Source organism: Phytophthora ramorum (assembly GCF_020800215.1).
Source record: "Phytophthora ramorum isolate Pr-102 chromosome Unknown Phyram_PR-102_s0012, whole genome shotgun sequence".
Taxonomy (NCBI): domain Eukaryota; phylum Oomycota; class Peronosporomycetes; order Peronosporales; family Peronosporaceae; genus Phytophthora; species Phytophthora ramorum.
In genome coordinates this window covers 73,159-338,240 of record NW_027150658.1, presented here as the reverse complement: position 1 = coordinate 338,240, position 265,082 = coordinate 73,159, and the positions used below count along the sequence as shown (strand labels likewise).

The 265,082-nt window shown below is 54.9% G+C and overlaps 96 protein-coding genes across 98 annotated transcripts in view; 45 read left to right on the top strand and 51 right to left on the bottom strand.

Annotated features, from left to right (window-relative positions):
* Positions 1-1,522: 1,522 nt before the first annotated feature.
* On the top strand, positions 1,523-2,464 carry KRP23_11436 (Leucine-rich repeat-containing protein 57; the record flags this gene model as incomplete). Its single annotated transcript, XM_067881986.1, has 2 exons — positions 1,523-1,840; positions 1,949-2,464. 2 exons carry the CDS (start codon positions 1,523-1,525, stop codon positions 2,462-2,464), a joined length of 834 nt encoding a protein of 277 aa, XP_067740273.1.
* A 61-nt stretch (positions 2,465-2,525) lies between these two features.
* On the bottom strand, positions 2,526-3,383 carry KRP23_11435 (uncharacterized protein; the record flags this gene model as incomplete). The annotated part of the gene is made up of 1 exon (XM_067881985.1): positions 2,526-3,383. The coding sequence occupies one exon, from the start codon at positions 3,381-3,383 to the stop codon at positions 2,526-2,528; it is 858 nt and encodes a 285-aa protein (XP_067740272.1).
* Positions 3,384-6,053: 2,670 nt separating this feature from the next.
* KRP23_11434 (uncharacterized protein) lies at positions 6,054-6,674 on the top strand (the record flags this gene model as incomplete). The annotated part of the gene is made up of 1 exon (XM_067881984.1): positions 6,054-6,674. One exon carries the CDS (start codon positions 6,054-6,056, stop codon positions 6,672-6,674), a length of 621 nt encoding a protein of 206 aa, XP_067740271.1.
* Positions 6,675-8,938: 2,264 nt separating this feature from the next.
* On the top strand, positions 8,939-9,524 carry KRP23_11433 (uncharacterized protein; the record flags this gene model as incomplete). Its single annotated transcript, XM_067881983.1, has 3 exons — positions 8,939-9,097; positions 9,206-9,407; positions 9,493-9,524. The coding sequence occupies 3 exons, from the start codon at positions 8,939-8,941 to the stop codon at positions 9,522-9,524; spliced, it is 393 nt and encodes a 130-aa protein (XP_067740270.1).
* Positions 9,525-14,494: 4,970 nt separating this feature from the next.
* KRP23_11432 (Crinkler effector protein 4) lies at positions 14,495-14,749 on the bottom strand (the record flags this gene model as incomplete). The annotated part of the gene is made up of 1 exon (XM_067895790.1): positions 14,495-14,749. The coding sequence occupies one exon, from the start codon at positions 14,747-14,749 to the stop codon at positions 14,495-14,497; it is 255 nt and encodes an 84-aa protein (XP_067740269.1).
* Positions 14,750-15,499: 750 nt separating this feature from the next.
* KRP23_11431 (uncharacterized protein) lies at positions 15,500-16,735 on the top strand (the record flags this gene model as incomplete). Its single annotated transcript, XM_067881982.1, has 1 exon — positions 15,500-16,735. One exon carries the CDS (start codon positions 15,500-15,502, stop codon positions 16,733-16,735), a length of 1,236 nt encoding a protein of 411 aa, XP_067740268.1.
* A 1,041-nt stretch (positions 16,736-17,776) lies between these two features.
* Positions 17,777-18,226, bottom strand: KRP23_11430 (Calmodulin; the record flags this gene model as incomplete). The annotated part of the gene is made up of 1 exon (XM_067881981.1): positions 17,777-18,226. The coding sequence occupies one exon, from the start codon at positions 18,224-18,226 to the stop codon at positions 17,777-17,779; it is 450 nt and encodes a 149-aa protein (XP_067740267.1).
* Positions 18,227-18,657: 431 nt separating this feature from the next.
* On the top strand, positions 18,658-19,542 carry KRP23_11429 (uncharacterized protein; the record flags this gene model as incomplete). The annotated part of the gene is made up of 2 exons (XM_067881980.1): positions 18,658-19,013; positions 19,092-19,542. 2 exons carry the CDS (start codon positions 18,658-18,660, stop codon positions 19,540-19,542), a joined length of 807 nt encoding a protein of 268 aa, XP_067740266.1.
* A 99-nt stretch (positions 19,543-19,641) lies between these two features.
* Positions 19,642-21,522, bottom strand: KRP23_11428 (uncharacterized protein; the record flags this gene model as incomplete). The annotated part of the gene is made up of 1 exon (XM_067881978.1): positions 19,642-21,522. The coding sequence occupies one exon, from the start codon at positions 21,520-21,522 to the stop codon at positions 19,642-19,644; it is 1,881 nt and encodes a 626-aa protein (XP_067740265.1).
* Positions 21,523-21,711: 189 nt separating this feature from the next.
* On the top strand, positions 21,712-23,222 carry KRP23_11427 (Phospho-2-dehydro-3-deoxyheptonate aldolase; the record flags this gene model as incomplete). The annotated part of the gene is made up of 2 exons (XM_067881977.1): positions 21,712-21,814; positions 21,895-23,222. The coding sequence occupies 2 exons, from the start codon at positions 21,712-21,714 to the stop codon at positions 23,220-23,222; spliced, it is 1,431 nt and encodes a 476-aa protein (XP_067740264.1).
* Positions 23,223-23,706: 484 nt separating this feature from the next.
* KRP23_11426 (Transmembrane protein 181) lies at positions 23,707-25,341 on the bottom strand (the record flags this gene model as incomplete). The annotated part of the gene is made up of 1 exon (XM_067881976.1): positions 23,707-25,341. One exon carries the CDS (start codon positions 25,339-25,341, stop codon positions 23,707-23,709), a length of 1,635 nt encoding a protein of 544 aa, XP_067740263.1.
* A 361-nt stretch (positions 25,342-25,702) lies between these two features.
* On the bottom strand, positions 25,703-26,272 carry KRP23_11425 (uncharacterized protein; the record flags this gene model as incomplete). The annotated part of the gene is made up of 1 exon (XM_067881975.1): positions 25,703-26,272. The coding sequence occupies one exon, from the start codon at positions 26,270-26,272 to the stop codon at positions 25,703-25,705; it is 570 nt and encodes a 189-aa protein (XP_067740262.1).
* Positions 26,273-26,519: 247 nt separating this feature from the next.
* On the bottom strand, positions 26,520-26,890 carry KRP23_11424 (uncharacterized protein; the record flags this gene model as incomplete). Its single annotated transcript, XM_067881974.1, has 2 exons — positions 26,520-26,818; positions 26,881-26,890. 2 exons carry the CDS (start codon positions 26,888-26,890, stop codon positions 26,520-26,522), a joined length of 309 nt encoding a protein of 102 aa, XP_067740261.1.
* A 717-nt stretch (positions 26,891-27,607) lies between these two features.
* KRP23_11423 (Tenascin) lies at positions 27,608-30,312 on the bottom strand (the record flags this gene model as incomplete). Its single annotated transcript, XM_067881973.1, has 6 exons — positions 27,608-28,185; positions 29,163-29,242; positions 29,321-29,597; positions 29,669-29,836; positions 29,923-30,075; positions 30,144-30,312. 6 exons carry the CDS (start codon positions 30,310-30,312, stop codon positions 27,608-27,610), a joined length of 1,425 nt encoding a protein of 474 aa, XP_067740260.1.
* A 237-nt stretch (positions 30,313-30,549) lies between these two features.
* KRP23_11422 (T-complex protein 1 subunit epsilon) lies at positions 30,550-32,160 on the top strand (the record flags this gene model as incomplete). Its single annotated transcript, XM_067881972.1, has 1 exon — positions 30,550-32,160. The coding sequence occupies one exon, from the start codon at positions 30,550-30,552 to the stop codon at positions 32,158-32,160; it is 1,611 nt and encodes a 536-aa protein (XP_067740259.1).
* An 8,601-nt stretch (positions 32,161-40,761) lies between these two features.
* Positions 40,762-41,945, top strand: KRP23_11421 (uncharacterized protein; the record flags this gene model as incomplete). Its single annotated transcript, XM_067881971.1, has 2 exons — positions 40,762-41,114; positions 41,369-41,945. 2 exons carry the CDS (start codon positions 40,762-40,764, stop codon positions 41,943-41,945), a joined length of 930 nt encoding a protein of 309 aa, XP_067740258.1.
* A 3,206-nt stretch (positions 41,946-45,151) lies between these two features.
* KRP23_11420 (uncharacterized protein) lies at positions 45,152-45,875 on the top strand (the record flags this gene model as incomplete). The annotated part of the gene is made up of 3 exons (XM_067881970.1): positions 45,152-45,288; positions 45,390-45,788; positions 45,854-45,875. 3 exons carry the CDS (start codon positions 45,152-45,154, stop codon positions 45,873-45,875), a joined length of 558 nt encoding a protein of 185 aa, XP_067740257.1.
* Positions 45,876-55,945: 10,070 nt separating this feature from the next.
* KRP23_11419 (uncharacterized protein) lies at positions 55,946-57,894 on the bottom strand (the record flags this gene model as incomplete). Its single annotated transcript, XM_067881969.1, has 2 exons — positions 55,946-55,984; positions 56,050-57,894. The coding sequence occupies 2 exons, from the start codon at positions 57,892-57,894 to the stop codon at positions 55,946-55,948; spliced, it is 1,884 nt and encodes a 627-aa protein (XP_067740256.1).
* A 411-nt stretch (positions 57,895-58,305) lies between these two features.
* KRP23_11418 (uncharacterized protein) lies at positions 58,306-59,824 on the top strand (the record flags this gene model as incomplete). The annotated part of the gene is made up of 2 exons (XM_067881967.1): positions 58,306-58,433; positions 58,510-59,824. The coding sequence occupies 2 exons, from the start codon at positions 58,306-58,308 to the stop codon at positions 59,822-59,824; spliced, it is 1,443 nt and encodes a 480-aa protein (XP_067740255.1).
* Positions 59,825-59,871: 47 nt separating this feature from the next.
* On the bottom strand, positions 59,872-62,150 carry KRP23_11417 (ATP-binding cassette sub-family B member 10, mitochondrial; the record flags this gene model as incomplete). The annotated part of the gene is made up of 4 exons (XM_067881966.1): positions 59,872-59,912; positions 60,903-61,824; positions 61,905-62,049; positions 62,131-62,150. 4 exons carry the CDS (start codon positions 62,148-62,150, stop codon positions 59,872-59,874), a joined length of 1,128 nt encoding a protein of 375 aa, XP_067740254.1.
* A 2,086-nt stretch (positions 62,151-64,236) lies between these two features.
* KRP23_11416 (uncharacterized protein) lies at positions 64,237-67,794 on the top strand (the record flags this gene model as incomplete). Its single annotated transcript, XM_067881965.1, has 3 exons — positions 64,237-67,322; positions 67,397-67,521; positions 67,589-67,794. 3 exons carry the CDS (start codon positions 64,237-64,239, stop codon positions 67,792-67,794), a joined length of 3,417 nt encoding a protein of 1,138 aa, XP_067740253.1.
* A 720-nt stretch (positions 67,795-68,514) lies between these two features.
* On the bottom strand, positions 68,515-70,593 carry KRP23_11415 (uncharacterized protein; the record flags this gene model as incomplete). The annotated part of the gene is made up of 1 exon (XM_067881964.1): positions 68,515-70,593. The coding sequence occupies one exon, from the start codon at positions 70,591-70,593 to the stop codon at positions 68,515-68,517; it is 2,079 nt and encodes a 692-aa protein (XP_067740252.1).
* Positions 70,594-76,850: 6,257 nt separating this feature from the next.
* Positions 76,851-83,120, top strand: KRP23_11414 (Calcineurin-binding protein cabin-1; the record flags this gene model as incomplete). The annotated part of the gene is made up of 1 exon (XM_067881963.1): positions 76,851-83,120. The coding sequence occupies one exon, from the start codon at positions 76,851-76,853 to the stop codon at positions 83,118-83,120; it is 6,270 nt and encodes a 2,089-aa protein (XP_067740251.1).
* Positions 83,121-83,248: 128 nt separating this feature from the next.
* KRP23_11413 (Cytochrome P450 86A2) lies at positions 83,249-84,868 on the bottom strand (the record flags this gene model as incomplete). Its single annotated transcript, XM_067881962.1, has 1 exon — positions 83,249-84,868. One exon carries the CDS (start codon positions 84,866-84,868, stop codon positions 83,249-83,251), a length of 1,620 nt encoding a protein of 539 aa, XP_067740250.1.
* Positions 84,869-86,167: 1,299 nt separating this feature from the next.
* KRP23_11412 (Multidrug and toxin extrusion protein 2) lies at positions 86,168-87,778 on the bottom strand (the record flags this gene model as incomplete). Its single annotated transcript, XM_067881961.1, has 3 exons — positions 86,168-86,544; positions 87,505-87,559; positions 87,632-87,778. The coding sequence occupies 3 exons, from the start codon at positions 87,776-87,778 to the stop codon at positions 86,168-86,170; spliced, it is 579 nt and encodes a 192-aa protein (XP_067740249.1).
* Positions 87,779-89,001: 1,223 nt separating this feature from the next.
* Positions 89,002-89,532, top strand: KRP23_11411 (uncharacterized protein; the record flags this gene model as incomplete). The annotated part of the gene is made up of 1 exon (XM_067881960.1): positions 89,002-89,532. The coding sequence occupies one exon, from the start codon at positions 89,002-89,004 to the stop codon at positions 89,530-89,532; it is 531 nt and encodes a 176-aa protein (XP_067740248.1).
* A 78-nt stretch (positions 89,533-89,610) lies between these two features.
* On the bottom strand, positions 89,611-92,043 carry KRP23_11410 (Exonuclease 1; the record flags this gene model as incomplete). Its single annotated transcript, XM_067881959.1, has 6 exons — positions 89,611-90,783; positions 90,880-90,996; positions 91,058-91,165; positions 91,237-91,612; positions 91,686-91,805; positions 91,883-92,043. The coding sequence occupies 6 exons, from the start codon at positions 92,041-92,043 to the stop codon at positions 89,611-89,613; spliced, it is 2,055 nt and encodes a 684-aa protein (XP_067740247.1).
* Positions 92,044-94,629: 2,586 nt separating this feature from the next.
* Positions 94,630-96,202, top strand: KRP23_11409 (Sphingomyelin phosphodiesterase 2; the record flags this gene model as incomplete). The annotated part of the gene is made up of 2 exons (XM_067881958.1): positions 94,630-94,792; positions 94,869-96,202. 2 exons carry the CDS (start codon positions 94,630-94,632, stop codon positions 96,200-96,202), a joined length of 1,497 nt encoding a protein of 498 aa, XP_067740246.1.
* Positions 96,203-97,181: 979 nt separating this feature from the next.
* Positions 97,182-97,928, top strand: KRP23_11408 (uncharacterized protein; the record flags this gene model as incomplete). The annotated part of the gene is made up of 1 exon (XM_067881956.1): positions 97,182-97,928. The coding sequence occupies one exon, from the start codon at positions 97,182-97,184 to the stop codon at positions 97,926-97,928; it is 747 nt and encodes a 248-aa protein (XP_067740245.1).
* A 3,909-nt stretch (positions 97,929-101,837) lies between these two features.
* On the bottom strand, positions 101,838-102,309 carry KRP23_11407 (uncharacterized protein; the record flags this gene model as incomplete). Its single annotated transcript, XM_067881955.1, has 2 exons — positions 101,838-101,841; positions 101,924-102,309. The coding sequence occupies 2 exons, from the start codon at positions 102,307-102,309 to the stop codon at positions 101,838-101,840; spliced, it is 390 nt and encodes a 129-aa protein (XP_067740244.1).
* Positions 102,310-106,102: 3,793 nt separating this feature from the next.
* Positions 106,103-107,731, top strand: KRP23_11406 (Cytochrome P450 86A2; the record flags this gene model as incomplete). Its single annotated transcript, XM_067881954.1, has 1 exon — positions 106,103-107,731. The coding sequence occupies one exon, from the start codon at positions 106,103-106,105 to the stop codon at positions 107,729-107,731; it is 1,629 nt and encodes a 542-aa protein (XP_067740243.1).
* Positions 107,732-107,922: 191 nt separating this feature from the next.
* On the bottom strand, positions 107,923-109,509 carry KRP23_11405 (Endopolygalacturonase B; the record flags this gene model as incomplete). The annotated part of the gene is made up of 1 exon (XM_067881953.1): positions 107,923-109,509. The coding sequence occupies one exon, from the start codon at positions 109,507-109,509 to the stop codon at positions 107,923-107,925; it is 1,587 nt and encodes a 528-aa protein (XP_067740242.1).
* A 1,640-nt stretch (positions 109,510-111,149) lies between these two features.
* On the bottom strand, positions 111,150-112,394 carry KRP23_11404 (uncharacterized protein; the record flags this gene model as incomplete). The annotated part of the gene is made up of 1 exon (XM_067881952.1): positions 111,150-112,394. One exon carries the CDS (start codon positions 112,392-112,394, stop codon positions 111,150-111,152), a length of 1,245 nt encoding a protein of 414 aa, XP_067740241.1.
* Positions 112,395-112,509: 115 nt separating this feature from the next.
* Positions 112,510-113,681, top strand: KRP23_11403 (uncharacterized protein; the record flags this gene model as incomplete). The annotated part of the gene is made up of 8 exons (XM_067881951.1): positions 112,510-112,742; positions 112,822-112,864; positions 112,928-112,988; positions 113,052-113,127; positions 113,191-113,235; positions 113,306-113,390; positions 113,471-113,541; positions 113,600-113,681. 8 exons carry the CDS (start codon positions 112,510-112,512, stop codon positions 113,679-113,681), a joined length of 696 nt encoding a protein of 231 aa, XP_067740240.1.
* A 3,564-nt stretch (positions 113,682-117,245) lies between these two features.
* On the bottom strand, positions 117,246-118,608 carry KRP23_11402 (putative transporter YwbF; the record flags this gene model as incomplete). Its single annotated transcript, XM_067881950.1, has 2 exons — positions 117,246-118,418; positions 118,495-118,608. The coding sequence occupies 2 exons, from the start codon at positions 118,606-118,608 to the stop codon at positions 117,246-117,248; spliced, it is 1,287 nt and encodes a 428-aa protein (XP_067740239.1).
* A 1,345-nt stretch (positions 118,609-119,953) lies between these two features.
* On the bottom strand, positions 119,954-121,312 carry KRP23_11401 (putative transporter YwbF; the record flags this gene model as incomplete). The annotated part of the gene is made up of 2 exons (XM_067881949.1): positions 119,954-121,126; positions 121,199-121,312. The coding sequence occupies 2 exons, from the start codon at positions 121,310-121,312 to the stop codon at positions 119,954-119,956; spliced, it is 1,287 nt and encodes a 428-aa protein (XP_067740238.1).
* Positions 121,313-122,120: 808 nt separating this feature from the next.
* KRP23_11400 (Long chain acyl-CoA synthetase 7, peroxisomal) lies at positions 122,121-124,121 on the bottom strand (the record flags this gene model as incomplete). The annotated part of the gene is made up of 1 exon (XM_067881948.1): positions 122,121-124,121. One exon carries the CDS (start codon positions 124,119-124,121, stop codon positions 122,121-122,123), a length of 2,001 nt encoding a protein of 666 aa, XP_067740237.1.
* A 324-nt stretch (positions 124,122-124,445) lies between these two features.
* On the top strand, positions 124,446-125,513 carry KRP23_11399 (Monoacylglycerol lipase; the record flags this gene model as incomplete). The annotated part of the gene is made up of 1 exon (XM_067881947.1): positions 124,446-125,513. The coding sequence occupies one exon, from the start codon at positions 124,446-124,448 to the stop codon at positions 125,511-125,513; it is 1,068 nt and encodes a 355-aa protein (XP_067740236.1).
* Positions 125,514-127,127: 1,614 nt separating this feature from the next.
* On the bottom strand, positions 127,128-128,592 carry KRP23_11398 (cAMP-dependent protein kinase regulatory subunit; the record flags this gene model as incomplete). The annotated part of the gene is made up of 4 exons (XM_067881945.1): positions 127,128-127,169; positions 127,237-127,692; positions 127,756-127,805; positions 127,875-128,592. The coding sequence occupies 4 exons, from the start codon at positions 128,590-128,592 to the stop codon at positions 127,128-127,130; spliced, it is 1,266 nt and encodes a 421-aa protein (XP_067740235.1).
* A 246-nt stretch (positions 128,593-128,838) lies between these two features.
* KRP23_11397 (putative 12-oxophytodienoate reductase 2) lies at positions 128,839-129,981 on the bottom strand (the record flags this gene model as incomplete). Its single annotated transcript, XM_067881944.1, has 1 exon — positions 128,839-129,981. One exon carries the CDS (start codon positions 129,979-129,981, stop codon positions 128,839-128,841), a length of 1,143 nt encoding a protein of 380 aa, XP_067740234.1.
* Positions 129,982-131,652: 1,671 nt separating this feature from the next.
* On the bottom strand, positions 131,653-133,614 carry KRP23_11396 (Long chain acyl-CoA synthetase 7, peroxisomal; the record flags this gene model as incomplete). The annotated part of the gene is made up of 1 exon (XM_067881943.1): positions 131,653-133,614. The coding sequence occupies one exon, from the start codon at positions 133,612-133,614 to the stop codon at positions 131,653-131,655; it is 1,962 nt and encodes a 653-aa protein (XP_067740233.1).
* Positions 133,615-133,998: 384 nt separating this feature from the next.
* KRP23_11395 (uncharacterized protein) lies at positions 133,999-134,511 on the bottom strand (the record flags this gene model as incomplete). Its single annotated transcript, XM_067881942.1, has 1 exon — positions 133,999-134,511. One exon carries the CDS (start codon positions 134,509-134,511, stop codon positions 133,999-134,001), a length of 513 nt encoding a protein of 170 aa, XP_067740232.1.
* A 719-nt stretch (positions 134,512-135,230) lies between these two features.
* On the top strand, positions 135,231-137,231 carry KRP23_11394 (Long-chain-fatty-acid--CoA ligase 5; the record flags this gene model as incomplete). The annotated part of the gene is made up of 1 exon (XM_067881941.1): positions 135,231-137,231. One exon carries the CDS (start codon positions 135,231-135,233, stop codon positions 137,229-137,231), a length of 2,001 nt encoding a protein of 666 aa, XP_067740231.1.
* A 551-nt stretch (positions 137,232-137,782) lies between these two features.
* Positions 137,783-138,907, top strand: KRP23_11393 (putative 12-oxophytodienoate reductase 2; the record flags this gene model as incomplete). The annotated part of the gene is made up of 1 exon (XM_067881940.1): positions 137,783-138,907. One exon carries the CDS (start codon positions 137,783-137,785, stop codon positions 138,905-138,907), a length of 1,125 nt encoding a protein of 374 aa, XP_067740230.1.
* A 256-nt stretch (positions 138,908-139,163) lies between these two features.
* Positions 139,164-143,037, top strand: KRP23_11392 (uncharacterized protein; the record flags this gene model as incomplete). The annotated part of the gene is made up of 5 exons (XM_067881939.1): positions 139,164-139,398; positions 139,474-139,871; positions 139,941-139,986; positions 140,054-140,228; positions 140,307-143,037. 5 exons carry the CDS (start codon positions 139,164-139,166, stop codon positions 143,035-143,037), a joined length of 3,585 nt encoding a protein of 1,194 aa, XP_067740229.1.
* Positions 143,038-144,026: 989 nt separating this feature from the next.
* Positions 144,027-144,623, bottom strand: KRP23_11391 (uncharacterized protein; the record flags this gene model as incomplete). Its single annotated transcript, XM_067881938.1, has 1 exon — positions 144,027-144,623. One exon carries the CDS (start codon positions 144,621-144,623, stop codon positions 144,027-144,029), a length of 597 nt encoding a protein of 198 aa, XP_067740228.1.
* A 504-nt stretch (positions 144,624-145,127) lies between these two features.
* KRP23_11390 (ALA-interacting subunit 3) lies at positions 145,128-146,504 on the bottom strand (the record flags this gene model as incomplete). The annotated part of the gene is made up of 1 exon (XM_067881937.1): positions 145,128-146,504. The coding sequence occupies one exon, from the start codon at positions 146,502-146,504 to the stop codon at positions 145,128-145,130; it is 1,377 nt and encodes a 458-aa protein (XP_067740227.1).
* A 281-nt stretch (positions 146,505-146,785) lies between these two features.
* Positions 146,786-147,382, bottom strand: KRP23_11389 (uncharacterized protein; the record flags this gene model as incomplete). Of its 2 annotated transcripts, XM_067881935.1 has the most annotated exons (2): positions 146,932-146,938; positions 147,009-147,382. In XM_067881935.1, 2 exons carry the CDS (start codon positions 147,380-147,382, stop codon positions 146,932-146,934), a joined length of 381 nt encoding a protein of 126 aa, XP_067740225.1. The 2 variants fall into 2 exon arrangements, with proteins under 2 accessions (XP_067740226.1, XP_067740225.1); XM_067881936.1 differs by having other exon boundaries at positions 146,786-147,382.
* Positions 147,383-149,995: 2,613 nt separating this feature from the next.
* Positions 149,996-153,937, top strand: KRP23_11388 (uncharacterized protein; the record flags this gene model as incomplete). The annotated part of the gene is made up of 5 exons (XM_067881933.1): positions 149,996-150,679; positions 150,743-150,788; positions 150,854-151,031; positions 151,119-151,564; positions 151,641-153,937. 5 exons carry the CDS (start codon positions 149,996-149,998, stop codon positions 153,935-153,937), a joined length of 3,651 nt encoding a protein of 1,216 aa, XP_067740224.1.
* A 1,604-nt stretch (positions 153,938-155,541) lies between these two features.
* On the bottom strand, positions 155,542-157,395 carry KRP23_11387 (uncharacterized protein; the record flags this gene model as incomplete). Its single annotated transcript, XM_067881932.1, has 3 exons — positions 155,542-155,658; positions 156,622-156,697; positions 156,803-157,395. The coding sequence occupies 3 exons, from the start codon at positions 157,393-157,395 to the stop codon at positions 155,542-155,544; spliced, it is 786 nt and encodes a 261-aa protein (XP_067740223.1).
* A 2,523-nt stretch (positions 157,396-159,918) lies between these two features.
* Positions 159,919-161,484, bottom strand: KRP23_11386 (Serine/threonine-protein kinase STY13; the record flags this gene model as incomplete). Its single annotated transcript, XM_067881931.1, has 1 exon — positions 159,919-161,484. One exon carries the CDS (start codon positions 161,482-161,484, stop codon positions 159,919-159,921), a length of 1,566 nt encoding a protein of 521 aa, XP_067740222.1.
* A 411-nt stretch (positions 161,485-161,895) lies between these two features.
* On the top strand, positions 161,896-165,735 carry KRP23_11385 (Ankyrin-2; the record flags this gene model as incomplete). The annotated part of the gene is made up of 1 exon (XM_067881930.1): positions 161,896-165,735. The coding sequence occupies one exon, from the start codon at positions 161,896-161,898 to the stop codon at positions 165,733-165,735; it is 3,840 nt and encodes a 1,279-aa protein (XP_067740221.1).
* A 594-nt stretch (positions 165,736-166,329) lies between these two features.
* KRP23_11384 (uncharacterized protein) lies at positions 166,330-169,425 on the top strand (the record flags this gene model as incomplete). The annotated part of the gene is made up of 4 exons (XM_067881929.1): positions 166,330-167,254; positions 168,211-168,278; positions 168,477-169,074; positions 169,145-169,425. 4 exons carry the CDS (start codon positions 166,330-166,332, stop codon positions 169,423-169,425), a joined length of 1,872 nt encoding a protein of 623 aa, XP_067740220.1.
* Positions 169,426-171,100: 1,675 nt separating this feature from the next.
* KRP23_11383 (uncharacterized protein) lies at positions 171,101-172,310 on the top strand (the record flags this gene model as incomplete). Its single annotated transcript, XM_067881928.1, has 2 exons — positions 171,101-172,151; positions 172,288-172,310. The coding sequence occupies 2 exons, from the start codon at positions 171,101-171,103 to the stop codon at positions 172,308-172,310; spliced, it is 1,074 nt and encodes a 357-aa protein (XP_067740219.1).
* A 2,191-nt stretch (positions 172,311-174,501) lies between these two features.
* Positions 174,502-176,334, bottom strand: KRP23_11382 (uncharacterized protein; the record flags this gene model as incomplete). Its single annotated transcript, XM_067881927.1, has 1 exon — positions 174,502-176,334. One exon carries the CDS (start codon positions 176,332-176,334, stop codon positions 174,502-174,504), a length of 1,833 nt encoding a protein of 610 aa, XP_067740218.1.
* Positions 176,335-177,561: 1,227 nt separating this feature from the next.
* On the top strand, positions 177,562-179,390 carry KRP23_11381 (Serine/threonine protein phosphatase 2A 57 kDa regulatory subunit B' theta isoform; the record flags this gene model as incomplete). The annotated part of the gene is made up of 7 exons (XM_067881926.1): positions 177,562-177,886; positions 177,969-178,165; positions 178,236-178,375; positions 178,483-178,561; positions 178,648-178,782; positions 178,879-179,228; positions 179,312-179,390. 7 exons carry the CDS (start codon positions 177,562-177,564, stop codon positions 179,388-179,390), a joined length of 1,305 nt encoding a protein of 434 aa, XP_067740217.1.
* Positions 179,391-180,084: 694 nt separating this feature from the next.
* KRP23_11380 (ATP synthase subunit beta, mitochondrial) lies at positions 180,085-181,675 on the top strand (the record flags this gene model as incomplete). Its single annotated transcript, XM_067881925.1, has 2 exons — positions 180,085-180,387; positions 180,473-181,675. The coding sequence occupies 2 exons, from the start codon at positions 180,085-180,087 to the stop codon at positions 181,673-181,675; spliced, it is 1,506 nt and encodes a 501-aa protein (XP_067740216.1).
* On the bottom strand, positions 180,467-181,873 carry KRP23_11379 (uncharacterized protein; the record flags this gene model as incomplete). Its single annotated transcript, XM_067895928.1, has 1 exon — positions 180,467-181,873. The coding sequence occupies one exon, from the start codon at positions 181,871-181,873 to the stop codon at positions 180,467-180,469; it is 1,407 nt and encodes a 468-aa protein (XP_067740215.1).
* A 272-nt stretch (positions 181,874-182,145) lies between these two features.
* KRP23_11378 (30S ribosomal protein S18) lies at positions 182,146-183,272 on the bottom strand (the record flags this gene model as incomplete). The annotated part of the gene is made up of 3 exons (XM_067881924.1): positions 182,146-182,554; positions 182,620-183,163; positions 183,230-183,272. 3 exons carry the CDS (start codon positions 183,270-183,272, stop codon positions 182,146-182,148), a joined length of 996 nt encoding a protein of 331 aa, XP_067740214.1.
* A 492-nt stretch (positions 183,273-183,764) lies between these two features.
* Positions 183,765-185,449, bottom strand: KRP23_11377 (Serine/threonine protein phosphatase 2A 59 kDa regulatory subunit B' eta isoform; the record flags this gene model as incomplete). Its single annotated transcript, XM_067881922.1, has 4 exons — positions 183,765-183,932; positions 184,007-184,879; positions 184,942-185,053; positions 185,127-185,449. 4 exons carry the CDS (start codon positions 185,447-185,449, stop codon positions 183,765-183,767), a joined length of 1,476 nt encoding a protein of 491 aa, XP_067740213.1.
* Positions 185,450-185,899: 450 nt separating this feature from the next.
* KRP23_11376 (uncharacterized protein) lies at positions 185,900-187,375 on the top strand (the record flags this gene model as incomplete). Its single annotated transcript, XM_067881921.1, has 5 exons — positions 185,900-186,125; positions 186,209-186,417; positions 186,480-186,893; positions 186,957-187,020; positions 187,077-187,375. The coding sequence occupies 5 exons, from the start codon at positions 185,900-185,902 to the stop codon at positions 187,373-187,375; spliced, it is 1,212 nt and encodes a 403-aa protein (XP_067740212.1).
* A 103-nt stretch (positions 187,376-187,478) lies between these two features.
* On the top strand, positions 187,479-188,441 carry KRP23_11375 (uncharacterized protein; the record flags this gene model as incomplete). The annotated part of the gene is made up of 1 exon (XM_067881920.1): positions 187,479-188,441. One exon carries the CDS (start codon positions 187,479-187,481, stop codon positions 188,439-188,441), a length of 963 nt encoding a protein of 320 aa, XP_067740211.1.
* Positions 188,442-188,445: 4 nt separating this feature from the next.
* On the bottom strand, positions 188,446-193,894 carry KRP23_11374 (uncharacterized protein; the record flags this gene model as incomplete). 2 transcript variants are annotated; one of them, XM_067881918.1, is made up of 8 exons in its annotated part: positions 188,446-188,574; positions 188,632-190,821; positions 190,874-190,930; positions 190,994-192,346; positions 192,434-192,521; positions 192,577-193,589; positions 193,650-193,721; positions 193,793-193,894. In XM_067881918.1, 8 exons carry the CDS (start codon positions 193,892-193,894, stop codon positions 188,446-188,448), a joined length of 5,004 nt encoding a protein of 1,667 aa, XP_067740209.1. The 2 variants fall into 2 exon arrangements, with proteins under 2 accessions (XP_067740209.1, XP_067740210.1); XM_067881919.1 differs by lacking the exons at positions 190,874-190,930; positions 190,994-192,346; positions 192,434-192,521; ... (1 more) ...; positions 193,650-193,721; positions 193,793-193,894 and having other exon boundaries at positions 188,632-190,341.
* A 91-nt stretch (positions 193,895-193,985) lies between these two features.
* KRP23_11373 (uncharacterized protein) lies at positions 193,986-196,590 on the top strand (the record flags this gene model as incomplete). The annotated part of the gene is made up of 5 exons (XM_067881917.1): positions 193,986-195,118; positions 195,188-195,743; positions 195,817-196,194; positions 196,274-196,353; positions 196,416-196,590. 5 exons carry the CDS (start codon positions 193,986-193,988, stop codon positions 196,588-196,590), a joined length of 2,322 nt encoding a protein of 773 aa, XP_067740208.1.
* Positions 196,591-197,242: 652 nt separating this feature from the next.
* KRP23_11372 (uncharacterized protein) lies at positions 197,243-198,883 on the bottom strand (the record flags this gene model as incomplete). The annotated part of the gene is made up of 1 exon (XM_067881916.1): positions 197,243-198,883. One exon carries the CDS (start codon positions 198,881-198,883, stop codon positions 197,243-197,245), a length of 1,641 nt encoding a protein of 546 aa, XP_067740207.1.
* Positions 198,884-199,029: 146 nt separating this feature from the next.
* On the top strand, positions 199,030-199,459 carry KRP23_11371 (uncharacterized protein; the record flags this gene model as incomplete). Its single annotated transcript, XM_067881915.1, has 3 exons — positions 199,030-199,122; positions 199,187-199,264; positions 199,334-199,459. 3 exons carry the CDS (start codon positions 199,030-199,032, stop codon positions 199,457-199,459), a joined length of 297 nt encoding a protein of 98 aa, XP_067740206.1.
* Positions 199,460-199,586: 127 nt separating this feature from the next.
* On the bottom strand, positions 199,587-201,047 carry KRP23_11370 (Fumarate hydratase, mitochondrial; the record flags this gene model as incomplete). The annotated part of the gene is made up of 1 exon (XM_067881914.1): positions 199,587-201,047. The coding sequence occupies one exon, from the start codon at positions 201,045-201,047 to the stop codon at positions 199,587-199,589; it is 1,461 nt and encodes a 486-aa protein (XP_067740205.1).
* Positions 201,048-201,416: 369 nt separating this feature from the next.
* On the bottom strand, positions 201,417-203,110 carry KRP23_11369 (Protein NLRC3; the record flags this gene model as incomplete). Its single annotated transcript, XM_067881913.1, has 2 exons — positions 201,417-201,824; positions 201,896-203,110. The coding sequence occupies 2 exons, from the start codon at positions 203,108-203,110 to the stop codon at positions 201,417-201,419; spliced, it is 1,623 nt and encodes a 540-aa protein (XP_067740204.1).
* Positions 203,111-203,237: 127 nt separating this feature from the next.
* KRP23_11368 (putative UDP-N-acetylglucosamine--peptide N-acetylglucosaminyltransferase SEC) lies at positions 203,238-205,993 on the top strand (the record flags this gene model as incomplete). Its single annotated transcript, XM_067881912.1, has 7 exons — positions 203,238-203,789; positions 203,859-203,987; positions 204,048-205,297; positions 205,362-205,425; positions 205,497-205,576; positions 205,655-205,737; positions 205,812-205,993. The coding sequence occupies 7 exons, from the start codon at positions 203,238-203,240 to the stop codon at positions 205,991-205,993; spliced, it is 2,340 nt and encodes a 779-aa protein (XP_067740203.1).
* A 784-nt stretch (positions 205,994-206,777) lies between these two features.
* KRP23_11367 (Serine/threonine-protein kinase SIK1) lies at positions 206,778-208,362 on the bottom strand (the record flags this gene model as incomplete). Its single annotated transcript, XM_067881910.1, has 7 exons — positions 206,778-206,815; positions 206,898-207,301; positions 207,363-207,518; positions 207,586-207,671; positions 207,735-207,797; positions 207,858-208,198; positions 208,266-208,362. 7 exons carry the CDS (start codon positions 208,360-208,362, stop codon positions 206,778-206,780), a joined length of 1,185 nt encoding a protein of 394 aa, XP_067740202.1.
* Positions 208,363-208,645: 283 nt separating this feature from the next.
* KRP23_11366 (Ubiquitin-conjugating enzyme E2 35) lies at positions 208,646-209,398 on the top strand (the record flags this gene model as incomplete). Its single annotated transcript, XM_067881909.1, has 5 exons — positions 208,646-208,678; positions 208,783-208,810; positions 208,870-208,956; positions 209,024-209,296; positions 209,370-209,398. 5 exons carry the CDS (start codon positions 208,646-208,648, stop codon positions 209,396-209,398), a joined length of 450 nt encoding a protein of 149 aa, XP_067740201.1.
* Positions 209,399-210,856: 1,458 nt separating this feature from the next.
* Positions 210,857-212,332, bottom strand: KRP23_11365 (uncharacterized protein; the record flags this gene model as incomplete). The annotated part of the gene is made up of 2 exons (XM_067881908.1): positions 210,857-210,867; positions 211,825-212,332. 2 exons carry the CDS (start codon positions 212,330-212,332, stop codon positions 210,857-210,859), a joined length of 519 nt encoding a protein of 172 aa, XP_067740200.1.
* Positions 212,333-212,530: 198 nt separating this feature from the next.
* Positions 212,531-212,983, bottom strand: KRP23_11364 (putative casein kinase II subunit beta-4; the record flags this gene model as incomplete). The annotated part of the gene is made up of 1 exon (XM_067881907.1): positions 212,531-212,983. One exon carries the CDS (start codon positions 212,981-212,983, stop codon positions 212,531-212,533), a length of 453 nt encoding a protein of 150 aa, XP_067740199.1.
* An 892-nt stretch (positions 212,984-213,875) lies between these two features.
* On the top strand, positions 213,876-214,757 carry KRP23_11363 (25S rRNA adenine-N(1) methyltransferase; the record flags this gene model as incomplete). Its single annotated transcript, XM_067881906.1, has 1 exon — positions 213,876-214,757. The coding sequence occupies one exon, from the start codon at positions 213,876-213,878 to the stop codon at positions 214,755-214,757; it is 882 nt and encodes a 293-aa protein (XP_067740198.1).
* A 107-nt stretch (positions 214,758-214,864) lies between these two features.
* Positions 214,865-216,526, bottom strand: KRP23_11362 (CCA tRNA nucleotidyltransferase, mitochondrial; the record flags this gene model as incomplete). Its single annotated transcript, XM_067881905.1, has 2 exons — positions 214,865-215,020; positions 215,096-216,526. 2 exons carry the CDS (start codon positions 216,524-216,526, stop codon positions 214,865-214,867), a joined length of 1,587 nt encoding a protein of 528 aa, XP_067740197.1.
* A 73-nt stretch (positions 216,527-216,599) lies between these two features.
* KRP23_11361 (uncharacterized protein) lies at positions 216,600-217,460 on the top strand (the record flags this gene model as incomplete). Its single annotated transcript, XM_067881904.1, has 4 exons — positions 216,600-216,695; positions 216,757-216,821; positions 216,887-216,962; positions 217,209-217,460. 4 exons carry the CDS (start codon positions 216,600-216,602, stop codon positions 217,458-217,460), a joined length of 489 nt encoding a protein of 162 aa, XP_067740196.1.
* A 97-nt stretch (positions 217,461-217,557) lies between these two features.
* On the bottom strand, positions 217,558-219,384 carry KRP23_11360 (Vacuolar amino acid transporter 3; the record flags this gene model as incomplete). Its single annotated transcript, XM_067881903.1, has 3 exons — positions 217,558-218,814; positions 218,904-219,109; positions 219,186-219,384. The coding sequence occupies 3 exons, from the start codon at positions 219,382-219,384 to the stop codon at positions 217,558-217,560; spliced, it is 1,662 nt and encodes a 553-aa protein (XP_067740195.1).
* Positions 219,385-219,949: 565 nt separating this feature from the next.
* On the top strand, positions 219,950-222,304 carry KRP23_11359 (Unconventional myosin heavy chain 6; the record flags this gene model as incomplete). Its single annotated transcript, XM_067881902.1, has 4 exons — positions 219,950-220,857; positions 220,926-221,699; positions 221,767-222,169; positions 222,230-222,304. 4 exons carry the CDS (start codon positions 219,950-219,952, stop codon positions 222,302-222,304), a joined length of 2,160 nt encoding a protein of 719 aa, XP_067740194.1.
* An 87-nt stretch (positions 222,305-222,391) lies between these two features.
* On the bottom strand, positions 222,392-224,971 carry KRP23_11358 (Small G protein signaling modulator 3; the record flags this gene model as incomplete). The annotated part of the gene is made up of 9 exons (XM_067881901.1): positions 222,392-223,092; positions 223,174-223,288; positions 223,378-223,461; positions 223,548-223,895; positions 223,966-224,157; positions 224,225-224,290; positions 224,356-224,410; positions 224,481-224,602; positions 224,672-224,971. 9 exons carry the CDS (start codon positions 224,969-224,971, stop codon positions 222,392-222,394), a joined length of 1,983 nt encoding a protein of 660 aa, XP_067740193.1.
* Positions 224,972-225,098: 127 nt separating this feature from the next.
* On the top strand, positions 225,099-226,465 carry KRP23_11357 (V-type proton ATPase subunit D; the record flags this gene model as incomplete). Its single annotated transcript, XM_067881898.1, has 8 exons — positions 225,099-225,130; positions 225,219-225,262; positions 225,333-225,406; positions 225,483-225,779; positions 225,868-225,933; positions 226,016-226,095; positions 226,187-226,248; positions 226,338-226,465. The coding sequence occupies 8 exons, from the start codon at positions 225,099-225,101 to the stop codon at positions 226,463-226,465; spliced, it is 783 nt and encodes a 260-aa protein (XP_067740192.1).
* A 176-nt stretch (positions 226,466-226,641) lies between these two features.
* Positions 226,642-227,430, top strand: KRP23_11356 (uncharacterized protein; the record flags this gene model as incomplete). The annotated part of the gene is made up of 1 exon (XM_067881897.1): positions 226,642-227,430. One exon carries the CDS (start codon positions 226,642-226,644, stop codon positions 227,428-227,430), a length of 789 nt encoding a protein of 262 aa, XP_067740191.1.
* Positions 227,431-227,517: 87 nt separating this feature from the next.
* On the bottom strand, positions 227,518-228,583 carry KRP23_11355 (Phosducin-like protein; the record flags this gene model as incomplete). Its single annotated transcript, XM_067881896.1, has 4 exons — positions 227,518-227,697; positions 227,772-228,158; positions 228,226-228,430; positions 228,495-228,583. The coding sequence occupies 4 exons, from the start codon at positions 228,581-228,583 to the stop codon at positions 227,518-227,520; spliced, it is 861 nt and encodes a 286-aa protein (XP_067740190.1).
* A 474-nt stretch (positions 228,584-229,057) lies between these two features.
* Positions 229,058-229,810, bottom strand: KRP23_11354 (ADP-ribosylation factor-like protein 8; the record flags this gene model as incomplete). The annotated part of the gene is made up of 4 exons (XM_067881895.1): positions 229,058-229,259; positions 229,327-229,379; positions 229,453-229,657; positions 229,731-229,810. 4 exons carry the CDS (start codon positions 229,808-229,810, stop codon positions 229,058-229,060), a joined length of 540 nt encoding a protein of 179 aa, XP_067740189.1.
* Positions 229,811-230,544: 734 nt separating this feature from the next.
* KRP23_11353 (Ankyrin-3) lies at positions 230,545-232,047 on the top strand (the record flags this gene model as incomplete). The annotated part of the gene is made up of 1 exon (XM_067881894.1): positions 230,545-232,047. The coding sequence occupies one exon, from the start codon at positions 230,545-230,547 to the stop codon at positions 232,045-232,047; it is 1,503 nt and encodes a 500-aa protein (XP_067740188.1).
* Positions 232,048-232,691: 644 nt separating this feature from the next.
* Positions 232,692-234,764, top strand: KRP23_11352 (DEAD-box ATP-dependent RNA helicase 3A, chloroplastic; the record flags this gene model as incomplete). Its single annotated transcript, XM_067881893.1, has 1 exon — positions 232,692-234,764. One exon carries the CDS (start codon positions 232,692-232,694, stop codon positions 234,762-234,764), a length of 2,073 nt encoding a protein of 690 aa, XP_067740187.1.
* Positions 234,765-235,042: 278 nt separating this feature from the next.
* Positions 235,043-235,786, bottom strand: KRP23_11351 (uncharacterized protein; the record flags this gene model as incomplete). The annotated part of the gene is made up of 1 exon (XM_067881892.1): positions 235,043-235,786. The coding sequence occupies one exon, from the start codon at positions 235,784-235,786 to the stop codon at positions 235,043-235,045; it is 744 nt and encodes a 247-aa protein (XP_067740186.1).
* A 187-nt stretch (positions 235,787-235,973) lies between these two features.
* KRP23_11350 (CTL-like protein) lies at positions 235,974-237,872 on the bottom strand (the record flags this gene model as incomplete). The annotated part of the gene is made up of 6 exons (XM_067881891.1): positions 235,974-236,081; positions 236,266-236,387; positions 236,458-236,547; positions 236,623-237,062; positions 237,131-237,663; positions 237,732-237,872. The coding sequence occupies 6 exons, from the start codon at positions 237,870-237,872 to the stop codon at positions 235,974-235,976; spliced, it is 1,434 nt and encodes a 477-aa protein (XP_067740185.1).
* A 41-nt stretch (positions 237,873-237,913) lies between these two features.
* Positions 237,914-244,388, top strand: KRP23_11349 (uncharacterized protein; the record flags this gene model as incomplete). Its single annotated transcript, XM_067881890.1, has 7 exons — positions 237,914-238,419; positions 238,508-238,676; positions 238,744-239,607; positions 239,669-239,766; positions 239,837-240,403; positions 240,476-243,950; positions 244,017-244,388. The coding sequence occupies 7 exons, from the start codon at positions 237,914-237,916 to the stop codon at positions 244,386-244,388; spliced, it is 6,051 nt and encodes a 2,016-aa protein (XP_067740184.1).
* A 63-nt stretch (positions 244,389-244,451) lies between these two features.
* On the bottom strand, positions 244,452-245,542 carry KRP23_11348 (uncharacterized protein; the record flags this gene model as incomplete). The annotated part of the gene is made up of 2 exons (XM_067881889.1): positions 244,452-245,241; positions 245,310-245,542. 2 exons carry the CDS (start codon positions 245,540-245,542, stop codon positions 244,452-244,454), a joined length of 1,023 nt encoding a protein of 340 aa, XP_067740183.1.
* A 1,225-nt stretch (positions 245,543-246,767) lies between these two features.
* KRP23_11347 (F-box/LRR-repeat protein 20) lies at positions 246,768-250,068 on the top strand (the record flags this gene model as incomplete). The annotated part of the gene is made up of 2 exons (XM_067881887.1): positions 246,768-248,833; positions 248,907-250,068. The coding sequence occupies 2 exons, from the start codon at positions 246,768-246,770 to the stop codon at positions 250,066-250,068; spliced, it is 3,228 nt and encodes a 1,075-aa protein (XP_067740182.1).
* An 84-nt stretch (positions 250,069-250,152) lies between these two features.
* Positions 250,153-252,117, bottom strand: KRP23_11346 (Long chain acyl-CoA synthetase 7, peroxisomal; the record flags this gene model as incomplete). Its single annotated transcript, XM_067881886.1, has 1 exon — positions 250,153-252,117. The coding sequence occupies one exon, from the start codon at positions 252,115-252,117 to the stop codon at positions 250,153-250,155; it is 1,965 nt and encodes a 654-aa protein (XP_067740181.1).
* A 226-nt stretch (positions 252,118-252,343) lies between these two features.
* On the top strand, positions 252,344-255,111 carry KRP23_11345 (Signal recognition particle subunit SRP72; the record flags this gene model as incomplete). The annotated part of the gene is made up of 12 exons (XM_067881885.1): positions 252,344-252,449; positions 252,512-252,582; positions 252,641-252,799; positions 252,874-252,942; positions 253,023-253,112; positions 253,188-253,284; positions 253,367-253,520; positions 253,592-253,781; positions 253,869-253,997; positions 254,078-254,466; positions 254,535-254,687; positions 254,757-255,111. 12 exons carry the CDS (start codon positions 252,344-252,346, stop codon positions 255,109-255,111), a joined length of 1,962 nt encoding a protein of 653 aa, XP_067740180.1.
* Positions 255,112-255,381: 270 nt separating this feature from the next.
* KRP23_11344 (50S ribosomal protein L19) lies at positions 255,382-255,974 on the bottom strand (the record flags this gene model as incomplete). Its single annotated transcript, XM_067881884.1, has 2 exons — positions 255,382-255,546; positions 255,612-255,974. 2 exons carry the CDS (start codon positions 255,972-255,974, stop codon positions 255,382-255,384), a joined length of 528 nt encoding a protein of 175 aa, XP_067740179.1.
* Positions 255,975-256,228: 254 nt separating this feature from the next.
* Positions 256,229-257,681, bottom strand: KRP23_11343 (Crt-like protein 2; the record flags this gene model as incomplete). The annotated part of the gene is made up of 5 exons (XM_067881883.1): positions 256,229-256,492; positions 256,565-257,290; positions 257,353-257,416; positions 257,485-257,494; positions 257,597-257,681. The coding sequence occupies 5 exons, from the start codon at positions 257,679-257,681 to the stop codon at positions 256,229-256,231; spliced, it is 1,149 nt and encodes a 382-aa protein (XP_067740178.1).
* Positions 257,682-257,848: 167 nt separating this feature from the next.
* Positions 257,849-259,187, top strand: KRP23_11342 (Lysocardiolipin acyltransferase 1; the record flags this gene model as incomplete). Its single annotated transcript, XM_067881882.1, has 4 exons — positions 257,849-258,009; positions 258,087-258,124; positions 258,199-258,443; positions 258,507-259,187. The coding sequence occupies 4 exons, from the start codon at positions 257,849-257,851 to the stop codon at positions 259,185-259,187; spliced, it is 1,125 nt and encodes a 374-aa protein (XP_067740177.1).
* Positions 259,188-264,611: 5,424 nt separating this feature from the next.
* KRP23_11341 (uncharacterized protein) overlaps positions 264,612-265,082 on the top strand; it is a gene marked incomplete at both ends in the record, with an annotated part of 1,247 nt that continues 776 nt past the window's right edge. Inside the window, one exon of the mRNA XM_067881881.1 lies at positions 264,612-265,082. This exon is cut by the window's right edge and continues 229 nt beyond it. Within this exon, the coding sequence (XP_067740176.1) occupies positions 264,612-265,082 (471 nt within the window).

Sequence of the window (265,082 nt, the reverse complement as noted above, 5' to 3'; positions counted from 1 at the left end):
AGATCTGCAGCCCCAGGCCCAGCGTGTTGCGCATGTGCGGCGGCGACAACTCGTTCACGTAGCTACCGATGGTGGCCGTGGCCGTGCCCGAGGCCAGGCCAGCGATGAGGCGGCCAGCGGAGAAGACCCAGATGTTGGACACCACCGTCTGCACGACGCCGCCCACGATGATGAAGAGGCAGTTGCCCATGAGCGTCTTCTTGCGGCCGTACTTGTCGCTGAAGTGGCCGCAGCACAGCGACCCGACCATGGCTCCGAAGATCCACGCGTTCACGGCGAACGTCCACTCGAGCTTCGAGTGGCCCGGGAACATGAGGCACGTGCCGTCGGCCACGGGGCGAGCATTGCATTCGTCCGTGTCGTTGTACTGCGACAGGTTCATCTGCGAGGTGGACCAACCGCTCTGGAACGGCTGCAGCCACGACAGCAGCGCACTGGTGTACAGGATGGCGTTCGGCTTGATGAGGCGTGCGGCGGCCTTGTTCGCGTCGTCGAAGGTGCTGCCGGCCACAGCAGCACCCTTGCCAGGAGAGTTGGCCACCTCGTAGTTTGCACCGTCTTGCATTTCAGCCATCGTTTCTTCAAACTTGGAAGGCGGTCTCTAGTGAGCAGAGTTGTGTAGGTTCTTGGTGGTGGTGCTGTGTCTTGTGGTTCTTGTAGATGTTGCAGTGGAAGGCAAAATGGACAATGAGCTCCACTGTCGGTTAGCAAACTGTGGTGCGGCACTTACATCCCGCCTATCTGGTGAGCCCTTCCGAGATGGAACGACGGAGATCCCAGAGATAAGCGACTCGAGTTGAACCTCGAGATCATCTGATGGCACTGCGTGAGTCTTGCTGAGTCTGGCTCGCTTGGGACACCCACAACCTCACCGTTGAATTCAAGCGAAGTCGGTTTGTACAGTCCACATGGCTGTTTGTTTCAACCGCCTCTGCCACTTGGTGAACCAACAAGCACTGGCCAATTGTTCGTGTGGGTTTTCTGGTGCTTCGCTTGCAAACTTCAGGAGGCGTCCAGGGTTGATGGTTGCAAGCATTCGGCCAGGCCATGCGGCCGACGGATGGTTGGTCGCTCCATACAGTTCTTGCTGCACAATATATGTATCGTGGCGAGCCGCCCCGTGCTGTATTGGAATGATTCCCAAGTTGGATACCACCAGCGGTGCTTGGCAGTTGAAGTAGACGCAGGAGAATTTTGCAAAAGATAGGCAGAACATCCCCAAGAGCAACCTGCCGTTCGAGACTTTTACACTGGAGACTGGTGCATTTCTCCAGCAAGGGTCAGATCCCTGAAATCATGTTGATGTGAACAGGGACTTGGAACTCGATGGTGGAGCAACACCAAATTGTGATAGTTTTTGGGCTACAGCGGGGTCTGTAACTCGCGTGGCGAGGACACCACGATTAAAACTCGAGGTTTGGCAGCAAGTATAATAATACTGAGTTAAAAGGCAACCAGACCTCATGTATGCAAATCATACAATTTTCGTCAAATCTCCATTTTCCCGGACGATAATCAGACCATGGGGAACACCGCGACCAAGGCGCGCGAGGCCCACGCGCAGGCCAAGAGCAAGCCCAAGAACAACCGCAGCGTGCAGCAGCAGAAGCTGCGGTCGGCCAAGGCCACGGGCGTGCTGGCGCTGCCCAACAGCAAGCTGAAAAAACTGCCGGAAGAGCTACTGGAACTGTCGACCCTGCGCACACTGGACCTCACGGGCAACCGACTGAGCGAATTGCCCCCGCAATTGGACAAACTGAAGGCGTTGAAGACGCTCAAAGTGTCCTCCAACGTCCTCGTGACGCTACCGGACCTGTCGGCGCTCGAGGCGCTCACCACGGTACGCGATACACAAACACATTGTCCATATACGGATATTCCATTCGTTTATTGTGTATTGAAGTATTCTTCATATTGACGTGATGTGTATGGTTTTCGAAAATTAAAGCTGGTGCTGGACGGCAACTTACTGGAGGATATCCCCAGCGCCCTGCCGCCCAATTTGACCAAATTGTCACTCAAAGGCAATCGACTGCGTGCTGTGCCTCGCAGTGTGCTGGAACTCGCTCAGTTGCAGGAGCTGGACCTGGCGGACAATGTGCTGGAGACCTTGCCGTCCAATTTGGGCGAGCAGCAGGAGCTGCAGGACTTGAATCTGGACGGTAACAAGCTAACGGAGCTGCCAGCTGCACTGGCGAGATGTACCAAGCTCAAGGTGCTGTCGGCGCGACGGAACACGCTGGTGGGACGCTCGGCTGGTGCCAAGGTGCAGCCTATTGCGGCGGAGCTGCTGGGAGAAGGCTCGGCTGTGCAGGTGATGAACCTGGAAGGGAACCCGTTGACCAAGGAGGACCTGCAGGGAATGGACGGCTTCGACGCGTTCCTCACTCGACGCACGAAGCTGAAAAACAAGGAGATCCACGGCGGTCTGAACTCGGATCTGAGCCTTTGCGGACTTGAGTAGATGGGCGTGGTGCTGGTGGTGCAAATATCGTTTTACTTGTGACTATTCCTACTTGTGTGTGTTACTCTTGACTTTGTAGTGACGATTCTGGCTGTTGCGAGGCTGGGGCAGAGCTGTAATTGTTGATTCGGATGGAAACATGGCGTGAAAACGCAGCTTTGTTTGGTGACTTGGTGGGAGAAGGCGTGAAAGATTCACTACCTTGTCCAGTTATCTGTGTAAGTGCTTCGGTGGATACTATGGCAACCGCAGCCTCCAAGTCCACTTCTGCGGTGCTCCACTCTTGCTCCAAGGCTGCTGTGATCGAGTTGTTGTCGTCATTCTCCTCCGTCAAGCCCCGATTTTGTCCTGATAATCCACGCACAATTTCCGCGAGATTCTGCGTTACAAGAGTAACGAGCGCTGGGTCGATGCATGTGGTGGGTTGGAAGCAGATATTGCCGACGCTGTTGTCTGTGTGGCTCGCTACGTCGTTCAAGTAAGCACCACCGTCATTGTATTCAGCGATACGCGCTTCTTTTTCGTGAGTCAGCTGCTGGTTACGCCGGTGGAGCTTCGCATAAACGATCGACAGGTTTCGGTGAGCCCGTGCGCGCCCCAAGCGGCAGTCCAGTGCTTTAGACGAGCACAACTGGAGATCTCGATGGTGGCAGCTCAGAGCATGACCGAAATTCAGCTGTGCAAGGGCCAAGTTACCCAGATTGGCGTACACGCGGGCCTCTAGCTCACGGTCTTTTTCCTCAAGCGCAAGCTGTAGCGCCTCTTGCTGATGTGTCAAGGCTGGTCCATACGTATGGGCATCCAAGAGCAGCAAACCCAGCGTCTTTACTGCCCGAGCCTGGAGTCGAGGGTCTTGAGCTCGCTGGGCCAGTTCGAGCGCACGTCGCTGAGCTGCGAAGGCCAGCTTGACGCAGACCATAGCAGCTTTGCTGGTTGACGAAGTCGAGGCAACTACAAGTTCGCGAAGAGCTACTCCCCGGTGGTGGTGAAGCAAGGATGCCAACGCTAGCCCTTGTGGTGAATCGGTTTTGGCCCAGACAGCATCTTCCTGGGACGTTTCGAGTAATTTCAATGCTGCCGTGAAGTGCTGAATAGCAGCTACCAGGGCGGATGGGCTCCCGTAGAGCACGAAAGATGCTAACGCAACATGCCTCGCCAACACTCGAAGCTTCGCTGCGGCGGTAGCACCTGCGGCTCGCGCTGCAGCCTCCAACTCAGTCAAGAAGAAATTGGTATCGTCGTCATCGTCCGTGCCGTCATCGACTCGTTCCCCTGGTAGTACTGCTTCAACTGTATGCACGACTGCGGATTGTACTGCCTGACGGCTAAGAGGTCGTCGACTGAAATCAGCGGCACTGCGCAGAGTTCCCGTAGAGCGACTACTAACCAGAGAGGTTGCTTCCCGTGCAGAGACCGATGTACCGTCCAGGGACTGGTGTCCGCGCAGTGTCGTGGGCGCTGTGGAGATCCGTGCCAGAGTTCGAGCAGATCCCTGGCGGTGTAATTCTCTTCTCGCGTATCGCGTTCGAGGGCGGGCATTCATCACAAGGTCCTGAAGGGATTCTCCATCTACTGAGCTGGTTAACCTCGCTGTCGTGGCCTCCACCAGGGAACGCGCGCTTCCAGATAAGGCTGTAGGAAATGGCAGTGGTCGAAGGCGAGGAGATACTCCCACGCTGTCTGCGGAGCTCTCCCATGCCGATGGGCTCAAGCTCAGCTCTCCGCGAAGAGCGACCTGACGAGACGGAGGACGTAACGAAGGATCGATCATCCCCGGATCTGCCAAGCCATCGTCATGAAGTGTAGATGCCACCCCTTCTTGCTGGTTGGAGCTCCGGTTGACTGCGATCGGAGGAATTGATTGCCTGGAACGCTCGGCCGATGACACCTCCGGTTGGTGGGCGGACATGCCATCTCCACTGTGGCGGTGACCAACTCGTTGTTTGAGCTGCAAGAGCCCATTTCGAGACGAAGGGCGTGTGGAAGCCTCGTATCCGTCTCGTCTAGTGCTGCCATCCGAACTATCTCGACGTTTTCGAGCGACGGCCATTGTGCTGCTCTCCTGAACATGATGCTTGTGCTGCTCGGCGTGAAAATTCGGGTACATGGTCTTCACATCCACTCGCGGTGGTCTTTTCTCGCCGGTAGGCATGGTAAATGGAGGATACCTCACCAATGCCGCCGTCTGCAATGTATCGATGCTACGTTGTGATCCCCTGGCGCTGGGAGCTGAGGAAGGAGCACCTACAGCACTCCATATATAGAGGAAGCGGGCGGCGACTTTATTTGCAAATGATATCACACACCACGAATATTTTAACAACAAACGCAACGTCCAACATGTAGTTGGCGATCTACTTGGAATCTATCGGGGCAATGACGAAAGCTCCTTCGAGCGATGTCTGGAAAATACGTACCGGAAACAGTGGAATGTGGCGATATAAAGAGGTCCGCAGGCATGACGACAAATGTGGTATTGGCTTAATCTACATTCTTGGTATTTCTGAGGTCAAGCGTTGGTTCACTGCGACTCCCTTTTCCGTGGGAAGTGGATTATTGTACAGCGCAGCGGGGCTGAACGGAGCGGCCTTGTAATGCCATGGCATCCATTCATACGCAGCGCTTTGGTCGAAAGGTGTTCCCGTCGAAAGAAGAACGCTGCCGGCCAAACACTCCACGGCGAAATTGCCGAGCAAACAGTAGTCCAGCTACGCGTAGACCGGATGCCAATGAGCCATGCTTCGCATGAGTTCGACCTGGATCAGAATGTACACCAGGCGCGTCTGCACGAAGTGAAACGCTTGTCTGAAGTTGAGCTCCGACGAATCCAGCGCCATATCGGCCAATTGCCACTCGCCCGCCGAGTCTTTCCTCGTGTACGTGAGTCCCGTATCAATCAGCTTGACGGCCAACGGTAACAGCAGTCCTCTTTTCGCGTGATTGGAGAAGAAACCAAGTGCGCTTGGCGTGCACTTCGACGAGGACTTGGTGGTGTCAGTGAACTGTCCGACGGCCGAGAAATCCTCCACGAAGACGCTGTGGTTCTCGATGGCACTGGTAATGTTCGATGCGTCACGCTGCTCACTCACAAGCTTGCTGTAAAGAGCATTGAGCGGATCTTCCCAGTCGCCGAGCTTGAGTTGTGGCCCCCAAGATGTGTAGGCTGTGAAAGATGACGAGCTTTTTGAAATGCACCCAGAGGGGTTGGCTCGAACCCATCAAGTCTCTAGGATTGGTAGCTCGAAGATCGACACATCGGCTGCATCGAAGAGGTCAGATCACGAGTTGGTTTTGAATTTGACAGCACAATTCCAGTGCTATTTCGAAACGTTGGCACGGGTTTTCAGCGACCACACCGTGCAGCGTTGCTTACCATATTGTGTCCTATCTCCAGAGATATCGTTTATCCTTCAAATATGCGGCGCATGAGCTCAATCACTTGATCGAATCATCTCATCCGAGTACAAAAATGTCTACCAAAGGCCTCACTTGGCATCGATCAGAACGCCCATCAGGTCTGACAGCCTCGTTCTCGACCACAGTCCTCCTGACAACGAAACCATTATTCAATTTGTACGTCGAACCAACAATGCCCCCGTACAAGAGTGGCAAGAAGGATTCCATCCGAAGTGCAGAGGTACAGGCTTCCAACCAACAATGGGACTACGCTGCTCGTACGCACAAACGTGGAGACAATCGCAGCCGCTCAGTCTTGACAAGGAAAGATACCAAGTTCGCTACCAGTGCCATCAAAGACCGACCGACGAGCCTCCAAGAAGCTGGTGGCAAATTCGACAAACGCGCGAAGGTGAAGCTGTCGCCGTCGCTGATCAACAATGCAGGAGAAAGGTTTTGTAAAGGTGAAACCCTGCTGTCCTCCTTGATAGCCCTCGGAGCGCTCTCAGCGTTCGGAGCTGCGTCCTATGGTATGTTGCGAAACCACTGGGAGCGCAACAACCTGGTGCAAGATGTCAAGGAGCGAAGACGTAAGGAACAAGAGCGCAAGGAGCGATCTCGCATCCAACGAGAGCGCAAGGAGCGTGAGCGCCTGGAAAACGAGCCCCTCTTCCAGGTGGCGGCGACTGGCATATTACTGGCTCTGGTCGCACTTGCGTGGAAGTACGTCGGCTGGCTCTACTTCCTGCTCGCGGTCGTGATCGTAACTATGTGTAGCAATTTGGATGTCGCTGAAAGTGAAGCGAACGCCTAGTAATAGTGTCTTGCGGTTGAGCACTTCTGCAGGCTCTTGAATGTCTTACGGCTCCACCGTGGTGCTCTCGTCTTCGTAGAAATCGATCGACCAGTGATAACACGACCCGCCTTTTAATAATTCCATGCAAAACTCGAAGACCCGGCAGAGTATCTTGAACTGTCGGGCGTCGACAAGACGTATATGACGCGAGCCCTTGCGGTCTTCTTCGTCCGATCCAACACAAGCACACCAGCGACCGATCAAATTGTTGCTGTGCTCGAAGCGTAGCAACATTTCACAGTTTGTGAGATATTTGGCTGGCCAAGTTCCTTTCCCAGACGCCACGACGTGTTCTACCGAGCGCGAGCAGAGGCTGTGGCTGTCGCTCAGGGACTGCATTCCACAGGTGAGTGCAGTACAGTACAATCTGCTGCATGCAGATTGTTCGGTGTACTAACCTAGTGGCTTGGTAGCTGGACGCGTATCTCGCTGGTATGCCACTATCTCTGGCGTCCTCTTCGAGTGGGTCGAAGGCAACTTGGCCAGACTTGTCCAAGCTGCGAACGCCAGTACCAGACGCCGTCCGACGTGGCTCTCTCAAGGCCAAATCACTACAAGCAGCTTGGTGGTCGACATCATGAGGGAGCTCGAAGTGGTCGTTGGGCCAAGAGCGTCTGGCACCAAACACGCAGGCGCAGCTGTGTCAGATCACAACCTTCCCCGCTCGAATTGAAGACAATTCGTTCATCCGGGCATGTCTGCACACAGCGAGATGCGACGCCGTGGTGTCCGTTGCAGCTCTGACTGAGCGAGGAACAGCTGGAGCTGCAAGCGGCGTCAACCTACCAGCTCCCGCAACCGGCGCACGGCAATTTCATCGTTAGCTGTCTTCAGCTCCGCTCGAACAGCGATTCGATGGTCGGTTGAGGGCTGATGACAAGGTTAATACAACTTGCGATCGTAAATTTCTTCATCCATTAGGCGATCCAGTCAAGACTCTCGCCTCAACCCAAGAGGTCGAGCTTTCAGCTTGGGCGGTTGTTTGAAAGAAGAGTGGGTATACTGATTAGGCTGGAGAGTCGGATTGACTTGCCGGCGTGTCTTCAATGGTAAACGAACCTTCCGGTTTGAAAAAGAGTCTGCAACTTGTTCTACCACTTGGAACAATACGTCAAGTGGTGTAGAGCTGTAGTGGCCCTCGACATAGATGCAGAAGTGAGACTGCAAACAGCCGCCGTTCACCCTCCTAGTCATAGCTAGTAGGTGCACGCTTAGCTTTGGTTGAGGCCTGGAGGAGAACGCTCGGTTAAATGTCATATCTCCACGGAGTTTCTCAAGCTCTTCTTGTTGATTCCGTAGCTCCGACGCCAACACGTCCACGCGCTCCACGGAAATAAGATCAAGGTCGAAAGTGTACTTCATGGACCACGTAAAGGGGAGAATTTGAATGGGCATCGTGACTTCAAGGGCGAAGTCCGCCATGTTTCACCACCGTTAGCTTAATGTAAGTTCTGCAGGCGAAGCAATACAAAGTAGTGGAGCGCTTCGTCCTGATTTCCATGCTGCTCCACTCTAGCTCCCAAGCCAGGGCAGCAGGGTGCGCCACTACCACTCTGGCTTCCCAGTTGTGCACCGTCTTGGCCGTTTTCACGGCGCCGCCCAGCGTATCCCTCTCTCTAGGAGCTACCATAGTCAGCAGCAGCTCTCTCGGCAGTGTCTCCTCATCCAGGAATTGCAGCTACCAGGCCACGAGAGCCGTACGCTCCACCGTGCCCACGCCCGCGGCTGGCAGAAGTGGCGGCCGTGCACTTCGTCCAGCAGTGCGGCCCGCAGCCCCTCATTCAGCAGCTCGCCCACGGCCTCCGCCGTTGCCTGCTGGGCGTTGGGAAACTAAGGGTTCCTGACGACGCGCAGCAGCTCGATCCACATGGCGACAACGTCAACGCCAGATTCCCGGGCGTCTCCGGCGCTGTCCGGTTCCCCACGCGCGCGCGCTCAGAGACCCCATGCTCGACGCACAGCGAATGGAGTCCAGCACACACGCCACCAGCAGATCCTCGAGGCGCCAGTCACGCAGCCACGCCGAGACGTCGGAACACGATTCCTCTCTTATCAAGATGTGGATGTGTGGTCCACATATGATTGAGTGTTGAAGGCGAGAGCTGAATGAAGGAGGACGGGGCTGCTGTGCGGCCCAATCAAGTCCAAGGAGCCCACGCTCACCTTGGCGCACATCCCTTGTGCCTCGGGTTGAGCTCGCGCGCGGCGTGGAGCTGCCGCATATGTACAGGAGTCAGGTGGATCGCGAGGTCGAGTGGCTGCGTCCAATGGTGCGCTGTCTGTTGCTCGAAGAGGGAGCTGGAACGGACGTGTTGCTGGTGCTTGCAGTAGACAGGCTCACGAGTCATCTGCTGCAGCTCTGGAGGCAGGTGCAGGATGAGGTGCGTATCTGGGCATCGCCCCGACTGCATGCTGCACGAGCCCCCGGCCGACGTGGCTGCTGCTGTAGCGGAGCTCACCACCATCGCGTCGTTGCTCGCCTGTAACAGGTCGCTCGTGTTGGGCATGCACTCATCAGTTGGCTTGCAGGATGCTCTGGCGTTGTGGTGATTTCTGCTTGGCTAGTGTTTCCTTCTAAGTCTTCTGAGACGCACTACGGCGAGTCATCGTCTGAGTTCCCGACGGGTTGCCGCAGAACGACGCTATCGCAGAGCTGCCGAATGCCAAGCGCTATGGTGTCTAGTCAAAAGCGTACGTCTGTATTAGCTGTATGTATTGTGAATCGTGCCTAACCTATTGATATTCTTATTGTGCTTTTGTGATGCTCGTCAATTAGGCCAACGTCATCGACTATCCGATACATCTTGATGGGGCCCATCGCCCCAAGGAGAACCCTGCTGTGCTCGTACGCAACAGCCTCACGTCGAGCGGCCCCTTAACCAGTAGTTTGCTCGACGCCGAAGGACAGGGGATTGTGCACAAGCACGCAGGCCACTTGCTGCGCACGAAGCTGTCGGACGATGGTGGTGTCCGCTGTTGCTGTATAGAAATTGCAGCTTGGCACGTGCATGTAGTTGATGTAGTTGGTAGCGCATAAGTAATTAAGACCCGACTCAATGGAGCAACAACCTTGGAAGCACAAAGCCATTATAAAGTCTTACTCAGCTAAAGCTACACATCCACATTGCGAACTTGTCTTCGGACTGGTCTTAGCGAGCGTGGTCGGTTGTTCATCAGAGTTATCTTGTCTTCATCAAGCAGCCGTGTCCATTCGGCAAGCGAAGTCTGGGCACAGCACACGACGAAAGCCTCGGACGCAAGCGCCGAAGCAAAGTAGCAGAGCAAGCGACTGCACAATCACAGTGGTCGACAGAGAGTCATGAGTCCCTGTCGACCACTGCAAAGTCCGCCACACCCGCACCTCGCGCGAAGCACGCCGGCATCTACAGCTTGAACGAGGGTAATGAGCCCCGATCAACTGAGCTGCTGGCGCACCTCACGCAAGGCCTACCAGCCCCAGCACTCCACGCCCAGGAACCTCCACCGTAGAATAGCCACAGACTAGCGCGGGACAGAGAGAGATGAGTCTCTGTCCCGCCAAACTGGAGAGGCCTTGGAGAGCCGATCACGCCAAGAGGCAGAAATGAATGCCTCCAAGCGGGTCAGTTCCCCACGCCAATTATTCCAGCTTGTCGCCGATCATGACCTTGCCGCAGCAGCCGCCATGCAGCAGTCCACGTCCAGCTGCCGTCCAAGACGACTAAGCTGCCGACCGCCGAGAACGCTGCGGCGACGACGACGTGGGCGATGGCGAAGGCGCCAGCCTCTTGGTCTTGGACGCCCAACCGAACGACTCCTTCTTCGCAGCACTCTTCGTCTCCTTGGACTGCTGCAGCCTCTGCGCCGCCAACTTCACAGGCGCCGCCGCCGTTTTTGTCGTGCTGTTGGAGCGCACGGCAGTCTCTCCACTCAGCTTCAGCTTCTCCAGCCTCACCACAGTCTCCGTCAACTCCACCTCCCGCCTCTGGACACAGCGCGGCTGCGTCTGCGTCGGCACCTTGACGATCTTGGTCGCTTCCATGGCCACTAGCTTCTTCTTGGTGGCGGCAGCTTCCCAGCTGGTCACAGCCGTCTTCGCGCTGGTTAGCAGCGCCGTCATCTGCGAGCGCAGTGTGTTGGTCGCCTCGACGTGCTGCTCGGTCTCGGCCTTGGCCTCTGCGAGTTCCTTGGTCAGTCTGTCCGCCGTCTCCTCGCTGGACAGGCGGGACTTGGCGAAGTCGGCACGTATCTGGTTCATGGCGCTGCTGAGATTCGCCACCTCGCTCTTGGACGTCGCCTCGATTGCCTTGATCGCCGCCACCTCGCTCTCGAGCGCCGCAACCTTGTCGGTCAGTGCTTGTTCCCGCTCCTTGGCCAGCTGCTGGGTCTCAGCGAGCTTGCGCTGCAGCTCAACCTCCAGCTCGGCCACCTTGGCCACGTGCCAGCGAGACTGGCCATACTGCTGCGCCAGCTCGGCCATGTAGTCCTCCTCCAAAAACTTGCGCTCCACCTCCTCCATGAGCGCGGCGCATGCGCCCTTCCACTGCGCGTGCTCGTCCTGGAGCTTCTTGTGCTTGGCCTGGAGCCTGTCGTGCTGCATCATCCAAAGCCAGACGTCGGCCTCCTGATCGTTGCGCTCGCCCTCCAGCAGCGCGTGCTTCGCCTGTAGCTGCGAGTGCGCGTCTTGAACGCTCGCGTACTTGGTCTTCGTGTGCGCCAGCGCCTTGCGAAGGTACGTCTCGCTCACCATGGTCCAGTCGGAAGTTTCTTGCTTGAGCTCTGCTGGTCCAAACGGAGAATGACTCGTTTGGTCTTGGGGCGGGCGTTTGGGCGCCAAACTGAATTCAAACGAAATAAAGATGCGACATCTCTCGTTTTGTGTGGCTCTAGCGCTAAGAATGGCATGTTCTAGAAGCCACGCACTGTTGGGCTGAAAGTGATCCCAATCCACTCGCTGTTGTGGCCCCACACGGCCAGCAGCAAACCTCGCAAGGGCTCTGCGTGGCTACAGCGCTCTGCGACGATGGGATCAGCTGCTGCTGACAGTCGCGAGCGATGGAAGGGAGTTCTTCAAGCCCAAAGAAGAAGACGAGCAACAGACTCTGCTTCGCCAAACAGTGGTGCTGCTGCTGGCGCATTCCTGTTGCAGCTAGTCGAAGCTGTAGCCATTACAGTGGGGTCATTACAGTGGGACCTGTAATGGCTACATCTTTGACAAGCTTCAACAGGTATGTGTAATGGCTACCTCTTCGACTAGTCGCATCTTCCACACCGCACGGCCGTGCTCAGGCCCATCGGGACGAAGGTGCAGGCCACGCAGCAGGAGAAGGACTTGTGGGCCTCCACGGTGGACACACTACCGAGCAGTTCGAGTTGCTGGAACAGACCGTCATGTCTCAAGAGACAGCCATACGGACCGTTCGTGGGGATAACGTCCAGGCGGACGACGTCTACGTGCTGTTTAGCAGTGTCCCGCGCACTACTGAGTCGGTGCTGTGTCTGCTTCGAGGCTTCTTCGAGCAGCAGAATGTTCCGTAGTTCTATGTGCACCCGCTGCAAATGTTCAACGAGGTCGAGTTCATTGCGCACGACGACGTGGTGCAGCCTAGGAGCAAGATCGAGCGAGGTGGGCTGTGGCAGCGACCGTACCATCGCAAGGATTCTTGCTACGGCGCGCTCAGAACAAACTGAAGGAGGTGTCAAGGCGGTGGTGGCCAACAAGCAGCCAGCCAGCCGAGCTCTCCTACTTCCCAGCGCACCATAACTCGATCGTGGCGCTGCTGGGCGTGTTGCAGATTGATGTCTGCCTCAGTACGGCACGATGCTGGCGTTCGAGGCGTACGAGGACAAGGCCTCGCACGAAGTTTTTATCAAGCCACGCTACGAGAACGAGGAGGTGTTTTATGCAGGGCCACACGCAGGACCCGTTTTGTCCAATGTCGCACTTCGAGCTCCTGGCGCTCGAATTCCTGTCCTACAGCTCGGGCATAGCCATCATAACCGCAGCAAATACAAATACAAATCGAATTCCTCTCCTACAAGGCCTAAACGGATCAGCTGACGGCTAGAGTGTGTAGTACTTCCTGAGCGTCATCGAAGCGTGGTGTGTAACTATAGTAGTGGACTCCGCGGTGTCTTGGAGACACCGTCGACAGCCTTGCCATCGGTCAACACAACACCCGTGCGCAGATTGATCGCATACTGTGCTCCGGATGACTCAACGCTGCTCCCAAGCTGCTCATCGTCCGGCGATAATTTGCTAACTTGACTCTATTCGAACTGCTCAGGAGATCCCGGTCTAATCAAATTCACCAATGCTATGAGTACAAAGTTCGCACCGCGCTTCTCCCCACAAGCGATCAACTCCGATATCCGCCGAGTCGTCATATCGTCTACGCTACGTTGCTCTCCACTCGACGCGTTTGCTCAGTAGCGGAAGCATTGATGCTCACACAGAGGGAAGAAGTACGAAAGAACACAATGGGCTCGCAGATTTCTTGAGCTGCGTCGTCGTCCAGTAAGCCCAAACTATGGGCCAGCAAGGCCTTAACCGTACACAATCCACCGCTTCTAGTTACTTCCACCGAACGAACTTGCAAAATAGCAGCGTAGTTCCCATCTCGGGGTAGTGCTGTCGAATAAAGCTCTCCAGGTCCAAGATTAACACGATCCCATTCACATGTCGGTTCATGCACTGACAACGCCATCGCCTGCTCATTCCAGCAGCCCACGAGCGAACGTGTTGCCCATGACCCAATTCGACACATCAAGCGCGGATAATTGAGAAATCGCACGATGGTCTCCAGTCTGCAGAATGCTCTGCGTGATTTCATCAAAGTTAGCCATCCATAGCCTTTGGTTGCATCCAAGCTACCTCATGCGACCAGGATCTTGCATCAGCTTGTCCTTGGTGAACTTCGGTCCTAGTGCCAGTACAGCTGCAGCATCCGACAGGAGTTTCATGTCGGATCCTCTCGAACGAGCTTCGTCAAAAATCACGAACGTCTCCTTTTCGAGCGTCGACGAGTTTTACGGCATCATAGCTTGCCGAGCCTTCTCTGCTACTTCGAAGTATCATGCAGCAGTTGTGCTCTTGGTGGATATCTAGTACATCACGCCAGTGAAGTCAAAGTCAGGTAGTCCAAGAAGAAAATCTGCTGCGTGTTGGTTAAACGCAGTCGTACAAACTCCGGTCGTTAAGCTGTACTGTGAGGCGGCAACAGGTCCAAGCATTTACATCACATCGTGGTTTCTAGTACTCTATGACGTGAGAACCTTTGCGCATAAGGATATGCACTCCACGTACAAATCGTCCGTGCCAACTGCGACAGTACAGGACCAAAACGAAGTATGCCATTAGGTTCCTGCTCTCTCATCGGTTCCCCCTTACTGCTGGGGTCGCTGAGGTTGAATGACTTCTTCTAGCTCCTCAGAACGTGGCGTCTGCTCGTCTCTTTCTTGTTGAACTGCAGCAGATACAAAGCCATGTAAATCTTCGCTGGTGCGCGCTTCAGACAGTTGATGCATGAGAGAGTCCTAGTCTTCTATCCAGTCGTCACAAATCCACATAGACACCTTCACCAAAGTCCCAATACCCTCCCTCTGAAAACCCGAAGTAATAATATGAATTGGGGAGCGCGACTACACTTCCTTCTTCGTGGCTGGGATCTTTTCCGACAGTCCAAGCAATTCCTTCAAGGGCCCCCAACACGACATATCCGATCCATTATCTGTATCCATTTTTTATCATTAGCAATAGCAGCGACAAAAAGGATAACCATGATAGAATCAGCAAACACTTACGCTTGACGTAATGGCACCCTCACCAGCACATGTATGAACCCCTCTCCAAGTGCAGCTTTGACGTGGTCGACGCTAGCCCGCACGATGTCTTTCTTCGCCAGGAAGAGCTCCAGCTCATCTGCATCGCACCTGATCGTGTTTGGCTTCTTGCGCTTGACCGCTTTTCTCAACTCGCTCACACACTGACAGTCGTCGATTTCCACAGTGAATACATTTCCAGCCCTACCGATGACCCCGCAGCCGAGCGTCATCACCTTTCCTTGAGACGGCAAATTCGGGACTGAGGAGAGAAATGAGGCTTTCCAAGCTTTGTGAACGTTTTTATCAACATGTAAGTCGGGTAACGTCAGTCACTCAACGTGGTAGTATGGTAGGTTGCTGCCAAATGGATATTGAGAGCATGCAGGCATCCAAGAATCGTGTCAAGCGGATGTACTCAACCTGACCGTTTGTAGGATATTACCGCGAGTAGTCGGTGTTGGAGTGCAAATCGGCCTGATTCACCGAAGTTGAAGTGATTGACAGTGCCAATTTGTCACTGATTTGCCCCCACGGGGGCGCAGGTGCAGCCGCCTTCGGGACGGCAGCCTTACTGGCACATTCTCTGCTGCAGGCAAGTTCGCTGCTCGCCGCTTTTGGTCGTCGAGACCCTAATACTTGACGAGTCTGGGGGAGCCCACAGTGTGCGATCGTCGTTCGCGGCTGAGAGGCGTGCTGTGCGCTGGAGTCAGCACCAGCTCCTCGGAGCTGATCCACTCGCGCTGAGATAGCAAAGTTAAATATCGCGGCGTTAGGCGGAGATTGCCATGTCTCGCAGTTACCAGCGGTTCTCGGCGCCATAATTAAAGCTGAAGCGAAATCCGAACAATTGTCGCCAAAGGGCGTTTCCCGCATAGGGCATAGTGAACCCCAGTGATCCCCACAAAGTACGAATTCCTCCCGACTCGGATCCCAAGAGGTCATTTCCCTCCAAGCGCTCTAGTCCGCACTGTCCCCAAGCCATGGACTGCCGCCAGCCAGCCACCGACCCCATGCTCTCGTCCGCGCGCGGCATGGCGCGCCTCAACGGCAGCAACCGCGCCGCCTGGAACGCCATGGACCTGCAGATCGGTGCCCAGGTGCCTCCCCCGAGCGCGCGCGGCGCCGCGGAAGACAACGGCGCGCTCTCGGCGCGCAACGTGCTGCTGCGCCAGAAGCTGCGCGAGCGCAAGCGCTACGACTCGGCGGACGACGCCATGAAGAAGGCGGCGGCCCGGTATCAAGCGTCGCCGCCACAGAATCCGGCTCAGCCGCCGCCGCCTAATCAGACTCAGCCGGCGCCGCAGGGTCAGAACCAGGCGCGCATGGGTCAATCCGCGTTCTTCAACGCCATGGAGCCGCCGGGAGGCGCGGCGCAGGGGCGCAACGTGCTGATCCAGCGCAAGCTGCAGAGCAAGGCGTCGTTCGACTCGGCGGACTATCAGATGGCTAGGGCCCGCCACGACCACGCGGAGATGGAGGACGCGCCCATGGAGGACGTGAGCGACGAGCAGTCCGTGAGTTCGCCCTGCGCGTCCTCCGCGGCGGCCGCAAGTCGTCGCCAGCAGCTCGCGAGCATGAGTCCCAGTCGCGCGGGCAAATACGGAGCGCTGGAGAACAGGAAGAAGCCCAGTCGACGCGATCTACTGGAGAAGAAACAGGAAGAAGAGCTGCCCACAGCTGGTGAACAGGCAGGAGTCTCCAAGTACGGGAAGCTCTCGGCCGCGCATATTTTGATCCGACGCAAACTCAAGGAGCGCAAACGCTTCGACTCGGCGGACTATGCCATGGAGAAGCAGGGACAGCCCACGGACGTGCCGGCGGACGTCGCGGCGAGTCCTGCCGCTCCAGGCACTGCACCGTCGGGGTACGGCACGCTGGGCAATGCACAGGCGTCGATTAATCACCAAGTGAAGCATATTAAGCTGTCGGAAGACCCGAGCGGACGTGTGGCGACCCCAGCGCAGCCTGTGGTAGCCAATGCGGCGCAGGCGGCGCTGGCAGCTCGATCCGCGCGCTACGCAGGACTTAAGAAGAATGCAGGGAGTGCGAGCCCTGCGGTGGGCAGCAACACGTCGCAGGCCGCGCTGGACCGCTACGGCCTTGACAAGAGCTCGGCGCCGTCTGGCGCTGCCGCCGCGCGGAATGTGGTGCTGCAACGCAAACTCACCGAGCGTAAAATGTTCGACTCGGCCGACCACTTCAAGAAGGCCGCCTGAGCACAGGTGCGCACCGCAAGCTTGGCGGTCATATATATAAGAACGAGGGGGCCTGCCGTTAGCTAGCATCGGTGAGTCCGCGGCGAACGGGGTGCTGGAACGATTGGCCGTACGTATGAATCAGCCCGAGCATCCTCACGTCGCTGCGCAGCGAGTCTGGATCCAGCGAGCATCGACACCAGCGACATTGGCGCAAGAGCGAATTTGTTTTTTTATTTGCATTTTTGATAGCTATTTCTTGGGTGAAGTTAAGAAGTAACGTTCGCAAAGGAAACTTGTCCGAAGCCTTTTTGCGGTCGGCGGAAGGCTGCATCTTGCATGTGGTCCCAGCCGTCCATCGAATGGAAGAAGGCAACAGCGAGTACGAGAAGCGGTTCGCTCACGTGCAATAAAACAGCAGAACTCCCTTGAGCAATCGAGTTTCGTTTTTTAGGCGTTTGATACCAGCGTCATGGATTGATCGCTTTGGTCTTCTGAGTCGCTGTCATGGGCGGAACCTCGGTGGGTTTGCTTGCCACGCCTTCGCAAGCTGCTCACGTTGCTCGTCAAAGTCAGGTCGATACCACACGAATAAATCAGGATGACCTTGGATGTACCTCATGCCTCCCTTCGGGGCTGCGACGCAGCCACCTTGCCACTCGGCCGTTTCGGCAGCTCTATTCCCAGGAACACAAGCGAAAGTGACGGATCCCCTGCTCCGTCTCACTTGCTCGATTTCGCTGGCTAGGCCTTCAAGACTCCTTTGCTGTGCTACACAGTCTTCACCCAACGACAGGCATCATGGGGCTACCCCCTTTTCTCCATTCGAAGCACGGGAGTTGAAGCGCAAGGTGCCGACACGAGATCCAACCCACAACGCAGCAATGACAAGAAGCAGCAACCATTTTTTCGCTGTTTCTAAATTATTTTAAGCTAAGGGTCAATACCATTCATCTTTGCAGCGCGGCGGGCGAGGGAGTTGCTCGACTGGCAGCCTGCGCCCCACGCCGCCAGTCGACGACGGACGTTACCGATCCGACGGGACGCGACGCGACGCGACGCTTACTTGGACATCATCATCTTGACGAACTCCTCGTAGTTGATCTGTCCGTCGCCGTCGATGTCGGCCTCGCGGATCATCTCGTCCACCTCCTCGTCCGTGAGCTTCTCGCCCAGGTTGGTCATGATGTGGCGCAGCTCGGCGGCCGAGATGAATCCGTTGCCGTCCTTGTCGAAGACCTTGAAGGCCTCCAGGATCTCCTCCTCCGAGTCCGTGTCCTTCATCTTGCGGGCCATCATGGTCAGGAACTCGGGGAAGTCGATCGTGCCGTTGCCGTCCGCGTCAACCTCGTTGATCATGTCCTGCAGCTCGGCCTCCGTGGGGTTCTGGCCCAGCGAGCGCATGACCGTGCCCAGCTCCTTGGTGGTGATGGTTCCATCGCCGTCCTTGTCGAACAGGGAGAATGCCTCCTTGAACTCGGCGATCTGCTCTTCGGTCAACTGGTCAGCCATGGTGTGCTTGCTTGGGTCTACTTGCGCGAGACGAAGAAAATCCGAGAATGAACTTGGAGTGGAATTGGAAAGGAAAACAAAACTGCACCCACCAAGTTGGACGACCAAACAACTGGACGACCACTTTGTACGTACTGTACGACCGTGGTCGTCCAATGAGAGCGGACGCTTGCCAAACCTGTCAAAACAAATGTTCTTTGGCAAACTTTTTTTGCCAAAACCTCTGAAAACAAATGCCCGCTAATATACATTTCCACAGGTTTGGCAAATTTCGCTCTGAATTTGTCGACCTCATCAAGTCTCACAGGAAAGTGTTTATCTGGATAATTTTGATTTTAACCGAGATATATATGTACGCTACACACGAAAAACTTGGCTGAAACTCAAATCGTACCATTTTATTGGTTCCGCAGGATAACTTCCCGACGACGATGGCGGCCTACTACGTGGACGCCGCCCGCCGCGCGCCGTGGGTCGTCGTGTACCTCGTGGCGGGGCTGGGTGTGCTGCTCAACCTGCTGGGCGAGTGCCTGTCCAACGCCGCGGCCGTGTGCGAGCTGTACCCGCACTTCTCCTTCCACGAGACGCTCCTGGAGGAGCTCACGATGCACTACACGCGGCTGCCGCTGGTGCGCGTGTACGTGCCCACGCTACACCTTCTGGGGGCCTACGTGGTCGTCTACGCTGCCAAGTCTTGCGGTCTGCTGGACCGGGGCTGGCCGCTGCTTCTGGACGTGCTCTCGGGTCGCTGGCTCTACCACCAACTGGTCGAGGTTCTTCCCAGCTAGTACGTGGTCTATTGAGCTACAAGGTGGTGCACTTTTAGTGTCGTGCTAACTTTTTCGTGGTTGTTTGTTTTTGATAGTCTGCCGTTTACATTCACAGAGCCAGATGTGCCCGCGTTGCTGTCGGAGGATGAAGATCGAGACGACGTGGAGGACGATGATGACATTGACGATGCCCCGCCGGTGGACCACGCAGCGTGCAATGAAGCGCTGGCGAAGCTGGTGCAGGTCAAGATGCAGCATGCCAATAGGACGATCCCACGGCCGGACGACTGGCTCGTGTTCGACCCCGTACAGGAGAAGCTCGTGCTTCAGAAGCATGCGAACGGCAGCCTTTCGAACGGACACGTGAATGGCCAGGCAGCAGGGAGCAAAGTATCGCTCCCACGTGAACAGGAACCTATAGGAAACAGTCAGCAGCCGTCTCTGCCTGCAGATGCAGAACACTCCGCAAAGCGGGTGGAGGTAGCGACAGACGTCGCGATGAACCAGCCACAGGACGCTGCAACAGGGGTGAGGAAACGATTCTAGACACGAGTGGAACGACATGCAAACCCAAGCACAAGTAAGTAAATAAGCCGCTCTCTCGCCTGTCTGCTATCGCTTGCCATTTGTTTCTAGTTCGTTCAGCTATTGGGAATCGTACACGGTTTCCTCTTCTAGCGGCGTCGGCACTTTCGCAATTTGACGCCAAAGCCGAGCAGAGCCACCAAACGCGAAGCTCATGATGCGCTTGAGCGCCTTCGGAGGAAGCTTACCGTGCTTGTCGCCGCTACCGAGCTGGCAGCAGAGCTGGATCGCGCGAAGTGCAGCACTGGGCGGCACCTGGCCACCGCACGCAGCCGTCCAGCTTCGAAGCGCTGGTACGAGGCACTGCAAACTCGCTAGCGACAGAGACAGCAGTTGACTCTTCTTGGACCACGTGACCCGCCCGCGCGACGAGATGAAGACGAAGTACTCGGCGTCCCACAGCGTCATGCTCGTGCCTTGAGCCACGCAGGCCAGCCGCAAGTGCTCCAGACAACCATCGAATCCCTGGTTGCCTGGTGCTGGGAAGAGCTTGCTACAGACTTTAGAGTTCAGGACTTCCTGCGGGTAAAAGGCACGCAGCGCGTTCATCACAACTTCATTGTGGCCGCAAACCTTGCCGAATGCTCCGCCCCACTTTGCAGCGTCGATGGGCTCCTTGTTCGGCGCCCACTTGCTCAAGAAGGTCGAGTCATTTGCGTTGCCTCGCGCTGCGCAGAGCTTCTTGCGCAGCGCAAGAGAGGCTGCATCCTTCGACGCACCGTGACGCACAATGCCTTCCCATTTACCGCCGTGCGCTCCACCTAATGCAAAGTCCATCCACCTCGTCTGAGCAGAAGTGCGCTCGTCCGTCATAGCTGTTCCAACAGCAGCACTCACGGTGACAAGACCCAACACCTCTAGTTTCTCGCGGCGATGCTGGCTATCCGTTTCGTGTTCTCCGGTAGCTGGCGCGTTGCTGCCATTGGCCTTGACACCCGGCAGTTTGCGAGTAAGCACCACGTAAAGCTTCTCCGTCAACGCCTGCAGCCTTTGCTCGTCCGGAGTCATCGCACGTTTACGCTTCTTCTTCTGCTGTCCGTTGTCGTCTTCGTCGTCGTCCAGATCAGCTCCCTTCGCAAGTTTCCGCGCCCACTTGTCATCGTCAGCAGCTCCAGTCTTGCCCACACGCTGCGCAATGTCCACAATCTGTCGCGCCAGCTTCAGCCGCGCCTGCAGCTGCTGCACGCAAGGCGTCGTCATCTCCGGCCGGAACGCACTCGAGTTCACCATCTCTCCAGTCCCCGCAGTCACCTGGTTCACGTGCGCAAACTTGGCCGTCGCAACGTCAGCGGCCGCAGCGCTCACCTCTCCAGCCAACGCCACATCCGCCTTGGGCGTCGCAGCACTGGCCAGCAAATGGTCCGTCGTCACCAGCACTATGGCATGCAACGGCGAGGCCGCCACTGCCGAGCTCTTGAGCCTCTGCACCGTCTCGTTCCGCTGCCCCGCTGTCATCTTGCGATGCAACGCCACCGCCTGCAGCCCAAGATGCTTGAGCATCGCAGCCAATTGAGCTGGAGACGTCTCGTCCTGACTAGGCAGCGCCACCACAATGGACCGCGGCGTGTTGCGCGACAGCAGCACCCAGTAGAGCCCCGCCAGCACGTCCAGCTGCTTCTTCACCTTCAGCACGGAGAAGGAGGCGCCGCCACCTTCCTCGAGCGTCAATTTGGCTGCACTGGACACTGCCACATTGGCGACGATGCTCTTGTCTCCCTGCTGCTTCTTGCGCTTCTTCTGCGGTTTATTGTCGCCTCCAGCGCCGCCCTTGCCCGCCTTGCGCTTCATGGGCTGCGTCGGCTGCTTCTTCTTGCCGCTCGACTGTGGCCTCGAGCGCCCACGCGTGGCCGAGTGCAGCATCGAAGGGTTCACGACCACCAGCGAGTCCCCCGTCGGCCGCTTGGCCTGCGCAGCGCCGCCGCGTCCATGATGCTTGCCCATTAGCTCTTGTCTGCCAGACAACCAGTATCTGTCATCGGTCGCTTAACATCTTGCGCTCAGTATGCTACATTGGCGTCAACATGTTGATGCGCAGGATTTTTCTTGTGGCAAAACACCACTTTTGAGTAGCGGTACACGACGTAGCCTCTGGTCGTCATTCGTCGAAACGTCACAATTAGCACTGAAGCCATGTCAACGCCCCAGTGGAGCCCTTCGTCGTGGCGCCAATTCCCGGCCAAGCAGCAGGCCCCGTACCCGGATGTGAAGGCTCTGCAGCAAGCGCACGACAAGTGTACGACTGTTATTGGCGATTGGTGGCTATATGTCAACCAGGGACTGGCGTTAACCTGAATGTTGTGTTTGTCGCTACAGTGAAGACGCTGCCTGGCCTCGTGTCCGTGCGCGAGATCGAGCAGCTCAAGACGCAGCTGGCGGACGTCGCGGCCGGAAAGCGCTTCTTGCTGCAGGGCGGCGATTGCGCCGAGCGGTTCCAGGATTGCCAGCCGGAGCTGATCGAGAAGAAGCTGAAGATCATGGTCCAAATGAGTCTCGTGCTCGTGTGGGGCGCGCGCATGCCCACGGTACGCGTGGCCCGCATGGCCGGCCAGTTCGCCAAGCCGCGCTCCAGTAACACGGAGATGCTGGATGGAGAGGAGGTGACCAGCTTCCGGGGAGAGAACATCAACGGCTATGAGAAGGACCAGCGCACGCCTGACCCGAACCGATTGCTGGAGGGATACTTCCACAGCGCAGCCACGTTGAACTACGGGCGCGTGCTCGTGAGCTCGGGCTTTGCCGATATCCATGACGCCGGCAAGTGGGACTTGGACTTTGTGCAGACTTCTTCGCGCCGCGAGGAGTACCAGCACATGGTGAACGAGATCACGGACAGCCTGCACTTTGTGCACATGTGCGGCGTTGGCGCGGACTCGCCGCATCTCAAGACGGTGGACTTGTTTGTGTCGCACGAAGGACTGGAGCTGGGATACGAAGAAACCATGACGCGCAAGGTGGACGGCAAGTACTACAACGTGGGCACGGACTTCCTGTGGATCGGCGACCGCACGCGTCAGCTGGACCATGCCCACATTGAGTACTTCCGTGGCATTGAGAACCCCATCGGCATTAAGGTTGGCCCCAGCATGGCTGTGGACGAACTGGTGCCATTGATCCGCAAGCTGTGGAAGGACCCGGAGGCAAACCCGGGCAAGATCACGCTCATCACGCGCTATGGTAGCGGCAAGGTGGCAGATCTATTGCCCAAGCACATCGCTGCGGTCAAGGCTGCAGGTCTGAAGGTCATCTGGTCGTGCGACCCGTGCCACGGCAACACGATCGTGGCGGAGAACGGCTACAAGACGCGCCCGTTTGACCGCATCTTCGGCGAGCTGGAGCAGACGCTGGAGATCCACCGCGAGGCTGGAACATCACTAGGCGGAGTGCACTTTGAGCTGACAGGCGAGAATGTTACCGAGTGCATCGGCGGTCCGCAGGGCATCGACGAGGGCGACCTGCCGCTGCGCTACACGAGCTATTGCGACCCGCGTCTGAACTACTCGCAGAGTATGGAGGTGGCTTTCCTACTGGCCAAGAATCTGTCGGTGCACCACGACCTGGCGCCGCTCAACGAGAAGTCAAAGATGCGTAAGCGCTCCATGGAGATCAGCGACCCGTCCAAGCGCATTCGCGCTGAAAAGTAGCATGCTCGACCAAAGCATGCAAGGAATAGAGGGCACGGAATGTGTCAAGTTTGATTGTGCTTTGCCCTCGTCGTCAAGTGGTCTGTCGTCACAAATTGTACTTTGTCGTCCTCAATTGTGCGGTTTGCTAGAACACAAAATCAATCGAGGTTACTTTCGTCCTTCTATCCAAACTTCACTCGCACTACCTCAACTCGGCAATCAAGAATCGTCCAGCACGCAGGCAATGCAGCTCGAACGCAGCAGCTCCCCCTCTTCTGCTGAACTGCCACGCAGGACTTCCGAAGACACAGGACTTGGATGTCATGACGAAGACTGAAGACGGACTGTCAGTCGAAGCAATGGAGGATCTGCGCGCACAACGCCAGCAGATCCAACGAAAGTCAAGAACAGATTGGAGAGCAACTGCAGCCGTGCTTAATGCATTCATGAATTCATTTTACGTAAGTCTTTCCTAGTTGTGCTGCTTTGACAGCTACAGTCCTCAAGCCAAATCCGTGTCGCGCACCTCGTCAACACCACCAAGCTCCACATGAGCGAGTTCCACGGGTTTGCTACCAAGGACTGATTTCGCCTCGGGATCTTCGCCTCCGTGGGCTTGCCGCTTCTTCCGCAGATTGTCCAGTGTCGTGACGGATGGAGCGTACAGGTAGCACAGCGTGTACACGTAGACGTTGAAAATTGTCTGTAGTGAAGTCCACGCTCCTCCACTCGTCGGAGTGGGCGAGAACTCGCCACTCGCAAGACCCGAGAACGACGCGATCACCATCAGGAGACTCAGCACCACCAAGTAGCGGTACCGCATACGGCGAGCACGGATCTCGCGGATACTCATGACGATGAGTACGCAGTACCACACAATGAAGGCAGCACTGAGAAGTCCGCACAGCGCTTTGAGGGAAGCGAAGGTGGCGTTCTCAGCTAGGGGGTCCCACGTGATGTCGTTGTTGCGGTTATACTTGATGTAGCCGTAGAAAATCGCCATGATGAGCCAGAAGAATGCCACGAAGATGATCTTGGGTCCGAAGAACTTTGTGTTAGACACGCCGTTCTCCTTTCCTTGCAGACGCAGGTTGTCGATAGCGACCAGCCAGAACAGAAGCAGCGTCTGGAAGAAGGTCACTTGGAAGCCCACACTGAGAATCCGAGATGCGTTGCTACCGTACGTCGCCTCGGCGAAGTAAAAGGGGTCATTGAAGAAAATCAACGATAGCGCGAGTGCCATCACGAATCCTTGCTCCACGTTCTGCTCCCGTGAAGATAATTTGTTCATGCTGTAGATGTACCAGCCTGCGACGAATGCCGAGAGGAACAGGAAGAAGAACTTCATGCCGATGAGCCAATTCGTGAACGACTGGGTGCCCCACGTCTTGCGAAATTGAACGTTTGAGCCATTCAGGGCCAAACTTTCCGTCGAGTTGAACAGGACATCGACTTGGTAGTCGTTGAAGTCGATGTCTCCGAAGCGCAGGAAGTACGCTGGGTCGCAGAAAGACTCGCCTTCCTGGCACTCAACCGTAATGGTTTTCTGAACCACGTTGGTGACAACTTGAGCGTACGTCTGGTTCCCGCTGGTCTCATTGAGGTAGAAGCCTTTGACGTGCGGGGTCATGGTGACGTCGAACGATCGACCAGTTTTCTTCAAGTTCGGGAAGGCTGCCTCCAGGTAGAAGTAGCGGTTGAGCTGCGTGAACCCGTTGAGCCCGAACGTGTAGTGCACGACGTACAGACTTTCCTCTTTGCTGGCAAACGGACGGTTGGTCCTGTTCGTGCAGGAGTCGAACATGCACGTCAGCACCGACGCTTGCTCGCTTGATGGCAGGCTGAGAACCTGGTCGATAGCGGACACCGTCCCATTCGCGTCGGTGTCTTTGGCAGTGCTCGTAGTGTTGGGTCCGAGGCATTCCTTGTACAGGCTGATGGAGAAGTCTGACGTGCAGCGCGTCGGGATACTGGTCCAGTCCGAGTTAGCAACCGCAGGCGAGCCGCTGAAGCCGATTAGCACGAAGAGAGCTAGGAACGTGACTGCTATCCCCGATACTAAGAGCAACTTCAGCATCGAGATGACTTCGATCCGCATGAAGCTGCCATCGTCGCCGCGCTCCGCCGGTTTCTTCATTTTCAATCAAAGCGAGAACACACTATCCTGTTGCCCAACCAACTCGAGTCGTTGGAAGAACGAAAGTGGTATGAGATTGCTTTAGCGGCATTCCTGCGATGATGCACTTCAAGTGGAACAAGGTCACTAAATGCGTCCGTTTTCTCGGCTGTAACCCCTGCCTTCAGCGCTCGCATTTTGCTTCTCACACGGACTATGCGGACCAAGTTGCAACGGAGAAGTCTAGGTATCAACACAATCTACAGTTGTATTTGATGACAACGACTACTCTACTACACAACATCGAGTTTGCTTCACGCTCAGTGACATCCAAATTTCTACAGGGTGGCCACACAAAGTCGCTGCGGTTCTTGGGAATCATTCACGACAGCGCGCACACCAAGAGAGCGAACGAGATCACGACCGCGAGCACCAAATAGAACCAGCCGACGTACATCAGTGCAAATATGACCAGAGCCAGCAATACGCCTGTCGCCGCCATTTGGAAGAGGTGCTCGTTCTCTAGACGCTCACGGTCCCTTCGCTCTCGTTGGATGCGAGATCGCTGCTCGACATCTTGCACCAGGTTGTTGCGTTCCCAGTGGTTTCGCAGCATGCCATAGGATGCAGCACCAAACGCTGAGAGCGCTCCGAGAGCCATCAGTGACGACTGCAGGTTTTCACCTTTCGCCGTGCTGGCACGAATCTTTCCTCCTGTGTCACTGATGGGCGACGACAACAGCTTCAACTTGCCATTAACTTCTGCTTGGAGGCTCGTCGGTGGGTCTTTGATGGCACTGGTAGCGAACTTGGTATTTTTCCTCATCAAGACCGAGCGGCTGAGATTGTCACCAAGCTTGTGCGTACGAGCAGCGTAGGTCCATTGTTGGTTGGAAGCCTGTACCTCTGCACTTCGGATGGAACTCATCTTGTCACTCTTGTTGCTAAGCATTGTTGGGTTGGCGCGCCAATTGAATAATGGTTCTTTCTGAAGAAGACCGGCGATCGAGGACGAGGCTGTAAAATCTGGTTAACACGATTAAAAAATTCTCCTGGCGTCCTGATCGATTCTCCAGCCGGTAATCGCCGGTTGAATCGGTGAAGTGCGAATGTCTACCCACGTATCTTGTGAGGATAACTCAATGGTCTTACGCACTGAGAACAGCATTAACTTTGATAGGAATCGTATGGTCTTTACTTTAATCTGCATCAGCGTTGCGAATGGCTCGAGCCTCACGAGAAGAAACTGCTTCGGCAAAACTTGCAAGCTCGCTTTCATTGGCCGGTGGCAAGTCGCTGCCATAAAGCGCGTACAGCTCGGCTGATGTGAAGCCGTTGAAGAACTCGGATGCTTTCTCGGTGCAGGGGCCGCAAAATGCCAATCGGTTGCTGCACACCGAGCAACCTTGAAGAAGGTGAACAAATTCGGCCTCTGTAGACGCGAAGTGGCTCATTGCAGGGGAGAGCTTCCTCATCAAGCGCTCCAATTCGCGTTTATCTACCATGAATCACATAGTCAGTTTGGTATTGTTCACAGCAGAGCAAATGAATATGCAGCACCTCGAATCATGGTCTCGTTCGGTTTATCTGGTTCAAGCAACAGGAGCTCGTCGTGGCTGTCAATCGTGGAAAGTGGACGGTAACGGCGGCGTTTGGATTCGCAAATGACCCGAAGCTCCCGATCGCATTGGTCTTTCAACCCCAAAGCCCGCTCCAGCTTCACCTTTCCAGGCGAGACTGCAGCATCCAGAATAACATGTTAATAGCAACATTTTGCGCCGAGGAAGAGCGAGAAACAAACCGTGTGCGATGATATCGCTTGGACCATCTTGTACTGCTCCCAAGCCTAGAACGCAAAATAGTTGACAGCTGAGCCCAGCGTTGTTTTGTGCATTAACACGCTTCAAACCTCACTTTCATGAACGATTGTTTCTTGAAGTAATTTGCTGAATTCAGCGGGAGCAACCGTTTGCCGACTGGTTGGCTTTCTACAAGCAGAATCGACGTCAGCTGAAGGCATAGGAGCGTCAATTTGGAGTTCCCTAACGCACCTTTGGTGGCTCGGCAAGCTGGTCGTCCCCTTGCCGAAGGCGTCGTTTCCGGAGAATGCACGCCGCATGGGCTTGTTGCTGTTCGTTAAGCCACCCAGATCCACATCCATTCTTCAAGTTGAATGGTAAGGAAATGAACGGGGCCATCTTACGAGGATTTGATCAGGACGTGAAGACAATTATAACTATTTTTGATCGATTGCAAGGATTGAAATTTGATGAACGGAGGAAAATGGTTATAGGTTATGGACGTCCTGGTCCTGAGCTTCGTACTTTACCTTCGGCAAAATGCGACCGCAGTCGTCACGACTTCCTTTATCCCCACGGCCGTCACTGGCGCCGAATCCAAGCGAGCACGAGCAAGTTCCCTGGTCGTAGTTGCAGTAGCCTCTGTTGGAGCAGACTTCGTTCTCTTTGGTCCCCTGTTGACTCACAACGCCATCTATCGCCACCCCATTGTCAGCGGTGATGAAGGCTACTGTTCCACTTGATGCTGTTAGAGCCGTCGTGACAGCTCTCAGCGGTGGAATATCGCCGTGGTCTACTGGGAAGGCAATTGTGATAACGTTGGCTGGTGCCGTTGGGGCTGAACACGCACTATCTCCAGACGAATACCCCACGACGGGATCTTCGAAGCCAAAAGAAGTCGTGAGGATATCGCGAAGTGCGCTCGAAGCTGCATCAAACGGGATGTCAACCGAAGTTGAGGTACGATACTGGAGACGAAAGACACCTCCCGTCGCAGTACACTTCAGCACTTGGATCTCGTCTAGTTGGTCAGTTGTAACGGGGTCGTCGCCCTTTGTGCATGATCCTAAACATTCACGATCGCAAACCCATTCGTGAGAGTGGTGATACAGACCAAATACCAAACGGAAGAACGTACTCTTGCTGCAGTCATAGCCCTCGTACCCTGGATCGCACTTACAACCCAGTACACTATCCCGGTCGAAAGTTTGGATATTGTTTGGATCAGTACCGTAGTCGAAGCGCAACGACGGCGAATCTGCATCTGCCTCTAGCGAAAGCTGCTGGATGGTCATGCACTGCCCATGGCCGTTGCAAGGAGGTTCTCCGGGACATTTCACTGGAAATTGTACGGCAAGCAGATAATGTAAAATGTATGGTTGTCACTTCCAGAGTTATGACACTTGTGCAGCACTTACTGAGCTCGCACGCGGCACCCTCGAACGGAGTATAGCACAAACATTGACCAGTATTATGGTCGCAAATGCCGGCATCGGAGCACTCGGTCCACTGGCTGTGCACAGTGTTACTTGCAGATGGTGCTGTATACCACGACGGGCCTGTCGGGCATTTTCCTGTAGCAAAACAATCACAAAACAATAGTCAGTAAATGGCAATGTCTACTTGCCACTGGATTTGCTCACGCGACGAGCAATCTCCTGTTGTCCAGCCTTGCTCACAAACACACTTGAAAGATGGCGATCCGGTGCAGTAGCCATGTCCGCTGCAAGGAAGCTCGCCAACGCAAGCTGAAATGACCCCGCCATACAGGTTCTTGTCGTTGGCGCAACCACAATCGCCACGTTCTCCTGGGTTTCCGTATCCATCGCTAGATCGATAGCCCGGCATGGGGTTGGTGAAGCACATGCACTGGCCGGTTTCTAAGATCGATATAGAGGACAATGAGAGCTCCTTCACTTCAGCGAGCTTGGTTCGAGTACGATATGCGCACGCATTGCTTACCGAAACTGCAATCTCCTCTGTTGCTGCAGAACTCCCATTCTTTGGTACCCTGGACCGAGGTTCTCCCACCTAAAACGTTACCTGCAGAGGCTGCGAACACACTACCGCCCGTAAGGGAGTTGATACCATTGAGCGACCCCATTACTTTGATTGGAGGTTGTCTGAACAGCAAACCACACGAAAGAGCAGCAATCGTCAGTCTCGAACAGATACACTTAGCAACTATGACAGCGTCGTACGGTCCGAACTCGTATGTGAACTCAATCGTGACGGCGTTTGCGGTCGCACTGCTGCAGACTGTCGTTGCAGTACCGCCGAACGTGACTTTCACTGCAGGAAGTGTCTTGATCGTACGGAGAATGCGGTCAAGATCTGATTGCGTGGCGTCGAATGGAATCGATGCGCCTTGTCCGTTGTAGAAAAGGTAAAACGACCCTCCTGTCGCCGTGCACTGCACGATCTGCATCTCGTTCTTTTGGCCAGTGGTTAGCGGGTCATCCCCTCTCGGACAGGACTCTGTCATCAACCCACAGCTTGCACCGTTACATAAGGCTTAAAAACGATCACCAGCAAAGCGAGAGCCGTACTCAAAGAGCAGTCGTAGCCGTGGTAGCCCTTGCGGCACTTGCACCCGTAGATCATCGTTGCGTCCCACGCAGTATCATACAATGGCTCAGTCCCCACCGCATACGTGGCCGATAACTCTTTGAGCGACAAGCACTGACCCGCGCTGTTACAGCCGCTAGAGCACTTCACTAACCGTACACAGGACAAAACGCACCAGCGTCAGAAGCAGGAACGACCTCGCACCTACTCAAACCCGCAACGAGTCCGCACGTACGGCGCTGGCAAGCGGATCCTACGAAGCCCTCGTCACACCTGCATGTACCCTCTTCGTAGTCGCACACGCCCTTGTTCGAGCACTCGACGAGGTAGTGCGCGTCGTCCGTCGCTCGCGCAGGCGCCACCCACGCCGGCCCCAGCGGACATCTCTCTACAGTAACAAGCCACTACGTCAATTGTAGCATGCAAAACACACACACAGAGCAAGAAACGACGCACTCTGCGAGCAGTCGAAGCCAAAGTGTCGAGCGTCGCACTCGCACAAGTTGTGCGTGTTACACCTCCCATGGCCCGAGCAGATCTTGCTGTTATACACACCGCGCGCACACGCCGCCTGCACCACATCCAGCAGCAAGAAGACGCTCACAAGCAGAAGCCTCAGCGTCATAACCTCCTAATCAATCGGAAAAAAGGCAACTTCAACGTCCGTAACCGCCGGTACACAACTGCCCCCAATATTCATGTATACCACACCAAAACGTAATTACGCCTCCCCACCATTTCTTACGTAAAAATCCTCTTCAAAATCTTACTGGCGACCGGACGCCAACGTATCAAGCGACCAGGGGGGGAAGACCTCGCTGTATCATCTCTCTGCGCCTCTAGCTCCACCCACAGCGCCACCATGTCGATGGTCTTTGACGAGTACGGTCGCCCCTTCATCATCCTGCGCGACCAGGAGCAGAAGGAGCGCATCAAGGGTGTGGAAGCCATCAAGAGCAACATCTTGGCGGCGCGTACCGTGTCCAGTCTACTGCGCACGTCGCTGGGGCCCCGCGGCATGGACAAGATGATGGTGAGCCAGGACGGGGACGTGACCATCTCAAACGATGGCGCTACGATCCTGGAGCAGATGCAGGTGGAGCACCGCGTGGCCCACTTGCTCGTGGAGCTGTCCAAGTCGCAGGACGATGAGATCGGCGACGGCACGACGGGCGTCGTGGTGCTGGCCGGTGCGCTGCTGGAGCAGGCCGAAAAGCTGCTGGCCCACGGGCTGCACCCGATGCGCATCGCCGACGGCTTCGAGGAGGCCTGCGACATTGCGTGCAAGCACCTGGAAGCTATCGGTGACGTGATCCAGTTCAGCAAAGAAGACTCGACACCTCTCGTGGAGACGGCCATGACGACGCTGTCGTCCAAGATCGTCAACAAGTACAAGCGCCAGATGGCCAAGATCGCCGTGGACGCCGTCATGAAGGTGGCCAACTTTGACACGCGCGACGTGAACTTTGACCTGATCAAGGTGGAGGGTAAGGCCGGTGGCACGCTCGAGGACACGGCGCTGATCAACGGCATCGTCATCGACAAGGACTTTTCCCACCCGCAGATGCCCAAGCTGGTCAAGGACGCCAAGATGTGCATCTTGACGTGCCCCTTCGAGCCCCCCAAGCCCAAGACCAAGCACAAACTGGACATCACCAGCGTCGAGGCCTACGAGAAGCTCTACGAGCAGGAGCAGGAGTACTTTAAGACCATGATCAAGCAGGTGAAGGACAGCGGCGCCAACCTGGTCATTTGCCAGTGGGGCTTCGACGACGAGGCCAACCACTTGCTGCTGCAGAACGAGCTGCCTGCTGTCCGTTGGGTGGGAGGTGTCGAGCTGGAGCTCATTGCTATTGCCACGGGCGGACGTATTGTGCCGCGGTTCGCGGAGCTGACGCCTGAGAAGCTCGGTCGCGCTGGCACGGTGCGCGAGGTCGCGTTCGGTACCACGAAGGAGCGCATGCTGGTTATTGAGGACTGTGCTAGCTCGGACGCGATCACGGTGCTTGTGCGCGGCGGCAACAAGATGATTGTGGAGGAGGCGAAGCGCTCGCTGCACGATGCCATGTGCGTGACGCGCAACCTGATCAAGAACAACCGCATCGTGTACGGCGGCGGCGCTGCCGAGATTGCCTGCGGTATCGCCGTGCGTGAACACGCCGACAGCACGGCGGGCATTGAGCAGTACGCTATCCGCGCCTTCGCCGACGCCCTGGAGGACGTCCCGATGGCGCTGGCCGAGAACAGTGGACTGAGCCCCATCGACTCGCTTTCGGCCGTGCGCGCGCAGCAGATCGCTGACAAGAACCCCCGACTCGGCATTGACTGCAACTCGTCCGGCACGAACGACATGAAGGAGCAGCAGGTGTTCGAGACGCTGATCGGCAAGCAGCAGCAGCTGCAGCTCGCGACGCAGGTCGTGCGGATGATCCTCAAGATCGATGATGTGATTATTGAAGGCTCGTACGCGTAGGCCGATTAAAGCCTATATTCTACTGCTGCCACACTGCAGCTTGCACAGGCGTGGTGGGTCAAATGGAAGGTTTAGTTTATAGTCCACATTCTGGCCCAGTGTCTCGTGTCTTGCGTTTTGTTGTGCAGGGTGTCTTGAAAATTGACGCCAGGAACTGGCATCATCAGGCAACAAACACTACGTACATCCTTCGTGCTTAAAAACAACTAACGCAGCATGACAACTACTCCAAGCATCTCACTGCAGCTTCACCCGGGTCTTGTCTTTCAGAACAAGTTGACGCTGCGAGCGTAGGTATCTCTTTGCTTCGAGCGACAATCCGTCCTCGCTCTGCGTCATGATATCCAGCCCCAGCCGACGCTCCACCACTGCCATTTCCATTTTCCCGTCTCTTCATCCACATGGGTCTTTGGTGGCGTTCAAACCGGACTCAAAAGACGTGGATGGGATCTCTTCCACGGACAGGAAGCCATCCAGCCTCTGCCTCACTCGTTGATCTTGTTCCTCTTCTTCACTCCTCGAACGAGTAACCATTCATCATCAAGGCAAACTGTTGCACAAGCTGGGGCTTGAGCACACTCCACCGCATCTTGTGGCTGACGAGCAGTAACGCCTCCTTGAGGTACCCAAAGTCCCGCTTGGTGTTGTCTCGGAAGCTCGTGGCGGCCAGTTCGGAGGCGTCTGCCAGGCAGCCCTCGTCGTCCTTTGAACGGATTGCCCCCACAGCTGACTAATGAGCGACACAAACGCCACCAGACTGGTTTTTCCATTGAGGATGCAGCTCCTGAGCTCTTTCCGTGCTGTTGGAGGTGCATTCTGCCGCCACCTACTCCCAGAACAGACCGTTGATTTGCTCGGCAGTCACGTGCACTTGGTGACCCACGCCTGAGCAAGCGCCGACCGCTCTGCATCCCCAAATGTTGCGCTTCTCTTCGTCGTGGCTCGCAGGAGAATGAACTCTGATATAAGAGAGACGCGCGCCTCGTAAAGCAGAATTACGTTGGTGCAGTCGCGTTAGTGAAATCAAGTACAAACAACGTCGAGCTGCCGCATTGTTGCCCTGGCCCCCACAGCTTCTGCAAGACCTGCAGCGGAGACAGTCAATCGCTTCGGCCGAAGTCCTCGCAGTCGCATTCGTTTGCTCCAAGAGAGCTGGTACGAGGAATCTGTCTTCTTCAAGATAATACAAACTGGGTCAGATATTTTCACGAAAGCAATAGTATCTGTAATACTTGGAAGCGACTTTGCCGAGATGGAAGCGAATCCCATACTATTTTCAGTCTGATACTCACTAACACATTATTCCCCGAAGGGCATGACCACAATGCTGAAGTGCGTACATACTGCTGGGCAATGCTTAGACATCAATGGTTAGACTTGAGAGAGCTGCACGGGCAGACCTTGTTTGTTTTTCAGTGAGGTACATTGATGTCACTTAGTTGTGCTAACGACTTCCTATGTCCGTTCTAACCATCGCCCCTATGTCGGTAGTTAGCCTTCTCCAGGTCCTAGCTTGCGCTTCCCCGTTACGTGCCGGTGTCCTTACTGACTGTCGGCCACGACGTCCGCTTGCGCCGCGTTGTCCTCGTGTGTTTTCCATTGTATCATGTCTCCATCTAGGTGGCGGAGTACTTTCCTCCATTTCCCTGAATCGGTGCCCGTGTCAGCCGTGTACTGTTGTACGCTCGTTCTGCTTTCGAGCGCTGTGTTTGTTAGCTCCATTGCCATACGGTTGGCTTCTTTGGCGTGGTGTAGCCATTCTACTTCCCGGAGCCGATCCACGATGCGCCGACTCCTCCAGTAGATTTGTGTTAAATGCCGTGCCTTTGGGGGCTTGCGTTGCCGATGCTGTGCAATCAGCATCTTGTTCGTGCTCACCACCCATAGCGGCCAGTACCGCTTCTTCTCGCACGCCTTGAGTCCCATGAGGAGCCCTAAGTGTTCCGCTTCCGTGGTCGTCGGTGACGAGCTGGCGTATGACATGTGCCCGCTCCAGTTGGCCCCGCTCGATATGTCATTACAGCTGACAATGATCGCCCCGCAAGCTCCTGATCGTTTTGTTCCTGCCACCCGTCCGGCCACGTACAGTATGTACCTGGTTCCTCCCTCGGCGTGATCCACTGCTGGCAGTGTGTCCCCTCCCGAGTGAAGGGCTCTACCGACGATCTTCGCCGCCGTCGCTCCAACTACTAGTGATGGCGTGCACGGGCAGACCTTCCCAATGTCTGGACTGGGCAGCAGGGCCAGCCCCCCTCGTTAGTGATTTATACTTTTCTGCACTTTGTGAAACACACGAAAGTTCATCAAATAAGAACAATACCCGACGTATTTCTGCCTTTGTCGTCATCGGGGAATGGGGGGGGGGGGTAAGTAACGTGAGATGCTGTGTTGCATCTGCGATTATCTTGAAAGCTCCAAAGTGGCCAAGAGAACCGCTAATAATTGTGCTAGATTTTTTTAGAATTTTGGAGAGAGAGCGACAAATTGAGTACCCCACGTCGAAAGTGCAGCAACAACAAAGTATGTGTCGACAAGTTTCTGCATCAAGTGTGTCCGCACCGATAACTCATTTTCTATGGACTGCTTGCCAAAACTTTTGGTCCAAATGCGGCGGTTGTCCGCACCAAGTAAAAGAGATCTACTCACAAACAAAAGTCATGGTGTAAAACTCTTTGTATATATCAACTATATACACGGACGTCTCGCCAATCTCGCACCCTCTCTGCCCTCCTCCTGTTGCTGTCCTTCTATCAGTGCTCGTCAGTCGGCATGGGTCTAGCGCCAGTGCTGTCATTGTAAGGCGTTGTCAAAAACTCCGTGACATTGCCAGTAGAACCACCATCCAGGATGTCCTTGATGTAGTCCAAAACGCTCGTAACGCGGGTGTAAAATCCGGGTAAAATGCCGCACTCCGCCGTAGGCCCACCACTCACGATTCCCACAACGGCACCGTTGGCAATGAGAGGGCCCCCAGAGTCTCCTTGGCACGCGTCCTTGCCACCTCCAGTACCAGCACACAGCATAGACTCGCTTGTCACGGTGGCATTATTCAACGAGTCGCACTGCTCGTTCGCGATGATCTCGACGTCCACAGTCTTCAGTGTCAACCCGTAGGTTTCGTTGTTCACCAATCCCCACCCCACTACCGTGGCCACGGTTCCCGGTGGATTGTTTGATCCATCAGCCGCAGCCAGAGACGCTAGCTTCCTTGTCGACGGAGTCTCAAGCTTAACCAGTGCCACATCGTAGGTCAGCCACGTGAGGGCAAATTTTGGGTGGCGGAAAATCTCCGAGACACGGGTATGCTCAGCCTTGTTAGAGCCCTTTCCCGATGAGTGCCGCATTCCAAAAGAGACATACATGCCATTCAGTTCCCATTCGAAACAATGGCCCGCCGTCAAGACGTACTGGGGTGCGATGAGCACACCACCGCAAAATGTGTCTCCGTAGGGGCCTCCGCTGCGCAGGCTCGCCAGATACGGGTATTTGCCAGCATTTCCGTCTGATCCGCCATAGATTCTCTCTTCATCGGTCGTAGCGTCCTGTTCACTTGAGTCTTCATCGATTTCGGAGAACGATAAACCAGTCGCAAGCGTTGCCAACATCGAGGCGAAAACACCAAACTGGATGAGCTGCATGGTTTACAGTTAGTGGTTCGAAGCCGAGTCACGCGGAAGTTTATGGTGGTGCTTGCAGGGTTAGTCTTGTGCGGTAAAAGCTGGAATGACATTGCAATATTGGCGCGGCCCAAGCCTTCGATCGAGGGGTTAGCATCCATAGCTGCCGTACTGTCCTGGTCCTAGTTGGCATCCAGCCTGTTGCACTGTCTTGGTCTTGGTCAATCCTGTTGATGTGCCCTCTCTGACATACAGTTTGTTTGTAATCGTAACCTTGATAACAACGTTTTCTTGGAGCTTACCAATACAATGCACAGTGTTTGCGCCATTCTCTTCTGCTCCAATCTAACCAGCCTGATTTTTATCTGCAACCAGTTCCGGGTCACTTACTCATAATCGGAGGTTCCTCCACAGAGTGGTGTTTTGTCGGAATTGACAAGCTCATCCTCCGACATCGGATCCTTCGCATGCAAGTCCGACAGCATTGAAGTGTGCTCAGTAGTTGTTATATCGTCAGCGAGCCCAACAAGCGACCAGCAACAAGTTCAGCCAACCGATAGCTATGGTTGGAGTGTCGGAAGGCTAACAAAGTATCCTTTGTTGGTCATTGTTTCTTGTGTAGAGAGATAACGGAGAGAGGTGTACCTGAGTTCCAGCGCCTTCGTTGCTTTCCATGTACTTCGTATTAAGCTTAGTATTCAGCTCTACTACCCTTGAACGTCCCGCAATACAATAATCATCAAACAATCTCACTTGAAGGCTTCAAGTAGTCGTTTGGTTGCAAGTTGAAGGTACATAACATATAATAGTGACTCAACAAGTGCATGTCTCACGATTCTATAATCGTGACTCACCATATGAATGTCTCACGACACGTGGGACCAAAACGTGGGGAATTCATGTGGTGTACATAAAACCTATTTAGTTTTTTTTATTAATCCGATATATTTTATTTCTAGAAAAGGTTAGGTTTGCGTTCTGGAGCTGTGTCGCTCCTGGGGACCAAAAACGCAAGAAAGCCAGACTTGAAGAACAACTTTGGAGTCGAACTCTAGTTCATTCTAGATTTTTGAACTGAAGAAAAGTCGGCTTTAAGGACCGGAGGCCATATGATTAAGGGCTTATGATACTTTTAAAAAAATTAAATTAACTTCCACTAGGAGAACCATAAAATAGCTAACATTGCGGCATTTTTGCGTGCGCCCCTTATCCCTAGCTCTTTTGACTATTTTTAAAGGTTTTCATTAGCTGCAAAATCTGCAATCGATTGTATTTTTTTTTTTACTAAGGTTGGTAGGAGTAAATATACCGTCTGTGCGATTGGCCTGCATCGAACACTCGATCCGCCTGCATCGACCAGCTGCACAGAGAGAGAATTGAGCTCAAGAAGGCAGGTGCTCATGCACAAGGCGCCGGAAATAGCGCGCTAGACGGTGGAGGACATGGTCTCGTTGAATCGCAAGACGGAGAACCTGTCACGTCAGTAGCACGGTAATTGCGGCACAGCTGGGCATGCGTGTCACTGTCATAACCAGGAGCGCCCTGATCGACGGCACACGCTACAAAGTGCCAGACGACTTCTTACTGGTGATCAAGACAGTGAAGTTTTTGGAATCCGTGCATGGTTGTGTGGTGTAGGGATACTCATATTTTGGGTGGACCACCTTATCTCGCCCATTTAGGTGCATCGCATCAACCCGGAGTGCGCACTCAAGCGAAAACTCAGCGAGCGACCGAATTCAGCGAGCGACCGAACCCAGCGAGCGGCAGAACTCAGCAAGCGCATGCCATTTGCGAGTCATTCCAAGTGGGAGAGGATAAAATCAGATATAGCGAAGGGTCGGCGGAGATCCATAACGACTCTATTTCACTAGGTATTAGCATAGGATCGATAGGAGGCCGAAGGGGAGAGCCCAAAGAGGTCCCCGAGATAAAAAATCAGAGCAGAATCTTCTAAGTCCAAGAACAGCGTACACTTTCCCGGTAAGTCCCTGCGGGGGATGGATTATGTCTGCTGTCGTTCCCCGAGAGACATAGCTTGTAGGGGAATCAACTGGTAGCGCCAAGAGATCATGGTCGGCCCGGGGTAGACACTTCTTGCTACCAGCGAAGACAATCCTCGTCGAATCGACGAGTCAGTGTACCTGCACAGCTCAGGACACCGCAATCTTCTAGCTGAGCGTACTCTGCGCTCGGTGACCTGTAAAGAGCTCGCGTGCTGACGTCCATCCTTTGGTGGACGACAATCACCTTCTGACCACGAGGAGCTGCAATGAGAGATGCTGTGTATACATTGACTAATGGGGGGTAACGAGGTGTAATCCCGAAGTCAAGCTGAAAGCGACGTCTACACTTTTAAGAAGATGCCATATCGGTAGGGAGAACCCGTAGTGGCAATCTGCCACGACACGACCGAAGAACAAAATGATCCTCCTTGCTGTTATGCAAATTCTTTATGCACCATGATAAGTGCAGCGAGGCTGCCGTAGCTTGCGTGAGAGGAAGACGTAGACTCTCAGAGTCTTAGCTCGGTTGTAAAGCTAGGCTCAATACAAGAACCAAGTACAGTTTGTAGATATGCGATCTACAGACTCCTAGAGTTATTAATACCTTAAAATAAGACTAATAGACACTAGACTTCGAAACGTTAACTGATTTTTTATTATTGTTATTCGCGGCAAGGCCGCCAGTGGGGTAAATGTATAACACTCACTGTCTACCATAGTGGAGCCTAGTAATATGCATGACGGGTGGCTGTGAGACCACCAACCCAAGCCTCGTGTACACACACCAACTTAGGTGTGCACACCATTTGTGTGAAACACATTATTCGTGTACAATACACTAACGGGTACGTGTAACCCCGCTACAAGTAGCTTGAAACCTTCTAATTTAACAAGAGCGCAGCCTCGTTTAACATCGGACTGCCAGTGGGGATTGCTCCAGCTTCAGATTGCATCGTTTCATTCTCCCGCACAATGTTTGTGTTGACGAGGATCCGCCTTCTCATCTCGTTTATGCGGTGAGATACCATACGAGCGTTGATCAAATGGATGCAAGAGCCAAACCTTCTCCATTAGTTGCACTTGTACCATCCCGCTGACGCATTGACAAGCCACCCTGGGGGGGGGGGGGGGGGGGGGGGGGGGGTGACACATGTACTCCATCCGCGCGTAGTTCCATTCCATCTGTCCGTGGCAGCGAGGTACTCAACAGTTTTTTTCTTTGACGGAATATAGAAACGTGGGACCGGGCGGAATTGAACTCGAATGTGGGTATTGTTTGAACTGCCAATGAGCTGAGAACCAGGTTGAAGTAGCTTCGTCGTAGGTCATATCACGCACAGCCTTTATAATCTTGTCGGGGTCATCGCTGTATCCTAGCTGCGCCTTCGAATGGTTTCTTCCAATCCGAATCTGATCCAAACACGAGCCGGTTTCATTCATTGTGCTGTAACCTCTTGGCAATATTTTTTCTACTGTCGCATTCGTCCCGCCTTGCGAGGCAATCTCGCCTCCCCAAAATGACTGCCGGTCTCGTGCAGACAGTACATACGTTCGTGTTGATCTTGGTAACCCGCTTCCTTCAGTCAAGTAGCCTATTTCCGACCTTCTCCACCACAACAAAGACCAGCTCTCTCCAGTCGATTTCTTTCGGCATCCGGGGGGGGGGGGGGTCACTCTATGGAGATGGTCCTGCCCGAAGCTCTTGGGCCCACAGAGAGTCGAACATTGATAGCCTTTTTCTGGTTTTATGTGGTGGTACCCACTTTTTGTGTGTTTGTGGATAAAACTTCTTCTCGTAGTCCAACATCGCGATCATGCTCCTATTTCATCATCCTGCCGTTGCAGTTCAACGATTTCGGCGCATCCTTTTTGCCTGTTACGTGAATGGTATTGCTGTGCATGTTCTGGGACCCCACAGTTGCTTTAAAAAAGCGACGAGGACAAGGATGGTGATGTCACACACCAAGCGAATGGAGCAGAGAAGCTCGCGGGCTTCTATTTCATTTGCGTGATTGGAGTGAGCATGATAGTGAGTGTGGTGCTCCTCAGTTTACCTTTTGAAATGAAGGCTGTGAGTGACTTCAAGAAGTTGGCGTCAGTGTGGAAGTGGTAATCGTGCAAGAAAACTACCAAGGTTGACGATATGCAGAAAGCAATCTTATCGTTCTCGAATGGGAGGTGTGAAAACACGATATCACCGTGTCTGTTTGGATGATCTCCTCTTTGTGTGTTTTCGGTGTAATGGGTCTGCTTAGACCCACTACTTAAGCTTACACGTATGCGCACGTGTATGAGGAAGCGTAGGAGTAATTTACTTAAGTTCAGTATACTTGTATCCGCAAGTATACTTAAACCTAGATAAAGGAACCGAACGATAGCTTTGGTGCCAAATGAGAACTGTATTGATTGTAAATGGGGTTTCCTCCTAAAACGGATATTTCTAATGAGAGGTTCTGCCATTGGATGGCTGGCAGAACCCCTATCTATTGAATGGCTCTCATTGGTAGAAAGGTGTTACTTTCTACCAGTCATATGCTTTGGGCTATGAATGTGGACCACCTTGTGGAGTGGTCAACCTGAATGTATCCCTTAGTGCATGTTGCACTAAGGTAAGAGGTGAACCGAATGTGTAGCCCCGCTACATTCGGCGATTCCGTTGATGCGGTGGTGGAGTGTGGTAACAGCAGCCTGAATGCTGTGCGCAAAGCGACAAAAGTCACCCTAGCAAGCACTAATAGTGAAGAAGCGTGTTGCATGGCACAACGACAGCCCCGCACCCAGTATCAGCTCTCTTACCTGCTTGATCGACTGGATGACATCTGGTTGCAACTACTCTCGCTACCGTGGGGGCGATGCGCAACACAGCAAGACAAAAAACATCTATCGCTGGTGAGATTGTGCGCTTCCTATACGACTGTGGGGTTCAGACGAATCGGTGTGTGAAGGATATCCAGTCGAAAATCATAAGCCTCGAGCAGATGTACAAGTCAACTGCAGATTTGCTCGAAGCTACGGGCCAAGGAGTCGAGGATGAAAAGAATTTGCGCGATGCCATCCTCTCGTGTTGCCCTTACTACTACGAGCTGCATGATGTAATGAATGACCGAGCAAGCACTCGGTCCTTGCTGATACACACGGAAGACCTTGATTTTAGTGGATCGAGTGATGATGGCGATGTCTCCGTCAACAGTGGTTCCATGGTTGATGTGCCTCGTGATCGACATGAGCAATCAACATCGGCGACGATTGACGCTGACTCCGTGACTGGTGATATGACCACGGTTGCAGTGACCTGTTCCCTGTCAGGTCAAACTGGTACTGGACTGAGTTGGTTAGTAGATACTTTTTTCATAATTGGTAGCTCGACGTCATACAGTTAGAAGTGAAGTATTTGTCAGACCCACGTTGATATATCACCCCATAGACTTCAAAGTACCTTGTTACCGACCAGACGTCGGATCTAGAAACATTAGCTTTATAGCTACCAGTGCTTGCCCTACTATTACCTTATCTTCTTTGATCCGTAGCTGAACATCGAATCGAGGATCACTTCTTATTCTAAACCGCGGTGATACGTCTTTGCAGCAAAAGCATCGATGATTTATTCCGTCGGCAGGTGGAGGGAGAAACTACTGCTTCTCAGCAGGCTTTCACGTTGTTTGCCGCCCAAACTCTCAACGAGAAGCTGTTCGTCACTGACACAGCACCTCGCTACGACCCGTGTGCCGTTTTCAACCACTTTGAGCAGCCCATTTTCGACCGCCTTGTCACGTTTGCGAAAGACCCGGACATCATGGAGCGGTTGACTTTGCAGAGGCGGCAACAAGTGGAAGCCAATCGCATCAAGCAGCAGTGCTCGCAGCAACTCCGATCCATTTTCGAGACTCTCCGGGTGAAGCAAGCCGAGAAACTCGAACAAATGCAAACGCACGAGTTTGAGACTATCAAATGTCAACTGGAGGAGGCACTCGAGGCAGACCTGCAGCATATTCGGCAGATGCACGCAGCACTGCTCAACCACGAACGAGCCAAGATTAACGCCAAATATGAAGAGCAAAAGATCGTGCTAACGGACAAAGTACAGTGCATGCAGCGAGAAGTGATGGCATTGCAGAAGAAATGCGACGGCGTTGGCTTGCACCTACTTGGCTCGCCAATGTGATCCACTTGTATCTCAACCCCAGCTGGAATTGACTGGTATTTTTTCGTACACATCGACTCCAGTAAGAAAATGGCTTTGGGTCAAGTGAAGGTGGTCTAATTCCAACCACGTGCGTGCTTGAATGCACTGAAAACACTAGATATGGTGATCGAGGAACAATGATATGCGTGATCGAGTCTCGTTCGGAAAATATAATCTTGGTTGGTGTAGTTGGACAGCGAGTCACCGGCTCAGGAACGGCCTGGACGAGCAGCGGCTGGCGGAGACGGTTACGATTGACTTGACGAGTGACTAGTGGGCGAAGGAACGGTGGCGGAAAATGGCGACGAGGGCGAGTCGGTGGCAGCGGCAAGACAGTAAGCTCCGGGCACCGATTGCCCGAGGTATCGGGTAGCTTGAAGTTGCTGAATGGCGACGATAGAAGATCGCGAGGAGGGCGACATGGGACGAATATCGACGGAGTAGTATGGACGGCGGCGAGACGACGGCGAGATGAGTGGCGTGCGGCCAGGAGGCCAGGGGACAGCACCCGAATTGAGCAACAATAGAAGGAGGGGGCAGTTCTATAGTTAGATCTAGTCTAGAGACTTCGAGGATATGAGGGGCACCGAGGGCGCGGTCTGCGACTCGACCCGCAGTCAAGATTTGGCAGCGAAGTGCTAAGTTGAGACTAACACGAGTAGTAAGCGACAGACGAGGTTGTTGGTCTGAAGACGAAGCCAGACCGACGCAAAATACGTAAGGTAAGCTGCGTAGCCAGGGAGAGTACGGGGACGGCTGAGTCAGTAGGCTGAAGAGGACCGCGGAGAAAGACCGTGGGGGCTGCGGTGCCTATTGATGGCGCCTTGGCCGAGGGGCGCATGCGCGAAGGCACCGTGCAGTCTAGTGGCTCGCGCGGGGCGTCGTCCATGTGTCCGTTGCACATTTCATACGGGATTGGCGGAGAGCAAACCGTGGTTTTCCCGAACCGCGGTCGCCAAACCGCTCTCTCCTCGACGTTCCTACCCCAAGATACCTCAAGGGTTGAGGGCCAGATTAGGCTGGTGACAACGCTCAGCCTCGCTCCTGGACAGTTACCCAGTGTTTTCTAGCGTCTGTAGGCTGAACCTCGTGAATTGACAGTGAAAGTTTGTCGAACCTAACCGGGGAGATAACTACATGGTGGTCATGACAGGCGCCTTCTGGGCAGAACCAACGAGGGGTTTCTGCGGGCTTGGCGTTGTGGCAACCCAACGAAGGGGGTTTGGGCGGCAAGGCCGTACCGCAGCAAAATTGAAAGGGACGAACGAAGACTGACGAGGCGGTCTTTTGTGTACGGTTACAGAATGACGGAAGCTATGAGAACCCGTAGCTCGACGCGTACGGCGTCGAGCGAAAGAACGGCTCCAGCAGCGGCTGAAGCAGCGAAGAGACAAGCAACGTTGACGCTGGAAACGGACGATGGTGGCACGATGATGCTAGACTCGGCAGAGATCGGCAGCTCATCAGGCCAGACACCATTAGCAGCTATGACGGTGACGTCATTAGCGGATGACGGGCACGACGGCTACGGCGGTGGGGCCGCAGGCGGAAATGGAGATGCACCACGCGGTCAGGACACGACTGGTGGAGGTGGTAGTGGGCCACGCGATGGCTGGACGCCGGACAGCGGCAGAGGCGCTGACGCGGCAGGACGAGGCACGGAGGCACCGGGCGCTGGAAATGCCGGGGGACTTGGCAGTGCAGGTAGAGGTCGGTTCCCTCCCGTCCAGGCGCCGAATGTTGAAGAACGACGCGAGCGAGAGCCAGCACGGCAGATCGTCGTGCGGGAGAAAGCGAAGTCGCTGAAGCTCACGAAGTTTAAGGGGCTGGGTGACAACATGCCCGTGTCGATGTGGATTAAGACGGTCCGGGCAGAAGTTCGCCGGCAGGCCGTGACGCGAGGCATCGCTTGGGAAGACAAGCAGCTGTACCATGAAGTGGCGGCACACTTCGAGGGCGAGGCGCAACGCTGGTTCGCGACGGTGATGGAGACTGTCCCCGAATCCGAAGAGAACATCGGAACGCTAGCGACGATGCTACGCTCGAAGTACATGACGCGGCGCACAGGGCCGGAGATGGTGGATATGTTGAACGGCAGACGCCAGATGCGAGGCGAGCGGCTCGTCGAATACGCTCAGAGCTTGCGGGAAATAGCGGAGCAAGGTGACGTCAGGGAAGACTGGTTGGTGAGCGCCTTCCTGAAGGGCATGAGCAGCGTTGGCGGTGCGACGCACGTACGCGCTAACAGGCCGAGAACGCTGGACGACGCCGTCAACCTGGCCACGCCGATCGTCGGGGAATACGGTGAAGGCTACGGGATTGGACTTGACGATGCCATGGCAGCCTGGGACAAGCGCGAAGCCACGAGCGGGCGCGGGCCTCTGGCGGCGACCACGGCGACGATGGTTGACCAGGAGCAGTCTGGACTCGGCAGCAACTTGGGAACTGTGATCTCAGGCTATGGACCAGTATGGGGCACATCAGAGAAGCCCCCTAGATACGATACTGAGGGGCGCCCGGTCAGAAACGGAAAAACCGGTATGAGTGAGTGGTGGAAGGCGATACCGCCAGGGTACCGGTTAGTACCGACGAGCGACGGTGCAGGAAGTTCGAAAATTCAAACGGCCGGAACTGACCATAACCCAACAGGCGGTTGGCGGAGCAAGCGCCAAAGCGGGAATGACCAGTACGCGCGGCGCGGCGGCAAGGCTCTCAAGGTGGAAGCACACGACGGGGGTCACGGATACGGCGGCGACACGAATGCGCATGACCCGGCGTACGCGACGCGAGAAGGGCGGCTGCGTCGGCACCAAGAGTACATGGCGAGACGAGTGCCGAAGTCGTCTTATCGGTCCCGGCCAGGCGAGGTCTGCTTCTGGTGCGGCAAGGATGGCCACTATTCGCGTGACTGTGAAGTACGCAAGACGGATCTGGCGATCACTAACGGCCAGAACGCAACGGCGTCGGAGAAAGGAGCGGGAAACGGGCAGTGAGCGTAGGGGCCCCGGCCCTACTGCTCGCGAGTCCTGATCCGGGCCGGTGCGAGGTGCGCGAGGACGAGCATCGTCACTCGCAGAAAAGGGGTACGCACGACGAGAGGAGTAGACGCCGACGTACAGGACGACCCAAGAGGAAAGGGCGACGGAAGGCACGCTTTCAGCAGCGTGCAGAGTGGCAAACTGGGGATGGCGGCGCACACGAGGAACGTGCGAGGGGCCACCAAGAAGATGATGTACGCGGGAGTGGGGATGGCGCGTTGCGACGAGCGACAGAATCGGCCAGCGGTACGCGTGAAGATGGAGGACCAGTGGCGCCCAAACGGGTGCGGTTCGAAGAAGCGGCAGCGCCGAGCAGGGATACGCCGACAAAGCGAGACTCATGGGTCACAAAGGACCTCGCGACGGTAAATGAGGTGTGTCCTAGCAAAGCCGGCCACGCGACGGTAAAGGGGTCTGTCGAGGGTGCCGTGGAGAAGAAGTTATCGAAGGCACTGGCAGAATACGAGGGCACGTCGACCAACGAAGCGACACCGGAGGAATTGAGCGCGGCTGTGGTAGAAGAGCTGTCGAGGCGTGACATGACGGTGGCCAAGACACTACTAGTAAAATCCCGAAGGGTCGAGGCTGAAGCTACACTGGTGAAGGAGCGTGAACGATGGCGACGCAAGCGCCAGAAGCGCCTCGATGATGCGCAGGAGCGACGAGAGCGACGCAAGGAGCGTGAAGAACTAGCTACTGCCATGGCGAGCGACGGAACGATGAGCACAGTGATGTCAATGAGTGGGAAAGGCGGCCACGCGGAGACATCGAACACGGTCGGCGAGTATGCGGGAATGCCAGAGACGAGCATGGAGTTCCGAGACGCTCTCATATGGGGCGCGCGGGCAGCACGTGCTCCGAACGAGATTGACGCGCAGCAGGGGGTACTGAGGGACGGTTATCTGAAGCTGGTGCGAGCTGAGGCTGGTCGGCAGGAAGACTGTGAGGCTGCGGCTGGAGGAGGCGACGTCGCTACTGAGAAGGGGGTCGCTCAACAGCTAGTGATGGCTGCGGCAGGCCTTGATGCGACTGGAAAGAGTGATTGGACGGACGCAGGCGGATCGACGTTGCATAAGTCGAGGACGCGCCGGCGCTATGAGAAGAGAATGCGCAAGGCGAAGGCGAAGGAGCGTCGGGAAGTCCGAGCGACGCTGGGCAGGTCCATGAATATGGAAGAGACGTATTACGCGCTCGAGGAGCCCCGCCGGCAGAAGGAGACTCCGAGAGTCTTGACGCCCCAGGAAGCGAAAGTAATTGGGTTCGTGCCGCCAAGCGCAACGGCAGTCCTGCAAGGACGAGGAAGGCGGCGACGAGTCAAGCGCTACCAATATCACAGTGGAGGCGTATACGCGCTTCCGGAAGTACAGCAGATCGGTGAAGAGGGTGCGCTGATGCGGGTGGCCAAGCTGAGGGCAGTGCGAGCTCCTGCTGTGGACACACTACCTACGGCCAGAGTGAATGTGCGCGGCGAGGAGAAGTCGATCAAGCTCGACACAGGGGCCCAGTATAGTGTGGCCGGAGAGTCTTGGATGGCGTGGGGCAGACGGCTAGAGGCCCGCCCGCCTGTCGACTACGTGGAAGGCTTCACGGGGGCCGTGTCGAAGGTGCTAGGAGTGTGGCGGTTCCGGTTCACTACGCAGTACGACCAAGTGATGACGGTCGATGCACTGATTGTTGAAGGCACTACAGAGGAGTTCCTGCTCGGAGAAGAATGGATGATCAAGAATGGGGTAAAGATAGACTTGGCGGCGTGCGAGATGAAATGGTACGAAGCTGAAACGAAAAAGGTAGTGCCGTTCGTGTGCTCACGCAACGGGCAACATGATGATCGGCCAGTGCGAGCGAGGTTGGTGCAGCGCGCACGAGTGCTGACGCAGACCTGCAGGAACGTGGAGTTAGCAGTGGCCGCGCCAGAAGGCATCGTCGGCATGTTCATGCCCGGCGAAATGGTGAGTAAACGCGTTCTGCTGGCACCGACATTGACCAAGGTGCAGGGCGGTAAAGTGACGGTGCCTATCTTGAACTTGGTGGGAATCTCCACAAAGCTACCAACTCGCGAAGCATTGGGCACGTGGACGCCCACCGGAGAAGACTGGGAAGTAATGGACTTGACTAGCGAATTGACACCGGAGCGGGTGCAGGCGTGGTTGAATGAGGTGTACGCAGAGGGAGAGCCGTTGGTGAACGAGAACGACTTAACGATGGGGGACATGAGTCCGGATAGCAAGGCGCTACTCCTGCGGTTGCTGCGGTGCTTTCCGAGGTTGCTGGAACCGCGTACAGGGTGCCCGCCGATGACGACCTTGGACGTGGAGCATGCGATCCACACGGGCGAAGAGCCGCCCATCAAGGTGCGTCCACGTCGACACGCACACAGCGAACAACAAGTTATTGATGGAGAAGTCGCGAAAATGCTACAAGGCGGAGTTATTGAAAAGGGCAGTGGGGCCTGGGGCTTCCCCGTGGTGCTCGTCAAGAAGAAGGATGGGTCAGTGAGGTTTTGTATTGATTATAGAATGCTCAACGCGATCACCAAACGTGACGTCTACCCCTTACCAAGGATAGACGACACGCTGGATCGCTTACATGGCGCTCGGCGGTTCACGCGTCTCGACCTACATGCGGGATATTGGCAGGTGCCCGTGGTGAAGGAAGACTGAGATAAGACGACCTTCGTTACGCGGCAGGGGTTGTTTCGTTTCGTCAGGATGCCGTTTGGTTTGGCAAATGCTCCGGGGACATTCCAGAGGATGATGGACGCAGTGCTACGGGGTTTGACGTGGCAGACGTGCCTCGTGTACCTGGACGACGTAATAGTGTTCACGAAGGGGGACATGGCGCGCCACGTGGTAGAGTTAGCCATGGTTCTCGAGCGACTTGACCAGGCGGGGCTGTCGCTTAAGGCGAGTAAGTGTTCTTTCGCAGCAGAGAAGTTAGAGTACCTGGGCCATGAACTGGATGAAAACGGTGTGCGACCGATGACGAGTTTAGTGGAAAGCGTACGTGCCTTTCCGACGCCACGCGATACGACCGAAGTGACGAGGTTTGTGCACATGGCAGGCTATTATCGGCGATTTGTAGCGAGGTCTGCCAGTGTGGCGGCGCCACTTACGAAGTTGCTCAGGAAGGGTGTTGTCTGGCAATGGACGGAGTTGCAGCAGGAAGCTTTTGAGAAGTTGAAGAAGGCGCTGACGGAGCGACCAATCCTGGCATATCCGGATTTCACGAAGCCGTTCCGCCTGGTCACGGACGCCTCACAGACGGGCCTTGGGGCGACACTGACACAAGACCAAGGGCAAGGAGAGCAACCCGTGACATATGCATCTAAAGTGAACTCCGATACGGTGGCCAGGTACGGCATCACTGATCTAGAGTGTGCGGCAGTTGTATGGGCTGTGAAACTGTTTCGGCCATACTTGTACGGAAGGAAGTTTGAGCTAGTGACGGATCATACGGCCCTGAAATGGCTGATGACTTCCAAGGATCTGACAGGGCGATTGCATCGGTGGGCGTTGCAGCTCCAAGAGTATGATTTCGGAGTAGTCTACCGGCCTGGGTCGACCAACGTGGTGGCCGACGCGTTGTCAAGGGCGCCCGTACACGCAGTGATCGGACGAGAGCCCGAGGGTGGCCTGGCCGGCGGCGAAGGGCAGCTGACGGACGCAGAGATCGCTGAGCACCAGGCCAGCGACAAGACAATACGGAAGCTCCGACAAGAAGGACGACACGGCGGCAAGGCGATTGAGGTACAATATGGAATAGTGTACTTTCGCGAGAGTGACGGCAGCAGGCGCGTGGTGCTTCCGGCAGTGTTGTGGGCGAAAGTTTTGAGAGAGAATCACGATTCCATCTTCGCGGGTCATCTGCGAACACCACAAACGTACGCGCGTATCGCAGCGAACTACTGGTGGCCAGATATGCGAGCCCACGTGAGGAAATGGGTGCAGGCATGCAGGGACTGTGGAACAAGGAAGACCCAAGCGAAGGAGGTGATCCCTCCACTACGTAGTCAAGGAATTGGAAATGCAGGAGATCGGTGGGCACTCGACGTGGCGGGGCCACTGCCAGTAACGGAGAACGGCAGTCGTTATGTGGTTGCAGCCGTTGACTACGCTACGAGATACGCCGTGGTAGCGGCGGTGCCAAGCCACACGGCCAAGGATATTGCCAGGTTCATTGCGGAAAAGCTAGTGTTGATTTACGGGCCGATGCGGGAGATCGTAATGGATGGAGCCCCGGAGTTGAATGGAGCCGTCGTGGACGAGCTAGTGCGGTTATTGCAGGCGAAGCAATTGACGCCGGTGCCGTACAGACCGGCGTTGCTGGGGCTCGTTGAACGATTCCACCGGACGTGGAAGGACATGGTGGCGATGTACGTCTCGGAGACGCAAAACGATTGGGACAAGTGGATTCCGTGTGCAGCATACGCATACAATGGCGCTCGGCACTCTGGCACAGGATACAGTCCGAACGAGTTAATGATGGGAAGGCGACTGCGGGCCCCGAACGAACCACTCAGGGCCAGCGGAATAACGCAGGTCGGCGTGTTTGCGGACTACCATCGGGCGCTGGTAGCGCAAATGGCACGGGCGACGGAGGTAGCTCACACGGCTTTATTGAAGGATCAGAGGCGTAGGGCGAAGTATTACGACAGGCAGGTGCGGCGGCATAGTGAATTCGCCGTCGGTGACCGAGTGTGGGTACTGAAGCCACCCCGAGGTAAGGGTATCACGAAGTTGGCCCACCAGTGGGTTGGACCAGCCCGTATCGCGGAAGACGCGGGTTTCGACAATTGGAGGGTGGTGCGCGAAGATAACGGCGAGGAGTCCGTGGTGCATTGCAGCTTCATCGTGTCAGGGAGTTGCGCAGAGGACTCGCTCGGTAGCGTGGCCGACAGGATAATTCGAGAATTGGCTGAGGAAGAGGAGGCGACAGAGGAGGCCCACGTCAATGAGGAAGACGACGTCCGCCAAAATGAGGGCGTGGTGGCATCCACGGAAGATAGTGCGAGCCCAGAGACCGGGGTGAGTTCCACAGTAGGGCGTACGGTTGAAACGAGTGGAGAAACTGTTGGAATCACGCCACCAGCGCAAAGTCAGCCAGAAATAGCAGTCAGAGATGAGGCGCGAGATGGCGAGAGTCAGCCACCACTGCCACTTCAGCGAAGGAAGCGAAGAACGCCTAATTCAGCAACGGCGGATGAGGTTATCCGGAAGCAGCATCGGCGTGCTGAAGCTGACGCCGCTCGAGAAGCGCGTGCTGCGAGACGGCGTTCCCAGCGCGACTACGCAGCCTCCGAGGCGAAGGAAGACGTGGGTGCAGACAGCGATAGTGGGGTTCGTGGCAGCCCGTATGCCAAGGAATGCGAGCGAGGCGCGGCGGTTGAACGGCGAACACACGATGGAGACTACCATACCGGACGAAGTGGTGACGGTGGAACTACAACGAGACAGCACGTTGACGGAGGCGGTGGAGGCAGTCAAGGCGGCATTGCTGCACGAAGCGGAGTTGGCAGTGCCGGGGGCGAAACGGGCGAGGTACACGGGGAGTCTAGCGCGAACAGGACGGCGACAGCTGAGATGCTACGAGGCCAAGGACGACCAAGGCGACCGGACCCAATGCCGCAACTCCTGCAAGTGGCGACGGCTGGCTACATCGTTGAGCGGGCACGCCGACGCGCGCGGAATCGAGCAGGGCGCTATGTCATCGAGCACGAAGTCGAGTACGGCACGGCACCAGGACGACCGACGAACCGAAGATGGCTCACAGCAACGGAGTTCGAGAAGCTGCTCGACGCGGGAACGATCGAGGACGATCTCAATGCCGGGGATGGCGTGTAGTTGGACAGCGAGTCACCGGCTCAGGAACGGCCTGGACGAGCAGCGGCTGGCGGAGACGGTTACGATTGACTTAACGAGTGACTAGTGGGCGAAGGAACGGTGGCGGAAAATGGCGACGAGGGCGAGTCGGTGGCAGCGGCAAGACAGTAAGCTCCGGGCACCGATTGCCCGAGGTATCGGGTAGCTTGAAGTTGCTGAATGGCGACGATAGAAGATCGCGAGGAGGGCGACATGGGACGAATATCGACGGAGTAGTATGGACGGCGGCGAGACGACGGCGAGATGAGTGGCGTGCGGCCAGGAGGCCAGGGGACAGCACCCGAATTGAGCAACAATAGAAGGAGGGGGCAGTTCTATAGTTAGATCTAGTCTAGAGACTTCGAGGATATGAGGGGCACCGAGGGCGCGGTCTGCGACTCGACCCGCAGTCAAGATTTGGCAGCGAAGTGCTAAGTTGAGACTAACACGAGTAGTAAGCGACAGACGAGGTTGTTGGTCTGAAGACGAAGCCAGACCGACGCAAAATACGTAAGGTAAGCTGCGTAGCCAGGGAGAGTACGGGGACGGCTGAGTCAGTAGGCTGAAGAGGACCGCGGAGAAAGACCGTGGGGGCTGCGGTGCCTATTGATGGCGCCTTGGCCGAGGGGCGCATGCGCGAAGGCACCGTGCAGTCTAGTGGCTCGCGCGGGGCGTCGTCCATGTGTCCGTTGCACATTTCATACGGGATTGGCGGAGAGCAAACCGTGGTTTTCCCGAACCGCGGTCGCCAAACCGCTCTCTCCTCGACGTTCCTACCCCAAGATACCTCAAGGGTTGAGGGCCAGATTAGGCTGGTGACAACGCTCAGCCTCGCTCCTGGACAGTTACCCAGTGTTTTCTAGCGTCTGTAGGCTGAACCTCGTGAATTGACAGTGAAAGTTTGTCGAACCTAACCGGGGAGATAACTACATTGGCAATATTAAATACTACACGAGTTGCCTGCACCGTTGGCGATTGTCTGTGGAAACCCGAGATAGAATACTGTAGTAGTAGTGTTTCCAAGATAATCGTCTGGAAAGAGTATACTGTTTATAAAGAGGGGTCAATTGCCAAGTCGAATACCGCACAATTGAATTTGCAGCAAGAACAATATATTAAGTTTCCGCATCAAACCAAACACACGCTAACTCATTTTCTACGGACTGCTTGCCAAAACTTTTGGTCCAAATGCGGCGGTTGTTGGCACCAAGTAAAAGAGATCTACTCACAAACAAAAGTCATGGTGTAAAACTCTTTGTATATATTAACTATATACACGGAGGTCTCGCCAACCTCGCACCCTCTCTGCCCTCCTCCTGCGGCTGCCCTTCTATCAGTGCTCGTCAGCCGGCATGGATCTAGCGTCTGTGCTATAATTGTAAGGCATTGTCAAAAACTCCGTGACATTGCCAGTGGAACCACCATCCAGGATGTCCTTGATGTAGTCCAAAACGCTCGAAACGCGGGTGTAAAATCCAGGTAAAACGCCACAATCTGTAGGAGGCCCACCACTCACGATTCCCACCACGGCACCGTTGGCAATGAGTGGACCTCCAGAGTCTCCTTGGCACGCGTCCTTGCCACCTCCAGTACCGGCACACATCACAGTCTCTTTCGGCCTGCTGTAGTTAATCATTAAGTCGCACTGCTCGTCCGAGATGATCTCGACGTCCACAGTCTTCAGTGTCAACCCGTAGGTTTCGTTGTTCACCAATCCCCACCCCACTACCGTGGCCACGGTTCCCGGTGGGTTGTTTGACTCATCAGCCACAGCCAGAGACGCTAGCTTCCTTGTCGACGGAGTCTCAAGCTTAACCAGTGCCACATCGTAGGTCAGCCACGTCATATTAAAGTTTGGGTGGCGGAAAATCTCCGAGACACGGGTATGCTCAGCCTTGTTAGAGCCCTTTCCCGATGAGTGCCGCATTCCAAAAGAGACATACATGTCATTCAGTTCCCATTCGAAACAATGGCCCGCCGTCAAGACGTACTGGGGTGCGATGAGCGCACCACCGCAAAATGTGTCTCCGTAGGGGCCTCCGCTGCGCAGGCTCGCCAGATACGGGTATTTGCCAGCATTTCCGTCTGATCCGCCATAGATTCTCTCTTCATCGGTCGTAGCGTCCTGTTCACTTGAGTCTTCATCGATTTCGGAGAACGATAAACCAGTCGCAAGCGTTGCCAACATCGAGGCGAAAACACCAAACTGGATGAGCTGCATGGTTTACAGTTAGTGGTTCGAAGCCGAGTCACGTGGAAGCTTATGGTGATGCTTGCAGGGTTAGTCTTGTGCGGTAAAAGCTGGAATGACATTGCAATATTGGCGCGGCCCAAGCCTTCGATCGAGGGGTTAGCATCCATAGCTGCCGTACTGTCCTGGTCCTAGTTGGCATCCAGCCTGTTGCACTGTCTTGGTCTTGGTCAATCCTGTTGATGTGCCCTCTCTGACATACAGTTTGTTTGTAATCGTAACCTTGATAACAACGTTTTCTTGGAGCTTACCAATACAATGCACAATATGCGCCATTCTCTTCTGCTCCATTTTAACCATGCCTTATCTTCATCTGCAACCAGTTCCGGGTCACTTACTCATATTCAGAGGTTCCTCCACAGAGTGGTGTTTTGTCGGAATTGACAAGCTCATCCTCCGACATCGGATCCTTCGCATGCAAGTCCGACAGCATTGAAGTGTGCTCAGTAGTTGTTGTATCGTCAGCGAGCCCAACAAGCGACCAGCAGCAAATTTAGCCAACCGATAGGTACGGTTGGAGTGTCGGAAGGCTAACAAAGTATCCTTTGTTGGTCATTGTTTCTTGTGTAGAGAGATAACGGAGAGAGATGTACCTGAGTTCCAGCGCCTTCGTTGCTTTCCATGTACTTCATGTTAATGTACATGTATCCTGCTTTACTACCCTTGAACGCCCGGAAAGCTCCCATATGCACCCACTACAAGAATCATCCCATAATCAAAACAACCAAACGACACCTTGTCATCGCATAATCAAAAACAACCAAACGACAACCTGAAGAACATTTGTTACATGTACTTCCAAAGTAGAGCATAGAGCATAATCACCTTACATCGTAATCATAAACAACCAAACGACTTTTTTTACAAGTGAGCTGGCTACGCCGCGAAACGGAGCAGCGTTTTATTAGTACGAAGGTGCCTTGTCCCCAGCTCCGGGCTAGCATGTGCTTGATATTGTAGATCAATACATTGAATCGATAAATACGCACGTTTGTAAAGTGCCTACCATGAATTGTGTCTCAGTAGGAAGCTTTGGGGCGAGCCATTCGTGGCCGCACACACGACTAATGGACCATGAACAGTGCGTTGCACGACAGGATGACCTTGACGATGGTGTAGCCCGAAGACATGACGGACCGTTCGGCAGTCAGTAGCATTTGATAGTATTGGATTTTGTTATTAAATCTGACCAATCAGAATGCCAAAGGGCACACGCTGACACGGACTTTCGCCAAAAAGGGTGGCTATTTGAAAAAAAAAAGCATGCCAAAGTGCTCGCCAGATGTGGTGGCTGATTATTGGCTTTTGCCAAAAGTGGAGCCATGTGGTAGTAAGTGTTTGCCAGCCACCACTTTTGGCGAACGAGCCTTCCTTTCTGTCTTAATTGTTGATATTGCTTATGAGTGCAACGTACGAGTGCTCAAAGTGCAAAAAGGTGCTCAAGTCCAAGCGCAACTTGCACGAACACCAATAACGGAGGGTATGCAAAGAGAGCGCTGCTTGAGCCAAGTGATGACCCAGACTGCAGCGCTGTCGTAGTGTTTGGAGGTACCATCTTGACTCTGACGTTTACTAGCGGAACTTCTGGTATCTTGTGCAAAGGGCTTTGTCCAGCAACAGCAGGGCGCGTCTGCCGTTTCCCCACATCACCTTGTCCAATATCTTCGGCCACTTTTGAAAGAGCACCACAGTCATCCAACCTTTTACGGTGCCACCACAGCCGGCTGCAGTTGGTTCTGGACAATCCAGTTCTTCGCGAGTCGAACTCCAACACTGACTCCACCAAGTACGTCTCCAGTAACACCCTGGCACGTGATGGGGCCTTCTTGCTGTTTGGGAAACCTGGAGCTGCTGACCCTTTCTTATTGCCAGTGCCATGAATCGTTGACAAAATGTTACAATTTGAGCACAGGCGCTGCTCTCACGCCGACTGACAATCACTGATAAAAGGTATGTAGCAGCTGTAGTGAGGAGTGGCAAGCTGGAAAACGGAAAAAACAAGTGAAAAGTTGGCGAAACGTCCACGTATATAGCTAATATCGGGACTACCATGTTGTATCCAAGATATTTCGAGCAGAAATATTTCGAAGTAATCATCCTTGTTTGTATTAGAACTAATCTTCCGAACGAGACTCGAGCAATAAAACGTCGCCACCAATTTATTTATCCTTGGACCTCAATATCTAGCGTTTTCAAGTCTCCACTTGTTTTCGAGCACGCACCGTGGTTGGAATTAGGCTTCGACTTAAAGTATTGAGCTCAACGCTTTTTGACACGAAGTCGGTGCCTGCGGAAAAATTCCGACTGAAGCTGATGTGCGTGGATCATAGTGGGGCTCCAAACGGATCAAAACCTAAAATGGGGTACTTGAAGTCACCTCTGAAGTTGAAAGTCACTCGCATCTGTGGTTTCTTACTTGACGAATACATTGAGACCGCAGGTATCAGCCGATAGGCTGAATTCGTTACAGCGATTCCAAAGTTTGGAGGTATCTCGGATGAAGCAGACGCATCAACTGCTGATATTCCTCTACTGGCGGGATTAGTTGCTGTACGCCGTAATGGCAACGTGATATCTCCGTTCAAATAGAAGCGCAGTTGGGGAACTGCCAGGTCCTGGTCGATGGTACAGCCGATGACATCGCCAGCTCGAAAGCTCGGCACTCCCGACTTCGATACACCATTCGCGTGCAGCATCCCCATGTCAAGACCTCCATCTGCCTGCCAAGTCACCCCGAAGCTTCGTCCGTCGTCACTTGGCGATATGCCAGGCACCACAGAGCTCGTGTCGAATTGACTACGAACTTTATTGTTTGGAGATGAGGGCAGATCGCTAACGTTTGTCGCCGTTGTAGCACTCGTCGAATCGGAACTGCGAGGAACTTCCCATCCAATCAGCAAGCTTTCTCCGTCTCCGTCAAAAACGTCGATGCTCACCTCGAACATCCATTTTCCAGATTCGCCTTGTCGACGCTCCTTTGTGGCATGCACGGTGCAATACCGATGCGATGCCTCAAGTTGCAATACGCAGTCTTCAGCCGCGAAGCTCACGTATTGCTCAATGTCAGTGCTATCCATTTTCACACAAGAAAACTCCCGACGACGTGTGAACTCTTGCGATAGAATTTCTGGGAAGTCTTCGAGCGCCGACGCAAAGCGGTCAAACTCGGTGTCCAGGATCACATGCTGCGAGTCATCGTATTGGACTGGGTCTACCTGGTTATCAAGTTGGTCCGAAGCTTGAGATTTCTGATTGCTCGCGCTGTTGTGACTGAGCTTCTTCGCCACCGTGTATCGTCGAGCCGCACGAAGACGGTCATTTGTAACGCCAGCTAAGAAGCGCCCGAACTCAACTTTACGCGTGTGAAGTTCACGTGTGACCAAGTCCTGATGCAGGAAGCTTGCTCCGTAGCCTGCCACTTCACAGAGGTCCTTGGTCGTAGACTCTTTGAGAATTGCAAGAACAGTGGTATCCGCGACCATCTTGCTCGTGAGTTCTCGACGAAGTACGAACTGTGGCAATTTGTCTTCTTCGCTAATATAGCGCACCAGTGCGCGCCGCAAGGATTCTGCATTGAGGTCTTCTGCGAGGATCAGCAGACGTAGCAGATACTCACTCGTGCCGAATATCCGCTCCACTTGTAATGATGTTTTCGTGATAAGGCGCTCGAGTCCATGCCAACCAACGCCGTCGCATTTCTTCTGCAATGCCATCACTTCTCGCTGCATGCACTGTACTTTGTCCGTTAGCACGATATTTTGCTCTTCATATTTGGCGTTGATCTTGGCTCGTTCGTGGTTGAGCAGTGCTGCGTGCATCTGCCGAATATGCTGCAGGTCTGCCTCGAGTGCCTCCTCCAGTTGACATTTGATAGTCTCAAACTCCTGCGTTTGCATTTGTTCGAGCTTCTCGGCTTGCTTCACCCGGAGAGTCTCGAAAATGGATCGGAGTTGCTGCGAGCACTGCTGCTTGATGCGATTGGCTTCCACCTGTTGCCGCCTCTGCAAAGTCAACCGCTCCATGATGTCCGGGTCTTTCGCAAACATGACAAGGCGGTCGAAAATGGGCTGCTCAAAGTGGTTGAAAACGGCACACGAGTCGTAGCGAGGTGCTGTGTCAGTGACGAACAGCTTCTCGTTGAGAGTTTGGGCGGCAAACAACGTGAAAGCCTGCTGAGAAGCAGTAGTTTCTCCCTCCACCTGCCGACGGAATAAATCATCGATGCTTTTGCAGCAGCGACGAAGCTCGGCTTTCGCGACTGTGCGCGAGTACTTGGGGAAGTTTCTACCCGAAACTTCGACTGCCAGCATCTCGGTGGCTTCTTGCTGACATTTATCGAGGTCGTACATCATCTGAAAGAGCCGAGTCTCACATGATGTGCGTGTGCTTTCCAATATATGCTGGTACTCTGGCAGAATGCCCGAACCTGTATTGGTGGCGTACTGATTTTCCTTCGTCATACCAGCAGCTTTCAGGTACAATACGAACAAGGCTCGAGACTCGGGCGCCTGCAGTTTCTGCAACCTCCCCTCCAGCTCTTGGGAATCCCTCGTGACACCAAGTTCTCGCTGGAAGGCGGCGGATAGACCAGCGACATCAAGTTTCGGGTGGAAACAACGGAGCTTTACAAGGAGAAGGTCTTCGGATACCGCGACGAAGTCCTCCGCGCTAAAGAGTTCTTCCAGATCGCTATCGCTGTCATCGCTTTCTGAGTCGTAGAAAATGTCAGCAGGTGGAAATGAAGAGATCGGTGGGGCGAGAGAAGCTCGTGACCCAGACATCGCAGCAAAACGAAGCTCTGGCTTGAATCTAGGAACTCTGGACGCGTTGGACCGTGTTTGAAGCGTCGTTGCTCCTGCATGACGGTTTCTTTGGCAATTGGTGTGGAGAAACATCTCCAAGCATTACCACATTTCCTATCAATTGAAATATAGCAAAGTTCCAAGAAGAAGTACGGTAATTCTTGACGTCATTTACCCTCGTGTTCACGGTGGTCGAGGTCGCCGAAATCTCCACACACAAGTTAATTGGGACGCCATGTCAACAATGGCGTTGGGCCGTTTCTTGATCGAAAGAGCTCGCTATTTCCGTGGGTTTCTGCTGACTCCGTGTTTCTCTCTCCATCTACAGCCTCGGTCGACACGGATAATAGCGCTCGAGTCTGGTCGATTAGACTACGTGGTTGAAGCCCAATGAACCAAGAGGATGCGGAGACCTTCTCCAAGGAGACCTTCTTGACGTCGGTCAAAAGAATCTCCGAGTCCGCGGCGGGCAACCGGAATGCGAATTCTAGCACAACCATCATCGATGAAGCTCCCGCGTACGATGGACCTGTTTGTTTTCGTCCCAAATACCCTCTGGCTCACCAATCTTGTGCTGCTTGTCCATTGTATCAGCATGGCAATGGTGCGTGAGAAGCATGCTCAGCTGCATGACGTTGTCGGGTCTTTATCCGAAAAAATCAGCGCTGTTTTAGCTCGACAGGAGCGAGACTTCCTGGCTGCATACCGTGCACACATGTACAATGTGCAAAAGGAGCTTCACGAAATGCGCGAGAAAATTCACCGCAACGAGACCGTCGAGAACAAGTCCGAGAAGATCAAAAAGATCGAAGACGAGCGCGATTGGTACCGCAAAGAAGCACTGAGGCTTGACGCCTTCACCACGACAATGACGAAAGACCTCAAGTACATGAAGGAGAACTTGGAGGCAATTGAAGAAGATCGGAATTGGCTCGAGAAGCAACTTAAAGCTTGCAAGAAGCAGAACAAGCTGCTTCGAGCTGAGCTCGACGTTCGCCTCTCAGTGTCCGGAAACAATTCTGGATCGGATTCGGCTGGAGTGTTCCCACCTTTCGATTCACAAAGCAGATCGGGGTCGAAGCTCCTAAAGCAACGAGGGTCGCAAGACCCCTCGATGGCGGTAGTACCAGTCATGGGGGGGCATGGCTTGCCTCAATTGAACTTGGACGTAACTTCGACGGGCCAGTCGGCGATGTTGGCAGAGGAGAGAGAGGAGAAGCTCAAGAAGCAAATTCGCAGCTTAAAACGAGAACTCCAGCACAAATCCAACGAGCTCATCTCGGTTAAGAGGCAACAACGATTACTGAGACGAGATGGAGGAGCCGCGCAGTCACTTCTGGAGAAGTTCTTCTTGCAATGTGTAGACTCGGTGAAAGAGGAAGTGGGTCGAAGGCGCGACTGCGGACCCAATGCCGTAGTCGGTCGAAAAGTAGATCGGGGAGTAGCACAACGAGGAGCGCGACCAACAATGTCCAAGTTTGACGTCGAGCTGGATGACTTCACCCCCAATGATCGCGTGCGGCTAATTGAGCGTTTACTGGCTCACGATGAAGTGCTGACTTTCCTGTATAATCATCTCTTCCCATCCGAGAAGCCAGCAGCTGTGAGCACAGACGCATTGGAAATGAGTTGGAGTTCACAGCCATCGGGGCGGGAAGCACAAAAAGGTGTAAGTCCCTTACCAACACTGCAGACCTCGGCGAGTCTTCCCGATACATCCAGCTCATTTACGAGTTTTGAAGGCAGCAGCAACAAGTCCACCAGAGAAGGAGAATCTGAATCTGGACAAAGCGAAGCAACAGAAGATGGCAACCGAGCGACGACGCCAGTTGGAAGTGGAATATCAGCAGCTCGCAGCGGCGCCTTACCACTCGACTATTTCACCAAGGAATACCTGAAATCCGTGTAAGTCGTCTACATGTGCATGCTCTCACTTCCACGGATATTTGCAGGGACTTACCTCCTGTGCATTGTTTGTTCACCTTGCAGGAAACCAGCTTTCGATTGAATAGACAACAAACTCCGCATCAATATAATGTCAGCCGCACATCCGTAGGTATAACTTGCTTTCTATGTACGAACGATCACTCGCACTGCTATAAGCTGAGGCTTCTTGCTAGTAGAAGTGAGTCGTAGTTAATTCTGCCCGTTCAGGACCACGTGCGAAAACGTACTGTCCTTGCGAGCAGCCAGCTCGTTGAAGGTACCCTGCTCCACAACACGGCCATCTGAAATTACGGCGATACGATCGGCGCTCTTAATAGTGGATAGTCGGTGCGCCACGAGAATAACGGTGCGTCCTTGTTTGGCGCGATCCACAGCGTCTTGCACGAGTCGCTCGCTCTCAGGATCCAATGCTGAGGTAGCCTCATCCAGGATGAGAATCTTAGGGCGCTTCACCAGGGCACGAGCAATGGCCACGCGCTGCTTCTGGCCACCAGAAAGCGCCTGGCCGCGCTCTCCTACAATTGTGTCGTATCCATCTGGGAAAGACATGATGAAGTCGTGCGCATTCGCAGTTTTAGCAGCGCGTACGACGTCCTCCATGCTTGACTCCTGCCCTTCTGAGCAGCCGTAGGCAATGTTGTCTCGGATAGAACACGCAAAGAGCGGCGGCTCCTGCGGAACCGCGCCCATGAGGCCGCGCAGATCCGCAGGGTTAAGAGTTGATATGTCCGCACCATCCAGGGTGATTTTTCCGCTGCAACCAGCGCTGTCCAACTCGTAAAAACGCGCAAGGAGTGACGTGACTGATGATTTACCACATCCACTTGGACCAACGAGCGCCAGGGTCTCGTTAGGCAGCACTTCCAGGTTCAGGTCTCGGAAAATCTGCGACTCGGGACGCGTAGGGTATGCGAACCCGACGTCCTGGAACTGGATGTGACCAGTGAAAGCCGCTGGCAGCGAAGCCCATCCACCTTCGGGCATTCGAATCTTAGGCTGGCGGGTAAGCAGCTCGAACACACGCGACGAAGCTCCAATACCTTTCATCAACTCGGCGTAAAAGGACGAAATCCCAGCGAAGGAGAAGCCCACATACAGTGTGTACAGCAGGAAGGAAGTGAGGTCACCACTGGTAAGCACCCCATCCACTACCATTTGGCCACCGTAGCCCAGGACACCAAGCATACTCATCTTTACACCGAAATCGACACCCCCGAAGAAAGTAGCACTTGCAAGCGAGCGTTTACGCGCCAGCGCCAGTACCTCGTCTACCTTAGTGCGGTGAGTCTCGACCTCATGTGGCTCCTTCGCGAACCAACGCACCACCCGAATATTGCTCAGCTTTTCCTCCGCTACTTCCGTCGCTTCGCTTAACTGCGTCTGCACTTTCGCCGTCAGCTTCTTCACGTATCGGCCGTAGCTCACCGCACCCAGGGCAATAGGCGGAACCACCGACAGCATCACCATTGCCAGCTGCGGGCACGTGACGAAAATCATGGTAATACTACCCAGCGCCTGGCCGGTACTACGCAGGCCACCGGCCACATTGTCGCTCAGCACCTTGCCAATAAGGGTCGTGTCTGCGCTGAGACGATTAAGCAGCTCTCCCGTCCTGGATGAGTCGAAGAAGCCTAGTTCCTGACGCAAAATCGACGCGTACGTGTCTTGTCTCAGTCTGTTGGTGATCCTCTCTCCGATCATGTTGCTCGTATCCACTCGGATGATATTGGCGATTGATCCAGCGGCAAAAAGTCCGCCCAACAGCGTCACCACCGTCGGCAAAGGCACAGCCGCCGCTGTCCCCGCCGTCACCACGTCAATGACTTTGCCCATTCCGAAGGGCACGCACATGGTAATGAACGTCGACACGCCCAACGCCGAGATAGAAATGGCCAGCGGCTTCTTCTCCGGTTTGTACAGGGATAGCAGTCTCTTGACCTCGCCTGTTTTGGCTGCAGGAACCTGCAACAAGTAACATGCAATAAAACGGTCGTATACGTTAAACCAACATGCCTTTGCCATCGCGTCTCCGTCGCTCATACCTTGGTTGCGTTAGTGGCATCTTGTTCTTCGTCTTCTTTAGCCTTGGATAGAGTGGAGAAGAGCAGCTGGGAGCCGGTGCAACGTAGGGAAATGGGCCGCGGAGTTACCCGCGCCCGAGACAGAGACAGCGTGGCGCCGTGGAAACTGCGGACGCCGAGCATGGGGAGAAAGCGAGGTGAGAGTGAGAAGGGGGAGATGGAGGAGTGAGGGGCGAGGTTGCCGTACCGAGGAAGCCGCCGCAGCATCTTGAAGCGCCTAAAGCCACAAGCGCCACACGTCACAAGTGGAAGTGGTGCTGAACGTAAATGAGCAAATGATTACTTTCGGTCGTTTGCAAGGCATTAAACCGGTTCCTCCGGTGGAGTGACCTATTGGAAATCGGACAATTTCTGACGCAACGTGCAGAGTGCTGGTCACTTCAACGTGCACTCACGGCTTGGACTTTGACGTGCTTCTCTTGGCAGCTTCGGTTTTGCAGCTCTTGCAGCTCGTTGGTGGCTCCATCCCTTTCATCGCGTACCAGTAGGGCGAGAAGACGAGCTCTCCATTGCAGACACTGAACTCCCGTCAAGCGCGCAGCTTTTCCAATGTAAACTTACCTACAAGATACTCCCTCATATTGCAAACGTACATCGCATGAGCAGAGCGCATCTTGCCTTTCAAAAACCAACTCCGTGCCAAGCCAATGATCGTTTCTTGCTGCGTGTGCTTCAAATTCAAAAGCGTCCAGTCGATGTGCTCATTTGGTCTGAAGTGAAGCGAATGACGGATAGCGGGATGGCAGCAGAGCAATAAACATCGCTCCAGTCAAGCGGCTTCACTTCGGGTGGAGGAACCATAGGTATCCCCCTCAGCGCTTTATCTTCCTCCTCGTCTCCTTCCAACACATGAGACAAATGAGTCGGTGGTCGACCGATTCCTCCATTCTTGCTGCAGCTGGGGGCTCCAAACACCATTCTCGAGCTTGTGATCACGTTTCGTTCCTCGCTCGCCGTAATTGAGGAGCTTGCTGAAGATCAAATAATGTTCGCAAAGCGGACAACACTTTGTGCGTGCGACAGCGACTCCCTTTGGAACTGTTGGTCAAATCCAACATGACGTTTTGCACCGTTAAATTCTTCCTGGAGAATGTTTGCCATCTTGGCTGTTCGACTTGGTTCAACCTCCATGAACGTGAAGTCAATGCCGTTCTTTGCTAACTCTCTCATTTGAGTGCAAATGTCGGGGCTTTCCTTGATCTACCGTTGGTATGTCGTATCGTTGGCCATGTCATGAAACTCGCTACCATGGCACGGAGAACCTGTCACCAGTACAACTTGTTTCCCTTCTGCGTTTAAAGACATCTCCAGGGCGGTTACAAGTCCACCGGGGATGTTCTCTTGGCCATCGCCTCCGCCAAACGCTTCGAGCGTCGAAATGAACTCTCGCACACGGACTTCACATCCGGTGTCAGTGTTCGAATCTGCGACCGTTTGGCCCCATCACAAAAGTCGCGGTAGGCAACAAAGCCGACCCGGGCGCTAGCACAGAGATGGTCAAGCTTGGCATTGTCGGATGATTGAGACGATCGTAGACTGTGCTTTTGCCATCCATGGACTCATCGACCAAGTGCAGTCCATCACAACCACGAGTTCAAGTTGTTTAGTCTTGGCACACTTGAGCTGGACTCGCTTCTCAACTCTCGCGACCCTGCATTCCAGTTCGCTTCGGAGCACGTTGAACCCCTGCATTTGCTGCAATTCTAGCTCCATTGCTGTCACTTTGATTCTTAAAGCTCCAAGGTCGTCTTCATGAACCGATTTACACTTGCCAGTATGAGTGCACCAGCCAATTTTGCAGATGCATTTCAGGACTTTCTTCCTAGGTGTGGCGTGCATTTGTTCACACAGCTTTGTCAATTCCATCAGCTCGAATCGAACTCGACGACTTTGGAAGCGCTGTGTCCGTGGGTAGTGTAGCAGTAGTACCAGACGTTTCTTATGTAGCAATGCCAATTCCGCTTCTGCAGCATCCGCGCGAATGGAACTTTCCGCTCGGCCATTCAAGAAAGGCATCGTGACTACAGCCAAGCGAGAGAAAATTATTGAATGAGAGAGACTTCCACGGTTGCTCGTTAGACCATGTCTGCACTCCATCTTTCCAAGAAGTTTCAGGTCGTATTAGTTCTGCTGACTCTCGCATCGTCACGGACGACATCGGTAGTACGTTGGGTGCTCTACTAGTATATCAAAGCCAAATCTGCGCATACTTTTCTTGACTTCACGAAAGCTATTTCAAGGGGAATGATCAGGAAGTTCAACACGAGCACCAAGTGGGGCACACTCATCGCTCATGGCGTCCGATAGTCGTGATGCGTTCGCACCCCCTCCTGAGCGCATATTGTTACTGTTGGGGCTGGGAAAGTCCTCAAGTGCTGATGAATTGCGTGTCATGGTAGGTGGTCGCTTCCGGCCGCCGCAACAAGTCCAGCTAGCTGGCATCCTCAGCGCAATGCAGTCGACGTCCGCCCTCTCCAATGTAACAGCATGGTTCTCGCACCAATTCGACCCCACAGACGATGTGGAACATTACCTCCAGGATATCATTCGCATGCACCACTATATTGCAGCCCACGATCGCCAGCGACCATTACGTAGTACTCATCTCGGCAGTCTCGAGTCTCCTGGCCGAGAAAGTAGCGCTGTTTCCAACGTGACGACGCAGCTCATGCACTTTTACGCTTCCTTCGCAGATAGTAGAGACCGCCACCTACTCACTAAAATTTACCAGACATTGGGACTGTCGAGGGCCATCACGTACTGCGTTGTGGCCAAGACTGTGTCGTTCAAGTTCCAGAAAGAGTTCCTCGACTTGTTCGCAGAGGACCTGCCTGAGCTTCGAGAGTGGATCAATTGGCTGGATGAATTGGAGCATGCTGCTGTTGGCACGAGTCGTGGAGACGACGATGAAGTGGAAATTACGTATGGACCAGGCTATGAGAGCGCTGTCCACTTCGTGACTCGAGCGATCAAAGAGCACTGTATGCTGACGTGGCTTGAGCTGTTGCGACCTCTGGATACGTCGAAGAGACTTGCGCTGATCGATGTAACTCACAAACTCCTTGCTGGGTCAAACAATAGCGGATTCCTGTCCTCGACGACAAGTACGCTGAAGAAGCTGGGTAGGTTTTACGAAACCACGGGGATCTCTGCAGTCAAGCTCCTGGATCTGGATGTGGCAGTGCGTCGCGAGCTGCCACTCTTGCTGGAAGAATTCCCGACCATCATCCTGATAAATCTCTTCGCAAAGTTTAACAACGAAAAGATGATTCAGCTTGTGGTGAAGCGTGGGCTGCCGTTCTTCCCAAAGAACGACTTGCTGAAAATGTTCGACGCCCTGGAACCTGCCGAGTCCAACGCGATCGAAGTGTTTGTGACTACATTATTCAACTTCGGCCGCAATAAGGTTGACTTTTTGCTGATGTTTCTCACCTTCACAACCCAGAGCCAGCTCCGATTTCTGGATCTCATGGTCGGAACGTCAAATTCGCCATTGAATACCGAGCCAACCGACCAAGAGGAAGACCAAGATGACCCATTCGCACACCAATGTCACCTCAGAGGAAATAATTTCCTTCTCAAGCTTTTCCTATTTGCCCGTCTTACCTCAGCCGACATAGTGATTCAAAAACTATCAACACTTCCAAGCGAGATGGCGCAGCAACTCATGTATGGTGTGGTCGTTCACTCTGCAGAGGACTTCGTGGTGCTTGGTCGAGGCCTCGAGCTCGTCGAGACACAGTGCCTGCAACCGTTTCTGCGTTTATTCATCGCAATCCGGCTTGACTGGCGAGAAGTTCTTGTGAGATTAGTGGAAGACATGCCGGGCGAGGAAACGTTGCCGCTATACGAAACACTACTCAGCCTTGCCAACTCCACTTCTGGTGACGATAAAGTGACGACGGTTCTCCAGATGCTTGGTGGTCTCGATAAGAAAGACAAGGCACTGCTGTGTCGAGATATCATTGCCACTCGTCCCGATCCACAGGCTGAAGGAGATTCCACCGCCTCTCATTCCTCCACTGAAGTTCACGAAAAAGTTCTGCTCTACCTGTGCGAATGTGAGCTCGCGCGCCACAAGGTGCTTCGACTTTTACGCGTTATCCCATTTGCCGAATATGATCGGCTGCTCTTCTTCCTGCGCACGCAAAGGATGCCGGAACAAGTAGCGTTGACCCGACTCATGCTGAGCATGCCTAGTGACGCCAACTGTCGCCTCCTGTCCAAAATGTCAGCTTGGCCTATAGAAGCACTCGATGCATTCTTTCAGCTGCTGTTAATGCTCGCGAAGGTGGAGTACAAAATGTTCGCGAAGTTGATGGGGTCGCAGTACGTGAGTGCAGAGCAGTTGGGCGTATTCATCACGGTGGCAGTGGACATGATGAACCAGGCGTCCAGCCGAGAACTCGTCATATTTGCTGCTGAACTACCCGTTCACATCAGAAACCTCCTCTTTGAAATGCTCGTTGATCGACCTGAAAAAGGTGTGCTGCTGCGAATCATCAGCTACTCGAGCCGCGTACCACCAGAACTGATGCACCAACTTGTCGCGCTGTTCCACCGAATGTCGTGGGAAATCCGTTCCTCTTTCGTGGAGCAACTTCGAGCCTTAGACGGAGCAAGTGATGTGCAAAATCTTGCAGACGTCGCAATGAACCTCGAAGACAACGAGTCATTGAGGCTGCTCGTGTTGCTCTTCAACCCCTTGCAGATCCAAATCCGAGTGGGCCTAGTAGCTCTTTTCTTGCAGCTTACAGTCCACGAACGAGCTCTCGTCCTCTCCAGACTCGTGAAAATGCCCAAAGGCTCGGTGGGATCGTTCTGTGCGGCGATGTGTAGCCCCAGTTGCGAGCCTGTAAGCCCTTCATTCAGTCGTGTCATTGGCCTGATCGACACAAAGTATCACATGTCGCTCCTTCGCTTGTTGAAAAGCGAGCCGCTCTGGTTCTTTTTGCGCCTCATGGCTGAGCGTATCAAGACTGAAGAAAGCAGCTCTAGAGAAACCACAGAGCTCCTAAATCGGCTGGCAAAGGTGCTGAATATGTTCACTCTTGATGAGCATTTTCTTGTTCTGCGAGACGTGATCCGGGAAGCACTTGGCGACGCATTGACCTTGGGCGATGTAGTCGGAGTGCTGTCGCTCTTCCCCGCGGTAACGATGCTACTTGAGTTCCTTAGATACGTGAACGGGTTTACGAAGTATGCACGTTCCTGTTTGCTCTTTCGAGTGCTGGCGAAGTACCAGCAACCAGCGTTTATCTTCGAAATGTGCCGCATCTTGGACTTGGACGACGCAGTATTTGCGCTTAAGAGACTTGACCGTATGTGGCAACGACGACACGTGGAGCTGGACAAAGCGATGGAGACCCTCGCTCGTTTGTACGTTCTTTGCATGTGATATATTCCAGCTCCAACATCATATCGCTAATCGTGCCAAATGTTGCGGTTTACAGGTTTAACGGAGGAAATGTCCAAGTCAAAGACGACTTCTGTGACCTCATTGTAGGCTTCAAAGGACTTTCAGCCGCACTGGACGAAGAGAAGGTGAATGGCTCTGCCGAGCGCATCGTCACACCTCGTACGATCGACAGCACCCCTGACAGCGAGGTTACGAGTGACTTCGATGACGACGATAACCCTGACAGTCCCCTCCGACTGCCAAGTGCAACACCTCCGTCGCACCAGCCTGTCCCAGTCAGTCGACACCTGCAGCGAACCCGACCTGGCCAAGCATTTCCTCGGAAGCGCACAGACCGAAATGCTTGGTGGCAAGATCTGGATGAAAGTTCTTGTCTTCTACTTTCAAACGATCGACAAAGCGAGTCATCTCCAGAAGAACTTCGACCATTGAAGCAACAGGAGGCAGAATCATTGGTAGGGTCACCGAAAAGTCTCCCTTCTGTGTTTGTTTTGACCGAGCAACCCCACTCAACTCGATCCAGCGAGCCACCTTGCGATGTCAAAGACGCATATACAGCATCAGTGGAAACACTCCCGCAAATCGAGACGGCATCACAGCAGCAGCACCCGCCTCGAGCAAGAACAACGGCCCCTCCTAACAATGTCTTCCTCAGTCGATCCGAGTCAGCACCCGCTACTTTGACGTTCGAGAACGATAGTGAATGGGCCAAGCAGAAGCGCTCTCGTGGCGTGGCTGCAGCACTCGACAACCCCCCGGAGTTCCATGTTGGACGCGACAAAGGCGCAGACTTCCTTCAAAAGCAGCGACAAAGAGTTTTCGAGGAGAAGGGTGCGTCACGCATTCGACATGCCAGGACGCCAGCAGCTCAAGCTCATGTTATGGAGGCCCGAGTCTGTCGCGCGTTAGGCACCCGCCCTCTGGTTTTGCACACTACCTTGTCACCTCTTTCTCGTCCGGACTCGCTCACGGTTGAACACGCTGTAGTGATGCTAGCAAAGGCAGCCCAGCTTCGAGAATGTACCCCACAGGGCTTTATTACTGAACCTCCGGTGAGAGGGCAAACGCAGGCAAGACACCATGTACGCATGCTACCAATGAGTCCAACGACAGCGGTAGAGACTCCTTCCAGTGCGAAGCTAGACGCAGAGATCAGCTGCGAGCCTGTTGCTCCGTGGTGATACGAATGGCAATGTTCGCCCACGTGTAATGCAACGGCAACCTCAGCTGCGTGATCCGAGTTCCGTCCCGCGTGTTCCTGCTGGATGACACGACAGCATGAAATTGGCAAACGTCGTGCAGCAGCATCCGAAAGAAGCCGTCACGCATTGCCAGCGTCAGCGTACTTGTCGTGACCTCCCACTTTCGGAACTGGGGCTGCTCCACACACGGCTCCAGCTCTTGCTCGAACACGGCCATCTGCGCTCGACAAGCTTCAGTTTTGCGCTGTGCAAACAGCACCACAATCTCCTCGAGGCAGAAGAGAAATCGGCGGTGAAGGAAGCGCTCCAGATTATGAGTGATGCATCCAGCGTTTACGGCAATGCTGTCACACGCGTTCTTCTTCTTTGCTTTCCTCTTTCGCTGCTTCTGGGGTGGCGGCGTTACTTCACTCCGTTTCCGGCGAGCTTCTTGCTCCTCGTTCAGTGTCTCAAACAAATCCTCCAGCATGTTGGAGTCACAGTGCCGCAGCAAAAGAGACGACTTCCGTTTTTGTTCACGCTTAATCGCTGCTGCTGCCGACTCGGGTCTCTCTCCGCGGGCGTGTAATTCGTCACACGTCTTGCTGTTCATGAACATTCGTGCCTCACCCACAGACCGCATCATGGCTACGAGGGGCTCTCTTTCGGGCACGTTTGAAGATCTCAACGCAGAAGCGCTGAACTCGCTTTCGCTGGCAACTGCTGCATCGTAGAGAGCCGTGCAAATGGCGTCCACCAGCAAGTTGCTTCGGCACTTAGCGATGGAGGATGTAGTGGCGACAGCGCTGTGAAAGCCCACAAACGCGCGAAGAGTATTTGCACGGCCATGCTCCTCTTGCTGTCGTCTCGCGGCCACGTCTTCATCATCTCCACGTCTGTCTTCTTCGTATGCGACTGCTTCAGCAATTCCCAGTGAAGTAGCACATGCTGCGAGGTTCGCCACGGAGAGAACGAGCTGCCTTTGACGAGTGAGCCTTGCGGGTGTAACCATAGTCGAGCGCTTGATCTGATGACCAGGTCCGAGCGACACATGAGGCAACGCTAGCGACAGACTCATGCGCTCAGAGAGCACCGCCATGCCATAAATCTTAAACACCTCGAAGATTTCTCTCGACGTGCGCAAAATATGATTCTCATCCAGCTGCAGCATTGCCAATTGCACACACTGTTCAATCGACGGGCTCTTCACGACATCCACAGGGCCAGCAGCTGTAGCAGGTTTTACAAAAGAATGATGCGGCGTATTCCCCTTCTCTCCACCTTTATACTCGGCAGTAAACCCAGCACAGGGCCTCTCCTCCTCCTGCTCCTCTTCCTCCAATGCTTCATGTTCGAAGACTCCTTCACTCACCACCAGCTCGCCCGTCGTCTCGTCCAGTTGCTCGTCCGGTAAACACGCAAAAGGGTTGAACGCTACGCTCAGTGGGCCTTTCGCCTCCAACATAGTCTCCCCTTTCTCCTCGGCAGCCCGAGTTCGGTCTGCAAAGTGCAAGTGCAGCATGGTGGCCACCACGGCGTCCAAATGGGCTCTGTAGCCATCCGCCAGCTTCAACTTGCCTTTTTGTTCGTGTAACTTCAGCACCAATTCACCGATGACAGCCTCCACCACATCAGCCCGTTGCTTCATCTTGACGGTTCTGTTACCTGCATTAACTCCTCCGTCCTCTCTAAAACTGCGCCGTCGAAGGGCGGCATACCCCATGGCGTCATACGCCTGGGCTAAGTTGCGGTTAGCCACTACTGCCAGTCTTAGGTTGCGGAACACCCGCGCACTTAACGGCGCGCAATGGAACTGGGACAGCAGGCAGCGCCCCACCAACTCGCCGATAACGGCGTCTCCCAGCCACTCGAATACGTCGGCGACCACCGCGGCGGACGCGGACGCCTGCAGCGCCTGGAAATGAGCCACGGCCTCGGCAGACGTACCCAAATGTTGGGCACTCTCCTTGTCATTCTTCAATCGCTTTACTCGCGCGTGTACGTCGCCCTCTGAGAAGCTTCGGCAGCGATGGCCTCTGCGCTTGGCCATGATCGAATTTTGTTTTTGTAAAAGACAAAATCTCTAATTATTTAGCAAATTGTGCTTTACAGTTTTGCCGGTTTGTTTTTAGGAGATAAGAGATATGGTATGCCGTGCGTGTTAAAAAACGATGCAAATAGCTAAATCCATCTGCATTTAGGATGACTCGAATTGAGCTCTCCAGTTTCCCCTTAGTTGAAAGCCTGTCATGCGCTGCAGGGCACATACATGGCAGGGATGCCGAAAAATGCATGGGATTGACGGGAAATTCAATAAAATAAGCAAGGGTAAATTATTAACTTTTCGAAGTAGCCCGATTCCTTAAATTATTTACGGTTGGGCCCGTTACTTATTTTCAGACACCTGACAGCCTACCGTTTTTGACTGGCCACAAGCACTTACCGTGCTCATCGGGCAGCCTGTGTATTAATCTCTCTTCTCTCATCTCACTAGCCAACTTTTAGAATGGCAACACAACGCTATCCTAACACTAGAATCGCAGGTTTCTGTTGTCGACGCTTTCGACGAGACTGTTGAACGTCTCTACCGGTGTCGCTGCTGAACAGTGCGCCGTCAATCTCCTCGCACCGGCTACACCAACCTGATACCGCACGTGCGGAGTCAGCACCCAGACCACCAGGACGTGATGCGCGAGGCAGACACGGGAAGAGGGACGCAGTCGTGGGCTCATCAGCGTGCCAGGGAAGTCTACGGCTGGATCGATTGGATTTTGACCAGTAACCTGCCCCTTCGATTCTGTGAGAGCGCCACTGCTCGACGGCACGACGTGTTGTCTCTTCTGTTTGCCTGTATATATGTTAATTAATCTATGTAGCTACACTTCTCTGTCTCCGATATGTGTAGCGACACTCCACGCAGCTATGAAGAGTGTGACCCTCGCTGTAGAAGCCAAGATCACGGAAGAGATGCCTGATCAGTTTGGGCTCGTCATAGACGGGTGGTCACTCGCCTCTGAACACGTTTTGGCGGTATCTGCTTGCTACGAGCGTCAAGACTCGACACGCTTTCCACTACTCTCTATGGCGACTCTTATCAACGAGGCTGGTGACAACCATAGTGCTCGCACTCACAAGGCCTTTCCGGCTACGATGCTAGAGCGTGACTACAATAAGAACCTAGGCAGCTGTAAGTTTACTGTTGCAGATAACTGTGCTGTAAACAGACTGCTAGCGACTCGCATGCGCATCCCTTTGGTAGGATGTACAAGCCATCGCCTCAACTTGGCTGTTCAAGCCTACTTGCGATATTACCAGGGCGATGTTGTGGTAATCCAGACGCTAATGCGCAATATGAAGACACTGAACTACGCTGCTGCACTTGGTATACACCTGCTTTTTGTGTGGATCACAATTCAGTGTTGGTGATGCTGTAATTTTTCTAACCTTTTTGTTTTTCGTATAAGCTTCAAGACTCCCCTTCGACCATTACTGCGTCAAGTTACACGCTGAGGCTCGACCTGTTCAATGATCAAACGCTATTTTCGGATATCTGAGTTCCTGCCAGCTGACGACGATGATATCGCCGAGCTCTTCCCATGTGCGAGAACTGTGAATCGCATGCGAAACTTGCTGACAGACCTTGCTCGAGTTGATAATGGCAGCAAGGCGCTGCAGAAGGAGGACATCACCATGCTCGACGCTCGAGTGTGGCTAAACGGCTTAGTTGATGTCGAGCCATCGTTCCGCAAGTATTTGGGTACAATACCTGACTGATTTTGTTTGTTTCAGATGAAATACTCACACTGTAACTTTTATGAATGTGCAGGCGCACGTGTTGATATAGTACATTCTCCTGATTTTGAGATTGCGTGCAGTAAGGTGGTGGAGGGAGATACAACGAAGCTGAATCGGGCTCAGCGTGCTGCGTTGGAGCCGTTCGAAAACGATGGAGACGAAAGCGACGCAGAGAGCGAAGAAGAGTCGTTCGTTATGCAGCTGGAGCGAAAGGGGAAGCGGTCCCAAAAACCACAGACACATGCTCTGTTGTCTTCAATTCCCCTGACGTCAGACATCGTGGAGAGATTTTTCAGTCTTGCACGTAGCACGTTTGGACACGAGCACCACCGCACGACGCCATACACCCTCGAAATGATCCTTTTTATACGGGTGAACAAGCGGCTATGGGATATCCGCACGGTTGACAGCGCGATCTAGGTTAGCCAGCGCTCTGAGGTTTTAGTATGCAGGTTTTGCAGAGCTTCATTGCAATTAATGATTTTCCCTACTTTGCCTTGTTGATAACTTACTGCTCCTTTCTGTATTGCTTCGATCATTATTTACGTCCAGAAGGACATCTCAATGCCATATTCGGCATCCCTGATACATGGCTACGACGAATGCCCTTAATAATGCAGTCGGCTGCATTTTCGATTGGTGTGATAATTAATGTTGAAAGCTGGACCGAAACCGTGACCGGTTCAGCCGTCTACTCTCGGTATCGACAACTGATGACAAAGTACGGTTGGCTCCAAGGGGACCAAAGCAGACTAGTGGCATAAACTACGGTAATGATCACTTTTACAATCCACACGGTCTCCGTCACGCATGTTATCATTTGACGGTGCCTGGGCTGACAGCTGAGTTATTGCAACCTTGCTATTATTGCACTTCCAGAAGTGTAAGAATTGTTGTTTTAGGTAAATATACACCAACCCGATGTTATGCACCTTGCTTTATTGTAAATCCACCACATGTCACGTTTAAATCCTCAAATTCGTATCTCGTTTTGCTAAAAGAGGTTCGCCATGGAAACCACCAATAGTTTGTCATCCATCTCAAATGACCCATCATCCACAGCAGTACCTGCTGGTGCATCCTGCTTGTGCCTAAGCTGCGCTTCCATGACCTCTGCCTGTATAGGCTTCACGAACTCTCCGTCCTGAAGTGGATGTATGTTTGTGCAGATCGGGTAGCTACTCGCCTGATACCAGCATCGTTTCTGCGGATGCGGCAAAAACCCAACGGAACACGATATTGGCCCTCAAGTTGTTTTCTCCGGGTATGTGGTTTATGACGTAACGACACCCAACCAGTCTCAGTGCTCACCGTTGCAGTTTCTCTTTCACGTGTTGTTTCACTTTGTGGTCTGGTGCGAAAAGCTTGATTATGTTAGAGTGGTCACAATACACGTGAAAACCCTTCTTCTGGGCCAACATTTAGTCCAGATTACTACAAGCCTTGGCCATTGGGTATCCCTCGTTTTCAACAATGGACCAGCACCCTTCAAGAGGCCACAACGACAGACCAACAACATACTTCTGCACCTTCACTGGAACAGCTTCCAGCCCACGACGCATCTGCATCCAAACTAAAATATGCCCAGATAATGCTACATCTGTTAACATACAGACGGTGATAGCCGTGTCAGGGAGTATGAGCCTGAGCATACAAGAGTGCTTCACTATTGTAAGCGTCTGCCGTTAAGCCATGGCTTCTTCGTTGCTTCAATCAAGTCAAGTACCACTAAGTTGCGTTTCGCGGTGTCCTCGGGCACGCATCATCTGCTCCAACTTCTCCTGGAGTGGTGAGGTGGTTCAACCGTAATGTACCATCGAATCTCTCAGCTAGTTAAGAGCGGAAAGGAAATGTTGCAGCGCAGCTCCAATGGGCAAAGGCATCTTCCACAAGGCAGCAAAACGCTCGCGATCGTGTTAGACACATTCACCACCAATCCTTTTTTCATCCCATTTTACTCGCTTAGCAAACAGCTTGCACTTCTTTGCATTGAGTTCAGATACACACACGGCACATTCATCGTCATCCTCGTCGCCAACCGCGTGGCGACCTGATTGCGCGTAATCAGGTCAACGCGAGAGTGCGTCAATGAGTATGTTCATCTTGCCCGGCTTGTAGTGCACGACGAAGCTGTACTCGTAGAACAGCAAGAACCAACGTGCTATGTGTTGACTTAGAGGGGGACTCTTCATCGCTGTCCTCAGCAACGCATGGTCACTGAAAATAGCGAATGTCTGTTCGCTGAGAAGGTATACTCGGAACTGGATGAGCGTGTAGCGCATTGCTACAGTAGCAGCTCCTTGTCGTGGACGGGATAATTTCTCTCCACTGGCTTCAACTGACGCAACTGGTAACTAACTCACCCCTCGTTCGCGTCCCTCGTCGTTGAACTGCATCAGGGCGCAGCCGATGGCGAAGTCGCTCGCATCACACACCACGTGGAAAGGCTTCGTGTGATAAGAAAGCATCAGGAAGGGCGATGTGGAGAGGCTTGTCTTGACCGCGTCGAATGCCATCTGGTGCTCGAGTCGCCATGATCACGTGGCATCTGCCTTGAGCAGTTGAGATAGTGGACGAACAATCAGTGCGAAGTTCTTCGAGAAATAATGGAGATACGTCGCGAGATCGAGCCATTGGCGAAACTGCTTCTGGTGTTGGGGTGGAGGCCATGCACAAGTGACCTCGATCTTCTCCAGGTCAGCACGGACACCTTCCTTGCTGACGTAGCTCCCGAGCACCGGGATTTCGGGAGCGCAAAAGATACACTTCTTCAGGTTGGGGTACAGCTTGTTGTCTCGCATCACTTCGAACACTTGGCGGAGGTGATCCAGGTGCACATCAATCATGCCGAGCGCGGCATGACTGAGGATAAAGATACATCGAAGTAGCTAGACGCAAAGTCACGGAAAGACCGCAGCAAGTTGGAGACCATCCGGTTGAAGGTAGCCGGAGCGTTCTTGAGTCCCTGCAGCATTACAAGCCATTCCCGCAGCATTCCACTATGCGTGCTGACAGCTGTCAACGGCACGTCGTCTTCGCGCATCAAGATCTGGTAGAAGCCATCCATCAACTCGATAGTTCTGTATGAGGTGCTGCTAGACGTGGTGTCGAGCACCATGTCTTTTCGCGGAATTGACGTCTGCGCCGGGGTGGTGGCATCGTTGAGCTTGTTAAAGGTGTGAAGGATCCGCCAGTAGCCTTCTTCACACAGAACGTCGGGCTGGAATGCGGGGAGATACTTTTACGAACGCGGCCGGCTTGTCGGCGACCCACGAAGAAGGCATCGATCGCTTCGCATTGGTCTCGGGAAAGTGGCCATTGTCGTGTCACACAGTACTTCGCGCCGGACACGAGGTCAATCTCGTGCCGAACTCCACGGTTAGGGGGAAGAGCAGCGGGGACTTTATCCGGGAAGATGTCAATGAATTCATGAACGAGCGTAGTAACAGGATTGCCGACCGCCTCAAGCGCCGGTAACGATTGAGCAGCGCAGCGCGCTTCGCGTGCGAGCAGTCGTAGGAATCAGCAGTGACGGCTGCGACAGTCGGGGGGTCTTCCGCGACGAGCATGCAAACTTGCTCGGTCTCACAGCTCTTCAGGTCGTGAAGGAAACGTTTCCACGACACACTGGAGAGACGTGTGATGCTCGCCGCGTCGCACGGAGGGCGTGCGACTTCAACGTCACGAACGCGCGTGAGGTGGTCATCGCCATCTCTCATCAGGACAGCTGCGACCACAGACTCTGACCCAGCGGAGTCCTCCGAAGGCACGCGTGGCCGTCGAGGTCGGCGACGACCACGAGGACGTCTTGGACGCGGAGATTCGTCCGCATCTGACGATGAGAGGCCACGCTCGATCACGTCTGAAAAGCTGGGACGCCGGAACTCTGAGACCGTGTGGATGTAGTGACTGGAGTTCTTTCAGCACCACCAATTCCGACTTACCCTTGGTCCCAAAGCCCCCCCCCCCCCCTTCTTGGCGCGTGGGCCGTTGCTCTTCAGCGCGTAGCTGACGCCGTATGGAGACCGCTTGACACGTCGAGCAATGCCACGCACGCCCACGCCAGCCTCTCAGAGGCCCTTCATGCGTCCGCGCTTTTCGTCGGTGATGGTTGGTCCTCGTCCCATAGTGAAAATAGGATAATGAGGCCAGTTCAAGGAGAGAAGAGCAGGACCTTCATTCTTGGTAATAGTGAAATCAAGTCAATTTTTGTCCCAAAGGTTTTGTCGCGGTGCGAAATCCGGTTTGTTGTATGCAAACCTATAGAAGTTCTGCACAATCGAGATCAGCGTCACAAGTCACTTATTGTCCTATCCGATAGGAGCAACATGTCCGAACAGCGTCCTCTAACTCGTTCTAGAAGCCGAGCTATTGCACGAAATGTAGGTGTCACAAAGGTTTTGTCGCGGAGTGTATTATCAGCACGGATGCAAAAAAACAAAAACAAAAAAAAAACACAATGGGTTATTTGTAAATGGGTTTTTGAAAAATCCTTTTACCGTTTTGTCTTGAATGGCGTCCTGGGCGGCGCTCAACGTCGCGGGCGGAGACGCGCGCGCCAGCGCGGCCCACGAGCGCGCTACGGAGGAAGCGCAAGACGCCGACAATGCCGCGCTGTACGAGCAGGCACTGCGCTGCCAGCAGAAGCAGCAGATCAGCGAGGCTAAGGAAATCTACCAACGTTTATTAAGGGGGCCCTCCATAAACCCGCGACTCGAGTATTTGTGCAATAAAAACCTGGCCGTCATGCAGCTGGAAGGACGCAGCTTCCACGAGGCGCTCGAATTCTTCGCGGTGGCATTGGCGCTGGACGCGACGGACGTCGTGGTCTGGTGCCAGATGGGCGCAACGGCCGTGGAGACGGGCGAGCTGTGGCTGGCCAGACACGCGCTGGAGGAGGGGCTCAAGGTGGACAAGACGTACTGGCCGCTGGTGCAAATGCTGGCCGAAGTCTTGAACGAAATCGGGGACGAACATGCGTACCGACGCGTGGCGGACTACATTAAGGCACACGACCCTCATTGTGCCTCTGTGAGGCTTCTTGATAAGGACAAGAACAGGGACCTAAAGCTGCTGAAAAAGGCGCAGAAGAGGCTGCAGCATTTGCATGAAATTACTGAGCGTGGAGTGAAACGGAGGGAAGTGCTGGTGGATGAGAGGAGGAAAGAGCTGGAAGGGAAGATGCGCCCTCGACGGTATCCGTTGGTGACGCCGTCGTGGAGTGCACTGGGGAAAGTATTGCTGGAGGCTTTCGAGGAGAATAATAGAGATGAACAGGCCGATGTGGTCAGGACGGCGGTGGAGATACACGTCAATTATGATGAAGAGCAGGGGATGGAGGTTGATGCTGAAGCAGAGGTTTCTGTTACCGAAGAGGAGAAAACGACTGATGTTTCTCAATATGACGGGGACCACCCACCGCCAGCGAAGCGACCGAAGCATAAGGAGGTCGCTAAGAGCTTCGGTGCCTTGGAGACGTCGCTTTCCACAGGCATTTCGGATAATGACACTCAAGACAGCGGTATTCATGCAAGCGAAGTAGAGGAACTGCAGCCCAGAAGGCGAAAGTCCCGCCGAAATGAGGAGCGACTGCGAGAAGAGCATGCGGCTGCAATCAAGAAAGCCCGCGAGAATGATTTGGCGTACCGCCTGGGGGCGTTTTTGCCGGAAGCTATTGGAAAGACAACCCGGGACGCTACACCAGAATCTGTCTCGATCGAGTGGCTGCCGCCATTAAATGTTGAACTAGTCGATGCGAAGTTTCATCTCTTGACCGCAACCAACCAGCTTGTCCTGCAGACAGCGTCATTTGCCTTCCCTTCATCTGCAGAAGGATGTACAAATTCACAGTCTTTACAAAATTTATCTCGAGACCAGGCGGCACAAGGAGCGACGCAAGCATCGTCGCGTGGAACTTGCGTCTCCGCCAAGCAGATCTCGGTATTCATCAATGAACATGGTGCTGGGAAGACGCCGTGCCGTGGAGTGATGGACTGGGTGCGGCACTACCTCAATCAATGCGGTCAATGGTCACACCTAAAACTTGGAAAGGAGGATGAAGACATCCACAGAGTGTGTACGTGGTTAGAGAAGGCACTGAAGGGAGAGCTGGACGCTTCTGTCGCGGCAACTCCGATACAGTCCAGTATTGTTGATGTTGCTGATCACTCCCTCATTCAAGGCAGTCGCTTTGAAGGAAATGGGTTAACACTTAGTGCTCAGCTTTTTCTGCTCGAGCTTCACTTCGATATGCTCCTTCAGCAGCCTGTCCGTGGAAAGAGGCGACGTACGATGAAAAGGCAGGTGGAGAATCAGCTAGCTCAAGCCCAAAAACTATTGTTTGAGTTTGGTTGGCTAGAAGACTCAGAAGAGATCGTGTGCTATCCAACAGGACATGAATTCCTGCGCCTGCTTTGGCTTATGGCTCGCATGTATGGGCGTTGTGGAAACCCTCGGATGGCACAACACTACTTCATTAAATGCAGAGAGAAGCTTATTGCACTCGGTGAAGTAGATCACGCTACTGCTGATGATAACAACTTTCGAGTTGACCTGCCAAATCAAAAAGCTGACTGCGAAATCACACTAGACATCTTGGACGAGAAGATTTCTGGCCTACGTTTTTCGGATGTGTGCTCCGAAGCCCGACGTTTGTTCGAAGCGGCAGATCATGATCAGGTTGTTTCGCTTTTGCTAGGACACTTTTTCCCAGCTAATCAAGGGCCCCGCATGATGGACTTCTTGAACGAGTTTGAGGTTGACGAAGATGATACGTCGGCACGCGGTGATAACAGTGGAAAGCTTTTTGAAATGGTGATGGAGTCGCTTGGACAGAGTTCCAAGTATTCGGATGAAGATTCGGCATTATTTTTGCTTACAACTCTTTACTATGTGATCGACTTTCTAGACGCGTTGGTGGTGAAGGAGGAGCCCAATACCAGCAACGATGTCCCAGATGAGGCATGTACAAGCGCTCTTTCAGCATTGGACTACTTACTCGCTCAGCTAACCCAAAACCACTGCGAGCGGGTAACTAACAGGGACCAGCGACTGTTGCTGTGTGCACTATGTGTGAAGTGTCTCAATCCATATATATTGCTGCGCTTCGATTCTCCCAGTGATGTGCTGTCAATGATACGCGCTGCACTGGAAGTCGGCAAGACCGCTGTACTTGACGACAAAGATGACAGTATGCCACGAACGATTGGAGTTGACGCTATGGCTCGATTGTTGTATGTGATTCGGTCCCTATCCTGCGACGAGTACCGGGATTTGTTCACGCTGGTTCCACATTCGATAAAAAGAAAACAACCACGGCGCGATCGCATCCGAGTGGTTCTTGTTGAGATCATGCGCTTCTTGAACCGGGCTTTCAGCGATGACGACAACCTGGCCTTATCGTTTCCACTACCGAAGCGGTCTGCGTTGATGACACTGTGTTGTACATTGATGAAGGAGGAGGAAGATCTTGTGGCGCGGAGTGATGGCAAGATACCAAAACAGTTCTTTGGCAATGGAGCTATCTTGTTCGTGTTGCTGTATGAAAGTTTCTGCAGGCCGGACCCAAGCACCTTGCCCTCTCAATTAGTTGCCTTAATTCATCTCTTGCATGAACGGCTCGGACAACATGGTATCTGTGGCTTAACGTATTTTTCTGAGGCGATTTCCTCTGGAGATTCTCGAGGAAGCTCGTGCTTTCTCGAGTCGTGTACCCTATTATTGAGCAAGTGTGTGAAAGAAAAAACGAGCGTTTGGGATATCGAAAAGTCTCCTCCGAAATCCCTTGATGACAGTGCGGAGAACGAGGAGAGTGACGATGAAAACGGGGATGAGGAAGAGGCTCAGTATCGTTTCCAGAAAGAAGTTTGCCAGTGCTACCGTTGCCTGTATGATGTGCAAATTCTACCCGGATGCGAAGACCACAAGACGGGGGCCACGTTTGCTTCACTGCAGAGTGCAGAACAATCTCTCAAACATGAGGATGCAATGCGACTGACTCGCTTTGCCGTCCCGATACTTCTGGTCACGAAGCCGAAAAACAATGGCCAGAAGAAAGAACGGCTCAAGTTACTCTATGCTGTACGGAATGCCCTCTCCGACTCAAGCTTCGCTGCTCTTTCTAACCAACCGGCAACTGTATCACCGCCATTAGAAGCATATTTGGCCCCGAGAGGTCTGTTACAACAAGAAGTCACACCTCCGTTGCCGCTTGATTTTGACAATTCAGCGACATGTTCAACAGATGAAGCTTGCTTGGGCCACTTGTGGTACCTGCTGGGTGCCAACTTCATTCTAGGACGGGTGAAGCGGCGAGGAAACCTTGGCGAATTGATGGAGATGGAACAACATGTACGAGAGCGAGTGGAATTCTTGATGAAAGACGTATTGTACTACCATCCTGACCGAATCGACTCATGGGTTCGATTGGGGAAGACTATGAAGGAGTTGTATCACGCTGCCACGGATGCATTTGCAGCCATTTTGGGACGGAATTTTAGAATTCAAGCATTTCGGTGGTATACAACAAAGATACTCGCCCAGGAACCGAGACATTCAGCAGAGGAGAAGACCGATGGACTACCTGCTCCCGACATGCTATCGTTCCAGAACGTCGTATTGAAATGGAACTTGTTTAAGAAGATAAAGGAATGGCAAGGGAAAGATGCGGATGCACACAAAACCAGTTCCAAACCCGCTACATCCAAGGAGACGCCGCAGCAAAAGTCTGAGGAAGATCAAACTTCCCAGATTCCTATCGAGGAATTTGCCACAGCGTATATTGTGCAAGTAATTGAATTTGCTCGACGATGCTTTGAGATGGCCGGGCAATTAGCTGAGGAGGCTGCTCAGAAGCACGAGGTAAAAGTGCAAGCAAGTACTGGTGGAGGCGCAGATGACGAAGAGGTGGATTTCGACGAAGAGTTGGACGACTTGCAGACCACGATCATTGAGTGCAACGAAGAGTGCGGCTTGCTGCTGTACAATGTTTTGCAGGAGTTTTCTCTAATGAAGGAGGTGAATCTTGCACTGTTTCCTCGCGCTGTGTTCTCGAGTTTAGTCGGAAAATCGCTGGCGTATTTTCGAAAAGCGTTGGCGATTTGTGAGACGAATGAAGATGCTAATGAAAATCACTTCCGCCTGCAGTACATGATCGGTAAAACGCTGAAGAAAAGACGTTGGTGCGAACTTCGGCAGCAGGAATTGTCCGATCCAGAGGCGTTGGTTACAGCAACAGAAATGGCAGACCGCTTTTCGAAGGCAGAAGCAGCTCGTGAAGAGGGGGATAGGGAGCACGCTCTCGTTCATGCGTTTTACTCTCTTCAGGCCTTGCGGATAGACCTTACAGTCAGCGAGTCGCCGTCGGTTTCTGCACTACGCCTGGTTTGCAGTCATTTTTACGAAGAGGAGGAAGAAGAGGACGATGAGGATAAAAGTGCCGACTCAGCTTCCACTAACAGCTTAGACGAGAAGTGCAGTAGTCAAGAGAAAGTTGCAGTCTCTGACACCGCTCCAAAAGACCCTGACTCGGCGAGCACAGCGCCTAGCAGTCATGCCAACCATTCAAGCGCTACGAAGAAGGATGACATTTTTGCGCTGCTATCGGATGCCGGAAACGACGATTCGATTCGTGAACTGAATGTCACTCTAGCACGAGGCTGGCTTGTGCTGAACATTATCGAGGCGCTGGAATCCATCCCGGATGAGGACCGATACTTCCATCCATCGCGGTACGTCCTGGCACGCGTGGTGTACTGGTTGTCGACGTTCTACTCCGCTCTCGAACAGAGCGCGTTTAAGGACGACAACGTCAATGCGCTGCTAGAAGCTGTGCGAGCTCGCTACAGCGAGGAAAAGGTGGCGAGTCCATCGGATGCTGCGGCACGGGCACTGAAGGAGATGGCTCCAATCTTCGACAAGAGGCGGCCTCAGGTTGTGGCAATCTGGTTTTCCGAGTATATCCCCACCGCCAAGAAGTTTGAGGAGCTGAATCAGCGACAGATGAAGTATGACTACTACCGCCTGAAATACTGGCGGTTTTTTATCGCGCTGCTTCAAGAAAACCTGTCGTACGGGAGGCTGAAAGAGGTTGGCTCGTGGGTATTGGCGTGCAAGGAAGAGCACGATGTGATTGATATTATGCTTGGCATCGTGCTTCACGCGCGAGGCAAAGTGCTTCGTAGCCGGCTGCAAGGGTTCCTGGACACCATGGACGCCGTTGCAGCTGGAAGAATAGGTGTCAACTTGATGAGCGCGCTGAGCCAGGGCCAACTGCCAGCAGAGGATCGACCCGTTGACACGATTCTGAAGCAGTTGGCCAAGGCGTACACGTACTACTTGGAAGTGTTGAATTCTCAGAAAAGGCTGAAGCACATCATGGACGACAGTGGGCTGTTGCTGGAGAACGCAGAGCTCCCGATGGTCACTGTGTTCTTCGTCGGTGCGGTTGCTTACCCTTTGGAAATGCCGCTGCTGGAGAAAGACGCGGGGATACTGGACGGGGAGTTCAACGCCAACATTGTTGTCATGAAGAATGCTCTGCATCGCGATGAGCTGCCTCCTCGCATCTACGACGCTCAAGGGCGAGAGGCTTGGAAGGCGTACCTGGACGCCGCGCGCTCGTTCTGCGACGAGAAGTGGCCCGAGCGCTCTGGCAAAGTCAAAACAGCCAAGAAGCACTCGCGACCCAAGGCGGCGGCTCCCACCGTCGCCGCAGCTCCTACTACTGCCAACAGCATGGATACTACTTGTAGTCAGCCAAGCGCTGCGAACCTGAACATGTAGTACCGAGTGGATGCAGCTCAACACAAATGACTCAAACTTATCTACTTTATTTAACGTAGTTGTGCCGGACTTGCTTCAACTTTAGGAGAGTACGAAGTAGGAATTTTGCACCCCAACAAGTTTGCTGTCTAAGCAGAGGACAACGGAGTCAGCGGCGTGGCAACCACGTCGAGCGGACCGTGGACGGGGATCGTAAGCGAGAAATCGTACGTGAGCTTCCACGGGTCCTCCACCGTCTTGATGTCGAACTTGCTGAGCAGGGTCGCCATGGCCAACTTCATCTGCATCATAGCGAACTTCTGGCCGATGCACACGTGCTGGCCAGAGCCGAAGCCGCTGTACTGGTACGGCGAGAAGACACGCAGCTTGCCCGTCTCGGGGTCGATCATGCGGTCGGGGTTGAACTCGAGCGCGTCTTCCCCCCAGAGCTTCTTGTTGCGCGTGTTGCAGTACGACGAGACCATGATCGTCTGGCCCTTGCCAACGAACGTGCCGTCCACCAGAGTCGTGTCGCGCATGGCCTCACGGGCGATGAAACCCGTGGACGGGAACAGACGGACGTTCTCCCTGACGGCAGCTTCGAGGTAAATGAGCTCGCGGAGCTGCTCGTGGGTCGGGACCCGAATTTCACCCGTGAGCAAGCCCGGCAGCTTCTCCTTCATCTCCTCGCGGATCTTCTTGAGCGTCTCGGGGTAGCGGTTGATGTGCACGATGAACCAGCTCAAACTGTGGCCCACCGTGTCCTTGCCGGCAAACATGAACGTCGTCACCATGTCCCGCATGATGGTGGCCTGGTTGTCCTGAAAGTTCATGTGCTCCGTCTCCTTGAGGTTGCTCTCCATGAACATGGTAATTAAATCTCTGGCCTCCATCTTCTCGCCCTTGGCAGCGAGCTCCGCCTTGCGGTTCATCGACTGCAAGATCACCTCGTCAATGAAGTCGTGCACGATCTTGACATTGTCCTTGAACACCTTCTCCCAGCCAACGTTGAAGAATCGCTTGGGCTCCCAAATCCACCACGGGGTCTGCACACGGACCACGAAGGCGATCGAGGCCAGGTCGAAAGCTTTGAGCAGCGTGTGGTCCTCGTCACTGTCCGGGCCGTTCCGGAGCGTGTCCAGCTCGATTCCGAAGCCAATCCTGCAAATGGCGTCCGTCGTGAAATGGCTGATGTCCTTCTTGATGCTGAACGGCTTGCCACGCTTGTGGTAGATGTCCAGCACGTCCAGGAACACGTCCAGCTTGTCGCGCACCGTCGTCTCCATCACGTCCTTCATCATCTGCATGGAGAACAAGTGGCTGGACGTCTTCCGGTGGAAGAACCACGGGTCTCCGTCCGTGACGATCATGCCGTTGCCAAAGATGTCTTCACTCATGTACTGCGTCAAGGGGCCCCGCAGAAACACGTCTTCCTGGGTCACCATGACGTCCTTGAGGTATTCAGGCGCCGTGAGCACGATGGTCACCGGGCGGCCAGGGATGGAATACATCCACGGTTTGTTGTCGAACTCGGCGGAGCGTTCAAGCAGCCAGTCATGGAAGCGGTCGAGGTTGTTGCCAATGTCGAACAAGCTCTTGAAAATGGGCAGCGTGGTCTTGGGCATGGGTGGCAGCTTGCGCGCTTCGGTTGATTTGTTCTTCTTGCTCTTGTGCACCAACAGCGACAGCCCCAGGCTGACGGCCACCGCAGCGGCAGCAGTGACTGCCAGGTCATTCCGATCGCCGAAAAGCTCCGAGACGGTCTTCATCGTCGAGGTTCGAGATACTTGTCCGACTTGGTGCGGGAGGTTGGCTGCAGCGATTCCGATGGGCTGGCGCGTGTGATCGGCAGCTGAAAAACGCAAGTGACACGGAGGGAATACGTAGCGGAGACCTATAGTCGAGGGGTTGTCGTTGACGCCATGAAGAAAAGGGTCAAAAGCCAATCTCCGGAGCCATTCCCTCCGCTCGTCACGAACGATGGTGAAGGAGGTATCTTTGACATGCAAGTGCTGTCTGTTGTGAGCAGCGGAAGAGCAGGTTCCATGTGACTGAGGGCGGCATCTCGACCGAAGCGCAATGACATGTATTTAGCAATAAGGTAAACCAGCCTGCGATCCTCTGCCGGTGGTATAATAGACGCGCAAAAACTTACGACTCGCATGGCTGGCGCAAAATCTGAATTAGGCTGATCAGATTCCGATGGTGTCGGGTCGAGGTCCGGTTTACGCTCGGACGTCAAGGCTCGACATCAGCCACCTGACTAGGGAAGGATGTTACATGTACTTTAATACAAGTCTGCTCAGGACGACGACCAAGCAGCAATATTGGACGTGTTTGACGCGCTCATTGAGGAAACCCTGGCAGAATGACGCTAGATGAACCGGATGCAGAAGCTGAAGGACACTGCAGTGGACGAGATCAAGCCGAATCCCATCGTGCCAAGCAAGACGACTAGTGTGGTGCGAGAAATGCTAGAAACGGGGTCGACTGCCGAGTAACTATTGTATCGATGGGAGCAATGAGGCATCTCACGCCTTCGACCGATCGGGCTTCACCGTTGCTATTGATTATGCGTTCTACTTGAAAATTGGAGCAAAATATCAACATTAACTAAAACTTCCTGTAAGTACTTAGTGTGGTTTGGGAGTATTGGGGCATACATTTGAGCCGGAATGCTCAAAATAGTAGGACTTCACAATACCAAGCATCAACAGAATGCCGAGCGTCACGGCACACCGCCACCAAGCCCGCGACGTCGACAGCCCTACTATGATACTACTACTACTAAGTATGATAATAAGTTCCGAAAGTTGCAGCACGTTCCAAGTCTTATCTTTCAGGTTTTCTGCCGAGTTGGTTTTATTCCACGAGTCAAGGACCACGACATGGAGGACGTCAAACACTCGTTGGTCAAGTCATAGCGCCCAGTGAAGGCCCGTGTATCAGCCCATGCGATGGACTCCTTCGTATTACCATATTAGTACTTACCATTATCTACCATGTTGAACAGCGATAATGGTCTGCGCTAGAATAATGGTGACCATTGCGTACACCCATTTCCCTCATTAATATGCAGTACGCTCCTTGGCATCACGCGCGAGCTCGTCCCATTTCCAGTAGCGCAGCATCAGGAACGTCATAGCCGCCAACGTCGCAACAATGCCGAATCCAATTCCCAGCCACAGACCTTCGACACCCTGATCGCATGCGAAGGCCAGGATGGAGGCCAACGAGATTCCTCCTCCGTAGTAGCCGACCACGTTCGCGATGGCGGCCGGTCTTTGCTTGCCTGCTCCGCGGAAAATACCTTGCATGACAGCGTTGAGGCCGTCAGCGATTTCGAGAGGTGACCACAAGGCCATGATCTTGGATGCCAGGTCGATACTCTCTTGGTCGCTTAGAAACAGTAGGGGAATGTGGTCGCTAAGACTGAAAACCAACGCTGCAAACGTGATACCCACCACGGTCGTCATCCCAAGCGCCAAGTTACAAGCCATCTTCGCCTTTTTTGGTTGATCAGCACCCAGGCAATTGCCAACACGAATGCTGGCCGCCACAGCAATTCCGTAGAATACCGTCCACAGCATCACATTGACGTTCATCAGCACGGAGTGGGTCGCTAAGGCAACAACACTGTTGGGTAAAACGCCGGCCATAATGGACAGGATCTCGAAAGCCCAAACTTCCACAGACATCATGACCATGCCGGAGGATCCAACGCGCCAGAAAACACCAATGTGCCTCCTGGCCTCCTTCAGATTCCATCCACTACACCACCACTGTCGAAGTTGCTCCGGCTTCCACAGGAAGTACGGCACGAGAAGCAGCGGGAGTGTGACGTTCCCCAGTGTTCGCCCGACTGCGATGCCGTTGAAACCTAACGATGTGTGGTATGCCAGAGCATATCCAGCTACAAAGTTGACGATGTTGCCGATGCCTGCAATGACGACGAGTGGCTTGACGATGTTCTGGGTCTGCATCACCTTGCGTACGAGTTCGTACAGGAAGAGGAACGGCAGTCCTGGGAGCATCAAGCGCGAGAAATCTCGGCACAAATGCGTGACTTCTGTGTGTTGCCCAAGAGCGTTAAGTATGGGCTCTGCAAACGAGTTGACCACGACCATGGGGGCCAGAGCCGCAGACAGTGCCAGCACCCCGGTTTGGAAGTAGATGCCGATGCTGTCAAACTTCTTGGCGCCATACGCCTGGGAGCACAGCGTGTCCAGCGCAGACGCAAGGCCCAAACCGAGCGAAAGGGCCGTGACATTAAGCAGCTACAAAGTAAATAGCAAGCATTGTAAGCTGAATAGGGTCTTCGATAGAGTATGCCTACACACTCGTACCATGACGGAGATTGTGGCAGCGTCCACGTAGTGTTGCGTGTCAGGGACGTCCATGTTACCTGCAAGGAGGATGGAAACGAACCCAGGAAGGAACTCCAGTACTGTTGTTCCTGTCTACAATGCAGGTAAACAAGTTTCGCGGTTAGCCTACAGGTGCCGCAGTGAATCACTTGAGCAGCAACTAACCACTGGTAACACGAGCTTGAAGAGGTTCCGCAGTTCCTCCACGGGGCGCGGGTCGGGTTCATCGTGCTGGTTCGTGTCACTCTGCTCAATCGTCACGAACGATTCGTGGAGCCCGCTCGAGCGTTTGTCGGTAAGTCGCTCGTCCATTACAGTTCCGGGTTGGTTGGTACTGTGAGAGAGAGGAGTAAAGTGAAAATGACATCGGTCGACCGAGTCATCGGCAGCGATGTTATCGCCTACGAGCTTGATCGCGTCAGTGGCGAGGCAGACGTAAATGGGTATCACGTTGCCTTACCACTGACGTCAACATCACTAGTGGTACATGTACAAAACTCTAGTGTGAAAACTTGTACATGTACCGCATTGGGCGTGTGGTTGCTGTGCTGAAAGAACAAACTGTATTGTATTGCTATCGCCTAAGGCGTCTCGCCTTAAAACCGCCGCATGAGTGCATCTTGATGCCATGGATACCTCTGTCGTTTGTCCATGGGATGGCTGTTCGACGGTGTAGCAAACTTCTACCTACAACACTTGTTTGCACTAACGTGTATACTTAGGCTGGTGGGGGTCAATGACCAAATCGTTGCTATTCACCCTACCTGTAGAACAATCGGTCATGAACCTCAACGAGCTGCCAAGTTTTGCCGTTGCCCCCCAGAGCTGTAGAAGTGGCTCAAACAGCACTCATATTCAGTGAATAATTCAGATCAAATCCAAGCTTACTGGAGCAATTCCTGTTACAGCAACGAAGGACCAAGCGCGGTGTCAGCCCCCACTGAACCTAGTCGGCCCATTCCGCTTCACCGAGTGGAAAGCGCCGATGCACCGCCACTCAATCCGCGGTGGCGCCTCCGGCACATCGCTCAATCGGACGATGCACAGCTGGGGAGAGAGGAATCGGGCGCGTGAATCTCAGGCTTGGTGGAGGAAGGGCAAGGGCATTCGCAGCACGATCGCCCATTACATGTAGCAAGGTGGAAACTCCTGTGGCGGAGGCGGGCACGTGCGAAGGCGAGAGCTTACTCGCAATGGTCGTACACCGGCACTTCCAACTGCACTGCAACCACCGCCACCGCGCTTCTCGATGGAGACGCCGCCTCTGCCAGCACCTGGCGCCGCGTGCCCACGCTGAGCCTGAGCGGACAAATCGAGCAGGAGCAGAGGCAGAAACAATCCAGCCCCGACTTGGCTCATATGGCAGCGTTGGAAAAAGCCCTCGCCAGGCTTCGGGCGTCTCTCAGACCGGAATCAAGTGCAGCGCTCGCATCGCGTCTCTTTGCGCGAAACGACCGAGCAAATAAACGCCAAAGCGCCGCAGAACTCAGCACCCGCAACCATTTGGCAACGCACCACTAAGAAACTTGCCCAGCATGGCACTCCGAGGCACTCGCTCCTCTAAGCGCGCGCGCCCGCAGACGTCGCCTACCGCAAAGCACGCGAGCGGTGACGAGCTGTCCATGTACTTCCGACAGCCCGCGGACAACCAGCACGACGAACCGCCGCGACGGAAGCGGACCATGGTCTCCGCTAACCTGCGGTTCCTGGAGAAGATGCCTCCGCTGCGGGACTACCAGCGAGACCGCTTCGGGCGACGAGGAGGCGTCGACGGAGGCGCACCGCAGTCGGACGCGCTCTGGATGCGCGCGCTGGAAGAGTCCATGGAGGAGACGAGCTTCGTGACCCGAGAAGCGCCGACGTGCGCCGCCCTCGTGGCGCCCGTCCCGATGCCACAGAGCAGGCACCGCAACTTGGTGCCGGTCCCGGTGGCCACCTCTTCCTCGACGACGAGGTTCGCAGACGAGGACGCGGTCCGGAGACGACGGCTCTTCGCCATGCAAGCGGCGCGAGGTAGTGGCAAAGACGACGAGGCGCGGCCGGCGACGGAAGGGCTGGCCTTGTAGGAGGCTGTAGCAATGACCACCCCCTTTTCCCTCTCGATGTTTGGCGTTGAGTCTCATGCTAGTCTAGCTAGAGCGAACTCAGCCGGTTTTATTCAGCGGCGCTAGAGGCTGTCGACTACTGGACGTATTCGTGCTAGACGGAGGGCTGGCAGTCTCTTGGTCACCTGCCTGGCTGTTGGTATCGTCGAGTTCGTCGCCTAGGATGCGGTCCCATTTCTCCTCGGCGGACGTGGCGAAGGCGTAGCTACATGCTGCCTTGGAAATGGTGGGCTGGATACTGCGTTGCTGCTGCGAGTGGCGAGGTGGCAGTGACCATCTGACGCTGACGTTGTTGGTGGGACTTGACACAGACTGTCGTTGACCGCAGCCAAACGGTGTTGGACGGACGAGCTGTTGACTGCTGGCTTCAGACACCCGCGACGACGGCGATGAAGGCGGCGACGAGGAGCAGCCGAACAGTTTCGGTCGCTTCGCTTGTGACGGCGGTGGGGCGTTTTCTTCATCGGTGAGACGATCGAGGCCGCAGTTGGCTGCTGCAGTGCTGTGGTGAGCGTGGTTGCCGCTCCCAGGGTTGGCTGTGTCCACCTTGCAGAGCACCTCGCCCTCAAAGCCGCTGCCTTTCCCGTCTCGTCTTCGGTTAGTCGGGTTTCGGACACGCTTGACGTGGGCGCGCACCGGTCGGCTTTCGAACTCCTTAAGGTCGTGGCGTGAACTGCCTGCCGATGCCAATGGGTCGTGTAGCGCTGCGAGTGGCTTGAAGTTCTCGCTCACCTTTGGGCTTCGGAAGTTGACAATATGATCGGAGGAGCCTAAGACGCTGTCGAGGTGCGTCCAGGATGATCGAGACGACGGTCTCGGCTTTTCGTATCGGGCATGTGATGTCGTAGCGCGCGTCCTGCTCGTAGTAGAGCCAGGATCTTCCTGCGATGAATCTTCTGGAGTGTTGTTAGTGGCGATATCGTAGTTTCTATGGTGTTGGCGAGACATCATCACGCCGCTACTTTCAGAGGAAGTCGAAGAGCGCGTCCTGTTCGACTTAAGGTTTGAGGCACCCTGCCGTTCTTCCAGCAACTCAGCAGCAACAGTATCCTTCCAAGCGTAGCTTTCGTGCGTGACTGGATGAATTTGGCCAGAAGCCATGGATGCTACGACATCGTCTCGGAGCTCCACATTGCCCAGAAAGTGAAGTCCTTTGTCCACTTGCTGTAGGATGTCCTTAGATACGTCGAGAGGGCGCAACATTTTCAGCTTCTGTTAGATGATGTACAAGAAAGAAAACATTAGAAACATACAATATATACGTGTACTATGCAATCACCAAACAACACTTCAATCTCTTAGACGTACCGAATCACGAGGGTCGAATACGAGTTGATGGCGGTATGTGAGAATGGCCGAATAGAAGTGCTCAGCAAAATCGTCAGGCAGTGACGGTCCCTTTTGCTTCTGCAGTGCTGCCAACACCTACGCAAAGCGAGAGGGTTATCTGGTATGAACGCAAGTCTTCCCACTGAACTTGTCGTACCTCAGCCGGTGTCTTGTACTCACTGACGAGCTTGTATGCAGTGATAATGCCGACGCCGCTGACGGATGGACAGTAGTCGCAACCAGCAAGCACGCATAGCTGGATAAACTGCCACGAACAATACACACAAGAAATTAGCGCACCATTCACTATCCGGATCAAAACAATAGCCCACGAACCATCTCTTCAACCCACCCAACAAACGACAGCTCTTCGTTCGCGCCCAGACTTCTCCTCTTGAGCTCACTGCCCCACCCATCCTGACTGAACTTGAAGAGCACCGTCTTGACCCCGTAAGGCACACAATCCGAGTCGTCCGAGATGACGACGTCTATAATCTTCTGCCTCGACAAAAAGGCCAACTGAGCATCCGCCTCGTAGGGCGCGACGTAGAATGTAATGTTCATCCGCCGCAGCACGCCAATGAGTCGCATGACCATGTCATTGGACACCGACAGAGCTCTAGTGCAGGTTGAAAAGACTGCACGATTGTCAGCGTCTCCGTCCTGCTCCTGAACCAACTTCTTGGCCTTGAGCTTCCAGTCCGCCCGAGATCTATAGCAACAAATACAAGCCTAAGGTTTAGCAGTTTGCACCAGTATTTTAGCTTATTTCATCCGCGCCTCACCTGCGTCGTGCAGCGTTCTCTTGTGCCTTGGCTGGTAGTGGGGCTCCGTCGAACACCAAAATGGGTGTGATGTTGTGCTCTTGGAGCAGTTTGATCTGCTGGATGCTGAAGTTCAGGTACCTGTTACAGGTGAAGTTGCAGTTTTTAGTGCTAATTTCACCCTTCGGTAGCTAAATTGAGGTTAATTCGTTGCGCACGCGTCGGTGGGTCTCCCCAGTACGAGGTCCACGGGGCAGCTGTAAGCGCCCTTGTAGAGCCATCCGGATGCGTCGATCCCGACAGTCTTCCCCGCGTACTTGGACACGTGCACCTGGTCGGTGACGCTCTTGAGCACCGGCAACAAGCCCTGCACGCCCATGGCTAATTCGCTGCGGCCCTTGGCGCGTCCTTCGAATTTGAATCTGGCGCCAGATCTAACGGTGGTGATTGGATGTAAAGAGAAGAAACGACCAACATTCTGGAATTATTTCACCCAATAGGATACCTATGGAATTTCCATAGGCACGTTATCAGTCTAAAAGCTGCCGGCTCGAGAAAAGATGAAGCCCACATGTGCGATTCCTGACGTAAAGGGAAGCGGTGGGAGGAGATGCAAGTGACGCGATTTACGACTTGAACGAAGCCGTCGAGGCGGAGCAGCCGAACGACTTCAAGAATATCGATGCGAACAAGCTGGAGATCTCCCTAGCGAAGACGACGGATGGCACGTGGCTGGCGGTAAACGAGATGATGGGCGGCGTGAGCGACACCAGTGGCATGACCCAGTTGAAAGTTTCTGGAGCGGAACTCCGCGCACCTGTACTTTCAGAGGCAACCGTGCGGGTCCAAGTTGACAAATTCGAAGTTGCAAAAGGAAATGGCCCTGTGCCCGTGCTGGTGGAGGTTCCGGAGGGTGCTGGCGGTCCAGCGAGCGATGCTTCTTTGATATCCCAAATGGCGCAACAACAAAAAAATAGACGAACTCCACGAGCAGTCTGTGCCAAGCGATATGTCCACTCGCAGGCCCAAGGCAGGGAGGGAGCTTTTGGATGAGTTGAGCATTAGTAGAAGCCGTACGCACAGTTCCTTTTGCTGCTGATAAGGGGGGCACGACTGGGGAATTCAAGTGGGAGAACGTTATAATTGAATCTGGACAAGAGATTGTTCTCACTGAGGAGCAGCAACGAACACGATATCGTGTGTATGTGGAACGCAACAGCTTACAGAGAAGCGGCTTTGCGTGACTGGCGTGGATAAATTCGATAAACTTCTCAACGTTGCAGTACCTGGTCACAACATTGATTTAACTGGGCGTACCGATCTCCTTATACTGATTGATCTTGCTGAGGCGAGTCTGTCCGCTGTGCAGTACTTTCCTGAAGTGATGATGCTGATTGAAGTGAAGGGAAATGTGAAGGCATGCAGCCACTTCCAGGCATTATCGGAGCTGATCGCTCTGGATCTACTCGTCGACGACCCAGTAATGGCGCCTCTTACTGATTTTAAAGGAGAGTGGCTGTTCTTCTTGGTGACCGAGAACAAGAAAAACTCGACTCGTATCCACAGAGCGGCAATTAACAAGCCAGGTGAGGCTTTCGAGGTGATAAGAACGCTACTGGCGCAGACACCAACTGCTGAGACTGATACTGACACCGAGATCGATCTCCCATGTTTCCAACATCCCGTGAAGAGATTGAAGCTGACAAATGTGTTGCCACCTATCGGAGAGGGTGGTGAAAGTGGCGGGGTTCGTGAGTGCATCGAACGATACTACGATACAGCAAATATGTTAGTTCCCGATATTGATATGGCGCGTGCTGTGGCCCGGCAAGTCCCTCGGTTTATTCCTGCATTTAGTTCTATCAGCTAGTTCCAGCTCGCATCACGAACGAGTTAGATTGTGAGTCACCTGACATATTACAAGCTTGACATCAAGACAGTGGAGCATCTGTCGAAGCTCACGTACAATTCCTCGCTTGCGATGTCTGCCCATGGCCCGGTCGTCACGCCACTGTTTCCGTTGGAACCTGCGTCTAGCAAACTGGTCAGATGAGAAGTACATGCCAAGTCCGGCAAATGCACGTTTCATAAAGTAGATACGCGTTCATAAGCTGCATCGCACCCGGCCCTTTACAAAAGCTATCATGTGGGCGAGATGCGTAACAATCCTCGATTGACTGAGGTCTTAGACGTGTAACACCGCGGTTGGCCGACATGCAACCGTGTTGTTGGCAGTTGAAATAGCAACTGCCACCTTGGGACCTTGGAGTACTTCTGCCTTTGCCTGAGCGCTCGGGCCACTTCGCTTCGCAGAACGAACGACTCGATCATTGCGCTGCGCGGTTGTCATAACACTAAAAATTCTCTAGCCACAGAGTGAGTGGTCATGCTCTAACATTGCCCCACCCCACGCCCCATCCACTTAACTGCAGCCTGCCATTCACCTCTTTTCGTGAGACAGATTTTCGCAGTCGACTTGTTAAACGCGAATCTGAAGTTGAAGTAGGACGGCAACTTCAACCAAAGCAAGCCACATTCGTGTCGAATGTACTGTGTGGTGCGAGTCTTACTTCACCCTAAAACAATTCTCCCAGGATAGCAGCAGCCCGAGCCCGACGCGCATTCCAACTGCTGCCCTTCCCCACGCCCTATCGACGTCAACAACACAGAGCAGCCGCAGCCGTACGTTCAATTTCTTTCGACGTCGCTAATAATCGGCCACGGAGCTCAACATCTTGAGCTCAAACATCCAGCAGCCTCCCAAATCGTGTCATCGCGACAACTACATGCACAACCGCACGCGATGCTATCCCGACGATCCCGCCGAGCGCGCGCTGTGATTGGACGGAAATCCCAGGAATAATTCTCAGGTCGCTCATTTCCTTCACTTCCAGTCCAAGCCGCACACTTCGAAAGCTCTTCAAGCCTCGACCCGCTCGACTCGTTTCTAAATTTCCCGCCGCCAATGGAGGAGCACGTCGTGGAGCGGATCCGCCAGCGCGTACTGCTGGAGGTGTTCAATCTGGATCCGGTGGCCTCACCCGCGCCGTCCCGGGCGTCGTGGCCCGACTGGAGCGAGCAGGACAAGCGCCACGTGCGACTGCGCGTGCTGAGCCTCAACGCCTGGGGTATTATTCAGTATTCACTTAGTGATTAATGATAGAAACGGTAGAAACTGACACTGCTGCTCTTACTGCTTGCCAGGCCTGCCGGTCGCCCCCAAGTGCACGGAGCGCGCGGCCGAGATCGCCAGCGCCATCTCGAGCGACTACGACCTCGTGGTGCTGCAGGAAATCTGGCATCTCCGAGAACGCAACCTGGTCATTTCTAAAGCGCAGCAGAGTGGCTTCTACTACTACCACTACTTCAATCCGGCCGTGGGGTTCCCGTTCCCAATGGGGGCGGACTCGTTCGGCACGGGGCTGCTCGTGCTGTCCAAGTTGCCCATTTCCAGTGCTCTGTACCACTCGTTCAGTCTCAGTGGGAGACCTTACGCTCTCCACGAGTCGGACTTTGTGGCCAATAAAGGAGTGGGGCTGCTCCGGGTCGAGACGCCCGCAGGACAGATCGACGTGTACGTGACGCACTTGCTGGCCAACTACAACACAGGAGGCAAACCCGGACCTGGAGATTTCTACCAGTGGCATCGAACGGGTCAGAGCTATGAACTCACGCAGTTCATATCCGCTACCAACCGTAACAAGCTCACGATCGTTTGCGGAGACTTTAACTCGTCTCCGGACTGTCTGGAGCTCAAGGTGCCGAAGCAGTTGCTGTGTTTGAGAGACGCCTACACAGACACGAACGATGAGGACGGGTTGACGTTTGCGTCGCCGGATAACAAGTACTCGCATGGGGAACACCCCATGCGCATGGACTACGTCATGTACAAGATCGACAAGGAGCCCCAGGGCGAGCCAGACTGGCATCTGGTGAAGAGCAGCATCTTCAAGGGCTTCTTCACCGATGCACGCGGCGAGAAGACGCCGCTGTCGGACCACTTTGGCGTCCGAGCGGAGTTCGTCTTCAGCGAACCGAGGCCACACATCTGCGAGCAGCAGGAGGGCTACGACGTCGTGTCCACGGACGAAGTGGAATCGCCCAACTCGGCAAGCGCGGCAGAGCGCTCCTGCCCGACAACGACTTGCTCCCACTGCGACGAGCAGGACCAGCAGCAGAGCGAGGAAGATAAAGCCGCCGCGGACGCTGCGTGCCTACAGGAGGTGCAGAACTTGCTGTTCATCGGCCGCAATGAGGCAATCGCGGCCCGGCACACGCGCCTGTGGCGCGCCGTGGCCTTCTTTGTGGCAGCGCTGGCGGTGTTTGTGACCCACATGATGTCCATCGTGGTGTCGAATTGGTCCTGGGTCGCCGTGCTGCTGTTCGGTATGATCAGCGTGACGGAGTACGTCCTGACTTTCTTCTTCCTCACTTTCGAGTGTTCGACGTTCACGGAGCTCATCAACCAGGTGCAGCTTCACCTCCACCTGCACGCGCAGCAGACCAAAGGGATGGTCCAAGCGAGAGCGAACCAGTAGTGAACGAAAGCGGCCGCGGCGTGCCTCTCGGTGCGCCCGCCGCCGCGTGTTCGTGTAGACGGCAAGCAGCGCAGCATAGACGCAGGTCATGGACGAACAGTGAAAGGAAAAAGTTTAATCGATTGTAACAATTGCTCGAAGTGCAAAAGTATCTTGTCGGCGTTGAAAGCATTCTTGAAGTGCCAACCAGCTGCCGAACGCTTACGACCATCTGCAGCGTTATGCCGCAACTGTGAGCGAGGCGTGAGAACAGAGGGTGGGTTAGCAGAACACGAAACCAATGATGCTGGTATGCATGCTGCGAACAATACCAGCACCTATCAAACCAGAGGCACTACTAGCAGGTCAGCTGGCTGAGGCGGCACGTTTTCGATTTCTATATCGCTCGACGCACTGAACCCCGACTGCAGATAGATACAGGACGGCGTTGGCGCGTCTTCACACGGTTGACTCAAGGTCATCAAGGAGTTTGCATGTTTGCCAGCACCCGAGGAAATTCCAGTGGCATCTGCCGCTCGACATAAGAAACCATCCGCTCTCAAGCGCGTTACTCGAGCGTGACGCACGCCACGAGCGAATACCCACCTAGCATTAATCCAAAACTCGTCAAGCACGTCCAACGCAGAATGGTCGAGCGGTAGCCAGCCGCTTGTGAGCGGGACCTTGTCGATATCTGCCAGCCATCGATCTTTCGCTGCTCGGCGACAACGTGACGACGGTCGCAGCGCCTGGGCCTCTCCAAAGTGAGCCCAGAGACCGACATACGGCCAGGCAACGGGAACCCAGGAAACAGCCGCATCGGCAGTCGAGCAGTCTTTCGTGGCTCGTATCGGAGCCCGATGCATTTGGGATGGATTCTCATCGACACATGGCCCGCTTGCTGTTTCTGTAGTTTACCTCCGCGACTTGAGTTGGAACATGACTCAACCATTCTCACTTTCGACGCGTCCGTCGTGTTGCGCCTCCAACAAGTACCAGCATGCGTCGTCCGAAATACGCACCGCACCTCGTGACCATCTCCGAGACCGCCACCATGTCGGTGAGCAAGGGGAAGGAGCGTCCGATCGCTGAAGCTCGGGGACACCTCGCCTCGCCTCGTCCATGCGATCCCCGAATCGAGCGATCGCATTCGGCACCTCCGGAAGCGGAAGCCACGGACCGACGGATGCCTACGGCGGCATTGAAGCGTAGTCGGTCGCTGTCGGCCAAGTGTATGTCGATCAGCAGCCTCAACAAGCCCAGCACGGCTGCGACCGAGACTCGGGCTACATCCCCGACTGCTGAGGACAAGAAGTCTGCATCTCCAAAGGCAGTCCACAGGGGTAACAAGTACGACCGATCCAGTCTTCACAGTGCCGTTCGAAAGGGAGATAAGCAGGCGGTCAAGAAGCTGCTCGAGACGGAGCCTGGGCTTTTGTGGAAGGCTGACAACCGCGGCAACCACCCGTTGCACTACGCTGCTAGTCCTAACGTCCCGGATGGAGCTACGATCGTCTACATGCTGCTGAAAGCTGGTGCGCCCGTGAACGCGTTGAACGACCGACAACAGACCCCGCTGCTGATCTCCGTCATCTCGAATGAGGACGACGATGACAAAGTGGCAAGAGTGTTGCTTTACTACCATGCAAAACCCATGGTCAAGGTCACGGACGATCTCATGCTGGCGCAGTACGCATCGTCTCGGAAGCTGCACAAAATTGCAGCAGCTATCCGCGAGTACATGTGAGCGCGGCCTTGTATTATCTAACGCTGCGAGTCGAAGCGGCAACGATGGCACAAGCGAGTTAGTGGTAGACAGATGTGGTAACGTGTAGTTTATTGGAAGTGTTGAATAACTTAATGTAAGTCAAAGACCAATGCCAAGTTGAAAAAAATAAATCAAACGTAAGAAAATAAGTCGAGAAGAGAGTACTAGGAATATGCAGATGGGAAGTGACCTCAACTGCCACAAGAGGTTGGTTGGAGAGAAGACTAATACAAGCCAACCTTTGTCTGCGCTAAGTGAAGTAGTTACTGCACCCGGTGAGGTGGGCCTTCTCATATCTTTTCTCTGGGGTGGGATAAAACCCTGGACAAACAAAGAAGCAAACTACAAAACGGAGCTGAAGATGCGCTTGGCTGATTTGGAATTCCTGGCACCCTGGTGCGCGTTCATGAAAAATCTTGTTGACGACACGGACAGCGAGATCGAAGTCTCCCGCTGGGGGCCAGAATACGGATCAGCTATTCAATTCTCCGTTGAATTTCCAAAGCTCGTGGTTGGGTCGTTGGCTGAGCGTGAACTTCGACTCAAGATCCTTCGCGAGGGGCTGTCACTATTTGCTGCGATTGCGTGGATCAACGCAGAAACGCTGATTTCCCTACTGAGTTTGTGTACGTGCCATCCGCCGCAAGTTTGGGAAAATCACGAGTTGGATGTGGAGGAACTTCCGGTATTTGTCGAGTTGAAGATATCATCGGAGGGAATCCCAACTACTGATCTGCGTTGGATGGAGGACACGCTCGTTTCCACTTGCTGCAGTTTGGGATCTCACAACACAAGCCACGGATTTCAGGAAGCATGGAGGAAGCTCGAGCTGATGGCTCACTCATCTGTGTCACCCGCGCTGAGAGGCGTCGACATCCCGGTACGTCTTAGGATTGACGACTGTGACACCAAGAAGGGTGAAGCTGTATTGAGACGAGCCTGGGACGTGATCAGAGATACGCTGGACAGCGATCAGATCTGTTGGGGCTGGGCTTCATTGTCTTTTGGCATGGCTACGTCACGTTCAAGAGGTGGTTACTATTCCTCGTTTCTCTTGGATTCAATCAGCGCAAGGAATACCCCCACAACGTTTAGATCATCTCAGAGCCGTGGTGAGCACACTATTAATGTCAAGTTCGCGGAGCTCGTTAATGAAATAAGCGGTCACGTTCAGTTTTCGACGCTACCGATCAGGCTGCTGAACGGACAAGAAACACAAGCGGCATCGGAATCTACCTGCCGAATGGTATCGGGTCTTCTTAGTAGAGACACCTGCATAGCCCCAACCAAGCCAACGAGATGCACTACAAACTGCATCAAAATGGAATTTCACGACCGGTTTATGTGGGAGCTCAAAGCATTCTGTGCTGCAATTGCAGTGACGCGATCGTGCCAATCGGTCCACATTATGCCTTCTTGGACATACAGTACTGATGGGGCAACACGCGCTGCAGTGTGGCAATGGTTAGCATACGCTTTGTTCTCGAAGCGCGCTCGGTCAAGATCCTCCGTAAGCAGAATGAAACTTACTGAAGTGGATCTAAAAATTGAAGATGTCAAGGCTATCGCAAAGGTACTTGCAAACGATAGCCCAGTACCAGACCACGCGAGCATCAACGACCAAGTGCAAGCTCAAGATGAACGTGAATATCACGTGAACGAGAGTGCAACCGTGCGAGTGAATGGGATTGTAGGACGTACTGGGGCAGTTGAGTCATCGGAAGTTCTACGAGGAAGACGTGTCTGTGGTGTGAAAATCATTGGAGATGATGGCAGAAGGGAGTGGGTTGATGCGATTGTTCCCGGGGTGGGTCTGTGTGCGCTCCAGCGTCGCAGTCTCGCCCCATGCAACCATGTGCCAGCTGCCAAGGAAACCCCCAGGAAAATGCTGGAGTTGGGATTCGCTTATTCATCGGGAGCTGCCGAAGGACTACCCCAGCTACTACATCTGGTGGGTTCGTATCTGCAGTCTCTGCGACTGACTTTCAGTAGCGTGCACTTAACTCGTGTACTTGATCCTTTCTGGATTATTGCCTCGTGCCCTCACCTTCTGGAGCTGTCCGTAAGAAACAGGAGGCTCTCAGCTATTAATTTCGTTCGCGCCTGCGAGGGAAATGGTTTTCATGTACGTCACCTGGAAGCTGCGTTTGATGAGTTACGCGTGGTGGCAAATACACTGTGCGATGCGTCTCACTCTCTGTCAAGACACCTGCAATGGTGGGATTGTCCACTAGTTTGCTACCACGAATCGCTGCCACCGCAGCCAATGCTTGCCTCCAATCGATCGCTGGAATACCTGACAGTGAGGGTTCTGCATTTTAGCGACTATCAAATGATCCGAGAAAATTTGGCATGTCACGATGGTGAAGAGCTTCAGGCGAAGAAGGAACTCCAAATGGATTGCAGGCTGGCTTTCTTGAGCGTGATCAACCGGAGTGAACCCCCTCCTGCTAAAAAGCAGGCACACGGACAACGACTGAGACTTCAGCCTCTGGATCGCGACACAACGTCTATGATTTTTGAGTTCGTAGAGGAGCGCGCGGTGCGTAAAGTGAGAACTACGTACGGGTGGAATAAATAAACATCCGCCCCAATTACAGTAAGTATACTTACTTCAAGACATTTCGTGTCCGGGTGGCAGTCAATTGCACAATTTTGAACGCAAAGCCGAACAACAACACCATTGATTTACTGAATCATTGCCTCACCTTGCATCAGGTTCATAGAAACACTCTGGTACTTACGCAGAGGCTGCAGGTGTCAAGGGGGTGACTTCCACGCTCAAGCCGCCCTTGACCGGGGTGGTGAGTGAGAACTCATACGTGAGCGTCCACGGATCCTCAATAGTCTTGATGTCAAACTTGCTGAAAAGCGTAGCCAAGGTTAACTTAATCTCCATCATCGCGAACTTCTGGCCGATGCACACGTGCTGGCCAGACCCGAAGCCGCTGAACACGTAGGGGGATAGGACACGAAGCTTGCCCGTCTCCGGATCAATCATGCGCTCAGGCTTGAACTCGAGCGCGTCCTCTCCCCACGTCCTCTTGTTGCGCGCGTTGCAGTAGGAAGAGATCATCAACGTCTGTCCCTTCTCCACAAAGGTGCCATCGACCAGCGTCGTGCTTTCCATCGCTTCACGCACGATGAAGCCAGTGGACGGGTGCAGACGCATGTTCTCCTTCATGACGGCTTCGAGGTAGACGAGGTCACGAACCTGGTCCTGCGTCGGCACCTTAATCTCGCCCGTGAGAAGTCCTGGCAGCTTGTCCTTCATCTCTTCCCGGATCTTCTGCAGCACCTCCGGGTAGCGGTTCATGTTGACAATGAACCAGCACATGTTGTCGGCCGTCGAGTCCTTGCCGGCAAACGCGAAAGACATGACCATATCCCGCATGATGGTGGCGTCGTCGTCCTCGATGTGCATCTCCTCCGTCTGTCGGAGCTTGCTCTCCATGAAGAGCGAGATCAGATCTCTGGCCACCAGTTTCTCGCCCTTGGCAGCAAGCTCCGCCTTCTTGTTCATGGACTGCACGATCACATCGTTGATGAACTTTTGAATAATGGTGTTGTTCTCCTTGAAGACGCGTTCCCAGCCAACGTTCAGGTACCTCTTGAGCTCCCAGAGCCACATCGGCGACTGAATACGCACGCCAAACGCCACGCACGCCTTGTTAAATGCCTTCAGGAACTCGTGGTCGTCGTCTCGGTCAGGACTGTTCTTGAGCGTGTCCAGCTCAATGCCAAAGGCGATTTTAGCAATCACATCCATCGTGAAGTGGCTCAGCTCCTGCTTGACGCTGAACGTTCGGCCGCGCGTGTGGTACACACCCAACACATCCAGGAACACACTCAACTTCTCGCACACAGTCGCCTCCATCACGTCCTTCATCATCTGCATGGAGAACAAGTGGCTCGCCGTCTTGCGGTGGTAGAACCACAAGTCTCCGTCCGTGATGACCATCCCGTTGCCGAACAGGTCATAACTGATATGTTGACCCGTGGGGCCCCGGAGGAACACGTCGTCCTGGGTCTTGAGCACGTCCTCGAATATCTCGGGCGAGGACAGCACGATGTTCGCCGGACGACCAGGGATAGTGAACATCCACGGGCGGTTGTCGAACTCGGTGGACTGTTCGTTCAACCAGTCGTGGAAGCGCTCGGCATTGCCACCGGCGTCCAGGATGTTCTTGAGAATGGGGAGCGTGGTCTTCGGCATGGGCGGCAGCTTGCGAGCTTCAATCGTCGCGTTCTTCTTGGAGCTGTGCAGTAGCAACGACAGACCCAAACTCACGGCCACTGCCGCAGCGGCGGCGACAGCCACGTCATTGCGATCGCCGAGGAGTTCCGACACAGCTTTCATGGCGTCGAGTTAGTGGAGCCTGCGATTCCGACGGGCTGTGATCGACGGCTGGAAAGCGCGAGTGGGGAAGGAGGTCAAGCAACGGAGGGCCATGCGGACTTCCAGACGGGCCACATGCTCATTGAAGAAAAGGGGCTGACAGCGGAGCCAATTCCCTCCCCGATCTTCCCGTGTGTATCCAGGGGCAATGGCACTCGTCCTTGTCCCGAGACGAGAGGCAAGTGTTGACAGCGTTTGTATAGGTTCCGTCTTAAGTGATGAAGTTGCACTGCATTTAGAGAACGGCGATCGCCCCCCTGGAACAGAAGTACACACAACGGCAACACGCACATGCAGTATACGCTTCTACCTTGCGCCATGCACAAGTTGCCGCAAAGTCAGATCTCTTCATGGTCACGTGGAAATTCCGTGGTGGAAGTGTTGAAGTCCCAAGGCACGAGGTTCCAAAGAGGTGACCCAAGTTGAAATGCGGCCAAATGCATACTCCACTCTCGCTCGACCGACAACAAGACCGCGCCGTTGTTGACTATCAACGAAAGTGCATTGTCACGCGCCTTTAATTTGTTTTCATATAGCGCTGCTGCGATGCACTTCGATCGTCGAATGCATGTCGCCATCGATCACATTCGGTAGCAGACCATCGAGAGTTTGTCGAGTTGAAAATTTGCCATGTTCATGCACGAGGTCGTAGCCAAATCGGCCTGCAATTCATTACTGTCGTCTTCCATCTATCAATCGCACCCGAAGTTTTCAGTCTGTAGATTTCATTCCTAGCTACGATGCTTCTTGAAGAGTTGGAGTTCATGTCGGCATCAATGAAAAGAATTTTTGATGATACAGGTAGTGAGGTGAAAGTCTGGCGGTGGGGTCCAAACTACGAGGCTTCTGTCCACGTCACTATTGGATATCCACATGCCTTTGCTTACTTGCTTGGCCACGGCACAAGTCGCACAGAAAATTCAAACAGGCTCATAATGATGCGTGAGGGGCTCTCACTGTTTGCCGCCATCGGGTGGATTGATGCGGAGGCCCTCGTCCACCTATTGAAAAAGTTTGTGTGCCAACCAGAAGAACTTTATCGAGGTCATGTATCCGAGATGGAAAAATTACCAGTAATGATTGAGTTGAAGTCAAAACTTGTTGAAGATTTTGACTCGCTGAAACAAAGCCTGATGCTAATGTGCTCTCGACTAGGACCGCACAACACGAGTACGGGTTTCAGGGAAACGTGGAAACAGATTGAGGCGTGGTCGAACATGTCAAGAGCCTTGCCTACGTCTGTAGCGGCTGAATCTTCGGTACGAGGTCTCAAAGTCCCCGTACGTCTTGTGGTTGAAGAATTTGATTTGAGCATGAGCTGCATCGTATTGGCACATTCTTGGGAGGCAATTAAAAACAATCTGGATAATGACCAAGTGAGGCTTCTTCGAGCCTGGAAAGCACACTAACATGTTCGAAACCCTCACCACAAGGTTTTTACACGTCTTTTATTATGGACTCGGTCAATGCGAGCCATATTGACAAGGACAACTGGTATAACAAATCAACCATCGCCTTTATCCAGCTCATTTGCAACATGTGTGGCAGGGTCCGCTTTTCCAGGGTGAAGTTTTGGCTATCAGCCGAGCCGACAGAATACGCATCCATATTCCGAATGATTTCCAGTATACTTCCTATCGACAGCCATTCCAGCAATGTCGAACCTGATTCGTGTATTGCGAAAGCTGTTCACGTGCAGTTTCACCCTCAGCTGGGATGGCAGCTCTAAGCTTTTTGTGCAGCTCTGGCCGTGACACAGTCCTGCCAGTCCATTCACGTTTTTCCACAGGTGTGTTACAGTGTATATGACATGAATCGAGGCACTGGTTGGCGTATGCGCTTTTCTCGAAGCGAGCGCTTTCTCGCTCTTCGGTCAGAAGAATCAAAATTGCCGAAGTGGATTTTAGCGTTGAAGATGCTGAGGCTATTGCGAAAGTTCTTGAGAGCGACAATCCGGAACAGGAACTTTTTGCCATCGAGTGGCAGAGAACGTCAGCTACTGGGCCAAATGAACACGAGTATGAAGTGAAAGAGGACGCTATCGTCGGAATATTCGATAACGAAGGGTGCGTATTCGACTCTCGAGATGTTCTTCGCGGAAGGCGTGTGTGCGGGGTCAAGTTGGTGGATGACGACAACGAAAGCGAGTGGGTCAATGCAATTAATCCTGGAGTTGGCCTTTGTGATCTACACCGAAGTAGTCTGGTTCGATCTAGGTCTGGGCATGTTCAGGCAAGCCACAACGAATTGTTGTTGAACATGGAGATCGTATTCCACCCCGATAACGGACTTCCTCGTCTACTGGGCCTGATTGGGCCGTCACTGCAGTGTATACGACTAACGCTACGCAACAATAACTACGCAATACCTGCATTCGACATGTCATGGGTAATTTCTTCGTGTCCGAGATTGTCGGAACTGACGATTGAGAGCCGTCACGTAGCCGCGGAATCCTTTGTGCAAACATGCGAGAGGAATAATTCTCGACTTCGTAGACTGCAGGTTTATTTCGACGATATATCCGTGGTGGCAAATACTCTGAAGGACAGCTCTCAACGTCTGGTCAAGTATGATCGACAAGAGGTCAACGCACAGGGAGGAAAGTTTCGGACAGAGTGCAAGGCGGCCTTTTTGAGCGTGTTTAGCTCAAAGCTCAATTGTTCTCCACCCCAAAAAATGGTCCACGGTCTATCGACGCTACGTCTTCCTGGCGCTGATGTGATGGCAATTGTATTCAACTTTGCGTCGGACCGCGCGGTTCGAGAGGTAAAGGTTGTCCGCGGCTAGGAATATGGAATACGATGTTCCGTTGAACTTTACTGCAGGCGAAGTATGCTTGTATTTCAATTCAAAACCTTTATGTAGTTGGCTTCCTATCTTACCCGATACCGTCGTCGCATTTCCCCGAACCAACAGGACCCTTACATGTTGTTGGTGTTTGGAAAGGTCTTCCTCCATGGCTGGGCCGTCGTTGTTGAGTCTCTCAACAATGAAGAACCCGTGGACGATATTTCGCCTGGAGCTGAGCATCGCTGACACAGACAAGCAGAAGCGTTTGGTCGCGGTTCAATGCAGTAGCACACTCGGTTCGCCCAGACTGCTCATTCGTTTGTAGCAGCAGCAGTGCAAGGTACAAGTACTTCAAATCCATTGACGATGTACCTGCGCTGGTGGGTAAACGGCGATGGCATCTATCATGGCTGTCGCCCAAGCCGTCGAGACCAGCAAAATGGGGCGTCATCGACCCGTGCAAGACAGCAACAAAACGCTCGACGTGAAGGAAGCCACGCTGTCGAGGATGCTCTTCGGGTTTACTGGACCTATCCGTAAAGTAAACGTTGCCCTCTGCCAGTTATGCAGCAGTCTACCGTAGCACTTCCATCGTGTATGACTTCCAGCCAAGACCCCGTTCACAATCGTCCGCGATAAGCGCCATTCGTTCCCTACACAGTTTTCTCCAAGGTCCTCGGTCTCCAGTCCCTGACAGGCTGTCGGTGGCAGTGATCTCCACTCCCACGCCGACCTTGAAGTGGTTTGAATGACCACGGGAAGGTCAGTTGACGGACGGATCAGTAGAGACGCCCTCATCCGTGGCCCTTTTCTCATCATGCAAGGTGTCAACTTATGGCTCGTCTCGGGGAGGGAAGTCTCCGTATGAACCCCCAAAACGACCGTCTGCGACTGCAATCATGCCACCCTTCACTTGCGCTTTTCACCCGTCGATCACAGGCACAGTCTCCACTAACTCGACGCCATGAAAGCTGTGTCGGAACTCCTCGGCGATCGCAATGACGTGGCTGTCGCCGCCGCTGCGGCAGTGGCCGTGAGTTTGGGTCTGTCGTTGCTACTGCACAGCTCCAAGAAGAACGCGACGATTGAAGCTCGCAAGCTGCCGCCCATGCCGAAGACCACGCTCCCCATTCTCAAGAACATCCTGGACGCCGGTGGCAATGCCGAGCGCTTCCACGACTGGCTGAACGAACAGTCCATCGAGTTCGACAACCGTCCGTGGATGTTCGCCATCCCCGGACGCCCGGCGACTATCGTGCTGTCCTCACCCGACATGTTCGAGGACGTGCTCAAGACCCAGGACGACGTGTTCCTGCGTGGACCAGTGGGGCAGTACATCAGCTACGACATCTTTGGCAACGGCATGGTCATCTCGGACGGTGATCCGTGGTTCTACCACCGCAAGACGGCGAGCCACTTGTTCTCCATGCAGATGATGAAGGACGTGATGGAGGCGACTGTGGGTGAGAAACTTGGAGTGTTCCTGGATGTGTTGGACATTTACCACAAACGTGGCAAGCCGTTCAGTATCAAGGAGGAGCTGAGCCACTTCACCATGGACGCCATTGCCAAGATTGGCTTCGGAATTGAGATGGACACGCTCAAGAACAGCCCTGACCGTGAAGAGGACCACGAGTTCCTGAAGGCTTTCAACGAGGGGTCAGTGGCGTTTGGCGTGCGCATTCAGTCGCCGCTGTGGCTCTGGGAGCTCAAGAAGTACCTGAACATCGGGTGGGAGAAGATTCTCATGGACAACACGCGGATCATGCACGAGTTTATCAACAAGGTGATCGTGCAGTCCATGAACAAGAAGGCGGAGCTTGCTGCAAAGGGCGAGAAACTGGTGGCCAGAGACCTCGTTACGCTCTTCATGGAGAGCAAGCTCCGACAGACGGAGGAGATGCACATCGAGGACGACGACGCCACCATCATGCGGGACATGGTCATGACGTTTGTGTTTGCCGGCAAGGACTCGACGGCGCACAGTATGGGCTGGTTCATTGTCAACATGAACCGCTACCCGGAGGTGCTGCAGAAGATCCGGGAAGAGATGAAGGACAAGCTGCCAGGACTTCTCACGGGCGAAATCAAGGTACCGACGGAGCAGCAGATCCGTGACTTGGTGTACCTCGAAGCGGTTGTGAAGGAGAACGTGCGTCTGCACCCGTCCACTGGCTTCATCGTGCGTGAAGCGATGGAAAGCACGACGCTGGTCGATGGCACCTTTGTGGAGAAGGGACAGACTATGATGGTCTCGTCGTACTGCAACGCGCGCAACAAGAGGACGTGGGGAGAGGACGCGCTTGAGTTCAAGCCTGAGCGCATGATTGATCCGGAGACGGGTAAGCTTCGTGTCCTATCTCCCTACGTGTTCAGCGCCTTCGGGTCTGGCCAGCACGTGTGCATCGGCCAGAAGTTCGCCCAAATGGAGATCAAGTTGGCGATGGCCACGCTTTTCAGCAAGTTCGACATCAAAACGGTTGAGGACCCGTGGACGCTCACGTACGAGTTTTCGCTCACAATCCCCGTCAAGGGACCACTGAACGTGGAAGTCACGCCTCTCGCTCCCTTGGCGACTGCAGCCTCTGCGTAGGCGGCGCAAACGCAACTGAGTAAAACATGAAAAATACGATTTCTATTCCCTGTTCGTGGATTCTTCGGACGCAGTTTAGGATCATCAGGCTTGAAAACATGGTCATTCAGATTTACGTCACACATGTTGGCTACTTGTCCCTTTCGGCTATCACAACATTGCTCTACGTCACAACAAGTAAACGCTAGGGCTTAGCAGTCCACACCGCTAGGCTCGCCGCTGCAGCTACCCGTGTCTCCTGTGACCGTGATGTCCGAGAACGTCCAGCCCGAGACCACGTCGGCGTTGACCAGAATGTCGTAGATGTCGTCGGCCGTGCCGGAGAGTCCCGAGATCGTGATGTCCGTGATCGCCACCTTACTGGTAGCGTCGCCAGTGTAGCCGCCCTCCGACTTGCTGTAGTCCGAGTGGATCACAATGGCGTTCTCGACGTTGGACAGGGTGTTGTCCGTGTATGAAGCGCCCGTGACTGTGCCGTACAGGTCAATGATGGTTTTGATACGGATACCGTTGACGCTGTCGATGATCTTGTTGTTCTTGACGGTCAGGCCGCTGACAATGTCCGACTCCGTGACGGAGTCTCCACCCAGCGAACCGATGGAGATACCGTGGCCACCGCTGCACGTGTTGCCCGAGAAGGTCGTGTCGTTACTGGACTGCATGGCGAGGCAGTCGTCCTGGTTGTACACCGTGCAGTCGGAGATCGTGAGGCCAACATTGCGGCTCAAGTCGAAGCCGTCCGTGTTCTTGGCGGTGTCGTCGCCAGCGCTGGAGTCCAGGGTCAAGCCCGTGAGCGTCGTGTCCTCGCAGTCCAGGATACTGAACGTGCGGTACGGCGAGTTCTTGATGTTGAAGCTCTCGAGCGTAGACGACATGACCTTCTTCAGACGGAAGAACACGGGCTTTGAGATGGACGTGCCTTGCTCCCAGTACCAGGATCCCTGGCCATCCAAAGTACCCGTGCCGGTGACAGTGAGGTCGTTACCCGTCAGCAGAATCAACGGGCCGTCCCATTCCTCCTCTCCGAACGTCGTGGTGCCCTCAAATGTAATCGTGGCACCGTCGGCAACGTTCGTCAGGTCCAGCGTGACTCCCTTGGGGACGGTCAAGTCGCTGATCACAATGCTGCTGCACGAGGACACGTCTGTCCCGTCCGAGTAGGTACCCGACAGAGTGCAGGCAGCGGTTGTCGTCGTGTTAGTGCTGCTGGAAGCGGTTGTAGCAGCCGCACTAGCGGCCGAATCTGCCGTCGATGTAGCGTAGGCGTCACTAGCAGCAGTTGACGCGGCTTCACTCGCTGCCGTCGAGGTGTAAGCAGCACTAGCAGCGGTGGACGAGTAGTCGGTGGTCTCACTTGCAGAGCTAGAAGACGTGTAGTCGGTGGTTGTGCTGGCGGCACTGGCATCGGTTGACGTGTAGGACGAGTACGTCGATGACGAGTACTGAGTCGAATCGCTGGTCGACGCAGCCGAGTATGAACCAGTCGACGCCGAAGACGACGTCAGGTAGTCCGACACCGCCGAGTCATCGGCTTCAGCGCCAATGGAGGCGTCTGTATCATCAGTAGAAGCAGAAGCAGCAACCGAAGTAGTGGCCGTCGTAGCCGTTGGTGTCGAGGTGGTGGCCTCACTGGAGCCGGCCGTGCTGGTGCTCACCGTTGAGGTGGACGGAGCCGCAGTCTTGGAGTTGCATTTGGTAGTGCCCTGCTGGACCATGGGTCCAGCCTGAGCAGCGCTGGCCAAGAGGGCGACCACAATCGTAGGGAAAAAGAACTTCATGTTGCTCTGCTTTGCTCGTTGAAGGCAAATGTGAGAATGAACTAATGACAGCACTTTGACAGTCGCGTCTGGCGTAGCAGAGCAGACAGCGGCCACCGACGTCAACGCCTTGAGTAGGCGAGTACCCGATCGTGATCGCTATCCAAATAATCCTGGTCGCCATCGCCGTCTGTGGGCGATGAAGAAATGTCGTGGACGCCACTCGCCTGTCAAGATATGAACGGCACACGGTAAGCTCCGATGCACGACTTGACGCGACTTGGGGACGCGTCAACACACTGACCGTGAGGCGGGCCATGTTTACCTAGTCGACTCTAGTCAATCGTTGATTACAATCGAGTAAAGGAGCGAGATACACGCCTCGAAAGCGGATGGGAGAGCTTCAGAGTCTCGCACCCGTCTTACGGCTGTAAGTTACAGCGCTGTGAGCCACAATGATGAAGGCAGCACGCGCCAAGGGCTCTTGGAAACCACCCGACTGATGAGGTGAACAACATTATCGGAATGACTTTCCTTTAGCGTTGGTCTCCAGTCTGCCACCGCTGGAGCAATTCATGGAGGGCCCTTCTTGGCAGTCGTCGACGAGTCTTGGGGCACGGTCGCTACATCGTCGAGATCCATTTCGCTAGTTATCCTCCAGCTGGGCACCAGCAACGTGTGAGGGTTTGGCGACATCAAGGACGATGGCGCATACTTGTTGGCGAAGACCTCACCCGAGTTATACGTCTTGGGAGATCCCTGACTACCCGGGGCTTCATCGTTTCATGGCCTTTTGTTTCGTGTGGGTCCATGGTCCAGCACCTCCAAACGGAAGTAGAACATCACCAATTTGAACTGTTATGGTCCTGTCCACTGTGACAGCATTGCCTCATGTTAACCAACAAATTTCCGAGCTTCTTCAGGCCGGAGGCACAATTGTTTCATCGACATCGTAGGCAGCTTTGGCCCGTGTACGAAGCAGAACACGCAGCCCAGCCAGTCCGAACTTGCGCATGGTACCTATTACTAGCTGGTTGGACACATTAAGCGCTTGGATCTCATTCCCGTTTACGTCAAGCAGCTCTTGTTTTATGAGCTCAAACACAACCTCGTCGACAAATGGTGTTGCTCCAGAATCGTTGAGGCCCGACAAAGCGTCGTCGTAGTCTTTCGTTGCCCTTGTCGCTACCCGTTCAGCTACTTGATCCGAAACATGGACAGCTCGATATACGATTAGAATCTCCACAGCAAGGAGTCTACAGAGTCGATTAGCTCTGTGAAATTCCTTGAGTTCTTCTTCAGCGTCGTTTGCATCCAGAAGTACCCGTTTATCTTCGCCCGCAAGTCCTTGTAGTTACTTGAACACGACATCATCCACTAGCTGCGCTAACGACCCCCGAGTATGATCATATACAACTCAAAACCGAACACAACAAATTGGTTCACATCGTGAAAACCGTGGTGCATTCTGAACAGTTTAAGATCAAACTTAAACGTGGTGCGCAGCCATTTGACGTGGTTTATCCCATTTTTGCCGACACTAATTGGAAATGCTGCTGCGCTGTAGTGACGAGAGGAAAGATAAAGTATGTAGTACAGCATCGCCAACAAAGTCAGGCACCGTAAAGCTAAGCGAGAATCATCCGCTTCTTAGTGTAGTTTTACTGAAACGCTCCCCAGGCAAGGTCCTTGTCGAGCGTCGGTGCCGACTCGGATTGTTGAGGAGCAGGCGCAAAACTGAATGGGTCACTTGAAGCAGGCGGGTCCTCGGTCTTCGCTGCAAATGGCAGGGGAGGCGAAGGGTCTTGCGCTGTAGCAGCACCAAACGTCCCCCAGCCACCACTGGACGCACTATTGTGCGAATGCATCAACGACGGGTTCACGTTAGTTTCTGCGTGTTTCGGTGGCGTCGTGGACGCCGATACCGTGCCCAACTCTCCCACCGTGAGCGCTCCTTTCGACAGCGCAAATGCAGGGTTCTTCGATTCTGCAAACGATGACCGCTGGGACATACTCCCAGCAGCAGAACCTCCTGACTTCACTGCTATGATGCGTCCCACCACATCTGCTTTCTTCGCCATTAACTGCGCAGTCTGTTGCTGGAGCGCCAGGAGCTCCTGCGTCAAGCCGCTCGCGACCTTCAGTGGGTCCTCCCGCGGCGTCGATTCGGACGTCACGCTGCGCATCTGCGCATTAATCTGCATGCTCTGAATCTCCTGCTTGGCCGCGTGCACGTGCTTCTGCAGCAAATTTCTCAGATCATCCAGCGCGTCCAGAGACCGCGAAGAGCTCGGGACAGGGAAACCCAGCGCGTCCACCTGGTCGGCGATGCGTTCCACACACGCGTGCAAGCTTTGGAGCGCTCTGGCTGCAGACTGGTCCACCCTGGAGAGCCCCTCCGCCTCCTGCTGCTTACTGCGGAGCTCCATGCTCACCAATTCACGCAGCGATTGGGCAGAACCCAACGGCGTCATTGAAGACGTAATCTGCGGATCATTGAAATCGGATCTCTGCTGTGTGTTCAGGTCATTTAATGGCTCGGGTCTCTCTGGGGTCAGATCTGGGGTCAGGTCTAGTGTCGGGAACAGGTAGCTGGGGAAAATGGGCGGGATCTGGACGAGGTTGCGCTTGGTCAGGCACACGATAAAGTGCATCCCCATGACGAACTCGGTCTCGTTCATGCGGTTCGGGTCTCGCAGCAGCTGCAGCGCCTTGAGCCGCGCGTACAGCTCCTGCACCTGTTGCTCCGAGAGGCTACTCTTGCGGAAGAAAGTCAGCGCAGCGTCGCGGGACACGAAGGCGCCGTCACTTAGCTTGGCGAAGAAGGCGCGGTAGCGATCGCCCTCCAGCTCGATCATCGTGTAGAGCTGCGCATCCAGCTGCACGTCGGCGGCGGCGAAGGACATTGTGGGAGGTGGCGGAAACTTGAATGCAGCCTAAATAAGGATATTCGGTTAATGGCACGATTATTCAACCTTAACTGTTATGCCACATTTGAATTTGAAACGGACCCGCGCCAAAATGGCGTCGAGGTCGCGGACGTCAATGACGTGGCGAGAGGGCCATGGGCCCAAGCGCCACCGACCGAGAGAAGAGGAGGGCGCAAGAAACGAGGGTGTGAAGGCTGTGGGCTTCCAGGTGCGCTCGGCGTCGGGCGCGGCGGGCACCGGATCTACGAACCACCTGCTGGTCTACTCGACGCGCTCATGCTGGCAGAGCTTCGTGCGGCCCAAGGAGACGCTCGTGCTGGCGCTGTAGGCTGCCGTGAATTTTACCTCGATGTTATGTATGCATTAACGGATGATGTTATTTGTTGTGGGGGCTCATTTGCAGGGAAACCAAGACACTGTTGTCGGAAATCCGGATTCTGAATAAGGTGACAGGGGGTTATGATGATTGGTGAGCAGACAGTGATTTTCTGACTGGGGTTGATATGTAGAACGCCTGTGCGGTGAGTGTGAGTGTGGCAGTGGAGAACCGGTCAAGGTCTTATGTCCATGGTATGGTGTGGGTGAGGTGACGAGGTTTGAAGCTGTGCGCTTATGGAGTGTTTTGCGCTGTAGTGAAAAAGCTGGACAACTTACCGCATAATAGGGAGGTGGTGGTGACGTTGCCGTTCTTCCCCTGCAATTTTGTCCGGTGAGTTGGGGGTTGTTGTTTTTCTACGAGGTTCGATGAGATGTTGACATTTCGTGGGGACAGACTGCAATTCGAGCGGCAAGCGTTGCCATCGATCGCCGTTTACGCGTACGGCTGCTCTTTAGAACACTGCAATCGTGCCGAAGTCGCTGACAGCTGACGATATTTCCATATTCAGAGTCCAGCCACTGGGCGTCCCTAGTGACGATATTGAGGCCGAATTAGGCCCCTCGCTCTGCACAGTACTCAGCCACACTACTGAGGTAAGCGTCATCATTGGCAATAGCGCTAAGGTTGGAGTGGTGTGCATATTGATGAAAATGTGCTCGTTCGCTTGTGGTAGAATCTCCTCTTCGGGTCCTCCTTACGTGCTAGTCAGCCTTTCATGGACTGCCTCAGTGACCACCGTTCAGGGTACGCGTACCGATGTTGTTTTCTATTTTGTTCAGGCTGTCTGATTATTTTGATGCAGTTCGCCAGAGTGGATGGCGAGGCAACGGGGATATCTGCTTGATGAGCGCATTGCCCGATTGGAGGCTGCGCTGTTTAGCTAATGCATGGATTGATTCGGATAGCGTCTAATAGAGGAACGGGGCATGTGTTTATTTGTGAATCACAGTAATGCTCAGCGTTCAGGTTAAGACAAGTGTACTGTGTTCGACGCATTATTCGAGTCAATCGCATGGCTTGACCCCTTTGCTGAAAACATGGTTGCAGAGGTTAGCTTTCACGCTTCGTCGATTAGAAAAAATATATTTTCGGTATCACTTCGTATTACGAAGTACAAATTATAATACAGTACCTAGCTTATTAATGCAGTGATAAACTTTTGTTTGTATAACAAACCAGCTAACATTACGGTGACGTTAGGCGATAGTTCATCTCGAAGCTCACTCTCGCTAAGCACCTGATTAGCCAAGTATAGTGGGAATCAAAAACAGACTAGCAGTTAGTGTGTAGTAAGTTTCACAAACATGTCTGCCTTGCACACTACTATTATAATACAACCGAGGGACTGGCCTCAATCACTTGTTCGTAAGGAGGTGATCGATGACACTAATGTATAACGCTACGATAAATGTTCCGATAGTATTACAATATTGTAGCACTGATAATGTAAAATTTGTTTCTTCTTGTGTGCCATAGGCCGAAGTGGTGGGCAAATAGCTTGACAAGCGTATGTATTGTGTTGCTATTTGTGAGGAAGTCGCCAAAGGGAAGCAAAGATGGTCGCGTAGGCGGTACCGGACCTTGCACAAGAACTCCGCATTCCCCGACTTTGTTAGCAAAACTCAAACTGTCTCTTACTTAGCCTATACTAGTACCATCTACCAACTTCTGGCAGCAAAGCCCTGCAATTGCCAATCCGAAGATGCCTTGTGGAAACGCAGGCAGGCTCACTAACGTACGGCACGTTTTCACAAAGCCGACAGATTGGAATTTTTCATCGCCCTCAAATCTCCATGGCAGCCAGCCAGGTTTTCAGTCGATTTTCTCAGTACATGTAAAACTAAAGACTAGCCCCTACATGTATGAAACATGTGGGATGTACGCACAGGATAACGACTCCGAACTGAGCAGCCTGACTGAGGTGAGAGTCCCATTGCCAATCTAAAGATCAAGCTGCAACAACTCTACAGTCTACTGTACCGGTAATAATACGTGCGACCCACATAGCCTCCACACACCCACAGATCGCCACGCTCAGACCATTTCAGTTGTCAATTTTCCATCAAGGTGAACATTCGGGAACTCTCTTGGTAACGTTACGTTTTTTACGGTGACCGCGTTGATGCAAGTGCTAATTCGTCTTGTTTTCGTCTGTTCAGATTAGTGATGAAGTTCATCCAAGCCAGCGCACTCGCCTTGGGGTTTACAACTGCGGTAGTCGCCTACTCGTTTTCCGATATTACGACTCCGTCGCCGGCTCGTATTTCTAGCTCGATAGAAACCAACACTGACCTAACAGTCGATGAAGAAAGTCGCATCATGGGAGGCATGGAGGCGAGGATCGCGGACTACTCGTACGTCGCGGGTATGCGCCTGGACTACGCAGATACGTACGCGAGCTGCGGCGGTACGTTGATACACCCGCAGTACGTCGTTACGGCTGCACACTGCGTCGAACCCACTCTGAACGAGACTTACGTCTCCCTTGGATCGGAATACCGCTCTGGATCAAGCTCCGATGAAACCGAGGCGGAGCACATACGTGTGGTGGAGAAGTTCCGCCACCCCCTGTTTAACATGTCGTCGGCGTTGTACGACGTGGGGTTGTTTAAGCTGGAGACACCATCAACTCAACAGCCAGGAAAGCTATGCGCAGCAGATGGATCTGAAAACGAGCCTGGAACAATGGCAACTGTTCTCGGCTGGGGATTATTGGGTAACGACACAAGCGTTGGAGAAAGCCTTCAAGCGGTGGAGATTGAGATTATCTCAGATGCAAAGTGTGAAGAATTGATGGGCGATGGCTCGACGATTGATGATTCACAGATGTGTGCTGGGTATGGCGAAGGGAAGGATTCGTGCGAAGGTGACTCTGGCGGCCCGCTTGTCGTTAACGGTACCCTTGTGGGTATTGTGAGTACTGGTCCCGCAGAATGCGGAGCTTACCCTGGCATCTATACCCGCGTTTCGCACGTTTTGGACTACATCGAAGATATTCTCAACGGAGGGTCCACTGGTAATGTTACTGGCATGACTGAAGACGACTACGATCTAGTATTTAGCTTGTGGTCCACTAGCAGTGCGACTGGGCTGATTGAGGGACTATAATATAGTCTTGGTTTGACGCCGCGTGAGGCAACGAATAGAAAACAACATTGGAGGGGGTCCTGTAATCTTCTTGTTCGAGAGCCCAGAGCTCATAAACTGAAATTGCACCGGCTTGGATACGAACTGGGACGTTGTTTCATGCGAAACAGCTTCAGTGAAATGAAAAGTATTTGTTTATCTTTACGACGTTCTCTCAAGGCACCACTCTTCAGTCAAAGAATCGCTAAAGTGGTCACCTTTTGTTCAGCACTGTCAACGACTCGGCGTGCTCTACAAGTTGCTCTTATTCTCCTGCGTATAACGGCGTGCCAGCGACACGAACATGGGTCTTTACAAATCATAAATGTATAGCTTGTACATTTCCATTAAAAAGTTGCGGCTTCGGCAGACCTTTTATCAAGTTGGTGTTTGTTGGTGTACCGAGTACCGGACCACGAACTGAAGCCCCCACACATTTTTCACGATGGGTCGTTTAGACAATACTAGCACTGCGAGCTAGAACATGCAGTCTAGCCCTACCATTATCTCTGGCTCGTATAACGTGATGATAGATAACAGGATAGGATGTATAACGCGACGATAGATGCCGAGAGAGTGCCATGCTATTAAAACAACGATAGAATTAACTGTTGACTCTACTACGTACTACTAGTGCTCTGGACATGAGACCTACCTTGTCTCTCTCACAAACAGGAGCTCATACCAGTTCGGTTGTCAATTCCCCATCAAGGCAATCGACTGAGTAAACGCCCTCGTGCACGTCTTACCTTCAGCTGCGTAATGAAGTTCATACAAGTCGGTGCACTCACCTTGGGGTTTACAACTGCGGTAGCCGCCTACTCGTTTTCCGACATTACGACTCCGTCGCCAGCTCGCATTTCTAGCTCGATAGAAACCAACACTGACCTAACAGTCGATGAAGAAAGTCGCATCATGGGAGGCATGGAGGCGAGGATCGCGGACTACTCGTACGTCGCGGGTATGCGCCTGGACTACGCAGATACGTACGCGAGCTGCGGCGGTACGTTGATACACCCGCAGTACGTCGTTACGGCTGCACACTGCGTCGAGCCCACTCTGAACGAGACTTACGTCTCCTTTGGATCGGAATACCGCTCTGGATCAAGCTCCGATGAAACCGAGGCGGAGCACATACGTGTGGTGGAGAAGTTCCGCCACCCCCTGTTTAACATGTCGTCGGTGTTGTACGACGTGGGGTTGTTTAAGCTGGAGACGCCATCAACTCAACAGCCAGGAAAACAGAAAATCTTTTATGCAGAATTGTTTTGGCAGATGAAAAGTTTACGAATGTTTGCAAGCATCGATGTGGGGTTGCTGAATCACTGAAGTGGCGAGCTCTTGTTCACCACAGTCGGGGAATCAGCCTGCTCCACAAGTTGCTCTTGCAAATCCGTGTTCTCCTGAGTATAACGGCGTGCCAGCCACGCAAATATTCCGATGAGAAGGAAAGAAGCTGGTATAATGCCAAACCCGCTCACCTTCCACATCGTGCGAGCGCCGTACTCATCGTAGATGTAGCCGCCAACTAGCGACGCAATTCCAGACCCGATGCCGCGCTGGAAAGCCGACAAAAGACCAATCATTGTGCCAGCTGCCTCTTTCGGAGAGGCGGCGTAGAGGTAGGTGGTCAGTGTAGCCGCCAGCAGCCCAAAGGTGATACCATGAAGCATTTCGAGGGGCACAACATACCATGGCTGTTCCATATAGGCGTACACGATGGCTCGTACCAATAAGGCAACCACAACAATGAAGAGGCACACGGCAGTACCAAAGCGCTTGATCATGGAGCTGGACAGGAAAAATATCGGAATTTCGGATAGCGTCTCCACCGCGACGAAGACGCTAACGATGGTCGCTCCATCATCGGACAGATCGTACACGTTTAGAAATAAGTATCCATCGATAAATCCACCGCTAACTCCCGTCGCGAGAGCTACGATGAATAGCAAGAGAACGTCTGGCCGACGGATGACTACTTTGGCACTGCTCCAAAGCAGACCTTTCTGACGAGGTTGGTCGTCATTGTCACCGTAGCCAGCAGGGATGTAGCAGACCAATACGAATAACGAGATGCACGACATGCCGAGCATCATGGTAAAGCACCACTTGATCCCGACTGCAGACGCCATCATACCCGAAATGTACCCACCCACGCCATACCCGAAAGCTCCGTACAGTCTCTGCTTGCCAAAGTCTCCACCGTAACGAGAATTGAGCCTCATAGCCGCGAGATCGAGCATTGAGTTGGTGGGCATCATCTGAAGATACGCAGCGAAGACGACAGCACACATCAGCGGGAACGAGTTCACGAATTGGATAGCGAAAACTAGGAGAGCCGACGAAATGTGGCACAAGATGTGAACTTGCTTGTGCCGGTGCAGAGTGTCGGCTACAGCGCCCCAAATTGGTGGTCCAAGGAGAGTGCACAGACAGGGAATCGCCAGCAGGATACCGATTTTGCTCGTAGAAACCCCCTGCTCTTGGTAGAAGATCTGGTCAGGACAAAACGTCAAACATCTGGCTGGTTAGTGGATTGTCACGATGAATTGGATGCAGAACGCTACGTACCGACAAGTACGCAATGAGCGAGTTGCAGTAGTAGTGAGTGACGAAAAGCATTTTGAGCGGGATAAGTTCCTTGGCCTCACCCGCGTCAAGCAAAAACATCAACCGGCAACCCATACTGGTTTCGTGCTTGAAGTGCAACAATTTTTGTCTGGTGGGGCTACTTGAAAAAGAGGAAATGAGCCGTGCACACGCGGTGCTTAACGGATAGCGATCTTGCTTATATCGCTTCGTACACACACGCGGCACGGCAAGCGAATACTTCAAGTATCGCTCGTACGGTGGTACGCAAGATGTAACTTCATCCACACATCAAAGTCGCAAGGGTACGTTTACATGCAGCAAAGTTCACAGGCGAAGATTCGCGCCAGGCACATTTTACCTTTCCCACTTTTTTTCACCCTGTCAGCGAACCCCCGATTTGTGGTTGTGTAAAACTGTCCTGTGTCGATCAATAGTTAATTAGTTGGCCTTATAGCATTGATGATAGCGATCTAATCGATATTTGTGTAACTCACGGCGTCAAACGCACTAAAACATTCGACGAAAACTTGATGCGCGTGCTCATAGTCGCTCCTGTGAGGTGCCTTACCTGTCAACGCAATCTTCACGCGAATGCAAGGCTGTCGTGTAATCCCAAATGGAATGAATAGACTGGGAGCTGGTAACCTGGCCGCATTTACCTGCTTTGCAGATGAACGCAAAAGTACATTGTTTGAACTGGCAAAACTATTCGCGCATAACGAAACCATGTTTGGCAAAGACGAACGTACATTGGTTACCTGCCGTTCACTTCAACCACAAGTGTTGCGAATGATCCGACAGGATGCTATTTATTTGTGAGTACAGCACCTTAGCTTCACGTCGCTTTGTACTTTCTAGCTTTGGAGTAAACCGTTTGATTGATTGCCATGCGTGGATGGAAAGTAGGCTCGCTGTGCCACTTTTTAAGAAGAACGAAGCATCGCAACCTGTTTTCGTGTGCTCTGTACACTTCTCGAATGGAGAAAATATTAAGATTGTAATAGCTGGCGCAATGCGTCAGCAGCACGTACGTGGGTTTGACGTTATGGCTATTAAAAATGCATGGGGGGTTTGCGTGTGATCCAAGATCAGGAAAAACGACCTCCAACTGGTTTCAGTGTCTATGGAGGCCCTTCACTGCGGTTAACGCAGGCTCTTTCAAACGCTAGGACGCGCAGACTCAAGCGTGGTTGCTTCAGAAGTCAGCGAGAAGTACTCTATTCCGATCTGCCAACGGGTTTCATTTGAATTCTTGTCTTCCATTCACTGCTATAACATCTCTAGACTCTCTTCCGCAGCTATGCTGTTTGCTTGACCACTAGTATCGATGCAGATGAGATGATAATGCAACGATATCAGAGACTGAAATTGAACTGAAGAGGTTGTGTATTGAATCACGACTGGCAATCACTAGATTGCCATTACCTTGCTTGGTGGGTCACTGAACAGATGCGCCTTTGTTCAGGTCTGCCGGTGACTCGACCTCTTCAACGAGATGTTCTGCAAGATCTTCCACCACGCCGAGTTGTCGACGTGCAAGCCACGCAAAAATACCAATGAGGAGCAGTGATGCCGGGACGATGCCAAACGCGCCCACTTTCCACATTGTTCTCACACCATAGTCGTCGTAAATGTATCCTCCAGTGAGAGAGGCAATCCCAGCTCCAATGCCGCGCATAAAGGCTGAAAGGAGTCCAATCATCGTGCCAGCAGCTCCCTTTGGCGCCGCGTCGTACAGATAAGTGGTCAGCGCCGCGAGCAGGAGCCCGTAGGTCACTCCATGAAGCATTTCCAGTGGTACAATATACCAAGGCTCTTCCATGTAGGCATACACGATGTCTCGCACAAAGAAGGCAACGACGACGATAGTGAGACACATTGCAGTGCCAAAGCGCTCGATCATAGCACTTGACAGGAAAAACAGCGGGATCTCGGATAGCGTCTCCACGGCGACGAAAACGCTCACAATTGTCGATCCATCCTCCGACAGATCGTACACATTGAGGAAGAGGTAGCTATCGATAAATCCACCATTGATACCTGCCGCGAGAGCGACGATGAACAGGACAAGCACGTCGGGTCGGTGGAAAATATGTTTGACAGCGCTTCGAAGCAGACCTTTTGGTGGAGGCTCTCCATCGTCGCCGCCGTAACCAGCAGGGATGTACCATACCAGCAACAGCAGGGAGATACACGACACGCCTAGCATCATAGTGAAGCACCACTTCATTCCGATCGCACCCGCCAGCATACCCGATATGTAGCCTCCCACACCGTACCCGAAAGCTCCGTACAGTCTTTGCTTGCCAAAGTCTCCTCCAAATCGACCGGTAAGCTTCATAGCTGCCAAATCCAATAGTGCGAGGGTTGGAATAAATTGACAGTACGCGGCGAAAACGGTGACGCACATGAGCGGGAACGAGCGCACAAATTGGATGGCAAAGACCAATAGTGCCGATGTAACGTGGCAGAACAGGAGAACTTCCTTGTGTCGATGTAGTACGTCAGCAATTGCCCCCCAGACCGGCGGCCCAATGATCGTGCACACGCATGGGATGGCAAGCAGGATGCCGATTTCACTCTTAGAGAAGTCGGACTCTTCGAAGAAGATCTAGGCCACAGTCACAGACACATTAGGCATGGAGATAACAAGGTTGGATCAAAGGGAGGATGAACAACGCACCGGCAGATACGCGACTAGCGAGTAGCAGTAGTTGTGCACGACAAACACCATCTTGAGGGGAATGAGCTCCTTTGCCTCGCCCGCATCCAGTAAGAACATGGGTCGGCAACCCATCTTGCCGTCTTGGTTTCTCGACTTGGAATGTGGAAATGAATCGCCTTAGCTGCTGGCGATCAATACCACGCAGCAATAATGACGAGGCTTGTGATGGGCGCGTCAGAAGCTCGACTGTTGAAGTTAATCCAAGTCGACGTTAGGGTGTATTATACCCTTGGTACTCTCAGCAGGTGGTTGATCGAGTTTTGTTTGTGTAAAAGCACACCTCAGTCGTGGCGAACTTGTAAGATTGAGCAGCAACTGCATCCACGCATTCAAGCTTCCAATGATGAAGATACGGCATGTTGCAACAGAAACCCACACAGCCATGGTGACGGACGCACGCAATATTGGAGAACAAGTCAAACCGGAAGTTCATGTTCATCCACAAATCACTGTTGACCAGTCGAGCACGCCAAAGAAAAACTTTAGCCCTTCTTTTCCTTCGCAATTTGAATGCAGCTTGCAAATGTCGTGCCTCGTTCTCAGGCTGGGAGATGCCTTATTTGTTCTGCAGGTTTGCAACTCATGAAAGATGACTCGCTTTGTTTTGCACGAGCAAAACGCCATCCCAAAAATCTTTGTGATTATAGGTCTTCTTGCCCGCAAGCTTCTGAGAATGGTAAGGCTAGTTAGCATCGCGGAGAGCACAGCTATTGCCAACGCGGCTCTATTCATCACTCCTCCCGTATAGATGAAGACCGAGGGATATCCATGTATTTTTCCGGTGTCGCGCTTGTTGTCACTATTCAAGATGAACTGGTGGCTCATGTATTCGATCAATTCTTAGCGATTGTCACCAACGCAAATGTTCGTTTGCTTCGACTTACTGGACCTCTTCATACATGTGCTTAATCTGTGCTTGGAAGCGAGCCTTAAGCTGCGGGCGCTTCAGCTTGAAGGTGGGTGTGATTAAGCCGTCCTCCATGGAAAAGGCGTCCGGGTGGAAGTGGACCTTCTTGACAAACTCAAAGCCGCGGAGTTGCGCCTCCTTGCCGGCGGCCTGCATGTCTGCAAGAACCTCCTTCAGGAAGCTTGCGTTGTGGACAAGCTGTGCCACGGCAGCGTGTTCACCCGATAAACCGTTGGCGTTACCCCAGGCCTCTGCCGTTTCAGGGTCCGGCACCACAATGGCCACAAGGCAGCTTTGCAGTGAGTCGCCGTAAACGAAGACCTGCGCAACGTACTTGCTCTTGAGGTACACGCCCTCGACCTTCTCGGCGGCCACGTATTCACCCTGGGACAGCTTGAAAATGTTCTTCTTGCGATCAATAATGCTCAGCGTGCCATCGGCGTTCCAGCAGCCAATGTCTCCCGTGTGGAACCAGCCATTTTCATCGATGACCTCAGCCGTCTTCTCGGGCTGCTTGTAGTATCCGGCAAATACGACCGGGCCCTTTGTGAGAATCTCACCACGGGGACGAGGTTTGTCCTTGCTCGTGTAGCCCATTTCCGGCACATCTTCAAGACACACCTGCATTCGTACAATTGGCGGGCCGACGTGGGGGCCTAGTGGCATGTCACCCGAAGCAAGACAAAGGCCGGCAGACGTTTCACTGAGTCCGTAACCTTCGACCACGTCACAGCAGAACACGATCTTCATGAATTCCTTCACATCAGCACTCAATGGAGCCGATCCGGACAGGATCAGACGAACGCGTCCGCCCAGTACCTGACGGATTTTGGCAAAGATCAGGGCGTCCCACAGAGCGTGAGTCTTGTAGCCAGCACTGAGTCCCGCACGTTTGCTAGCATACGCCTGGTCGAACATGAGCTTCTTCAACCCACCGGCAGCAGCGACACCCTGCGTGATCTTGTCGTACACTCGGTTGAACAGTCTGGGCACCGAGACAAACAGCGTCGGGGCCAGTTCCGCCAGATCGTCCATCAAGAACAAGACATCTCCCTGGTAGAACCCGGCGGCAGCACTGTTCTGCAAGATTGATCCAATCACAGCCCTCTCGAACACATGCGGCAGTGGCAAATACGACAAGTGCACGTCCGTAGGGTTCACCTTCAACCTCTCGCCCGCCAAAGCGCTGACAATCGTAAAGTTGCGGTGCAACAAGATCACCCCCTTGGGATCCCCCGTCGTGCCCGACGTGTAGCACAACGTCGAGATATCCGTCGGCAGCGGGGGGTCCGCGGGGAGCGGCTCGGCGCGTCCAAGGAGCTCCAAGTCGCTCATGCTCTTGAGCTCAATGTTCTTAGCCGCCGCCACGTGGCGCTGCTCCTCCGTCACGGGCTCGAACTGCACGATCGTCTGGAGCTTGGGACACGCTTCTCTGCAGTCCATGACGACGTGGAACTGGTCCATTCCGCAGAACAGGACACGGATCTCCGTGTGGTTGGCAATAAATGGCACTGCGTCGGGCCCCAGCGTATCGTACAGCGGCACCAGCACGTAGGCCATGCGGTCGCACGCGTGGGCTGCGAGGCACCACTCGATCTGGTTCTTGGCGAAAATGCCCACGTTCTCCTGGCGCTTGAGGCCGCACGCGCGGGTCAGACCCGCCGCCAGGTCGTCCATCCGGGCCTTGACCTGCGCGTACGTGAGCCACTGGAACGCGCCCACTTTGCCCGTGGCGGGGTCCACGACGCGGCGGCCGTAGCACGGGCGGGCGCCGTCCTCAAGGCTCCATCCGCGCAGGAAGTTGTGGTACAGCGTCTGCTGCGCCTCGTCCACGCGCACCGTGTTGGGCACCTCGTATGTGGGCCCGTGCGACGCGTCGCCCGTGTTGGGCACCGCGTGCGTGTAGCGCAGACCCTTGTACGACTCGAAGTCGACCTCGCTCATGGGCAGCTCCGTGCTGCTTGCCGACCCCATTACTGAAGCAGGAGTGAAGGTGCGCGCGGCGACGCAGAATGCGGAATGAAGAGGCGCGTTTACATGACCAAGATTTTTCTGTTGACTCGTCACCTCTCGGACCGGTTCTGCCTCGACCCGACGTGCGACTTCAAGCAGGAATGCCTTGAGATTTGTATGCCTCGTGTTAAATGCGCTGTGGCTAGAATGGCAATTATGCATATCTAGTGTCTTGATATGAGTATGCAATACAAACACAACGTATAGGAGATGGCTATAGTTGGAAGTATAGGCTAACGTCCCGCCGGAACGGATGGCTACATTCTCATTCCGACCAGATACGCCATGGTCTCTGTCGACACCGCGCTCGGCTACGCAGCATTAAGCTACTGCGCGTGGCAGTTGATTGCCGCTGTTGTGAATGCCGCCTGCAGGTCGCCGCATCGCTTCCCCACTGTGCCCAAAGGTGTCCATCCTCCCAGTCACGTGGACGTATTGCGCAACTTCTTCGTCACGTCCAAGGGATTGGCGCTGTATGTGCACAAGTGGCTGCCGCGCTTCGACTGCATCCCACGTGGCGTCTTCTTCATTCTGCACGGACTTGGCGAGCATGGAGGGCGATACGACCACGTGGGTAGGGCGCTGGCCAAACAGGGATTCGCAGTCTTCATGGTGGACCATCAGGGCCACGGAAGGAGCGACGGCGAACGCATGTACGCGGACAAGTTGCAGGACCTATCGGAGGACTACATGGAGTTCGTCCAGCATGTTTTGAACGGGCCCAAGCCTAGGGACAGGAATGCGGCGGTGGTGGACCCAGAGCTGGAAGCGCACGCGGATGTCAAGTGGAAGGACCTGCCGAGGTTTGCTCTTGGCCACTCAATGGGAGGCGTTTTGGTGCTGCAACTGGTTGAGCTGTCGATGCAGCAAGGGTTGAGTTGGAACGGAATTATTGTGTCTGCCGCTCCCTTCTGGTCAGTTCCGGGTGGTGGACCCATCCCCGGGTTTCTGAGTGTGCTGGCGAAGCTCATGCCGAGGTTGAAACTTCCCCCGTTCGAGTTCACGAAGCTCGGGAACGACGTTGAAGTGTACAATCGCTGGTCACGGGATGAGCTCATGCCGAAGCATGGAGCTACGCTGGGGTTGATGAACAGTCTGCTGTACGAAGGGGACCGGTACGCGCAGTGCGACAACGAGCTGGCCATGAATTTCCCCGCGCCGCTGTATATGATGCACGGTGAGGAGGACACGCTCACCTTCGCTCAAGGTACTGTTAATTTTTACACTGCGTGCACGCAGAAGGACAAGACCATCAACGTCATTCCGCATGCGGTGCACGAAGTGTTGAATCTTGAGGGGAATGAGAAAACGTTGGAAAATATCGTCGAGTGGATGCTGGTGCGGCTCAAGTAGACCTTGCGTACGGTGGAGATGCTCTTAGGTGGTACGGATGGACTATCAGTTGCCTGTGGTGCGATTGCTTCAAGTACGAGGCAAGTGGAGAATTGAAAAGGCTAGCTGCTGTGGTCGAAGAGTAATAAGTTTCATGAACTGACAGTGACGGACGATTGCTCGAAAATATTTGTACTTGGCTGGCAATGCTTACAGGCGTTACAGTGGTGCATCTGTATCGTTGGCGATTATCATGGAAACACTATGATATGCCAGCAAGAACTTCGGACAGTGACCAATTGAGCAGCCCTGGCTGAAATGAGACTCTGGGGGTTCACTCATTGCCAACGGTGCCGTTGTGGGAATCGTGGGTGGTGGGCCTACGGCGGAGTGTGGCATTTGTGAGAAAATGCCTTGGCACGAGTCCTTGCCATCTCCAGTATCGGCACACAGCATAGTCTCGCTCGTCACTGTGGCATTATTCAACCAGTCGCACTGCTCGTTCGAGATGATCTCGACGTCCAATGTCTTCAGTGTAAACCCGAAGGTTTTGTTGCTCACCAATCCCCACCCCACTACCGTGGCCACCAAACTGAATGAGCTTCATGGTTTGCAGTGGGTGGCCAGGGACCGGAGCTGACAGTGATGCTTTCAGGGTTAGCCTTGTGCGGTAAAAGCTGGAATGACATTGCAATATCGGCGCAGCACACGCCACGTTGGCATCCAGCGTGCTGTACTGTCTCGGACAGGGGTGTTGGGGTGCCGATCAACCTGGTGATGTGGCCACTCGGACTGCATAATACTTCCATACGGTTTGTTTGTACATGTTATTACAAACTTGAGAGCAACACTCTTTGAGATTACGTTGTTGTTACTACATCGAGTGCTTGAAAGGCACGAACAATTTTCCCCTCCCGCATCGGACTCCAAGCGTCCATTTTAAAATTGGATCCGCCCTACGGAGGAATGGAGAAAAGACCTCGTCAACAGGGTAGAGATGTGATAATCCTTTCAGGAAACAAAATCAGGCGTGTTTCATTGCAAGCTGCAGACATTACTGAGTCTTGTGAAATATCTCAGAGGTTCACGCCCAGTCAATACAGTATTGCTGTGCAAGTTTTACCACTTCCCATGGCCTGCATTGCATGTCCATGTGGAGAGAACGAGTTGGTCATTTTCCAAGGCGAGGATCGAATGTTATTCACACCGACACTGCCACTCAGTGTTTTGCCTTGCCATTTTAAAGAAAATTCATCGCTAGGATCATAATCTGCGCTCTCGACAATGTTGAAGCTGCTCCTTCGCAGAGGGCAAATACGAATCATCGAAGAGATTGCGAATGGCTGTGTCAGGACGAGCTGTGTTTGGCTGATGAAAGTCGACTCTCCTGCAATTTTGTAGATGGCAGTTAAGCCAACTATGTCCCGTGATAAGACCCGGCGATTTCACACAAACACATACCTATGACTCCGAAGCCGTGTCGCTCGTGCTGTAGACGCTTTGCGTGGGAGCAAAGCCACTGACGGCGCACCTTTATCTGCCGTGCTTCCGTTGTTGTTACCAATTGAGGGCTGTCGAGGCGGCGCACTATCACACTTGGACGCATCCGCCGCAAGGTGCCCTCGTTGGCCACATCTAGGACATGTAACATTCGACATCCTCATCAAGTGCCAAGTACTGCGTTGAATGCAAGATCATTTAGTAAAACATCGACGAGGGTAAGTTGCCTTGAATCAGGACTAACGTACATGTTGACGTGTGCGCTTGGATAGGAGATACCGCACTCCATTCGCTGCTGGCGCCAGTCTTCGCGGTCCTGGCTGAATTTTCGTAGCTTTTTCACGGTAGCATAGACTTCGGGTTTGTTGTCACGTGTAGCAGTCAGCATTACAGTCTCGTAATACCGTCGATCAATTGCTAGAGCCTGCACGTCCGTGGCTGCTTTAATATCGAAGATGGCACTGCGCTTCGAGGTAACAAAAGGCAGCTCGCCAGCGATATCTCCAGGACCGATCAGAGTAAGCTCGACATTCACAATTTTCTCGGGGTTCTTTCGAGACGAAGGCTGTGAGAAGAGGAGTCGCCGCATAGCAGCATCATTTCCTGCAGCTTCGAGCGTCCAGTTGATGCGCTCCATGACTTCACCGGCCGTAACGATGTACATCCACTTCGCATCCGTTCCAGCACGATAGAGATAATCCTGCAGTCAGCGAGAAATTAATCAGCAAACTCAATCAAGCTAAAAAAATTCGAGCCTGCCTACATTGCTTGTGAAATGTCGTGACCTCATGGCGCTAACAAGGCGCATTTTCTCTGATGAATCATTCACAAGAGGCCTGTCAATTGTAATATACCAGGTCAAGCCAAACGGCAAGCACTTACCGTGCTTCTCCCAATTTCTAAAGAGAAACATCCTGTCAAGCACCTCAGCGTTATTGTAGTGCGATGCTTCCATGGATGCTGTTCGAACGAGTCGAATGTAATCAGCACGCTCCAAACAAATTAGGTCGCAGCTCTCAGTAAACTGCGAGGCCTTGATGGTAGCATTCCTCCTCGCTGACGGGTTCAAAAGTACTATTTCACCAAACATTGCTCCAGGCCCGAGGTTGGCTACCATGGCACCAAAGTCAACTGGTGCCGCACTCACTTCGGAGCTCATACGACGCTGCTTCGTGGTTGATAGCATAGGCGGTGGCGAAACTGGGCTTACTACGACATCGACTGCCTTTTCCATCTTGACATACACATCCACGAGCCCGTCCACAACAATGTAGCAGCGGTCGCCTGTATCGCCTTGGCGGATGACGAGACCTCCACTTTTCACCTTAATGAGTCTCATTTGGCGACAGATCTCGCGACGGATGTACTCCGGAGCCGAGCCGAAGATGTTGTTGCTGTACTGTTTGCAATTCTGCAGCATCCAGCTGTAGACGAGATCCAAGCTTTGCTCATTTCGCAATGCCGGCTCGTCCACCAGAATCATTTTGGCTGCTGCTACACGTTGCTGCTCTTCCGGCGTTTTCTGCAGTAACTTGAGCAAATGAGGAGGGATTTCAGGCTTGAAGAAGCTCCCGTGACGCACAGACACTTGTCTACTCATGCTGCTGAGCGAAAGAAGCCGACGCGTTGACTGTCGACGCATTGCTCCAGGTGGCTCCAGTGACCGAGGAAGCTCTGGAAGCTCGGACATGACTGTGACGACTAAATCAAAGCAAAGGTGTAAAACCCTGGGGAATTAGACAACACGTTGTTCGTGACTTACCAATTCAAGTGCCCCACTATTTATACTAGCGAGGAAACTTGGACAGGTCAAGCTACGCTATTGCTGGCCTACACGCGAGGAAGATCACTTCTCAACCTCGTCCAGAGACTTGGGATCTGGGCTGTAGACCGGGAAGTCGACGTAGCCGTGAGGCCCGGGCATGCGTGTGCCGAACCAAGTGTCGTACCCGGCGGGCTCGTTGAGCGGCCAGTCGTTGTAGAAACGCTCTGCCAGGTCGGGGTTCGAGATGTACGGGCGTCCGAAGCTCACGAGGTCAACAGCGCCGCTAAGCAGAGCCCCCTCCGCTGTATCACGCGTGTAGCTGTTGGCAGCGACCACGGTGCCCTCGAAGTTCTTCTTGACGTCGAACGGTTTGGTGAGTCGGCCCTTGTCCTGGAAGCCGAAGCCGAAGCCGTCCAACGTGGCCAGGTAGGCCAGCCCGAACTTGCTCAGCTCTTTGGCCACGTAGCAGCACGCGTCGTAGTTGTCGGCGCTGCCAGTGTCGCCGTAGAAACCGTTGGGCGACAGTCTCAAGCCGATGCGGTCAGCAGGCCACTCGTTCTGAAGCGCCTGGACGAGCTCGAGCAGGAAGCGAGCGCGGTTCTCAATCGACCCGCCATACTGGTCCGTGCGCTTGTTGGTCGACGACTGCAGGAACGTGTCGGGCAGGTAGCCATTTGCGGCGTGGATGTCGATGCCGTCGAAGCCTGCCTCCTTTGCGAGACGCGCGGAGTTGCAGAAGTCTCGGATGATCTCAGGGATCTCCTCGGTCTTGAGTTCTCGGCAGAGCTCGTAGGGAGCTTGCTCAGCGCTCACGTTGCGAGTGTGGCCCGACACGGGACCGACAGCTGACGGCCCCACGACGTCCCCACTGAAGCTCGGGTGGCCTTGGCGTCCGATGTGCCAGACCTGCAGGAAGATCTTGGCCCCTTTGGCGTGCACCGCGTCCACAACCGGACGCCACGAGTCGCGGTGGGCCTCCGTGTACATGCACGGGGCTCCGTACCAGCCGAAGCCTTGCACCGACACGGCGACAGCTTCCGTGATGAGGAGCCCCGCTCCGGCCCGCTGCGAGTAGTACTCGACTTGCATGGGTCCTGCCTCATGGGTCACGGGGTCACATCGCGCGCGAGTGAGTGGAGACAGCACGATGCGGTTCTTGAGCTCGAGGCTTTTGCTGAGCTGGTACGGGGTGAAGAGCGTGTAGTCCTTGAGCGGCACCGTCATGATTGACAAGGTACGAGGGGAGCGGAGGGCGGTTTGGAGGTGGTGTAGCTTGGAGCGAGCAAAAGGACAAGTGAGAAGGAGGTTGAGAGGAGCATGTTGAAGGATTTGCAACACTTCAATCCCATGTTGACCATGTTGACGGTTCGGCTCGCATCGAACGGAAGCAGCTCCTGGCCATCATCTCCACTACGCCAAAACCGGTTTGACACGAGCACCCTCGGCTTCAAACACACATCCGTCAGACAGGCACAGCGGTTGGGCATCAGTGCACCGAGAGTCTCAATTGGAGCCTACCGGTGTGCCATGCTTATCTTGCATGAAGGATTGAAACGCAAACGAAAATGCTACCGTAGCTTTGACTAGCATTGGCTGAGCAGCATGTCCTGATCAGTTGTGACGCTAAGTTGAAGCACCTCGCTGAGCGACTCATTGGTGAATCATGCCTGCTTCTCACGTCCATCTCATGGATGGGTACACCGTGGACTTGGCCATTCTCGAGAACCTTGCCAGACACTATCATAACAAAACGAAATGCAGCCCCAATATTGATTCATTCTACTTCCAAGCACTTTCAACATGTGGTTGCATTCCTCTTCGCAAGACCGGAAGCATATAGCGTCTCCACCACCTCGGTAGTACCGACTTCCTCGGCGTATAGTGAACACCCTACATATCGGTACAGTGTACCACTGTGAAAAAGTGGCGTTCCGATTCTGTCTACCGTTACTGGTACCGGTATTTGTACTAAGGCCGCAATCAATTAGATCCCATACAAACTGTCATACAAAAATATGATTTAGTCAAAAATGCTAGGCTCGCCATGTATACTTTTTGGCACTTAGGCTTCACGCTGCGAAGGCAGCAGCGACGAATTTCAAGAAGAGCGAGCGACTTCTGTCCAGTGTTCATCCTTGCTCTCATGGCCAATTTGTGGTGAGCTTCGGCGGCGCTTTGCCAACTCCACGACGCGTCAAAGTCTACCTGTCTGCAGCGCGCGGCAATGCTCCATGCTTAAGCACCTGCGAGCTTTCCCCAGCAGCTCGTCCACCACGAGAATGCAATTTTCGCCGGTCTATTGACTCGACCGACTATGTGTTCCCTTCTGCTACTGCCGTGCCTGGTTGCACACTGGTACAATACTCCAGTTTGGCCTTCTCACGTAGCCGCCGTAGCACTAGGCCCAAAAGACGATTCACTAAGGTCACATGATCAACCTTTGCGAGTGATCCTCGAAAGCGCGGCGAGTGTTAGCTTCTTGCCGTCGTGGCACTTTGCTGGAGGCTGGGTGCATCCCCGAATTACTGGACGGAATGTCGTCATGCCGGTATCAATACTAGTACTTTTGTATTGAAAACATTGCTCCAGAACTTATAAGCCGAAGCGTCGAGAGAGTGCAAATACTGCAACATGATTGGCCGCTCTTAAGTGCCGGCGTCCACTATAAGCCGAGGAAGTCGGTATGCTTAGGGGTGAAATCCTCGGTAGCAAGGGAGGTCTCCTTCACACTCTCGAAGCCGTGGAGACAAGCTAAGTCCTCAAGAATCCTATTTTATCATCTCGATAGGCAGGCCAGGTAAAATAGCAATGCCAAAAGGGCGAAAATGCTACGGCTTTACTGGATTGCTGAGGCTACGAAGCTAATAAACTCCGGCATCCACCCCGTGAACAAAGTTACTCGGTATACATACCTTCGAGCTCAGCACGGAAGTGCTTGACGATGAGAGGGCGCTTGAGCTTGAACGTCGGCGTGGCAAACTCGTTCTCAGGCGTGAACTGGTCCGAGTGCACGTGGAACTTCTTGACGCGCTCGAAGCCGACGAGTTTGTACTCCGTTGCCAGACTCTCCATCTCTCGGGTGATGTCCGCCTTCAGCTCAGCAGACTTGCACAGTGTTTCAAAAGAGGCCTCGTCGCCACTGAGACCCTTGTCTTGTGCCCACTTGGCCACGATTTCAACGTCAGGAACGATGATACTGACGAGGTAGCTCTTGAGCGAGTCACCATGTACGAACGCCTGAGCGATGAGAGGGCTCTTGATGTAGATGGCTTCGATCTTCTCGGGAGCCACATACTCACCTTGGGACAGCTTAAAGATGTTCTTCTTGCGGTCGATGATCCTCAGCGTGCCGTCGGGGTTCCAGCAGCCGATGTCGCCCGTGTGCAGCCAGCCATCGGCGTCAATGGTCTCCTTTGTCAGCTCGGGTTGCTTGTAGTACCCCACGAACAAATTGTCGCCTTTCATCAAGATTTCGCCCCGAGGACACGGCGTATCTTTGCTCGTGTAGTTCATCTCGGGGACGTCTTCCAGGCAGATCTGCACGTTGCCGAGCGGGATCCCAATATGGTCGCCAGGCGGGATTTCATCCGTCGAGCACGAGATCACCGCGCCGGTCTCCGTGAGTCCATAGCCCTCCAGCATCGTCGCTCCAAACACAATCTGGCAAAACTGCTTCACGTCCTTTGATAACGGCGCCGAGCCGTTCATCATGCGCCGCACACGTCCTCCCAAGGCTTGCTGCGCCTTGCTAAAGACCACAAAGTCCCAGAACGCATGCGTCTTATGACCATCCTTCAAGTAGTACTTCTTGGAGGCAAACGCCGTGTCGAACAGCCACTTCTTGACGCCTCCAGCCGCCTCAACACCCTGCGAGATCTTGTCATGGATCCGATTCAGCAAACGCGGCACCGACGGGAAGATCGTGGGCTTGAGCTCTGCCAAGTCGTCCATCAGCAGCTTGACGTCGCCCGAGTAGTACCCAACACTTGCTCCGTTGTAGATGCACGTGGTCTGGATCACACGCTCGAAGCAGTGGGCCAGGGGCAAGTAGGACAAGTGAACGTCCGTAGGCAGCGTCAACGTGAAGTTAAACGCACACGCTGCCGCAGCCATCATGTTAGCGTGTGTGAGCATGGCCCCCTTGGGATCGCCCGTCGTTCCGGACGTGAAGCAGATCGTGGCCAAGTCGCTGGGGAGCGGCGGGTCTGCGGGCACGACGTTCTTCCTGCCGTCCTCGATCACCTGACTCAGGGTCATGAGCGTGACCTTGTGCTTTTGGGCGAGCACCTTCTCCTCTTCGTTGATGTCGTCCTCGAACTGCACCACCGTCTTGACACTGGGGCACTCGTGCACGACGCCCATGAGGGTCTTGAACTGGTCCTTGCCACAGAAGACGACGCTCATCTCGGTGTGGTTCAAGATGAACGGGATGGCAGTGGGGCCGAGCGTGTCGTACAGCGGCACCAAAGCGTACGCCATGCGACTCGTACTGTGCTCAACAATGGACCATTGGTAGCTGTTCTTGGCAAAGACGCCGACGATGGCACCTCTCTGCAGCTGGAGCGTGTGGCTCATCCCCGACGCACAGGCCTCCACAACCGGCAGGAAGTCGTTGAGCGTGACCCATTCATAAGCTCCGGGTTTGCCCGTGGTGGGGTCGGTCTTCCTCCAGCCGAAGAGGTTGTTAGTGCCGTCGGGGTCGAATTTACGGCGATACTCGTTCAGGTTCCGGTAGAGCGTCATGCCCGACGTGAATCCGCTCTTGAGGTGGCCCATACGGACAGCTCCGTGGGTGGCAGTGGCCGTACCTTCCAGTTCGTACGAGAATTGCTTCATCGGCGCGGTGAATGAGGTCATAGAGAGAAGAGTGCGTGGCGGGCGGCAGATTCAAGAATGGCCGCACGATCCTTTGGATCGCGTTGTGAACGCCGGCTTGCTAAAAGGCGACGCGGCGGAGGACTAGCCTCTACGCTTTTGCAACTCAGACGAGCTCCACCTCGCCTCATGTATCTGGTAACAATTGGACACCAGCAGAGGCTAAAGGTTACCCAAAGGCGGTCTTCATCCAGGCTGTGGTCGAGTCCTGCGTGACTGAGATCTTGTGGAGGTGTCACTCGTGTCTCTTTGCATTGAGATCCTAATCCTACGGGTCTAGAAGGCTAACTGTGGACGATTGTTGATTGATTTACAGGTAGGGGGGTCCATGTAATCTGACGAGAGATTCCAAGACCATTTCAGCGACTACAGCATGAACGTCAGGACAACAACGGCGACGGCGACACCAGCACCTGAGGATCTCACGACATTCATTGCGCTGGACGAGCCGCCGGCACTTGAGTCAGAGGCGGCGCTGTCTTCGTCGCCGACGTCGACGCCGCTGCCGCTGCCGACCAACGAGCTGCCGGCGATGTCGATCCCCATGGACGTGCACTTCTCCACGACGGGGTCCACGAGCTCGCTCATGAGGCTCAGGTTCTCGTTCAGTGCCAGCGTACAGTCCTCCGGGTCGATGGCAAGGATCGCGGCCATGAGAGAAAGACACGCGTCGGTCTCGCAGATGGTCGTTAGCTGCTCGTCCGATGGCGCTCCGTCCAGGTCGGCGAAGACGACGCCCGAGTTGCTGGCGCACGCGGTCGTGTTGGGGTTCGTGAGCAGCGAGCCCAGCTCCGACTCCTGGCACACGCCCACGGCTGCGGCTTGTTGTAGCAGGCAGGCAGCGAGCGTCGTCACGGCGAGGAAGAGGCTCTTGGTCATCTTGGAGGAGTGAGTCCGAGGAACAGGATTGAATAATGAGCTTGGCTTCGTCCTAGAGCATAGCGCGCGAACTCCTGCCTTTTGTTTGATGCATTCGTTGTTCGAGCGCGATGGTCCCACTGAAGTCAGCAGCGAGTCGGAGCAGTTCAGCGCGCCATGTTGGTGCCGAGCTGCTCAAACACTTGCTGTGTCCTCTGCGTCGGTGCATCGCGCGCAGAGCTTGATGCCCTTGGCTGGTGAAGGTGTTTATCGATCGCCGGACGATGGCCTTTAGACGATGCAATTCAGAGCTGCTTGGCATTTGGTCAAACCTCGCTCGCGTGATTGCTTGGTGTCCAGTCAGTCCGAATAAGATGCGCATCTCGCTTAGGCGAGCGCCACGAAGACGAAGTGTCCTGTGCATCGCCGCCACAACTCGTTTCGACTTGGCTAGTGCCTTCAGCAAGACGCCAATGCACTTGTCACGCGAAAGACGCCTTCAAAGTTGCGCGACCGCTTTCGTTGCTAAATCACTTCAACTTGCAAAGTTGCTCGTCGCGCAACATAGTTCGTAACGGTCACGTCAACAGGCACCGATCTTGAGCATACTGGACACCCGTCTGCACACGTCGCAGATTTCGTGCGTGGCGACCTTGATGCGCACTCTTTGCAGATTCCCTCGGGCTCCGTTCATTGACGAGTCCTTCAGCCACTCGCCCTCCCGCCGCCTCCACACCACCATGCAATGCTTGCAACGCTCGTCCCGCATCGGTATCACGGGTAGACTCGCACCGCGTTGGCTGCGTGCTGCATCGACTTCCAGCGCCTCCAGTTGCTACACCCAGGAGCTCCCCACGGAGCCCAGCGCTGCTGGCCGCGGTCCTGCCCGAGTCTGCCCCATCCAAACGCCCTACAAGCCGCACATGACGCTTTACACGAATCTGCTGGACCGCGCCAAGGTGGACGACGGCAGCCGCCCCATGTTCGGCTCCAGGCCAGTGGACCCCAAGACTGGCGTGGCCGTCGGTAACTACGAGTGGCGCACATTCTCTCAGTTCCTGGATCACGTGGACGAGACGGCGGCCGGCATGAAGCACGCACTGGGCCTCGAACGACAGGATATGGTCGGCGTCTTCAGCCGCTCGATGTACGAGTGGACACTCGTCGAGCAGAGCTGCAACCGCATGGCCTACACACTCGTGCCGCTGTACGACACGCTGGGACCCCGCACGGTGCCCTACATCCTCAACCACACGGAGATGCGAGTGGTTTTCTGTGCCAAGCCGCAGACGGCCACGCTGCTCAGCTGCTTGCGCGAGTGTCCGCACTTGAAAACCATCGTGCAGTATGAGAGTGCGTTGGATGAAGAGCAGGTGGCGCAAGCGGAAGCGCTCGGGGTGAAGATTTGGGCGCTAGACAACGTCGTGAAGATCGGTAGGGACCGCCCGGCAGAGGCCGAACCGCCGAAACCCGACGATCTCAGCACCATTTGTTATACGTCGGGTACAACGGGAACGCCCAAGGGAGTACTGGTCACCCACGCCAACTTTGTGAGCGCGGTGAACGCTTACCGCCCGATGATCCAGGCCAACCGCGACGACGTTTACTTCAGCTTCTTGCCTTTGCCTCATGTGGCGGAGCGCTTCTTGCATGCGATGATGATCACAGAGGGGGCGGCGATCGGGTTCTACCACGGCAGCGTGGCGAAAGTTCTGGACGATGTTCAAGCGCTGCACCCAACGGTGTTTGTCGCTGTACCTCGACTCATGAACCGCATCTTCGACCAACTGAAGCACAAGGTCACCTCGGGCGGCGATGCGAAGTACGTGGAGTATTTCTACCACGCGCTGGAAGAGAAGAAGCGCTTAAACTTGCTGCAGCACGAGAAATACGACGCAGAACTCTTTGACCGCTTCAAGCCGATGCTTGGTGGTCGAGTACGACAAATTCTCACGGGCGCTGCCCCCATCACGAGCGAAGTGAAGGAATTCTTCCAGTTCGTCTTTGGTGTGCCCGTTCTAGAGGCGTACGGAATCACGGAGGCTTCGGGCGGCGTCGCCTGCTCTAGCGCGACGATGCCTCAAGGTCCGCACGTGGGGGTCCCGCTACCAGGACTCGCTGTTAGACTTGCTGACGTACCCGAGATGAACTACTCCAGCGCTGAAGGCTTTGGTGAAGTGCTGATGAAGGGTCCGAACGTGTTCTCCGGTTACTACAAACAGCCCGAGCTGACCCGAGAGGTTCTGGATGCCGATGGTTGGTACGCCACGGGAGACATCGGCCACTGGAATGCTGATGGAACACTCAGCATTGTCGATCGTAAAAAACACATTTTCAAACTCTCTCAGGGCGAACACGTCGCCCCCGAAAAGGTGGAGGGCGTGTACCAGAAGAGCAAGTTTGTCGGTCAAGTGTTCGTGGACGGAGACTCGCTGCAGAGCTACCTCGTCGCGGTTGTGGTGCCTGACGTTGAAGTTGCTGCACACTCACCATTCCCAAACTGGCTGACGGACAAGGAGCAACAGCGCGGTCTGGAGAAGATGATTCTTGCGGACATGGACGTCGTAGCTCACGCCGACGGCCTGCACGGCTTCGAGCGTGTGAAGAAGATTTTCCTTACGACCGAGGCTTTCACCGTCGAAAACGACCTCGTCACCCCCACGCTGAAGCCTAAGCGAGCGAAACTTGCCAGGCATTTCGCCGATGTAGTGAAGGCGCTCTACGCTTCCGGTCCGCAGTAAAGAGGACATGGATAAGTCGTATCCAAACGGAGAACGTTGACATGTAATCAACACTCTAGCTAGTTTTGCGATGATAGAGTACAATGGTTTGACTTCCGAGAGAAGCAGGCATGATTCACCAATGAGTCGCTCAGCGGGGTGCTTCAACTTAGCGTCACAACTGATCAGGACATGCTGCTCAGCCAATGCTAGTCAAAGCTACGGTAGCATTTTCGTTTGCGTTTCAAGCCTTCATGCAAGATAAGCTTGGCACACCGGTAGTCTCCAATTGAGACTCTCGGTGCACTGATGCCCAACCGCTGTGCCTGTCTGACGGATGTGTGTTTGAAGCCGAGGGTGCTCGTGTCAAACCGGTTTTGGCGTAGTGGAGATGATGGCCAGGAGCTGCTTCCGTTCGATGCGAGCCGAACCGTCAACATGGTCAACATGGGATTGAAGTGTTGCAAATCCTTCAACATGCTCCTCTCAACCTCCTTCTCACTTGTCCTTTTGCTCGCTCCAAGCTACACCACCTCCAAACCGCCCCACGCTCCCCTCGTACCTTGCCAACCATGACGGTGCCGCTCAAGGACTACACGCTCTTCACCCCGTACCAGCTCAGCAAAAGCCTCGAGCTCAAGAACCGCATCGTGCTGTCTCCACTCACTCGCGCGCGATGTGACCCCGTGACCCACGAGGCAGGACCCATGCAAGTCGAGTACTACTCGCAGCGGGCCGGAGCGGGGCTCCTCATCACGGAAGCTGTCGCCGTGTCGGTGCAAGGCTTCGGCTGGTACGGAGCCCCGTGCATGTACACGGAGGCCCACCGCGACTCGTGGCGTCCGGTTGTGGACGCGGTGCACGCCAAAGGGGCCAAGATCTTCCTGCAGGTCTGGCACATCGGACGCCAAGGCCACCCGAGCTTCAGTGGGGACGTCGTGGGGCCGTCAGCTGTCGGTCCCGTGTCGGGCCACACTCGCAACGTGAGCGCTGAGCAAGCTCCCTACGAGCTCTGCCGAGAACTCAAGACCGAGGAGATCCCTGAGATCATCCGAGACTTCTGCAACTCCGCGCGTCTCGCAAAGGAGGCAGGCTTCGACGGCATCGACATCCACGCCGCAAATGGCTACCTGCCCGACACGTTCCTGCAGTCGTCGACCAACAAGCGCACGGACCAGTATGGCGGGTCGATTGAGAACCGCGCTCGCTTCCTGCTCGAGCTCGTCCAGGCGCTTCAGAACGAGTGGCCTGCTGACCGCATCGGCTTGAGACTGTCGCCCAACGGTTTCTACGGCGACACTGGCAGCGCCGACAACTACGACGCGTGCTGCTACGTGGCCAAAGAGCTGAGCAAGTTCGGGCTGGCCTACCTGGCCACGTTGGACGGCTTCGGCTTCGGCTTCCAGGACAAGGGCCGACTCACCAAACCGTTCGACGTCAAGAAGAACTTCGAGGGCACCGTAGTCGCTGCCAACAGCTACACGCGTGATACAGCAGAAGGGGCTCTGCTTAGCGGCGCTGTTGACCTCGTGAGCTTCGGACGCCCGTACATCTCGAACCCCGACCTGGCAGAGCGTTTCTACAACGACTGGCCGCTCAACGAGCCCGCCGGGTACGACACTTGGTTCGGCACACGCATGCCCGGGCCTCACGGCTACGTCGACTTCCCGGTCTACAGCCCAGAGTCCAATCCGTGATGTTGTTCAGAGAGAATGTTGTAAGTATCAACACCTTGAAAGTATCCGTCGACGCGGTATGGATGCTGAAGGAGAACACCTTCGACGTGGTAGCTCATTCGTAACTAATGAGCATGAACCTCTGCCACAATGGGACCCGATGCTTCGTTACACGGTCGTTTCTGTAGATGATAATGGACGCCACAACCTAAGTTTTGCAACACCTCACCGCCCATCCTGCCAGCTGGACGAAGCTCGCCACAGCTGATCTCGCACAATGGAGAAGAGGGCGAGAAGTCCGTCGGCTCTGGAAGTCGCGACCGGCATGACCGTAGCAGGTGAACACTACGTGGACTTGGACTCCCCGACGACACCAACCACGCAGTCCATGCAGCTTCGACTGCGAAAGCAAAAGTCCACCGCTTCAACTGCTTCAGTAGCGAACGAAGAAACTCGAGGCCGCAAAACGATCATTCGCGTCAAGAAGACCAGCCGCCGACCTGAAGAACGAGGTAGCGTGAATTCAGTGTTCATAGAGATCTCGTAGTTTTCTAGTTACTAACTGGTAGTCTGCTACTGCCTCACAGCTTTCCGTAAACATATCGGGAGTGCAATTCGTGCTGCGGCGGGGGTGTTGCTAGCTGGAGTTATTCAGACGGGCTCGTCGACGTCGCCCACCGGGTCGACTTTCCTGCCTTCATTTTACTACTTGGGCGGTCTCGCGTATGCCGCTATCATGGTGATTTACGCGTCGGCCTCCACTGTTGGCGGCGTAGTGCAGCAGATTTGGCAGATTGACCTCGGCGTGGGTCTTGCGCTGCTGTACAATTTCGGAGTATTCTTGTGGATTCCTATCACGCAGGAAAACCTCATTTCAGTGCCGGAGAATCTGAACGACGCGCCGTACGACGTCAGTCTGCACGACTGGGGGCTGGTTTCTCCGTTCATGATTGCCTTCACACTCGTGGTCTTCGTGCTGCCGATTGTACGTGGAACATGATGTTGGGGCATCTTCTGATCCATATATTAACGTAATTTTGGCTGGAATGCGCAGCAACACAACGTGAAGAAGTTCGCAGTGATGTCCAACGCTTTCTTCAGTACGTGCGATGGTTCTATTGCTCAGTGAGGGGGTGCTAAGCGTTGAACTGTATGTGCTCTCAACAGTGCTCAAGTTTATCAACCCGATGAATCCGAAGGTTGGCGAGACCGGCTTGAAGGACCTAAATAACAGCGACTACAACACGCTGGGACTGATGAAGAATCTGGCGGTCTACAGCCTCATAGGAGTTGCCGGCACGCTTATCTCGCTCATGACGGTGATGCTACCATTCCCCCTCCTGTACGTTACTTTGTCTACAGTTCGTGGCCGTGATTCGAAGAAGCTAACCGCAGGATACTCTCCACGTGTTGATCGTAGAGCTACGAAGAAGCTAATCCGGCACATGTATAAAGCCCCAACCGATGTCCGCAAGATCCTCAACTTGATCATGGACTCGTACTGCTTCCGCGTGAAAGACATTAAGAAGATGGATTTCTTTCGGCTGCGGTTGGATCGACTCATACGGGTAGCGCAGCATCGATTGTCCGAGATGGAGGAACTTCTTGACGATTGCTGGTGGGAGGAGATCGTGGGCGTGGGGCTGTGCCTCACCTTCAACAAGAACGTCGCCAAGCAGTTCGTGAAGCTTTACGGGCGACTGCTAAAGGACTTGAGAGCGATGAAATTTGCTATCGAGGCCGAGAATGGTCACTGGACACACGTAGTCCTCATGAAAAGGATGCAGCAGAGCCTTCACATCATGCAGGCTGAAGCCAACGACTTACTGCACGACATCACTGAGAAGGTACTCGAGGCCTCGACAGACATGCCTACACCCAAGTTTGAGCACCTGGAAGAAACGCTGAACCTCTTCATGCGGAAGTACACCAAGCTGTACGGCGCAATGCTCTCGGCCGAGGTGCATACTCCTGGCGACGTGGGGAAGACGATGTCGCTCAACGTGTTCATCTACTCCTTTCACTCGTTCGTACACACGCTGTTCCAGTTCGAGGACCGCTTTAACCATAAGGACTTCTCGTGCACGTACCGCGTTTGCAAGTTCCTCAAAATGGTTTGGTGCAGCATCTACCAAGGCTCCATGTACATGCGACGGATGACGATGTTCGCCGTGCGTACAACCATCGCCGTGCTCATAGCCTACTGCGTGTCAACGTTTGTCTTCGCTTTCAGCGCTACAGGACCCACCGCTATCGCTATGGTGGCGGAGTTCCAAGTCGGCGGCACGTATGGAAACATGAAGAACCGCATGGCTGGGCTCGTGGCAGGCACGGTGGTGCCGTCCATTCTGCACTTCTTCGTCTGCAAGATCTCCGACAACGTGTTTTACAACGCAGCCAACAACATTGTGCTCTTCGTGTGGATTGTGGGGTCCATGTACGTGTGCTACAGCGCGCCTTACCTGCGCATGGCCGGCATGGTGTCCGCGTACATGTCCGCGTCGGTCTTGCTCGACCACAGCTGCCGAACTACGACCACAGCTCTGTCATACTCGAGTCTGACGGAAAACTCCATGGCCATTATCATCTTGATGCTCGTGGAAGTCAGTATGCAGCCGCAAAGCGCACGGGGACTTCTGCGCTCCAACATCCAGCAGCTTCTTGGGGCGTACAGCAAAGTCTTTCAGCGAGTGTTTGCGCACCATATCACCTGCGCCACTGCACCAAGCGCTGGCGCTCTCCCCACCGTCGTTGAAGCCGACTCCATGTCTCCTACCACGGCCCAACTAGGTGAAAAGGAGACGAGGTCACTGCACAAAGAGCTTTCCATCACGTTGCCGGCGATTTTGAAGCAGCAGAAAACGCTAGTGCATGATGCTACAGCCGAGCCCAGCTTGTGGAAGTCCAAGTTCTCGCACGAGCAGTACACGCAGGTGCTAACTGTCTGCTGGACACTACTCGACAGACTCCGACTGCTCTCGGATCTCGTTGAGTGGCGAGCGAGGCTGAACAAAGACTGCGGACACGAAGGCTTTCGTCTTCGACGCAGGAACGCGGGAACTCTTAACGATGAGTGCACTGCCGCCTTCAAAGAGCAGGAAGAAGAGCGAGCTAAGCAGCCTGAGACTGTCTACTTCACGGCTATTGCTCCGTCAAGCGAAGACTTCATCCCTGAAGCGCCCTTGCCACCACTGCCTTCAAATGCGCCTCCTTCGGTTGCCAAGGCTAGATGGGACCGGAGTCAAAATGGTTACGAGTCGCTGGTGGAGGAATCGTTGGACGCCCTCGTCACGCTGTTCAGCAACGACTTCACGTACAAAACCGCCGACGACTACGCCATTTACCTGCAGATGAAGGAGGCATTCCGGATCGCAGACAAAGACCGCAGCGGAACTGTAGACGCCTCGGAGCTGGTCGTGCTGCTCGAAAAACTGATGCCGTACGCTGGAAGTCAGGGAGACGTCCACATGGAGCAGTACGTGGACGAGTTCATGAGGCTTGTGGACAAGAACCACGACGGGCAGATCACGTTTGCAGAGTTCATGCAGGCACTGAACGATGGCTTCCGGCTTGAACTCGAGGTTTACCAGAACACGACGCAGATGATTCCAAGCAACGCAAACCACCAAGTTTGTGACGCCCACGACAAGCCGCCCCCCATTCAACAGGGGCCAGGAACCAGTTCGATGGACATCTCGGACGATAGCTCGGGCGTTGACCTGCTAGAAGCAAGCGATGCTACCAGTGACGCGATCTTGCGGCTCCCAGCATCTGCTTCGAGGATACAAGTCCCTCGAGGAACGATGTTCTTCACCCCGCCGTCTTCATCGTCTGGGATCGGGTCGTATCTGTTTGGCAACAGGGGAGAAGACAGCGACCAGGCCTCCGACACTAGCAGTAGTCGCCGCCGATGGTGGGCCCATACCCGCGCTGACAGTGCTGGGGTTACGCTTCTGAACGTCGAGTCCTTTTCCTTGAATGAAGCTGCGGCGACGCTGAAACAGAGCTACGGCGAGCTCCTTTTGCGCTCACTAGACGATGACGACCAGTACGTCACAATGGAGGACTTCGTCGTCATGAGCTGCCTCATCAGCGCTTGCGAGGACATTGCCTTAAACTTGACTCGACTCAACACACTCGCTGCTTCGTAAATGACCGTGCTTCTCGATTCGCGAAATCTTTGTCAAGGGAACGGTCCAAATCGACATTTTCTTTTCAATCGCGGCGTGGAGCATGGGGCATAGTCCAAAGTCGCCCGTAAAGTGAAAAGCTAACTATTCACATCGGCAGGTCATCATAACTATCCTCAATTGGCGTGTTAAAATTTTGAGTAATGCCCACGGAGCGAAAAATATACAACCGGAAGGTTGTGCGAAGTGGCAAAGGGATTTACTGCGTCAAGCACGGAAGTGGCAAACGTTGCGAGTACCCGGTCACACCAGCTTGATTAGGCATAGAGATGGTACTCGCTGCAGGCATCCCGGTTACACCTACTCGAATGGGTCTGTGGTGCACTCATGGCAGCTGGAGTACGTGTCAAGCGAAAGGCTGTGTAAAAAAGTTGGGCTGGGAGGAGCAGAGTGCTGGTGTAGGAAACAAGTAGTGAAATGATGCCTACAACTTTCACCCGTTTGTATTTGCCTGAACACTACAAGTCGAGACAAACTTTGAGGACACAGGATCATTTCCCGCGCTAATTCACTTCTCTGCGGACACAGCACGCTTCCTACAACCTTTGTGCGAGCATAATGTGCTGTGTGGCTGGCACTTTCCTTTCATCCAACACTTCTTGCTGCATCCCGGGCGAGAGCATCGAGTACCTCCGCCATGACTGAAGCACTTCCTTCTTGATAGAGCAAACTGTGTACAACCTGGACTGGAGCAGACCGGTTCACCACCTGACGATCCTTTATCGGAGGCAATCGGCATCAGCGAGGTTCATGCGATTGTCAGGTCCTTGGTCCGCTGCACTGCTTTCGAACAGGAGAGAGGCATAGAGTTCTTGCTATGTATTATACTGTCAGAGCTACTAAAAGCCAATCGACAGGAAGGATGGCCTTTGCCGTTGGGGCGTCCTCTTCCTCTGTTCTTGTACTATTCTGTAGCAACCAACCTATCCTGACGTCGTTGGCTGGCCGCCTTAGGCCTCCGTCTCGACTTCGTCCTCCTCGCCGAACTTGCCGCGCTTGGCCATGTAGTCGTGGAAGGCCATCGAGCTCAGCAGCAAGACGACCACCGCCGCTTGACCGTAAATACGCGTGTGCATGATCTGCTGCGAGGCCGAGATGCCCTTGTTCAGGTGCTGGTAGCTGTAGATGCCTCCAACGAGCGGCACGCCGACGCCGATGAGGGCGCGGTACGGGTGGTCGTACAAGAAATTGGCGCTTTGCTGCCAGACCTTGAGCTTGGACGCCTCCTCCTTCTGCTCGATGAAGGTGCCGTCCATGGTGGCCATGTACATTTGCGGGTTGTGTGCACCCTTCACGATGCGGCTCTCGGCTTCAAGCGTGAAGGAGCCTAGGAACGACATGGCTACCAGCGCCGTCTTGCCACTGGTGTTCAGGCGGTTGCGGAAGGCCGGCCAGTACTTGTTGGCCGTGAGAACAGCCGTACCCATGACGGCGGCCACGGACACCCCCGTCTTCAAGCCGCTGATGTAGGCGTGGCGAGAGATGATGTCGCGTTTCTTGTCGGGGTTCACGGTCTCCCAGGTGGCGGCATGCTCAGAGACGCTCATGGGGCTTGGTGGCGGTGGGGAATGCTACTTGATCTCGATGTGGAGACTTGGAGAATGGGTGGCAGCGTTGGCGGTGAGACCACCGCAACCTTGTGGAAGTGAGACCACCGTCAACATGACGTCAGCAGGTGGACATAGCCCCGACGAAATCGCAATCGGCGAGATTGCGCGAGGCTGTCACAGAGCCCGAGGCTCATGCACTCTCGGCGGCGACACTTGTTGGAAGGCTAGCTCGTTCGCTACATGTACTGGTCTGTCGATGCTCTGGTGACACCAGTGCGGAAATTACTGCTGCATGTTATGGTGAAGCCCCCGAGTCTTCACCCACTGCCGTTTGCAAGTCGATCCAAGTGCAAATCGGAGTCACTACACCTTATTAGGTGCAAGGTAGGACAAAGACTAGCTGCGCGCAATCCGACGGATTACGCGAGAGTGTCTCAGGGCGAAGGGTGAAGGTGCAAGAGCAATCATAATTAAGGTCTCCTTGGAGCGCGATGGTCTACTCTACTGCGTCTTCTTCCACGCCAGTGCGGCCGCATCGCCTAGCGCGCGAGGACTGTGCAGTTTGCGACCAGAGAAGAAGATGGCGGCCACCAAGAAAATGCCGCCCACGCCCAGGAAGAACCCACCCAAGACGTAGTTGGCGCTGCCGAACCAGCCCACCTCCTCCAGCACGAGCGCCTTGGTGCCGCTGAAGGACCTGACGAAGAAGTTGGACTGCACGGCAAACGTGAGCGTGGTGCCGGCTGGAAGGTCGTGCTCGATGCGGCCGTGCGGCTTGCGGAACGGGTGCGTCGCAGCTCCTTCGACCCACACGCGCCAGAATTCGTTCTCTAAGCCGATGCCAACGCCGAAATCCGGATCCAGCGCGTCGTGCACCCACGCGGTGCTGTTCGTGTAGTCTGCAGTAATGTGTGGGGCCGTCGATCCTGTCAGAGGCGGGATGAGACGACTCATGTTCGGGTTGAGCCAGACGGGCAGGTACGTGTCGTCGGGGACGTCCCATGTTGGGTTCTTGTTGTTGTGAGCTGCGTAGGTGCGTGCGATCCCCTTGGACGTCATGTCAGTTAGCGAGAGCTTCTCGCCCGACGGCAAAACCCCTTCGTGCAGCCAGAAAATGTCGTTGAACATGGTGTTGGCCACGATGCCGCACGGGAAGAGCTCTCGCTGCTTGGCTGCGGATCTTGGCTCGCATACACCTACCGAGCACAACTCGGACGTGGCAGTCTTCATGGGGTAGCACTCGAGCATCGACCAGCCAGAGTCCGGGCGCCACTCGTCCGTGAACTGCGTGCGAATGATGGACGAGACAAAGCGCCGGTGGTTCTGGTAGTACCCGTCCAGCTCATAGAAGACGCGCGCGGGGCTCTTGATATCGTTCGGCAGCGTGAGATGCACAAAGCATGTGTGGTCGGCATGGAACGAGTTGGCGTCGTCCGCCGAGTTGAGCCGGCAGTTGGCCAGCTGCGAGACGTTGCCGTCCGACTGCGTGGCGTTTGCTGCTTGTGTGTCGTCGTTGCCGTCGTAAAGCACGCGAAGTGTCGTGAGAGTGCTGGACGTGTAGACGATGACGACCCCAAGTGCGATACACAGAGCTGCAATCGCGAAGCAGATTCCAATGGACCATCCAAGCGTCAGAACGGGCTCCCACATGTGCATTTGCTGCTGCGTCATGCGCGAGCTGTCTGGGCGATTGGTGTTGGCGTTGGCGGTAAGCTTGGTAGGCGGGTGTTTCTTGCCACTGCTGGAGCGTTGACGTCTTTCCTTGGACGCAGCTCGGCGGTTCGAAGCAGCGCGGGGCATTTCAACGCCCTCCGGCAGCGGCACTACCAGCGACTGGACATCCACGTCGCTCGGGCGTACGAGAGGCTTGGCCGTCATCTTGCTTGGCGTCGTCTGCGAGCCCGCGTTCTCTCAACTGATGCCATCTTGAGCAGCAGCAATGGGGGCAACTTGAAACGTCCCAGCAGTGATGGCGTGAAACCCCTCCAGGTACGTACACAATTAACTTGGCGCCGCGCGAATAATAAAAATCACTGTATTTTTGTCCGCAGGTTCGTCTACAAGCTGCTGCTAGGGGTCTTCAACGAGAACCAGGAGGAGATAGCAAGCCTTTGCCGTCGGGGCGTTCTCGTCCTGTCTTCGGAAGCTTCAAGACCCGTCTAATCTTCATTGTCCTCGACCGTGAACTTGCCGCGCTTGGCCATGTAATCGTGGAAGGCCATGGAGCTCAGCAGCAGCACGACGACCGAGGCCTGGCCGTAGATACGCGTGTGCATGATCTGCTGCGAGGCCGAGATGCCCTTGTTCATGTGCTGGTATCCGTAGATGCCGCCGACGAGTGGGGTGCCCACGGTGATGAGGGCGCGGTACGGGTGGTCGTACAGGAAGTTGGCGCTCTTCTGCCAGAACTTGAGGTGCGACGTCTCCTGCTTGGGGGCCACGTACGAGCCGTCCATGGTGGCCATGTACAGCTCCGGGTTGCGCGCGCCGTGCATCAGGCGGTTCTCAGCCACGAGGGTGAAGGCGCCCAGGAAGGGCGACACCACCAGCGCCGTCTTGCCGCTCACGTTCAGGCGGTTGCGGAAGGCCGGCCAGTACTTGTTGGCCGAGGCCACGGCCGCCGCGGCGAACACGGCCGTGACGGAGCCCACCTTGAGGCCGCTCGTGTAGGCGTCCCACGTGATGGCATCGCGCGCCTGGTTCGGGTTCTCCGTCTTCCACGACGAGTGCTCGGGGGTGGCGTCGACAGCGCTCATGGTCGGAAAAAGTCTCGGTATCTATTGCTTGGGGCTCTTGACGGAGGTTTGAATTATGGGCGAGGAAGCGTGTGGCCCAGAGCAAGAAGCATGAAGGGGGACGACAGCTCACCCGGAGTCGCCGATTGGCCGGACAAGTACACTGCGTGTCCTTGGGACGAGATTGGTGAGAAAAAACCGGTACCGAACCACCTAGCGCATAATTGCGATTATGCCGCTGGAGCAACCTACCGCCAAATTGGAACGACCTACCGCCAAATTGGAGCAGCCTACCGCCATTTAACAGCGTTCGCGCGACATTCCCGACAATGATCCGGTGATCCGCAAGCACTTTGACGGATTATCACTGTGACAGGCAAGCCTTGGAGACACGTTGCGAGCCTTTCGTGGAGAGGTTTTAGAGCACCGAGTGCGTATGCACGTACTGGTATGCAACGGCGGGATGGCCCATAGCGAGAAGACGCTCGTCGACGCTTGCTTTTTGTATTGGAGTTTTTTCGGCGCGGACGGCTACACTTTGTCAAGTCAAGGCAACTTCAACTTATTTCGTTATCCGCCCTTCAGAACTTCAGAACAGCGTTTCGGTAGTCTGCTCAAATGGCCCCTAGCGCCGCGTCAAAGGCCAAACAGGGCTGCTGGCAAGCACCGCAATAGGATTGGGAAATCGATCTGGTAGCGAGGACGAGATAGGACGCCGCCGCAAGCGGTTGGCGGTGTAAAACAATCGTGATGCTCGACTTTGACGCGATGTTCCCCCGAAATGCAAGCAATCGCTGGCGCCGCGTTGTAGGCTTGCCCAGCCAGACCATTTTCTCAGCAGCCAGATACGTCTCCGGTCCGCACGTGACGGTCGATCGATGAACTCCTTTCATCACCGATGGACCATCGATGGCCAAGCTGCCGTCGTGGCTCTCACCGCAGTGGTCGCGTCCACCTCGTCCGCCTTCATACCGAAAATCCGCAGTCGCAGCAGCTCCGTAGTGCCGCTGCAGCGGTTCGAGTGCGTGCAAGACGCTGCGCCGCAAATCGCCACCGCCTTTATGTGGCAGCCGTCTACCTGCAGCGCTCCGAGGTGCGTCGCCCCCTCTACGAGTGCATGCACAAGGGCTTGCCGGCCTCCACTGCCATGTCTGAGGCCATGCGTGCGCCCTCATACCCGAGCGCGAGTCGGTGGCCCACCCCGGGGACCGCTTCGATAAACTTTTTTGCGGGTCGTCTGCGGGTATGGTCTCATTTGGGTCTGGCTGGCTCGGCCAATAGAACTCCATCGGTCTTTTGACAAACGTGACCAGCCCCTTCGGCGCCCCCGCGCTCGGGATATATAGATAGAACCTCCTGGCGAGTCAAATGCTCGTCTCGCTGAGGAGCTCGGCGCTATCGCGCCTGTAGGTATGCGTTGTCTGACAGTTCCAACCATTTGGTAAAGAGCCAGCCAGACCCAAATGAGACCATACCCGCAGACGACCCACAAAAAAATTCTACCACCGCTTCTCTGCGTTCAATCCTTGGAGGCCAGTTGCCTTTCGCGCTGGGTTTGGAGCTCCGAGTACTGGTATGCAACGGCGGAATGGCCCCACCGAGAGCCGCTTGCAGGCGCTGTCGCTATGCTTTTTGTATTGGTGCCGGCCATGCAAGGCAACTTCAACTTGCTTCACCAATAGATGTTCGCTCTTCAGAACTTCAGTACAGCGTTTCGGTAGTCTGCTCAAATGGTCCCTAGCGCCGCGTCAAAGGTAGCGAGAGCCACCAGTAGGGTAGCCAAACCGATCTGATGGTGGTGGCTATCGAGTCAGCCGTACGCGCTTTGCCGTGGCGCAAACAATCGTGTTGATCGGACTCTCGACGCGATGGTCCACCGAGACGTGCCATCAAATAAGCGGTCTCTACGTGAGGAGAGTAGAGGCAAAGCGGCGAGCGGGTGCCGCGCTATTCCATCTTGTGTGAGTTTGTCTCGTGGCCGATCCGGTGCGATCCGCATCCACTCAAAACCAAGCAGTTGCCCAACACTCCAAGGTTGTCGAGCCAGCAGAGTAGCGGCGCTAATCGACGATCCAAACATGAGCTGGCGCTGCACGCGAGCAGGATTCGCCGTGAGCCCAAGTTGAAGGGTTCCAGCGGCGGGAACGACTTCGCCTTGGCGTGCCCGACCGATGAGTCGTCCGTTGGATAGTGCACAGCAAGGAAGCGTGCGAGCGCGTTGCGATCGCCGTTCCAGTGCATTGAAAGCCGGTCTGCTGCCCAGTCAATCCATTTTCTCAGCAGCCAGATACACGATGCTCTCTTCTTGCCATGCCTACGGTCCTCACGGCATTTTGGTTGACCGATGGCCTCCGTCCATCGGTGGTCGTCGCGTGTGACAAGCGCCACACTTTTGACAGCCCTCTCAAACTCGGTATTTTTCACATTCCTAGTATGGCAAGTATTAGTTATTGCTTCTTTGTACAATACAAATATTCTACAAATAGTTCTTAGATATGTTGGATATTGCAGGGTATTAATTTCCAAGCCGCTGTCAGCAGACGTGACCGCCCATCGCCCACAATGCTCATTTCGACGAACGCAACGAGCCACCTCAAGTCACTGCAGCACTCTTGTTTTGTCCAGGTCAAGCCCATGGCTCCTCGCCAATACGACGCCAATGCAAAAGGTCCGTCGAGTCCTTCGACCGCCGACCATTTCTCCGTGGAGTTGGACGTCGACTCCTCCGGGGTGCCCATGACGTCCGCCACCGAAGCCAGCGACTTCTACTTGGACCTGCAGTCGCCTCGACCTCAGACGCAATCGATGCGGCTTCGGCTGCGGAAACAGGCCTCGGACCACTCGATACTGTCCGCTGAGGCGGCTGAAAGTCTCCAGCGACGAGTGGCTCGAGTCAAGAAGAACAAGCGCCCGAAGGAGTTGCGCTTGTTCAAGCACCGCCTGCAATTGGCGATGCGCATTGCAGTCGGCGTGCTGTTGGCCGGTGTGGTGCAGACCCACGGGACCGATCGGGAATGGCTGTTCCTGCCGGCCAGTTACTACCTCGGAGGCCTCACGGTCGCGTCCATGATGGTCATCTACGCGGCGGCTACTACGGTGGGCGGTGTCTTGGAACAAGTGTGGCAGATCGACGTCGGGGTTGCTATTGCACTGCTGTACAACTTCGTGGTGTTTGCCTGTGTACCGATCACGCAGGGAGACCTCATGACCGTTTCCAAGAACATCAACGGCAGCACGTACTACGTGAGTCTTCGCGACTGGGGCGTCACACTCCCGTTGCTCGCATTCTTCACGCTGGTTGTGTTGCTCTCACCAATGGTACGGCTTCCCAGATAACTGCTTGGATATGTACTCAGCTAACGAGCTCTTGTCGTATTCTAGCAAACGAACGTCAAGAAATTTGCAGTCAGCACGAATCTGTACTTCAGTACGTTCATTGTGTCGTATAGTTGGAGGACCGCCGAACTAACTGCGATCGTTGCCTTTGTGCAGTGCTGACGCTCATCAATCCTATGAACCCTATCTTCACAACGGTCCTCAAGGATACTTCCAACAGCAGCAGCTACTACGGCACGGACAATCTACTGAAGCAATTGGCCATTTACAGCGGCGTCGGCGTCGTCGGCACTTTCATTGCGCTTGCGACCATGATACTTCCTTTCCCGATCTTGTACGTCATACAGCAACAGGGTGGGTAGCTTGAATGCCAATGCGTTGGCTGCGCGTACTTACGAGTCCTGGATGTGGTTTGCTTTAGCGCGATGAAGAAACTGCGAAGGCACATGGCTGCGTCGCCGCACGATATTCGAGACATTCTGAACTTGATCGTGGATTCGTACTGCTTCCGCGCGAAGGATATCAAGAAGATGGACTTCTTCAAGCTCCGGCTTGATCGTCTACTCGATAACGCTCACGAACGTCTGGAAACGATGGAGTCTCTGCTAAGTGACTGCTGGTGGGAAGAGCTTGTGGGGCTTGGCGTATGTTTCTTCTTCAACAAGACCGTCGCCAAGCAGCTGGTGAAGCTCTACGCGCAACTACTCGCGGACTTGCACGCGATGAAATTCGCCATTGAGGCCGAGACGTGCCATTGGACCCACGCTGTACTGCTCAATAAAATGCAGACGCGATTCTATGTCTTGCAAGTGGAGGCGAACGATCTGCTTGAAGACATTTCGCTCAAGATCGTCCACTCTTCACGCAGTAGGCTCTCCAACGCAGCGTTTTCCAGGTCATTTGATTCATCAGCTAACTGCTTGTGGATGTGTCTGTTCCTCAGCGATGTCTTCACCCAAGTTTGCTACCCTTGAGCAAGCATTGGAGCGGCTCATGGTCAAGTACACGACACTTTACGGGAATTTGCTCTCGGCTGACGTCCACACGGCCGATGATGTGGGCAAGACGATGCCCCTGAACGTGTTCGTGTACTCGTTTCACGTCTTTGTGATCTCGCTGCTGGAATTCGAGGAGAAGTTCAACAAGAAAAACTTCTCAGCGCGCTACCGAGTCAAGAACTTCATCAAACTCGCATGCCGTAGTCTGTTGCAGCCCATTAACTACCCCCGGCGGGTTATTATCTTCGCGTTTCGGACGACGCTAGCTATCCTCATCGGAATTTGCTGCGCGACTTTCATTTTCGGCTTCAGCTCCACGGCACCGACAGCTATTGCTATGGTCGCCGAAGACAACATCGGCGGCACGTACGGCAACACAGTGAACCGTGTGGGCGGCTTGATTGCTGGAACGGTAGTGCCCTCGATTATCAACTTCTTCGTGTGCAAGGTGACGAATGACTCGCTGTACAACACGATGAACAACGTCGTGCTGTTTATTTGGACCCTGGGCTCCATGTACGTGTGGTTCTCTAGTCGCTACATGGCGCTGGCAGGCATGACGTCGGCTTACATGGCTGCATCCGTGCTACTCGACCACAGCTGCCGGAGTACGTCGACCTCAACAACGGTGTCGTATGCGAGCCTTACGCAAAATGCGCTGGGGATTCTCATCCTCATGGTTGTGGAGATTGTCATCCATCCACGCAGCTCACGCGGATTGCTTCGCAGCAACATACAGCAATTGCTGACCCAGTATCGCGGTGTTTTCCACGATGTATTTCGCCATCACGTCGCGTACAATCACCCCGTGGCCACATCTACGCAGCCTCTGACCGAGGAGGACATCGAGACAGCAAACGCGTTGCTGGGTCACAACGAGGTGAAAGTGTTGAAAAACCAGGTGAAGGTCGCAATTCCTGAGCTGCTGAAGACCCAAGCTAAGCTGGTCGCCGGGTCTGACATGGAGCCGACCTTGTGGAAACCTCCGTTTTCCACGTCCAAGTACACGAAGGTGTTGAACGCTTGTCGGGAGCTACTTGAGCAGTTGGACGTTCTTGTTGATCTGGTGGACTGGCACGAAAATCGACGGAACAGCGGCAAGGACAAGCAATTACGCCGCTGGCATCAAAGTCGAATTGATGCTGAGTGTACTGCTGCCTTCACTGCGGCGCAGGAACCACCTTCTCCTACATCTGCAGCTGTTGCAGTGATGGTTGGGGAGTCTAACGCAGTTGAAGAAGGCTCCTTGTCGCCTGTACCTAGGTCTCCGCCGTCGCCGCTCCCAAACGTGACTACAACAACGCCCGCCGTGGCAAAGATCAAGTGGGATCAGAGCTTAGCTGTCGTTGAGGCAGGCGTTGAAGAAGCCATGGACACGCTGGTGACGTTATTCGGGGAAGAGTTCTCAGGCTCCACCGCGGAAGACCACGCCATTTACCTGCAGATGAAAGAAGCCTTCCGAATCGCTGATGTGCACCGCCGCGGTGTCGTGGATGTCTCGGAACTCAGTCTACTGTTGGAAAAGCTCATGCCTTACTCTGGAAGCCAAGGGATCGAAGGGATGGAGCAGTACGTCGACGAGTTCATGCAGTTGGTGGACAAAGACCACGATGGCAAGATCTCGTTCAACGAGTTCATGCAAGCGTTAAACGAAGGCTTCAGATTGGAGCTGGAGATCTACGACGACCAGCCTCAGGTTCCAGCAGCCGATCTGTTGGTTGGGCCCAACGGCGCCCAGCTCGCACACTCGAAGAGTATGCGACTGCAGCGCAAGAGTACCCTTCGGCGCAACTCCATTCAATCCACTCAGACTGACGAATCCGACGATCCCTCAACACCCGGAACGCACAAGCACGACCCCGTTGCGTCGCCGCCGCCTCCGAGAGAACGTGCGTCCTCGAATTTCGTCGACATGTCAATCTTCGAGACGTCAAAGCCTGGATCGGTCCCTTTGGAAGACACGAAATCTACCCACAACACCAGTCGAAGACTCCGTTTCCGAGGTCTGTCCTCGACCAGCGAGAGTTCAGCACCGGAGGCACTGCTGAATGTCGAAGCATTTACGCTCACAGAAGCTGCAGCTGCACTGAAGCAGAGTTATGGCGAGTGCTTGCTGGGATATGTGGACGATCAGAGCATGCGTGTCACGATGGAGGATTTCATCGTCATGAGCTGCGTCATTAGCGCCTGCGAAAACGTCGCCGAGAACTTGACTCGCTTGAACACGCTGGCAGCTTCGTAATCGATAATCAACACCGAGCTTCGGAAAGTATTTATGAGCTATCGAGGCACTACCACCCGTTCCCATACCAGTTCTACAAAACATGTACTAAATTCCATCGACGACTATTCTATCGTGAAGTATGTAAGCTGTTCGAAGCGAGTCGAATCATTGCGAGAGTCAGGGTCGACAGAGCGGGACACCATGAAGAAGACGTTGGCGCTGTATTACGAGCGCAACAAGCATCATTTCGCGTACATCGCGTGTTATGATGTGCTCTCGGAGTGTCCTAAGGTCGAGCAAGCGCTTGATAAGCTTGTTGAGCGTCCGCGGTCAGGCACAAGTAAATTCTCGGAGATAGAGCCACAGCCAGAGCCGTCCAGCGGAAACATGACTTCGATGACGTCTTCGCCAACTACCATCACGGCAGCGGAGCGACCGTCCACAAGTGTGAAGGCAACAAAGCGGGATAAAGAGGAGCTGTCTATACAGTACTGTGCCGTAAAGACTCAAGAAAAGCTATCCCAAGTCGTTGAGCTACTAGGTGGATGCCCTGAAAGAGCAGCTTCTGATTAATCAAGCCCAACAACGTCTGCAAGAGGAGCAAACACTGCATGCAATGATCAAGGCGTTATTCAGCACTAGGCCAACTAGTCCAGCACATGCAGCTTACACCTGATAGTCTCGCTCTTTGTTTGCACTCTTTTCTGGACGAGATCCTCCCCCTTCGACGTGCGTTGCCTCTCTCAACAAGGGGTACAAACAGCAGTTCGTGCGCCAAAAGGTTTTCGTCGTCGTCGTCCAGGCCAAGAAGAACTTGAACCCCCCCCCCGGCGTAGCGCTTAACGGGTTCACCGACATTGCGACCCCCCCCCCCCCCCCCCCAAACTGCTGTTTGAGTGGTCTTTTGTCTAGACGGGTGTGAATTTAACAGCCGATCATATTTGTTGCCTCTTTCGGTACTCCAATTATAACTTAGTTTTTGTAGCAACGGGCGGTAGTGCTGTAAGGCATAGCAAGGATCCAAAACGTTGGGGTCGACGCAATGAAGAGAACATGGTCAGCGGTCCTGGACGTCCCGTTGGAAGCGTACGAGATATCTACCGAGCTGCGTGAGCTTTCCAAGATGCCAGCGTTCCCACAGCACCGTTCCTCCAGTGAGTGTGATGGTGACAACGAGTTCGACGAATTCGTGCCGGAAAAGAGCGCTACTCGATCCATTATTGAAGATGGTCATGGAAAGCCACAGCAAGTTTTGGACGCAACCAAGGCAGCGGACGAAGTTACCACGCACAATGCTTTCGTATGGGGTAGAGAATCATCGGTGGGTATAGTGATGCCAATTGCCTCCGACAAAGGATCGGCAGGTGGTGCGCTGATGAAGTCTCCAGCTCAAGTGAAAGGGTCTGGCGTAGTGGCAACAGCTGAGCCAGAGCCAAACGCGGGGGAAAGTTGCTGTGACGTGAAGAAGCAGTCTCCTCGCCACCGATCTATAATTTACATATGCTCGACTCCAGGGTGCAACAGGCAGCGGGCGATTAAGGGAAAGTGTGCTGGTCATGGTGGGCACAGGGTCTGCTCCAGTCCAGATTGTACGAAGATTGCTCTATCAAGAAGGAAGTGCTTCAGTCATGGCGGAGGTACTCGATGCTCTCATCCGGGATGCAGCAAGAAGAGTTGGATGAAAGGAAAGTGCCAGACACACAGCACATTATGCTCGCATAAAGGTTGTAGAAGGTGTCCTGTGTCCAACGGGAAGTGCAAGCAACATGGGAAATGATCCTGTCTAAACAATAGATAGTGTGTTTTCAAAGTTGGTCTAGACTTGTAGTGTTCAGGTAAACACAAACGGGTGAAAATCAGCCTTGTGGGACCGCAGATACCATTTCCCTACTTGTTTTCTATGATTTCTTCTCCGTCGGTTCCTTGGTACTCTGGTGACTGGAGCAAAATCCTTCCCAGGCCAACTTCTTGTTACAGCCTTTCGCTTTACACGTACTCCGGCTGTCATGAGTATAACACAGACCCTTGACTTGAGCGATTCTGTTACATTCTGGGAACTTGCAGCATCTACCACCTCCGTGCTCGAAGCAATAGCCTGCCCCCGGCAAGCCCCTCTTCTTGCATCCGTCCTCTTTGCACGCTACTCGATCACCGTGAGCACGGCATAACCCCTTTGAGCGTCCTTCCTTCGTGCAACCGGGACGCTTGCATTTACGACCGACGGAGAGTCCACGTTCTCTTGCGTGCTCCCTGCAGTAGCTTAGACGCGCCTTGTGCTTTAAACATCCCTCCACGACGCACTTATTTTGGACAGGATCCTTCTTGGGGTCATGCCGCTGACAGTAACCACGAACGTAGGCGGTTGTATCACAGTTTTCAACCTTACATTTTCTTCGACCACCATGGGCCCCGCAGAGCCCCCAACTCTGAACCTTCTTGCCGCAGCCCTCGATTGTGCACGCAGAATTCCCGCCGTGCGCAGCACATAGACCTCGTTTGACAGCTCGCGTGGTGCAGTTCGCGAACGAACAAATTTGGCGCGTGTCACCACCATGCGCTCTACACTTGCCTTGGCTTCTCGCAACTCTTTCACAACTCTCCTCGGAGCATATACGGCGTACATGGCATCGACTACCAGAACCAGAAAGACGCTGTACAACTTTACTGGCATCCTTTTCCCCTTGTTTCTCCTCTTCACGTACAGCAGCAAGAAAACCGTTGGTCAGCTCCTCGTAGGCGCCCTTCTTTTGGTTGTTGCAGTCAAAGAACGCGCATTCTCTAACCCCACCACGGGTCATACACTCGCCCATTGCCTCGTCTTGCTTCGTACAATCGGGATGTAAACAACGTGTACTAGTAACACCCACCACAGCACGAACGTACTCCATGTCACCTTTATCGCCCATAGAGGTCAGGAATCGATTGGCGTCCGCTTGAATGGCCAACTTGACTGCTACCTGCTTCGAGGCCGACCGAGCGCTATTCATGAATTCGGATCGACTGCGTCGCTGCGGAACCTGTTTCTTTTGAACCCCCGTCGGCGTAAGTAATAGCGGGCGCTTCTTACTGATTGAAAGCTTCACTGATTGACTTTCTCGTCCTCCACTTGAACCTTTGAGCTTCCCCTCACCGGAACTCCACGATGTCGTCCCGGTCTGTCGTGAACCAATTTTCACGATCTCGGAGTCGCGTGAACATTGCTGTTTCCCTTTCCCTGCATTTGCATCGAGCTCAATGTTTGAACTGCCTTGGGACTCGTTGGACACGCGCCCCGCGCTGAATGCATCGAGGAAAAACTCGCTGTCGCCGTGAGACTGGAGACTCTGTCCCCCACGGCCTCCGATAGCGTTCGGAGCGGGAATTCCCGGTTCTGGGGGCGGGTTCTTGGCTACCTGGTCTAACAATTGCTGGGCAGCGCGTTGCACCTCCAACATCTCGCGTATTTGAGCGGCATAGTCGTCGGCCTCGCAGCTCATGGTCAGTGTACGAAATCCGGAATAATATTGTTTGGGGTTTGGTATTAATACGTGTATTTTCCTATTTATTTGGGCTGTAGCCATTTGAATTGCACTTGGTATTTGTATGACGAAATCGCCACCAAGTATTAGGTAGCATTCAGGCGAAGGACTTAGTTGTGATCATGGAGGCTGAAACCAAGCCAGACACCAGGTCAAATCAACTAACATTGCGTCGGCGTACAAAGCGAAGGATTAGCAAGCTCTGATAGACGAAATTCTTAAGTACCGAGCAACGCCCTTCCAGTGAACCTAGCAAAGTAAATGTTGTTATGTTTGTTTCAACTCTTTGCTTCATTACCTTCAATCGATACCTATTCTAAGGGGGGGGTATTGCTGGACGTGCTGTTTCTGTAGTAACGATGAAAATGCTGCCAAGTGTGCGCGCAGCAGAAATCTGGGAGATGTCGTGGAAAATGCTGGTAGTGCTCACCGGTACTCGGCTGCTCTCGAAGAATTAGCACGAGGCCAACGCCTAGTGTCGTGTGCAAAACAGAGCTACGGATGAATATCTTGACATTATCTCCCCAACGTGTTTCTTTCTACTCCAATTTGGCAGTCTCGGTGCACTTGTGTTCATCACAATATCCTTTCCACTTCACCCTCTTATCGCAACCTTCTGCGTCGCACGTGTTCCAACCACCGTGCGTGCAACACAAACCTTTAGCTTGGACACTTTTGTTGCACCCTGAGTATTTGCAACGTTCGCCACCGCCATGTTCCACGCAATAGCCTTTAACTTTTCCAGACGAGAGGCCCCACTTTTCGCAGCCCTTTACCTTGCATGTCTTTCGGCCTCCATGAGCAGAACACAGTCCTTTCGTAACAATTGGTCTGTTGCAATCAGGAATTTTGCATCGGGTGCCTCCTCCATGACTAGTGCAGCGGCCTCCAGCTTGTGCCACCTTGGTACATCCCTCAGTCTTGCATATGCGCCCAACGGTGAAGCCATGCTCCTTGGCATGCCTGGAGCAGTAGCCTTGACGAAGCTGGATTTTCAAGCACCCCTCTTCCTTGCACTTGGGTTTACGCGTGACTTTAATGGTGCCGTTCTCGACACCGTGCTTGTAGCAATAGCCTCGATTCTGACTGATCTTGTCGCATCCTACACTCTTACAGTTCGCGCCACCGCCGTGTACGCGGCACAGTCCCTTGTTGGTAGCTCTCTTTTTGCATTCGTCGAATGTACACGCAACGAAACCTCCATGAACGGCACAAAGACCTCGTCTTTGAGGTCGTGTCGTGCAGTTTGGGAATGTACACTTCTTATCACTACTGCTTCCGTGTTTACCGCACTTGCCGCCACTCTGAGCAATATTCGTGCAGTTTTCCTCCAAGCATGTGCGTCGTCCGCCATGGTCAGCACATCGTCCTCGCCAACGCGCCGCTGCTGCACAACCAGGTTCTTTACATTCCCTTACTCCACCATGCCCAATACACTTGCCTTTCGACTGAACTTGCTTGGTACACCCTGCATGTGAGCAGCACGGCCTTCCCGTCTCTGTCAACCGTGGTGCAGCTCCAGCGTCCGCCGTGTCTCCCAAGAAATCTAACCCTTCAACCCCCTCTTTCTCCGCTACGTCAATTTCGACGTCGCACTTGATCATGGAGTGCAGTCTTCCTGACGCGAACTTCGTCCCCCACCACATCTGAACAGCCAGTTCAGCTGCCGCCTGCTGCTTCGCCGACTGAGAGCTGCCCATGAACGCAACTCGATCCCATTGTCCCGTCAATTCTCCTTCCTCCTCCGTCGGTGGCAGAGAACGCTTCTTACTTAATGAAAGTCTCACCGACAAGCTCCCATCTCCTCCTCCCGAAGCAGCCAACGTCCTATTTCCCACAGGAGAAAATGCCTTGACGCCATTTCGCGGAGGCACAAAGATCCTCATGGACGTGTCCGCACCTGGAACTTTATCCACCTGGTGCCTATTTCCATTATTATCCATTGTGGCAGTTTTTGTGGCGCTAAATGCATCGAGGAAGGATTCTTTGTCGCCCTTTGACACATCTTGCCCTCGGTCTCCGATATTTGCTGCTGGAATTAGGGAGACGTCCAACGGCGTGTGAGCGGTACGTACGCGGTCCGAAAGCTGCTGCGCCGCTCTCTGGACCTCCGACATCTCGCGCATCTGGGAAACGAAGGCGCTGGGGGCGTCCGCAGCAGCCCTCGCCCGGTCCGACATGACGAGACCGGAAGGAGATTTAAATGTGGTTTCAGCCAAAAATGAAAATGGGTTATTTGCGAATGGGTATTTCGAAAACAGACTTTTTGCATGAGCTCCTTTAATTTAAGGGATGGTATTCTATGGTATTGGAATCGAATCTAGACGCTTATGTGGTGGCGGCAACCAGTAGGAATAGGCTTTGCTGTTGGCTCGACCGAGCAGGAGAAACAGTATTTACAATGTAGTGCGGGTGGGCTAGTTAAGTCAAGCGTTGGTGAGCGAGCTTCACTACATCTGGGTGAGTTGTGCCCTCACGTGATCACCCCATTGCGTTGACGAGTCGAGCGCAATGAACACACGTGGGTGCCTCGCAGACGCATCGAAGGCACTGGCTGTGGATCTTCTCGCGCGTCACGAGCACCTCGAGGACCGAGATGGCTTCGCTGAGGCGGATCCGGCGGGAAAACTGCCGGTCGCACATGTTGGAGATGAGCTCCCAGGCCTCGTCCGACACGCTCGAGTCTGCCGGCCGCGGCGGCAGCTCGCCGCTCGTGATCAGCCGAATCGCGGTTTGCTCATCGACCTCTGAGTAGGGAGCGGCGCCAGTCAGCGCCTCGTACAGGCACATGCCGAGCGCGTACACGTCCGACTCGAAGCGCGGCTTGGGGTTACTGTACATGTCGAAGCACTCGGGCGCCTTCCAGTGATACGCCGGCGCCAGAGGCCTGACGCTCAGCGAGCTCTGGCGCACGAAGGCGAACGCGAAGTCCGAGACGACGCCCACGCCCTGCGCCGTCACGAGCAGGTTGCTGCACTTGAGGTTCCCGTGGACGCGCTTATGCTTGTGCAGGTAGGCGACGCCGCGAGCGGCATCCAGAAAGAGCTCCCAGACGCGGTGGCGGCGCGTCGAGAGGTAGTCGCGGAAGTTGCCGAGCTCGGCGCGCCCCGAGACGAACAGCAGCGGGTAGCCTACGTTGTTGGCGCCGTAGAGCGGCAGGATGTGCGGGTTGCGCAGCTCGAACCACATCTTGACCTCATTGTTGAACATATCGAGCGTCTTGGTGTCGTCGGACGACGCCTTGACGGCCTTGACGGTTACCTTGGCGCCAGAGTAGATGGTCCCGTGGTACAGTTCGAGCAGGTTGTTGACCGCGAACGGGTTGCTGTCGTCGAAGCAGATGTCCGAGCGCGAAAGGTACCAGCCGGCAACATGCGGCACCTGGACGTGTAGTGCCTTGCTGACACGGTTAAGCAGGTCCAGCAGTGCCTGATGGTCCTGGGACGAGTACGCGGCTTCGTTGGTCTTGAGCTCCTTCTTGAGCTCCATGATGTCGACCAGAGCCACGCCCTCGGTCTTGAGCCGGGCCGCGAGCTCGCCCGGCATGGCCGTGACGACGCTCTGCAGCGCGTTGACGCTGGCGGCGATGGCCTGGTTGGTCTGCTCGTTCAGGTGTCGGTTGCGCTGGAGTGTGCTGATGACCAGCGTGTGGCGGTTGGCGTTCTCAGCCATGTCATCCAGCGCCACGAGCGTCTTGACCGCGTCCAGCTGCGCGTAGAAGCTTTGCACATGCCGCTTCATCTTCCAGTGCGATGCCGCGCGGCTCATGAAGTTGCAGCTCACGTGGCGCTCCAGGAACCCGCGGATATCGACTAGCAGCTTGTGGTACTGTTCCAGCGCCGTCTTGACCTCGATCGCGTTGCACGCGACCAGCTCCTTGAGTCGCGGCTCGACGGCCGCCACGCTCTCGATGAGCTCCAAACACATGTCCTTGCTCCCGTACAGCTCCGAGGCGAGCTCCACAAGCGCCACGACCAGCGAGCCTGAGCCAGCGAGGAGGTACGCGTCGGCGGCCATCCCCACGCCATTAGCGATCGCCGACTGCATGCTTGCAACTACAGAAGACCGCTGTCTGGCACTCGCAGCGACCTGGAGGATGCCTGCAGAGTCGGGGGAAGAAAGTGAAGTGAAGCAAGCTAGCTAGACCTGCATGAGTGCCATCGCCGCCGCAGGGTTTGAATGAGCTGGTTGAAGGCGCTTGTGTTGTGGCGAATGGGTACACCGGCCGGATTTCAGCCAATCACAGCTCGGCAATATTTCGGCACAGAACGTGTAGCCATTGCTAGCGGCATTTGTGCCGGCTACAAGCCTGGTTTGCGGTGGCCGAAGGTGGTGGTGTGGAGCAGGCAGCACGCTGGACGCCTCTCCGGCCTCTTCCTATTGACATCTGCAGTGCGGTACACGCTGTGCGGGCATTGAGACGCAGAGCGATGACGCCACAAGTGAACCCGCGAGAAGATGGATATTCCTGCGCCGGTCGGTCGCTGGCGCCGCGTCTGGAAGAGGTTTACGAGATGTTGGCTGCAGCTCTCATGCATAGGATGTGCCGGCCCAATCGGTGACGAGGAGACCACCCCACAGGAGGCCTTATCGATCGAGGAAATCCTCAGGCAGACCGCTCAAAAGGGATACGAAGACATGGTGAGGATGGTCGTCACGAACAAGCTGGTCCCTGACATCGACTGCGCCAACGAGAACGGATGGACAGCCCTGCTGTACGCTGCGTCCAACGACCATACCGGCATCGTCAAGCTCCTCCTCGACCACGGCGCGTCTCTGGAGGCCCGCAACTACCAAGGCATGCAAGCGTTGCACCTCGCGGCGGCCCAGGGCTTCTTGGGCACGGTCAAGGTGCTAGTTGAGGCTGGCGCCGACATTGCAAGCGTCGGACTGGACAGTTTGACGCCGCTCCTGGCTGCTAGCATGAACGGACACTCATCAGTCGTCATGTTCCTTGTCGAGTGGCTAGTGACCAAGAACGAGCACGGAAAGGCTCGCGAGCTGCTCGAGGCGCCTAGAAACGAAGGGTGGACGCTGCTGAACGTGGCGGCGGACAGTGGGGACCTCGAGATGGTGGTCTTCCTCACAGAGCACGGCGCAGCGTTGAACACCAAGAACGACAATGGCTACTCGCCACTGCACAGCGCCGTGGCGAAGAGTCACGGGGATGTTGTGAAGCACTTCCTCTCTATCGAAGCAGACGTTGACACACTCAACACGATCGGAGTGACGCCGCTGGGGACGGCCGCCAGGTGGGGGCTCGCAGAGATGGCTGAGTTGCTGCTGGACGCAGGTGCCGACTTGCATGCGGTCAATCACAACTGGTGCACGCCTCTGCTCACTGCAGTGACCCATGGACACGAAGAGGTCGTCAAGTTGCTCCTGGAACGCGGTGCCGATCTGGAAGACCGCACCAACGAAGGCTGGACGCCACTGCTGGTTGCTGCGGAGAGAGGGTATTCGGCGCTGATCAAGCTCCTTGTTGGCCGAGGGGCGAGCATCAATTCAGAGGCCCATGACGGCAAAACTGGCCTTTCGGTCGCGACCAGGCAGGGCGAAGTCGAGACGTGCCGCATCTTGATCAAACTGTTGGTCGACCGAGACGAGCTGAATGTCGTGAATGTGCCGGACATCGATGGGCGGACGGCGCTGCATTACGCGGCCTCAAAAGGAAGCTTAGAGTTGGTGGAACTGCTGGTTCAGCATGGCGCCGCTGTCAACGCTGCAGACTACCACGGCGACACCCCGACGAACTTGGCCATCATGGAGTGTCACGTCGACATCTTCGACTACTTGGCCATGCACGGCGCGGCTTCATTCAACGACTCGAACGGAATCTGGACGCTGGCGGCTCTGCAAGAGCTGTATCTACGGCTGTTTGAGCACGATGATCAGCGCGCCACCAGCGATCCGAAGTGGTTCATCGACCCGTCGACAATCCAATTCGAGAGCTCCGCGCAGCCCAAGAGCATCATCGCCGAGTCCCTCGTCGGTAGCTGGCTCGGCGCGCCCGTCATCATTCTGGAAACGTGGTTCATGAGGCATCCGGACGTTTTGTACAACTTGTCGACCGAGGCGACCGAGCTTAGTGTGAAACTCCGCGTTTCCTTCGCCAAAGAAGTCGCTCGGTGGCTCCCTTTAAATCACCCGCATGTTCTCAAGCTGTATGGAGCGTGCCACCGCGTCCAGCTGCTGCTCGTAGTCGAGCGAGTCACTGGTGGGAAAATGCGCGCGTACCTTCAAAACCACCCGGAGAAGACCTGGAAGATCCTGTACGAAGTCGCGCTAGCCGTGAAGTACCTCCACGAGCGCGGTATCGTCCACGGCCATATCTGCGGAGACAACATTTTCGTGACGGAAGACGGGTCAGCCAAGCTTGGTGGTTTCGGTGCCTGCTCCGTTTTTTCCGGCAAAGAGCAGGAAACTACGGTGTGGGAACCAGAAGAGTGCCTTGTCGGAGTGGAATCCACAACCGAGAGCGATGTGTACTCGCTCGGGATGTGCGTCATCGAAGCGGTCACGGGAGAGGCCCCGTACGCACAGGAGCAACGCGAGCAACAGGATGTCCGGCACCTCATCAGTAACGGGGTATTCGCCGAACGTAGCTCCAAGTTTGGCGACCGCGAGTGGCACCTGGTCACTCGCATGAGCTCCTTCAGCGTTCGGCAGCGGCTGAGCATCGATGACGTCGTGCGTGAGCTCGAAGAACTGGCAGCTGACGAGGCTCGTTCATTGTCGCCTGAGCTGTATCAACGGTTGCCGGGTGGTCAGGACGCGGACGTCGAAGAGCAGCTAGCGCTGGGAGTTTCCTTGACCGACAACCAGCTTGGCGGCATGGAACTGGAGCGCCAGGCGCTTGCTCGGCTCTGTGATCTGTGGCAAGCGACTCCACTTGCGGTTCGAGGGCTTCCGGAAAGTAGTATGCAGCGCTTCTGTAACACCGTGGCAGGACTTCTCAACCACCTCAAGCGGTACAGCACAAACACCAGCGCAGTCTCCACGCGCTACTCTGAACGACAGCGCACTGGCGCCATGTTTTCGCTCCACAATGAAATCGACCGGCTCGCGCGTCAGCTCGGTGTTGACGATTCAAACTCCACGGAGAACCACAAGTGGCGGCAGAACTGGTACAACATCCGCGTAGCCCGCTTGAAGCGGTTCGAAGCCACGCTGACCGATACGGAGCTCGAGAAGCTGGAGCAACACCAAGACCACGTCGAAGTGCTCACGTGTCTCTACTTCGAGCTCACGCGCCACCGCATGAGCTACACGCCCATCCAGCCGCGCATCTTCCACGCCGCGTGCCAGCGCATCAAGAGATTGCCCGACGTAAAGGTCGAGGACTGGTTCCTGCCGCCGTACGAGGTCGACTTCGACCACCTGGGCGCCTTCAACAGCGGCGGGTACGGGTCGGTCCACCACGGCATGTGGATGAACTCGCGCGTGGTCGTAAAGAAGGTGTTCGCGCAGGACCCCGAAGCGTTTGAGCGCGAGGTCGGCATCTGGTTCCAGCTCTTCCACCCGTTCGTCGTCCAGCTCTTTGGTGCGTGCCACCTCGACGGCCAGCAGTTCTTCGTGTGCGAGGACGAGGTCAACGGCCAGCTGGATCGGTACCTGCGCCGCCGCGACGTGAGTCGACGCCGAGTTGTCTGGCAGCGACTGCACGAGACTGCGGTGGCGCTCCAATACCTCCACCACAAGGAGGTGCTCCACCGTGACCTCAAGTGCAACAACATCTTGATCGGCAGCGACGGCAAGGCCAAGCTCGCCGACTTTGGCTTGAGCTCAGTCATCAGCGAGGGTGAAGATACGCCGCGCGCGAATGGCGCCGTCCGATGGAAAGCGCCCGAGCTTCTTCGAGGTGAAGCGGCGTCATGTGCTTCAGACGTGTACGGTCTGGCCATGTGCATCCTGGAGGCCGTGACGGACGAGTATCCGTGGGGGAACGCGGTCAGCGACGTTCAGGTGCGGTACTTTGTGCTCGAAAGTAAGGCTATTATTCGACCGGCGGGCTTCAGCGACGCGCAGTGGGGGCTTGTAGAGCGCATGACGAGCTCCGATCCCACGGCGCGTCTCTCCCTGGAGCAAGTGGTCGAGATGATGCGAGAGTTCGCCGAGCACGAAGCATCAGAAGCTGCAAACGAGCCCAACGTTCCAGAGCAAGATGAAGTCGAGCCGACCAGGGTACAGGCTGAGACCAGCACAGCCAACTGCAACTCGACTCTCTCGGCGGTATCGTCGCGTGCCGCTAGCTGCGCGGACAGCACGTCCGACGACCGGTACGCGCCCTCGTACTAGCCCAATTGACTCACCCGCCTTCGTGCTGACCCGCAGCCTCGAGCTGCGCCGCCGACACATATCCGGCCAGGAACACCTGGTAGAACGACGTGAAGTCGACCGCGGCCACGCAGCTGGATCACCTCTTCTTGGAGCAGGTTCATCTTGCCGTGTGTCAGGAGCATCATGAGCGTTGCCACTGGCTGGAGGTGCAACAGTCCACAAGCGATATCTTCATAGACATTCCGACATTGGTTGAGATCCTGCTGGCCTGGAAACCCCCTGCAGTTTTGCTGTGAACAGCGATTCTCCCTGTTCAGACGAGGATCAGCTGTTCGAGGACTCTCTCCTGGATCTCGACTCAAGATTCTTGAGTACCTAGTCGATGGGCACCAGCAGCGACGAACTCGACGATTATTTCCATGCAGAGCTTCAGCGCGTGCAAGGAAGCATCACGGGGCAACAAATGCGTGCGATTACAGACCGGATCCCCAAGCAGCGTCTCCTCTACAACAATGCGCCAACGCCGAATTTACTGGCAATTTTGTCATTTCTCGCAAAGTATTATGTAAGTTTCAATAAAACCTCGCCAAGTAAAAATCAGCTGGATAAATCATGATGGACATCGCGGCGGTGGGCTCCGATCTGACGTCTGTGCAGCAGGAAGAGACGATGGCGGACCTCGCGTTCTTCTTACACGAGTTTGGGTCAACTCGCACCGCTCGCGTCAAGTTAAAAGAGCAGAAGGACACCATCAGGAACCTCGGCAGACAAGTGCGCCGACTTCTGAATTATCGAGATGGAACTGTGCCACAAATAAAGGAATATACTGCCATTATTAATGAAGGAACTGCCACAAAGGGCAGTGAAAACGAGGAGGAAGATGTGAACGAAACCATGGCGGGCTTGGATTTTTTCCTTAAAACCTACGGCTCCACGCGCGTTGTTCGTGAGCAACTGGAGAATCAGAGACACAAGATCACGGGGTTGCAGCGAACATTACGATGGTTGAGAGAGCGTCGACAGATGACGAAGAAAAATGAGGTGGAAAGTGACGTGGAATATGTAGGCACCAAACCAGCATCTACGTCAGTGGTGACTGGGAGAAGTGGAGTAGCAAGGACGAAAGGGGGAAAACCAGAAGGTGTCGAGTCTCCACGGGTCGATACCGCAAAGAGAGTCAAGAAAGAGTTGCATGAGGTTATTGACCTTGATTCAGATGACGACGAATCTGCTGAAGTGGAAGCTGATTTTGATGGTGTGCACTGTGAATATCCGAAGAAAATGGCACGACGCAGTAAAGATGGCCGGGAAAATGCTCCGCTGGAAAAAGCCAATGTGATACCAATGGAAACATTTCAGCAGAGTGGGGGAGAACATGAAGATCGTCAATTCCAGTCTTCAAGTGGCACAACGTGTGCAGACAAGGTGTTTGTGGGAGTCGAAGACGGAAAAGAGGAACTCCACCAGGAGTTTTCCGATGGTTCCAAGCATTGCGGTCAGCTTGAGCAGAACCATTTTCAGCAGACGTCTACGGCAGGTACACCCGTGTTCATTGTCCTCAAAGATGACTGTCGGTATAGCAGCACAGTTGAGGAAACATCAGCACCAACTCGAGACAGCAAGCCGGTACTTGTTTGCCGCTACTCAAACTGCAGCAAGAAGGCGCGTGCAAATGGCTGGTGTAGAGGTCACAGCTGCCCTCACGTGTGCAAGATTCAAGGCTGTAGCAAAAAAGCAATCGCGCTATGCCTGTGCACCGTACATGGAGGTGGCAGGACTTGCCAATATAACGGATGTGAACGTCTGGTAGTGTCTGGAGGCAAGGGGTTTTGTCGCAGGCATGCCCGTGAGCATGGGATCGTAGTCAATGGCAACCAGCGTTGCTTGTGCAAGGAACCAGGCTGCACGAGCTGGGGCTTGTGCGGTGGAACGAAGAGGGGGAACTGCTTCCGACATGGCGGCGGACTGCAGTGCAAGGTAGCTGGTTGCACCAGGCAGCGACAGCGACAAGGATTGTGCGCCACGCATGGAGGCTTTCTTGAATGCAGGGCAAACGCATGCAGGAAGCGCACAGTTCTGCAGGGATACTGTCACGAGCACAGACATCTGCGCCCAAGTGACTGAGGTGGGAAAGGTTTAAGGCGAGGGTGGTGGGACCCAATCCGTTCTCAATCTCGGTATGGGAAGCTGATCTTCCAGCAACCTCGAGAGAAGGCAGTGGTCTGTGGGAAGACCTTCACGCGTGCGAAGAACCTTCTGGAGGTCGTTGTTGACCATCCCGACTCGAACTCCACCAATGTCCGAATTGCCCGCAAAGCGCTTCGGTACCTGAACATCCTATGAAGCTCAAACTAACACAAGCAGCCTAAATAGCCTGGCTGGTGGTCGAGATATGGAATCGGACGTCCGCCCACGGCACTTGTGTGAGGAGCCAGGGTGCCGTAGCGTGAGGAACAGCTCTGGAGGTAGGAATGGAGACGGTCATACGTGCAGCGAACTGGGTTGTACCAGACAAAGGCAATGGAACGGAGTATGCGGTGCCCACGGGGGGTATCGAGAATGTAAGGGATAACAGGCGTGGATACAAGGGTGGGTATCGTTTACAACGCATGCATACTTATTGTGGGCATACACAATGTGTTTGCCCAAATCAAATCAAAGAGGAATCCCGCGCCAGTCAAAAATAAAATAAAAAGCGCGGGAAACGTATTAGGATGCTGGACGTCAAGGCCGTGGGTTCTGATCTGACGCCTGCGCAGCGAGATGAGACTCTGGGCGATGTGAAGTTCTTTCTGGACGAGTTTGGCTCCACGCGTGCGGTCCGCGTCAAGTTGCAAGAGCAGGAGAACGATATCAAGCGACTCGAGAGGCTAGTGCGAGGCGAAAGCTCTAATGAAGACGAGGAAAAGGATGAAGACACTGCCATAAATAGTGGCGCAAATGCTGTAGAAGATGTAGACGAGACCATGGCGGACTTGGATTTCTTCCTTAGGACCTTCGGGTCCACGCGTGCGGTTCGGGAAAAGCTGCAGAATCAGACGAAGGAGGTCGTGGCATTACAACGCACGGCGCAAAGGCCTCAACGAGATTTGAATCAACCTGCGCCAATTGTGGGCAAGGACTTTGCCCCCAGGGAAGTTGTGTCGGCTTCTTTCAAGACTTTTAAAACTGCTAATGAGGCATGTTCAGGCTCGAAGACTTCCAGCTCCAGTAGCTTCAGTGGCGGTGGCATTCCTCGGGAGCAGACCGAGTTGCAGGGCATGTATTCAGAAGCTCCCGTGGCCACCCATTTTTCTAAGGCTGCGACCACCCGTACTGCTGTGAACAAACCTGCACGCACCGCCTCTCGTGCCAATAGTAATGGCAGGACGCTTTGTCGTCATCCTGGCTGCACCAAGAAATGCCAAGCACTTGGTTTGTGTCGCAGTCACGGCGGCTATCACATTTGCAGGGTTGAGGGCTGCGATCGAAGAGCAGCAACCAAGTATCTGTGTCCCCACCACGGCGGCGGCACGAGGTGTTCTGTTGACGCGTGTAACAAGCTTACACGGTCTGGCTGTAAGGGGTATTGTAAGCAGCATGCGCGTGGTCAAGGTGTTGTGGTCAAGCGCAAGTGCAAGGCTGGAGGATGCTGTAACGATCGAGAGCACCAAGGTTACTGCCAAACCCACCGTGTTGAGGCTGGAACCAGCGAGTCTCGCACCCTAAAGCTGAACGAGTACGCACACCAAGCTTCAGTTCAAACGCAGCCGTCCAAGCCTGATGGTAGCGTGATCTATCATCCCCCAACTGATTTCATTCAAACCGATTCGAAGCACTGGGCGGATGCTCACAGGCCTCACAAGGAGTGTAAAACATTCGCCTGCAAATTCCGGGCAATGCAAGACGGAGGTTTGAACGAGTACTGCATCAAACATATAGATACTCAGTCGCGAGACAATATGCCAAGAACATGCAAACCAGAGATCATGACGTCATTCCTCCACCCCGAGACGAATCCCAAGCAAGTGGACTCGACAGTGTCGGAAGACCTTGGTGGCAAACGAAAACGTAGCATGTGCAAGGAACCTGGATGCAAAAGAATAGGCAAGGACGATGGGGCTAAGAAGGGCTACTGCTTTCGGCACGGCGGAGGAATCACCTGCAGTCACCAGGGCTGCACCAAAGCCAGGAAGGTTCGAGGTGTCTGTGCTGAGCACGGAGGCTTCTACGAGTGTCAAGTGGAAGGATGTAACAAGCATGTTCATTTGCGAGGCTACTGCTACGCACACAATCGAGAGCGTAGCGCATTAGCGAAGAGGCTGCCTAACGAGGAGATCATATAGGTCGTTGGTCCACTGCAATTGGGTGAAGGTGAGAAGGCCTTGGCTTCCGTGTTATATACCAGTACTACGCGTACCAAACTTTAAAACGCGGTCTCAAGCGCATCGAGAAGCGGGTGCGACGACGGCGGACCTGGACTTCTTCCTAAGAACGTACGGCCAATGCATGACAAACTGGAGAGTGAGCAGGTGCACATCGGGACCTTGCGGCGCACAGCTCAATGGTTTCAAGAACCGGGAAAAGTGCAAAAAGCAAAGTCAAGTACGGTGAAATATTTCAGCACGGAACTTGTTCACGAGCATGCCGACAACAGCATCCTCGGTCACTTTCGGGACAGTCTTGAATTCTACATTTTTCACTGCCGTGTACTCGACACAGACCACCAAGCTCCTTGCACTTGTTGCCGAGAGTATGCTCTGGCTCCATCCTAGTTTGTTCAGGAGTTTCAGTATCGCCACTAAATCCCTTGGCACTTGACATCGCACATTTTACTGGTAGTTTCAAGTGCTTCATAGAAGAAGTCCTCTGCCCATCAATTCCTTGTTCACGACAGGGGTGTCATCTTCACGTGCAACCTGCTCCTTCGCACGCTCTGTGGGTTCGTCACCACATCCTGTGCCTCCGTTGACAGCACGTCGACTGTGCTCTCACACATACTGTTATGGGTAGCAGAATTGCCCTCTATGTCAGCGTTGTGCTCGCTGTCCTCGCCTCCATCACTTGGCCGACTTGTGCGTCTCCTGCGCTCTGTTGTCTCAAAGTTTCCTCGGCATCGAACTCCAGCGTTCGTGCTTTCGGGCAGCATTATTGTCGACATCACTGCTCCGAGGATTGCCGACAAACTTCGGACACTGAAGCTGAACGACAAGCATCGTTTCAAGCCCAAGCTTTCGAGTGTGCGACAAGAAGCCTGGCCGTATACGAGTCGTTGGTTGCATGAAGGGCGAGATGGAGATTAGCAGCAGTTCGTACTTGTATAATACTTCAAGTGACTATTAGAGTAGAGAGAGAGACGGGTCGCAAGAATGTATCCATTTCACTAGTCAGAACCGCATAGAGAATGCTGGACGTCACGAAGGTGGGCGCCGATCTGCCGCCTGCGCAGCAGGACGAGACGCTGAGCGATCTGGCCTTCTTCCTGGACGCGTTCGGCTCCACGCGTGCAGTTCGCGTCAAGCTGCAGGAGCAGGAGAGGGACGTGCGGCGCTTCGGGGGCCAACTGCGGCGTCTCATGAACCTGCGCGACGAAAGTTCACTCGAACACGGAGAAATCGCCATAAATGATAATGAAAACACCGCTCACGGCGTGGATGCGACCATGGAGGACTTGGACTTCTTCCTCCGCACATTTGGATCTACGCATGCAGTCCGTACGAAGCTGGAGACTCAGAGATGCTATATCGTGGGCTTGCAACGCACAGTGCAATGGCTCCACGCGCGACAGAGGAAGGCAGACAAGTCGGAGATTTGCGGCAATTTGCCGGTGCTGGCACCGAAAATGTCCGATGAGAGAAAATCTGAAGAGAGAGGACAGGACCTTCAGCAAACAGGCCCAATGGGGGGAGTCCAGAAAGATGATAAAGCTGGTGGGGGGTCTTCATCGCTGCTTGTTCGTGAGGATCGAGCAGCACTGGGGCGAGCTACGTGTAGTGAAGAGAATGAGGTGGAGAATATCTACGTCGTGCCAACAGAGGAGCACGATGAGACGACATCATCAAGATCGGAGCGAGATCAGCTTACAGATGTCGAAAGTGGAGGTTCTCACCTTCAGCCTCTTTCAAGCGTGTTGCTTGTCCGCGGAGGCTTTGCGGACGTTGATGTTGGCGATGACAACAAGCACGAAATGTGTGGATCTAAGACTGTCAGTCTCAGTAGTTCCAGTGATGATGGCGATTTCCGCGAGCAGACCAAAACACAGCAGAAGTTGGCACGTACTGAAGCTTCGGCCATGCTTGTTGAGCAGAGAAATAGTGCTGACTACTGCAACGTTGCCGAGGAGAAACCTGCTCCAACCCGTACTCCCGACAACAAACCGAGGAAGTTTTGTACTATGCCCGGCTGCCAGAAAATGGCCCAATTTCATGGTCTGTGCTGCCACCACGGCGGCTACCGTATGTGCAAAGCCGATGGCTGCAATCGGAGAGCAGCTACACAATACCTGTGTCCATACCACGGTGGTGGCACGAAGTGCAAGATTGACAGTTGTGAGAGACGTGCTTTTACTGGTCGGAAGGGATACTGTAACAGACATGCTCGTGAGCAAGGCATAGACTACGGCAAATGCAAGGTGGGTGGGTGCTTTCGGCTTCGAGCTGGGCGGGAGTACTGTCAAATCCACCCCTTTGAAGGGAACAAGATCGAGGCACATGTGCGTGAGCTGAACGAACACGAGCGAAGCACGTCACAGTCGCTCGAGCGCGAAGACACTATACCCTACCAGTATGCAAGAGGTGTGAGTCAAATGGCTCAAAGCAGTCCGATTGATACTCGTGCACCTTACCACGTCACCTGCAGATCCCACGGGTGTATGAAGTGGGTGATGAGAGATGGAGACCTTAACGCGTACTGCCCCAAGCACAGAGTTTCTTCAAGGTCAAATGCTGATAGCCCCATAGCATCCCCAACAGGAGCAGAGGCATCGTTCATCCTCCCTGGAAAAGAGCTCGTGGACGAACAACTACACCGGCCAGACATCATGGTGGCCGATGATCAAGGGCGTGACCTCAAAGTCCACCTCACGTGCAAGGAGCCCGGCTGCCCGAAGAATGGGAAACATTACGGGGTTAAGAAGGGCTACTGTTTCCAGCATGGTGGCGGGTTTACCTGCAGTCAACCAGGCTGTAACAGGGAGCGTGCATTGAGAGGATTGTGTGTTGCTCATGGGGGGTACCACGTTTGCAAGTCGGATGGGTGTGGGAAACGTGCTTTCGTCAAGGGCTTCTGTCACCGACACAATAACGAACGCAGCAGAGCTCAACCAAACTGGTGGAATGCATGGAAGAGTAGTGGCTAACCACTGCATGTTCAATACACGTAAGAAAGCGTATGCATGCGACCAAACTAAAGAAGCAAGTTGGCAAATTATCTGTAGCTGGCCTCAATTTTGGATATTTTACAAATCATTTGGAATTTATATTGCAAATCCAACAAACAAACATCTAAAATGGCGCCGTTGCTGGCTATCGCTCATGCAGGTTTGCTAGCGGAAAAACACCCGCCCGACGTACATGCATATCAACGACGTGGTAGTCGCCGACGGCGTAGTTCTACCGTATTTTGAGATGAGTTACAACCGCCTTTTGGTATTTGTAGTGTCCATCACTCCATTTCCGCATTCTTCTCCGTGAACATCCAAACTGCAGGATGTCTGTCTTCTGGAAGACGGGAAGCTGCTTGTCGTGGAGATCGAGGGCAAAATGGCTGCCGTGGACTTGAAACGCTACATCAAAAACCAGGCGAGTAGCCCTGCAAGTGATGTTTACATATGCTTTCACTACTGCTCAGCTACAGCCGACCATTTCAGCTTCTCGAGGTACGTCGAGTATTTATTTTCCTGTCAAGGATGGGGCTTTACATTGCTGCTGTTAGCGCCAGGGTCCACCCCTGCTCGACAGAGGTTTTGTGTTTGGCTATCGTTCATCATTACCTACGCACACGGTATGCTACAGTTTGCTAATCGTACGTCTATGACTCGCAGCGGATTCGAACCTACCTCAAGGTATGCTTGTACCTCGCCGCTTTGCAATACACTTGTGACTGAGAGAGAGAGTGACGAGCAGAACAACAACGTGCACAACTCTTCTGCATGACCCTTCTAAGCGTATGTGCGACTCTGCTTTTCTCTCTATTCTGTTCTCGTTGTACAATCGGGACTAAACCAGTGGACGAGCAGCAAACGCCGCGTGGCTTGCTCGAATGGGTCTCGAATGGATTTGCTTCGTCTTTGCGTTGGTTAAGTCCTCGTCACTTTCGCTCCAGATCAAGAGCTGGTAACTCATTTTGCGTTAGATTACGGGACGGTTTGCGCAGTAGTTTACGCCCGTAATGGATGCAAGCAGTCTAGCTAATCTCAGTTTTCAATTTGCCGTCGAGCCCAAGAACTCATTACAGTCACCTTCTCGATCGGCTTCGGCGACTTCGTGCTCAAGGTACCGAGGGCTATGCTGGCTCACTTCCGGGCAAGGCTTGCCGAAGAGGAAGACTCCAACCAGATAGCATCTTTGGATATACCATTTTAGTCGTGAAACAAACTTTGGTTGCATGGTGTTCTTCTCGTTTTGGTAGGAATGGTGAGTGGTCGGTCCCATTCTGACAGAGATACTACATGTACAGTGCACAGTTAAAGACACCGACATCGTATTTCTACATTATTCTACTAGTTACATCAATACATTCAACGTACACAACAATCATGAACGGATACGCCACATCACTGCTTCCAGCGTGCTTGATTCACGGGCTTCAAGGCAGCATCGGCTGCTGCGGGTCTGCATGATTGATGAGCAAATCTACTGCCACCTCAAACGTCGTAAGGTAGTAGCCGAGCTCGCCCGTGATGTCTTGGGGATCACACATCACCCGCAAGAACTCGCGTGTGATCAGCAGCTGCGACATATTGCTCATGACAAGGGCAAACAAGTGCACCGAGATGAACTCGTCCGTGGTCATCGAGGGCCGCAGCACCATATCGAGCTCCTCAACAGACGTGAGGCTGCTCGTGGTTCCTACGGACGAAGACGAGCGCGAGGACCCGCACGTCTGGAAAATGGCTCCAGCTGCACGCGCCAAACACTTGAGCTTGTCGAGCGGTAGCGCGTACTCGTTTACGCGGCGCAGCTCGCGACGTGCATCCTCCCAATCGCTTCCCGATCCAGCCACAACATGCCGAGGCACCCCGAAAAAGGACTGAGGCTTGGTCTGAAGCGCCTTGATCTTTCCCTTCAACGCGAGTTCATCGTCCCAGTCCGTGATCGTGTGCAACGCCTCATGGACATGGTCTTCTAGCGGCACAAGCACGCGCTTCTGCACAAAGCCGCATACTGCATGCTTCACCTCGTCCAGGAACTCGTCGTAGTCCGGCTCTGAGCGCTCCGTGCGAGCTGCTGCAAGCTGCGCCAGCAAAACCTCGTCCTTGAGCATGCCGTCTTTAATCTCGCCCATCTTCCGAGATACAGTGTTCAGAAGAGTCTTGGCCTTTCGTTCGGGCATGCAAACATGTTTGTCATCGACGCTCATGTGCGTGAGCGCAGCCACAAACGACTCGCAGGCGCGCGACACGCTGTGGCTGGGAGCTGCGAAGATATCCTCCACCAATTGCGACGCGTTCACTTGGTTCTTGATGAAGAAGCACGTGCACCCTCCACGGTCAAACACGTCGCAGTGGCGGTGCACGCCCACAAACTCCTGCAACAGCAGCACGGCCTTCCTCCGTCGTGGTCCCAGTGGCGCCGGTGCCACGAGCGCCGCCGTCTGCCTCAAGAACGAGTCGAACACCACTCGTCTCTGCGTGTTCAGCGATCCTCGGAAGTGGAAAAGCTTCTTGGGCAGTCGAAACCTTCTCAGTCCTCGAAACGTCCCCCACAGCGGCCGCTTCACCGGCGCATCCACGAGGCTGATCTGCTGAATCTGTGCGTAGAACTGCATCATTTCCTTGAGACTCTTCTTCACCTGCCACCGCTTCTGGGTCTCTGCGTCCGACACTTTGAGCACGAACATGGCGTCGGCCTCCACGCGCACCACGCGCACCACGACCGCATAGCGGATGTGCAGGTCCAGGTACTCCCTGGACGCGCTGTGCGGGTCGAACGCCTCCTCCTCGTCCAGAGACGAGCTGCGGCCGCAGCGACACACGCGCATGGCCGACAACGTGCGCGGCAGCGTCTTATTCGTGGTGTCACAGCCCGCGGCCTGAGTCTGATCCGGCGTTTCTGGTCCGAAGGCGGCGAGAAGCGCGTCGACGCCGTCGTCTTGTGCGTCATCGTCGTCTTCGCTGTCGTCGCTGAGGCCGCAGACCGGCTCCATCTCGGGCTCGTCCTGTTCTGCGGGGTCCTGCAGCTCCACGTCCTGGTCCATTGTGGGCGCGCGGCGGCGCTTGCGGCCGTGCTGCGAGAGCTGCGCCACAAGGCACTGACCGCCCATAAGCCGATCCACGGCCGCGGGCTCCAGTGACAGCTCGGCGTAGTCCTCGTCGTGCAGCAGCTCGTCCAACGCCGGCGACGCTAGGCTGTAGCAGCTCATCGAGAGTGGATGTGGCAGCACGACAGCAGATTCGTTAATGAGGACTGTCGACACCATCCGAGGAGCGAAATACGAACTATCACGGTTCAACTCGAGCAAAACCCGTGTATACAGATACCAATGTTAGATATGAAAACACTTATTGAAAGATAAATCAATAGTGCAGTGATTCTTTATAATTGTTCCTGTTAACTTATATGTTTTATAGTGGTTTATCATTTGACAGGTACCTGTGATACCTGGTAGGTAGGGGAAATCGATTAGGATTTGAGGCTCAACCACACCGAACCAAGAAGATGTGCATGGACTTTCGGCGATGCGCCTCGCGAGTCGCGACGCGGATATCCACATGATCTCGCCAAGAGCGGCACGCCAGCGATATTATTATCGCGGAGGCTTTTACTTGGTTTCCAGGAAGGCTGCGCTTCTCTGTTGCTTCTCTATGCAGAACGCGGACGCCTCGCCAACTGGTCCGACGCCAATTACTACCCCTGCCATGCGGTCGAGTCCGCAGTTGCTTGTGCGGCGACGTGCCACCGTCTACCCTAGCGGTAGTGAAACCCTGACACCTCGGCAACCAGCTCCGATGTCCGCCGTCCTGATCACGGGCACCTGCTCGTCATAGGATGGTCAGCCAACGTTCCCCCGACCGTTCATCAGCGGATGTCCTGCATTGCATGGTGGTCCCGTTAATCAACTTGGGTTTGTGCAGGCTGCGACGAGATGACATCTCATCTCTGGAGGTCCTGCCGCATCAGTTGACCGCTGCACAATTGCCCTCCGGCTCTCAGCGCTGGCACCATCGAAGAGCTCACTTGCAACGGTCTCCGATACGGCCGAAAGTGGCAAGCCTGCCACCACCACTCACTCGCAGCACCTTGCTGGCCAGCCCTAACATGCAGACTACTGTACACACATCTAGCACCAACGACATAGTGGTTGAAGACGCTGTATCCTTTGAGACAGCACTCCTCTTCATCTCCGATGGATAGGCCGCTGCCGTCGATCGCATGGTGACGACGCCACCTTTAGCGTATTCATGCTCAGCTCCATGAGCAGCAAAACTTTGCATCGCGACGTCGTGTACCGAACTTGTGGGAATCAACGAGTCCAACCCCAAACAGCAAACACAATTGAACTGCATCCCGCGGTATGTGTAAGATACCGGTACTCTACAGTATTTTTACTTTTTCTGACAAAAACTGTTCCACAAATGTCTGAAGTCAACATTTACAGTTGGCGCGCTCGAAAGCCGGTGCGGGGAGAACGAGCCGATCTTGGGTCATGACGTCCGCCAACGGGGCGATGAAGCTGGGGGAGCTGCCGGCGCTGGAGGACGTGCCCCCGAGTGAGCGCATGCGCCTGTTCCGGCAGAAGCTCAAGCTCTGCGGCGCGCTGTACGACTTCTCGGACATGCGCAAGCAGGTGCGTGAGAAGGAGGCCAAGCGCAACGCGCTGCTGCAGATCGTCGAGTACATTTCAGCGGGGAAAGTGGCGTGGGACCCGTCGGTGGTCGCCGACCTGCTCGAGTGCGTGGGCTCCAACATCTTCCGCCATTTGGGGCGCGGCTCGAACGCGTCGATGGTCAACGCCAGTGGCAACGTGGAAGGTGACGAAGCGGCGCCATTTCTCCCTCTTTTGCTCTCGAACTGATAGGGGGATTTTGGTGGTTTTTTTTTACTATTATTTAGCGGCGCCCGAGGACGATGAGCCCATGCTGGAGCCGTCGTGGCCGCATATGCAGTTGGTGTACGAGATCTTACTGCGTTTCGTGCTGTCGAAAGAGGTGGACTCCAGAACGGCCAAGGAATATTTCAGCAAGAAGTTCATGATCAAACTGCTGAATTTGTTTGACTCGGAAGACCCTCGAGAGCGGGACTACCTGAAGGTGGGGGGTGGATGGAGTGGAGTCTGTAGAGCTATGGTTGCTCACTTGTACGTTAATTTGTTGTGTGCAGACGATTCTGCACCGCATCTACGGCAAGTCGATGGCGCTACGGTCATTCATCCGCCGATCCATCAACGATATGTTCTACACGTTCGTGTACGAGACGGGATCGCTGCAGGGTGTGGGCGAGCTGCTAGAAATCCTAGGAAGGTATGCTGGCGTTATTGACTGCGGGGGGGGGGGGGTTGCTCGTTGTTGTGACATTGTGAAGGGAAATGTCTGATTCCTTTGCGTCTTGCTTGGACGTGTCGATGCAGTATTATCAACGGTTTCGCGCTTCCGCTCAAACCGGAGCACCAGAACTTCCTGGAGCGTGCGTTGATCCCGCTGCACACGGTGCGTATTGACTATCGATGGTAGCGACTTTGTGCAAGGAGAGCTAACGAGTTGTGGTGGCCGGTTCTCGTGACTTTGACGAGCAGGCAGGAAACCTAGCGATGTTCCATCAGCAGCTGGCTTACTGCACGACGCAGTTCGTGGAGAAGGACCCGCAGACTGCGGAGCCGATTATCATGGGACTGCTGAAGTACTGGCCGGTGACTGCAAGTGCCAAAGAGGTACCGTCCATCTCTGTTTGCTTCTGGTCTGCTGGTTACTTGTCAAAACTGTACAAGGCCCAAGACTCATTCGTGTGGTGGTTGCGTGTACCTCAGATCCTGTTCCTGAACGAGCTCGAGGAGATCATCGAGATGATCCAGATGGAGCAGTTCGCGGCAGTGATGCGGCCGCTGTTCCTGCGGATATCGCTGGCAGTGTGCAGCAGCCACTTCCAGGTCTCTCAGCGTGCCTTATATTTATGGAATAACGAGGCACTGGTGCGGCTCGTGAGCGCGCGGCGGGCCGAGATCCTGCCGCTTATCTTCGGGCCGCTCTACCGCAACTGCGAGAACCACTGGCACAGTACCGTGCAGACGCTGACGTACAACGTGCTGAAGCTGTTTATGGAGATGGATTCGCAGCTTTTCGACCAGTGCTCCGCGCAGTTCGAGGAGCGGGAGGGAAGGTGAGAGAATGCAAGCCCTGCTCTTGCACCGGCCTGGCTGGTTTAACAAACGCGCCATGACTGACGGTTGCTTGTGTCTACAGAGCGCAGCAGACGACGGAGCAGCGCCAGATCAAGTGGGCAGCCTTAGAACACCGCTTGCAGGCGCAGGGACCGATGTGACCGACGCGTTCGCTGCTGCTGCGTCCAACGAACGATGGCAACTACTCCAATAGCAACCAACCACACCCCATTGCGGAGGGAGGCGGGACGAGGAGTAGGGGGAGTCTACTCTGCATCACGGCCGGCAAACCAGACCGGCTCAACAAGGTAGATAGGCAGGTTGGCCGCACTGGCTGACCGCGGAGTCGGACGACCTCCTCTCGCAAGCAACGCTTCACTGGTCTGCCGCCTTTGTCTTCATGTTTCCATATCGCTTTTGCTCTTTTTTCAGTGTACCAACCAACACCCAAGCGCTAAGGTATCAGTTGCCTCCATTATTGTAATAATGACCGATGCAATGACCTATTGCTTTGAGTTCGCTGCTGCAGTAGGCAACAGGGCACTGTTGCAGCGACGCCGGCAATGCCTCGAGGGCGGGCACTTTCAGCCGCACACGTTGCCGTTGGTTGAAGGCACGGCTCGGGCGCCATTCAGCCAATCACTGTCGAGAAGGTAAACTCTTTTCGGCGAATCATCACCAGTTGGAGTTTTGGCGGGTCCCCCAGGTGGCATACAAAAGCCAAGTGAGTGGGCGTGTGTGGTCCTCATTGGCTCCCCCGGATCGCCCCCCCTCGACGGACGCTCTGCGCCGCCCGTTGGTTCATTTCCGCTTTCAGCCGCAGACAGGAGCAGTTCGAGGAAAAAGAAAGCTAAGATGCTGTCTCGTGTGAGCCGCTCCGCCCTGCGCGGCGCGCGTAGCATGGCCACGGACGCCAAGAAGCTGACGGGCTCGGTGGGCCAGATCACGCAGATCATTGGTGCCGTCGTGGACGTGCAGTTCAAGGACAACCTGCCGCCCATCCTGAACGCCCTGGAGATCCAGACCCAGGACGACACGCGCATCGTGCTTGAGGTGGCCCAGCACCTGGGCGAGAACACGGTCCGCACCATCGCCATGGAGGGCACGGACGGCCTCGTGCGCGGCCAGGAGTGCGTCGACACGGGCAACCCCATCATGGTACGGACCTAGAGTTCCAAAATGAACCTATAACTCTAGGACAAAGGTATTTATAGCTACTATTGTTGAATGTGCCAACCTATAGGTTCCCGTGGGTCCCGAGACGCTCGGCCGTATCATGAACGTCATCGGCGAGTCGGTGGACGAGCGCGGCCCCATCAACGCCAAGCGTACCGCCCCCATCCACACGTCGGCTCCTCTGCTGACGGAGCAGGGTTCGGGTGCTGAGATCCTGGTGACGGGCATGAAGGTCGTGGACCTGCTGGCCCCGTACGCCAAGGGCGGCAAGATTGGTCTCTTCGGAGGCGCCGGTGTCGGCAAGACGGTCGTCATCATGGAGCTCATTAACAACGTGGCCAACAACCACGGTGGTGTGTCCGTGTTCGCCGGTGTGGGCGAGCGTACCCGTGAGGGTAACGACCTGTACTACGAGATGATCGAGTCGGGTGTGATCAAGATCAACGACGACGGCACGACCACGGGCTCCAAGGCCGCCCTGGTGTACGGCCAGATGAACGAGCCCCCTGGAGCTCGTGCCCGTGTGGGCCTTACGGGTCTCACCGTCGCCGAGTACTTCCGTGACGTGGAGGGCCAGGACGTGCTGCTGTTCGTCGACAACATCTTCCGCTTCACGCAGGCGTGCTCGGAGGTGTCGGCTCTGCTGGGCCGTATCCCGTCCGCTGTGGGCTACCAGCCGACGCTGGCCACGGACTTGGGTGCGCTGCAGGAGCGTATTACCTCGACCAAGAAGGGCTCCATTACCTCGGTGCAGGCCATTTACGTGCCCGCCGATGACCTGACGGACCCGGCCCCGGCCACGACGTTCTCCCACCTGGACGCCACGACCGTGCTGTCGCGTCAGATTTCCGAGCTGGGTATCTACCCGGCTGTGGACCCCCTCGACTCCAAGTCGCGTATGCTCGACCCGCGCATTATCGGCCAGGAGCACTACGACATTGCCCGTGCCACCCAGAAGCTGCTGCAGGACTACAAGGGTCTGCAGGACATTATCGCCATTCTGGGTATGGATGAGCTCTCGGAGGACGACAAGCTCACCGTGGCTCGCGCCCGTAAGGTGCAGAAGTTCATGTCGCAGCCGCTCCACGTGGCTGAGGTGTTCACGGGCAAGCCCGGCAAGTTCGTGCCGCTCCTGGACACGATCTCGTCGTTCAAGGACATCATCGCCGGCAACTACGACGACCTCCCGGAGGCTGCCTTCTACATGGTCGGCGGCATCGAGGAGGTGAAGACGAAGGCTGCTGCCCTTGCGGCCGAGCTTGACGAATAAGTTAGTCGGTTCGAAATGCAGAGCGGAAAAGCAATCCAACTCCTCCAGCGGATGAAAGCGGCGTCTAGTGTGCGGCACGTGAGACCGGAAATTGAAAAAGCAACAAAGAACTCGAGCAGGCCTCTTGGTTTGTAATTGGACTCGCTTTTCTTTCCCGGCCTCTCGTTTCATGTCAACGTGTAGCTCCGGCCTCCCCATAAAGCAATGAAAACATAAACCTCAAGTTTCGTTTCGTCTGTCGTGTTCTCCAAAGAACTGCCTCCTTCCTACAGCACTTGACAAGAGCTCAGCGGGCGTTCTTCTCTGCAATAGTGACGACACCAATCAGTTGCCGAAACGGAACTACGAACTGCAAGTATCGCTGTCAGAAGAGTCTGCCACGGACATTGGATCGTTGAGAGCCCGACGGCTTAAGACGATCGCGATTGCGGAGGACATCTCTTGTCGGCCACGCCCCTCTCTTCTATTTTCTAATCATACTCGAAGTCCTCATCGAAGTCCTCGTCGTCGTCGTCGTCCACAACATCGTTGTCCTCCTCGAGCTCCGCCGCGGCGATGATTTCGTCGTCGATGGCCTTCCACTGCGCGGGCGTGGGCTCCGGGTACCTCGACAGGTACGGCAGCAATGCGAGCTGACGCGAGACCTTGACGGCCTGGGCCAGCTTGCGCTGCTGCTTGGCCGTCAGTCCAGTGAACCGACGCGGACGGATGCGTCCCGTGGGCGAGATGAAAAGCCGCAGCAGGTCCACGTCCAGAGCGAGCTCCACGACGTCCTGGTGGTTAGCAGCCACAAAGTACTTCCACGGCTTGGTCTTGTCCTTCTTCATGGGCTTCCTCTTGTCCGCCGGCAGCATCCAGTTGAGCATCTCGGGGGACATCCTACCAGTAGAAAGCACACTAAGTTCTCACAACACCCACTCGAGCAAAACCCTCGCAAAACGTACGCCATGCCCTGGTTCACGTGCTGGAAGGGGTCAGCGACGCTCTCGTCCTCATTCACTCCGATCTGACTCTCCGCGAGGCTCAGCAACGCGTCGTAGCCAGGCATCTCCACGTACAGACGGTCGTCCTCCACCTCACTCGGCACCTCTCCGATGTCCACGTAGTCTTCACCTTCGTCCTCCTGGTCCCACTCAGCCACCTCTCGCTCGAACTTCTTGGCCCACTCGGCAGGGCTAATCTCGTCGTCGTCGTCGTCGTCATCGTCGTCATCGTCGTCGTTGTTGTCGTTGTCGTCGTCCAAGTCCACCTCAGCAAACTTGAGTTCCTTGTCGTCCAGCTGCTGGCTCAGGTACTTGACCTCGTCCGGCAGCTCCGTCGGGTCCTCGTCAGCCTCCACCTTGTCGAACGTCGACTTCTTCTTCTTGCCCTCGTCCTTCCCCTTGGAGGACAGCGAGCGAACTCCCAGCACGTGGCTATTAACACTCAGAGTGGATGGGATCTGCACACGCAGCACCGCAGCCTGGGCATTGGAGCGTCGGCCCAGCGCTGGAATGGCACAGAGCTATAGAGTTAGTCAGGGAGTTGAACACACGGCGACAACACGCCACGCACCAGCGATCGCAGACGCGCAGGGACGGAGCCACACGCGCACCATTTCGACTTGAGGAACCTCTTTCGCTTCTGTGGTTGAGAGGAGCTACCGCTGGAGACGGATGTGATTGGCCGAAAAAGGGATTTAGAAATTGACTTGGAAATTGTAAAGCACGCTTGATAGTGGGGGCTGCGGCCTTCATCTTTTACCAACACTAAAGGAAAAAAAGACACAGGCCACCTGATTCGCAGCTTGTGCACGTGCAAACCTGGCTGCCCCGTCATCTAAATGCAATCGCCGTTCATGAAAACCTAATCTGTCTGCCTCTCGTGCGCCGGGATGGATGTGGTCGTCAGCAAAAGCGAGAGCCAAAGCATTCGACTTCCCAGCGGAGCCCACGCCTCCTTTCGGTCCCGGCCGTCTCCTTCTCGTCCCGTCTGCCTTCACCACGCCCCACTTGGTCCCCAGCTCGTTTCTCATTCGCTGCTATTGTGCTCGCAGGCGCCGCCCCCAACGCGTGAAGCTCGCCGCGATCTGCTCTGTATAAAGACGCAACTAGGCCGTTGACGATGGAGCCTTCGATGCTGCCATCGACTCTATTTTCCGCCACTTGTCCTGATCTTTGTCCTTCACGTCAGCCATAGCTTGCTCCTTCAGCGAGTAGTCCTTTGCGCACTGGTCGTAGAGCGCCATGTCGTAGTCCATGTACAGCTTCAACACGTTCTGTAAAGACAACCCCCAGCACAGCATTGTAAGCCTCAGAGAATAGCACCCACACAATGCAGCAGCCAACATACCTGCGCGAGGCCTTCGACAGTGGTGTTCCAGTGTCCGAGCGAGTTTCTATGAAGAGGGCCGTAAATGACGGGCAGGATCAAATGCGCGTGCTGCTTGCTCAAGCATCCGTTGTTCACGAGGTGCTCGTTGTTCCACAGGAAGAGGGACCGCTCGGATACCTGAAAGTGCTGGCTGCCGAGCCACTTGGCCAAGCCATTGAAGAGCGGCTTGTGCACCTGCTGCAGCTGCTCGCTGCCCATGAGCTCCAGAATCTCCTCCAGCTCGTTCAGGAAGATCACCTGCTTGGACGAGTTCGACCAGGGCCAGTACTTGATAATGCCCTGGATGATGGGCACCGCCGTCTCGGGATCCTTTTCTACATACTGCGTGATGCAATAGGACAACTGCTGGTGGTACATTGATACGCACTTGGGCTTGTGCAGCGGCACGAGCGCGCGCACGAGGAACTGCAAGTGCTCGGCCTTGAGCGGCATGGCAAAGCCGTTGATGATGCTGCCCAGGATCTCCAGGAGCTCGCCCACGCCGTTGTGGCGCTCGGTCTCGTACACGAACCGGTAGAACACGTTGCTGATGGCCTTGCGGATGAACGACCGGTGCGACATAAACTTGCCGTAGATGCGGTGCAGGATGGTCTTGAGGTAATCCCGTTCGCGCGGGTCCTCGCTGTCGAACAGGTCGATCACCGAGAGGCAGAACTTCTGGTCCACGTACTTCTTGGCCACCTTGGCGTTCACCTCGCCCGACACGATGAAGCGCAGGAAAAACTCATACACCACTTGAAGGTGTGGCCACGAGGCTTCCAGCACGGGTTCGTCCTCCTCCGGGTCAAAGTCCTCCGTCTGCGGGGGCAGCGCGCGGCAAATGTTGACCGACTGCACACAAAAATAAACTCAAATAAGACTCGAAAATGCCTCAAAATCTGTGAGCCACGTACCACCATGGACATAATATCCGGCATGAGCGTCTCGGTGAAGATCTTCTGGCCGCCGGGGTTGTTCACGTAATCTACCAGCTCCAGGAGCGTCTGGCGCTTTAAATCCTTGCCCCTGAGGATAAAACCCATTTGCGCAAAACTTAGCTTTTGCGCAACAAGTGCAAAAACAAGCACAAAAAACCCACCGCTTGTCCGAAGTTGGGTCGTCGAAGTTGAAAATGACCGAGCACAGCTCCAGCTTCTGCTGGAACAGGGCCTCCCTCCGCTGCAGTGACGTGTCCTTGAGGTGTGGCAAGTCCTTGAGCGCCTGGATCTTCTGGTTGCGCGCCATGAAGGAGCGGCGCCGCTCGCGCTTGGGCAGCGACACGTCCGAGCGCGCCACGTCGCCCACAGGCGAACCCACGCCTCTGGGGCCGCCGTCTACATCCATGCGTTCGGGGGAGGTGGCACCGATGTGCTCTCCGTTGTTGCTAAGCTTCCGTTTCACCGTTTGCAGCATCCCCTTCATCGCTTAGCGTCCCGCCACGTTTGGTTTGGTTCGATTCAGGCTCAAGCACCCAATCACCCAACACAAGGAAGGGAAAAGACCCAAACGCAACGCTTCGAAATAGGCTGCAAATAAGACAATGGTGAGGAGAACTTCTTTGCGCAAAAAGGTTGTTTTGCGTTTTGCGCAGCTCCGACTCTTGAGCCAGGAAGACGCGTAGGACACGTACGCTGCGAGGGCGAGTGGTGCGGAGACTGCGCGGGGGGCTCCTTGGCGACTGCGAGCTGCTGGCCGTCCGCTGGCTTGGCTTGCGGTCACTCAGTCGCGTTTTCTTCCTTCCTTTTCCTCCCCCTTCCCCCCCTCCACGCACCATAATAATTACAGTTCTAGCAGGGCTTCCCCCGTCTAAAGCGATTATCCGCCATACAAACGCCAAGTGCGACTAGGGGTGCTAATCACAGCCTGCTCAAAATGGAGCGCGAATTGGCGAGGCGTTGTGGGCGTCAGGTGCGCGTCGCCGAGTTCGTGACGCCAAGCGCAAAGGACACGATTCGCACGGGTGGTGCAAATGCCGCTGCGGATTCGCGCAACGCGCCAATGCTGTTCGCGGGCTACGTGGAGGCGCTGTATGCGCGCAACGCGTGGCTGGCAGTGCGCGTGGACATGTGGGCCAGCGGAAGCACCTGCTTTCGCCAAGGTGCAACTGCAACAGCGAGGATTAGCACAATACATGTTGCAATTTGCAGTTTTTTTTAATGTTTGCGCTTGTTTCTCTTGTAGTTAGGAGCTCGAGTGTGTATCTGCAAAAGAGCGGGGAGGATGTTGCGCTCGGAGGTGCAATGACGCAGCTGCACCAAGTTGTGACGCTGAACGTGGGTGTAGCGACTCGGGGGGATGAGCTGCCGGCGTTGAGTGGCGACGAATTGACAATTGCGCTGGAAGCTGTGGTGCAGCAAGCTGTCGAGGCGTTTCGCCAAGTGCAAGTCCAAGTGAGAAATTGCACTGCAAATTTGCTCTGCTAACCTTTTTCTGACGCTATTTGCGCTTACAGGCTTTGCAGAATGCGTCGCAACGAGCGAAATTCGAGTACGACATGTTGCAACACCATCATGGCCTGGAGGTGCTGGTGTTGCACAGTGCCAATGGAGGCAGAAATGTGTTATTTGCACTCCCGCTTCTTGGAGAGGAAGCGCAGTGGGATCCCAAGATATTAGTGCAGTATGAGGACCCGCAATCGGTGTTCACCCCAAATGGGTTCAACGGCCCGAACTTCTCGAACTCGACCGATAGACTGACGATCTTTATCGGGTACCCGATGAACGATGAGGAAGAGTGCAAATCGGACGGCGGTTGGCCGCTTCTCATCGAGTGGCCGACTGGAATGGAGCTGTCAAGTCAAGTGACGCAAATTCCGCCGTCCAGCAAAGCGCAATCTTCGGTGGAGCTGATGTCTTCGTGCAAAAAGGTACGCAAATGTTTCGCGGGGTTTGCGGTATTTGCGCTAACGTTTGTGTGTGTTTTTGCGCAGATGTTCTTGCAGCAGTGGAGAAGACGCAAAGAGTTCGTTGCCGAATTGCGCCAACGCGTTATAGGTAAGTCCTCACGTTTTGCACCTCTGCGTGTTGACAATCGCCTAACGTTTCTACAGTGTTCGAATACGATGCTGTGGATTTCGCGCAAACGTTTTTCATGCTGCAAGAGCAGTTGGACGCGCAATCTCCGCTGCGAATCATCGTGTTGCGGCTGCAATTCACAGCGGCCTTCTTCCTCACAAATTGCATGGGCGATTTGCACGTGACGATGCTGGACGGGGAGAATGCGGTCGCGGTAGCGCTGGCTGCCTCCAGCTCAAGCCCCGAGCCTGCCGACAGCCAAACGAGCGTCGCTCGGTTTCTCGACTCCACCCGCAGCAGTCTGCTCCGACACTTTTACGCAGAAATGAACTAGCCACTCGCTCATTTGCACAAACGTATCTTCCTCCAGGCCCGATCCAGGCAGTCACTCCCATTTCGGATCCAACCCGACCGCTCAACGTCCCCCAGCCGTCGGAATGCCAATGCGCGCGGCCGTCCTCACGCCCGAAGACGAGCAGCTCCTGTCTCTGCTGGAAGCGCGACGCGACGGCCACTTCGCGCGACTGCCGCAGCTCTCGGGCTTTCGCGTGCTGGCGCTCGTCGCGTACGAAGATCTGGACGGCCGCACGAGCGACAAGTTCGTGATCGGCGCCAACGCCGAGTGCGCCAACATCGGAGGCGCCACCTGCGCCGAACGCGCGGCCATGGCGCAGCTGCAGCTGCTGCCTGTGCGTCGCGTTCGCGCGGTTTACCTCGTGTCGGACTCGCCCCAGTGTCTGACGCCCGGGACGCTGTGCAGAGAGTTCCTGCTCTCCAGCCCGCTCGTGGCCCCGGACACGCCGTTCGTGTCCAGAGCCAGCAACTGCCGCCCGTGTGTCACCACGCTGGCCGAGCTCTATCCGTTCCCGTCGCTGTACAACCAACTGCCGAGAGCTCAAGTGTTGCCGTTTGCACGCCACTTCTGCGCGCAATTGGCACGTGACGGCCAATCGTTCATCGAGTTGCAGCGCTCCCAGATGACTGCAGACGAGCAGCGCGTGTACCTGGAAGCTCTGACGGCAACGCAGCGAGACGCGAGAGACGACCTGTTCCCGCTGAGGTACGCGGCAGGCACCCGCTTCTCGGACGGACAAGTGAAAGTCGCGTGGCAGCACAAGACGCTCGAGTTCGGCAGCTCGCTGGACGCCGTGTCCAAGCTCATTCCGTTCGTCGAGGAGAAGCAGCAGGACGTGCAGCCCCAGTTCTTGCTGCAAGTGGACCAGTTCGGCATTTTGCACGCCCCATTCGCACGTGCGCGAGCCTATTTCTTCGAGTTTGGGTTCGTGGACGTGCCGGTGCTGGTCCACGATCCAGCTGGGCAACTTCACCGCGTTCCTATCGGTACTTTGGTGGCCGAGTCTCCGGATTGTATCGCCGCTTCCACTGCTATGAAGGAGTAAGGGGCTACATACCGGAGGAGCTGTCGGTAGCGGAGCTGATACTAGTTCGAGTACTGGACCCTCGCACCACCTTCATGCGTGTCTGGATAAGTATACGCATCTGCTGCAGCTGCTCCGGGGAAGCTTGCCGGAACTTCCACAGGACGAGGTTAGCACTAAACGAAAACAGAGCCAACCTTTGTCAACTTACCAGCGTAGGAAGCAGCTCGCGCAGACTGATGGTGCCGTTCGAGTCGCGGTCGATGGAGTGGAAGAGGTTCTCGACGCTGGTCGCGCTGTTCTTCGAGCTCGAGCCCTCGAGGCCGCAGAACATGACCAACTGCGTCCACTCGTGCTGGTCCAGATCGCCTGAGCCATCTTCATCAAGTCGCGCAAGGCCGATCGCGAGCTGCTCGACCTGCTTGACAGTGTAGTGAGGGCCGAACGGGTTCTTTCCCGGGACTAGCGACAGCGTCGACGCCTTCCGACGCAGCGTTGCAGGTGGGGAATCGGGCGGGTGCTTGTCCGTCTGCTCTTTCGCCACTTTGGGCTTGGAAGTCATCAGACAAACGTTGGCGACGATCTTCTGGCACAACTTGAGCTTGCGCTCGATGTTACTGTTGCGTCGCAGGTTCTCAGGACTGGGAGCTGCGGATGGAAGTGCTGGAGCCGACACGCTGGAGCTCAACGTTTCGGGGCTGCGTGGCAGCTCATCGGGTTCTGGTCCCGATGACGACGGCGTGAGCTTCGGCAGCGACACATTGCGAGCCAGCACTACGACGCTCGCGCTCATTTGGATGTCCAAGCCCTTCGGTGGCCGTCGCAATCGCCTCTTTGGTGTGGACTTGACAGCTTTGGCGACCGGAGAAGCCGCGGCCTGCAACTTCTCGCGCAAGAACGGCGAAGGCTCGACGTCGAACGCTCGCAAGGCGCCAATCGACGCTTTGGCGTTGGAGGCAGCGCGTCGTTCGAGCTCCAGAGGGTAGTTGGTAAACGTTCGGGACCCCGCGGAGGCCAGGTCCAGCGTCTGCGGCCCGCCACTCATCGTCGCGCGAGCTTTCGCCTTCGCTTTGGCCCGTGCGCGACCCATTTCTTCCGGCGTCGAGAACAAAGGCGCGAGAGCTGCCACGCGCTTCTTCTTGTCGGCGACGTCGGCTAGTAACCCGGTCGAGTTCTTGGCGATTGCGCGAAGATGCTGAGCTTCCTCGGGCCCGAAGAGCTTTTGCTGGATTCCCGACATGACTGAAGTCACCGAGAAAGGGACTTGCAGCAACAAAGCGGTTGCCGCGTTGGTCACCGCGGTAGAAGCATCGGGGAAGAGCGAACCAGGAGAAGGCTGCGGCATCGTTGAGGGCGCCTCGAGCTCAGTTAATGCCGACGGAGGAGCAGGCGGCCTGTCAGGAGCTACTTGCTGCTGCCGACTGCGTTCCTTTTTGAGTCGACGCTGGTGCTTAGCGATGACCTCGCGAGCGATCCGTTCGAAGAGGGCCTTTGCGTCGGCTCCGACGGGCTGGTCGCGCCGGACAAACTTCCACGCCGATGCTGCTGCGGACGTCTGCTCTCCGACTGTCACTATGCGCCCGATGCAAGTTGCTGAGCTGTCCCAGATCTTGACCACGCCATCAGCGCCTAGCGAGAGCAGTTCACCTGGCCACGCTACGCTCTGGAGAGACATCACGCCGGCCTGATGCGCCATCCAGGACGTCGTCGGGAACGCAGTGGGGAGTCCTGCTGCTTCATCCCTCGGTACCTGTCGACTCGTAGCTCCGTTCCCAACCGTTTGGATGTTACCATTCGCGTCAGCAGAGCGACGTCGGGGAATCGCTGAGCGTCGTGCGGGGCTTTGAGGCTGAACTTTGCCTGTAAGACTCTGCAGGTCCCAAGCGAAAACCTGGCCGGCTTCAACGCCCACGTAGACCATCGATGGGTGTGCAGAGGAGTGTGAACTGGTGGAGAAGATGGAGGCCACTCCTTCGAAGTCCGGCGTGCTTGGCACAGCTCTCGAGGGTGCTGATTCTTGCAGAACAAGGCGCATGAGAGGCTGTGCGATGCTGGTGCGAACGCCGCTTGTGGGCCAAACGAAGACGACCCCAGTCACGTCGCCCGAGACCAGCAGCCCCGAGTGGGCGGGGAAATGCAACGCGCGGACCTCACGCGTGTGCGCGCCAGCACAGCGAAAGAGCAGCGTGATACGTCGGAGGTGGTAGACTTGCACCCCGCCAGCATCGTCCGCCGTCGCAACAAACCTCGGCGTCGCCGTGTCACTTGGCGGGGAGCACGCGCAGCACGTGATGCTGGACTTGTGAGCCTTTTCCACACAGTGCAGCACTTCCAGCTCCGTTTTCCCCGGCGGAGCGTCCAAGACACAAACCATGCGGTCGTCCCCCGTTGACACCAAACACTAACAAGGAAACGTTAGCAGTTGTGGCTTGACATGCCAACGCAGAGCTTACATCAGCATGAGAGCAGAAGACGAGCGACGTGATAGTACCCTCGTGCACCACCGTTTTCTGACAGACCAGCAACAAAAGATGAGGATCGAGCGAGAGCACTCGAGACGTGGGCGGACGTACGTATAGCAAGGCTCCCGTCACGGGGTTGTACAGCCGAATCGCTCCGTCCTGGTTGCAAGCAGTGAGTACAGCGCTGTGGAACCCACTGCGCGGCGTACGTACATTGGTCGCGATGAAGAGCTTCCGCTCTCGAGGGCTGTCGAAGGCGATGGCGCAGACTTCCGCGTCTCGGACGGAAATCGGCTCCTCGATCTTCGCGCCCGAGTTGGCATTCCACACAGTGACGCGGTTCTCCACGACGCCGACGAACGTGTTGGCCACGGAATTGAAGACGACGCAGCGGGTGAGGGACATCCCGGGCGAGTCGTCTACGGCTGCGTCGTCTTGTGCTCCAGCGGACTGCACGAAGGCGCTGAAGCGGTACAGCCGCAGGTTTCCCGTGATGATATCGCACGCAGGACTCTCTCGCAGTGCGTTCGCAGCTGGCTCTGGGTGTTTCTCAGCGGCGAGCCCTCCGGCGCCACTTGACGAGGTCATAAATGTCCGGAAGCGACAGAGGTTTGGAGTGTGCAGCTCAAACGTCTGCAGCATGAGCGCTAGGTGGTTCCCACTGAAGCCCTTGGCGCAGCGCGTGATGTCCCAAAGCTTGAAATGGCCACTTTGGTCGCCTGTCACCGCCAGACAGGGCCCAGTCGCAGAGGTCGAGACGAACTTGGCCCCCATGAGGCAGTGGTGGTGGCCTCCCAGCTTGGTCTTGAGGGTTCTGCCTGGAATTCCCCAGCAGTAGGCTTGATACTCGAAGCCGGAGCTTAGCAGCAGCGTGTGCGCAGAGTCCAGCGTCAGGACAGCCTGCTGGTGGCCTCGAAGGACGAACGAGACTGTCAACACTGCCGACGGTCCCCCCACCGCGGCATTCGCGCCTGCCACCGTCTCCCAGATAGTAATCGTGTGGTCGAACGATGCCGTCGCGACGTAGGGAGTGTCTGGTAGATCTAAACAGGCTGCTAGACGCTCCGTGTGGTGGCGTGGGAGCAGCATCGGCGGAGGTGGCAGGGCCGCACCCGCGTGCATTGGCACCTCAAGGTCCCAAAGCTGCACCTGCTCCGTGGCACCCCCAGCGACGAACAACCTCTTGAGCGGTGGAGGACACCACTGCACAAAGAGCGCCGGGAAGCGTCCAGCGAGCTTCCCGTTGAAGACGTACGAGCCGACGGTGGCGTCGATGATGGACCACAGCGAAATACACAGGTCGCTACTCGCCACGGCCAGCGCGTTTCGAGATGGCACGTGCTCTGCGTCCAACACTTCAAGCGCGTCCAGAACGTCTTGCTGTTTATCCCCCGCCTTCTTCTCCGCTGCCAGTTTTTCACTGCAGTTGAGCTCGTGGAGGAAGTTCATGTCGAGATCGAACATCTACGTCGTTATTCCCCCACAAAGTATCCACACAAACATGAAATTGTAAGTTGACACGAAATCATTCTTTGGTTAAATATCACGTACCAGTATTCGCGAAGACTTGTGCTCGATCACTGCAATACGCTTTAGCTGCGAGAAGGTCTTGAGCTTGCTCACCTGGTACGGAAACGTCCTGTGGGAGCAGTGAGTAAAACATAATATACCGTCTTGTGAAGCAACGCACGTACCGTGTTGCAGTGCTGCTACTCAGAGGTTCTTGACGATAAACCACGAGATTTCGCGGAGGAGCGTCTTGAGGATCTCCGTGCGGTTGCTCCTGGTCGTGGTCGTTCTCGTGCGGTACTCGCGTGGCTATCAGCCCCAATGCAACGCAGAAGGAAGCGAACTCCTCCCAGTCCACCACAGCGTCCCCGTTGATGTCAATTTGCTCAAACATCTCGAATAGCAGGCCAACCAGGGCTGTAGCACGACCGAGATGCTGCATTAGCCCCGGTCGCGTACGCATTAATTCCCAGAGCAGCAGCCTCGCAAAGTGAACTTTGGGCAGTCCTTCGTCGGGAAAGTAGCGTTCAATACCGAGGAAGTCGGTGCAGCTGAGAGCCGCACAGATCGCAGCAACACTCGACAGCGGCTTGCGGTTTGGGATCTCGATGTCCGGCATAATGTCCAAGAGGAAGACTTGCATCGCTTCGACCAGAGAGGCGGTCACCGCGCTTCGTACAAGGACATTCCTGCGGCCGTCGACTGCAGCGTGGAAGGCCCAGTCGTAGTGCGTGCCATGCCGCCGGAACATCTTGCAGAGCAGCACCACGTTGGGCTGCTTGCCGTTACTCCTCCGCAGCGTCTTGGGGTCGTGCGTGATCCCTAGGAGACGAGTTCGTTCGCCGGCATTGAAGACAAACCTCTTGCCTCCTGCTGCGAGCGCTTGCGCGTCTGCTTCCGCTTGCGCGCTGTCCACCGCGTGCAGGTCGCAAGTGAGCGAGAAGGCGTTGAGCTGCGGCGAGCGCGCGATCTCGTCCTCTGCGTAGGTGACCAGGCAGCCCACGACTTCCACGAACGGGTGCAACTTGGCCATGGAGAAGCGCACCACCTCGCGCTCGTCCGCTTCCTTCGACTTGGCTCTAGTCGCTCGGAAATTGTCCACGCCAAAGTACGCGACGCTCTGACTGCCCAAGCTCTGATGGCCCTGTAGCGGCGTGTCGGGTGTATTGGCCCCGCGCACAACTTGCAAAATGTCACCCTAGCAGATAGTCAACTTCACTTTCTCAAACCTGAAAAAGTCTAGACGCCAACGACCTACCTGCGCGTTGAATAGTAAGAAGACCAGCTCGACAATCCACGGCACACTGTCATCCTCTTCTCGTCGGAGTCGCTGTACAAGAGCAAACGAATGAATTCAAGGAGAAGAGGTAGAGCGCTCACAAACTGCAAAGCGGATCGTACAAACACGACGTGGGGCTTCGAGCCCGGCAGTGGCGCCACGTCTTCGTCTGTCAGTGCATCGCACTCGCGAGCGGAACTGACTGCGTTGGTGTCGGCGTCCATTGCATTGGGAGGCGTTGCTACAGTGTCGCCTCCGATTGTGAAAGGACACTCGTTTCTGGTGCTTTACTCGCCGCCTCTTCAAGAACCGAGCATGGTGCTGCGTGAAGAAGACTCGGACGAGCTGCTGCTTCGCCTCTTTCGACGTTGCAATGGACGCACCGACCGATTTCCCCAAGCAGCTTCTCAATCCGGCAAAGGGAGCGAGTTTCAAACGCTGGCTGTGACCAACTTTCATGGGTTCGCACGCGAACTGGCAGCTACGGAGGAAGCTCTCCACCCTCAGACGAACAAGTTGTCACCAACGACGCCACCGCCTCGGAATAACCAGCCACTGCAGTACCCGAGCTGGGACGAGCTGGAAGAGGTTTTGCGCGAGCTTCATGATCTGTACACACGGGCAACACTCTCTCTACGTGAACAGGAGTATGTAAGTTTACTCACTCAAGCTGCGGTGAGGACGCTGACCCACGCGTGCTTGAGTAGCGCCCGTGGAGACCTCGACGCTGCTGGAGTGCGCGTGAAGCTGTTGGAGGTGGCAGTTCGCCCCTCTGCCGAGTGGCGACGGCTTGCGTTTACCTTGTTCCTCAAAGCAAGCATTGCGTCCCTTACAGCGCTACTATCGGGTCCAGAAGACGCGTCGGTCTCCAGAGCGCAGCACCTGGAGGTGAGTCTGTTCAAAGTGCTTCGAGAGATGCTGGCCAAGGCGGTGGTGGTCTCGACGACGTCTCTGGCTGCCGAGCAGATAGTCAACTCTCAAGACCAGGACTGGGTCGCACTCGCTGTGGGCTGCTTGGAGCTCTTTGTCAAGAAGGCGAACGGGGGCTTCTCTTCCGAACGACTGAGGTCGTTGGATGAACACACGCTGCTGTTTCTTGTCGCTGAGGCCAGCAACCGCGGACTGTCCGGTGCTGGGCTTCAGCTGAAAGCGATGGAACTTGTCGTCGCCACAATGTACGCGTTCAAAGTCGCTCCTGCTGGGAAGTCGGTCGGGACGGACTGGCAGCAACCGACCAAGGACCACACGGTGTGGAACTGCGGTCTGCCAGTCGCAGCAGTGGAGCAGTACGTCAGTTTGGAGCTGCTGCTTTACCACTTTTACAACTCCCCGGTGGCTCGCCTGCAGCGCCTGGCCTGCATGGTTCTCGTGGACTTAGTCTGCGAACAGCTTCGCCGCACAGGGAAGCCGCGAAGGTATCAGCACAGCGGGTCTCGAGCAAATATGGCGTACGTTTCTTGACTGGGAGGACCCGTCGGTGGGGATGAGGCAGGCTCTGCTGTCGCCTACATCTCCAGCGCGCGAGTCGTGAAGCAACTAGCGCCTAGCTGCTCGCTAGTCTCGGAGAAACAACTGAACGCGTTCGTTAACCAGTTCCGGCTGCTCACCCAGATCGACGCGTACTTTGGAGTGAACCCGAGCCTGGATAAAGCTATCAAAGCTGCCAAGAGCCACGGCAATGCAAACATGTCGGAAGAACTACTCGCCCAAGTGTCGAAGCAACTGCTCTCAAACCGCGTGGTGGAGCGCTTTCGCGGTGAGCGGTGGCTGGCTGAACTCCTAACTTATGGTCACGATGACGACATCTTCTCCTCGTACGATAGCAGAGCTACCACCGCGGTCGGATCTGTTCGTAAGCAGTCTGAAGCTCTCTTAGTTCGGCCAAAACCGGGCAACAGCACCCCAGCTGGAGAGGAACTCGAAGAAACCTTCTGCTATGACGAGGGTGGAGAGATCAGCTTAGCTGCCCAAGCCGAGTTTTGGGACCTAGCGTCCCCCACAAAGCCTGCAGAACTTCGTGGATGCTTCGCGAGGGTGTTGGCGCTTTTTGTGCGACGAAAACTGCAGCTGAGTGTGCGTGTGGCTCCCTGGGTTGGGTTGGTGTTTGATGCAGTAGACTGATAAACGTTTGTGCTGCTTTGTGCAGTCAGGCAAAGCGGAAACGTCGACAATTGAAGAAATCAACACGTGCTTGGGCGTGTTGCTCGACCACAAGGAGAGCGATCCGGCAGTTTTGGTGCCTGTAGTGCTGCTCATCCTGGACATTTGCCAGTGTGAACTATCCTACATCGACAAAAGAAGGCAACAAAGCGACCACATTGCATCCTCCTCCTTGGTCAACAATCAGCACGAAGAAGCGTACGACCGCGTTGCCTGGTCGGACTCGTTAGCCTCTCGAGTACTGAACGGGGACGTAGCACTGGACAAAGCGCTTCTACGGCAGCTGGACACCACGTTCTTCCTGCATGTGTTGACAGTGCTACACGAGAGCTCTGATACTCATCTACCACTCGAATGTCGCCGAGTTTGCTGTGGGGTGGATGCAACGTTGGTCGGAGACATCGCAGCCTGTACCGCGCTCATTCTCTCTCACCTGCTCTCAGACAACGACGCTGCTGGCCAAGGCGGGAGGTCTGCCAGCCTTGACGCCGTTCCTGCAATCGTGCGATACCCGAATTGCTGTGTGAGAATGGATCGATTGCTTGTTCGTGAGAGGGACAACGCCACTGACGCTTTGCTGCGTAGGTTCATGGCCAAACTCATCGGCGAGACGGTCAAGAAAGCCGACGAAGCGCAGTACGCCGCCTTCCTCCGCGAGCTCTACGTCGCCTGCGTCGAAGCCGACGACGAAAGCGCGCTGTACAACTCGTTCCTGCACACACAGACGCTGCTGCACAACTTCGAGGGGATGTTGAAGTGAGTCTCGCTACATGTAGCCATTTCCGTTAGGTCCCCTTTCGAATCTGAAACATTTATAACAGGATCAAGACAGTTGATAATCTGTTATATTATGTAAATGTTCATGTGAATATGTGTTGTATTCACCTGTGATAACATATATAACCGCAAGTTAAGATATGATAAATTGACTGGCCACGAGGCATTCGCGTATCTTTGGATTCTGGTGTTGATGTCGTGTCAGTTTCAGTTGCTCAAGTCGGAAGAAGAGCAGATCAGGTGAATATTCGTGGGTAGATTAGGTCACCACGTATTTATTGCGGCCGACACGTACTCGAAGCCTCTTGTGCCTCCTTTCGGAGGTTTCAGGTGGGGTGGAGAGTGCTCCCGGGGAGTGTTCTTCAGAGTGCTCTTGGTGTTCTTGGCTGTTGCTGAAAAGCGGCGCCGAGAGGTTAACCAGGACACCTGTTGAACGCCTCGGGGCGTCGGCAGATACTGAAGTCCTGGAGATACTGTGTGGAGTTCTTGCTGCAATTTGCTCGGACCATGAAACGCTCCAGACATACCACAATCAATCAATGCATTGCAGACGTAAGTAGCAAAGGTCAACTCGAAAAGCTAAAGATCAAAACAATTTATGGCCTACTGGGGTTAAAGTCCACGTCATGTTCGCATTACGGGAGCTGGCGGTAGGGATCTGAGCCCTGCGAATTCTGCTGCGCGCCTGTGGGCACCGTGGCTGCTCCGCCTTGTGCGAACTGCTGCTGTTGCTGCTGCATCATCTGCATGTTCATCATCTGAGGCTGCGCCATCATGTTCATCTGCGGCTGCATCATCATCATTTGCTGCATCTGCGGCTGGTTCATGCCCTGCATGTGCATCTGCGGGTACATTTGCTGCTGCATGGCCGCCGAGCCGTCCGTGAGTTGGGGCTGGTGCATGTTCATGCTCAGCTGCATCATGCCACCAGACACGTTCTGCATCTGCGGCTGGCCTTGCATCGGCATAGCCATCACGGGCGTGGACTGGTCGACACCCCGCGCCTTCTGCAGGTCGTTCAGGGTCCGCTTCTCCGCCGGGTTAGCCGACAGACTCTTCTTCTTCTCGCTCGCAAGAGAGCTCAAGTCCACGATGTTGTTCTCCGGCAGGAGGTTGGTGCGGAACGCATCGGCTTGCTGGGGTTGCGACTGCGTCTCGTCCGAGGTCGTGGCCGGAGCGCTGCCATCAAAGATCGACTGCTGTGTGGGAGCAGCAGCTTGGACAGGCGCCGCAGCGAAACTCAGGCCGGCAAGGTCTTGCAGAGGGTTCTGGCTTGGCGACGCGTCGAAGATGGACGGCTGCACTTCCTGTGCAGGCAGTCCAGTAGTGGCCGGCTGCGCATCCAAATCCACACCCAACAAGTCCACACTCGCTGCTGCCTTCTTGCTGCTGCGTTTCTTGGCCTTCCTCGTGCTCTCCTTCTCCGACGCAGACTCGTCCGTGGACGCCACCGACTGCCGACGCGCGCGCGACTTCTTGCTAGATTTGTCCTTCTTGCTCTTCTTCGCCTTGGACTTCTTCACCACCTTCTCTTCCTCAGCAGGTGGCGGCGGGAGCTTGGCCGGGTCGAACGAGAACGCATAGTCCGCCGACGGCTTCTTCCTGCTCTCCTCCTCACTCTCACTCTCCGAGTAGAAGCCGCTGTGCTTCTTGGCCTTACTCTTCTTGTGGCTGCGTTCGTCCTCCGTCTCAGACTCGGAGATCGACAACTCACTATCACTCTCACTTTCGCTCTGCTGTTTCTTCCTGCTCTTCTTACTCTTCTTGCTCTTCTTCTCCTCGTGCTTCTTCTTGGCATGGCGTCCCTTGGCATGATGATGTCCATGATCGTTCGAGCTCACACTCTTCGGCTCATAGGGTTTGGACCCGTTGCCATAGTCCGAATAGGCCTTGGGTCTCTCCGTGGCAAAGTCGTTCTGGTAGCCGCCTCCACTGCCGCTGTAGCCGCCACTGACCCCGCCACCAGTCGACGAGCTGCGGATATCCGCCATCCAATTGGCGCGACCATCATTCCGCGGCATCTGCGGCGCGTAGTGGTCCGGGATGGAGTCGCTCGTGGGCCCACGCGCCAGCTTTCCTCCGTACTCGATGACTTTCCCGCCCAACCATTGGCCGCTCTCCAGGATCTTGCTCTTCCAGTCGCCAGCGCCGTCTACAGCCACCGAGCTGCCACCGTAGGAGCCGCCAGACGCATAGGGCGCGCCGAAGCGGTTGCGGTCGTGGAAGTTGCCGCTGGACGAGAAGCTGGAGCCCTCGACGGACTTCTGCATCCACATGATGGGCCAATTGAGCTCTTGGTGATCAGTCGGGAAATGATCTTCTCTCCCTATCTGATTAGGTTCCGATCTGTTTAGAGAGGGTTTCAGCCAGTGACATGGCATAAGTTTTTTGTTGTGAAAAAGTTCAGCTTTAAATTATTCTAATGGACGAGCGCTGGATGGAGGGCGAGGACGCGGCGGAAGAGGAGCTGCGCCTGCTGGAGGCCATGACCAACGTCTCCACCTCCATGCAGCAGGTAGGAATGGCGCCATTTATGCTACAGCATTTGCAGTTGACACATTTTGTGGGTTTTGTGGCAGTTCAATCAGGTGCTGGGCAAGCTCAATCGACAAACTGTAGAGCTCTCGAAGGAATTGGGCACAGCTGAGCGGCAATTGGTGCGCGGCAATGAAGGTGGGGGATCTGCTGAGGAAGGAAGGTCTGAAATGTGCCATTGGTGTCTGCAGAACGCGTTGTACTTGCCTTTCCAAGCAGCAATTTATGAGATGCAGAGCAACAACAGAAGGACGTCGCAGTCAGTGCCGACGGCGACTGCAGTGGCCACGCCCGACGCCCAACGGACAGAACTGTGAGGCAGATCCACCGGTCTTGTAGCTTTTTCGAGCAATGAGAGCACTTGACCGTTGTAGTTTTTCTTTGTTTTCTTTACACAACTGCATTGCTACGAGCCTGCAGTGCACAGAAGACTTGACGTGCCACTTAGTTGGGGCCCACCATGTCCTCGGGGCGCACGAAGCGGTCGAACTCGTCGCCCGTCAGGTAACCCAGCTTGATGACGGTCTCACGCAGCGTGGCGCCGTCCTGGTGCGCCGTCTTGGCCACCTTGGAGGCCTTGTCGTAGCCGATGTGCGGGTTGAGGGCCGTCACGAGCATGAGCGAGTTCTTCATGAGCTGGTCGATCTTCTCGCGGTTGGCCTCGATGCCCACCACGCAGTTGTCCGTGAAGGCGCCGCAGCTGTCGCCAATGAGGCGGATCGACGACAGCAGGTTGCTGATCATCACGGGCTTGAACACGTTGAGCTCGAAGTGGCCGTTGGACCCGCCCACCGTCACCGCGACGTGGTTGCCCATGACCTGTGCGCAGACCATGGTGATGGCCTCGCACTGCGTGGGGTTCACCTTGCCCGGCATGATGGACGAGCCGGGTTCGTTGGCGGGGAGCGTGAGCTCACCCAGGCCGCTGCGCGGGCCCGAGCCGAGGAAGCGGATGTCGTTGGCGATCTTCATGAGCGAGCAGGCGATGGTGTTCATGGCGCCGCTGGCCTCCACGACGGCGTCGTGGGCCGCCAGCGCCTCGAACTTGTTGGGCGCCGTGACGAACGGCAGCTTGGTCTCGTCGGCGATGATCTTGGCGATCTCGGCGTCGTAGCCCTTGGACGTGTTGAGGCCCGTGCCGACGGCCGTGCCGCCCAGCGCAAGCTTGCACAGGTTGGGGAGCACGCGCTCCACGCGCTGGATAGAGAGCGCGATCTGCTCGCGGTAGCCCGAGAACTCCTGGCCCAGAGTGAGCGGCGTGGCGTCCTGCGTGTGCGTGCGGCCGATCTTGATAATGTCGTCGAACTCCGTCACCTTGGCGTCCAGCGCCGCGTGCAGCTTGTGCAGGCCTGGCAGCAGCACACGGTGGATCTCCTGCACGGCGGCGATGTGCATGGCCGTGGGGAACGAGTCGTTGGACGACTGGCCCATGTTGACGTGGTCGTTCGGGTGCACGGGCGCCTTGCTGCCCAGCACGCCGCCCGCCAGCTCAATGGCGCGGTTCGAGATGACCTCGTTCGTGTTCATGTTGGACTGCGTGCCCGAGCCGGTCTGGAACACGACGAGCGGGAAGTGGTCGTCCAGTCGGCCGGCGATCACGTCGTCGGCGGCCGCGATGATCTTCTCGGCCACCGAAGCGTCCAGCTTGCCCTGCTCCAGGTTGTACCTGGCCGCGCACTTCTTGACCACGCCAAAGGCCTTGATCACGGGCAACGGCATGCGCTCGCGCTCGCCGCCAATGGGGAAGTTCTCGAGACTGCGCTGCGTCTGCGCGCCCCAGTACTTGGAGTCGTCTACCTGCACTTCACCGATCGAGTCCGTCTCGACGCGGAACGTGCTGGCGGCGCGCACCGCCTTGACGGTCATGCGGGCCGAGGCTGCGGCTTTTCCCACGGCGGACAGCATGGGATCTCGGGAGCTCTTGGAGTCTGACGTGGTTGGGAAGTGAGGAGCGATCCTGGCCGCAGGTTTTGGGATTCGGTTTCAAGATGCAAATTGCAATGTGGCTAGTGGGCTTTTGGTCTTTGGGAGTGCCCATCAAGAGAGATCCTGACCAGGTAAAACGCGCGTCTCCGATGTAGCGGGATATACAGGTTGTGTTGTATAGAAGTGATTTAACATAGTGAAGGGGAAAAGATACTGTCAGATCAGAGTTTGGAAAGTGATACTGAAGATGGGGAGATATTGGATTATTGACTTCTAGAGGGATGTTAAAGACACAGCAAGAGTTGAAGTTGTTCTTGCGCGTGGCATCCGCCAACAGAAGCGGGGTGGCTATTTGTGGGGATTGGGTGTTATTCCCTTGGCTTGTTTCTCTGAAGTTGCTTGAGTGAATAGTGCTCTCGCCTGCTGATGCACCAAAGCGCGTCGACGGCACCCTGTCCGATGCACCTCCAGCTTCTGTTTGCGCTGCTTTTTTTCTAGCTCGTAGTCATCGCCATGGTCTGCACGCAGTCGAGCATTGAGACTTGACACGCGATCGCTTGTGCTGGAGCGGCGGTGTGCTGTCATCAATTCCACGTGAACGAGTGTTCGACTTTGCTCCACATGGTCAATGAATTGTTCCATTGTGTGCTGCCCACAGCTAGCAAAGCGGCCTAAAAGCAACACTCGGAGCTGAGGGTGAGTCGCGATTGCTGGGAGCAATGGCAGCAGACCATCGAGAGTGAAATCGTTGCCGGACTGGACGAGAAAAGAGACAATATCAGCAATGAAGCGGTACACAAATCAGTCAGGGGGCATCAAAAGCGTACCAGATCCAGTCGATACAACTGCAGACAGCGCTGCAACATGCGCACGTGCACATGAATGCTACGGTTCCCGAAACTGTTGCGCTGCAGGTCGAGAGCCTCGATTCGTCCACTCCAAGCGATACCGGAGACCAGTACACCCACCTTGATGTCGTCGAGTCCACAGTTTGCAAGCGATAGGGACGTCAGCAGGGCGTAGTTGGCCAACGTGTAATGCAAAGCGCTCCCTGTACGTGGTTTGATCCCTTCGAGACCGCTCTCTGGGGTTAGCTGGGTTGGATTGGCAATGTCAACAGTCTTTAGAGCTGTCGTAGGCACCCGAAGCAGCTCACTCAGCGCGCGAAAGCCACCGTCCCCGATGTTGTTGTCCACAAGAGACAATGTACGCACACTACGATTCGAGCGAAGTCCACGTAATATACGCCGCGTGCCTTCTTCCGGTAGTGCATTGTCCTCAAGTCTCAACTCCGTCACCGAATGGCTGCTACGCAGCGCAGCGCCGAGAGAATCTGCTTCAGCAATGGTCAGCACGATGTGTTTGAGATGGCAAACCTCGAGAGACAGCGACGACAACTTGACCTGCACGATAACCTCGCGAAGTACCTCGCGTTCTATCGCAGCTCTGTTCCTGCGTAGATAGAACTCCATTCTCGTCCGATACAGCATTGCCGTTGGGTCATCGTCGTCCTGATTGTTCGCCACTTGAACAGCAGCGACACTCGAGTCCTTCATGGCGCCAGCCAACACCTTTAGCCCCTCAGCCGAGAGATCGTTGCCTCTCAGGTCGACGTGCAAATCTCGTGTCTTGGCAGCTTGTAGCATTGCACCGAGAGCCTCCGCTCCGTCGTCGTCAATCTGGTTGTCTGCCAGACTGAGGTGGCGCAGCGTCGAGTTGGTGCCAGCTCGGAAGAAGGCGACCCACTCCGTCAACGCCTCGCTCGTCAACTCGCAGTCCGCCAACACCAACTTGTTGACTGCATTGTTCTTCGTGAGAGACGTCGCTAGACAAGCGGCGCCATGCTCACCCAGTCGGTTCCCGGTCAAATCCAAGTGGGTGACGGTCGAGTTGGTCTCCAGGAAGTCTGCGAGCTGCACCGCCAGACTGGGCGTCACTCCAGAGCGACGCAAATCCAAGGTTGCCACCTTTGGGTCTTCATTCACGCGCTGCAAGACCTCAGCCAGTGATGTCGCGTCCAACTTGGCATTCTCCTGCACCATCGTGAATCTGCGTGTCGGTTCGCGAGCATAGCTTTCGTCCCGTAATAAAAAGGGTCAACAGCATACTAAAACTACGTTATCACTTAAATAGGGACATAGAAGATCTGTGTCAAAAGCTCAAGATACCATGTACCGCCCCACCTTCGTGTCAATCCTCACTGCGCTTGTCCTCTTGGGCTTGAGGCCCTTCGTCTACGTGACTGCATTGAGTATTGACGAGTTGTGGCAATCCGCGGACAAACTATGGCAAACCGATGACTTGGACTCGGCCATGGCCATCTTACAGCAGATCGAGACGCTGCAGCCTGGAGATCGACGTGTTCAGCTGGGCATCGCGTCGATTTACCGGGAACGGAAGGATTTCGATCCTGCATTGGAGATCCTGCACGGCGTCTTGGCCCAAGATCCTCACGACCATGAGCTGCTGCAACGCATTGGCGCAGTGTACTCGGACAAGAAGGACTTCCCCAAAGCGCTGGAATATCTCCGTGCTGCAGAGCGAGAGATCGACCCGACGGATGTCGAGCAGGTGGACGATCTAACGCACCTGTTTGCGTTGGTATACCATCACGGAGGAGACCATGCCACGGCGGAGAAACTTTTCCATCACGTGAGCGAGAGAGGGCGCTCGGCGGCTTTTTACTTTGACTTTGGGGTTACGCTGGAAAAACTTGGCAAGGCGAGGACGTCGCGTTGGATATTGTACGAGGAATAAAGGGACTAATTGGTTATTGTACGGTGAATGCAGATTTTAGAGGCAGCTGATGCGTACAATCAAGCTCTGGCGATTGACCCAGCACAGGCTCAAGCGAGGGTTAACATCGCAGCGCTTCACCACCAGTTCGGCGATGTGAACGAGTCGATCCCTCAATATCTGGTACGCTTTTCTTGATTGATATTTAGCAGCATAGCTTTCGATACCAACTTGTCACTGCAGTATGTCATCAACTTGCCGTCGGCCCCAGTAAACGTCAAGGTTATGGCCATGGGCAACGTTGGCGCAGCCTACGAGGTTTCACGAGACATTGTGAACGCTTTGAGCTGGTATGAGCGTGCGCTTGAAGCAATTTCTACTTCTCCAGACATGGTTTTCCCAGACGCGTTTACGGCACAGACGTCACGTATGCATCTCATGGTTCACAAGGTTCGGGCCAAGCTGAGCGCTTGCGTGTGGGCTAATTCGGAGGATGAATTTGATTCTCTCTGGAATATGGTCACCAACATGCAGGTAAAAGAGGGCACTGTGCACCCTTTTACACCCTTCGACTCCTTGCTGCACGCTTTATCGCCGCAAGAAAGGAAAACGTTAGCTGTGCAGTACTCAACCAAGTACAGACGCAACGTTGTCGACAGCCGGAACGAAAGGTTTACGTCACAGATAAAAGCACGCGAGACACACAGACTAAATATTGGGTATCTATCCTACGACTACGCAGATCATCCCACAACGCATTTAATGGAGGGGTTATTCGTGAAAGCGGATCGAAGCTCGATGAAGATTATCGCCTTTGGATACGGGCGAGATGACAGCAGCACGTACCGCCGACGAGTCGTTGAGAGTGTGGATAAATTTGTGGATTTGTCGGCTGCATCCTTTGAAGAGAGTGCTCAGCAGATTCGTAACCAGCAGGTTCATATTGTGATGGATGCTCAAGGCCACACCCGCGGGGGTCGGATGCAGATTGTAGCTGCCCGACCTGCACCGATTGTGGTAAACTATCTCGTGTTTCCGGGATCCTCCGGCGCACCCTTTGTGGACTATGTGATTGTTGACAAATACGTGGCACCCCCCGCAGAGATGTTCTCAGCATTCACCGAGAAGCTTGTAGTTTTACCAAACGCGTATCAAGTAAACTACTACGAGCAGGTTCTCGCGTCGTCTGAAAACATTTCTCGTCGTGCGGATTTATGGAAAATTGGTCAACGCGAAAAAGAGCTCGTAAAAAAGACTGGTTTCGTGTTTGTGAATTTCAACAAGATCGACAAACTGGAGGTTTCAGCTTTCAGCACGTGGATAGCCATTCTACGGCGTGTACCTCAAAGCTCGCTACTGTTGCTAGACCCAGGGAGACATATCCCGGGCAAAGGTGCTGATGAATCTGTCACAAGCCGCGAGATCAAGAAAAACTTATGGGGAGAGGCACTCGCACAGGGCATCTCAAGGAGAAGAATCCAGTTTGTCGAAAGGTATGTCCGATGAGAGTAATAATACTTGCTGCGATCGTGTTCTGAGCGTTCACTATGTATACAGGATTCCAAAAGCTCAGCACCTCCAGCGTCACCGCCTCGGAGGGCTCTTCCTTGACACGTTTATTGTAAGTTGGACGCATTATTTTGGCAGCTTTAGCTACTCACCTAACAGGGTGCTAAACTGCTGGCGCTGCAGTATGGTGCACATTCGACAGCAACCGATGCACTTTTTGCAGGACTTCCAGTTCTCACACTAGCAGGTGACTCTTTTGCAAGGTATTTTGCTTTCCTTTCTCCGTGATGTGGCATGACGACCACTCATTCTGATATTGTTACTGGTACTGAATTGACTAGTCGTGTGGGAGTTTCCTTGCTCGAAAATCTAGGAATGCACAGCTTGATCACCTTTTCCCGCAAGGAGTACGAGGATATGGCAGGTTCGTAACTGAAATTCACTAGCTTGATCGCTTTGAAGGAGCTAACGTGGGCTTTTGATGTTGACTCTTCAAAGTGTATCTCGCGACAAGACCCTCCGTTTTAAAACGTTTGCAGCGCCAGCTTCGAAGTGACAAGATTGAAACGGAGGAGCCCTTGTTTCGCACCAAGCAGCACACACAGAGCCTGGAAGCGAGCCAGCGTTTAATGTATGACGTCTACTCCCTCACCAATCGTACTTTTCATCTTGTGGTTTGATAAGCGGGAAGTGCCGCCCAAGTTTTGTCCACTGGAGCAATTTCTTGCGAGTGATTATGAGATTTAACTTATACGTTTGGTGTCCTTATTGCTGTCTGTCTCGTTTCCTGTCTGTTCCCTTAATCGTTTGCTGGCGGGGGTTCTGGGTGGGTATGGTGCTTCCTGGCTATCGTCTCTAGTTGTTGTGCACCTAAACCTGTGTGCGATGTTTTCATACCATGGTGGGGGGAATCTGCTACGTCGTCAAAGTTGTCGGACCGTCGTCTTGAGTGCTTGTGGTGCGCAACCGGCAATCGATCAGAGTCTCCGGCATGTACCGGAGCACGTTCAGCGTGGGCCTTCTCACTTCCGTTGCTATTTGCATGGGCGGCATTGGAGCTTGCTGTGGGAGATGACACAGGCTGGCGTGGTCGAGCGCGAGTATTTCCAGTGGATGAGGCGTACCGCTTGAAGGTGACAGGGTGGTTTGGACTTAGCGCTATAGGCATTGGCGTGTTCATCATGCCAGTGCTCCCAGACCCTGAAGACCGCGGAGATTTGTCTGCTCTTAATGCTCCCTTCGGTTGAAGTGGGTTATCCATGATTCGTCCACCGCGTGTCCGCCCTCCATTTGGAGCCACAGCAGATACGGAGGGGCCACCACTTGAGTTTACTTGCGCATTGGCACCGTTCGAGGGGGTTGTCAACGCACTTGGAGCACTTATATTGCCTCCCGTAATATCGGTCCGAGACAATCGCTGAACAATTGACGGCAACTTGTCGTCATCGTTTGTCTTGGCCAAAGTTAAAGCGGGAGCTGCTGGTGTATAAGTGATGGCGAAGCTTCCATCGTCGTCATCGTCGTCGTTTATACTGTCGTGCAACGATGCACTCGCAAATGCAGTGTCCAGACAGCCAGACGTACCGGCGGTGCCACGCACCCACGGGTGGCTGAAAATCTCGGGGATGGTTGCTCGCTCGTTTGGGTCAGGCTTGAGCATCCGAATCACAAGATCTGTGAGTGCCGGGCTCAAATCTTCATCTAGTTTGAACTGGCACCTCATGATGCGATTTCGGATGACATTCTCGCGTGGTCGGTTAGTCCCTAGGAGATCGGGGCCTTCGAAGGGCAATCGGCCGCACACGATTGCAAACAGAATTATACCTAGACTCCATACATCGAGAGGCGGACCTGCGTTGGATGTACCACGAAAAACTTCCGGCGCCAAGTACGAAATGGACCCACAGCTCGTTTTCATCATGGCACCTGGCTTGTAAAAGTCGCTCAGACCGAAATCTGCGATCTTGGCTGTGGAAATGTCGTTTTTACTGCAAGTTGAAGAATGTTAGTATCATAACACTACGGTCGCGAGGAGATATGGTGGCTTACTTTGTGAGCAAGATGTTTTCCAGTTTCAGGTCGCGATGACAAATATGTTGGTTGTGAGCGTAGCCGACACCCCCAATGATCTGAGAAAATAACCCCACGCCGTCCTCCTCCGATAGGCCTCCTGGGAACTGCTTGATGTAGTGGAAGAGGTCACCGCTGTGTACGCCACAATCAATTAGTCCTCATCAATTTAAGCATAAAAACAACCAGCCAAAGCACGAACCCTTCTAGCAGCTCAAACACGAGCACAATATGATTCGGCTCATTGATCACGCGCAGCAACTTGATGATGCTCGGGTGGTTCAGTGCCTACAATCACCACAAAACCATGAGCAACCGCAACAACGCTCGTCTTTAAACCAACCAACCTACCGTCAGACACTGGATCTCTGTCGTCGTGCGCTCTACGTCTCCCAACGACCCCATCTCGCTTTTCTACAGAATCAGAATGTCAATCTCTACAACCAAAATCCTCCAACTCACTCCTTTCCTCACCAGAATAAACTTGAGGGCCACTTTATCGTTCGTGAGCTGATGCACGCCAAGGCGCACTTCTCCGAAGCCTCCTCTGCCCAGCAGCGTCGTCACTTTATAGCCTCCCACGACGTTCGCCACCTTCTCGTCCGTGCTCTGCGCGTCTTCTCCGCCCGAATTGGGAGCCTTGAAGGACCTCCCCGTCGAGAAGAAGAGCATGTCGTTCTCCTCGATGCACATGATGTCGTCGATCTCCGCGCCGTCGGCGTTGAAGACTCTGGAGGCCATCGGAACCATCTCCAGCCGCTGCGAGGCTGCACACAGGAACTCGTCCCATGTCCAGTGATGCTGCACAAACAGCACTACGCACAAAATAGTCAACTAGTGAGATTTCTAGTCGTTTTAGTCTGGTTAGAGACGACTTGGTACCTTTGGGGTTGTCGAAGTGGCCGTTCTTGAAGGCTTTGATGGGCTTCCCCTGCACCGCGTGGTCGCTGAAGTCGTCGATGTCGTCAAAGTCCGCCATGTCTGCGCATCCGTCGGCTCCCGTCGCTCGCTCCCCTTGACGCTCCCGCTCTCACGCCGACGGAGCCGTTTCCGTTCTTGCCCCGTAGTGCGGGCTGCCACCGCCTTCTACTAAATATAAATGGCCACATATAGATAATAAAAAGGCAACTGCAACTTCTAGCGACAAACACTCCTGAAAACCTTCTCAATAGCTTTTGATATGAAAATACATAGGCTCGACGCTTTGCATGGGATTCTCCCTCCACTGTAGGAAAATCCCAGCGGAAGAGCTCCAAGAAACTATGGCCAGTGCCCTCCCGCGCCGCATCGTCAAGGTACGCGACCGCTACATTGCTACCCGTCTCCTCTCCTATCTGCGCTACTGTAGACGACGTAGATCCTGCACTATAAGACCAGTAGACTGACGAGTTCTGTGTAGGAAACCCAACGGCTGCTAGCGGAGCCTGGTGCGTGCTGTATGAACCTATATACAGGGAAAACAGTATACTGACGCTTGTGTCTGCAGTTGCGGGCATCAGTGCTACGCCGTACGAAGACAACCTGCGCTACTTCCAGGTCGTGATCGCCGGTCCGCAGTCGTCCCCGTACGAGAGTACGTGGCTCTTTAGCTGCTATAAGGCTATAGAGGGTTACTAATCAGCTGTTGGGGGTGCTTGCAGATGGCATCTTCAAGCTGGAGCTGTTCCTGCCGTCGGACTACCCCATGGCGCCGCCTAAAGTGCGTTTCCTGACGCGCATCTATCACCCCAACATCGACAAACTGGGACGCATCTGCCTTGACATCCTCAAGGACAAGTGGTCGCCGGCCCTGCAGATCCGCACTGTGCTGCTGAGTATCCAGGCGCTGCTTTCGGCGCCCAACCCGGACGACCCGCTCGCCAACGATGTGGCAGACCACTGGAAGACGGACGAAGCTGGTGCCGTGCAAATGGGTGCGTGGATTGGAGGGCTGCGGGTAGATGCTAACGTGGCAGCTAACTGGTTGTGGGGTTTGATGCTGTGCAGCTGCCGAATGGACGCGCCGCTACGCTTGAGCTCACGAGAGCAGACGCGCTGTCGACTGTAGTTTCGCTTTTCACGCTTGTTTTTTTTTCAATTTCTTCATCTTGAAAGCGTCCGTAACAGACTCGAGGTCTTTTGTGTTGTGCGTTCTGGACCACGCGATTGTGCTCGTTCCTGCAGATGCAGCAGCTCGAGAGCTGCCGAGCTACAGCTATGTGACCTCTTCGGGTACAGCGCTGTCGCCGTCCTGACCACAGGAAACAGGGGCTCGTAAATCGGATGAGTGGAGAGCGCGACGAAAGGTGCAGTGAAGTCGTGTGGGAACAACCACAGTCGGAGAGGGCCGTAATGGCGCTATGCATTCCGTACCAATGTGGCGGGGCTGGTGGCCCTTACCTCGACAATGCCAAGGGTGGACGATGGTGCGGCGAGTTTGGGTTGTCACTATCACTACGTCATCCCGCACATCGTAGAACTCGACTGTGGTAAAAGCCTGCAACTTGGGGTGGCGGTAGACAGTCAATTCCGGGCCATTGTAGTGCAAGACGCTGCTTCGTGTGCGAGACAATCAGCACACGCTTAGCTTTCAACGGGTTGCTGAAACAAAGATGCGACTAGCGGACATACTGCACCTCCTAGTCACTGAACATCTCGAACGCGGCGTCGCTTGTGGAGTACGATGTCGTCACGGACGTAAGTGCACTGAAGCGACTGAACATTGGGGCTGCTCGGGAAAAGCGAGTGCCGGGTCATTGGGCGACGCCTACGCGGAGCTTCAGATTGCAAGAACGACTCACTTGTTACAGCAACGACCTCAGCACAACACTGTGCTCTCGGATAGACCAAATCGGAATCGCTGCCATGTCGATCAAAGGTAAGTGGCCCGCCATCATGAGGCGTGCTTCACGTTGCTAGGGAGTTGTTCTCGCGCCTGTTGTTTTAGGTTTTGTTTGCAGCTCGTGGGGCCGTCGGGGTCCACCGAGCTGTCGCGCTACTGGATGCACCTGGACGACGCGGTCGTTCGTCTCGACGAAACGCGAATCCACCACCTCGTCGGTATCTGCGCGAGTGCACGCGCAAGTAGCAGCAATTTGAAGCGCTGTGCGCGCAGAGCCACTCGTGACCAACTACTCCAACATCGACATCTGCTGCCTGTGTGCGAAGCTGTAGTGGCGAAGGTATTGCTTCAGCCAACGTGGCAATGGCCTGAGAATCACGAGGACGAGTCCAAGTTCGGCAAGAGTAAACTCATGGAGTTTTTTAGGTTCACGGCGATGGAGAGGACGAACAAGGATCGGGTGTCGAGTGGAAGTATAACGTTGGCTGCTGTAGGAACGATAGACTGACGCCTACATATGCTGTTCACAACACTGGTATCGTAAAAGGAATGGACGTGCCAGTCTGGCATTACTTTACGTGGTGTTTGCTGCTACATACTCCAGCTTTCAGGGTGCATTACCCCGGGACAGACAAGGTAGAGAGAGGACGCTTTATCCCATTGCTGGTTTCAATAAAATATATTACGTTACGATATCGATGCATACTCGTGTAAAGTGCAAACAACTTGCCTTGAGGCTGTTCGTAGCTAGCAAATGTGGTCGCTTGGTCATCAGATTGTCGTCATCAAGCAGGAGCATGTCACGGTAGAAGAAGTCCACTCGGCGAACGAAAGCCAGGCACCTCACACGAAGAAAGCCTCGGACGCAAGCACCGAAGCAAAGTAGAAGAGCAAGTGAGTGGGCGATCCCAGTGGCCAACAGAGAGCAATGAGTCCCTGTCGACCACTGCAAAAGCACACCACACCCGCACCTCGCGCGAAGCACGCCAGCGTCTACAGCTTGAACGAGGGTAATGAGCCCCGATCGACTGAGCCTGCTGGCGCACCTCACGCAAGGTCTACTAAGCCCCAGCGCTTCACGTCCAGAAAGCCTTCCACGAGAAAGCAGCCACGACAGAGAGAAATGAGTCTCTGCTCGCCAAACTGGACTGGTACTGATTCAACGTGCCGCTTGACGTCAACTTGCTTGGAACACCGGGAGAAATGAGTCCCGCGTCGCGCAGAATGGTCACGATAGGAGGCAGAGATGAGTGCCACTTACCGTACCAATTCACCGCGCTAACCATTCCAGCAACTTGTCGACAATCGCGATCTTCTACGAAGCATCCGCCACGCACGAGTCCAAGTCCAGCTTTCGTCGAGGACCACTCAGCTCGAGTCGTCCAGCGGAGTTGATTCCTCGAATGCGGCCTGCATCTGTTCTGGGACTAACAGCGAAGTGGTCGCTGTCACTACTGTCCATCGGGGCCGACCTGGGCGATCGCGGAGACACCTCCGGAGATGACGACGAGGGCGATGCCGTCTTGCAAATCCAAGTTGACGCCACAGGTTCTGCCATACGCGACGACCGATACCTCTTGTTCTTGTGCATCCAATCACACGTCACAAATGCCGCCGCACTCGTCATCTCCTCGGGGGACGTCAACTCTCTCTTCCGGGTTCGGCGCTGTTGCGTCTGCGCCGGCACCTCCTCGGTCTTTCTCACGTCCTTCATCACCTTCGCGGGCGTGGCCGCCGTCTCTTTCGCGCTCCAGGAGTTCGCCGTCTTGGGAGTGCCGAAGCCGCAGCTCTTATTACTCTGGCTCTGCTCCGGCAGCTTCTCCTTGTAGTGATCTAGTTGCTTAGCCACATCCTGCTTCTGCGGCGTCTGCTCGAAGCTGTTACTGGTGGCCACCACCGTCGCCACCTTGTTCAGCAGCGCCTTCATCTCCTTGTGGAGCGCTCTGCTCTCCTCTTGGTGCTGCATGGCCATGGTCTTGGCCTGTGCGAGATGCTCGTCCAGCGTGCACTGGAGCTCGATCACCTGCTGCTTGCTCGTGCGCAGCTCCGCTACCAGCAGCTCGTTGCGGCGCGAAAGCGCGACCACCTGCTGCTCCAGCGCCTTGTAGTAGTACGTATCGCTCGGCATGGTCCAGTCGAAGATGCTTCCGATGGTCCAGTTGGTAAATGCCGCGTATTCGTCAAACCGGAGCCTTTCTTGGGCGGGAAAACGGAGAAAGTGCGCGCGCACGGAATTCAAACCAGACCTGTGGAAAATGATATCTTCAACCTACAAGATGGGATAGTGATGCTGCGCATGGAGCACCCGGACGAGTTCGGCCCAGCATCACGGCGAGCTCTCCGCCCTTGACGAACTTGTCCACCTCGACCTTCCACTGCGCCAGCAGATGTGACGATGCATGAGCCAGTTGGTGTCGGCCGCGTAGTCTCTGGCCTCTGCAAATATGAGCGCCAGCATCGTGGCCGTCTTGCCCATGCAGAAGTTGAACTTGGCCGCGTTCACGTCGCGCGCCTCGAACTGCAGCCTGCGGTGCACCAAGCGCCGCTGGTACCCGTGATGGCAGCACCCGAAGTCGACGGTCTGGTACTTGTCCAGTATGGCGGCCATGCCCTTGGTGGTGAGGAGGTATTGCGCGTGAATGAGTCCGTACAGCATCTCGGCCGTGGGCTCGATCATCTCCTGCTGGATCTGCGTGAGGCTGCTGTCGTTGGGCGTCTCAATGTCCAGGACGATGTCCAGCGCGTAGTCGTAAAACGGGACGGTGCTGCTCAGACCCATGAGGTTGAAGTCGTCCTAGGTGTAGTCCTCGTCCACCTAGCTCCGAAGACTTTAATAAACTCGAGAGAGATTAACAGGTAACTGTTCTTGCTCAGGGAGCAGAACCCCTCGATCCAGCTCGTATCCTCCCCGCCACTGCCCTCGACGTCGCTTGTCGTCGTCGTCGCTTGCCGTCGTCGTCGTTGTCGTCGTTGTCATCGTCATCGTCCAGGCCGACCGAGTCCTCTTCTTCCTCGTCATCGTCGTCTGCCGAGACGCTGACAGACGCGCGGGCCGCCTCGGACACACACATCTCCTCCATGTCACCGAACAACTGCTCCATCTTGGCCATTTCCGCCATTTCCGCCGTCTGAGCTGGCTGGCTCATGACGCGTCCCTTTGGCACGGCCGAGCCGAGGCTTGGGAGCGCTGTGAGAGCCGCGTTGCACTCGCCTGCATCTCTGGATCGCTCCCCTGGCACTAGGAGAGCATGAAAGGGGGTGCACGCACACACACACTGCGCTGCTCTAGTCGCACGCAAGGTCCGCCGTCGCTTTCTTCCCCATTAGCCATCACTGGTTCGGATTGAAGGTATAATACCGCTATCGGAGTCTAATTCGGACATTGGGTGAAATGCGTCAACTGTAGCCATTTCGAATTCATACTTTGTAGCCATTTCGGATACTTACATTATAGCCATTTCAATACTGGCCGCTCAGTCGACGACTTGGTACGAGGCCTACATGTATGGGGTTGAGGGGCGGAGACTGAATGGAGAAGAGGGTGGAGAGGAAGAGTATGTGCTGGACGAGACGGAGGAATTCAACACAGGGTGTGCTGCTTGTGCGGCATGACATTCAACAGGTTTATTTAATCTATTTAGATAGTTTTAATATTGTAGCCATTTCCGACAATGGGTGTCACGGCGGCGAATGGCGGCGGTGCCGCGGCGTCTGCGGGCGCGTCCAGCAGCACCAGGACGGCAGCGAAGCAAATGAAGAAGTCTAAGAAGGTGCGCAAGGCGTTGCACATCGCTCCGCCGCGCATGAAGTCGCGTCGCAAGGCTCGCCAGGTGACAACGAACTTCCACCGCCTGACGCACGAGTTGGACCGCCTCAAGCAGCAGAAACCCGCGGCTCCGGAGCAGCATCAGCAGCAAAACGAGCGCCTCTCCGAGATTAACAAGCAACTAGAACGGCTGGGTGGTCGCCAGGCCTACCAGGACGCCAGCATCCTGAACACGAGCTTTCACAGGACGTCCAAGTGGGTCTTCCAGCTGCTCACGCGCTTCGAGAGACGCCCCAAGGCCAAACAGCCGCCGTTGCGCGTCCTGGAGGTGGGCGCCATCAACACACAACTGCTGTCATGTCCGTGGTTGGACGTGCGAGCCATCGATCTCAACTCAAGACACGAACGCATCGAACAGCGCGACTTCTTCAGCCTCAAGCCGACAGGCGAGTTCCACGTCCTCGTGTCCAGCATGGTGCTCAACTGCGTCCCTGGAGCCGACAAGCGCGGCGAGATGCTGCGGCTGTACCGGGAGCACTTAAAGGAGGGCGGACTGCTCTTCTTGATGCTGCCGCTGCTGTGTCTGCGCCACTCGCAGTTCATGACGTACGCGCGCTTCACCAAGATCCTGGAGGCGGTGGGCTTCCGGGTGCGCGAGACAAAGGACTCGCCCAAGGTCGCGTTCTTCTGCTTGGAGCGGACGGAGGCGCCGGACGACAAGGCTTCGTTCCCGCACAAGTTGCTGGTTCACGGCGGTAAGCGCAACGACTTCAGCGTCGTCATCTAGATAGGAAATAGGGGCGGTGTGTCGGCCCTGCATCTGTGTATCTACTAATCCGACTACCTACGTGCCTGTACGTCTTCATCAATGGCTTGCAAATCTATCGTGGTGCTCTACTTGGACTCCGCTGCGACGGCAGCCTTGAAGTGAACCATGCACTCGTCGCGCGTCTTGTCCGGGTTCGAGAGTTGCCACGCAAGAATGCGGTCGAGCAGCTCCTTCATGTGCGGTCCAGGCTTCACGCCGAGCTGCTTCACGAGATCGTTACCCTGCGAAGGCGCAAAGAACAATTAAGCAGGTTAGATGCAGGTTCGAACGTGAAAATGACTCTCAGAAGAACTCACGTTAAGTAGTGGCTTGAGTTTCCAGACGCCGTCAAGACCAGCATCGTGGACCTGTGCGTTGAAGGTGTCGTAACGATTTGATACGGTGGCACGGGCATCAGCGGCTTCATCAACCACTCCGCAGTCCACCAGCTCTTGTACCAGCGCGACGTCGCGGCAAAGTTCCCACTGAGAACCGATTTTGCGGATACACAGACCAACCTTCACACGATCAAAAGTGTCCTCCGCGATCACAGCCTGAAGCTCTCCCACGTGGGCTAGCACATTATCCACATCCTTAGCGTCACGGTTGGGCAACTTGAGCGAATCCTGGATAACGAACGCAGCAATTGATCGGCGGCGCTTATCGCGCACGCAGAGTCCACGGAACGGGAGCAAGAAAGACGCCAAGATACGAACTTGAAGCTCGTGCTTCTTCTCGGGCGACAAACTATCGACGTCCAGAACCCCTTCCGATGCCGAAGCCAAGCGCTGGTACATTTCCGACACGTAGGCGTAGCATCGATCCCACACATTTTCATCAATGGCCTCCGCTTCACCGTCCGGACGACAAACCGGCGACTTTTCCAGCAGCTCTGAGGGTAGGAAAACACTCTCGCACAGGTGAAGCTCGTGCAGCAGTCGCAGCGCACGTTCAGGGTGCGCGGCGCTGCCCGTGAACATGCCGGCAAGCTCCTTGCCCACTCGTTCCCGACTCACCTTGCGCACGAGCGCCACGCGAACTTCCTCTAACTGCGCGGCAGCGCGCAGATCGTGCTCCAGCGTGCAGTTAAACCTGGATGCAAAGCGCACGGCGCGCAGCACCCGCAACGGGTCGTCCAGGAACGTCACTCGAGGCTCCAGTGGTGTGCGCAACCGTCCGCTCCTCAAGTCTTCAATGCCCCGATCAGTGTAGTCCTCCACTTGCTTGGTGGCCAAGTTGAAGAATAAGCTGTTGATGGTGAAGTCTCGACGCTCGGCGTCCTGCTGTGGGGTGCCGATCTCCACCGTTGGGATGCGGTTGTCCTCGGACGCGTAGGTCTCTGCCCGGAGGTTGACAAAGTCCACCCAGCCCATGTCGTCTCCGATCTGCATGGTGGCCGTCTCCAGGTGCTTGCTCTGCTCCGGGTTAGCCTTGATGACGCCCACCGCGTGTGTCTTGCGTCCCTGCTCCGTCTCGAACGCGTTCACGAGGTCCGCGAAGGCGCAGCCGGTCATGCGGTCCAGCACGATGTCCACGTCGTCGCTGTCCCGGCCCAGCAGCTTGTCGCGCACCCAACCGCCGGCCACGCGCAGCACGGCACCGTCGGCTGCGGGCTGAGCCGCCACGTCCAGTAGGAAGGAGAAGAGCTTCTCTTCCGCTGCAGTGAGGTTCACAGTGGGCTGGAGATCGTTCTGCATGACGCGTTGCTTCTTGTCCGGACTCGAGGATGGAGACACTGAGCGCTTCATCGGGTTCAATGGAGACTGCTGTATTGGATATTTGTTCGTTCTAACATAACCGTTTATTTTAGAACCAGTTAATATGGCGGACGACGACATCGCTGCGGCCGAGCTAGCCAAGCAGATTGCGGCGCTACGGCCGCGTCTCCAGGGCCCTAGGGGCGTCTTGGCGTATCTGGTTGGTAGTGTGGAGGTTGTGTGAGCTGTTGCTGTGTATTGAAGTGATTGTATTGCTACAGGAGAAGCCGCCAGCCGACAAGCGCTCGGATGTGAACAAAACGTTCCTGGCCAGCACCATCAGAGGGTTTGTGCGCTCTACGGTGGCTGTCATTAGGTGTTAATAGATGCACTGACGACTACCTGATTCAGTGTCAACTCGCACAACCGACGGCAGGAAGAGGACAAGTGCTGGACCCTGCGGCGGATGAAGCAGCAGCTCGACGATGTCCCAAGTTCCACCAGAAGACACAGCCGCGATAGGAGGAAGCGACGACGCAGTCCAAGCAGAAGTCGCAGTCGAAGTCGCAGTCGAAGTCGGAGTCGAAGTCGCAGTCGAAGTCGCAGTCGAAGTCGCAGTCGAAGTCGGAGTCGACGTCGTGGACGAGATCGAAGTGGTAGCAGGCGGAGCTCATCTAGACGCAGTCGCAGCCGTGATCGCGGTCCTAACGCCGAGACGGATGCTAGCAAAAAGAAGGAGGACGAAGATGAACGCAGCTTCTGGGCACGGAAGAAGGCTGAGAAGACGCGCGAGCTCTGGGAGAACCTGCACGCGGAAGGCACTGTGTCCGTGGAGAACGCACCCGATTTTACTGCTGAGGAATCTGATGACGAGGATGTTAAGCCACCCGCAGCAACGGATCGTAAAGAGAAGAAACACAAGAAGCACAAGAAGCACGTGAAACACAAGAAGAAGAGTGACAAGAGACGGCGAAGCCGTTCGTAGATTTGGTGACTTGCAGTGTAATACTCCTCACGACAAAACAGCAGCACTTGCGAGCTTTAATCTAAGTAGAGAAGCTCCCACAAGATTGCTGCTCGCACTAGTTCCACGTTGACACGGCCTGGTACGTCGCAAAGAACATCGTGAACATCCCCACGCCAATGACGATGTTGTTCAAGATGCGTCCTTCGTTCACCAGCTGGGAGTGGAAGAGGCACGGGTAGATGAACGCTAGCGGAACTGAGCAAAAGCCTCCGATGAGAGCCACAAAGTTGTCTAGTTCCTCCTTGCCGTAGTACGCGATAGCAGCAGTGAGGCACACGAGCCCAAACCGGAAACCGTTCTTTTCCCAGCGCCAGTAGCCCTTCTGGTGGTGGTGAGGGAACAGGTAGCCTTCCAGAATCTTCACCACCGGGTACAGCATGAGCGGGTATGTGAACACAAGCGCAAGCGAGTATGTAATCTGCACCGACATGGTAGCAGGACTGATTTGGGCGCTAGGCAGGTTCAGCGTGACGACAGACTGAGTATCCTGGCCAAACGCAGCGTACACAAGCCCAGCGAACACCGAAAAGAGCGTCACAAGGAACAGCATGGTGTAGGCCAAGATGCGCGGGAATTTGTGTTTGATGTCATCGTCCATAGCGTCGTAGATAGGCAGCACCAGTCCAATGCCTTCGAAGCAGTAGACGGCGGTACCCAACATCATGGCCCAACTGGTCGAGTTGAAGTTTACCCATGTAGCACTTCCCACCGGCGCATTGTCGAGTGTTTGCACCGTGTACGAGATAATGTAGACGATGCCAAACAGAATGAGCAAGTCGGCAAACAGGTTCGTGAGCGCGAAGTATTCGATGCGGCGCACCCACGACAACGGTGTATACAGCAGGATCTGGAGCATGATCAGCGTCAGCGATGAAGACGCAGTGGTGCTCTGGATGTTGAAGGCGGCCAGAATGACCTCGCCAATGTTCTTCTCCACGAAGATCAAGTACGAACAGCAAAAGCCAATCTGCGAGAGCACGAGCGAGATGTTCACAGCTACGCGGCCCACTTTGCCGAACGCCTTTTCTCCCACGAGTCCGTACGACACATTGGTGCGACCACGTTCACGCAGCAACACGTTGGAGCATTCCGTCAGCCGCAGCATGCAGAAGGTGGACAATATCGACGAGCAGCACAGCGCCGTCAGCGAGAAGCGCATGCCTCCGTTCTGGAACCCCTTGGGCAGAAACAGAATGCCACTGCCAATAAACGACTTGAGGATCGTGAAGACAGTCTTCCCAACGGTTGCACCCGGCTGATGTTTCTCCGGTCTCCGCTTCCACGCTCGACTCAGCAACGGCGTCGCAGTTTCCTACAGTTTGCACCCCACATATCCAGTCAGTCAATTATCATTGCGCTGGACTGCAAGCCATCTGCTGCGCCATCTGTGACGCCACGTACGTCTGAATCGTCGTCCTCGTCGGCTAGCCCCAGACTGGCCACAATGAAGTCTCCGTACGCGGACTGCAGGAAGCCTGGTGTGGGCTGGATCGACTCTAGGAACGAGTCCTGCACGTACACGGGCACGTGCGGACTATTGCCGCCCAGGTTGGTGATCACGTGGTCGCGCCGGAACCCTCCAGGCTGCGCAATGTCCGACGCTTTACCTGTTAGAAGCAATAAAACAGTCTAATATCAGCCTCGATAGCAGCTTATCAACCCCCCTCTGCACGGCGCACGCACCGATATCCTCGTGCAGGATCTCGCTCTGGTCCGGGAGCGACTTGGGGCGCGGCGGGCCGTCCTGAGTGTCCTTGAGGATGGCGAAGAAGATGTCGCGCGTCATGTCCGAGCCTTCCTCGCCGATGTCGTGCACGTCCGCAGGCAGCAGCGACTCTCCTTCAGCCACTGGCTGCTTGCTGATGTCGCTGTTGGTGGCCATCGTCTTCTTCGATCTGCGCGAGGCTCGGCGGATGCAGCAATGAGCTCGAAGCGACAGTGGAGTACACACATTTATGCGACATGCACACAATTTATCCAATCAGGTGCAAGCAAATTTTCGGTGCGCGGGTGCAGCCACCTTTGGCGCGGTTATAGCGGGCAGGCGGCAGCAAAGTTAGTCCGTCGCCTGAGCGGAGTTCACCTGCCAGGGCCAAACAACTCACTGCTGTACCTTCCAGTGAATCACTCGCGAAATCTTCAGTGGCAAGGATGCTGTTAAACAGCTCGGACAGGCCGCCTGGGACACCTCTGAGACTCTCAGTGAAAGTGCGGCGGTGGTGGGTCAAGTACGCTTCCCGCTGAAGATCCACGTGCAGGACACGCCCTACCGCGTGCTCTACGCGCTGTGAAGGTTCCTGTACCTGAGCTGGAGACAGAGAGTATCCAAGCAGACAGTGTAGCCATTTTGCTGCTCGAAATGGCTACAATCAACTTCAAGGTCTCTGCTAAATTAAGGCAGTGCTTTGTCTTAGCGGGCCGACTCGGGCTTTGGCTGGTGCATTGCAATGGCGTTGACCTTCGACTCGATTCATGCGGGACCCAGTCTGGAGGAGCTGGCGGGTGACACGGAGCTAGAGCACGATCCGGACAGCTGGGAGGAAGACGACCGCGAAGATACCTGCACCGAGTCTCAAGCGGACGTTCATCCTGGATTGAGCTTGGAGCACATTCCGGTGGACATCGATGCGACTTGCAGTGAGAGGTGCGGTGAAAGAGATGGCAGTGCTGCGTTTAGCTACGAATCCGAGCTCGTAGACTCCAAGACTGTTCATCCTAGATTGAGCTTGAACCGCATTCGCGTGGACGCGGATGAGAATGGCAATGAAAGTTGTAGTGACGGGGATGGCAGTGCTGCGATCTATCACGAACACGAACGCACAGACTCCGAGACGCGAGGTGTTGAAGAGTGCACTCCTGACCCCGAAAACAAAGATGACGACGAATCGTCGGACCTGCATCGGATGCCGTTCGACCAGTTACCGCATCTCTCATCCGAGCCGTTGAGGCCCAAGAACCCTGCAAAGGGCAGCAAGTCCAAGGAAAAACCAGCCGAAATCAGACAAGTGGCACTATTTGACGTTCATCCGCTGCTTGAGTTTGCACGAACTCACTTCAACCTCACAACACCAAGACCATCAATTTTTCACAAACCTGTCGAGTTCAATCTTGGGAAGCGCCTTGAATGGGAGAAGAAGCTTATCTCGACGCCGCTCACACGTCTGCCGAAGGATCAAACATTGGTGGCAGTGCAGGCATTCCGCAATGTCTCTGGGTTCATGGGCAATCGTGCAAGTGGTAAGAACCAGGTTGATCACTGCTTCAAGCTACTGCGCAACGTTGTTCCGAGGTCTCCAGCACTCAAGGACGAAATCTACTGCCAGCTCTGCAAACAGCTTACCAGGAACCCCAGCGTGTAGGTTTTGCGTTAGTCCCTGCTTGGAGTTGGTCATTCCACTGACTGTGTCTGTTGACTGCGACCAGGAATGCTGTTATAAACGGTTGGCTGCTTCTCAATGCGTGTCTTGTGACGTTTCCTCCATCTCCTCCGCTGGCAGAATGTCTCGAGAGGTTTATCAGTGTACATATTGGAGCGAGTGGCGAGTCGGAGGTTAGCGCAGAGGTGTCAGCCTACGCGGTGGAAGCATTAGCGTCTTTGGGGTGTTGCGCCACGCACAGTGAACGCAAAGAAATCCCCAGCGCTGCCGAGTTGAGAGCTCTGCAACGACATGCACTCAACGACATCATTGTAGTGCTTGCTGATGGCTCTGTTCTCGTAATGCAAGTCAGTGCCTGGACAACAAGCCGTGATTTGGCTGGCCTCGTTGCCCGCAAGCTAGGTGTGTGCCACGAAAAGGCCTTCGCACTCTTTGAAATGAACGACGATGAAGAGGAGCACCTCGTGCCGGACCATGAGCGCGTTATGGACTTGTACGCTGAATGGGAGCGGACGCATATCGACGTGAGCGATCTCAACCAAAAGAAGAAGAAAGGTAAAAATGTGACAGCACCTGAGCCCGAGGCTTCCTTATCGAAAGCGGCAGCAATAGAAGGATATTATCTCACGTACAAGGCGTACCTGTGGGTGCACGTGGATGACGAAACTGCAGCTGATGTCAGCCTTTACTATCTACAAGCTGTGCACAACGTGCTCAAATGTCGATACATCTGCAGTTTGGACGTTGCTGTCGAGCTGGCGAGCTACCAGTTGTACTGCCAACTTGGTAATGGCTCCACCCCAGCGCTGAATGAGATCACGTACGTTGCACTGCTCACAAAGTTAGTCAACGAATTCACAAACTCAGACTTGTCTGTTTGTCATCAGGAACAACATTCACGAGTATATCCCCCACGCTCTGCTTAGTGCGTCGAATCGTGCCTCCGTAGCTGAGCAAGTACTCGCCAGGTATGATACTTTCGTGAATAGTTGGTGCGTGCAGTCTTCACAGCAGGCTCGACTAGCATACTTGCGTCTATGCAAACGCCAGCCATTTTATGGCTTGACACTCTTTCACGTGCGGAACTCGCGGCATCTCGCAGTGCTGCCATCCCGCATCAACCTCGCCATCAATGACATGGGCATCGGCATTTTGGGCACCGACAGCGACGAGGTTCTGGCAATGTTCCCGTACTCTGACATCGCCAGCTGGGGTTACAGCGCCAACTCGTTTGTTTTCAACGTGGTGCGGGGCAGGGAAGAGACCGAGTACTCTTTCAAGACCGTACAGGTAAGATGGTCGTCCTATATGCGTGTTGCTTCCCTGTCTCACCAGCAATGTCTGCTCCAGGGCAAGAGCATCAATGACAACGTGGTCGCCTACGTTGACTACATCATATCGCTGACCGCCATCGCAAGTGACTAGCCGAGAAATAAAAGCTGTGAATCTATCCGTTGTTCCTATCCAGACGTTGCAGTAAGTGAGCAAGTTGACGCTGCTGGTAATTCATATTCAGCTTATCGTGCACTGGCACCAAAATACGTACGGCGCGCCGGTGCTTGCTGCCCCAGAGGGGCCTTCAAACGGATTTCGACACAGCGCCTCCGTCTCAGCTGGCGGCCAACACGCCTTGAACTTCTTGTTCATCTTTTTCGACAGGAGAGAGACTTGACGCCTCCCTGCAAGACCTTCCACCGGAACCGAACCAGGTTTCTTCAGAAATGGCGCAGAATCGATTCCGAAACAATTAGCGTCGCCACTCCAGACAGACTGCACAGATGAGATTTGTTCGGGGCTCTCTTCATCTTTTCCACTGCCTTTTGAGGACATCACGGTGCGTTGATGTGGTTGTCGCTGCAGAATCGAGTCTGAGGAGGCTCTGTTTAGAGCAGGTTGAATCGGGGTCATATTCCAAAAGCTCATGGATCGCGTCTTGATGCGCAGAAGTCCGCCTGACCGCAGCCTGATCGTTTCCCATACCATTAGTTGCGCTATCTCAGTGTCCAAGAGGGCAAACTCGAGCCATTGTGTATACTGCAGCCGGTCATCTGACGTCACCAGCGACAGCAACTTGGATCGAAAATGTCTGCGCAGTAACGGGCTCTTCAAAGCATCAGATGACGAATCGCCATGTCCACGTCGCCGTGGTTCGTGTATTCGATTCACGTCGGCATCCGCCATCATCCGATTCGTAAGCAAACAGCACAGCAGATCTAATCCAGACAATAGAAATCACGGTTAGTTCACTTGACAAAGTATGAGCACTGAGCAGCCTTCAGAATATAAGGACTAGCCTGCAAGTTTGTTGATGCCATGCTTGTCCAGGTACTTGCGATCCTGTAGGTTTGGGATCTGGAATAATAGGCGCGCTTTTTCTTCCGGTGCCCCACGGCTCCCAGCTGATAGAAACTGAAATTCACATCACAATGTTAGCAACAACAACGTATTCTGGCGCATTTACCGTTGGCACCTGGTTTTTATCATCCAAAAACACCAACCTGAATCAAGCTCGAAAATGACACATTTCCATAGCCGTCGGGCCCAAGCAGGCGATATATTCGCCCGTAAGCATCTATTGGCCACTGCAAAAGCCCAATAAAGTAAGATCGTAAGTACCCCACTGTAGCACAACAGGAAAATTGGAATAGTATGATCGCATTGGGCTTACCGTGCTGAATTCTCGCGACAAAATGCTTTCCAGCTCTTCCTGGCGCAAACCTCGCAGCTTGGATCGGCCACAAATCTTCCTTTGATAGCGAAGAAATGTGAACTCGTCCTGAAGCCTCTCCATCTCTAAATGACTAAAATGGGTTTGTTTAGAAAGCACCGTAAACTCCGCCTTGCGCAGTTGGGGGAGACGGCGAAGTGCTGCTCGCATATCTTCGACAGACTCATCCTTTAGACCATAAAGAGTCCGTGCTTGCTGGAGCAGCGTCTGAGGGTCAATCTCAGTTGCAGTTTGGCACTGACTTAAAATGATTTTGTAAATGTAGCTCGAGTCCCACTGCTCCATTTCCTATATAAGCGAAGCCAAGAATCAGTTTCATCCACTGCATCACTGCGTCAATGAAAAGTGAGCAGCGTACCATGTGAAGCTGGATCTTGTCTACTGCAAGGCAGAAGAAATGAAGCGCGACAAGTAAATGTAAAATCGTACCGTCATCCTCTCGAAGCATTGTGTCCCACACCTCATAAAGCAAAGGTAGTGGCAGTTCGCCCACCCAAATGGAAACAAACCATTTGCAAGACAACAAAGTTGTCACGAGTGGCAAGTCAACCTGAATATTATAATCCATCAAAGTATTAGATTGTGATACAGAGTGGAGTGCTCGACAGGGTGTTCACCTTGGAAAGGATCGGGTAGTGTGGTACCAGCTTTCTAACAACCAGCTCGTGGTACAACTTACAGTCCTACACCACGCCAAGGTGTTACTCAACGACAGCATCAAAACCATCCAAAAAATAACCGGGCGTACCACTTGAAATCCATGAAGCTTCGGTGTCCTTGCGAAAAAGTCTTCTGGAAATACTCTGGTAGACAAGGCACAAGCAAAACACTCAAATCAGCAAGGCAATCGCCTTCCACTTTTGCAAAACTCACCTCTCGATGACACTGGCATAGACCCAGAAGGCCTCCTCCTCGTCCTTTTTGTTGTTTACGTTCCCCAGCAGGAAGCACAGCACATCTGCATGGCCTTGAACGTACCCCACACGAGGATTTCTCTGCAATAATACAGTGTTAAGTCTCTCTTCTCCTATGTTATCCCTATAAGCCTATTAGCACTACCATACCACAGCGTACGCTGCCAGAATATTCTTTAGCGCCGGCAGGAAGCGCTCCATCACATGTTGAGGCAGATCTTCATCCTCTTGTTCGTCTTGGAGCGCCTCCGTCTCCTCTGGAGACAGCAGGAAGAGGCGGATGGACTCGCCCGTGCGTGGCAGATCCAGCTCGATCTGGCGCAGATCCTCCTCGAACTGGGGCGACTGGCAGTCCTCGGAGCGATGCACGTACTCCCGATAGTCCAGTGCGCTGCTGTCCCGCAGTTCCCGAGCACCGGACGTCGTGAACCAGTCCGCGCGCGGCTTCATCGTCGGCCTAAGTTCTGGGTATGCGACGCCACTTCAACCGCAGGGTTTGTGTCAATAGACTTTACACTAGCGTCACAGATCAATATCTTTGGAAGTCTTCTTTCTTGCAGAGGAATAAGAGGGCGACATGTCGTCGGTTCAAGTAGCGCCCACGCGCATGTAAGACGCTGCTAGCTGCTGCCAGAGTCTCTGCAGATTATGGAGATGCGTATGTACTATGACACTGACGCTGATTGCCTTACTGCAGGGCGCTGACGACCTTCAAGGGCAAGCGCGTCGGCGCTAAGAAGGGTATTGTGACTCTTTCTCTTCCTCCCTTGCTACAATCGCTAATACTAATACACTGGGCGCTTGCCTGTAGGGTTTGAGTTGCTGAAGAAGAAGGCAGATGCGTTGAAGATGCGCTTCCAGGCCATGCTGCGCGAGATTCAGAAGGTCCGGACCGGGTTAATGGGATCCTACACACTCTAAAGCCTAAAGCCTAAACACTCTACTGTACTCTGACATGCAGACCAAGATGTCTATGTCTGCGGAAGCGTCAGAGGCCTTCTTTTCGCTGACGCAGGCGCAATATGCAGCTGGTGACTTCCGTAACAAGGTGATCGAGTCCGTGAGCACGGCGGAGATCCGCACGCAAAATCGCATCGACAACGTGGCAGGCGTGAAGCTGCCGGTGTTTACGGAGGTGGAAGTGAGTCGTGAGAAGAGCGACAACATCGGTCTGGCTGGCGGAGGCGGCAAGATCCAGAACTGCCGCGAGAAGTTCCGTGTGCTGCTGCGCGCGCTTATTAAGCTGGCCTCGCTGCAGGTGGGTGCTGCATACGGAACAGTCGAGGGGTGTGGAGTTGTGGGTTTGAAGGTGACAACGAGTCTTGGTGTGCTGTTTGCGATGACAGACCTCTTTTGTGACTCTGGATGAAGCCCTGAAGGTGACCAACCGCCGTGTGAACGCTTTGGACAACGTGCGTGCCTTGTGTTGCTGTAGCGTCCCTCATTTCTTCGGTGCAGCTTGTAACCTTCGTGTGTTTGATACAATCTCTGCAGGTGACCATCCCTCGTATCGAGAAAACCATCTCGTACATCACGAGAGAGCTCGATGAGCTGGAGCGTGAGGACTTCGTGCGGTGCGTAGTAATGCTAAGCTATGCAGGCGTTATCGCGCTGGATATGTGATCTCATGCTCACGTTTGTCTGTGCGGGCTAATTGACTTGCAGCATCAAGAAGGTGCAGGCGAACAAGCAGGAGCACGAGAAGGTCACTCTTGCTAGGGCAAAAGGTATGGTACACTGCTCAGAAGCAGAAGCTGCGTTATATAATGCGTATCTGGGTGCAAGAGCTCACCATGCCTTTGCTGCTTCTGTGCAGAGGCTGCCGAGGCCAACAAGTCTTCAAGTGCCGCAGTGGACGACGACCCGTTCGCGGATGTTGTGGCGTCGGACCGCGACATCCTCGCCCAGTACGAGCCTTCTGCCGACGCAGACGTGGTGTTCTAAGCGACAGAAGAGAAGCAGAAGGGGTGAAGACTACTGGACATGAGTCATCGGGCCGTTTGGAGTCCTGGTTGCAGCTAAACTTCAATACAAGCCGAATCGGCCGTTGACTGCGTTTCACTATGGTCATTCCCTATCCCTCGGTCATTCGAGTTCCTGGCCAGTCGTAAATGGCAATAATGGAGCCCATCGCCAAGCGCCTGAAGCAGTCTGCCGAGTTCGCCCTGCAGAAGAAGAAGACAGAGCCGGAAGAGGACATCGCAGACCAAATCAAGCGACTCGAAGCGGAACTGCAGGGTGGAAGCGATGGCTCCAGCGACTCGGAAACGGAGTCGGAAGATGACACGGCGAACGCGGTCGTGAACCTGTCCGCGTATGCTTCGGAGCGCATCGAGTCTCTGCCTGAGAAGCTGCTGCCAGCTGCAAGACCCTCGTCGAACCTGCCGCCAGCCAAGAAGAAGCGCAAGAAATCGCAGCAGGAGGAGAACGAGCGCGCTGCCAACGAGGCGCTGGAGCTGCTGGGCGACGCGCTGACGTTCCCCAAGAAGGTTCCGTTCGCCTGCAAGCCGTGCAAGTTCATTGGCAAGGACTTGGAGCACTTCCAGGCCCATCGCACGTCCAAGGAGCATCTGGAGCGCGTGCAGTCTGGAGGCAAGACGCTGGCTTGTGTTCTGTGCAACAAGTCGTTCACGAGTCCCGCGCAACTGGAGGAGCATCGTGCTGGCAAGTGGCACAAGCTGCGCGCACAGCAGAAGAAGGTGCGACACACAGTGAAGGTTTGCTATGACTTCATGCGTGGTGAGTGCAAGTGGGGCGACCGCTGCAACTTCGAGCACACGGAGACCAAGGCCATGCGCTCCGGGCACGCGCTCGACAAGACCCGCCGACGCGTGTGTGAAGACTTCGCACGTGCCAAGAACTGCCGCTTCGGGGACAAATGCCTGTTCTCTCATGAAGAAGCAAAATGATAGGAGAGCTATTGACCTCCAAATGATAGAATTCTGCGCTTGTTGTATCCACAGCCGTGTCTTCATGTCCAAAAAAACTTGATCAGACTACAGCCCGAGCTGCTCCTGCACAAACGCCTGTACACGCTCAAGCGTAAACTCGCCATCCAGACGGCTCCCAACGTCCACGACAGCTTCCTGTTGCTGCTGACCGCGGAAGATCAGAACCACCGGAAGGTCTGCCATCTCGATGGACGCGTCTGCTTCCTTGGCCACCATCGCCGCGAACTACAGCAAGAGCGACCACAGCAATTCGTTAGTCAGTCTTGTTGCTAGCATCCTCGCAATCGCTTTGCACCTACCTTGACATGAACGAGTTTTCGTGCCAGTAGCTCGAGCTGCGTGTTGAGCAGACCGCAGGCATAGTTTTCGGGGTGATAAAGGTGCACGAGCATGTCACTGCCCACCTCTGCTTTCGAAGTCAACGCCACGAATTGCTCCGGCGTGATGAACTCAAACTCACCGAAGACCTTACGACTGCGTGCTGCTTCTTGCATTTGCTTGACGCGCAGCTCTGCATATTGTGCTAAGAAGGCATCGTCCACCAGATCGCACTCGCAGTCGGAGCCTCCATCACATTCACACTCCAAATCTGTGGTTGGGTCCTGCGTCGAAGGTGCAGAGCTGACAGTAGCGCCCTTGGCGATACGATTGAGAACTGCCTGACGCTCCGCTTCTTTCCTCGTGCGCTGCATCAACACCAGCAAAAGCTGTTCAGTTGTGTGCCTTAGCTACCAGCAGCCACGAGCAGCTCACCTCTTGCTTCTGATAGCGTTTGTGGGCCTTGTAGTCGTTGATGACCCCTTTGGGCCCAGTGTGCGCTGAGGCGAAGTCGCGGCCTTTCCCACCACGGAAGCCGCGCGTGGGCTTCCCCCACGTCTCACTGTCCACAGGCTTCTGCTTCCAGGGTCCCGTTGGGTCAGCCACGGAGTGCACGCGGTCCGTGATCTCTTCCTCGTCGCTGTAACACACAAGATCAATCAGCCCCAACGTGTCAACTACAAAGACTCTACAGCTGCAGCCACCTGGCCTCCGAGTCCGAGTTCACACGGCCGCCCAGCTCGTCCGCGTCGCGGTCCTGAAACACGTTGTGCTGCAGGAAGAAGTTCTCCATCGTCGTCTAAATCCGCTCTGCGTCGCTTTGGTGGTATCCGATCCGAAAAAATGTGGAAGAGCCGAGGACATCGATGGACACTCATGCGGACAGCAACAAGCATGTGACCGCCTGCTTGAGTTATTAGTTGCAGTAATCGCCCAGCCGAGAAGCGTTCTCCAGCTGGGCGTGCATCAGACTCTGATTCAGAGAACGTCTCAAGCAATTTAGTGAAGGAAGAAAGCCAACTGCACTACAGCACTGCACTCTACAGAACGCTCTCGTCATTTTTCCTGCCCCCAGAATGATCCATCGGGGCGGTTAAAAGCTGACTGGTTTGCCCTGCGCCTTCGTCCCGCTCCGTCCAAACGTATGCGGGTTGCCTGCATCTCCAGTCCGCTGCGTGTCTTCTTCATAACCGTCTCTTGCACGGCGTCATGAGCTTGAATCTTGGCGGTCCGAGCCGAATCACCCCGCGGGCGACCCAGAGGCGCTTTAACCCTTGCCCGACTGCTTCATGAGCCACTGAATGACCTGGTCGATGTTGACGAGGCGCAATGCTGAGATGGGGATCACCAGCCACGGGTTGTCCACGATGTAGTCCAGGTTCAGCTCGCGGATGAGCTCCGGCTCGGAGATGTGAGGCTCCAGATCGATCTTGTTGGCCAGCACCAGCAGCGGCGTCGTCGCCAGCTCACTACACGATAGCAAGAACAGCAGTTAGACTCCCTCCGTATCCAGCTAATACTCCTCCAATAACGCACCGGTCCTCTAGTAGACGGTGCAGCTCCTTACGCGCCAGGGAGATTTGGTCGAACTGTAACAACGATCAAAGGTGAGTGAGGGAGCTCAATCAGGCTGCCATGTGCATATGTGTAGCAGGAGCGTACCGCGTTGGCGTCGACCACATATATAATGACGTCACAGCCGCGCGTGTAGCGGCCCCACTCGCTCCGGTACTGTGCCTGCCCGCCGATATCCCAGCACTTCATCTGTACGCCTCCCTTTTTCACCAGTTTCACGTTCAGACCGATGGTCGGGCATGTCTCCACGGGGTGACCCATGGCCATCACGTTCAGCAGCGTTGTCTTGCCACTAGCAGCAGCAGAGAGAGAGAGAGAATCAGGAATCAGGTTTCGATACGAGCGAGCGAGCCGCTCGGACGCACCTGTTCTCGAGACCCACGAGCACGACCTCGAGCTTCTTCGTGTAGAAGGCCTGCAGCATCTTCTGGAGGATGCCGCCCATGGTGCTTGCTACTGCGTCGGTCGCTGTCGTCTACCGCGTGTGGAGCTGATCCGAGATGACTCGACCCGCCCGCTTCTTCTTTCGTTCTGGCAAAAGCCCCAGGGGCGTTTCTATTCGTGTGTGCCGCACACCACACTTCTATCCCGATTAAGTACGCCGTCTTGAAAGGCCAAGTCAAAAACACAAAGACCCGTTTAAGTGCGTTTTACAGATCCTTTTATATCCGTTTCTAAACGATCAAATGGATGGTTTCTAAGTAAGCCCATTTTCTGTCCATCCTGATTTTTCTGGAAACCGGTTATTTACAAGGTCGCAAAATTGGGCACAAAATTGAAGTGCGCCGAGGAATCAGCCTCGCCGGACATCTCGCGGCGACCTCGTCCACGGATGCGGTTTTCGCTGTCGCTAGTAAACGACACTGCCTCGTGCCGATCTTGGTCTTTTGCGGACTCGTTCTGCGGACTCGTCGCGACCATGACGGACATGTCGCTGCACGAACACACCAAAGCATCGGCGGACGGGCATTGTCCTCACGACGAGCGTCGTTCACATATCGTCGTCTTTTACAAGCTCAGGCTTGAATTCATCCCGAGCTGGTACTTGGCGGTCGGGGGCCTGAACTTGCTTTGACCCTATCAATAGTCCTGGAAGCTCAGCGTTACATACTTCCCGCACTCCGACTTAATCCACGCCAAACGTTGACAGTCGCGTACAGAGCAATTGCCTCGTTAGCCATGGGTGGCTTCATCTCCAGGAATTCGGTGGCCCCGCAGCAACCGCTCTCTGTAGTGGCGGCTGGTGCAGTCTCGCAGAATACGAAAGCAACGAAGAACAAGCGGCACAAATTCAATACGTTGGTACCAGAACCGCAAGCACCGAGTCAGCCTTCACAAAGCATATCCCGAAGTACGGCTACCTCAAATCCTTCCGCGACAAACGAGAATTTGAGCCGTGCAGATCTACGCGTGCAGTTTTTGAAGGCTGTGAAGCGTGGAGACGTCCCTGAAATGGCGAACCTGCTGCAACGATACCAGCAGTCAAGACCCCAGAGCCCAGATTCTCACGAGGACGAGAGTGAAGAGGGAGCCTACGAGGATCTGATCAACATCCGTGGAATGTGGGAAAGCACACCGTTGATCTCTGCTGCTCAGTATGCACACTCCGACGCTGCGCTATGGTTGCTGAACCATGGTGCTAGCCCGCACGCTTGCAACGAAAAAGCTGTGACAGCGCTCCTGTTGGCCAGTCTTGAGGGGTTGACATCCGTCGCTGTGCGACTTCTACAAGCCGTCAAGACTGTGTCTGATGCTTTGCCCATCGACAAACAGATTGGAGTCGTGTATAACTCAGCTGCGGACGTCAATGTAAGACTGAGCCCTCTTCTGGCAGCTAGCATGAATGGCCACGTGAACATTGTTCGACTCTTGCTAGACCACGGTGCCGCGGTAAACCAACAAGTGATCACTATCGCTGGTTCTGGATCGTCAACAAGCTCCGTCACTTCTTCGGAGGGCTCTACCGCACTGCTACTTGCAGCACGATATGGTCACGATAGCGTGGTGACTCTGCTCCTGGAACGAGGTGCGGACTACAGTTTAGTTGACGGTGCGACCGATACTTCAGCGCTACTGTCAGCATGCGAGCACGGCCATGAAGAATGTGGGCTATTGCTTTTCGAATCGATGGTGTCAGGAACCAAGCCACGGCTTTCCAGTGACGCAGAGACCGAAAAATGGCAAACTCCCAATCGCCAAGGTTTCACTGCCCTGCACTTTGCAGCAGCCAACGGATTGCTGAAGGTCTGTGAGGCCTTGTTATCATATCTAAAAGCACAGCAACAGACTCTAGAAGATGAGGTGTTGGCGATTGCGTTCGTGAATGCCCGCGCTGGAGCTCGACGGGAAAGTGCATTGCTACTAGCAGTTCGAAAGCGTCAACACGAGGTGGCTCGAATACTGTTGGAAGCGGGAGCTGACGCAGAACTGGCGGATCGAGGGGGAAATACAGCCACGCAAGTATTAGCTCGCAACAAACAAGACCAGTTGCTTCAGTTGTGCGAGGCTGCTATTAGTAAGTCACAGCGCCAGCTTTCAAGGGCATCGCCAACTATTGAAGATCTACTGCCTATAGCTACAGGATCACGCAAAGAAGAAGAACTTCGAGCAGCCGAATCGCACGCCAAGACTGGTACGGATGCTGTCACGTCCGAGGGTGGTATCGATGGTGATGACCGATGACCGAGAGCCTTCTGGTAGATCTCGACGAGCAGATCTGCAGACTTATGCCGATATGAACACGAGCAAACCGTGCGAAGTCATCGTGCTCCGCATCAACAAGACGCAGCAGCAGAATTGTTCAGCTCTCGAAGCTTCAGAAACAACTCCATCGTCATCAATACTGCTCGGAAACGACAGCAAAAAGAGAAACGCCGCCCCGGATGTGGATGTAAGGTGCCAATGGACTGCTGCGCATTCTGTGTGCTGCAAAAGGCAAGGCCGTGCATACCCCGTCGACAAAATACGGCATCGGTGCTCGTCTAACAGAAATGGATCCTTGGGGTGGTGGACCAACACGTTGATCTCAGCAACTGCACAAATTCGTTTGCTCCATGCATGGTAGTCAAATTGTAGCAAGTAGAATGCCCCCACGAGTAGCGTAGTCACCGCATTCGGCTGCGCTGCAGCAGGCAGGCAGGGTGTCAAGCTCGCACGAGCAGAACGGAACACCAGCCGCTGGCCGCCGGAACAACCTCGACTTCACTTGCTTTCACTATGGTCTCCTCCCAGCCACCCGATTCGCAGCCCAGTCTCTGGCACACTTCTAGCAGCGCTCCCAACCTCTCGCTCTTCACTCTTCATCGTCACTGACCTCATCGTCTCGGATGTTGCCGCTCGCCGTCTCCCTTCGCCGCCTGGCTGGCCGCTCGGCCGCCATGGCTGTGCGCCGTGCCGCACCTATTGCCGCTCGCTCGTCCTCTGCTGTGCGCGTGCTCGCCGCGGTGCCCAACGCGTCTGTGGCCTGGTACTCGTCGGCGCCCCTGGACTTTGGCGCAACAGCCGTCGCGGAGATCGAGGATGCTGAGGACGTGGTGCTGGAGCCGCTGCCGCTGCAGCAGGGATTCGTGGACCAGAAGCCCATCGAGGACTTCAACCTGTCGCAGGAGTCGCAGCGCAACCTGCGCAAGGCCGGCGTGACGCACCTCTTCCCCGTGCAGACGCAGTCGTTCGACGTCATGATGAAGGGCTCCGACATCATGGGTCGCTCTAAGACCGGCTCGGGCAAGACGCTCGCCTTCGCGCTGCCCATCATCGAGACCATCCAGGCCAACCGCAAGAACACGCGCAATCCGCAGGCGCTCGTGCTGCTGCCCACGCGCGAGCTCGCGCAGCAGGTGCACGACGAGGTGCAACGCGTGGCCCCGCAGCTGCGCACGGTGAACGTCGTGGGCGGCGTGTCGTACACGGTGCAGGAGAACCACCTGCGTCGCGGCGTGGACATTCTCGTGGGCACGCCCGGCCGCATCATGGACTTGGTGGAGAAGGGATCGCTCTCGCTTGAGGACGTCGACGTGGCTGTGCTGGACGAGGCTGACATGATGCTCAAGTTCGGCTTCCAGGAGGCCGTGGAGACCATTCTAGGCTGGGTGCCCAATGGAGGACAGACGGTCATGTGGTCGGCAACCTTCCCCAAGTGGGTGAGCACCATGGCGCGCAAGTTCCTCAAGGAGCCCGTGTCGATCGATCTCGTTGGCGAGAACGACAACCAGGTGCCGACCACGGTGACACACAAGGCTATTAACGCCCCGTCGCGTGACCGTATCCAAGTACTCGAGAATGTGTTGCGTCTGCACGCGCACGACGGCCAGACGCTTGTGTTTACGGAGACCAAGCAGGAGGCCGACGAGATTGCCAACTCGCTGCCCGGCCAGGACGCTCGTGCGCTGCACGGCGACCTCTCGCAGGGCATGCGCACGTCCACGATGAACGGGTTCCGCAGTGGCAACGTCAAGACGCTGGTGTGCACGGACATTGCTGCTCGTGGTCTCGACATTGCCAACGTGGAGCTTGTGGTTCAGTACCGTCTTCCGAGCGACAAGGAGAGCTTTGTGCACCGTGCCGGACGTACTGGTCGTGCCGGACGTTCGGGCACGAACATCGTGTTCTTTGACCGCAACGACGCGGGCGACGTGCTGGACTTTGAGCGTCGCTACAAATTTAAGTTCGTTCACGCTGCCTCGCCTCGCCCGGAGCAGATGATCACTGGCGCTCTGGAAGATGTGAACAAGCAGCTGACGTCGCTGCCTAAGGCGAACGCGGAGTTGTTCGATGAAACTGCTCAGGCGATGATCGAGGAGCAGGGCCCGGGTGTGCTTAGCGCTGCTCTTGCTCTGCTGTGCGGTTTCGACGCGAAGAAGCTGACGGCGCTTTCGATGCTGACGGGTCGCTACCGCATGCAGACCGTGGAGGTGGAAGGCGTGCAAGGCGCCCGCGAACTCAACACCCTGCTGTCATCGTTCATGGACGACCGCGTGGACATCTACCCGGTGGAGGGTGGCAAGCTCGTGTTCGACATCCCGCAGGGCAAGCTGGAGAAGCTGCAAGAGCACCTGACCGCTGCGTCACCGGGTGAAGAGGTGACAGTGACTTCTGCTGTGGAATTCCCGCGCCTGCTGATCGACAGGTCCAGCCGCAACAACAACGGCGGTGGCCGATTCAATTCGCGTGGTGGGCGCAACAACAACTCGCGCGGCTACTCGAACAACCGCTTCGGAGGCAACAAGCGCGAGGGCGGCAACAACTGGAAGCGCAACAACGACCGCGACGGAGGCTTCCGCCGCAACAACAACAGCTACGACTCGTCCTTCTCGAAGGGCCGTTCCTCGACCCGCAGCAGCTTCGGCCGCTTCAGCGAGGGTGGCCGCAGCAACTCCAACAAGTACGAGGACTCGTGGTAAAACGGACAAGTTGGCCAGTGGATAGATAGAGACGCACATGGTGCTACTCGTCAGCACTGGCCGGCGTCCGAGGAGATGCATTGAGGGAATGTTTTGTATTTTAGATAGTGAGAACCACAGCTAGACATGCCCAGCAAGCGGCAGCCAGCATTCGGTTGTGATTTTGATTTGATAGAGCCACGGATATTCAGCCAAATGACAACCAAAACAAAAAGAAGATTCATGTTCATCACTAGCTCCTCATAAATACTTGCCTATTTACACTGCAGACCAGCTACTTATCCTCTCGGTGTCGCTTGCAGGGGGTGGCCATTGCCAACGTCTGAGAATCCGCGCGCGCGAATGTAGTGCAGCGTGTCGTCAGAGAGCCGAGTGGAGGAAGCCGAAAAGCGCATGTCGGGCATGGACGCCGCGCGGAAGTCGATCCGATCCTGGCGCGTCTTGAGCGGCACCACTTGCACTGCGCGCGACGAGCTTGCGACGACGTCGAGTGCTTCGCTGATCGAGTCGAGGCCGAGAAAGAGCCCCACGGACTTGTCGATGTCCGGTCCGTCGCACGCGCAGAAATGCGCGTACTCGGCCACTAGGCGCACGAGGTCGCGCAGGAAGTGTGTGAGCTCCAGCATGCGCGAGGCGCCGTACTTGGTCGCGTCGAGCACCACCATGCGTCGCGTGGGCAGGCGCGACTGCTTGAGCTTCTCCACGAACGGGTGGCAGTCAGGGCAGTCGCGGCACTCGAGCAGCAGCGCCTCGCGCAGGCGCTTGAACTCTCGGAAGCGGCGCTCGGCGTGGAAGACGTCACCCGTGAGCTGATGACACGTTTCGATCTCGTACACGAAGCGCGTCTTCTTGAGCGACGTGGGCGCCTCCTTCTCCTCGCGGCGGAACCGCAGCACCTGCACAGCCAGCGGCGACTGTGTTGGCGACGGGGACTCTAGCCGCACCGGCTTGAGGTCCACCTGGATCTCCACAAGCGATTGCGAGATCTCGTCCACCACGCGTCGCTGGAGAAGCTGCACCATCTCGCTTGCAGCTTGTGGTCTTGGCGGTATGTTTGGAAATGATCGACTTGACGCACAGAAGCGGAGCTGCTCTCGTCGGACTTTCACTTACAGCAATTTTTCAGCCACTCAAAAACGCGGAAAGTGCATTTTCAAGCCAATCGACAGTAGCACAAAATGATATTCATCGATTGCATGCATGATGCACCTACACCATGTGCGTGGGGAAGCTCAGCAAGTCTGGCTGGAGGCGGCTCCAGGCCTCCACGATCCGCGCGTGCTCGTCCGGGTGCGAGCGCTGCAATGCCGCCGGGTCCTGATCACAACGACGCGATGTTAGCCATGGGCAGAAGACATGAGAAAATGGAGCGCGGCTGGGATGGCCTGTTTCCGACCAGGGTGTATCCTCGTCGGGTTCGTCGTCTGGCTGACTGACCAGACGACTTGCAAGCGAGTGCCACTCCGCGCCCCAGCAGTGCCGACAGGTTGACAAGACGTACCTCAGCGAAGCACACAAAGATCGTAGCGACGATCGAGTCCAGGATCGAAGACATGATCGTGCACATGGCGTACCCGATGGACCCGCAGGCCACGAACGTCAAGATGCAAACGTTGAAAGTCTCTGCGGACCGAACACAACAGTTAGACGAGCAATAGGTTCTTCTACGAAGCAATATACGACTGGTACGCACGGCATTCTCCCGGGTGTTTGGCCAACTCGTCCGGCGTGCACCGCAGCGCTAGGTACAACCACGCCGACCCGACGACCCCCGACACCGTGCCTGCGAGAAAGAGAGAGCGTTGTCAGATCTGCGGTCAGAGATGGCCACGATTTCTACAAGGCAAGGTGAACGCACCGACAACCAGGCACCCCACCGCTAGGACGCTCGAGATGAGAGAGTCGTTCAGCAGCGCTGTCCAGCCCCGGTCCCGGAAGAGCTGCATGGTGTCCGTGCCAGCTAGTCGAAAGTCCTTCCCGTACAGCGCCACTTGGCAAAACGCGTACTTGTTAAAGTACTGCATGTTGCGCATGACCAGCTTGACCAAAAACTCTAGGCAGGCGTTGGCGCTGCCCTTGGCCTTCCGCCGAGGAGTCGACAGCAGCAGAGTGTGCAGTGCGTTCAGTGCAGCGACTACCAGTGATCCGACGCAGATTGAGCCGAGAGACGTCGTGAGCGCGCGGGTTTGCGCCCGCTGGATCGTGTTCACATCGTGCGCGCCGAACCACCACTCGCCCACTGCGCCAGCAGTAACGCAGTGCACCACATTCTTCGCAACCTGCACAAACCAGTAGAAGCTGCAATTTACAAGACCCACCTCGTAAGTACACTTTTCAAAGCATCCATGAAACGAGTAGGAAGGTACCTGAGCAGCATGAAGAAGAAACACACGTTCCCAAAAGAGCTCGAGTCATGGAGGTGCCCCACAGCCTTGGCAAGCACACCCACAACCGCCGCACCCCAGATCATGACCCACACTCCCTGTGCCAGTAGCGCCATGTACGCTGAGGTGATGACCCCAGGAAACACCCGCAGGATACGCGATGCTGCAGTTAAGTTCGACGCCGCGAAGGCGATCGACCGACGCACGGACGCGTAGTACGTGACGATCGTGAGGGCGAAGAAGAGGTTGATGAAGCCAATGGCCTTGCCGGCCATGCCGGAGTCATAGAAAGCTGCCAGCGAGGCCACAACGAAGGCCACGATGCTGGCCTTCAGCGTCCAGGAGATGACTCGCTCGGCGTGGTTCTGCAGCACCTGCAGCCACAGTGCCGACACCCCGCCGCCAATGCACGTCGTCGCCAGGAAGATGAGGACAATCTTGAGGCCGTGCGACGAATCGTCCTCATGATGCACGGTGAAGTAGATGCTCGAGACGTTCGGGAGGCCAAAGAAGAGCTGCGAAATCGAGGGAAACAACACGTTTAGACGTATCTGATTAGGCTTTTACTGCAGTGAGACCGTACCGCGATGAAGCTCACGACTGCCAAATTCGCCGCAAAGGCCACCGCGAAGAAGTGGTCCTTGCGCTCGTCGCGACGTCCTGTTGGCAGCTGCTGTGGCACCTTCTCCAGCAGCACCTCCTCGTCCGCACGATCCAGCTCCATGATGCCTTCTTCTGCTGGAAGAACAATCGGATTTGGCGAAAATGGCGGATATTTCGACCAATCACAAGACGGCGGGAGTTTCGTTGAAGTTGCCGACCATCATTCGTCGATTCCGCACCGCACGGCGCACTCGGAAGATGGCCGAGTTCCTGACCAACTTGACGCTGGACGGCGTGCGCGAGGGCGCCTACATGCTGTGCAAGCACTCGGACGACCTGCTGGGTCACCACGCGCGCCAGGTCTTCCGCGAGAAGGCGGCGTCCATGCGCGCCGAGAACAGCATCTACTACTACCTCAAGGACCTCATGAAGAAGTTCGGGTCGCAGCAGCACGCGCCCAAGATCAAGAAGACGGCGCATGGGGAGCCGCCGCAGCTCGTGCTGGAGGCGCATGAGTTCCGCAAGCTCGTGGCGAGCGACCCGGCCTTCGAGAGCGCCATCCCCAGCGACCAGGTGGACGCGCTCTTTCACCGCATCGAATGCGACTGCCAGAAGCTACTGCTGCACAGAGACTTCGTAGAGTTCTGTCTGCTGGACCAGGACCAACTGTACGTAGGCTAGTGTTGTTGCCGCTGTGGCTATGATGTAGTTGCTGATCTTGTCTGGGTACGTATTGTTTTGCTGTTTGATTGACAGCCGACTGCTGCTTTTCAAGTATCGGAAGCATCTGAGGAGCTTGGACTTGACGGATAATGAGATCGCAGACACGTTCAAGCGACTGACACCTCCTGATGGTTCGGCGATGGCCCCCGAGCTGTTTCATGCGGCTATCATGCGAGATTTAGACGTTGCACTCACAACTGGAGTACGTTGCAATTTGACTGGGATGTAGTGGACTTCTATCGTTATTGAACTAATTCTTGTGTACAAAGGAACTCGCGTTTGTGATGGATCTTATGGACTCGGATAAAGATGGTATGGTGAAAGTGCACGACCTCGAGCTGCTCCTCAAGGATGAAAGGGCGGCCGAAGAGCTTGTGCACCCTTGTCGAGAGAACGGCGTCGTCGATATTAAGATATCAACAAACAGCGTTGAGGAAGTTACCCTACGAAGGGATAACTATGCCCAACTGTTCCCAAAACTGCAGGATGAGAGCAACACCAGTCCTATGCACCTCTGGTTTCGGACAGCGGCGAAGGAGGATGGGAAGTCTGCTATCTCCAATATTAAGTACGCTGCAAGTTCTCGCGACACGGACCTGGTGTCAAAAGGATACACGTGTTTGCAGCAAGATATAAATCGGAACGGTGCCTTCGGGAAGCACAAGTACATTTGGACAAGCTTGGTACCATCAAGTACGCAAATGACTAACGAATTGATTGGGCTGTCGCTCACGAGCGGAGATTTGAGTGACAAGAACACTGCAAGACTGTGGCTTCCACGTCATCGCGGATTTAAATTGGTTCCAGGGAACTTGAACGAGAAAAACCCTAAGCATGGCGTCTTCTTGTGGTTGCGGCGCCGGCGCACATTATCGAGCCAGGATCTGGTTGAACCTCCTCAAATCGACCTTGCTATTGCATCACCGCGCACTAGGGCGAATCTGCATCGTCACATCGACGACTTAGAGGCCCAAGTACGGAAAACACTGCGGCGGAACTGCCCAATTGATCAAGACTGCTCGTTAAACTTCAATCGCCTGTTTGAGGAGTTTGATCCGAAGAAGGTTCGAGCCATTACCAAGCAAGCTGTATTGAGTGGGATTGAGACGTTTGGGATCAAAATGGACAAAAAGGTGAGACTGGTTGCATGACGTGTATTATGGCTCAAAAGTAACTGTGTGATTCTGCTTGTAGGATTTCCGCCTTGTTTGGGAGCGGATCAACCCTTTTGAAGCTAAAGTCGTTCACGTTGGCACGTTTGGACAGTTTCTGGAACTCACGGACTTCGAAATGTAAGAACATGCGTTTTCATGAACCGAACGTAGACTGAATACTAATGTTCACTGTTATGTGCCTTTGAAGTGATGAGGTGGTGAACTCGTTGCAGCGTACGATGACCACGCGCTTTGGCTATCATGTTCCAAACTACAGATTGATTTTTCAGTCGTACAACACACTCGGAGACGGGAAGCTCAGCCGGTCCGATTTTCAACGCATTTTTGCGACTAACCAGCTGAGCTTCACGAACGGTGAACTCGGCAAAGTTATCCAGCGTTTTGATGTCAACAAAGACGGCGTCGTCGATTATTCGGACTTCTTGAGCTACATTACTGGTATATGCGACGCATCAGCTAGATCGGCAGGTCGAATCGCAGAGGCAGCAGAGGAATTCCGAACATGGGCTCTTGAAAAGCAGAACAAGAAGTTGGCAAAAGACGGTAATATCGATTCGGCATCTGCGTGGCGCTCGTTGAAGCCCAAGCACGGTCGACTTGATTCCGAAACCATTAACCATATATTGCGGCAGCGACGAAAACGGTTAAATGCGGAGCAAATCCACCTCCTGCAAGTATTGATGGCTCCAGCGACGAACGGGGAGGTAAACCAGGCAGCCTTCCACGCGTTCGTCAATCACGTGCCTAAGAAAATGTACGTTCATGCACTTGCAGTATCGATAGCGCAATAGGCTAACTGTTTTTATACTGGTATGTTGTATTACAGCTCAACGATGGTTTATGAGTTGAGAAAATTAGTTGATTCCGGACCCGTGAAGTCTGACATTGACGAGATTTACAACCGCCTCAACATCGAGGCCAATGGCAAACTGTCGCTTATAACTTTCTCCCAGCAGTTAAATGCCTTGGCTGTGGAAAAATCTACACGACAGGTAGACTTGAAAGACCTGGCGTATGTAGTTCAGTGGACGGGGGCAAATTGTGGCGGGGATGGTGCAGTGCTCATTGACCGCTTCCTGGCTGTGATTCGAGAAAACCAGGACCGCAGAAACATGAAAAGTGAATTTGTCACGCACTATGACAGCCCGCAGTTCCTTGAGGGCGTGAATCTTCTTCGTGATGAGCTGAAGCGATGTGCCAAAACTCCGGACGGAAAATTCGACTACATGGTACCATTCCGCCTCTTTGACAAGGACAATACGGGGGAGATCATTCTGTCTGAGTTTGAAGTGGCCATTCGCGAGCTTGGCGTGGATAAGTATCTGACGGATCAAGAAGTTAAAGGGTTGATGCGACGTTTTGATCCCAACTCATCTGGAGCAATTACTTTCGAGGAGTTTCTCCGCTTCAATCTTGCCGAGTCATCGTCATCGTCAAGTAGGAGGCTCAATATTGCGGTTCTACCAGATCCAGTTCTGCAGCGCATTCTTGAAGACATTATCATCAATGAGCGGCTCACGAGCGAAAATGTTGGAGCGTACTGCGGGTCAATCAAACGGATGTTTGGAATAATTGACAAGGACACTACGGGTTTGGTCCCAGCAGACCGCTTTATTGAGACGCTCAAAGATATGAGTGTTGCCGTAACGAAACCAGATCTGGACATATTAGTGAAGGAGTTTGCGGGTGATGACGATATTACTGGTGATGTTCAATACCTACTGTTTTGCGAAGCCATCGTACAGAAGTGCCAGCAAAGCGGGGAAGTGCAGCAAGTGATGGAGTCACCTCCGTCGGAGATTCTCAGCTTGCTGAAAACTTTACATCAGCAGTACAACCAAGCAAAGCAAAAACTAGAAGCAAGCGGCCACGACTTCGACATTGATCGAGCGTTTGGCCTTGAGAAAGACTCTGTCAAATGCGTTTTCGTCTCTATCGACGACTTTAAAGATGTTCTTTGGGCTGCAGGAGTGCACCATCCATATTTGCGCGAAGAGCTTGAGGTCATGATGAACTGCTTCCAATTGCACCAAAATTCAGGATTTAACGTTGCAATGTTTCGCAAATTCCTGTCCAAGGGTCCAAGTGCCTTCTTTGCCGGCAATTCTGGAGGCCTGGATAATCATATTGACCGACTTCTAGGAGAACTTCAATCGTTCTTGTCCACCGGGAAAGATGCAGGCGAGCGGCTATTTGGCCTTTTTTCGGAGCTCGATTCCGACTCGAGCGGGTTCATCTCTCACGGTGAGTTTTTACAGCTTCTCCAAAGAGCTGGGTTCCGACACTTCCTCAGTTCAGAAGACGAACAACTTCTACTACAATTCTTGGATACCAACGGTGACGGCGCAATATCCTACACGGAGTTTGTTACATTTGCCAAGCATGCGGATGAGAAACCGAAGCCAGTCGTCGAAAACAAATCTAGCACCTCATCGTTACCGTCTCCAACAAAATCGGTCATAGGAGATGGGGCACCTTGTACATCACCTACACTCGCATCTCAAACTCCTGGTTCCCCAACGCCAGGGTCGCCGGCAAAAGATTTATCTGCTAGTATGGCACTAGCCAGTCCAACAAAGCCCGACCAGGATGAGCGGCCACACACCCTTGTATTAAACCAGATCGGCAAGCTGAATAGGTCCTTGCGTCCGCCATTCCCCTTCACCAAATATTTCAGCAAATATCGTGTGAAGCCAAACGAAGCACGAGTGAAAGTTCGAGTGTTCGAGAAGGTCATCGACAAATTCTTGGACCGATTAGTGATTCAGCGCATCGTCTACAGCATGAAGGATATGGACATCGAGTTGCTTGTGCAGGCTTATGCTACGGCAAGCGACGAAGGTGCACTGATCAACTATGAAGTTTTTCTCGGAGATGTGGTCAAAGCACAGGAAAAGGCAGCAGTATCGAGTGCTGACAGCGATTCTAGTAGCAGTGAAAGCGACGGCGAGCTTTCTTGCAGCAGTGATGAAGAGGAACGAACAGTAGCGAAGGCTTCGAAGGCGGTTGGGTCTGTTTTACTCCAAGCAATCCAGCACGTTCATAAAACTCCGGCAGAGCTAGACGCGCTGAAATCGTTATTGACTACTCTAAGCAAAGACATATCTGCAAAGAAGCAAGAAGCCATCAGCGAGAAAAAGATTTACAAACTCCTGATGAGTCTTGCTCTTAGGCTGCGCAACAAGGACGTTGCCAAACTTCTTGCTTGTTTCAAAACGGAGCACTACGGCAGGACCCTTTACGAAGTCAAACCGTTCTTAGCAGCAATTGAAGAGCAAATCAATGCTGCGATAGGTCCACCAAAAGAGAAGGCTCCAGAACCGGTGACTGTCACCACTCCTCCTGTCGAAGTCCAGCCGCTTGCTCCTGCCACTGCTGTTCCTCCGACGCTCGACTCCGCACTCGCGAAAAAGATTTATCGATGCTTCCTTGCAGCAGCTCAGCACAATATCAGTGGGCGAAGACTACTTGAAAAGTGTGATGTAGCGAAAACCGGAAAACTTACTTTGTTGGAGTTTCAAACCGTGCTTCGCTTGATGGGATGCAAGCTCACAGACGCCGAGTTGGAGGCAGTGAAAGCAGCTCTTGGAGATCCGAAATCAGCACAAATCAACTACAGCATTCTGGTACAACAAATGGGTCCTGAACGTCATCATCGGCCACGAAAGCTGCCGGCCGCAAGCGGGGCCACTCTTCACTTTGATCGAGTGCCCGACTATTCAGAGAAGATGCCATCCACTCCCCAGGTTCCAAGCCCAGTTGCTGGTAATCGTCCGTATCGCCCAGAGTCTGGATATCCGATTGCTCAGAAAGAACCCAAGCGCACTTCAATTCCGTTTGAGGAAGCAAGGCGCATCGATAACTTTGTGTCACAGTTCTTTTCGGAGCTTTTACACATGCGGCAGATCGACTTAGCACGGCTTCAGCAGAGCTTCGAACCCTATGACATCAAGTGTGCTGGATTCATTTCCATTGACGCATTCAGCGCAGTGATGAGGAAGCTCGACATTTTCTTGCCAACAGATGTGGCTTCGACAGTGATATCACGATTCACCGCGGTGTCCGACGAGAAATTTGATTATGTAGATTTCTGCCAGGTCGTCGGTGCTTCTCTTCGACCAAAATCGCCACCCCCACGAGTGCATCCTGTACCTCGAGTTGTCCAACCAACACATTATATGCCCAATGCTGACGCCGTGCGGCCTGTTGTTCAAGCACAAACGCAAACGAGCCGTAGTGACCCTGTAGAGAAAGTTACAGTAGAAACGGCAGGCCACAGCTCGAAGCGAGGTTACTCAGAGGTACGTTCCCAGTAGCGTTGCCAAGGTTGCTTGATGCGTGCGTTGTTAACTCGAGTTCGTATCCAGGTGTTCAAATTGAACCTGCCGGTGATTGACATCGACACTAGCGTAAAACCACCAGGGCCCCAGCTTCGTCGAGTCCCATCCAAACGTGACGAAGGAAAAGTGTGCGGATGGAGATGCCCTGTGTGTTTCCATCAACAGACAAGGGCCACAACAACGTGCGAGATTTGTGCCGCACAGAACCCGGCGTCCATAGGATTTCAGAGTCTGCTTCAGTGCTCTGCGTGCGGCTTCCGAAACAAGGCTGATGCACGAACATGCGAGCTGTGTGCGGTAGCTATGCGTCGAGCACAAGCCCCGACGACATGCTCGCCGTCCAAAAAATACTCTGTGCCGCCATCGACGGCAGTCGCGTGCGATGGCTGGCTAGCGTAAAGTTACGTTGGAATTCAAAGGTATCACATTTCTTCGAGCATGCGTGTTCATAAGCTCATGATGTCATGTGATCCTGTGATAGTTTTTGTATTTGTTCGTGGCGAAGTCGAAGTCGCACTGCGGAGACGTCACGCGGAACTTCTTCTTCTTCTGGACAATGAAGTTATAGCGCGTTCGCTGGACCCACCAGATCTCATAGTCGCCCATGCATATCGACCGGGCGCGATCTCCTTGGAAAAACAGCGGCAGGGTCGTGGTGCGAAACCCGTTTGGGTACTGCCCCAGTAGCCGCGTTTGGCTCAAAATGAGCTCGCTTCCCGGTTCGTGCAGCTCCAGGAATGTACCGCAGTGATTCGACAACGCGAAAGCTCCGCCGCACTGGGTGATATAGCTGTTCTGCATGAAGCCCACCGCTACACACGTGTCCCGCTTGCGACCATCGACGGTATAGCAAGATGCGAGTGCGTTAATGGAGTCGTTGTAATCCCAACAAGCAGGTCGCACCACTTCAGCCATCGGTACCAACGCTCGCAGCCGACCGATGCACCCCGAGTTGGTGTAATTCTTCGTGACTGTCAGTCCACTAGCTGTCAACGTCTTCTGAAGGCGGTACGGAACCAGGTCATTGTCAATGTAGCAATTCTGGTCGAAGATCGAGGGGCGGTCTCCAATGCGGCTGACCGACACGTCGAGCGTTGCGCCGGACTCGTCCACGAGCGAGATTTTCTCTGCGATAGTCGCAGATGAGTCCACGTATGCAGGCTCTCCGAAGCGATCGATGCAGCAGTCGACAGCGCGATTACGACAAGGATCCAGCAGCAGCCCGATAACGTACTCGGTGGGCTCGACAAAGCTGTAACAATTGAGCATGGGCGTGAGAGGAACGAACGACATCTTCATATCAAGAGAACCTCGAATAACCTGTAAATGTCCGTGTCGATGGTAGCATTCGGGTCACGCGTGTCGATTTCCACCTCGAGTTCTTGCTGTTCCTCAACGAAAGCGCGCTCTTCCAGTTCGTCCCCTTTGTCCGGTGCAGCGATCACCTGCGCTGCATAATCCGATGTCACCCCAGCCACTGCTGAAGCGGAGCCAAGTACTGCGACGAGGACTAGGAGCACAGACACTGTTCGCGGTGCGCTCAAGCTTTTCATGCCAAGTCTAAAGATTTGGAGACTGACGAGTCAGCGCGTCCTTCCAGCGACTGCGGCCAAATCCGTGGCAGCTTGAGCCGAATGCCGAATGGTGAATGACGGCGCACGGCGGGCGAAAAAGCGACCGTTGCCGCGGCCACTCCCGCTCGCACCCGCAGCACCTCGCGTCTCTGTTAACCAAGAAGACGCACCGCGGACGAAGGTTTCTGCTGTCAACGGGAACAGAGCTAGCAGCGCCAAGGCACACGCGAGAAATTTGGCCAAGTTACAATTGCACCTGCCGCGGGAAGTTGTCTTCTTCGACCCTCGTCGACGCGTGTACCATGCGCACGTGAATCTCAGTGGCTGGCGCGTCACTGATGCATCGCTGCAGCAGCTGCAATTGACATCACCGGACAAGTCTTCAATGGTAAAGGGCGGTCTGAATGGGAGTCCGGCCAAGTCTTCCTTTCATACACTCTCAGTGGATGGGACCGCTCACATCTCCGCTCGGGGGCTCCGTCTTATGCTTGAAGCCACTGCAGGAGCTGGTGGAATACTCCGCGTTCTCCGTTTGCCGCAATGTCAATTGCTATCGCGTGGAGGCGGGGAACTATTTGAAGGTGCGAGTCTACCACGAACGCTGACGGAGCTGGATGTGTCATCTTGCGAGTGGGTAGACGACCGCTTTTTGCGTACCTTAGCTCGCCATTGCTCCGTCTTAACGCAAGTATCGCTCTCTCGCTGCCGACGCGTCACGGACTACGGTATCGCCGCTTTCGGTGAAAGCTACGCTTCATCTCTTACACATCTGGATGTGAGCTTTTGTACGAAGCTCACCGATACAGCGCTGCTTGCATTACTGGTGGGTACCTCGTCGGTCGCAGCGGTTCCAGGAGGAGCTCCGTTACCAGCGTCATCAGCTACGGCCCGAATACGCGTACTCAGTGCTGCTGGATTGCCGTTAGTTGATGGCCTCACGTTTCTTGGTCTGCGAGGTCCCTGCGTGTCGCGACTTGAGAGTTTGGACATGTCTGGCTGCTCTGTGCTTCGAGTTGCTGCTCTTGAGCGACTGACCCGAGTGCGGGCTTTGACGCGCGTGACGAAACTCGATCTCTCTCGTTGTTCACTAGTGGACGACCAAGTTTTGACCGCGTTGGGCTTGGCGTGTCCTCATCTAGCAACATTGCAACTCGCCTTTTGTTCCAGTATCACTGATGTCGGCATTCGGCGTCTTGTAGGGGAGATGGCAGCCTTATCAGCAGCTCGTGCTGAAGATCAGAGCGAAAATGGCGACGAAACTGGGCAGACGCCGACTATGGAGGAGCAAGAAGAGTTTGAAGAAGAAATTGGTGAAAGTACCAGTGAGCGTGGTTGTCGCCTGTTGACAAGCGTAGACGTCACAGGCTGTTTCCAGGTCACGAGTCGAGGTATATCTGCGCTCGGGGCACGGTGTTCACAACTGCAGTCGGTGACGCTCGATGGAGTGCGCAGACTAAACTCTTCGGGTATCCGTGCGCTGCTTCGTGGATGCCCGAAACTGCGTGCTGTACGGTGGAGTGGAATTCTTGTGCGTAGTAGTCAAGACGAAGCTGGAATTCCGGGAGCTTGTGCTGCTTTTTTCTCCATCCCTCACCTTAGTGAGGCTACCAACGCCATGCTGACCGGCAGTGATGCAGCTTCACTGAAAACGCTGCACATTGGCACTACGCAGTGCGACGCGGATGGGTTGGCTGCAGCGCTACTGCTTGCTCGGAAGACGGCGTTAACTACTCACTCACTCTTGACAGACCTCGACGTGACATCTCTCGCCACGGATGCCCTTTGTGAAGCTCTCGGTGCATGTTGCGCCAATCTGCGCACACTCCGCCTCAGTCGCTCTCGATACTTTTCGCCCACGAGCTTCCTCGCTGTTCTTCACGGGTGCCCAAAGCTGCGCGTACTTGAGCTAGAAAGCTGCGAGCAAATACGCGACGACACACTGGTAGCAATTAGTGGTGCTCCGTGCTGCTCGCGCCTGGAAACTCTCGTGCTGTCAAACGACTGGCAGCTCACAGACACTGGGGTGGCAGCGTTGATACGCCCTGCCACTAGTCTATGCCGTCTTGATGTGCGCCACTGCCCAGAAATCTCGTTGACAGTGTTACAAGCACTAGCTGCAGCGCGTGGGCACATCAGCGAGGCCTCTCGCGACGGCCTGACTCCGAGACACCCCAATGTTGTCGCGTTCCTGCGTCGTGAGCAAAAACGACGAGCTGCCGTGAGACGAATCACTCGCTGGTTGCGGTGCAAACTTGACGCACGAGTGAGTGCAAAATCCACACTAGAGCGCGCTCTAGCGTACTTTCGGCGGCAGAAGCTTACAGCAGCACGAATACAGCGCTGGTATCGTTGCAAGTCCGAGGAGCGCAAGATGCGCCGGATGATTGCTGAAGCGAGGCGCATACGCGCTGAGCAGTGCAAAATGTATTGGCGGTGGGTCCAAGCACTCTGCGTGCTAAGTCGCAGCTTGAGGATATTTGTGCGCAAGGTAGCAGCCGCTCGACAGCGAGCAGCGCTTGAGAAGGCTGAACAACTTCGATTGCAGCGTGAGCAAGCAGCCACCAACATTCAGCGCATTGCTCGTGGATGGTTGGGACGGAGGCGAGCCGTTGAGGCTCGACATGCTCGAGAACTCCGCATCAAGCAACGGGAACAAGCTGCCACAGACGTACAACGGGTGTTCCGAGGGCACCGATCACGAAAAGCTACTGCAACTCTGCGTCGGGAATGCGAGGCTGCCATGCAGAATGCTATGAAACTAGCCAACAACCAATTCTTGGCTGGGATGCAAATCCAGCGAGTAGCGCGGGGGTTCCTGGGGCGTGAAGATGCAAAACGCCGCGCTGTGGCTGCGTGCGAGCTACTGGAATTGAAGATAGCACGAGCGAAGCAAATCCAGAGAGCGTACCGGGCTCACATTGCGCGCGTGGCGCTACGGAGAATGCTTTTTCGTGGAGCCACTGCTCTGCAAAAGCTGTTCCGAGGCTCTCGCGGACGAGGTGAAGCTCGTGAAGTTGTACTTTCACGTGCCTACGCAAGACACCCCCGCATTCTCATCCTGGTGAAGTATTCCATCTACACACGAGATCTGGCTGTGCTCTGGAAGCGCAAACGCGATGCAGGCGCGATAATCGCTGTCACCTTGCAACGTAGATATAGAGGCTTTTGCGGACGACGTGAGGCACACTTGGTTTTGGCGCGGCAGCGACAATACTGGTACTTGGAAGATACTGGAGCACGTGTGATTCAACACTTTTTCCGCAGCATCATGTTCGTACACTTGTTTGTGAACAATCCTCCATTGCCACCATACTGATCTCTGTTTGTGACTTGATGTACGCAGCATTCTAATACGGCTTGCCAGGTTCGGAGCATTGTTGCGTCGGCGGCGACGTAGCGTAACCAAAATTCAGGCAACGTGGCGAATGTGGCTTGCCAAGGCATTAGCAACAGCTCGGCGGCTGCGAAATGATCGTCACCGACAGCACACAGCGATGCTGGAGGCAATAGCTGCTCCGCAGCAGGAACGCCGACTGTTTCTGCATCGAGGTGCTGCTCACTCGATAGTAGGGCTCTACCGGGCATCACTGGCAGCTCGTGGTTGGCAGACACCGACATACATCAGGCTGCTGCATCGTTCGGCAACCACAATTCAGTCACTTGTTCGTGGCCATTTTGCCCGGGTGTACGCCGAATGGTTTCGCGATGAACTCGCGCGCGCAGCAGCCAGGATTCAGCGGATGTGGCGAGGCAAAATAGGCAAGAAGATGTGGCGCGCGCTCATGGAAGAGCGGCAGCAGCTACGTCGGGTGCAGGATGAAGGTGATCGAGCCGCACTAATAGCGCAGAAGCAGACAGCACATCACGCACTAGAAGCGTTCGAACGTGAGACCCAGCACGCTATCGTACTACAGCGCTGGTTTCAGACCCTGAGGAGCCGGCAGATTTATCGTGAAGCTCGCGACCATCGTGCACGAGAAGCACGTACCCGAGCGGAAAACAAGGTACGAGACGTGCTTCGCCTCTCAACAGGAAGTGTTATTTTCCAAGCTAGTGTGTGGCGCGACTGTGTCGATCGGAAACCAGAGCTTGTAGCGCTCGAAGAGAGTGAGTGCGTCGCGATGGAAAAAGAGATCGAGCAGCTTAAAGACGCGTGCGTCGAGGCGCATGCCGGCTCCGCTCAAGCATCTCGGGAATTCGTTGAGCTGTCGAAGCGCAAAAGTGAGTTCGAGCGCTCCCGAGCTCGTAGAAAACGGGCCGCGGAGGCGGTGAAGCAACGCATTCAGCCGTTTGCGGTGCGCGCCAAGCAGCTGACAATGGAGAGCGCACGCGAGTTGAGCGCTACTCGGCAGCTTCAAACGGAATTGCGGCGCGTGCGCACAGAACTACGAAAGTTCCACTCAAACTTGCGTGGGCGGTTGCCAATGGAGCCGTTGTTGCTAAGTGGTGACGTGGAAGCACTGCTGGCGGGGCTGACGATGTCCGACGATGAAGAAGATAGATGATTGTGGAGAGCAACTTCAGGATCAATTGGTTTATGAACGAGAATCTCCTGGTGAAAGGCGCCCAGAAGGAAGGCCCCCAACCTATCACAGCTTGCTCTGCTCCTCGTACATTTCGTCGATGGTGTCTCTGAAATACTTGATGAGTTCGAAGCGCTTAGGCTTGAACGTGGGCGTGGCCAGCCCATTTTCTGGAGTGAACTGCTCTGCATGCAGCCGCAACTTGTGGGCACGCTCGAAAGGAAGGAGCTTCGCCGCCACAGCCAGCTGCCGCATGTCCTCCTGGATAGCACTTAAAAGCGTCTTGTTGCCAGGAGCGCACAACCTTTCCAACGAAGCTTCGTCCCCCTGAAGACCTTGCTTTTCAGTCCACGCTGCAACAAACTCCGGGTCGGGGACTACGATGCCTACAACATAGTTTTGGAAAGAATCACCGTGCACGAAAACTTGGGCAACAAAGGGGCTTTGACCATACACGCCCTCGATACGCTCCGGCGACACATATTCGCCCTGCGAGAGCTTGTAGATGTTCTTCTTGCGGTCGATAATAGTTAACGTGCCGTCCGAGTTCCACTGGCCGATGTCGCCCGTGTGGAACCAGCCATCAGCATCCAGCACCTCGCTTGTCAGCTCCGGTTGCTTGTAGTAGCCCTTGAACACATGCCCAGACTTGGTCAGAATCTCTCCGCGCGGGCACGGTGAGTCACGAGTGGTGTAGTGCTTCTCAGGAACATCTTCCAGGCAGATCTGCGCGCCTGAAACTGGGATACCTACGTGTCTGGTCACCGGCATATCGGCCGTCGCACACGACACCACCGCAGCAGTCTCCGTGAGGCCATATCCTTCAAGCACAGGGCAGCAGAAGGCAATCGACATGAACTCCCTCACCTCCTTCGATAGAGGGGCCGAGCCACTGAGGATGTAGCGAACACGGCCACCCAGCGCCATCTTGAGCTTGTCAAATACAAGACGGTCCCAGAACGCGTGTGTGTAGTAACCCTCTGCAAGGTACTCCTTCTTGGCTGCGTACGCCTGGTCGAACAGGAGCTTCTTCAAACCACCAGCGGCTGCCACGCCCTGCGTGATCTTGTCGTGAATGCGGTTCAGCAGCCGGGGCACGGATGGGAACACCGTCGGTCTCAGCTCCACCATGTCTTCGAGTAGCTTGGTGACGTCGCCCTGGTAGTAGCCGATGCAGCCACCCTTGGCGATGATGTGAGCCTGGACATTCCGCTCAAAGCAGTGAGCCAGTGGCAAGAAGGACAGATGCACGTCAGTCTCGTACAGGGGCGTGATCTCGATCGAGCACAAGATGGAGGCGATCATGTTCGAGTGCGTGAGCATGACGCCCTTGGGGTCTCCCATAGTACCCGATGTGTAGCAAATGGTGCAAATGTCGTCAGGAAGTGGTGGGTCGGCGTCCACGGGGTTGGCACGGCCAATTTCCATGAGCTGGTCGAGCGTCATGAAGGACACGTTGTTGGCTCTCGCGAGACTCACGTCCTCCCCGTCGATCTTGTCCTCGAACTGCACGACCACCTGGACGCTCGGACAGTGCTCGACGCAGGCCAGGAGCGTCTTGACCTGCTCCTTGGCGCAGAAAACCACTCTCATTTCGGTGTGGTTGAGGATGTAGGGCACCGCCGTGGGCCCCAGCGTGTCGTACAGCGGTACGAGCGTGAACGTCATGCGGCTGGTGCTGTGCTCCACTACCGACCACTCGTAGCGGTTCTTGCTGAAGATGCCTACGAGTGCTCCGCGTTGCAGCCCGAGCTCCTGCTTCATGCCGGCGGAGCAGCTCTCGACGTCCGCGAGGAACTCGCTGAGCGTCACCCACTCGTAGGAGCCAATGGCACCCGACTCGGGGTGCACCTTGCGCGTACCGAAGAGCTTGTGCGACCCATCGGGGTCGACTTCAAGGCGACTGAGCAGGTTCGTGTACAATGTGAAGCTCGGGTCGAAACCCGAGCGCAGCGTCGACACGTGCACGGGGCCACGCGTAGCGGTGGCCGTGCCGGGCACTTCGCGTGAGTGGATCAGCGACGCGCTCATGGCTGCAATTGGTGGAGAGGTCTTGGCGGTGGATTCGAGAGTGGCGACCGAGGTCACGGCAAGTGCAGACCGAGGGAGCTTCCTGCATTGACGGGACGGATGCGTTGACACGCATGTCAGACAAAGCAGCACTAGCGAAATTGTTGTAATTCCAACAGACATAAAATCTATGTACGCCACACCACCTAAATGATGGCCCTCGACCAAAACTCAAAGGGGGAACTCCATGGCGACTGCCGGAAGTGACGTCGCGCTGGCCGCGAGCTTCTCGGAGCTCAACGCGGCGCTCAAGCGCGAGAACTATTCGCGCGCAGTGGACATCTGCAATAAGAGTGGGTACAAGTGCCTTCTAGAGGTAAGGAGGCTCCGTCTGACGCTGTCTCTGCGCCTACAGTCCGCTCCAAGTTCCCGGACGACGTGGACGCCGTCAAGGTCAAGTGCGTGGCGCTCATCCGCCTGGAGAAGGTTCATCTCTGTGTGTTGGAATGGGGATGCTGAGTGGGGGCTCACGCCTGCTGTTCAGTTTGACAAGGCGCTGGAGCTGGCGGCCAAGTACGATTTCTTGAGCACGCAGAAGGCTTATTGCCTCTACCGACTCAAGCAGGACGACGATGCACTGAAACTGCTGGACGGAGACCTGGAGACGCAAAGTGACGCGCAGCTGCACTTGGCGGCGCAACTGGTGTGTGAGGAGTCCTCTACTGATCCAATGGACGGATCGTGTGGGTCTGACTGTGTTTTGGGTGTGTGCTGCAGTTCTTCCGCAAGGGAGACTACGACCAGAGCATCCGCATATACGAGTTGCTGCTCACGCGCGCTCAGGAGGTATGTGTAGGGAGTATGCCTGGCCTTCCGGGTGGTGTCAAGAGTATCTGACGGGAATGTGTTTTGTTTGGATACTGCAGGGTGATGATCTGCTGGAGCTGCAGACGAACTTGCTGGCTGCGTATGCGAGTGCTGGTAGAAGCCATGAGCTGAAGGACCGCGAGATTCCCGTAAGAACGAGGATGAAATGAGGTTGCGAAGGCGAGTCCTTGCTGATGCAGGATCTGGATGGTATGCTGGCACAGGTCGACGACGGGTTCGAGGTGGCGTTCAACAAGTCGTTCGTGGCCATCCAGTCTGGCGACTGGGAGGCAGCGGAGGACCTTTTGCTGACTGCCGAGCGTAAGACTGGAGCAAGCGTTATTCTCTCTAAAGTCTGTCCCCAGCACTTACATGTGACCCACTTGTGTGCGCAACATCCCAGGACTGTGCCGCGATACGCTCATAGATGAGGGAGTAGCCGAAGCGGAGATTGAAGAGGAGGTGGCTGTCATCAAGACCCAGCTGGGGTTTGTGAAGCAGATGCGCGGCGATCTTGATGGTGCACTCTCGGATTACCGCAACGTGCTGAAGCTGAAGTATGTTGATTGCGGATACGATTGTAGTGGTCAATTGTGGCTGTTTACTAACATCTTTGATGATCACGCAGGCTGCGCGACCGTGCTGTGGCGGCTGTGGCATCGAACAACCTCGTCACCATCCGCAAGGACCGCGATGTTCTGGACTCGTTGAAGCGATTGAAAAACATCGATGCGGCGGTGCTGTCGGACAAGCTGAACCCAACGCAGCAGGAAGCAATTCTCACGAACCGCACGCTGCTCCTTTGCCTCATGAACAAGGTAAGTACAGATTGCATTGCTGATATGCCTCAGTAGCCCCAGGATCCATTCAATGTGCCGTTGTAATAACTTGCTGTGATGAATTAGACCGATGAGTGCCGCGAGAGCCTGGAGGTTTTGAAGAAGCAATTCCCCGCTTCGAAGTCGATTGCGGACATCGTGTTGCTTCTCGCTATCAAGGACCAGTCACCAGCAGCCGCGATCGAGCAGCTGCAGGTAGGGTGTAGTCTAGTGATGATAGCCGAGCTCTCGGTGCGGCGACTAATTTGATTGTCATTTTGTGACGGGCACTTTAGGGTGACGTGAGTGTGGGCGCTCGTCTTGGCCTCGCTCACGTGTACCTGACGGAAGGACAGGTGCTGAAAGCCGCCGAGTCCATCCGCTCTATTGAGGAGTTGGCGCACTCGTCGGGTACAGTGGCAACGCTGGTTGCCCTGTATGAGCAGGCGGGTGACTCGGTGTCGGCGCAGGCTGTGCTGGAGAGCGCTCTGGCTCACCACCGAGCGGGTGACTACACCTCCGAGCAGGCTATGAAGCTTCGTGAAGGTGACTGCTGGTACAAGATCCAGAAGAAGCAGTACCGCGCGGCTGCTGACGCGTACTTGGAATTGCTGGAGGGCGAGGCTGCCGGTGCGCTGGACCGCGATCTACGCCTTCGCTCCATGGCCTCGTTGGTTGTTGCCCTGTAAGTGTATTCACAGGGCGCCCCATTGTTTTCGTGTTGCTGATCTAACGCATTTTGTTCATGTACAGGTCGTTCTGCGACGCTGAGGCAGCGGAGGCTCGGTGCGCTATGCTGCCGGTCGTTGAGGAGAGCGGCGTTGACCCTAGTGAATTGGAGAAACAGGCCCCGCGCTCGAACCGCTTGGCCGCCAAGTTTGCCGACACTGGTGACAAGAAGAACGAGTACGTATTGGGCACCGTGTTGCTAGCTTGTTTCTCTACATAGATGTTGACCTCACTTTTTGCCTACAGGCGCAAACGTGCGGCGAAGAGCCCGGAGGGCATCGCTCGCAAGCGCGCTAAGCGTCGAGAGACTCATTTGGCCAACCTGCGCGCTCGTCCGGACTACAACGCGTCTATTGGGCTGGTGAACCCGGACCCGGAGCGCTGGATTCCACGCAAGCAGCGCTCTCACGGCAAGCGCGGCCGTCGTGGCCGCAACCGCTTTGTCGGTGCGCAGGGTGCTGGCATGGGCACGGAGAAGGACGCCCTCAAGCTGGATGCAGCCGCTCGTGCTGCTCGCAAGGCCGAGTCGGACAAGCCCGCTGCCGTCGTGGTGTCCAGCGGCTCTGGCATTCGCAAGTCCAAGAAGAAGAAACGCAGATAGAGGGAGCGCCAAGATACTAGCTGCTGCCCCAGTCGCAGCGGCTTGACTAAACGAGCTGCCCTTTGCCGATAACAGACGACCCTGTTCCTGTCTGTAGCTTGTGGTCTGTGAATCGTTTTTCTTCTCTAGTGTTAAGTGCTGCTACCACCCCCCTACCCGTGCCGCTTACATCTAACCAGCAGCGCTGCTACCTCCATCCAGACATCTGCACGACTGGTAGCTGTGACGACTTCGTTGCTGGTTCCGCCGAGTCTGTCGTAGCCGCACCGCCTAGACGGTGGTGAAGCTGGGCGCCTTCTCACGCAGATAGAAGAGCTTTGCACGACGCACGCGCTTCTTGCCCTTGTGGATGAACGCCTCCTGCAGCACCTTGACGCTCTGCAGCAGCGGCGAATGCAGGAAGATCTTCTGCTCGTAGCCGTAGCCGCCAATGTGCTGTCACAAACAATAAAATGATAATTAGCCTCTCACCGCTGCAGCGTAAACGCATCGAAACTCACGTTGCGGATGACGAACGAGCTGCCCGTGCCGCGGTTTCGCCGCGCCAGCACCACGCCCTTGACCCGCTGCACTCGGGCGCCCGTGCGACTCAGCAGGTACTGCACCTCCACCGAATCGCCGGGCTTGAAGTTGTCAATGTCCTTTCCCTCGGCGGCCTTGGCCACGGCCTCCGCCTCCAGCTGCAGCAGCAGCGACGCCGCGCGCTTGGTCGGGATCTTGAGCTTGGCGCGCTTGGGCTGCTCGGGCGCGGCGGGCGAAGCTTCTGCGGAGAAGAGAGACACCTGCGCACTGAAAAGAGGCACGCGGCGCGACCCGGCGGCGCCCGCGGCGCGCACGAAGCTCTTGGTGGCGGCGGCCAGCATGCTCAGCGATGTGCAGTGGTGGTCTTCCCGGTTCTGCGGTCGATAAGCGATAGCCATCCGTGGAGCGTGTGGTGTACATAACACCTAACCCCTATATGTGTGCGTACAGCACTTTGACGGGTTGAAGTCAAGTAAGTTGTACCAGCACGATGCAGTGGGCTTCGAGTACTAGCACACGTAACACGTCTCATAGATTTTCATTCGTTAACAATGGCGGGCACTGCAAAGTGCACCCGTAACTGTATGCCGTTTACTTAGACTTCTTGATCATCGCTGTTGTCGCTGTCGCTGCTGATGAGCGCCCGCTTGAGTTCGTCTACGGCCGGGCCCTTCTCGTCCGGGTACACGGGTTTCCGCTTGTTCCAAGAGTCCATAAGTTCCTCCAGGAAGCGGTACACGAACAGCCCCAGCATGATGAACAGCAAGCCTGCAATGTCCTTTGTGTGCAGAGGCTGGTGCTCCGGCATAAACGGAAACGTAAACGCGACGTTGCCCAGTGGAACCATAATGGTCATGGCCTGTTCAACACAAGAACGGTCAGAGAAAGCTACTTCATGTGATCAAATGGCCAAATGTCAACAGGATCTTACCAGCCAAAGGATGTTGGCGCTGCCGAATTTGAGGATCAAGATGATGAGCAGGTTGTACGCCACGTTGAACAGCAAATAGGCCGTCACGTAGATGGTCGCTTTCTCGCAGTCATCCTTGTGCGCGCCTTCAGTGATGGTGTTCTGCCCCAAGTAGCACATCAAGCCGTCATACATATTCTCCGGGAGTTCACTCGGCGTGACTGGGTGGTCGCCAACCATTGCTGCCGGGAACGTCAGTGGAATAGCACACAGAAACTGGAACACTGCGATCCAGCCATTCAGATAGACCGCATCAAGCTCTGCCTCCCCCAGAGTCTTCTCCTTATATACACTGGACAGGCACATGGGGACACAGCTGAAAATCATGACAACAGACCACAGCACAATGAGGTGCGGGTTGGTGCCGCTGCTGCTGCCAGAGTCGCCCGACCCCAGTACAATCAGCAAGCCCAGCGTCACGACCATAGCTCCAACATACTGGTAGCCCGAGTACTTGGCTTTCAGCAACAGACTGGAGATCAACATCGAAATGGGGATCGCAGCCTGTCCAAGCAAGATGATGAGCGATCCACCCAGATAGGTGGCTGCAAACACTTGCAGGATGCCGGCGACTGAGTCGAGTCCTCCCATAACGGCGAATTTCCGCTTCGGGATGCTGCGTTGGTCCCACGTGATGGCACTACCATACTTTATCATCGGTAGGATGTACGCGAAGCTGATGGGGATCTGCAGTGTATCCAACACCCAGTTAGTAAAGCGTACAGCATGCACTCGAAGGCCGCACGTACGTAGACGAACGTGGTGAGCAGGTTGAGGAACGTCGGGTAGTTGTGCATCGGGATGGTCTGCAGTCTATCAAAGTCATCGGTTAAGTATACGAATCACAAGTAAAGCTGCACCCCAAGTGTAGCAAAACTCACTTCTGGAAGACTGAGCAGAGAATGATTCATCCAGGACGGAGAACAGTGCGTCAGTTGGGAGATTTTAAGCCGTACAAGAACCTTATTGTGCAGATTAGAGACTAGCACGCACTCTTGTTGCCGAGTCCCACGAAGACCATGGCCACGAAGCTCACGAGGAGCTTCACGTCGCGCTCCGCTTCCTCCCTCGTCGTCATTTTCTGCCTCTCCAAAGCTAAAATGAATCTTGAAGAAGGCGAGTGGATATACAGTGTAACATATCTCCTAAGGCTGTATAAATATATGTATCACATATCTTAGGAGATAAGCCTATAACTTACGATCAGATGCTTATGGTATCAATTGAGAATTAGCAACGGAGACCATGCGAGTGTCCGTTGTGGGTGTCGTGTTCCTGGTATCGCTGGCGCTCACGGGCTGGACAGCCCTAGCGTGGGTGCTGACCCCGTGCTTCGTGCTCGCGGCCCTGCCTCTGCCGGCGTTTCTGCAGACCAAACGCTTCTACCGCCGCGTCACTCGCTGCATGTGCGTCGGTGGAATCCCAACAAAGGATGACGGGAGGTTTGTTACTCAATGAGCTGTTGTTGTGTTTATTGGAGCAGACAATGGGCGTGGATGGGTCAAGTCGTGCTGCTTCTGGGTGCGTGGATCTGCCACTTCCAAGTATTATAGAAGCCGTTGGCAGTGCGAGACGCTCACTATGACTTCTGCCAGAGAAACTGTTTGGCATCCAGGTGCAGGTCTACGGCGACGCCGAGACCAAAGCTCACGAGAGCGACATGCCGCAAGACCGCGCACTGTGGTTGTCGAACCACCGCACTCGCATCGACTGGATGCTGCTGTGGAGTGTGGCCTGGCGAACGCGTACGCTGCACCAGTTGCGTATCGTCCTCAAGGCCCCTCTGCGCAAAATCCCCATCTTCGGCTGGGCCATGCAGCACTTCATCTTCATATTTCTGGTAACATCTACACTTTAGGAAGCAATGAGAGTGAGGCGCTAACGTGGGGTCTGCTCTCTACAGCAACGCCGCTGGGCTGATGACCAAGTGAACCTGCGCAAGTTGCTGCCGTTCCTCACGTCGGCAGAACCGGAGGCTTCATACCTCCTCTTCCCAGAAGGTACGGATCTGAGCAAGAGTAACCTTGATAAGAGTGCTGTATTCGCCGAGAAGAACGGACTGCCGCCACGTCAGTACTCGCTGTACCCGCGTACGACAGGCTGGACATTTATGTTTCCGCTACTGCGCTCTCAACTCACCGCTGTATACGATGTTACCATGTTCTACGTGGACTACGCCGCAAACGAACGTCCATCGGAGACGTCGCTGCTAACTGGTCGTGTGCCGCGAATGATCCACTTCTACCTCGAGCGTGTGGACATTTCGTCGCTGCGCGACAAAAGCGAGAGCGAGCTTGCGACGTGGGTGGAGAAGCGCTTTGAACGCAAGGAGTCTTTGCTGAAGGCGTTTTACGAGTCGAATGGTAAGCTTCCGGACGGAGCAAAACCGCTTTTTCAGCAGGATCAAGTGCCTGCGATGGCCGTGCTGGTTATGTTCTGGCTCGTGTTGATCGGTGCCGCCACCATTTGCGGACTCATCGGCAACTTGGTCTCGGTTATAGCAGCAGTAGTGCTTATCGCTGGCTACAGCATCAACACGGCGTATGGCTCTGGCGTTGACGGGTTTCTCATAGAAAACTTGTAAGTAGAGAGCCTAGATTTGGTCGATAGAAGTCGCATTGCTACCGAAGCAGATGTAGTTGCTTGAGATACAAATGTTGACATTTCTAAAAAGCTTGTTTTTCTCCGCTAATTTTGAACGAGAGGAATTTCCGACCAAGATGGTGCAATGCCGCTTCAATGTGGTTATTTTGAAAATTTAAAAACAGAATTTGTGATTTCTTCGTACTTCCAGTCGTGGGGACAAAAATTCAGCATTTATTCAGTAAGAGTTACAGAGCGAACTTCAACCTCGGAATTTAGAGCGAGGTTGAGACCGGGAGTGGTAGGGTGGGTTTTGTCGTTCAGGTGATGTCTGGAACTGTTGGTCAGCAGGGAATGCTGCCACCAGTGCTAGCTGGACCCGGGTTCAGCAAACCCGACCCAAATCTTCGGTGATCTCCTTCAGCAAAGAAACCAACATTCTTGCCTTATCGGCAAGAATCCCAATTTCTTCGTACTTCCAGTCGTGGGGACAAAAATTCAGCATTTATTCAGTAAGAGTTACAGAGCGAACTTTAACCTCGGAATTTAGATCGAGGTTGAGACCCCAGTTGTAGGAGTTCGCCCTGTAGCTCTTACTGAAGACGCTGCATTCGCTTCTGACTGGACACGATCTTGGTCGCGAGTGTCTCCACCGATTCCTTGCACAGACGTGTATACTGCTTGAACGTGTCGATGCCCATCGGCCGTGAAACTGTATCGTGAGTGCGTCGACGCCAGCACGGTACATATGCGTGGCACCGCCGGCGCGTAGCGAATGCGCGCTGAACTCTGCTGGGTTGCCACCGACGCTCGGCGCAACCCGCTGGAGGATATTGGAGACCCTGGTTGAGGTGACACAGTCTGGACGGCCCTTCTCATTGATGAAGACTGCAGCCGGGATTTCATGGGGTAGAGCACGTCTCGGCTTGAGTAGACATAGCGCACCGAAGACCGGACAGAGGAATGGATACCCGGAGCGATTCAGCATACGTAGTGTTGGCGCGCCGCGTTGATTCGTCTTGGAGACCGTCAGGCGGATATGCACTGAGGTTGCCGCGCCGGCGGAGTTGAAGATAGCAATGTCCACAGCTCTGAGTGCGAACCAGGCGAACTTCTTCTCTTTTGATGCGATCTCGGGCTGTCGTAGCAGGAAGAAGAAGGACACCCCCAGAGAGCTTGGTCGGAGGGCATGGCCAAGTCGAGGGTCCGGTAGCACAGCTCCAGTAGCTGCAGCGACACCGGCGCCTTGTGTTGTACCGGTGCATCGAGGCGGGAAATGCCCTTCAGAAGCATGCGAATTTGTGGATGTCCACTCGGGAAGTCCAGCGCCGCCGACCAGAAGAAATGAAGGACGCCGTGGAGGACCGCAGAAATCGTAGCACCGCGGACAGGGCGCCCCGAGCCGTATCCATGTTGGAAACCGTGGAGAATGAAGTCGGTGATGCACTGGATCTTGACGTCGGTCGTGTACCCGAAAAGGGTTGGCTGGATGCCGCGGCTGGTAGACCACGCAAACCACGTCGTCAGGGCCGAGCGGTACTTGGAGAAATTTGAGTTAGCGACGGAGTGGGCACGCAAATGGAATGCCAAATCGCTTCGAGACTCGCTACATCCACTGGTGGCGGCACCTGCAGCCAGTCACGGGTCAGTTCATTAAATAGGGTGTGCATGGTGGAGCCGTGACTCGAACGGGAGCCCGCATCTGCGATGCGGTTGTCAGCACCGGCAACATGCATAGCCGAGAAACGGAGACCAAACACGAGTTCCCAGTGACCGAGAAGACGGATGAGCGTTTGGGCTCGGTCGTTGCGTGGCGCCATCTTGTTCTGCCAAGCAACGGCGGGCATGTTGTCAATTTTAAACCGGACGTGCACGGGTGGGCCGTGGGTACTGGCCCGTCGGGAGGACCACTGCTGGCCCCAGGCGTGCACGGCAAAGGCGCAGGACAACAGCTCCCTGTAGTTGATGTCAAACCCTACGGAGGGGTCGGACTTCGAAGCGTGAAAAAGGCGCCGCTCCTCAGGTGTGAAGAAGTAGCGCAACACCAGCTTATCCGCTGCGACGAACGTGCATATCGCGAGGTCGGAAGCGTCCATCTCGACGACGACGTCGGGTTCCGGGCACGAGCCGAAGTAGGCAAGAGGAACACCATTAAGCGCCGGGGATCGAAGGATAGACAGCCACCAGTGCAGGTCGGCACGCATGTCCTCGGTGACAGGAACGTGCTGCCACCACCGCAGGTGACACTCCTGTTGACAGAGACGCTGGAGGAAGAGCCGGGCCGGCCGAACGCAGGTCACGACGTGACGGAGACGGCCCAGGAGTGAGCGGTGATCCGAACGCCGGAGGGACGTGCGCTCTAGAGCTGCCGCAACAACTGTCTGTGCCACGCGGATCTTGGACGCCGGCATGGCCACCGTGCCGGCCTGGGAGTCAAAAATGAGGCCAAGAGCCTTTTGGCGTGGGCACCAGGGTGTAAACTTGGCTTCGTTAATAGCACCGTGACCTAGGACTGTCAACATGGCGCCGCGCAAGGAGCGCTCGATGTCAGCACAGTTGGAACCGATGTCGGCGGCGACGTTGATGTGGTCGTCGACCCAGTAGTAGTTGAACGGACCCGGCGGACGGAGCGAGTTAATAGAGGAGCCGTGAATGTGAGCAATGGCGCCCCCTATGATGCCTAGCTTGCCGGAGAACCGGACCACCCAAAAGCGGTCGACGTGTCAATCACCAGGGCATTGTCAGGGAGCAAACGACCGCCGAACAAGTACGCGCTCTGGCTGTGGGTGCAGACATTCCGGAAGGCGGACGCTACATCGCCAGCCTGCAACTGGATCTCGACATCGGGATGATGCCTCCGCTGGCGCAGAATCTCTACCGAGGTCTCGTCGCACGGCTCGAAGACGAGCGTGCAGATGCTGGTGGCGTCTGTCCCATCGTTTATCGAGGCGCCTTCGGGAAAAGAGAGATCGTGAATCACCCTACCGGAAGTCAGTGGGTCCACGTCGCCTTTATCGACGACCCCGAATGGGCTAATCCGCACCTCGGGTCAGATCCCAAGGATGTCGAGATCAAGGACAAAGCAGCGCCAGAGATCCTGCTCCTTGCGAATGCTCTTGATGAGGACAGGGTATCGATCCGCGGCAGACTTGTGGTTGGTAGGGTAGACGTGCTGGTGGGGCATGCCCTCCGAGACGGGGGCCCGCACACCCGAATCCGCTATCGCCAGGAGCGCGTCAAGCTGTTGGTAGGCACGCCGTGCGGATAACGTCGGGCAGCATGCGCTTGTTAGGACGGTAGTCGTCTGGGGTTTGACCGCGCATAAGCTCGACAAACCGCGGAAGGCTTATCTGTGTCCGGCGAACGAACTCGGAGAGGACTCGTTGGAGATCCTTGTTGAGGACCGGGGTGCCGTTGATAACTGTCGGCGGAACGGACGGAAGCGTGAGACCGACGTGACCCAGCGCACTGGAGATAGTACGCAAACGAATGTCTTCCCAGAGTGAGGCGCGAGCGTGCGAGTCCGAAGTCAACTGCTCAAGATCCCCCGGGCTGGGTGCGGCGCGATACCGGGTCGCCACGTCCGGGACACGACATCCACACGCAAGTGGTTGACCAGCGTGCGGGGGTACGTCGCCGGATGTCGGGGCTGCAGCCGAGCCGTTGGGCACGCCCGGTCGGGTGCGTCCGTGCAGAGGCGTACATAAGGGAGAGCGCGCTAGCCTCGGAGGGCCGGATCGTACGTCAGGGCCGAGCGGAGTGCCATGGGGCGACACCGTCGGAGCACAAGGACCATGGGGTGCCTTGACTGAAGCCTGCAAGGAGATGTGGGCAGGCAAGGAGTGTTCGTTTGCGGAACCATGTACTACTATATTTAGAGAGGTTGCACATGCTGACCGAAGTGCCGATGAATGGGCGGCTCCTCGGCCTCTTCACGAATGCTCACGACGCTCGGACTGGCGTGGGCCAGACCGATAGGTGCGATCGATGAATTCCTGGAGCTCGCGTGGGAGGCGGCCGTCCCAGCGGTGCGTCCTCTGCTGGTGGGCGCAGCGCTCGGCGCTACCGCCGTAGCACATGCCACCGCCCATGAACCGGAGACACGGCTCACGGCCGTCGCGGTCGCGCGGGATGAGGCGTCGAATGCGCTCCGGCATGATCGGCGTGCGGGCGGCTGGACCCCGGCGTGAGGGGGCACCACCCGGTCGTGGTGGCTGAATCGGCTGGGACCCATTGGAGGCACGGGCCGGCGTTGAATCCATCCGCAGCGCGAGGCCGTTGAGAGCAGCTTGCCAATCTGGGCTGTGATAGTCCACGGCGCGGACGGCTTCGTTGAAATTGCGCCACCAGTGGGGGGAATCCATAAGCAGGTGGGCGAGCGCCCGACCGATGAACTGGTTGACGAACATGACCGTCAACATGACGCGTTCATGGGTGTTGTGGTCGCGCTCAAGGTTTGCGAGCACGAACCGCTTGACCCGAGAGAGTAGCCGCCGCGCGTGATCATACCAGAGAGCGTCCCCAAACGAAATCAGGCCGCCAATTGCCGCCAAGAGATCCTCGTAGGTCGGGCAGTCAACGGTCGTCGCGGGCAGGGTAGCGCCAGCTCCAAAGTCAGCGGAGAAGTTGGCGTTGCTGGAGCCGCGCTCCAGCTGCTCCATCTCGGACTGCGGCCAGAAATGCATGACCGCCAGGCCTCGGGAGCCTAGACGACCGCTATACAGCGCCATCAGCACCGCGGGCGGGGCGTCGAACCGCACGCACTCAAGCTCGCGAAGATGAAGCACGAAAGGCATGGGAGATAGCCACCTACCGGTCTCGGAGGAGAGGTCGCGGAAGAGGCTGTGGACGGCGAGCTGGTGTGCCAAGGGCGGGTAGTACTCACCCTTGACACGGGTGCGCGGCAGCTGAAAGCTGTCGCACCGCAGCTCGCTCACCGCCGCCGGGGGCATGTCGGCCGAGTTTCCCGACGGGGGCAGCGTCCAGGAACCCGTCGGAGCCGGCGGGGACGCCGCTTGGTCGAGTCGAAGATTGCAATGTGAAGCCCCTGTCAGTTGATGGGTCCACATGCGCAGGCACGTCCTCGGCCCGCGACCGCAGCTCACGGCGAAGCTCGGTAAACATTTCGAAGAGCTGATCGACCTTGGCCGCGAGCGAGAGGCGCTGTGTGACCGAAGGCGGGTCCGCGGTAACTGGCTCCGGTGTGTAGGACCGCGCAAAGGCGGCGAGATTAAATGCCGCCGATGCGGCCTGCGACGAGCCGGGCATCAGGTCCGAGCCCATGACGGCGAACTCGGGGTAATCAGATGGGTGAAGGGGCTCGATGGTGCCGGGGAGGCGGGCGGAGGCCGCGGCAGAAAGCGGGGCATCGACATCATGGCCCGGTTCTGTTTCAGGCGCTGGCGCCGCGACTTCCCCAGTGACCATGAAGGTGGGGCTGGACGGCGGATCGGAGCGACCGAGGGCTGGGGGCGGCACAGCCGTCAAGACAGGCGGGCCACCCGAGTACACTGGCGCGCTTGGCGTCAGCGACGGAGGACTCGTCGGTGCCATCCCAGCCGAGTCGACGCCCGCCACCAGCGCAGGTGGGAAGTCTGCGCGTGCGGATGGACGAGGGGTGCACGTGGCCGACGCAGGCCCCCCAGCGTCCGAAGACAGGGCGGCCACAGTGCTGGACTTGCGCCGCTTTGGAGAGGCCCCGATGGCGGGGCCGACGCGCTTGGCCTTGCGGGCGGCAGCGCGGCCGACGCGGGCCGCCTGCTTGGTACGGAGGCGGGTACTGACGCGGCCAGCCGAGTCGGGCTCCGGTGCGGTGGACGCGGCGTCGTCGTCGACGACGATGACGTCCGCGGTCGAGGGGCGTCCACATGCCGGCGAAGCAGTCGCCTCACCAGGC